The sequence below is a fragment of the Arvicanthis niloticus genome, chromosome 13 (assembly GCF_011762505.2).
Source record: "Arvicanthis niloticus isolate mArvNil1 chromosome 13, mArvNil1.pat.X, whole genome shotgun sequence".
In the NCBI taxonomy this organism is placed as follows: domain Eukaryota; kingdom Metazoa; phylum Chordata; class Mammalia; order Rodentia; family Muridae; genus Arvicanthis; species Arvicanthis niloticus.
In genome coordinates this window covers 51,691,630-51,965,158 of record NC_047670.1, presented here as the reverse complement: position 1 = coordinate 51,965,158, position 273,529 = coordinate 51,691,630, and the positions used below count along the sequence as shown (strand labels likewise).

Sequence of the window (273,529 nt, the reverse complement as noted above, 5' to 3'; positions counted from 1 at the left end):
GTCTTACTGTCCTGGAGCTTACTGTGTAGACCAGGCTAGCCTTGTGCTCACAGAGATCTGCCTGCCTCTGCATCCCAGGTGTCAGGATCAAAGGCATGTGCTTTCATAACTGGTGCATCCTAACGTATGGAAACTTGGAGCCAATGTGACTTCCGCTGACAAGGATTTCTTTGCTCATTTATTTGTGCTTCTTGTTTGACAGATTCTGAGACCGAGACTGAAAAGGAGCTATCCATTTTAAACCAGAAATGTTCCAGAGAAGTAAAAGCCCCAGAATTAATATCAGAAAAATTCCCAAGGGCTAATTCACAGGCATCTGAGTCCCAGGAAGCTTGTACCCATGAAAGTCAGGGAGACCGGAGCCATGGAAGCTCTGCTACTCAGGGTTTGAAGAGTGTTGCTAAAGAGGACTCCACAGTCTGTAGGGAGCACCTTCCAGAGAACACCCAGGCTTCTGCATTTGACAAACACTTGAATCCCAGCCAAAGTGTTGTTACAATTCAAAGAAATAAAACAGGACAGAGAATCTTTAAATGTGACATATGCAATAAAACGTTTAAATATAATTCAGACCTGAGTCGGCATCGCAGGAGTCACACTGGGGAAAAGCCTTACGAATGTGGTCCGTGTGGGCGGGCCTTTACTCACAGCTCAAATCTTATTCTTCACCAGCGAATTCACACTGGGAATAAACCATTTAAGTGTGATGAATGTGGGAAAACTTTTGGGCTCAATTCCTATCTCCGTCTGCATCAGAGAATTCACACTGGAGAAAAGCCGTTTGGGTGTAATGAGTGTGGGAAGGCCTTCAGTAGAAGTTCAAGTCTCATTCAGCACCGGATAATACACACAGGGGAGAAACCATACAAGTGTAATGAGTGTGGGAAAGCCTTCAGCCAGAGTCCCCAGTTAACTCAGCACCAGAGGATCCACACAGGGGAGAAGCCCCACGGATGCAGTTGGTGTGGAAAGGCTTTCAGTCGGAACGCAAGCCTTATTCAGCACCAGAGGATTCACACAGGCGAGAAGCCCCACAAATGCACTCAGTGTGGGAAAGCCTTCAGCCAGAGCTCCAGCCTTTTTCTTCACCACAGGGTTCACACTGGGGAGAAGCCCTATGTGTGTGGAGAATGTGGACGGGCCTTTGGCTTCAACTCTCATCTTACAGAGCACGTTAGGATTCACACTGGGGAGAAGCCCTATGTGTGCGGTGAGTGTGGCAAAGCCTTCAGCCGTAGTTCCACTCTGATGCAGCACCGCAGAGTGCACACTGGGGAGAAGCCCTATCAGTGCACGGAATGTGGGAAGGCCTTCATCCAGAGTTCCCAGCTCACCCTCCACCAGCGTGTTCACACTGGAGAGAAGCCTTACGAGTGTGGTCTCTGTGGGAAGGCCTTCAGCCGGAGATCAGCCCTCACTCAGCATCAGCGGACTCACATGGGCGAGAACCCACAGGAATTTGAGTGTGGCCCAGATTTTGTTTATGACTCCAGCCATCTGTCCGCTGGAGAGAGACATGGCAGGGCCTTCAGCCACAGTGCAAAACTTGTCCTGCAGTGGACGATACGAAGTGATGAGAAATCCCGGGGTTGTCATGAGTGTGGGAAAACTTACAGCACTTCCTCACAGTCCCTGGACTATCAGAAAATCCAGGCTGGGGAGAAACCCTATAAATGCCAGGAATGTGGTGGTAAAGCTGGTAGTGGGGTGTCACCCCTTACTCCACACCACGTGACTCGTGTTGGAGAGAAGCCACAATTGAAGGACGGATCTGAAAGATACTTAATTCAAATCAAAAAGATTTTCCAAGAAAGACATTTTTAATGTGACAAATGTAGAAAACAGTTTAGGAACTTTGCTTTATATTAGGTAGGATTGCATAATGAAAGTTAAACAGTTACTAACAGATTTGCTTGTTAGGAGGCTGGGGCTGTGTGGCCGATTGTGTCTGCCCACCTCACACCCTATGGCCAGGGTGCTGACCGACTCCTAACAGCAGGCCACCTCAGCATCAGGTCCAGTGTAGGGTTTTATCACAGGGTTGAGTTCCCACACTACAGAGCAGTTGATGGGAGGTTTCAAGATGACAACATATCTCATCATTGGCAACTGTAAGAGAGAAACCCAGAGAACTGGGGAATTTGGCTTGTTACGTCTGAGAATATTGATGTTAAGGACAGATATAGCCATGATTGGCAAGCATGTAGATGGTCTGGGGACTGAGGGGCACTGCCAGCGGCTGGTGGGACTAAATGTAGGTTCTCTAGATACAGAGGAGTTAGAACCTTTGGGGGACAGCCATTGTAAGGAAAGGGGTGCAAGCTGCAGAGACATCAGCACAAGCTGACAGCTGTGGTGACCAAAGCTTAGGCCAGCAGTGACAAGGACAGCTACAAAGAGGAAAACTCCCGCTAGAGATTGTCCTGGTGGCTGTAATTTAAAGATCTTTTGGTCCTCACTGAATTAGTCATGTGTGGTGAACAAATCTTGTAATTTCCGTTCTCTTCTGCCAACACAGCCTGACTGCTGCCAACTCCCAGGTATCCTCATCACCAGACCTTCCCTTTTAACAAAGTGCTGTCCTTGTTTTGTTTTGTAAACATTTTGCCAGGCACTTGAGTGACAGAGACAGGTGGATCTCTGTGAGTTTGAGGTCCCAGACCAACCAGGGCTACATAGACCCTATCTCAAAAAAAAAAAAAAAAAAAAAGGAAAAAGTTTCAAAAGTCATTTTAGATTTTACTTTTTGTTTTTACTATGACTCCTTTTTTTGTTTGTTTCTTACTGTTTTTTGGGTGTTTTTGTTTTTTTATTGTTTGGTTTTGATGGGGGGTTGGTTGTATTCCCTTTTTTCACTGTGTGCTGGGGTTATCCTGTGAAGTTGGGAGCCTCCGCTCTGAGAGCAAATGGATTCAGAATCTACCCTTTCCTCCCCTTTGGAAGTTGAGCAAGCTGTGGTTTTCTCCAACTCCATATAACATTTCTCAGTGAAGCATGGATGGATGGACACTAGTTGGCAGCAGAGTTGCCTGATTCCAGCCTGCATACCCACCATGCTGTACAGTGCCCAGAGTCAGTACAGACACTGGGAGGTTCTTGATGGTGTTATTTATATTGTACTTTTTTACTGCAAGATGTACAAATAAACCATCAATGTTGTATTTGCAGTGGCTAAGGAATTCTTACACCAAATTTCCTTTGACTTAATGAAGCCAATTAAAAAACTGTGAAAATCAATGTCAGTCTGCAGTGATGGTGTGATTTGGCATAGTGCCTGCCTAGAATGTACAAAACCTTGGTTTGATCTGGCACTATAAGAACTGGGCATCTTGATGCACACTTTTAATTTTTAGCACTCCAGAGATTGAGGCAGGAGGATAAGTTCAAGGCCATACTTACCTACATAGCAAATTCAAGACCAACCTAGGCTACATGAGACCCTACCTAAAGCAAAACAAAATCAATTATGTAGATAATTAATACTTGCAAGCAATACAAACTGAGGGGTTGCTAGTCATATTAAAGTTGAAAATAAACATGAGGGAATTAATCTTGGAAAATAAAGTTGTTTGTGTGGAAGTTACTGTTACATGCGGCTGAATGATGGGACAGCACTAGAAGCAGCCCCAACTGGTTCTTTCAGGCCCTAACCTTTGACCTTGAATGACCACATGCCCCTAGTATCTAACCTCATCTTATACAAATTACCTATTTTTGATGCTCACACCTCTTGACTGCCAAGGAAGCTAACAGTGGTGTTGATAACCTCATTCTGGTATTCCCCAGATGGGAGAAGATCAGCTGCATATTGCAGTAGCGAGACCATTCTCAAAACTGTTCAAGTAGCTAGCCAAACACATTAGAAGAGTTATGGGAGCCCATTAATATTGTTGCTTTCTCCAAGATGGGGGTCTTCCCATTCAAAGGCAAAATGTCTGTTGTCAGCTTAATTGTGCAAGATCAAAAGGCATTTTTTCAATCTGTGGCCCTGAACCACTGTTGGGGTCTTACTGAGGAGGGTGTATGGTTGGGGACCACAGGGTGTTTAACAATCTGTTTAATTGCTTTAAGATCTTGGACTAATTGATATGAACCATTTCTTGACTGGTAGAACTGGGGTATTGAAGGAGGACATACAGGGTTTAAGACGTCTTTTATGAGCTTAACCATAGGTCTAAACCCTAATCTTCCTTCTTTAAACACGTGTATAGGGTGTTTCAGCTCGATTTGGATGGGAGGACCCTCAAGTCACACCGATTTCTTTCTTGGGCCCAAACATTAGGTTTGATTTGTTTTTCAGGCCAGGGAATCATCAAATCAAGGGAGACCTTGACTTCATTCTGAAATATGTTAATTCTAGCTCCTAATTTGGATATCAACTCTCTCCCCAATAGGTTGATTTCTGCTTCTGGAACATAAATTGTGTTACTGTTTGCCTATCCTGAAAATTGATTGTAGTTTTTTCAGAAAGTAGAGGAGAGAATTCTCTCCTCACCTTGGTTACTACCAATTTTTCTGGGAAAAAGTTTATCCTTGGGAGATGTTTAAATAGGGAGGAATGGAATTCCCCTGATCAAAAAGAAATACAATTTTTTCCTCCATAGGAACTATCTTTAAAGTTTCTCATGAGGTATCAGTGAAAAGTAGATCCTTTGATTCCCTTCCCCAAATTGTCATTAAAATTTATGAGGATAATCACCCTTTCTCCATTCTGGGCATTCCTTCTCAAAGTGTCCCACCTTTCCACATTTGACAAGTTTGTTTTCTTCTGTCCTTATCATTTCTCCTTCATTCCTAGTCTGCCGTAAGCATCCCAAGGCCTCCGCTACCAGAAAGGCATAATGATGATGACATCTTTGGGACCCTAAGACTGTCCTGTTTCTGGGGCATTTGGTTTACGGAGGGAGAGCATGATCTTAGCTTTCTGTCTCTGCCTTTCCGCAGGCCTCCAAGCGTGTTCTTTCCAGGCCTCCACAAACAAGTCTTTAAGTTCTCTTCCCTTCCAACTTTCTATCTTTAGTAACTTTACATTTTAAATCGTCTGGCCAAATGTTGGTCATAAAATGTAACTTTGGCATCCCAAGACCAAAGGAATTCTCCAGTTTTAATCCAGAATATTTTCTCATTTAGTCCTTTAAAAATTCAGCTGGGAAGCTAGGCAGTGGTGGCACACGCCTTTAACCCCAGCACTCAGGAGGCAGAGGCAGGTGAATCTCTGTGAGTTTGAGGCCAGCCTGGTCTACAAAGCTAGTTTCAGGACAGCCAGGGCTACACAGAGAAACCTTGTCTTGAAAGAACAAATGAGAATTCAGCTGGAACTTCATCTCCCTTGTATAGCATTAAAGGCCTTAATATTCTGAGGTCAGGGAAATGATTTTCTTATTTCCCTAATAATAAGGACCCTCAGATTCCTCATATTTCCCCAGTGGTCGTTATTATTGCTACTATCCCATCGGGATCCCGACTAGGGCATTTAGCATTGACTACCAGGACTCTAGGTCCAGCTAGGTGTTCCCTCTCCCAGATGATGCTCAAAGTCATTCTTAGCTTCATCCATTCTTCCCCTAAGAAAACAAAACCCAGAATTGATAATAATTCTCCCCATGTATAAACCTAGAGGCCCAATAATTGATCCATTTGGTTTGATATTCCAAAGGGCTCACTTAGAAGAGGTTTAAGCTCTTTTAAGGCGTTTTTACTTGAAAACTATTAAGGAGAGCATTTATAAGTCCAATTTTACCATCGCCTAAGGGAACCTCTGTAAGTGGGTACATTGGATGGGAAGGGACCTTGTATAGTCAAGCTTTGAGGATATTGGAATATGAAACTTTCAATATTCTTTTTTACATTGTTCTAACTCCTGTCTTAAGGTGGGGTTACTTCGACTTCTGGGAGGGAGTTGGGAGAGGGGTAGCCAGCAATGGAAGATAAAGAGTGGGTAGAAGAATAGGTTTCCTATTTCTCCAGCGAACAGTATGTTCAGACTGCTAATAGAAATACCCCACTTCTGGTACCTACTTCTGTCTTGGTTGCTTTCAATTGCCATGATGAAGCACAATGACCAAGGCAGCTTTATAGAATAGAGCATTTAGTTGAGGACTTGCTTACAGTTTCAGAGGGTAGTCTAGGATTGTCATGGTGGGGAGCAGGTGGCAGACTGGTCTGGTGCTGGAGCAGTAACTGAGAGCTCACATCTAATGTGCAAGGGGGTCATTCTCATTCAAATCACTACAGGAGAAGCAGTTTGGCAAACAAAGGGTTTGTTCATCTTACAGTTCTAGGTTTGAGTCCATCACGGTGGGGAAGTCCTACCAACACAACAGGTGATTCGAGAGTTTGTTGAATTGACAAAATAGTGCTCTTACCTGCAGAACTATCTTTCTCTCATCTCAGAGCCAAAATTCTCTTAAGAGTTTTTCTCTTAACGACACAGGGTCTCATGTATCCCAGGCTGGTCTAGAATTTGCTATGTAGTCAAAGGTGACCTTGAACTTAAGGTGCTCTTGCCTCTAGTTCTGTAATGCTTGATTATAGGCACGCACCAAATCTGTTCCTTTGCTTGCTTCTAGTCACCCTTCAGCCAGAGAGTTTTGTCTTCTGCACATTTTTTTTTTCTCAAACACATGATGTAGAAAACATGTCTAGGCTTTATTTTGGGAAGGAAGAATGGCTAAAAGGAGGGAAGAAAGAAATGCAACGACACACAAGCATTTGTACACCCCTAAAATATGGTTTGGCATTGTGTTTCTGGGAGTCTTCTGTCCTGGAAATACACTGAGTAAATTAAAACCATCCCCAGCTTAAGCTCCTGGGGCAGGGTGGTGGGGCAGATCTCAGGGGAAGCGTTGATACAAAACACAGCTCTCGTCTCAAACGGAGCAACAAAGGTTATTTATTCTGAGTCAAATATGAGTGGCTATGGCCTGGGAACGTAGATTTAGGCTGTTCCAGTGTTAAAGTGACTACATAAGCTTTTATAATCACAGAACAAAAGAAAATCATAGACTCTGGCATTGCCTTAACACACTGCTGTGGACAGCAATCACGGGCAACAGCTAGCTAGTCAGGGAACTCTAAGCTGTAGTTCTCAGGTGATGCTGACATTCTTAGCTTTCCTATTGGGAGAAGCCAGGGGTCCCTTCAACTGATACATTCCACAGGTTTTACCTGTTAGTTAAAGGGATGTTAGATCACAAAGGTCGGCAATAAGTGGATATTAGGGAGACTCAAGATAGTGCCCCCCCCCGGGGGGGGGGAAATTTGGTTCTGGAGCTGTAACATTCTGACTCTATACAAGTGCAAGTGCCAGTTTCTAATCAGGCAGTCAGGCAGTCATCCTTGTTATGCCTTTAGCATAGGTGGAGCTTTTAAATATGTTTTATAAAGGAACTTCAGTTCATAGAAATATGAGGAATGGCTACACACACACACACACACACACACACACACACACGGGGGGGGGAGGGACTCTAGGGTCATTTTACAGCAGGCTTACCACCTATGCATGGGCAAGATGTGGCCAGGATGACGCCACAACTATAGTAGACCTCTGTGCAAAGCTGTAGAACCCCACTGTCACCGCTGTGTATGAGGCCTAGGGGAAAACATAACAAAAATCTCGACCCACTTGTAACCAGGGGCACTGGGCAGTGTCAGTGACTGCAGGAGATGGAGTTAAGAGACCAGGGGGACTGCAAGTGGAGAAAATGTCTTCAAACAAGAATGTGGAGAGAATAAAAGCATTTATGATAAGCAAGTGGTTCGTGGCTCTACAGAGGTAACCCAGCAGCAGAATCTGCACGCGCATGCGCCCTGAGCACTTGGCGGGTCTCACTAGATGCGTGCTAGGAGCTCTGGATTTCCAGTCTCAGTTCAGGTTAGTGCCTAGGGCTGTGGCAGGTAAAGGACAAAAGCAACCACCGCTGGCTTTTTCATGTCCTGTGTTGACATGAACTTTCATCTAGCTGTAAGTTTAATTTGCATTTCTCGCGGAAGGAACGAGTTCAACCAGTTTCGGCTGTTGGGAGCCACCTCTAGCCAGGAATGGTGATGCACACCTATAATCCCAGCACCTGGGAGGCGGAGACAAGAGGATCCTCTTCCACCACATGATTTTGCGATTGGTCTCCCACACCTGAAACCTTGCCTCAGCTCTGCCTATCTCTGCCCCTCTCCCAGAAGAACCACGTGTATTTACGAGCTCTTCTCACAGCTAACAGAATTGAAAGGTTTGACAGTACTATCTGCAAACATTTCCACCCACTTTCAACCTCAAAATTAACGCTGACTGGAGGTGGCAGGCCTGCTGCAGGTACTGCAAAGAAGTGAGCTTTTGCTTCCGGGAGCAGCCTGCTTTGCTTCCAACAGTTGAACCCGATCACCCACATTGCCTCCAAATAATTAATAGAATTGTCTTCTAAAACAGAGGTGAAGTCCTGTTAAGAAAGCACACATCAAGGGCAGTCAGTGCAAACTAGGGCAGCAGTAGCCTATATCTGTAACCACTTGGGAAGCAGAGGCAGGAGACTCTCCCCCATGAGTTTGAGGCCAGCTTGGTGTCCACAGTGAGTTACACTGGGTCCTGGGTGCAGGATCAGCTTCAATGGGCACGTCTAGCATCTGGAAGAAACAGATAGACATGCTCTAATGTTGTTGGGACTGTTTCAACTTAACAATAACCACTAACTATGTGCTTACCATAGAGAACAATTTTGTGGAATGAAAATTATTCCCAAGGGATGGAGGGATGTCTCAATGGTTAAGAGCATTGGTTTCTTCCAAAGGAAATACCCACATGGTAGTTTACAACCACTTGTAGCTTCAGTTCTGGGGGATCTGATGGCCTACTCTGGCCTGTGAGAACATCAGACACAAGTTGTACACAGACAAACATGCAGGAAAACACCCATATACATTAAAATAAACAGAGAGCAGAGAGAGAGAGAGAGAGAGAGCAGAGAGAGAGAGAGAGAGAGAGAGAGAGAGAGAGAGAGAGAGAGAGAGAGACTATACTCAGGTGGTAGTGGTACTCACCTTTTGGGAGGCAGAGGCAGGTAGATCTCTGAGTTCAAGGCCAGTCTGGCCTACTGAGTTCCTGGATAGCCAGGGCTACAAAGAGAAACCCTGTCTTGAAAAAACCAACCAACCAACCAACCAACCAAATAAATAAATAAATAAATAAGCCGGGCGGTGGAGGCTCACACCTTTAATCCCAGCACTTGGGAGGCAGAGGCAGGCGGATTTCTGAGTTCGAGGCCAGCCTGGTCTACAGAGTGAGTTCCAGGACAGCTAGGACTACACAGAGAAACCCTGTCTCAAAAAATAAATAAATAAATAAATAAATAAATAAATAAATAAATAAGAAATTATCCCTAAAGTTGATTTGAAAGAACAGACTTAAAGAATCACAGGTTGGTTGCTCTGTCTTACTCACTGTTCTATTGCTGTGAAGAGACACCATGACCAAGGCAACTCTTATAAAAGAAAGCATTTGACTGGGGGCTTGCTTACAGCCAGAGGGTTATTCTCTCATCTTCATGCATGGTGCTTGAACATGCTCCAGCCTGCTCCACAGGCCAAGAGGGAGAACTGGGGCTGGCACAGGCTTTTGGAACCTCAAATCCCACCCCCAATGACACACTTCCTCCAACAAGCCATACTTTCTTTTTGTTTGGTTGGGTTTTTTTGTTTTGTTTTTTTGTTTGTTTGTTTGTTTGTTTTGTTTTGTTTTGGGGGGGTTGTTTGTTTTGTTTTGGTTTTAGAGACAGGGTTTCTCTGTGTAGCCCTAGCTATCCTGGAACTCACTCTGTAGACCAGGCTGGCCTCGAACTCAGAAATCCGCCTGCCTCTGCCTCCTGAGCCATATTAAAGGCGTGCGCCACCACTGCCCGGCTGAGCCATACTTTCTAATCCTTCTCAAAAAGTCCCACTCCCTGATGATGAAAAATTCAAAAATATGAGCCCATGGAAACCATTCTTCTTTAAACCACAACATTTTCCAAGTACTCAACAGAAGTAAATGTAAATGTTCTTTGGAAGAAGTTGGCTTTAATCTTTTCTGACAGTAATGACAAGAACTCACTGATTAGGCTGTGTAATAGTTTCAGATAATGAAAAGATATGTGCATGTTTTATTCATAAAATGTATGATTAAACCAGTGGGCTGGGCCATAGTAATGAATATTACTGTCTTATTACAGTTGCTTTTCTTGATGCCGTGATCAAATATCTTATAAAGACCAAACTAAGAAAGAGTTTATTCTAGCTTACAATTTGATCATGGCAGAGACAGCATGTTGGTTCGAACAAGGTATAGGCTTGTCACATTGCATCTAGTCAAGAAGCGGGGGGGGGGGGGTGGGGGAGGGGGGAGGGAGAGAGAAAGGGAGGGAAGGAGAAAGAGGGAGATGGAGGGAGGAAGAGAGAGGGAAGAGAGGGAAAGGAAGGAAAGGAGGAAGGGAGAGGGAAAGAGAGGGAGGGAGAGGGAGGAAGAAAAATGCTGGAGCTCACCTTGCTGTTTTTCAACACAGAATTCCAGCTCATAAAATGATGCTACTCCCAGTTAACCAGTTAACCTAGTCTAGACAATCCCTCACAGGTACATGTAGGTTTATCAACTAGATGATTCTAGATTCTATGTAGTTGACAATATTATTACTATCTATGGTACCTTGAATGAGAATGGCCCCCACGGGCTCATGTATTTGAATGTTTTACCCTAGTTGGTGGAACTGTTTGGGAAGGATTGGGAGGTGTAGCCATATTGAAGAAGGTGTGTCATTGTGGGGTGGGCTTTGAGGTTTCAAAAGCCTAAGCCAGGCTCAGTCACTCCCTCTCTCATTCCAAGTTTCAGATAAGATGTGAGCTCTCAGCTAGTGCTTCTGCGCCATGCCTGCCTACCTGATGTTTTGTTCCGTGCCATGATGGCCATGGGCTCACCCTCTAAAACTGTAAACAAGCTCTCAAGTGAACTCTTTCTTTAATAAGTTGCCTTACTCATGGTGTCTCATCACAATAGAAAAGTAACCACAACACCATCACAACTCCAATCTTTGTTAACTTAAATGTCCAAACACATTACTATTAAGCCATAACTTTCCTTGTCCCAGGCTCATGACTGTCTCATCTTGCAAATGTAATTATTTCAACATCAAAAGTCCCCATGGGTTTTAGCAATTTCAACATTGGGAGCTGGAGAGATGTCTCAGCAGCTAAGTGGTGGTTGCTCTTCCAGAGGACTTGTGTTTGGCTTCTGGTACCTATGGTAGGGAGTTTATGTCACCTTAACTCCAGCTCCAGAGGATCTGATGCCCTCGTTCAGTCTCTGCAGGCACCTGAACATACCTGTACATACCCCAACACATACATACATACTTACATACATACATACATACACACATACACGCATACAAATAAAATAGATCTTTAAAAAACGAAGACACGCATTCCATTTTTTAAAAACCATTTTTTTTTTTTTTGAGATAGGATTTCTATGTGTAGTCCTGGCTGTCCTGGAACTCACTCTGTAGACCAGGCTGGCCTCAAACTCAGAAATCCACCTGCCTCTGCCTCCCAAGTGCTGGGATTAAAGGCGTGTGCCACCACTCCCCGGCCAAAAAAAAGAAAAAAAAATTAAAAGTCATCTGACATTCAAGACAATCTCTTAATTGTGAGTTCTTATAAAACCAGAAGCAAGTTATGCATTTCTAGAATGCAACGACAGAACAAACATTTCCATTTCAAAGTGGAAGAAGGGGGACATAGCAAGAAATGATGAAACCAAAACAAGACCAAAGCCCAACAGGGAAAATCCCAAATTCTGTAGTTCCATGTCTGGCCTCTGGAACTTCTGATGGGACCAAAGGGCTTGGATGGCCCCTCCCCTTCGCCGTCACCACCTGCAGCACTTACAGCCTCTCTCTTCAGCTGAGCCCACTTTATACCTCCATCTTATCTTTCCCTGGTGAACACCCAGGCTCTGGCATCTCCAGCATCTCTGGATCTCCACTGCAATTTAGGTTTCACCTTCACAGTGCTTCTCAGTGACCCCTCAGAGCTGCTCATGGGGACTTCAACTGTACCTCACATTGCCTGACCCCAGTGTCTCTCTGGAACTGCAAGTGAAAGGGATCTCAGGACCCCCAAGACCAAGTTCTCAGCACAAAGGAGATTTGTCTGCCCCAGAGAGACCCAGGGATTAAGAGACAAAGACAAGGGCTGGAGAGATGGCTCTGTGGTTAAGAGCATTGACTGATCTTCCAGAGGTCCTGAGTTCAATTCCCAGTAACCACATGGTGGCTCACAACTATTTGTAATGGGATCCAATGCCCTCTTCTGGTGTGTGTCTGAAGACAGCAAAATGTACTCACATACATAAAATAAATATATATATATATATATATATATATATATATATATATAGAGAGAGAGAGAGAGAGAGAGAGAGAGAAAGTCAGAAGATAGAAGCTGAAGGAGAAGGGAAATCCATGGAACAACCATGGTGGGGTGAGAGGTATTTGTCTTGGAGGCGGACAAAGGACTGCCACTGGAAGAGAGGAGAGAGGAGACAGACAACAACCCATAGGCAAATGAAGTTTATAAAGGTAAAGGAAGAAACCCTGTGTTAGAATGAAATGTATAATTTTAATTAGGTATATTAGTTAGGTGAGCCAAAGGGAGCTTTTGAATGCTGGACTTCAATAAACTTTGGTAGTCAGTCTCAGGAGGAGAAAGTGTCCAAATAAGGGAATAGATTTTGGTGGATAGCTTTAGGAATGTAATCTAACCGTTTTTATTTAGCAAGGCAGTGTAGGAAAAGGGTAGGCCTGCCAGGGCAATGTTTGTCATGCTAGTGTCCCTTCAGCAAGACCCCACGATCCCCCTTAATCTTGCATCATTTATGTCTTTAAAGCCAGTACCACCACATGGACAATGCTGCCAAGTTCTGCTGACAGCTCCGAATGGAGCCTGGCCTCTTGGACCCCAATAGTAGCAACCTCTGTGTATGACACTTTTTGAGCAGAGAACCCCTTTCAACAGGTGTATTATCACACGCTGACGCTTTGGTGGGTGGGATCTTACATTCAGGATGCTTTTCCTACCATCCCACTACAAAGCAGACTTCTCTCTTTAGCGGTTAGAACCCTCTCTTAAGCACAGACCTTGACCTTGACTCAAACTTCCCTGTCATACTATGTTTATTTTGTACCTTTATACTGAACATTTTGCTCCTTTTCAATGTAGACCTGGATAGATGCAGTAAATAGTAGCCCCATAAGACACTTTATACAATAAAAGTTTCTTTTTCTAGCAAAATCTAGTGGAGCCTGGTTAGTGATCCCGGGCAACTCTCTATCACTAGCGACAGCCCAGGTTACTCTCATCTTACATATGTGTCACCATGGAAATGCGTGTCCCCAGGTTGCTGCAACAGGGAATGGGTAAGGATGGCAGTGGACTTCCTTAAGGAAGCCTTGTGTGACACTGTTCCTAGGAGAAGTAAACAGACACCTACTCCCTCCAGACTGGGAGCCAGCAACAGACCAAAGTAAGGCTTCTGGTAAGTCCAGCTTGGTGAACGAATGAGCTTTATTAGGGTTACTTATAAGAATATGGGTGAGGAATTACTTATAGGAGCAGATGTGACGAAAACACAGAAGCATCACCGAAGTGCCACACCAGCATGAGTGACAGCTCACGAAAGCTGAAAACCTGGAGCACAGCACATAGCCTGCAGGAGACTGGACAGTGTCCTTTCCAGGTAATTCGGTAGGTTGGTCTGAGCCTCTGGCAGGCAGATCGGCTCATCTTTCCTTCTTCCAGGTGGCTCAGCTTGGTGGAGAGTCTTCTCAGTAGCGTGTCTCATCTGGTGTCTCTTAGTAATTCTTATAGTTTATATATGCATGGGGAAAGGAGAGCCAAGTGAATCTGGTCAGTTTCAGGAACTTCCTAAAGGCATTTTGAATTATCTACTTCCTGAGCTTAATGAGCTTCCCTGAAGGGTGGAGAATGGGTCTCCTCCTTTTGCAATAGTTTTCAACCTTCCTAATGCTGAGACACTTTGATATAATTCCTCATGTTGTAGTGACTGACCCCCAATCATAAAATTATTTTTGCTGCTACTTCATAACTGTAATTTTGCTACTATTATGAACTGTAACATAAATATCTGTGTGTTCTGATGCACTTATGTAACCAGTGACAGGGTCATTTAACAACTCCCACTGGGGTCATGACACACAGCTTGAGCACCTCTGCCTTAGAACCTCCTGATTTACCTCTCTGTAAACATGTTGTCTTAAAATGTCTAGCCAGAGTGGCACACGCCTTTAATCCCAGCACTCCAGAGGCAGAGGCAGGCAGATCTCTGAGTTCCAGGCCAGCTTGGTTTACAGAGTGAGTTCAGGGACAGCCAGGACTACACAGAGAGAACCTGTCTTGAAAACTGCCCCTCCCCAAAATATATATTCTTTGTTTCACCTTTCTTTTCATATCCTATGTCTTACTGAGCTTCCCTTCAAGATGGAAGGGTTTTTTTTTTTTTTTTAATTTTTTAAAAAAGATTTATTTATATATGTGAGTACATTGTCAATCTCTTTAGATACAGCAGAAGAAGGCATCGGACCCTATTACAGATGGTTGTGAGCCACCATGTGGCTGCTGAGAATTGAACTCAGGACCTCTGGAAGAGCAGTCAGTGCTCTTAACTTCAGAGCCATCACCCCAGGCCCAAGGTGGAGGGTTTTAATTTCAGAGCGAACTGCTATACAATAGGGGCGAACATTTCTCCTCACATATGTTTGGCCAGAAAGTCCTATCACCTCAGTCTAGGTTCAAGGCAAGCTAGAGAATTTTTTCCTGAGACAGGGTTTCTCTCTGTAGCTCTGATTGCCCTGGAACTAGATCTATAGATCAGGCTAGCCTCAAACTTAAAGATCCGTCATAGCCTGAGGGAATTTAAAGAAGAGCTGGGGAGGGCACAGTAGCAACCAACCTTTAATCTCATCTCTTCAGAGGCTGAGGCAGGTGGATCTCTGTGACTTCAATCAGGCTGCATAGTGAAACCCTATCTCAAAAAAAAAAAGAAAGAAAGAAAGAAAGAAAGAAAGAAAGAAAGAAAGAAAGAAAGAAAGGAAGGAAGGAAGAAAGAAAGAACACCAGGAGTCTCTATCACATCATTAATCTTAACATGCTGATTTTGCAAAAGGATAAATTGAGGCACAAACTGGTCAGATATTTTTCTCAAATCAACTACCCTGCTGATCTCCTGTCTGCTGCCCTTTGTGCCACGGAAGGAGCAGTGGCCAAGACAAACCCTCGTGAGTGGATGGAAATTAGAACGCTGTGTGGGGAACTCGAGAGCAAACCCTTTGAAAGAAATAATTTAGATGTCCTATTTTAGGGCTGAGCACTCATTTTCATTTTTTGAGACACTCTCATTATGTAGCCTTGGCTAGCCTGAAACCTGTTACATAGACCAGGCTGGCCTCCAACTCACAGAGACATGCCTATACCTGCCTCCTTAGTGCTAGGAATGTGCCACTATGCTTGGCTCAACAAGTATTTATGCTCAGCACTTTAGGCAGTTATGAATCTCTGTATTAACTATATTACCTATTGCACGAAGAAGCTTCTCCGGCCAAGGCAGATAATATCGCTAGTGTAAGGGTACACATGTAATTATTCAGAAGGCATTTTGGCTGCATATCTATTTAGTTTAATATCAGTAGTTGGGTCCTCCTCTAGAACCTGTGACCTCCACAGTCACAGGTTTCTATCAGGTTTATAGTGCTAGGTATGTGTTTCATTCCATAGAGTGACCTCAGATCCAATGAGAAACCAAATGGATCCTGGTAGTTCACCAGTAGGAATCTTGCTTGACAGAATGACCCTGCAGCACATAGGCGCAACAACAACTGGGTAGGACTGTGGGTAGCTCTTCTCCCCCAGCAGCTTGTTTAGCACCTTCTTACACCCTAGCTAATGTGGCCTATGTTTCTAGCTTAGCTCTGACTTGATTGACCTGCATGCTGCGTTTCAAGCGGGTGGTGTCGATCATCAACAACAGTGACTTACCATCCAGAGACCACGATCAATGGCAATAATCTCTATTTATTGTTTGGTAGCCCCTGCCCCCAACCCATTTCCCAGTTTCATTTCTGCTGCTGTGATAAAATACCCTGTCAAAGAAAGGCAACTTACAGGACAAATTGATTTGTTTTAGCTTAGAAAGGTTACAGTCCATCATTGCAGGGAAGTCAAGGCAGCAGGAACTCCACATCTACAGTCAAGGGCAGAGAGAAACAAATGCATACATGCTTTTAGTACTGAGCTCACCTTTTCTATTCTTATACACGCCCAGACCTAAGCCTAGGGAATGGTACCTCCCATGGTGGGCTAGGTCTTTATATATTAACTGATGTAATCAAGATATGCCCCATAGTTATACCCACTGGCCAATTTGATTTAGGCAGTTCCTCTCCAAAACTGTCTTCAGATGTGATTCTAGACTGGGTCAAGTTAACTATCAAAACTAACTGTCACAACTCCATCCCTTGCCATCTTGACACACAAGGATCACTTTGTTTGTTTGTTTGTTGTTTGTTTTGAGACAGGGTTTCTCTGTGTAGTCCTGGCTGTCCTGGAACTCACTCTGTAGACCAGACTGGCCTCAAACTCAGAAATCTGCCTGCCTCTGCCTCCCAAGTGCTGGAATTAAAGGAGTGCGCCACCACTGCCCGGCAAGAGCATCACTTTTAAACCACAACCTTCTAACCCTTGTCTCCAATATGTCTCATGTTTATCTCATGATGCAAAACATAGTCCAGCTTTAAATACCCTGTCTTTAAAAATTCCAATACTTTAAAAGTCCAGTCTCTTAGATGTGAGCTCCTGTAAAATAGAAACTAAGTATATACTTCCAACAGCACAGAATAAACATTCCATTTTCAAAATGGAAGAACAGGGAAATAACAAATGAACAACTACACTTAAGCCAAACCAAAGTCTAGCAGGCAAAATCCAAACCCTGCAAGTCTGGCATTGAGGGCTTCAAAGGGCTTGTGTAGCCCCAGCTCTGTCTAATTAGACCCCCAGAATACCCCTTGCCACCTTGACATAACATGGCTTCTCTTCTAGACCTAGGCCAGTCTCCTTTTAACATAACTGTGGTCATTTTGTAGTCAGTCTCCATTTTGCTCAAAAGGTGAAATTAATTTCAAGTCCTTAGACTCTGCTTCCCAGAGGTAATTATCCATAGCAGACACTGACAAATTCTCCTAACGGGTCACAGACTGTGATTGTATTCCTTATGCTCTATTATCTCACTGCTCTGAGACTGCCCTGCTCACCACCTGTCCCCCCCCCTTACCTCACTCAGGACCGATCAGCTTAAAGGTGAGCTGATAATACCTTTAGCCAATATGTTAGTATTGTACAAAATGTACAAAATGTAGTACTGCTTTCACCCTGGCCTTCTGAACTCCTGAACTTTGTTTTTTCCTATAAAAAGCCTGCCTAAGAGTAGATTGGTACCACAGTTAGGATCCTCAGTCCTTTTTTTGCGGTCCTGATTGATCAGTCTTGGTGTGTGCGTTCAATAAACTCTTCTTGCTTAACTGGGGTCAGTGTTCATATGGCTTGTGTGCTGATTGTTGAACCCCAACATGCTCTACGGCTGCTGCTGTCTTTGGTGGTCAACTTACACTCAGTCCTGGCGTCTCCGGTATTCTGGGGTTTTCACTGGAACTGAGGCTTCACCTTCACAGCTCCGTTTTGGAGGAACACCAATCCTACAGCACTGTTCCTGGCCTCATTTGCTCTCCAGGACCCCAGCAGTCTGGCCTGCTGGCCTTCCAAACCAGTACCATTTGGATGATGCTTATAGTAGGTGAGGGTTCTGCTGCCAGCTCAAGACATAGTCCAGCCCCCTTGGGCCACAGCTGTAGCAGCTTCTGTGGGCTGAACCTGAGGAAACTCTTTGTTTACTGTCCCAGGACGTTGAAAAAGGCTTCCCGGAGATGGCGGTGATCTCTTAATCCATTCCAATTACTTTCTCAGCACTGACCTAAATGCTCTCCTGTCTTGAAATTCCCTTTGCCCCAAAACCCAGTCAACCCAGTCCAACATGTGGAGTATGTTGGGGTCCAACAATCACTCAAATTCAGCTTCACTCAAATTCTTGGAACATATGCAAAATGAAGCCACATCATTGATCAAAGTACAATATGAATGGCCAGCCCCCCAGCCCAGTTCCAACAAAGTCCTTGTTCCCCTCTGGAATTCACTAGCCAGGACTCCATGGCCTGCATTTCTCTAAGCCTTATTGTCTTCCAAGCTTCCACAACAACGGGCCATTAAGCTCACCCATGGCATTCAATGCTTTCTCAGCTCAACCTTCCAAACTTTTTCACCTTCTAGTCATGATATAGTTCGAGTGGTCTAAGAATCACATAGGTTCACCATGGCAAGGGTGATGCTTGCTTTTTTGGTACCAAGGTCTATAGACGTTTAATTTCTAATTGACCTTCCCCTACAGCCTCATCTTATTTATTTTCAGTCAGGTGTGTGTGTGTGTGTGTGTGTGTGTGTGTGTGTGTGTGTACAAGAATGCAGATGCTCAAAAAGGCCAGAGGCACTGAATCACCTGGAACTTGATGGAGTTACAAGCAGTTGGTGAGCGACCTCATGTGGGTACTGGGAATTGAACTCAGGTCCTCTGGAAGAGCAGTGTAGATTTTCCAGCACTGATCCATCTCTCCAGTCCCTTAATGCTGTATTTAGGATCACAGTCAGGAAAGTGTGTAGGTTGGTGCTATGGCTTCTGGACCTATGGTGAGGTGGCAAGCATGCCATGGGTGGGAGCTGACAGAATAAAGCCACTCACCCCATGGCTGGGAAGCAAGAGGAAAAAAAGCAAACAGGTCTCACAACCCCCTTTCAAGGCTCCACCCTAGTAACATGAAGACCTCCCACTGGGTCCTAGCAGCGATGTCCTCAGTTTAGGGTCTCTGCCTTGCACAGCTGGTCTTTTGTTTATAATTCCTGTGTGATGTTTACTTTAGGTTACAGCATTTTGATTACCTGTAGCCTAATGAAGAGCAGGAGGATGCCTCCCAGTCTCTATACTACAGGTGGAACAGTGACAATCTACAGGTGGAACTGTAAGTCTTCTTACCATCTGAGAGGAGTTCACATATCCTGGGAGGATTTCTAGGCTCCTAGGATGAATGCATGTTCAACTCTATTCTCTACAGCCAACCTTTGTTTTAAGCCATCTGAATCCATTTCTATTTCCACTGAGTGATTGAGAATTTCTGGCTTGACACATCCCCACCATTAAATTATAAAATCCTCTTACTTTCTTCCCTCGAATTCATTCTTTTGTTTGTTTGTGTTTTGTTACTGTTTTCTTTTTTAAAACAGGTCTCTCTGTGTCACCTGGTGATCCTGAAGCTCACGATGAGAAGGTTGCTCACAGAGATCTGCCTGCCTCTGCCTCTTGAAGCTGAGGTGTGTGTGTGTGTGTGTGTGTGTGTGTACTCACACTCACGCATGATCACACAGATGTTAGTAAAAGCCCAATCCCCTCTAGCTGGCTGTAGGTGGTTATAGGCTGCCCCAGTGGGGTACTGGGGAGGGAATTCAAGTCTTCTGGAAGAGGAACAATTCCTCCTCACTGGTAAGCATCTCTGCAGCCTGCATGAAACAGGGGCTCACTATGAAGTGCTAACTGGCTTGGAACTCATTGTGTGAACCAAGCTGTCCTTGAACTCACAGAGATCCACACACCTCTGCCTCCTGAGTGACAAGACTATCCGAATGAGCCACTATATCCGGCCTTTAAAAGAAAAAAACTTTTTTTTTTTTTTTTTTTGGTCATACAAAACAGCAGGTTTCTTAAAGGCACTTTTGTACCTACTAGGTGTGGTTGACTGTCTCACCTCAGCCTCTCATCTCCCACATCTCCCAGCCCCCAACCCCACCGAAACTCTTCCACCCCCTAGTATCATATCACATGATTTATTACGGTTCCTCCTCCTCTCCTTGACAACGTCTTCGCTGTCTTGTGGGTCCTTTCCTAGGTTCCTGGCATCCATACTCGTTCACTCCTACATAGATGTGCTTATATAAAAATCAGAAGCGAAGAGCTGCATATGAGAGAACATTTGGTGTTTGCCTTTCTGAGTCTGGGTTACCTCATTTAATGTATTTTTGAGTTGTGGTGGTTTGAATAAAAATCCCCCCCCCCCCAGGCTCACGTATTTGAATGCTTAGCCACCAGGAGTGGCAATATTTGAAAGAATTGTAAGGATTAGAAAGTTAGAGGCGTGGCCTTGATGGAGGACTTGTGCCACTGGTGGACTTTGAGGTTTTAAAAGCACAATGCAGGCACAGTCTCTCCCTCTCTCCTCCCCCTCCCCCTCTCCTCCCTCTCTGTCTCCCTCTCTCTCTCTCCTTACAGAGGATGGAGCTCTCAGCTAATTCTTCAGCACCACACTTGTCTGCCAGCCACCATGCTCCCTGTCAGTTAAATGCTTCCCTTTATAAGAGTTGCTGTGGTCATAGCATCTCTCCACAGCAATAGAACGGTGACTGAGACACCAGTCCCAACCATTTTCTTGTAAATTTCATTTTTTTCCCTTATGGCTGAATAAATTCATTATGGCCGAATAATTCATTTTCAGTATCCATTCATCAGATAATGAACACTCTAGGCAGAATCCGCTTTCTTTCTGCTGTGTATAGAGCAGCGAGGGAAACAGATGAGCAGATAGCTTGACAGTAGGAGATGCAGCCCTGTGGGTGCATGCTGCAGTAAGAGATGCAGCCCTGCGGGTACATGCTGCAGTGGTCTATGTCTGTATCACATGATACCTCTATTTTTAGTGTTTTGAAAAACCTCTAGACTACACTCCCACCAACAATGAGTAAGTGTTTGTTTTCTCCACATACTCTCTAAGATTTATTAATTTTTTATATATATTTTTTAGCTGGGCATGGTAGCACACACCTTTAATCCCAGCACTTGGGAGGCAGAGACAGGCAGATCTCTGTGAGTTCCAGACCAGCCTGGTCTACAAAGTGATTTCCAGGACAGCCAGGGCTATTACACAGAGAGAACTCTCAAAAAACAAAAACAAGAAAAAAGATTTATTCATTTTTATCTGTGTGAGTATTCATGTGTGTGTGGATGCCACCTTGAGAGGCCAGAGGAGATTGTATTAAGTTCTCTTAACTATTTGAGCTGTTTCTCCAACCTATTTTTTCTTTTAAAAAATTGTGTGTGTGTGTATGTGTGTGTGTGTGTGTGTGTGTGTGTGTGTGTGTGTGTGTGTGTGGTGTTGGAGAGATGACCCAGTGGTTAAGAGTCATTTACTGCTCTTCTTGAGAACCATGGTTTGGTCCCCAGCATCCACATCGGGTAACTCACAACTGCCTACAGCACTATTTCTAGAGAATCCTGTGCCCTTTGGCCTCTTCACTTTCATACTTATGGTGCACAAATATGTACATATGCACACACATATATACATTGTGGTACTTTGAATAAGAATGACCCCCTAGGCTCACATGTTTGAATACTTGGTGGAACTGTTTGAGAGGAGTTAGGAGGTGTGGCCTTGCTGGAAGAGGTGCCAGGCTTTGAAAGTTCAAAAGACTCACAACATTTTCAGTATGTTCTCTGTCTCCTGCTGTGTATCAAGACATGAGCTCTCAGCCATTCCTGCTCCTATACCTTTGTTCCACTCTCATGGACTCTAATTCTTTGAAACCATATGCCAAATCGAACAAAACATCATTTTCTTTTATAAATTGCCTTGGTCATGATGCTTTGTCAGGATAGAAAAGTAACCAATACAGACATAAAATAATATATCATTCTTTTAAAAATGTTTTAACTTCTCTCTCTCTCTCTCTCTCTCTCTCTCTCTCTCTCTCTCTCTCTCTCTCTGTGTGTGTGTGTGTGTGTGTGTGTGTAACAACTTGTAGAGGTCAGTTATCTCTTTTTCATCATGTGACTAGTCAACAGGGATCACACTTGAGGTCCTGGAGGTTAGTGGCAAGCTCTTATATCCATCTTTCCAGCCTATTATTAGGTTTTTGTTTTTGTTTTTTTTTTTTTTAAGTCAGGCTCACACCTCTATCAGAACTGGAACTTACTATGTAGATCAGGCTGGCCTTAAACTCTCGGAGCATTTCCTGCACCTGCTTCCCAGGTGCTGGAATTAGAGTGTGTCACCATGCCCTCCAGTTTTTTCTTTTTCTCTTTCTCTTTCTTTTCCTTTTTTTTATTTTTTATTTATTTATTTTTTTTGTTTTGAGACAGGGTTCACTGTGTAGACCTGGATGCCCTGGAACTCACTCTGTTGATAAGTCTAATTTCAAACTCATAGAGCTCTGCCTGCCTCTGCCTCCCAAGTGCTGGGATTAAAGTGTATGCCAACACCACCCAGTTTGCTTTCTTGATGATAGCCATTTTGGCAGAGGTGAAATGGAATCTCAAATTTAACTTAGTTTTTTCCTATTACATTAATTTTATTTGAAATAAGGTAACTGTATAATCTTGGCTGGCTCAGCACTAAGTAAACCAGGCTGGCCTTGAATTCACAGAGATCTTGCCCCTGCCTCCCAAATGGAATATATAATATATATATATATATATATATATATATATATATATATATATATGAAACTGGAGATATATCTCCAGTTTCTATAATATCTTTTATTTCCTTTTAGATTTATTAATCTTGTTTTATGTGTTTTGTATGTATAGCATGTGCATACCTTGGTGTGCACAGAGGTCAGAAGTGGGTGTCAGAGCCCTTGGAACTGGAGCTACAGATGGTTGTGAGCCAATTTATGGGTGTTGGCAATGGAAGTCAGGTTCTCTGTAATAGCAGTAAGCACTCTTACCCACTGAGTTTTATCACTAGCTCTGATAGGCCTGGCCTGTTTTTAATTCATGATTTTATCCCTCCCCACCCATACCAGGGACTTTCTATGTAGCTCTGGCCAGTGGAACTCACCATGTAGACAAGGCTATCACTGGACTCATAGAGGTCTATCAGCTTGTGCCTCCTGAATGCTAGAATTACAGGGGTGTACTACCATATCCATCCCTCCTCTTTTTTACCTCTTGCCCCTTTCAATATACTTTGTTTTGAATATTTTGGGTTTATACTGACAGTTAATTATGATAATTGTACTGGCTGGTTTTGTGTGTCAACTTGACACAAGCTGGAGTTATCACAGGGAAAGGAGCCTCCCTTGAGGAAATGCCTCCATGAGATCTCTCTGTACAGCATTTTCTCAATTAGTGATCAAGTGGGGAGGACCATTGTGAGTGCTGCCATCCCTGGCTTGGTAGTCTTGGGTTCTATAGTAATGCAAGCTGAGCAAGGCAGGGGAAGCAAGCCAGTAAGTAACATCCCTCCATGGCCTCTGCATCAGCTCCTGCTTCCTGCCCTGTGTGAGTTCCAGTCCTGACTTCCTTTGGTGATGAACAGCAATGTGGAAATGTAAGCTGAATAAAACCTTTCATCCCCAACTTGCTTCTTGGCCATGGCATTTTGTGCAGGAATAGAAACCTTAAGATAATAATTAATTTAGTAATTATAATTTAACAAGAGGATGCTCTGTTTTTGATCCCATGTTCTAAATGCTTTATGTATTTGGACAAATGTCTCCTCAGTTTAGGGACATTCTCTGCTATGGTTTATTTGAAAATGTGTTCTACACCTTGGAATGGAGTTATTCACCTTCATTTTATACACAATTCTTAAATTTGGTCTGTTTATAGTGTCTGGGGTGTTGTGAAACTCCATCTCATAACTTCTTATTTCTGTGTCCTTGGTGGAACGTTCAAGTCTTCCTCCTTTAAGTGCAGATATTCCGGCTGCTCGTTGATTGCCGAGGGCCTCCACAGACGTTTTATTTGTATTGCATGTTTTGTTTCTAGTGTTTCAGCTTGTTTTCTCTTCACTATTTCTATTTCTTTAATTGAATTCCTCATTTATATCTTGTATCTACTTCCTTGTTTCATTTACCTGTTTGTGTTCTTTTGGGACTCTTTCAAGATTTCATTTTCATCTTTGATTTCTTTGAATAGACTTATAATTCCCATCCTTTTTGAGGGGGCTGGAGAACAAGGTCTCTCTACATAGCCCTGGCTGTCCTGGAATTCTCTACGTAGACCAGGCTAGAACTCCCATTCATACCTGGAGATGTGTCATTGGTTAAATTTCTTTATTTTGGTTTTGAAATAGCCATGGCTGGTCTGGAATTTGCTATATAGACCAGGTTGGCCTCAAATTCAGAGATCTATCTGTCTCTGCCTCCTGAGTGCTGAGAGTGAAGGCGTGCACCACCAGGCTTGGCTCACATTTATTATTTATCATAAGTCACCCTTATTCTTTCAGAACAATTGCTTGCATTGTTCAAGAGGTCAATAGTTAGGCTATTGTCATCTCCTGCAGAGATGAGGGAGTAGAGCCTCAGCTAGCATGCTAACCTCACTTGGCAGGCAGGACTGGAGTTTCATGTTCCTCACCATAGCAATGGGCAGTGACAAAGCCATGTGGGCCAAAGTCCTTACTTAGTGAGGACATAATGAGCTCTGTCTCCTAAAAAGAAAGTCAATTCAAATGAAAAAAAGAAAGAAAGAGAGAGAGAGAGAGAGAGAGAGAGAGAAAGGAAGAAAGAAAGAAAGAAAGAAAGAAAGAAAGAAAGAAAGAAAGAAAGAAAGAAAAGAGGAACTGAAATAACAATGTAGTAAAAGACTGTAGAAGAAATTCACAAAATAGGAAAGCTTAGAAGATACGGGAAGTCAACAGAGCTCACTATATCCCAGGCTGGCCTCCCTCTCGAGCCTCCCTGCTGGCTGGCTTTGTAGTGACAGAATGTGCTTTGCATGCTGCTTAGGAGGCTTATCACTGACCATCATGCTTGGTCATAGACAGGTGTGGCACCACTAACCTGCCAGACAAGAGTCATCTGTTGGCACAATAACAGCAAACTTTTATGGAAACAACCAACTACCTTCAGATGGATTTAAGGCCTGCTCCACATGTCTGATACTCTAAACCAAGACAAAGACTACAGTTTGGAGGGTGATAGGCCCTAGTGGGAATACAACAATTATTTTATGAAATGGATGTGTTATACTTGTCTCAATTGACTTTCTTTTTCAAAAGGGTCTCATGGAATTCAGATTGGCCTCAAACTTGCTATGTATCCAAGCCTGTTCTTGAACTCCTGATCTTCCTGCCTTTACCATCTATATTCTGAGGTTGTAGGTCTGGCTGACCCCACCTGGCTTTCAGACTGACTTCTAAACGTGTGTTTATGCTCATGGATTACTGCTGCTGCTAATATCCTCTGTGGAGGGAACTGGTGGCTACTGTAAAGACTCAACTAGTCAGGTGGTGGTGGCATATACCTTTAATGTCAGCCCTTGGGAGGCAAAGGCAGTCGGATCTCTGAGTTCTGAGGCCAGTCTTGTCTACAAGGAGGAGTTCCAGGATAGCCAGGGTTGTTACACAGAGGACTCTGTCTTGAAAAACAAATAGCAAAAAACAAACAAAAATGATGATAATAATAAAAAAAGACTTGTAACTGGTTGAGCTGCTGAGAACAAGACACTGGTGTGATACAATGACCCAGTGCTCAACCGTGTGTGCAAGAAGGCAACCAGAGCTCTGTCACCCCTTCCAAAGTCTCAGGGAATATTGGGAAGAGGATCCAGAAGGAATGTAAGAGACAGAAGAAGTAGTGGAGTATTGTGTACCTTGTTCCTCTCAACTGAAACACTAAAGGAAAGAGGGAGCCCATAGGCCCAGGAAGTTCATGAAGTTTACAAGTTTCAGGAAACTCCTAATGTTGCAAGGCTGACAAAGCCTTTCCACAGGTGGGAGGAGGGGACTGTCTTTGGTGCAGTGGCTTGGCAGGGCGCTGCAGTGACACACTTTTGTGCTTGGTTGGCCTGTTGTGCATTTGCTTCTGCAGGAAACCTCAGTAAATTCATTGCTTCACTAAGGCTGACCTGGGTGGAATCGTTTATCTGTTCTGGGTTCCCTGTCTGGAGAAGACACATTTGTTCTTGTCTCCCCAGGGAAGGTCATAGAACACATTCACTATTTCACTATTATACCAGCTTTATGCTGTTTTGAAGGAAAATATTTTACAGTCTAGGTCCTTTCTTCCTTTCTTTTCTTCTTTCTTTCCTTTTTTTTTTTTTTTTTTTTGTATATTAAGCTACAAATTCATCAGGAGTGGACTCCAGCAGTTCAGACGTGTTTCTGTCAGTTGCACAAAGTGTGCAGCTTTGAATAGAGTAAGCTGCACCCCAGCCAAACCTGTGTGCCTTTCTCTTCCTTTTTCTCTTGATTGTTTTTTTCCCCTCATTACAGGAAGGTTTTCAAGCTCTTAGAGTGTATAATATGTTTGATCTGGACACTAATTCTTTAGCAAGGCTCTCACTTGTTGACAAGGATGCCCACAGCACACTGGGTAACACGAGATACTTCCAGTCTTGCTGTGATGGATCTAATGGGTGTTTCTTTCTCAACAATGCTCACTCACTCCATTTCTACATCAGCCTTCTTGTAGATTCACACAGACGTGGCCAGAGAAGAACTCCATGTTTTCTAAACAGCCTGGAACACACACAGCAGGTGTTCCTCCTCTTTCCCTTTGAGTTTGTCATCTTGGTGTGTTGTGCCCAGGCCAGTGGCTTCCACACAGTCTGATACACTGCCTCGATGGCCTCAGCTTCAACCATCACGTGTGCGAAGCACAGGCCACTGGATCCAGACACCCACCAACCTGGAGGATGGCTCCCTCTCCTCCCCAAATTAAATATTAACTTTTCTTTTAGATTGTGCTATTTTTATTTTATGTGTATGGGTGTTTTACCCGCATGTATGCTTGGTCACCACATGTGGGCAGTGTCCATAGTGTCCGGAATAAGGCACTGGACCTCCAACCCCCACCCCGGCCACACACACAGAGAACTGGAGTGAACAAATGGCTGCACTACCAAAAGCAATTTACAGATTCAATCGAACACAAAGTTGGGCAGTGGTGGTGCATGCCTTTAGTCCCAGCACTCAAGAGTCAGAGGCAGGCAGATCTCTGTGAGTTTGAGACTAGCCTGGTCTACAGAGCAAGTTTGAGGAAAACCAGGACTACACAGAGAAACCTTGTCTCAACTAACAACAAAAACAACAATAAACAAAAACTTTCAACACAAAAATCCCAATGCAAAAATTCCAACACAATTCCTCAGAGAAACTGAAAAATTCAATTTCATATGAACACACACACACACACACAAACCAGGATAGCTAAAATAACTCTGAACAATAAAATACTACTAGATATATCCAACCCCAGATTTCAATGTATTACACAGCTATAGTAAAAAAAAAAAAAAAAAAAAAACCAAAAACCACAATTGTATTGGCACAAAACCAGACACATCGATCAGTGAAATCAAATTGAATGCTCAGACATAAATCTGCACAGCTATGGATACCTTTTTGACAAAGAATCTAAGAATACACACTGGAGAAGCTAGCATCTTCAATAAATAGTTCTGGTCAAATTCGATGTCTGCATGTGGAAAAATCCAAATATATTGCTCTAAACAGAACTTGTCTGCAAATGCATCAAAGACCTAAATATGAGACCAGGCTCTCTGAATTACACAGAACAGAAGGCAGGGAATAGGTTTGAACTCACTGGCATAGGAAAGGACTTTCTGAGTGGACATGGATGGCACAGGCACTAAGAGCAACAATTAATAAATGGGACCTCAGCTGGGCGGTGGTGTCGCACGCCTTTAATCCCAGCACTTGGAAGGCAGAGGCAGGCGGATTTCTGAGTTGGAGGGCAGCCTGGTCTACAGAGTGAGTTCCAGGATAGCCAGGACCCTGTCTCGGAAAAAAAAACCAAACAAACAAAAAAATGGGACCTCATGAAGCTAAGAGTCTTCTGTATGGCAATGGACGGCATCGTTTGAGCAAAAGCCTACAGATGAGGAAAAAACATTATACATTAAGCATCTGGTGGAGGTTAGTATCTAGTTTATATAAAGAACTCAAAAAAAACTGAACACCAAGAAAACAAATAACCCAGGTAAGAATGGGATACAGAATGAAGCAGAGAATTCTCAAAAGATGAAATACAAAATGTTCAATATCCCTAGGAAATAGAAATTAAAACTACTTAGAGATTTTATCTTAACCCAGTCAGAATGGCCAAGATCAATAAAGTGAATGACAGCACATCCTGGCCAGGATACTAGGAAAGGGGAAACACAAATTCATTGCTGGTGAGAATGCAAACTGATAACAATCACCATGGAAACCAGTGTGGAGGTTCCTCAAAAAGCTGAAAATTGACTTACTTCAAAATCCAGCTATATCATTCTTGGGCATACACCCAAAGTATGCTACCTCCTACTACTGAGATATCTGCTCACCCATGTTCATCGTATGAGGCTGGAAACAGCCTCACTGCCCATCAACTGGTGAACAGATGATGGAAATGTGGTACATTTACAAAATGGAATATTAGTCAGCCGTTAAGAAAAACATGAAATTTGCAGGTCAGTCATCCTGAGTGAGGTAACCCAGTCCAGAAGCCAAAAGTTATATGTTATCTCTTATATGTTAGAGTTTAGAGCTTTCAATGTTTCAATGTTCAATGTGTGTTTCAATTTGAATAGAGGCACATGTGTCTATTGAGGACTTGTGGTGGGAAACTAGTAGGATTAATGGGGAAGGAGCTGGGAGGGCGAGGTAAGAGAGAGAATATGGGGAGGGACTACTAACACTAAAGGCCTTTTCATAAAAACACTGAAACCTACTACTGTGGACGCTTCCTAAATATATGCATATATAAAGGAATTTAAATGGAATAAACATAATAGGGGGAGAGAATGCCCCAACTAGACATGTCACTGAGTAAAAACTCCAGTGCCAGGAACCGGTTACATCTTGAGTCGTTAGGCCAAAGGTCCCACAGACACTCAAGAGTCTCTCCACCTCCTACTAACTAGCATTCACTGTGCTGGAAGGTACTCTGCAGACTAGTGGAGGATAAAAGTAAGCCTTAGCATAACCCTGCTACAAATTCTGTAACCGGCAACTGTGACTTGACTGTGATGAATACTGGTTTAACAGTGATACAAATGTTACAAGAGTATCCTATGATGAATACTGGTTTAACAGTGATACAAATGTTATAAGAGTAACCCACCACTTTTTGGTTGGATTTAAGATCCACCCCATGAAACAGAACATTATTAAGTAGCCAAGAAGCTGAAACTAGATAGGTCACTGGCCGAGTGGAAAACTGATGTTGTTATTCTGCTAAAGCGACATAAAGAGCAACAGAATGACTCTAAATGGCATATTTCTATACAGTGCATCACTCAACCTTCATCGGAGTAGATAGTACATCTTTTTTACAGTAGATAGTAATTAACACAGAGACCCACAACTGAACAACAGGTAGAGCATAAAAGACTTTGGAGTACTTGGTCTTAAATGGAATGTCTTCATCACATTCCTACCTGCAGGGCTCAGGGGTCTATGAGGAAGAGGAGATGGTGGAAAGATTGTAAGAGCCAGAGATGACGGATGACTCCAAGGATACAGCATCTTCCAGACACATCCGGACTGATATCCATATGAGACTGTTACAGCATCCACAAGGTCTCCATAGGTTCAAATGAGACAAAAAACCCAGGACAGAAAAGGGGAAGTGGATGCAGTCTCACCCCTAACCAAGAAGACAATTGCATTTGATAACTGCTAGAAAAGGGGAAATCCACAGGAAATCCTGTCCCAAAAAAAAAAAAAAAACAAACAAAAAAACAAAAAAACAAAAAAAAAAACAAAAAAAAAAAACAAAAAAAAAAAAATGAAGAAAAGAAAAGGGGAAATCAGTTTTCTGCATTGAAGCGTCACTGGGTATATCAACAGCAGTCCAGGAGGGCAGGTCCCCTATCCAGGAGTAGTTAGGCAAAGCAGAAGGGACTCTATGGGTTTGTTTGTTTGTTTGTTTGTGGGTTTTTTTTTGTGGGTTTTTTTTTTTTTGTGTGTGTGGGGGAGTGGTGATGGTTCTTTCTTCCTTCCTTTCTTCCTTTCTTTCTTTCTTTCCTTCTTTCTTTTTAAGACAGGGTTTCTCTGTGTTTAGGCCTGGCTATACTAGAACTCGCTCTATAAACCAGGCTAGCCTCACAGAGATCTGCCTGCCTCTGCCTCCTGAGTGCTGGGATTAAAAACATGTGCCACCACGTCTGGCTTCTTTTTGTTATTTTTCATCCTATTGTTTGTTTTGATTTTCCTGTTTTTGGAGGGGTGGATTTGAGAGAAGTTGGGGGAGGGGAAAACATGATCAAAATATACTGTATAAAAAGTTTAAGTAAAAACAATCTATTAGAATTGATATCGTGAATTAATAGTTTTAGATTTGTTATTATTTTCTGTGCATGGGTGTTTTGCCTGCATGTATGTTTGTGTACCACATGTGTACAGTGCTCATAAGGGGAGGCTGAAGTTGACATTATGCCTCCTAGAACTGTAGTTATTATGGTTATGAGCTTCTAGGTAGATCCTGGCACCCAAACCCAGATTCTCTGCCATAGCAAGTGGTCCCACCGGATGACCTCACATCTCCACCCCATTCCCCCTTAGGATGCTCTTATTAAAAAATGTTTCTCTCCTGTTTATTATTCCTTTTTATGTATTTATACATTCTCAGGAGTTGGTTGGGGTTTATGTCAGATTTTGTTTCTGTGTGTTTGAGATGCCATCTTGTTATGTTATCACTTGGTCTTACAATGTATCCCAGACTAGCCTGGAATTTCTGATTCTTCCTTTCTCTGTCTCCTGAGTGCTGAGATTATAGGTACCACCACTGTGCCTTATATCAGCTATTCTGTATCAGTGATGAAAAGACTCATGAACACATAGATCTATAGTGTCTTCTAAGGAAACCCTCATCCAGGGTCTGAGTCCTTACTTACATTGTATTGGAGGAGAAGTGCAAGTGTGGTCATACAGTCCCTTTCCCACCAAAAGTCCTCTTACTAGAAGACACGTGGCATTTTCCTCAACAGTGTGATGTGATTCCTCTTGCTCTCAGCACAAACTGACATCTTGTGTCATATGCAGACAACAGACAGGGTCAGTTCTAGGGAGCCCTGGACATCTACAATCAGTACTTTTGTGTGGGTTTTCTTGTCACCATGACCAAGTATCTGACAAGAACCATCACTAGGGAGAGAGGACTTCTTCTGGCTCACAGTTTGAAAGTAGAGTAGGGAAGGCATGGTGGGGCTGAGGTGGCCTAGGGCTGTGGAAGGAATATAAGGCTGCTTGTTTACAATTTCTGTGAGTCAGGAAGCCCAGACAGGATATGCTGGAACTCATCTAGAATTCTTGTTTCTCTCTTTTCATTCAGTCAGGGATCTCAGCTCATGTCATGGTACCATCCATTTTCAGGCCCAGTTTTTCCTCCTTAATCTTCTTAGGAAACACCCTCACAGAAATGCCCAGAGGTATGCTGCACTAAAGTCATGGAGGGGGGCACATCTTCCTCCTCTTCTTCCTCTTCCTCCTCCCCTTCTTCCTCCTCCTCTTCCTCCTCCCCTTCTTCCTCCTCCTCCTCTTCTTTAAGCCAGGATCATGTTAGGCAGTCCTAGCTGGCCTAGAATATACTATGTAGATCAGGCTGACCTCATTAAGATCCACCTGCCTCTTCCTCCCAAGTGCTGGGATCAAAGGGAGGTGCTACCATGCTCAGAATTGGGACATTTCTTAATCCTCCCAATTTGATAATTTAAGCATCAGAACTCCTATCAACAAAGGCCATTCAACCGTAAGGTGTTGAATGCTCCCCAGAGGAAAGAAAAAGGTGATAATGGAAGAAGGCACCGTATTCAACAACTAACCTAAACATAGCTGTGTCGGTGCATAATTTCGAACAAGGAAAAGATGATATTGAGGTGCCAGGCATGTTTTTTCCAGGACACAATCACCAAAGAAATAAGAGGATGGTAGGATGCATAGGGTAGGAAGTAAAGGAGGTGTTTACAAAGAGTAATGTAAGAGAGGCTAGAGAGTACTTGGCCCTTAAAGACCACTGGTTATTCTTCCAGAGGACTGATGTTAGATTCCTGGCACATAGTGCCTCACAATCATCTAACTCCATTCCTTGGGGATCTGACACCCTTTTCTGACTTCCACAGGCACAAGGCACAAACAATAGTACACAAGTATTGCTGGCAAAAACACCCAGGCACAGAAAATACAGTAAGGAAAAAAAGAATATTAGAATGTATCTGAATGCTCTTGAATACTGTTCAATAAAAATGGACATATTAATAATGAAAGGGACAGAAATGAGTCCAGACTTCTAGTCGAACCTTCAAAATGAGCAGAATAGCTTGAAAACTTTCCACAGGGAAAGCGGGAGGCCAGAGATGGGTGTGGGCAGTCCTATGGTTTGGTAATAGGAGATTTTTGGTCGTCAATAGGAGGCCTAACTAAAGGGGTCTGAGAAATTATGAAATGGCTGCCATCTTTGAAAGTCTCCTGAAGAAAAACACAAGACTTCTTGGGAGTGAGTAGCATTCATTCTAGTTTGTGACCAAAGGCTCAGAAGGGAAGAGGCAGTGGGGGGTGGGGGGGACAGTAGGGGTAGGTATTGCTGGATCTGCAGTTAAGAGCACTTACTGCTCTTCCAGAGGACCTGGGTTCAGTTCCTAGCACCCACAGGGCAGCTGACAACTGTCTGCAATGCCAATCCCAGGGGATCTGATGCCCTCTTCTGGACTCCACAGGCACTGCATGAATGTGGTACATGGATATACACTCATTTAGGCAAACACGTGACATAAAAATAATGAACATCTAAAAAATATTGAAACAAACAAAAAACACTCAAAAGGAATCCAGTCAGCCATGTTGGTGATGTTTCTTCAGCAGCAAGGAGGAGATGGTCTTGCTTCATCCAAGTCAGCTTACTTCAGGTGAATGAACAAGAAAAAAATTCTTTTTCTTATGAAAGGTAATTAGCTCACCAAAGGCCAATCTTCTGTCTATCTCACACCCTCTAAAACTTTCATGTAAACAAATTCAAGGGCTGGAGAAATGGCTCAGTGGTTAAGAGCACCCTCTGTTCTTCCAGAGGTTTTGAGTTCAATTCCCAGCAACCACATGGTGGCTCACAACCATCTGTAATGGGATTTGATGCCCTCTTCTGGTGTGTCTGAAGACAGCTAAAGTGTACTCATATAAATAAAATAAGTAAATCTTAAAATAAAATAAAAAGAAATTCAAACCCTTTACTTTCCTCTACCTAGAAAAGCTTTTCCTTCCATAAAGCCCCCACCCTCCTCCAATTCCCAAACTTGATCTGCAGCAGCTGATACCTCACCCTCTCCCTTCATTCACTTTGTGCTAATTCTTTTAAAACTAGTCAGTCAGGAAAGCCTATGAGGTGACCCCAGGCAATAGGAAAAAAGACACAGTCACCACCTGCCTTAGGATAAAAACTAAGTGAGCTTCTGGCCCTAGTGTACTTGCAAGCCTGGTTAATTTATTTTTGCAAAGATAAATTGCCTTGCTTGGCGACTTTTGCTGTTGGTGTGTTTCTCTCTGCAGTATGTAGAATGTCTGTTTCCAGCCGCATTGCTGAGGGAGCTGAAGACAGAACAGGAGCCCTCTTCCATACATAAGTGCTTAGCATGGGATGACTCAGCAAGAAAGTACTAAGTGTGACCACAATGGAGATTCCCCAGGGCTTAGGTCTGCAGTACTGCAGGGTGTTGGACTGTCTGAACTCTCTTATACAGGGTCTGGACATAGATGGAATGCTGTTTGGTCCTGGAAGAGCTTTGGGCCGTTTTATTTGACTGCAAGTGGAATTTAAATACAACTCATAGAAATGAACACAGGAGCTGGAGATGACTCAGTGGGTCAGGGTGTTTGCCACTAGCTTGAAGGCCCAAGGTCCAACATCAGGACCCAAGGCAGAAGAGAAATGACTCCTTTAAGTTGTTTCCTGACATCTCTATGGAGGTCTTGACACACGCAGCCATATGTGCTCACAAACCAAGTAAGTAAAATATTCAAAAGGCTTATTTCTATCATTTAAAAAATTATGTGTGTCTGTATTCATGAATGCAGATGTATGGAGCATGTGGAGCTTGTGTTACAGGTGGTTTTGAGCCACCTGACATGGGTGCGGGGAATTGAACTCAAATCCTCTGGAAGAGCAGTATTTACTCTTAATTGCTAAGCCGTCTCTCTAGGCCTGGGTAATAAGTTTGCTGTTTTGTTTTTTGCTTTTTAAAGAAAAAGAACTTGTGCCTGGCAGTGGTGGCCCACACCTTTAATTCCAGTACTAGGTAAGTAGAGGCAGGTAGATAGCTGTGAGTTTGAGGCTAGCCTGGTCTACAGAGTGAGTTACAGGACAGCCAGGGCTACACAGAGAAACCCGTCTCAAAAAAAAAAACAAAACACGAACAAACAAACAACAACAAAAATCTGAATATAGCAAAGTCTGGGAGGGTGACAAACGCACTTGTAATCTGTTAAAGACAGATCTTAAGTTTGAGGCCAGCCTGGGTACGCATAGCAAGAGCTCATCAGGTACAAAAAAGCCCAAATGGCAGCTGAGGATGTAGGATGCAGCTAGGTTGGTAAAGGGCTTCCCTAGTATGGGTTCCACCTCCACAGGTGTGTAAACCAGATATGGTGGCGTATGCCTGTAATCCCGGCACAAGAGAGATGAAGACAGAAGGGTTAGAATTTCAAAGTCATCCTTGGCTACATAGGAAGTTGAAGGTCAGCATGGGCCGTATGATATTTTGTCTCAAATTTTTAAAAATTAATAAAAAATTTAAAAGGGCCGCGGCGATGATGGCTCAGTGGGTAGGGGTGCTCTCTGTACAAGCCTAATGGTGCAGGTTCCATCACTAGAACCCATGGTGGAAGAAGCTGTCCTCCGACTTCCACACGGACACCGTTGGCATGTGCGAGCAGCACATGCTTCATATACAATACACATTAAAAAAAAAAAGAGAGAGAGAGCACATTTAAGGCTGAGCCTGAGTTACCACGGGAATAGTTAAGGAAATAAAAGGAGGAAAATCATAAAGGGACGTTAGAAACATGGAGTACGCAGAATATTTTAGACAATGGCTACCTTTCCAGAATCAAGGAAGAGGTAAATGTCAAGCTCAGGAACCCCAGCAGGGTTAGAACTAATAAAGTCACGCCACACCCACATTAGGACACACCTGAGGTGACCCAGACTCAAAAAGTGGGCGGGTACAGGTGAGAGCGAAACGGCTGGCTAGTGCGGCTTCGGGGGCGGGGCCTCCAACAGAAGCATGGCTCACTTTGGGCTCCCGAGGGGCTGCGCGGTGGCGCAGGCGCATTGCATTCTCGCGGGCGGCGCCCCCTGGTGGCACCAGCATCCTCGCGGGGGCGGAGTCGGAGGCGGGGGGTTGCGCTTGGTGACGGGGGACGCGCGGCCGCAGCGCACTGGACTAGCGGCGGAGACCCAGGACGTGAAGCGCTGGCTGCGGCGGCAACGGCGGCCGGGAGCCGCCGGGAGCAGGGGCGCAGCGTGCGGTCGGTGATGAGGGGCAGTGGCGGCGCGCCGGGCGCAGGGCCGGCTGGTGAGAGCGCGGGAGGTGGGCGGCGCGGGCCGGGAAGATGGCGGAGAGGCCTCGCTGCGGCCCCACGGCCTGGCCCGGGCGGAGGCCCCCCAGCCCAGTCGTGCTAGGAATCGGAGCCCCGGGTGACCCGGTCGGGGAGGGTCTGCAGGAGGACGCCGCGGCCGAGGGCCAGGGGGTGTGAAGGCGGGTTTGCGTAAGAGAAGGGGCCCGAGGGTGGGTGTGAGGGTGCCATGGTCTGCACCATGCCGGCCTTTGGATGGGCGTGAGTGCGTGTGTGTCCCTGCCCAAGATAGTTGTGTGAGAGCCCTTTGCTTGAGGTGGTTGGGGTTGAAGTGGACCTGAAGGTGGCTGTGAGATGTGAGGGTGCCTGGCCTGCAGACAGGTGTGTGTGGTCAGCCCGAGGACAGGTGTGCGTGCGTCCAGGCCCAGAGCCGGTGTGCTTGTGCCCTTCCTGTGCACTAGGCTCCGTCCGTTTGGGGATGGTGAGAGATGGTACTTGCCGGGCGAGGATCTTGCGGGCCAGGCTTTGTCCGCGATGCCCGGGAGTCGGTGGGCGTCTCTGAGTCGGGTCGTGGCTTGCTTGCGCGTGGTGCGCCCTGGCTTCGCGGCAGGGCCTCTGCGGCAGGCTCGAGTGGTCCTCTACCCGGCCTTTCAGACTTGGAACTCCCTGGGCGCCTGCTGTTGGCAGGCGTGGGGTGGGTGGGGGATGCGAGCCGGCAGGCTGTGCATCCCGGCCAGTCTGTCTTTATTTTAAAACGTGCTGCCCGCTTCGGGCGCGGCAGCTGTGGGTGTGTTCCATGCTGCTGCTCACCGCAGCTGCTGTGGGCGCTACGCAACCTTCAGCCGCAAAAATGCGGCTGGACCCCCTCCCCCTTCAGTGTTGTTCGGGTTGACCAGGCCTCCAGTGACCTCTGCAGAAAAACGTACAGTTGCAAGGCTTCAGTTCCTCCCGTGGTGCAGACAATACGGACGTTTGTCTTTGGGAGCTAGGGAGGGCAATTGAGCATTGCGTCCTGGGCGCAGTCTGTAAACAGCAGGTGGTTTTGTCCCTGGCTTCCCTTTTTTACAACGAACGTGGGGGAAGGGAATTAGAAGAAGGAGAGGTGTGACTGGATAGTCCGGAAAGCCAGTCTTTAAGGGATTCTGAGTGCCTAGGAGAGAATGGAGAGGTGGCTCCTTCCAGCTCGTGGTCTAATCAGCTGCTGGAGCAAAGTGAAAATGAGTGCTGGTTCTGGAGCCAGACTGACCGCCCTTGAGTCATGACTCCTCCTTTACTGGCTTTGTAGTATTAGGTAAGGTCTCTTTGCCTTTGGTTTCTTGGCTGTAAAATGGGTACACTAATAGTATTGGTCTCAGAATGCTGTTGTGAGGACTCTGTGACTTAAGACTTGTAAAAATTTTCACATCTGGGAAGTTTGAGTGTCAGGAATTGTTCTTGTTACTAAGTTGCAGGCTGTCAGGGTTGGGTATGGGTTGGATTGTGTGCTACGAAGTGCTTAAGCTAAATGTGTGTGTTTAATTATTTTCATTTTGTGTATGTGCCAGCACCATCATGTAGAGGTCAGAGGATAAATTTTAGGAGTTCTCTCTCACCACTGAACATATGGATTGCAGGAATTGAACTCAAATCAAAGTGCCCTTACACACTAGCCATCTAGCTGGTTGGAAGCAAATCTTTCTAAAGAAAAAAGAACCAATTTTATACACTTAGATAAATCATTGCATAGAGTTGCTTTAAAAGTATTTTTGGTAAACAAGCATCTCATGAACCACACAGAATGCCACAGTACTCACCGGGAGAGATGAGATTGGTGGTGCCAGAAAAAAAGGGGGCATGCAGGCCCTGGGTGGTGAGAGTCAGGCCTGCAGTATTATACTTGGCGGTGTTACCTTTGAATCAAGAAAGGTAACATTATTAAAATAAACTTTGGCACTGAAGACCTAAGTAATAAAATGAGAGTTCGGTACTGCCTGCATGGTACCAGGCCTGGAAATTACTGGAAGAAATTAAGACAGGCTTAATTATTGGTAAATTACTGGAAGAAATTAAGACAGGCTTTAAAACAAAGTGAGGGAAATTGCTGTATTTTCCAAGGAGACAATTTATCTAGTAATTACTTTACCTTCTTTATCTCAGATTTACTCTGTGAAATGGTAAAATTTCATTTACATTCTGATAGAAAGGTTAAGTGAGGTGTTGAGACCTGTGACAGTGAAGGCGAGAATGTGTGTTTGTTTAGGATATGGTGTCCAGCACTTAGGAGAAGAAAGTAGGAGAGTTGAGGCCAAGCTGAGTTATATGAACCACTTGAGTTAAATGAGACCAGGTCTTTAAACAAAAGAAAAAAGTAGTCCTATTTCATTCTGGCCTCTGCCATATGTGTGTGGGGGGGGGTGGGGGGAGGTAGAGGAAGGAAGGGCCATGGATTAGTAATCACACACAGCAAAGACTCACAGGTCCATGCATGGTTTCACAGTCTGGCTATTGCAGCCTCTCCTGAGGTGTCTTGACTCCTTGGTGCTGTTGAGAAAGAAAAAAAAAAAATCCTTTGACCGTGTTCCTATGCTGAAATATCCAGTTTTACTAGCAAAACCCTTTTACTGGATCTTACAAACAGTCCTCACAGTAGGCCTTTTGTGTACCCCATAAGGATGCCACAAAATTTGTTCATTGAAGTAGACTAGATGTGCAGCCAGCCATGCACATGCAGAGACAGACTGTGTTGGTTACATGAGACCCATTTCCCATGTTACCTTTCTTACCTCCCCAGATAAAACCTTTCCCCTTAGCTACTGATCTCTGTGGTTCCTGTGTTTGGTCTCTTGTTGGTCCCTTAAGTTGTCCCCAACTTTATGTCCCAGGTCTTCCCTGTGCCCTGTGACAGAGTCTGACCTGGACTTTGTCCTAGGGCAACTGTTCTCATTCTGCTAGGAGATTCTCCTCACCTGGCTTGGAGCACTTCTACAGTGATCAGGACCTGAAACCCTCGAGCATGACATTTACTAGGTGTGTCTTCTTGAACTCAAGCAAGTTAGCTATGCCCACTATCCTGTCTATCTCTGGTGTTATAATAACATAAATGAACTTTAGTAGCATCTGTTGTGAGTTATGGTGATGTGTAATTCTCTCTGTGTTCACTGTCTCATGTAGAATGCATACTAATCTCCTTACAGTGTATACTGAGAAGAGCCAGGCATCATCTGTTTTGTTCCTCTTGGTTGGTGTGTGTGTGTGTGTGTGTGTGTGTGTGTTTGTGTATGTGTATCTGATATGTTTGTGTGTAAAGTCTCTCTGTGTGTTTGTTTGTATGGTACAGGTGTGTTTGTGTATATGTTTGTGTGGTATGCACGTATGGTGTGCATGTACTGTGTATGTGTGTATGTATATCTGTGTGTGTCTGTGTGGTGCTTGTTTTGTTTTTTGATTCGATGGTTCAGCTTTTTTTTTTTTTAACTTTGAAGTTTTCAGTGGCAAAATCATAATAATCAGCATTGGAAGTATTTTCAATATTCTATACAAGCACTCCTTAACCATTACTTATTCAGTACTTTTTAAATTGAATAGCCAATCTATGTGCAATTACTTGGATGTATGTGGATTTTACTGTCAAAAACATGGAGCTTGGAAAGGAGCGAGGCCAGGCTTGGGTTGAGGCTATATGCCTGTAATCTCAATACTTGGGGGAAGTTGGAGGCAGGAGTATCATAGGTTCAGGGTTACCCCAGTGTTGAATAGCACGTTGGAGGCCAGATTGGGTTATATGATACACCATGTCAAATAGAGAAAAGGAGTGAGAGAGGGCCGGAGAGATGGCTCAATCTTAAAGGCAGCTGCCACCAAACCTGTGACCTGAATTTATCCTGGGTCCTACCTGGTAGAAGGAGAAAAATGATTCTACAAAGTTGTCCTCTGACCTCTGTCCTTATGCCATACTATACATATCCCCATGTGGCCCCCTACATCCCCCCACTCTCACAAAGTAATAATAATAATCAATTAATAAATAAGTAAAATTTTAAGGGTGGTGAAATGGCTCAGGATGTCCCTGATGTCCCAAGTTCAATTCCCAGGACTCACATAGCGGAGGAGAGAACTGACTCCCAGAAGTCCTCTGCCTTCCACATGGGTGCCTTGGCATGCAATGTCCACACATGCATACAGAAAATAAATAAAATTGTCTGAGCAGTGGTGGTGCTACACGTCTTTAATCCCAGCATATGGAGGCAGAGGCAGGTGAATCTCTGTGAGTTCCAGGCCAGACAGGGATGCATAGTAAGACACCATTTTAAAGAAAACTGAAAAGGTGTGTGCCACCACCACCCGGTTCTGCACTGACATTTTTTGTTTAGATGTTGCTTTGTATGTTATATATGCATCTAGGTATTTGATCCATTTGAGTTATTTTTTTATTTGTGTGTTGAAAGGGAGGGTTGAAACAAGGTCTTGTCTAGCCAAGCTGGCCTCAGACTCCTATGTAGCTGAGGCCTACCTTGAACTACTGATCCTCCTACTTCTCTTGAGTGCCAGGGAGACATTCATGTACCACAATGACTGACAGAGTTCATTTTTTTTATAGATTGCAAGATCAGGGCCCAACTTTATTCTTTTGTGTGTGGCTATTCATCTTTTCCAGCTTCATTTGTTGAAAAAACTTCCCTTTTCCATTGATTTGTCTTGGCATCCTTGCCAAGAATCACCTGGCTGTAAATAGAGGTTTTATTTTTTCTGTCTGTTGTCCCTGTAATGTTCTGTCTGTCCCCATGCTTGTGCCATGCTTGACTCCTGTAGCATAGCAGAAGGCTTCCAAATCAGGAGGCCTGGTCTGTCACTTCTTCTTTTCCCAGTCTATTTTAGCAATTCTGAGGCTTAGAATTTCCATGGGACCCTCAGGGTCAGCCAGGCCATTTTTTTCAAATTACACAAGATTGACTTTGGCAGGAACTGTTGTTGTATATAATCTGGGGTGTTGATATTTTAATAGTGGATTGTCTCTCAGTCCATGAACAAAGGATCTCTTACCATCATTTAGGTCTCTGATTTATTTCAATAGTGTTTGACAGTTTCCATTGTACTATTTTTATATTGTGGTTAAATTTATTCTCAAATATTCCTTTTGATAGTATATGTTATTTTCCTAATTTTATTTTTAGGTTTTCCATTCCACTTGAGATCTTTAAAGTTTTTCTTTTTATGTGTGTTTGTATGTGTTCATGTATGTGTAAGTGCTTGTGTGTCTTGAGGCTGGAGGACAACTTCAAGTGTTAGTCCTCAGATGGCATCTACCTTTCTCTTTTCAATCTTTTTATTTTGTGGGTATAAGTGTTTTGCCTTCATGTGTTATGTGCATTGCTTGTGTGTCCGATGGAGTGTGAGTCCCCTGGAACAGGAGTTATGCATGGTTGTGAGCCACCATGTGGGTGCAGAGAATGGAACTACACTACACCAGGGTCCTCTGCAGGGCAACTGGTGCTGTGAACTGCTGAGCCAGCCCTCCAGCTTCCTCTGTTTGTTTTTTTTAACTCTCTTGACAAATTCCAGTTAGTTAGCTTGCTAGCAGTGAGTTTACAAGTGTGTGCCACCACACTTGTTTTTTTGTTTTTTTTTTTAACGTGGGTTCTGGAAACCAAACTCAGGGTTGCAAGGCAAACATTTTATCAATTGAACTATATCCCCAGTCTCCAGGCATTTCTTTTTAATACTTAGTGTTTGAGCAAATGTGCAAAAATTAAAAATATTAAAGGGAAGGTGAGCAAGGCAGTCAGCAGGTAAAGGCACTTGCTGCCATGTCTGAGGACCTGAGTTGATCCTTCCTATGGTGGAAGAGAACTGTCTCCAGCAAGTTTTACCCAGATCTTCACATGCACACAGAAGCTAAAAGTCTTTTCTCCTTATACTTTAGCTGTCTAGTTCCTCCCTTTCCACATGCTGTTCTGGACATACATTAGGTATTATATATTCTACTCTGCACAGGTTTTGTGGTTAGCACTCCTGACCTATGGCTGTAAAAGGTCGTGACAGACTTGGGTCCCACAGCTAATTAATTAGAACTTGTATTCAAGTTCCAAGTGTCATGAGGCCAGAGCTTCCCCTTTTCACCACACTCATCTTTGAGCCACTCATTCCCTCCCTGGCCCTGGGGTATGAATGCATAGCATGTGTCTAGAAAGCCTCCTGGGTGCTGAGATGTCTTGGTGAAGGGCTGACCACTCCCGCTCTCACTGCCTTCATCCTTGCATGAGTGAAACTGCCCGACGGGCAAATAGAGTGGAGGAGGTCTGGAGTGAGGTGTCCTCACTCACAGAGAACATGAATTGGAACAGGACTGGAGCTGAGGAGAGCAGAGCAGCTGGGGAAGAGGAGCTCTTCCTGAGAGTGAACACACTCTGCAAAGCCCACAGCTGCAGCTGTCCTCCGAGTGCAGAGAGCATGAAGGCAGCATGGAGTAGGGGCTCCACCAACGTGCTGATGGTGGAGTGTAGGGTTTTGAAATCCATAGATGATATTCTCGTGTGTGTGTGTGTGTGTGTGTGTGTCTGTCTGTCTGTCTGTCTGTCTGTCTGTCTGTAAGTCAGAGGTCAGTCTCATGTCATCCCTGAGGTGCCTGATCAGGTTAGGCTGGCCAGCCAATCCCAGAAATCTGCCTGTCTCTGCCTTCTCGGGGCTGGGATTGAATGCACAGGATACCACATCTTTTTTTTTTTTTTTTTTTTTTTTTTTTTAATTTCCCTTTTAAGAATGTTTTATTATGTGTATGAGTGTTTTTCCTGAGTGTATGACTGGGTACCACATGCAAGCCTGATGCCCGTGAAAGGCAGAAGAGGGTATTGGATCCTCTGAAACAAGTTACAAAAGGTCGTGAGCTGTGTGGGTGCTGGGACTCAACCCTGAGCTCTTTGGAAGAGCAGCCAGTGCTCTTAACAGCTGAGCCAGCTCATTTTTCAAATATGAGTTTTAAGGTTCAAATTCATATCTTCAGTTTTTGCATGACAGGTACTTTATCAGCTAAGTTATTTCCTGGAAAGTGTGAGGGAGGAAGGCACTGTGGAAGTAATGGAAAGGAAGGAGTAGTCCACCCTAGATAACAGGGTGGAAGGAATAATCTGGGGTTGGTAATAAGGAGGGCAGACTGACCCAGAGTGGCTATGCTCTGGTCTGTGAGGTAAGGTAAATAAGACGGGGAACTGCTGTTAGTTAGATCAGCGTCAGAGCTGTTGATCTGGAAGAGAAGAGTCAGAGACAGAAAGGAGAGGAACAAAGCATGTTTGTGAATGTGTTTTAGAGAAGTCAGGATAGAAGCTAGAGGTGGACAGTGAAGATATTTTTTTAGAATGCTTGTTGCAAAGGGGCAACAATTCCAAGAGGGAAAGAACGGGTACAGTAGAAGAGAGGATTGCTGAAGCTCACGTGGGAAGTGAGTGGGTGGCGACTGTGGGCGGCCGCTTAGCCTGTGAGAGCTCTTGATGAAGAGTAAGAAAAGTCAGAGAGGGTCTTCAGACAGAGAAAGAATGCCTTCTGATGCTGGCACATGCCTTAGACTCCAGTACGTGGAAGGCAGAAGCAGGCAGATCTCTTGAGTATGAGGTCAGCCTGGTTTACAGAGAAACCTTGTCTTTAAAATAAAGTATGAAAAGGGCTGGGAAAGACACTCAAGCAGCCCAGGCATGACTGATACTGGGGCTTGGAAGGGGCTGCAGACTGTTCAGTTCCTTTTCCTGTGGTTTTAATTGGAGAAACAGAAAGGGGAACTCTGGATGAGCCAAGGATGCTGTTTTGGCATGTAAGTATGCCAGGGATCCAAGGCACCACGAGGAAGAAGCCAAGAAGCTGAACACTGAGCTTTGTTTGTGTTGTCCAGGCTGGAGGGTCATATTTAGGAGGTGTTGGGATGAGTGGGGTTTTACTTACAGAGCTTTGGGGAGGTGAATGTGAGATGAGAGATAGAGCGTTTGACTGGCCATGGTAGTGCAAGACTGATGGTGGTGCTGGTAAGACCCCCCCCCTGCCACCCCCTCTCCCTGCCACCCCCCCTCCAGTACTGTAGTTTGGATAGTCCTCCCCCTCTGTCTCTCTCTGTCTCTGTCTCTCTCTCTACATTCTTTCACTCTGTAGCTCTGGCTGACCTAGAACTCACTATGTAGACTAACCTGGCCTCAAATTCACAGCTCCATCTGCCTTTACCTCCCATGATAACTGGAATTAAAGGCCTGTGCTTTCATGCTCAGCCCCGCAGTTGAGATCTTGAATGTTCTACAAGGGCTCTTGTGTAAAGGCTTGATCCTCAGAATGGCATTATTGGAAGGGAAGACCTTTAACATGTGAAAGCAAGTAAGTCCTTATGTCTTGAAGGGGACTGTGGGACTGTGACTCATCTAGTCCTTCTCTTTAGATCTCTGGCTTCTGGTAGGAGAGGTTTGCTCTCACACACATCCTACCATTGCCTCTGGCATCGCTGCTGGAGGCTCAAAGCAATAGTTCATTTTTCTAGAATCCTACACCATCCCCCACCACCCCCTGTGTGTGTAGCTCTGGTTGGCCTGGAACTTGCTACGGCTGGCCTCAAACTCACAGAGGTCTAGCCCTCTGCCTTCTGAGTGCTGCTGGGATTAAAGGCATGTACTACTATGCTAGGCTTCCTCTTGTTCTTTACATCTTTGTGTATTTGAGTTGGGCACATGCACCATAGCGTGCATGCTGAGGTCAAAAAACCTCTAGTATTCTTCCATGCTTTCCACCTTGTTTTTGAGACAGGGTCTTTTGTTTGCTGATGCACACACCAGGTTAACTGGCCCATTTGGTGTTGGAGAATCTCCTGTCTGCTTCCCATGTGAAATCTGGATCGCTGGGATTAAAGATGTATGCTACTGCATCCAGCTTTGTGTGGTTTCTGAGGATCTGGACTCAAGTTCTTGTGCCTGTGTGGCTAGCACTTTACCCACTGAATCATCTCCCCAATCCTTAATAACTCTCTGTTCCTGTAAGGTAACAATAATTGGGTAATTCATTATAGTGATGGAAAGCTAAAACTTATTCATGTTCTAAAGGTGATGCTGAGAGCCCCTGCAACTCCACGGGATGAGGTATGGTACACATGGTAGGTCATTGTCATTTCAGGGTCTCTCTGAAGAGTAGAGGATCCTGTTTGCAAGGTGCTACTGGCACCCATTTCATTGCAGATGAGTTGCAGGGTCTTGGGCAGTTGCCCTGAGTATAAACAGTGAAGGGTGTCAGTCTTTCTGTGTCTGGGCACAAAGGCAGATTGGTGGATATGGAACTTGAACTAAGAGCTGCATTTTCTTCTGGAGCTTTGTATAGATTTCCTTGTTTTAGAGAAGGAACTGTCATGGAAAGATTGCACTGTGGACTGTTCACATGTGTGGGTGTACATGTTCACACCCATTCATACCAAAGCATAATATGGTAGAAAGAAGGTTTAGAAGCGCAAGTGAGCCAGGCATGGTGGCATGCACCCTTATCCCAGCACTCAGGCAGAGACAAGCCGATCTCTGTGAGTTCAGGGCCAACCTGGTCTACACAGTGAGTTCTAGGTCAATGAGTGCTATATAGTGAGACCCTGCCTTTAAGTGGAGGGTGGGGGGTGAGAGAGAAAGAGAGAGAGAGAGAGAGAGAGAGAGAGAGAGAGAGAGAGAGAGAGAGAGAGAGAGAGAGAGAGAATATGAATCTCTCCCAAATAAGAAGCCTAAGTGTGGGACATTTGGGGATTGTCATTTTACTTTTTTATTTTTGAGACAAGGTCTTTCTATTATGTCACCTTGGTTGTCTTGGAACTCACTGTTAGACCAGGCTAGCCTAGAACTCACAGAGATCGGCTTGTCTCTGCCTCTGGAGTGCTGGGATTAAAGACATTCACACCGCAGTGCTCAGCAGGACATTCATATGTATATTTAAGGAATGCTACGGTTACATATGAAGGTCTGTACATAGACTTTTTTTCTGGTAAGGAAATACAAGACCACAGTGAATTTTTTTGTTGCTGTTGGAATCCTCATCCATGTTAGGACTCTGCTGCTTTGTTGGATGATTGGCTATTTCCATTTTCTCTTTCCTTCTGAGTAGATAAAGCTTAAGAGATGTATGAATTATTCAGAAGGATGTGGGCTGAGAAAGGGAAGGAATTGCTGCTTTGAGCGTTGGTAACAAAACTGAGGAAGTCCTGGGAGTGGTCTGTGGAAAGATGAACCAGGTAGCTGGGAAAGTGCCAGAGGAAGGTGAAGGGCAAATGCAGGTGCAGTGTCCTGCGCGTGTGCACACACTGCTAGTGTGCTTTTGTTCTTCCTCTGAGCTGTGGTAGATGGGAACAGGCGACCTGTACTCTGGCTTATCCCATAGCTTGGAGGCTGGAGGCCAGCCTTTGGCTCAGATGAAGGGACAGTTTGCTGACTTCTAGACTGTTGGGCGTGGATAGTGGGCCCTCCCAACCCAGTCATCACATGTGGAGTGTAGACAGACGGTTTTGTCGACTACTGATTCTCTCATCAGTCCTTGCTGATAGTTTAAATTATGTCATGCAACTCTCCTGCTTAAAATGCTTTAGTGAAATTTGTAATCGTGTTTTTAAAAAAGATTTATTTTTGTTATCTGTGTGGATATTTTGCTTGCATATATGTCTGTGTACCACATGTGTGCATTTCCCTTAAAGGTCGGAAGAGAACATCAGATCCCCTAGAACTAGAGTTACAGTTAGCTGTGAGCTGCCATGTGGGTTTTGGGAATCAAACCTGGGTCCTCTGGCAGAGTGGCTGGTGCTTTTAACTGCTGAGCCATCTTTCCAGCCCCCCAACTGTATAATCTTAACCTTCCTTCCAAGGCTTCTAAGCTCTACAGGAGCACTTGGGTACAGCCTTCCCCTATCCCCACCCCAGGTACTGGTGACTTCCCTCAGTCTCTGAAGGTCCCTTCAGAGTCAAGGTCTTAGCCTGGAGCTGAGGTTGGTCCTTTTCAACTCGGTGCAGATCTTTCCTGCTACGCTGCTCCAAAGGACATACTCCTTTTACAGAAGTTAGCAGAGTTTGTAATGATCTATTCACCCCTATCCACTCTCTCTTACTTAAAGGGCATGGGTCACACTGGTTTTATACACCACTCTCTGCTCAGAGCCTGGTATGAGCACAACAGATCTTTATTTAAAATGTATTTATTTCTGTTGTATGTGTGTGGGTGTTTTACTTGCACGTAGTCTTTTTTTTTCTAGATAAGAAATCTCCAATTAGTTTTATTTCTTTTTTGGGGAGGGAAGTGAGGAGAGAGCTGGGTATTGAACCTTGGGCATTGGGCCTTGGACATGTTAGACAAATGCTCTACTACTAAGCTACATATACAGTCATCTTTTATGGTTTTTTTTTTTTTTGTGGCTTTGTTATAAAGGTATGCTCTGTATGTAATACATGTAGATAGAAATAAATCTACATTTCATACAAGCTTAATCAAGTACACTTTATATAATATACAGCTATGAAGCAAATGAAGCAAAATATATAAGCAGCATGCTTAGGGCATGTTCAAAATACAATATTTTGTGAGCTATTGATATCATTGTAGCTAGTAAAGAAATGTGCCAAAACTCCCTTTGCCATTCCACTTAAACTGGTTCCCCATAATTTCAATAAACATCTCCTGTGACATTATGTTGTCATCAGCTTGTACGATCCCAAGTTCACTCAGTCTTTTCTTCATCCGGCCTTTTTGCATGGAAATAGCAAGTAGTTCACTTATAATTTCACAATTTCCCTTAGCTTGTTCATTAAAGTCAGCTGTGGCATAAGGCTCCATTTTGCCAGTCACACACTGAAGCATTTCTTCCAGACCTAATCCTTCAGTGACATCTGCCTCTTTATTTTTCTTAATCGTATTGTCATTGATTTCATCTTGGGCATTTTCCTGTAGATCACAGAAAATCGTAGGCTTCACCAAAACAACACCATAACCTTCATTATTATGTATGACATTATTTATCATAGATATTTTGGGAATATCATAATGTTCATCAAGGAAGTCCTTAATGAGGATTCCTTCTTTGCAGTGATGGATTTCATTGTCAGTCAGTGTACATTTACTTCCAGGATAAATTTCTATACCAGCACCCTTGGCACCATATACATCTGAGTTTTTCATGAAAAGTTCTGCTGATGTGCACACTGTGACTCCTGTAGTTTCACATTGCAGGACACAGTTTTCCAGTGTGGTCTTGTCATGGTGAATGATTAAGATTCCTTCTACAGAATCATGTTGAATAAATTTTATGCCTGAAAATTTAACATCCATACCCGTGTAATCCACAAAAGTATCTCCTTTGCCCCTCTCTTCTATGACAATATCATCTGGTAGACCATATCCTTCTAACTCAATAGAGTCAGCTATGGAGCAGGTACCATGAACTACATAATGGCCAGGACAAATAATGACAGTGTCACCATCATAGCAGGCAACAAAACAACAGATCACTATGGAACTGAATTTTCACAAAACCTGTCTCTGAATAGAGATCGAAGTAGATCTGTCTTCATGGTGGAGGAAACCACATGGATGACCTTCTGGCCATTTTGACGAGTACCCTTTGCTTGGATATTAGAGTTCTTCTGATAACCAAAAACATATCTCAACAAAGGGTTCTCAATGAGTTTTAGCTTTTGTTTCAACTGTTCAATTTCTGAATACAAATTTAACCCTTCCACCATGGAGATATTTTCCTGCTCAGAGTCAGAATTACAATTTGACAAACTGCTTCTCAGATTTAAAAATTTCCCGTAACTCTCTTCACATTGAGACAGCAGATTGTGGTAGTCAACAATAAGTCCTGAGGGAACTCGATCTTCAAGTAGATCATAATACAGTCTCAATCGAGGTTCGACACATCTGACAAAACAATCATACTCATCCTTCTCGTCTTCATCCCAGCTCCTCCAGATGTTTTTGTAGAAAAAATCTTCCTTCCAAGGTGCTGGTTCCTCCTCCGCCGCCAAGTCAGGTCTCCATGGAACCATAGCTTTAGGTTCCAGAACTACACCGGTCTGCAAATCATCAGCCATTTTAAGTTTACGCAGGCAGCTGTCCTTGCACGTAGTCTTATGCACCATGTGAATGCAGTGTCCCTGGAGGCCAACAGGGGCATTGGATCCTCTGGAGCTGGAGTTGAAGCCAGTTAGCCACCATGTGAATCCTGGAAACCAAACTCTGGTCCTCTACAAGAACAAGTGTTCTTAACCACTGAGCCATCTCTCTAGCCCCTAAAGAAATATTTTTTACATTTAAAATATTTTTAAAGTATTTTTTATGAATTAATGAATACATAAGTAAAAAAATACTGGGGAACTTGATGAGCCACTGAAAATTTAAGAGTTAGCACTAACTACTGCTCTATATAATCAAGAGCCTATAAATGATGGAAATAGTTCAAGGCCACTCTGGGTTCTATGAAACTGTGTTTCAGAAAAACAGAAAAGAGAGGGAGAGTGGAAGTGGAAAGAAGAGGAGAGGAGGAGGAGAGGAATAGCACAGCCGTGTCTGAGATTTATTTTTCAAGAATGTTCTAAGTGGGCACAGAATTATAGATGTTCTATTTGGCATTGGAAAGGCCAGTACATTACATTCACAGGGCAAAGTTTTCTCCCCTCACTTTTTAAAAATAATTTTTATTAATTATGTGTGTCTATGTCTGTCTGTGCACTTGAGTGCTGGTACCTATGAAGGCCAACAGAGGGCATTGGCTCTCCTAGGTTTGGAGTTCCAGTTAGTGTGAGCCACTGGACAGGAGTGCTGAGAATGGATCCCTGGTCCTCTGCAGGAGCACTGCATGCTCTCCAGCCCTGCCCCCTGCCCCCTGCCCCCATTGATAGCCAGTGTGATTGATAGCCAGGAACCCTGGTATTGTCTTCCTGCTTGGCGTTCACCAAGGGTCTTGTGTCTTTGGCCTTTGTCAGACTTGAAGAACTTTTACCTTTGCTTGCTTAACTACTATAATCCCCTATCCTCTGTTTAGGAGGGAAATTAATTCTAAGTTGCTTCTTGTGCCCCTAGGCTCTGACTATGGGTCTTCTTGATGTTTTCCTGTATATTTGTGCAGTTTCTTTTGCAGCCTGCATGCTTAGGGCTCTTCCTGAGCATTCTGGTTTCATCTAGTCGCTGACTCTGAGCTCAGCTTTGTTCCCTTAGGCCTGGAAGTCTGGAAGTGCCTCAGAATGCTGAGACATGGGGCTCTCTTTGTGGCTTTCCTGTGTTAGAGACCCTAGTCCTGGGCCTGTGAGACAGCTCAGCAGAAAAAGGTACTTTCCACCAAGCCTGATAACCCATATGGTGAAAAGAGAGGACTGATTTTTTTTTTTTAAGACTTATTTATTTTATATGTGAGTACACTGTACTCTCTTCAGTTACACCAGAAGAGGGCATCAGATCCCATTACAAATGGTTGTGAGCCTCCATGTGGTTGCTGGGAATTGAACTTAGGACCTCTGGAAGAGCAGTCAGTGCTCTTACCCACTGAGCCATCTCTCCAGCCCGAGAGGACTGATTCTTACAAGACTGTTTCTGTCCCCCTGACCCCACTATTAATTAAAAAGACCCCTAGCCCTGTATTCAGTGGACTCCTTGGAAGCCAAGTGCTACCATAGTCGTGACAAGCTTTGGCTTCCTACCAGCATGGGAATAGTTCTTAGATTTTTAGGTCAACTTCTGCACCAGAGAGGTTAGCTATAGATTCACCAAGAAGGAAGAAACCAGCTCTGATTTTCTGAGTCTCTGGTGGTAGGCATTTTGGTGGGTGGAGGTAGGAATGTGATTCAGAGCAGACTAAGTTTTAGTTATGGTGGGAGGAGTTAGGTTGGGTAGTGCCCTTGGAAGTGGCTCCTGCCTTTGATGCAGCAGCTCTTTCTGAGCAAATCAGTCAAGTGTCAGGCCCAGTGTGTACTTATTTTCTAACTGTCTGTAGGTTCTGTGAGTTCCCCTTAATGTGTGCGTGCTTTCTGGTTTTGTTGTTGCTGTTATACGTTTTATATAAAAGTTTTCTATATTTTGATTTGCATATTTGTTTATGAGTATTTTGCCTGCGTGTATGCATATGCACTGTATTCCTGGCTGGTGCTGTAGTGGTAGGAGAGGGTATTGCACACTCTAGAACTACTGTTACACACAGCTCTGAGCTGCTGTGTGTTCGCTTGCAACGGAACTGGGTTTTCTAGAAGAGCAGCAAGTATCCTCAATGCTGAGCTCTTTCTCCTGCTCTTGTTTTGTTTTTTTTTGAGACAGTCTTTGTAACCTAGGCCAACCTACAGCTTACTCTGTAGCCTAGGCTAGCCTTAAACTTTCATGGTCCTCTTGCCTCAGCCTGTTGAGTAGTGTGTTGCAGCTGTGTGCACTTCACATGGCTTTGTACTGCCTTCCGCTCTGGTCCCCACTTGTCTTTAAGTGGGGTTCATTTTAGCTATGCAAGAAAATCACTCGGGAAAACTAAAAACTTGACCACTCTGGGAGAAAGACACAGGAATTCAGCCTCACAGCTGTACTGACATAGATGTCATCCTCTTAGTGTCAGAGAGTAGATGTCATCCTCCTGTGTCCCTGCTGTGGGCAGCTGTCTCATGGTGGCCTCAGAGTGAGATGACAGTTTTAAAGCTGTACATGTGAAGAACTTAACTTTGTGTGCTTTGCTCTCACATGGCAGCTTTCCCTGGGCAAACTGTGGGTGCCCGTCCTGCTGTGGTCTGGGTCTCACCTCATCTGTTCTCTCCTGATCCCGCCCTCCCCTCTGACACGAGGCTCTTGGACCTTGTGCTGCTTTCTCCTCTCTGCTGGTTCCTCAAGGACATCCGTTTTCTTGGATTCTGTTTTATGCTTCCTAGGACTGCAGTCGCCTCCTGTTGGGATAAAGAAAGTTCTGGCTACATCACTGCTCCTTTTATCCCCTTCCCTAGGCAGCCCCTCACAGACCTGGAGAGCTCACGTGGTCTAGGAAGGTGACATTCTTGGTGAGTTCTCTAAGACCCTTATCTGCAGTGCTGCCCCAAAGCTGCCTTTCTTTTCCAATAGATCACCTAGCATCACAGAAACAGTGTCCAGGACAGAGAAAGCTTCATGCATAGGCTGGTGTGTTTAACTCTTTGCCAGATCCAAGCCACAAAACAGAGTGAAGTGACAAAGGCTGGCTTCTTCCTCCTTTTCTCCCTACTGAGGAACCTTGAGTAGCTAAAGGCCTGCTCTCTGGTCTGGGCAACTTCCTTGGTCTTTTAGCATGCAACCTGACCTTGGATTTCAGGGATTCCCCAAAGGGTGCTGTGATATTTTTCTTGTCTTCCTTCGTGTGTGTGTGTGTGTGTGTGTGTGTGTGTGTGTGTGTGTGTGTGTGTGTGAGTGATATGCTCACCTGTGTATGTGGAGGACAGAAATCTGTATTGGTGGTCTTTAGTCTTTCCACTTTTTTTTTTCTTTCAAATTTTCTTTTCTTTTTAAGATTTATCTATCTATCTATCTATCTATCTATTTATCTATTTATTTATTTATTTATTTATTTATTTATTTATTTAATGTATGTGAGTACACTGTCACTCTCTTCAGACACACCAGAAGAGGGCATCAGATTCCATTACAGATGGTTGTGAGCCACCATGTGGTTGCTGGGTATTGAACTCAGGACCTCTGGAAGAGCAGTCAGTGCTCTTAACCACTGAGCCACCTCTCCAGTCCTGTCTTTCCACTTTTTAAAAAAATGTTTTAAATTATTTATTTTATGAATGTGTGCGCACATGTTTGTATGTGTATATATGTGTGTACCATGGCCCCTGTGTGGAGGTTAGAATACAACTTGCAAGAGTTAGTGCTCTCCTTTTACCTTTCAGGTCCTTCCAGACTTGGTGGTAAGTACCTCTACCCACTAAGCTGTCTCACTGCAACACTCGCCTTCCCCCTGTTTACTTTTTCAGACAAGACTCAGTGAATCTGGAGCTTATTGTTTTGGCTAGACTGGCTGGCCAGCGAGCCCTCAGGATCTGCCTGTCTCCATCTACCTAGGGCTGAGGTTACAGGCATATGCCACTGCATCTGGCTTTTATATGGCTTCAGGGAACCCAAACTCAGGTCATCATGCTCTTTGTTTTGATAATTCTGTCCCTGAAGAGACATAAGCACTATTCACTCTTAACAAACAAAATACTATTCTACCAAAGTTCATCCTGGGGAACCATTGAATTTATTGAATTAATTTACTTAGGTTGAAGGCTTTACAGGTGTGAGAACAGCATGGTGGCTGCACTGGGAGGTCATTTGTTGCTTGGATGATGGCTCCCCCATACTTGTACAGATAGATGGTGCACCTCTTTTGGTTAACCTTCTCCCGCTGGTATACTTCAGCACTTCCTGAGACCTTGTAATTAGGACAGGAGTGCATACAAACTGCTGACAGTGGGGATGGACTCTCAGGTGGGGTCCATGGACCCTTATTACTGTTTTGAGGGAATGTTAACTAGCTCTTGCAAGTGTTAACTAGTACCTGACAAAGGTGGAAGGCTACATTCTACAACACTTGTGTTGCAGATGCTCAGCCCACTGAGCCATCTCCTATCCTCACCGCTCTCCTGGCTGCATCCTGGCTCCTTAGCTGTGCTGGCCTCTGTGGGCAGCTGTTTGGTGTAGTCTAAGGAGTTGGGATTCACTTAGAGTGAACAACTGGCCCAGGAACCTCCAGCCCTTCTTCTGAAAGCACATCTGGGTTTGGGAACAGTTTTATTTACAGACATGTTTCTTTCATGTCTGAGGTGCCAGTCTTAGAACTTTTCTATTGCTGTGATAAAACATCATAACCAAGGCAACTTATAAAGAAAGTGTTTAATTTGACACATGGTTTCAGAGGATTGAGAGTCCATAGGAGCAGAGTGAAGGAACAGCCGAGCACCCAAATCTCTCTTTCTAATTCTTCTCTCATGCATTAGAACATCCTAATCCTGATCCACACCCATGAAGTAGGGAGCGAGTACTAGGGATTTTAGGAGCCTTTTGAAAACCTCAAAGCCCGCCCCCCAGAAACACATCTCCTCCAACCAGGCCGTACCTCCTCATCTTTTCCAAACAAATCTACCAACTTGAGGCCAGACATTAAAATAGATGAGCCTAGTGCTGAGTAGTGGTGGTACACACTTTTAATCTCAGCGGCACTTCTGAGACAGAGGCAGGTCTCTGAGTTTGAGAGCAGCCTGTTCTACATAATGAGTTCCAGGACAGCCAGGATAGAGAGCCTGAAAGAGCAGTAAGTGTTCTCAACCACTGAGTTCTCCAGCCTTGTCTTTTCACTGTTTGTTTGTTTATTTGTTAACTTATTCTTTGAAACAGGGTTTCTCTGTGTAGACTTTGCTGTCCTAGAACTCACACTATAGACCTGGCTGGCCTCGAACTCACAGAGATCTGTCTTCCTCTGTCTCCCCAAGTGCTGAGATTAAAGGCTTGTGCTACTACCACTGGTATCTTTTTATTTTCTTAATGGTGCATTTTGAAGCATAAAATTTTAAATTTTGATTAATTTTACATTTTTTGGTCTTAATGTCTTGGGTGTTGCAACTTGAGAAAACTTGCTCCTTCCTAACATTGAGTGCTAGTTTCTGTACTCAGTTTAACAACTTAGTGGTCACTGGTGACTTTGAAAGAGCAGAGCACATGGTCCAGAACATGAAGGCTATAGCATCAACAGAAGAGGTAAATTTGGGGACCCTATGGTGGCCACAGGGTCATGTTGGCAGAGGACTGAGGGAACCATGTCTCTGTGTTCCTGCTTTTTAAATGGAGAAGTGTTTAAATAGGAATTGAGAAAGGACAAGGAATAATTGATAGCATGTACTTTCTGGGAAGGAGAAAGACATTTGCATAAGAGTTCTTCTTCTGGCCATTGTAAGAAGTTGCCACAGATTTAAACAGCACAGATTTGTCTCTTTTGTTCTGAAGACTGCTGTGGCTCTGTGTGTGTTTAGCTCCTGTGAGATTGGGTATGTAGCTGATTGTGTCCTGTGGCTCACAGCAGGACTAAGGAGGCCTGTGCCCAGCACTGCATTCCTGAGGGTTAGGTTGTGGGTCAGTGCCCTGAGTGGTGTGTGAATGAGCATAACCTAGGGCAGTCAGTGAGGACTCGCTACGATTTATGCACCAGCCTCCTTATCTTGGACATATATCTGGGCTTCTCAAATTTCTATAAAGCTAGTCCTTCTGTGGAGGTACTAGGTGGACACAGAGTAACATTTCTTGAGTATAACCTCACGTCTTCTCCTTGAGCTTTGCTTTCAAAGGTCAAGTCGAAGCTAGACCTCAAGAGATATGGGCACATGGTTGGCCAAAGGCCAAATGGCATAAAGCAGTGAGCCTGGGCTAGCATGGCACAGTGTACAATATAGACAGTGGTCATGGGGAGTGTGGTGAAGACAGAACAGAGGGTGACCATGGGGCTGGAGAGGAGCAGCTTGGGCAGCGTCTGAATGGTGTTTCCACAGATGCACAGGGACAACTGCTGTATAACTGGGTGTCCCCATGGGCCTCCTCAGTGAAGACTTAAGTATGTGTTTGGCCACAGGGCAAAGATCCAGATAGACATGCTTGCGGATATATATGTTCCTTGTACTTTTACTTAATCACATTTCAGTTTAGGATGAGTTTATAGGGATGTAAACTCATCATAGGTCAAGGAATAGCTCTTATCCTTAGTTTGATGGAAACAAGAACATAACATCTCAGGATGCTGAAGTTGATGATACTCTAAAGTGAAAAAAAAAAAAAAAATCTGACCCCAGTAGCATCCCAAGGATGTTCATCTCTCCCAGTGTGCACGGGAGGGAGTGGGGAGGATGCCGCTCCTTATGCAGTGCTGTTTCCTTCCCCAGTTCCCCAGGCCACATGGCAGTGGTCTTTGTTAAGTGTGCTCTGAGGATCCTAGCAGCCACAGATGGAATGACAGCTTGTTGGAGCTTGTCATTATTTAGCAAAATCTCTGCAACCAGGGAACCTAATGAGACATAGATTCTTTGGTCTGCATTTTGGCAGAAAAGATTTTTATATTTTCTGCATGGCACTTGAAATACATGCTGTAGAGGACAAATGTTAAGGTATTTCTTCTTTAATTTCAGTGATTCATTTTTGAAAAATCATTTATTATTTGTTCTTTTTTCTTTTGTTCTTCTGCCCATTGGTTCATCTCTTTCCTTCCTTCTATCCTCCCTTCTTCCTTTCTTCTTCCTTCCTTCTTCCTAAGATAGTCTTAATGTGGGGGCTGGAGAGATGGCTCAGTGGTTAAGAGCACTGACTGCTCTTCCAGAGGTCCTGAGTTCAATTCCCAGCAACCACATGGAGGCTCACAACCATTTGTAATGGGATCTGATGCCCTCTTCTGGTGTGTCTGAAGACAGTGACAGTATACCCACATGAAATAAATAAATCTTTAAAAACAAATAAATAAATTTTTAAAAAAAGAGATAGTCTCAATGTATCCCAGGTTAGCCTCAAATTTACTAACTTGAAAGGCTTTGTACCAACAGATTAAATGTCTGTTTATGATTGAGAAAGACTGTGAAGTAACTGGGCAAAAAAACTATCAAGAACACAGCAAAGACAGTTAATAAGATAGGTCACGACAGGTCGATTGAGGTGTGGAGGATTGAATGTCAGTCATTCACTCAAAAGGTAGAGGTAGATGCAGGAAAATTGAGTTTGAAACCAGTTTGGGCTGCCTAGCAAGACTCAATCCCAAAAGAGAATGAAACCCTTGACTTGACTCCTGGGAGAAGGAAATAAAACAGACATGGGAGAGCGAACTATTTTTGTTTTGTTTTGTTTTGTTTTGTTTTGTTTTGTTTGTTTGTTTTTCGAGACAGGGTTTCTCTGAGTAGCCCTGGCTGTCCTGGAACTCACTCTGTAGACCAAGCTAGCCTCAAACTCAGAAATCCGCCTGCCTCTGCCTCCCAAGTGCTGGGATAAAGGCGTGCGCCACCACTGCCTGGCAAGAGTGGACTATTTAAAGAGCTGTTAGCTGAAGACAGTTATGGAGCTGATAAAAGATCCATATTTATATCTGATGGGAATGAAGCTTATAGTTCCTTTATTTTTGGTGACACATATCAAGACCCTTTCGGATGCCTAGAACTGTGAATAGTGTCAACCCTGCATACAGTGGCTTTTCACATCCATCCATCCATACATAACATACGTCTAAAGCTTTCCCATCTTAACAGGCACATATAGCCATAATTTCTGCAGTTTGAGATGAACAGAAAAACTTTTGTCTTTACAATTTCACAAATAGAAGATTAATTTTTACTGTATAGTGTAACAATCTCAGCATTTAGCTTCCTGTTTTCTTGAGTTTTTATCTTTCCATTTAAAGGATGTGCTTTATAATTTTTCTTTGATATATCTAGTCTTCCTGTTTGTGCTTTGTGGCTTTTATAGGTTTTTTCTGCTGCACAGTGTCACAGAGCTGAAGGTACAGTCTGTGCGAGTGTGCTCATTAGCTGGTCTTTACGGTCTGCCCGAGTCACTATCGCTTTTGCTTACACTGAAGAATAAAGCTTATGGCCTCCAGAGACATGGTGGCCGCAGAAGCTAATAGCTGCCTTTAGAGCATCTGCAGGGGAATTAAGTTTTTCCTGCACACTGCAGGCATATATAGTCATTGCACCTATATGCTGTAAATTTTAATTATCCCCGGTTATCCAAGTAACGTACTACAAGCAGTTGAATTTGCCAGATATTGCCCAGCCCACATATCCTCTGAGAACCACATTCTCATTGGAACTTGCAACTCCTGCCTATTTTCATGCTCCCAGACAAGAAACACCATGGGTACACTTACTTATGTTTCCAGGTTGTGGTGGGGTAGTTAAGGGAACTCTAGAAATAGGTGTTACCAGTGCTGTCAAGAGCCGACCAAGCTAAGGTCAAGAAGGACTGTGTGGTCCAGTGGTGTCCACAGACACTGCAGTCTCTTGTTACTGCTGATAGTGCACGCTCACACTCATAGGATTCATTGAATTGTGCACTTAAAATGAATGGGTTTTAAATTATGCACACTATATGTCAGTAAAATCTTTTTAAAAACAAGCTTACCAAAATGTGGTTGGCTAGGAGGAATGTGAGGTGAAGGAGAGGCACCGTGTTACTCTCTTGAAGGGAAAAGGTAAAATCTAAAATTACCCACAGGCTTAGGCGCAAAGCATTAGCTTTCCTAAAGTGAATGCTGAAATACAATTAGTCAGAGACCATTGGAAGCTTAGCTCTTGTTCCTTGTACCCAGTATGGTCTCAAGCCCAGGTAAGGGTGGCAGGCCGTGCCTAAATTCTGTCAGCTAGGCCTTTTCCTCTTCAGTGGCGCCTCAGAGATCCAGCCAGCACCAGAACAACCAGAAGTCCTTAACTAGATCATGATGGCACCGTCTGTGTCCTTAGGTGGAAGGAAGAGGTCCTGTGTACTCAACCGCTGCCGTAGATTGCTCCCTCTTCACACCATCATTGGGTTTTAGGTTGCAGTGTGTGAATGTTGAGGGTATACTTCACAGCCATACTGCCTAGGGAGTGGAAAGCAACACTAAACAGCTCTGGGAACTAGAATCCTGAAAGATCTGAGAGAGCAAAGGTCACCAGCAGTACACTAGGAATTGAAGTGTCATGGTGTATGATTGAGTCTAGTCACTGGAGACTGGCTGCACCAGCCCGAGCGTCTCTTTCGCTAGATGCCTTCGTTCTTCTCTGCTGTGGTGCCATCTTGTAGTCCAGGACGGATAGGAGCTGCCTGAGGCCAGGAGTGACCCTGAGCTCTTGATCTTGCCTGTGCTTCTGGAGAGGAGGGAATGGTAGACCTGTGTGTCACTGCCCCTGTTTAGGAAGGACTAGGGAGTCAGATGCAGAGCTTTTGTCTGTGCTAAGCCAGCACTCTACCCGCTGAACCACAAGCTCCACTGTGGCCTTTGTGAGAGATTAGTCATTGGCCCAGTGTGGTTCTGTGTCCAGTTTATGGCCACATGCTGAGAGGAGACCACTCAAATGCAGAGAGAGGCATTGGAAAGGAAGGGGTCTCCTATGGAAGAAGGCAAGGCAGAGGAATGTATCAGAAGGGCTCCATGGGAGCATGAGCGCCTTCAGAGCTAGAGGCCATGTGTACATTGGGCTTGTGACATGGACCTTAGCCTTGAGAGCCTCAACTGCAAGAAAAGGAAATGATATTTGTGAAGCCCTTGCTGGGTTTTATGGAGTGAATCTGCAGTGTTCCCTGGAGGCTTATGTTAAAGGCTCTGGGGCACTTAGGAGAGGGGGTGCAGCTAATGGGTGAGGTCACTAAAAGGCCTTTAAAGATGGCTTTTGATTCTGGCCACAGTCTCTTCTTCCTGGTCAGCCATCATGGAAGGAAGCTCTGCCTGCCACATGCTCATCTGCCATGCCGTCCTCAACACCATAGACTGACACCAGGAGTCAAAGGAATCTTCCCTCTCATTTCCCTTAGAGATGAGAAAAGGAGTTAATACCTGCAATATCACATGGCGGTAGTAGATGTCTAATAAGTGAAGCATCTGGGGAAGACTGACTAGTCACATGCTCAGCTGAGATTAAGTGAAGGCAGATTCTGTGCCGCTTCTCCACTCCGTTCATGTTGGGATATGTCTTGGGTTTCTATTGATGTTTTAAAGCACCATGACCAAAAGCAACTCGGGGAGGAAAGGGTTTACATATTCCAAATCACAGTCCATTGAGGGAAGCCAAGGCAGCAACTCAAAGCAGGCAGGAACCTGGAGGCAGGAACTGATGCAGAGGCCTGGGAGGGGTGCTGCTTATTGGCTTGCTCTCATGACTTGCTTAGCCTGCTTTGTTATAGGAGCCAGGACTATCAACCCAGGAGTGGCCTTACCCGTGACCAACTGCGCCCTCCCATATCAATCACAAAAAAAAAAAAAAAAAAAAAAATTCCACAGGCTTGCCTACAGCTGGATCTTAGGAGGCATTTTCTCAATTGAGCTTCCTCTCTTAGATGACTCTAGCTTGTGTCAAGTCCACATAAAAATTAGACAAGACAGGATAGTTACTGATTTACTGTGGTCTTTTGTCCAGTCTCTACAGTGTATCATATAGTATACATTTCCTACAGGAAGTCCCATCCTGAAGGCTGGTGAACCTGAGTGATAGTCTGTTTGTCCAGCAAGAGGCGTAAGTAGTGGTTTAGCTTGTCATTGGGGTTCTGTGTAGCTGTAGGTTTGTTTAAAGGTAAATGGAGGGAGTAGTTGGGCATAGGGACTCATGCTTTTAATCCCAGTACTCGGGAGGCAGAAGCAGGAAGACCTCCTATGAGTTCACGGCCAGCCCGGTCTACATAGCAAGTTCCAAAATAGTCAGGACTATATATAGAAAGGCCCTGTCTCAGAAAGAAAAATATAAGAAAAAGACACACACACACACACATATGAAGGAAGTAGCTGTTTCCTGGTAACAAATCTGAGCTCCTCAGCACTGGCAGCAGAGAGACCAGGATCTGTGCTCACCTTGCGGTTGTCTCACCAGCTCTTAGATCCTCATACCTGTGGACCCTGTTCTTAGTGTCTCCCTGAGTTCTTAGGGACTCCCAGGCTGCTGTGTCTGCTTTATACTGCTGCTGCTTTTTGGGTACAGTACTTCTTTTTCATTTGGCTTGTTTCCCATGCTAGCAGATAACTGATTCAGACCCTGTCTTCTCAGTTTTCTGTCAGCTGCTTCTCTGTGAAGTTTTATTTGTAGTCTTCTTGGCCCAGTCATTCTTTTTGTCTTTGAATCAGGAGGGAGCCTGGTGGGGTGGCGTCAGTCTCCGACATTTGTTGGGAATGTGCTTTCCACCCTGGTATGTGTTCGGTTTCAGAAATGCTCCAGAGCTGCTGAAAGAAGCAGTGTCCAGCTTCCTAAGACATCGTTCTGTGCGCGCCTACCACATGGCTCTTGCTGAGCTGGGTCACAGCCTCCCACCATTGCACATGTAAGCTCATCTCTCTTTAGAAACCTGCCCCTTTACTTTCTGTTCCGTGAGACCGTGTGCTAATTCTGGAGTCTCCTATCTGTGTAAAGGAGGGATTCTGCCAGCCCTGATGAACCACTCAGCTGCTGTCTACTCATGGCTCTCCGAATTCCTTGTCCTTTTATGAAGTCACACATTTAACAAGGGGCATGTGTTCCAAAGATGTATGTCGTTAGGCTGTCTTGCCATGCAAACACCACAGAGTGAATTTATATGACAAGAGCTATTGCATCACCAAGGTCCTCCTTCTTGCTCGCCATACACACTTCACCATGTTGGGGTCTCCTCTGCTTTCTTTAATATGGTTAGTGCAGCGCAGGGTCAGCTGTAAGCCAGTGCCCTCAGAGGCCACACAGGTGGCCCCTCTCTCTTCCAGCTGGTTTCTTAGTCTTTGGTCCCTTGGGCTCTGAGCATTCATAGCTGCTCACAGGTTTCTGTCTGATAGCAGTACTTAACCATGCAGATATGCTGTTTAATCCAGTTATCTAATCTTAGTTAGCAGCTGGCCTTTAGTCTAAGAGTAAAGTGGGCTCCATAACCAGGGCTGACAGCTCTCCTGACCATTTCCCATGCCTTCTTGTTGGTTGTCAGGGTTACCTGCTATAGTTCAGCATCTGGCTTATCTGAAGATATCACACATTCACACACACACACACACACACACACACACAGAGTCAGATGAGTTTCCTGAAAGAATTTATTATTGGTTGTAAGGACGTGTGTATCTGTTTTCCAGATATTCGTTCTGTATCTTGTAGTGACTTCCTCAGAGGTGGTAGAAGGCAGCATGGCTTCCAGGGCGCCTGTTGTACAAAGAGGTATCTGTCGGTGCATAGCTGTGGGTTGTGTATCTCTGTCTTCTGTTTGCATCCTTGACTTCTTTTTCTTTCTTACATACTACAAGATAGACATGTCTTCTTCCTATTATTTTCTTGTGAGTAGATTATTTTCATGACAGCCTTTACCTCATACATTAGTTATAAGTGGGAATTGTCTTCAGTCAATGCTGAGATGATCATGCCAGGCTATCCCTAAACTTGAGCCCACCATGGTTCCAGCCTAGAGCTAGAGTTGTTTTATTCCTTATGAAAACTAGAAATGAGCTTTTAGTTTGTGGTCCGTCTTACTTGACTAGCACCTTCTCGAGCAGGGAACTGGCAAGGCTTGGAACTCTGGTTGATCGTGTGCCCAGAGGGGTCTTCCTTTCCCACTTCTGAGAAGCATCCTGGCCAATGGTACTCACTGAAACTGCTCGACACTGCTTGCCTCTGGTGCCTTGTCTAGGCTGACTTGTATGGGTTTTTCCTGTTCCTGACAATTTACACACTTTCATTAGGAGGGGGATGTTTTTCTGTGCAAGCGTTAAGAGCTAGTTAGGCATACTTCCAAGGCAGGATATGGCCCTTTCTGGCTGCTCTGGGCAAGGTAGAGTTGTGTATGGTCCTAGCAGAAGACAGGAGGATTGATAAGATGCTACACAAAGGAGGTAGCACCCAAGATCACTTTGGTGACAGCCAGGACAGCAGAGAGCAAGGATTGGCCAGTGGAGGCTATCGATGTGAGCAGCTCCTCCTTCAGCTGTTCTGCAAAGTGGGCCTTGAGTTTCCTTGCCTGCTCTTCCATGGGGGTGGCTCTTGGCACCAGCATTTCCAAGTGCTATTCATTTTCCCAGAGGGCAGAAAAGATCACGTTGACCACTTTGGCTCTTGCCTTCCTAGCCCACCCCAGGGTACAATGGCTACCTCAGTGAACATTGCCACAGGCTTCCTACTGCTCAGTACCATGGCTCCATTCCTGACCTTACTGTCACCATTGGATCCTGTGTCCCCTATGCAGATATGGAGAGGGTTTGAGAGGGTCTCTAAGGGTGGTACTAAATGTACCCTTAATTGACTCCTCCCTCAATGGCAGTCTTCTCTGTGCAGGAGCTAAGTGATGACATACTCACACAGGCACATGAGCCTGTACTCATGGGCAGCCCACCAGTTTTGGAGATAGTGAGGAAGAGCTGGTTATGTGAGGGTATTACTGGCACTAGGAACAGATTGCTGTTTCCGGGGCTCATTCTCCAAACAGACCCCATCAGGAGCCAGCACAGAGCGTCCTCTGTTCCAGAACTCCGTGTAGGAAGTTGGAATTGAGAACCTTCTCGCCCACTCATGACCGGAACTTTCCCACAGTGAGGGGTGGGAGGAGGAGCAGCCAGTACAGGGGTGGGGGTGGGGGCATTCAGAGGCCCTGATACTGTCATGTGAGTGGCATCTGGCCTACTCCCTAGGTATCTCAAGCCCTAGAATATGCTGTGGCCAAGCCCGCCCTTCACTTGGGAAGTGGACACGCTGGATTTGGATGAGATCTTCCTAAAACAGGCCCTGGCTCTGTGTACTTTGTGTCCCTTGTCTGCCACCTGTCCTGACAGGCCATTAACCATGGTTGCTCTCTGCTCGTCCATAAGATGGAGACTGAAAGAGCCTGCCTCCAGCTGTGCCCTCAGTAGTGAAAAGTATGATGAATGCCCAGGAAAAGGCGGCCACTATCAGGTGATGCAACAATTCATACCATTGCCTCTGCTGTTTACCAGACATTTGTAAAAAAGACTGACAGAGCAGGCATGGTGGTGCACACCTATAATCCTAGCACTGGAGAGGCTGAGGCTGAAGAATCAGGAGTTCAAGCCAGCCTCCAGTATATAGTGAGTTTGAGGCCAGCCTAGACTACATGAGACATTGTCCAAAGGAAGAAAGAAAAAAGGTAGTAGCAGTTTGAAAGCAGAAAGGTATAAGACAAAGCCATTTCCTTTTTTGGCAGTTCTTACATATTCTGTAGGCCTTAAATATCAAGTGCAAAACATGTAGGCACAGGAGCATAGGGACACAGAATATACCAGGATGTCCCAGACACAGCAGCATCCATCTCTGGAAGCCTTTGAGTAAGGGCCTACCTCTTCCAACAGGAAACAACATGCTGGGCTTTCTGTCCACTGCCCACTATAACCTGTGTGGGTCATTCTGAGACCAGAATCTCCTGCTATCTCCTCAGCATAATCCTGCCTGGCAAGGTCCATCCTCTGATGGAGAAGGGAATTGGCAGTAGTTGGTCCTTCAACTGCGTCAACAGTAGAAAATGGACATTTTTCAGGTTCATTAAGTAGTCAAGCCCTGGCATCGCTGGAACATGTCTCCTTGTACTGCACCTATGAGTATTTTGATGGGGACACATCAGAACAGTTGGGTACTCCTGGCAGAATGGCAGTACTTTTTCTTCCCTCACAGCAGTTGTGAAAAGAGCAAAGGCAATGTCAGTGGCCTGAGGCAGATGCTTGGATACTACAACTCCACACGGAGAAGAACCCAGGGAAAAGGAGCCATGGATGAGCCCAGAACACCACAGCCAGGCAAAGGAAGTGAGGTAGTCCCAAGAAAACAAATGAGAATGGGATGCACATGGATCCACTGGACCACTAATACAAATGAAGACACACCACTGTGTTGGAAATCGCACTTACAAATCGGCACAGACGGCATGAGCAGAGTGTAAACTACACAGAAAAGAGCAGTCAATCCTGCGGGCCAGCCTGTGTGAGAGAAAAGTCCGCATCAGAAAAGCAAAGGTGCACAGCAGCTTACAGAAGAAGAGTTCACCTGTTCCTATCTTATTCGTTGTTATTACATGTGTGTGTGTCCTGCTCTTGTCTGACTTTCAGTTGTTCTGTGTGAATGTGGGTACGCATGTGCCACCATACACATGTGAAAGTCAGGGGTCCATTTTGGGAGTATGCTCTCTCTCAACCATGACAGTTCAAGAGCATGAACTCTGAACTCAAGTTAGTGTGTCAAGTGTAGCAGCAGGTACCTTTACCCACTGAGCTATCTCACTGGGTCTTGTTTTTGGTTTTGGAAGCCAGATCTTGCCAGCTATCCCAGCTGATCTGGAATTAAAGACCTTCCTGCCTTCGCCCTGCATACTGGCCTTGTTGGTACCCACCAGCATGCTTGCATACTGGCCTTGTTGGTACCCACCAGCATGCTCTGCATACTGGCTTTGTTGGTACCCACCAGCATGCTTGGCTCTTTTCTGCTTCTTGGAGTTTGAAGATAATTTTTTTCCATCTCTGTTGGGGCTAAATGGAGTCTCTGGCAAAGACCCAATCAGAAGTGCAGTGAGGGTTAAGCTCCTATCCTCATGGTCCTCACTGTCTTCAGGGCAACAGTGCCCGTTCGAGTATCTGGCCAGTGAGTACTACAGTCAGAAATCCATATGCATGGCAACAAAGTGGCTGCGGCCACCCTTCATTGCTTGGGTGTGGTGTGGGTTCCTCTTTTTTCCTCAGAAAAGCTTTAAGAGCTGATTCTAGAATACAGGAGGATGTGGCAGGGAGAAGAGAAGAGGTCCTGAAGCTACTTAGGGTAATTTATACCTGTAGTCCCAGCATAGAAGACTGGGGCAGGAGGATTCTTGTAAGATCAAGGTCAGCCTGGGCTGGATAATGAGTTCTTGCTAGCCTGGTTTGTAGAGTAAGACCCTTACTCAACAAACAGAAGCATATACAACAGTAAGAAGAGAGCCAGTCATAGAGAACTACCACAGAAAACTTTGAGAGCACGATTGCTGGTTACCGCACTGCTCTGTGCTCCAGTGGGTTGCAGGCATAGGGCTCGGATAATGAGGCATTGTGTGCCCAGCACACAGTTGTGCTTTCAGAATGTGAACTGTGAACTAGTTCTTTGTGTGGGACTTGGAAAGCTCCTTACAGATGGCCTTGGGAGTGGACCTCAGGCCTTCTGGACATGCTGGCTAACCAAAGACATATTCATTCTGATTCTTCCTTGAAACTCTGAAATGAACAAAAATAATGAAAGACCAAGAACAAGATCTTTTCTACAAAGAATCTGAGAGAAGCCATAGACCAGAGAGGATGTCAGCCAGATGGGAGAGAGGAGCTGTGGGCAGTTTAGTCTTGAAAAGCCAGGCTCTTGTAGAGCAAGAGTGACTTTTAGAGATGCTGTTTGTGAGAGAGCATTTGCTTAGAGGAATGGGGTCTCTGGTTCATTGGATTGCTGTTAAAGATACACTGGGGTGTCTGCGAAGGAAGTGGGACTGGGTTGCCCCAGCCTCAGTTTTCTGTAATATCCAGACTCTCACAGGGTGAGATGGGAAGGAGAGAGGAAATGCTGCTGTGCACAGCTGACATCTGTGTTCTGAGCACTGTTGCTGTCCTCCCTCCCTCGCCAGGTAGACCAAAAGACAGTCACTAGCAGACACACTGGGCGTACACTCCCAGCAGATGACTGGCTCACCTAGGAGGAAGCTTTCTGTGGCCCATCTCCTTGCCTTAGTTGCTCAGAAATCTGGAGGCTGAGCTGGAGAGATAGCTCAGTGATTCAGGGTGTTGTTCTTCTAGAGGACCCAGGTTAGATTCACAACTGTCCCAGGGGGCTCAGCATCCTCTCCTGGCCTCCAAGGGCATGAGGCATGTATACATCTGGAGCACAGACATGCTTGTAGGGCAAGGACCCATACACATCAGTAAGAGAAAGAAGCAGCCACTCTGGAGGCTTTCTTACCTGAGTACCCGGTTGTCATTGAGATGTTGCTGTTTAGAGACTCAAACTGCCAGTGACCCATAGCAGGACCCAAACTGTGACAAAACAGAGCCTTGAGACAAGTCTAGGCTAGGAGAGAAGCTGTACTCACTGCTGGCCTGAGCTAGGTCTCTATCATGAATGATGCCAGAACCTCACTTCTAGATGAAGCCTGTAAGAAGGTTTGGTACAAAATGGTTCTGGAACAGCAATCCAGTTTGTGGCTGCCTCAGTCGGTCTTGTTCCTTCCTTGTTTAAGAGGCCCCATAGAAGTTAGGGTATACCCCAACAGTGGTAGTGTATTCAGCATATACAAAATTCTGGGTTCCATCTCCAGGACTGCAGATAATAGTGATAAATACAAGAAGTAACTCAGAGCCAAAGGGATACTCATGTAAACACTAAGGGACGGAGAAGGATAAAGGACATGGCTAAAGAGAGACTTAGAGTTAGTACAAAAGGAATTTTACATGGAACTGTCTATGTTCACAAAAAATTTACAAAATTCAAATATATAACAAAAACATGCTTAAACAATGTCAGTAGACAAGTGAGCTGGCCGAGCCGAGGACACTAGATAGTAACTGTATAGGAGGAGATGCCCTCCATTCAGTAGACAAGTGAGCTTGCTGAGCCGAGGACACTAGATAGTAACTGTACAGGAGGGGATGCCCTCCATTCAGTAGCAGCAAGAAATAAGACAAGTATCAGTCTCCTGGAGAGCAAACAACTGGGAAAGCATGCTGTATAAGAAAAGTAGAGAGTTTGGGAAGAGCTGGGCAGAAGGGCTCAGCTGTTTGATAGCCATTGGTTCCTGTCCAGATGTGGAAAAGAACTGATCTCCACCAACGTAAGGGGAATGAAAGCACGAGCTAGCTGATGGAAGACGCCCTATTGCTGCTCTGCTGCTGTGAAGACACCATGACTAAGGCAGCTTATAAAAAGAAGCACTTAATTTGGGGGTTTGCTTACAGTTTCAGGGGGTTAGTTAACCATGACAGAAGGCAGAGAGGCATGCCACCAGGGCAGTAGCCGGGAGCTTTACATCCTTATCCAAGGGCATCAGCTGAGAGAACCCTTAAAGCCCACCCCAGTGACACACCTCCTTCAACAGGTCTTATCTTTCTCAGTTTATCTGCTGGGCACTAAGCATATAATATATGAGCCTGTGAAGGCCATTCTCACAGACCACGCAGAAGGTGAGTTAGTTTGTTGAGAAGAGCAGGACCGAGGCTAGGTGTGGCAGACTCCTCTGAATGTGTGTGAGCCCTATGTAGTGACTCCCAGACTTGTCAGAGCTACACAGTAAAACCCTGCCTTAAGAAAGATTGATTCTGCATGTTTTTTCCATAGATGAAAATTTTAAGTAGATCTCGTTGACAGGATCCACAGTTTTGAAGAGCAGATAGAAAAGTGTCACCTACATTTGCATAGGACCCAGTTGCTGTGTACAGGATTGTAAAGCATCTGGATGTAACAACCAGATGGGCACAGTATCAGTGTGGAAAACCTCACTGAAGGCCTCAGTGCCTGAAGACAGTGAGCCCCGAATTCCTCTTTTACTTATTTGCCTACATTAATTTATTTGTGAGTGTGAAAGTCAGAGATGAACTTGGGCACAGTGCTGCACATCTTTAGTCCCAGCACTTGCAGGGCAGAGGCAGGCAGATCTAGTGAGTTCCAGGACAGCCAGGACTACTGAGAGAGACCCTGTCTCAAAAAACAAACAAACAATTTAAAAAGAAAGAGTCAGAGATAACTGTGGGGGTGTGTTCTCTCCCTTTACCCCGTGGGTCCCTGGCATTGAACTGAACTCCTCAGGCTTGGAGACAAGCACTCTTCTTGTACCCACTGAGCTCTCTTACACACAGCCCCAGACACTGAATCCCGAGACTGAGAAACTAAAGGCTTTGGTTACAGAAGAGGCTATGATATGAAATTAATAAATTGGCATTTGAAAGGAATGGAAATATAAGTTCTCTACCATCAGTTCTCAAAGACAGGCATTTGTAGATAAATATCTGAAGTGAATAAATGAAGAGAAGTGAAAAGGCGAAGCTTTAATCACTTTGATTAAATTTGAGAAAAAAACAACTTAGTGTGATCTTACTAACTATAATTCTGAACTTGCCTGTTTGCAGTTAGATAAGAAATAGCAGTCATGGTTATAACTATGGTTGAGTGTGAGCCCTGGACCTCAATGATAATGAATTTTCCGTGGGAATGTAGGTCACCTGCTATGTGTGCACACTGGGACTGAACAGTCAGGTACAGCAGTGACAGGTGGGGAGGAGTGTCTTATAGTTAGCATGAGAAACACAGGGACAGCAAAGGGAGGACACTATTGATCCATGTGGCAGCTGATTTGAGTTAGAAAAGGGATCTGCCTTCCAAATGCTGGGATAAAAGCTATGACCCACAACCACTGAGCTGTTTTTATCTTTTTAAAGATTCATTTTAGTGGATGTATGTGTCTGTGTTCACAGAGTTCAAAACAGGGTGTTGGATCCCCTGGAGCTGAAGTTATAGGCAGTTATGAGTTGTCCAACATAGGCGTTGGGAGCCGATTTCAGGTCCTCTAGAGATGCAACAACTATTCTAAACCACTGAGGAGTCTATTCAGCTCCAAATGGTTTACCTTACAAAATTTAGCAGTGAAGCACTAAATTTTGCAGTTGGGCCAGAGGAAGTGGTAATTGTAATTCCGGGGTCTGACAACCCTCCAGGAGCAAACAGGAGCTCCGCCAGTGCCATGAGCCTGTAGAGCTGCTGTATTCTGCTTTTTTTTTTTTTTTGCTATGCTATGCTAAATGATTAACTTCATTTTATTTTAGTTTTTTCAAGACAATTTCTCTGTATAGCTTTGACTGTCTTGGAACTAGCTCTGTGGACCAAGCTGGCCACCAACTTACAGAGATTCTCCTGCCTCTGCCTCATTAGTGCTGTGATCAAAGCCATGTGCTACCCGCTGCTATGATGATTAATCTTGAATGTCAATTTGATGGGATATAGAGTCACCATGGAAACAAATCTCAAGTGTGTCTAAGAGAGGTTGTCTAGACAAGGTTAATTGAATTGGAAAGGCCTCTAAGTACCATTCAGTAGAATGGGCACAGAATCGAATACAGAGGAGTAAAGAGAGCGAGCTGAGCCCAGCTCTCACTTCTCTCTTTCTCCTCCCTGGATCCAGTGTGAGCAGCCGTCTCTGCACCCTCCCCTTCCCTGCCATGACAGGCTGCTCCGGGAGCTAAACTGTGGGCAAAGTCAGCCACTCCTTCCTTAAGCTGCTCTGTCAGACATGTTGTCACAGCACATAGATGGATCACTAATGCTGAGGCCATGACTTTGCCTCAGGGACTGGAGGAGACCGCTGCACCACAGTGTGCACACCTTCTGTGCTGCCAGGCGAGTGAGAAGGCCTAGGAGTGACAGACCAGATGACACGTCTACAGTGCCAGCTGTTTTTAAAAATGTATATGACTGTTTTGCCTGCATGTATGTCTGTGTGCTATCCTGGTGCCTGTGGAAGTTACAAGAGAATGTCGGATGAAAGAGAGTGTACCCTGAAACTGAAGTACAGGTCATTGTGAGCTGCCATGTGGATGCTGAAAATTGGATTCACAACTTCTGGAAAAGCATAGAATGCGTTAACCACTGAGCCATCTCTCCAGCTCCTGGAGTACCAATCTTTATTTTAAAGCTATTTTGTGATGAGAGGAGCCAGCAGTCCTAGCAGAAAGGACTGAAATGACTAGGACACGAAATGTGTAAGGTGAGCCGGGAGCATCTCACAGAAGCATAGTCAGGACAAGCCAAAAGCAGACCTCACAGTGACAGCACATCTAAAGGAACTCAGGAACCCACTGAAGAATTCCCAATAGGTTGGAGAGATGGCTCAGCATCTAAGAGCCCTGGCTGCTTTTCAAGAGGACTCAGGTTCAATTCCTAGCACCCTCATTGTGACTAATAATTTGTAACTTCAGTTCCAGAGGATCTGACACCCTCTTTGTTCTCTGTGGCCACTGCACACATGTGTTGTACATACATGTTTGGAAGCAAAACATTAACACATAAAATAATAAGAAAAATTAAAAAGCATTCCTAGTAACCAAAGCTGAAGTAACTTGTGCAAAACCAGCCACACAGGATTGCAGTCTGAAGCATAAATATCTGTAACTGCAAACTTATGTAAATGAATGACTCAGTAAGTAAGCAAAGGAGAGAATAAGTAAATATCCTCCACAAAGAAACTATGTAAGGAGATGGGTAGGTTTATCTTGACCTGGGTATACCAAACAGTGTAGTTTGTGTACCGGAACAGGAAAATATAACCTATACCATGGCATCTTAGTTAGGGTTACTGTTGCTGTGATGAAACACCATCACCAAGAGCAACTTGAGGAAATAGTTTATTTGGCTTATACTTGTACATCATCGTCATCATTGAAAGCAGTGAGGACAGAAACTCAAACAGGGCAGGAACCTGGAGGCCGGAGCAGATACAGAGGCCATGGAGAAGCAGCATGTACTGGCTTGCTCCCCATGGCTTGCTCAGCCTGTCTTCTTAGAAACCAGGCCCACCAGCCCAGAGACGCCAGCACCTGTAATGTGCTATGCCCTCCCCAGTAAATTACTGATTTAGAAAATTCCCTACAGGCTTACATAGGCATTTTATCAGTTGAGGCTCCCACATTTCAGATAAATAACTCTAGTAGTAAAGTTGACATAAAAGTAGCTAAGCATACTAAAATGAAAAATCAAAAGGTCGTAAAACCAACAAATGTTAGCCTTTTGCTTGTTTTAGAATTAGTCTCTTTGTTTGTTTGTTTCTCTGTGTAGCCCTGGCTTTCCTGGAACTCACTCTGTAGACCAGGCTGGCCTCAAACTCAGAACCACTTGCCTCTGTCTCCCGAGTGCTGGGACTACAGACATGCACCATCACTGCCCTGCAACAAATGTCAGTCTTAACAGACAAGGAAAAGTTGTTGTAACTGTGCCATTAGTTCAGAAAGGTTCAGAAAGCTGGGTGACAAGAGTTTGGGCATTCCGTGTATGGATTGGACATGTGCTTTAAAGTCAAGATTAGCCAGAGGCAAGGCAGTTAGCACTGTGAGCAGACAGTTCCATACTCCTGAGCTCCAAAGACTCCATAAATGTATTTAATGGTCAGTAAGAGCCAAAGTAAGAATGTCCAATTTCGACAGTAAATGGATGGATGAACAGAGACCAAGTTCGTGTCAGCAGCCTCGCCAGCTTCACCTAGCTTGGTAAAACTCTCACCCAAACATATATTCTGTTCTGGTACTTGTGAGAAATACTAGTCTTGCAAACATGAATATTCAGTGAATATTTACCAAAATAAGGCTTTTCTATGCTGTCAAATATCTTTTTTATGGGAGGGCCATGTGGGTTGAGACAATATCTCTCTGTAGCCTTAACTGTCCTGGAACTGTCTGTATAGACCAGGCTTGCCTTGAGCTCTGCCTGCCTCTGCCTCCCAAATTCTGAGACTAGAGGTGTGCACCACCACTCCCTGCCTGGACTGTCAAACATCTTTACAAGATTGAATATTCAAGATTGAATACAGTCATTTCTCTAACAAAAGTAAGAATAAATCAGAAACCAATAAACATACCCAGAGGGTCTGAGTGTGGTTGCATACGCCTACAATCCTAGCCATGGGAAGGCTGTGGCCAGAAGAATGCATGTCTAGCCTGGGCTATCTAGTGAGACTTTGTCTCAACAAACAAAGCAAATTCTGGAAAACTGTCAGTTATTAGATAACATACTTCTATATAATTTGTGAATCAAAGAGAAGTTCAAGATAAATCAGTAAGCATTTTTCAGACTTTATTTTACGTATATAGGTGTTTGTCTATATAATGTCTGTACACCATGTGTGTGCCCAATACCTAGATGGGCCAAAAAAGTATGCTGGATCTTCTGGAACTGATTTACTGTCTGTTGTGAGCTGCCATGTGGGTTCTGAGAACTGAACCCAGGTTGCCTAGAAAAGCAGTTTACTCTCAGATTGGATTTTTATTCTAAGATTTTTATCTGTCTGCCTGCCTGCCTGCCTGCCTGCCTGCCTGCCTGCCTGCCTGCCTGCCTGCCTGCCTGCCTGCCTGCCTGCCTGCCTGCCTGCCTACCTACCTACCTACCTTACTTTCAAGGCAGGTTTTTTGTTTGTTTGCTTGCTTGCTTGCTTGTTTTGTTTTTTGTTTGTTTGTTTGTTTGTTTGTTTTTAGCATAGCCCTGACTGTCCTAGAACTCACTCTGTAGACCATGCTGGCCTTGCATTCAGAGATCCACCTGTTGCTGCCTCCTGAGTGCTGGGACTTAAGGTGTGCACCATCATTGCCCAGCTCTTAAGACTTATTTTGATTTTATGTGTATGTTTTTACCTGCACTATATCTGCATTACCTGAATAGGTCAGAAGAGGGCATCAGAGTCCCTCAGAACTCTAGTTAATAATTGTTAGCTTCCATGTAGATGCTGCAACTTGAACCCAGGTCCTTTGTAAAAGTAGTGCTTTTAACCACTGACCCATCTCTCTGGTGCCTGGATTTGTTTTGTTTTGTTTTGTTTTGTTTTGTTTTAAGGCACAAATCATTAAACTCTATTTCCATATTAATAAAAGGGGCTGGAGAGATGGCTCCACTGTTAAGAGCACTGGCTGCTCTTGTAGAGGGCCATCTTGGGTTCAGCTCTTAGCACCCACATGCTGGCTCACAACCAACTGTAACTCTAGTTTCAGGGGATCCTAGTGCCAGTACCACCTTCTGTTATACAACAAAGCCTTAAGATCTAAAAACGTATTTACTTAAGAAATTACAAGAATAACAACACCCAAAGGTGGTGACCATGCCTTTAATCTGGGCACTTGAGAAGCAGAGGCAGAGGGATCTCTGAGTTTGAGGACAGCCTGGGATACATAGACAGACCCTGACTCAAACAAAACAAAACACACTAAAAACATTAAAAGAAAGGAAATAAAGTTATATTAAACCAAGAAAAATGTTTTAAAACTGCCTTATTACCAGTAAAAGTGATCCATTTCTAGCTAGATAAATGAGAGAAAACCAGAAAAACTGGAATTTTCAATATCAGTGCTGAGCAGTGGGTCACTACAGAATGTGAATCATCGGATAAGAAGCCATGCATGCCACACACACACATCTGTAACCCCAACTCAGAAGTGGATAGAGACAAGAGAATAGCAGGGGCTTGCTGGCTTCCAGTCTAGCAGAGGAAATGTGAGCTCCGTGGTAAGAAGCAGAGTCTGCTTCAAAGGAGCAAGTGGAGAAGGATGGAGAACACCAAGTGGTTTTTCCTGACCTCTACACTCACACACTGCATGTCCAAACACATGTGTACACACATGCATATAAAATAATCTTTTTAAAAAATTGCTGGAGCCAGAAGCATGGTGATGCATGCCTTTAATCCCAAGTTTATAGGTATGTAACACCTGCACAATGGACACTGACTTTGTTTTTTGTATGTGCGTGTGCATGTGGAAGTCAAAGGACACTTGACGTGTTAGTGCTTGCCTTCCCTCTTGCTTGAAACAGCCTCTTGTCATTTACTGCCTGTGCCAGGCCAAGTGACCCTTGGGCTTATAAGGATTGTCCTATCTCTGTCCCTCTTCTCCCTGTAGGAGTACTGGAATTTTCAATTAATAACCTGTGGTTTCTGGAAACAGTATAATTCATGAAGCGCACCTTCATTCAGACTCACTCTTTTTTTTTTACGTATGTATTTTAAATTAGATTACAAAGGAGTAGATTACTGTAAGGCCTTTTCATCCTTAGTTTCAGCTCACCCTCCTCCACAACCCTCTCCTGTTCCTCTTCCCTGGCCAGCATTCATGCTTAGACCTTCCTATCCCCAATATTTCTGTGATCTACTCTAATGTCATGTGCTCTGCCTCACCCCCAGTGTGAGATGCTTTCTGTCTCATGGGGCCTTTCTGGTTTCTTGACCCTTGCAGACACTCTAAATTAAACATCCAAAAAGTCACAGCGAGGATTTGTATATGAGAGTGTGTGGTGTGTGTCTTCTGAGCCTGGGCTGCCTTACTCAGTATATTTTCAGTTCTAGCCATTCTTCTACAAAGTCATATTTCTTTATTCCACAGTGTACCCACCACATTTTCATGATCTGTTCATTGGTTACTGGGTGTCCTTGATTGTGACTAGAGCAGCAGTGAACATGCGCTTGCCAGTGTCTCTGTAGTAGGAGTTAGAGTCCTTTGGGTCTATGCCCGGGTATGACGTAACCGGGTCACATGGTAGCTCTATTTTTAGATTTTTTGAGAAGCTGCCACAGTGATTTTCAAAGTAGCTGCGCCACTTTAGGTTCCCACCAACAGTGGCCACATCTTTTCTCCCACATTCTTACCAGCATTTCTTGCCACTTGTTCTCTCCATGACAGTCTTTCTGACTGAGGTCAGGAAAAAAAATCAAAATGTTACTAATTTGAATTTCCCTGATGGGTAAGAATGTTGAACACTTGTAAAAACAAACAAACAAACAAACAAACAAAACTATTTACTAACAATTTGTATTTCTGGAGCTACAAAGATGGCTTAGAGTGTTTGCTCATTGTTCAGAAAACCTGTTTGGTTCCCAGCACCCATGTCAGGAGACTCACAACCTTCTGTAACTCCATCTTCAGGAAATACAAGGCCTCTGTCTTCCACAGACACCTGCACTCACATGCACATATTCACGTGAGCGTTCTCGCTCTCTGTCTCTGTCTCTGTCTCTGTCTCTGTCTCTCTCTCTCTCTTTCTCTCACACACACACACACACACACACACACACACACACGCACACTCATTCATTCATCCACACCACATACAATTTAAATTAATAAAATAAAACTGTAAAAGCACTTTGTCTTCCTTCGGTTGTGCCAGGTCTTGTCTGTGCATATATCCTGGGATGCTTTTCCTACTTTTTCTCTAGCAGTTTCAGAATCTCAGGTCTGATGTTGACATCATTAATCCATTTAGAGCTGATTACTGTTCAGGGGGAAAGAAAGATCTAGTTTCATTTTTCTACATGCATCTATCCACTTTTCCTAGCACTGTTTGTTGAAGATACTTTTTTCTCCTATGTGTACTTTGATATCCTCACCAAAAATTGATGCCTATAGATACCTGGCCTTCGATCTGGGTCCCTGACTCTATTCCATTGATCTGTGTGTGCATCTGTTTTTTGTGTTAGCACCATGCTATTTTTAATATTATATTTCTTTAGTACAGCTTGAAATCAGGTATGGGCATCCTCCAGCATATCGTTTTGTGTAGGATCTCTGGCTCTCTCATTCTTTTGTGCTTCCATATGGATTGTTCTCTGTTGTGCTGAGATAAGAGGGTGTTGGTATTAATGTGGATTGCAGAGTGTGTCAGTTGCTTTGGTAGGATGGTTGGTTTCAGGATGTTCCTGCCCATGAGCATGGGATTGCTTTTCTTGTCCTTTCCCTTCTTCTTCAGTGTACTAAACTTCATGTTGACATCTTTCTCTCCCTTGATTAGGTTTATTTCAGGGCTGTTGTGAATGAAATTGTTCCTCTTATTTCTCTATCAGTGTATTTGGCGTTGGTTAGGAAGGCTGTTGGCTCTTTCACTAGCATTGTGCCCTGATACTTGGCTGAAAGTGTTTGTGGATTCTCAGGGTCATCTACATAAAGACTCAGATCATCTGCAATTAAGCAGACTTCGACATCTTTCTTTCCTATTTATGTTCTTTTTAATTGCTTTTCTTGTCTTATACTTTAACTACTATTTTCTGTACAATATTGAATATGTGTGAAGAAAATGTATACCCTTTTCTTCTTGATTTAATGGAAAACTTGAAGTTTTCACTATTTAATAGTGTGTTAGCTATAGAGAGCCTATATTATGTTGAAAAGTCCTTCTCTTTAGAATTTCTTAAGAATTTTTTTCAAGAATAGATGTTGGAATTTTTGTCAACAGCCTTTTCTTCCTCTACCAAGATGATCATATGGAGTTAGCTCAGTGGTAAAATGCTTGCTAGACCCTGCATTCAGTCCTCAGCTCAAAGGGGAAGAGAGAGAGAGAGAGAGAGAGAGAGAGAGAGAGAGAGAGAGAGAGAGAGAGAGAGAATATGAATGAATATGATTTATATCCTCTATGTAATTTATAGCATTTATTGATTTACATCTATTGAATTATCCCAGCCTCTCTGGAATAAAGCAACTTTATATAAAGAATGATCTTTTTGATGTGTCTCGGAAACTGACAGGGACTGAGAGAGAATGAGGAAAGGGTAGACATGTATAGGAAAGCTGAGGCCAGGCAAGCCACAGCCCAGCACCTCAGCCTGGTTGTTATGTGCAACACAGTGGAGGAGTTAGCTGGTCTCCATAGGCCGCCTCTGTAGGGCACTGAAGGCTCCTGGAGGATGAACCTGGAATGCTGGACTTGCTAGTCTTTGCACCACTGGTCAGTTGTTCATAAAAACTCATACTTGGACCAGAGGAAGCTTTGCCAATCCAAGATTGACCCAAGGAAGGCACTGGTCCTTGACACAATTGTGCCATGTCAGCAATACATATTCACTTAGGATTTTACCCATTCCTTACATACCCAATCAGGGTTTTCTCAGCTCCCCAGAGTTCTTAAATTCAGTTTGCAAGTAATTTTGTTGAGACTGTTTGCATCTCTGCTCATCAGGAAATTGATCTGTAATTTTCCTTTATTGATGGTATTGCTAATATCTTTACCAGCTTTATAGAAAGAGCTTGGTTATATCCTAACCTTTCCTTTTCTCATTTTATAACCAGTGTGGTATTGATGGTGTGGTGGTGAGTGTAGCTGCCTCCTAGCTTATGAACTAATTTAAAAAGCATAGGCATTAGTTTTTCTTTAAAGACCTGCTAAAATTGCCCAATGAATCTTTCTGGGCCTGATTTTTTTAAGTTAGGAGATTTTAAATTTTTTATTAATTTTTATTTATTTTGTGTATAGGGGTTTTGCCTACATGTGTGTATACCATATGTAGTACCCATTGAGGCCAGAGAAGGGCAATGAACGCCTTGCAGCTGGAGTTGCAGATGTTCACCAGCTGCCATGTGGGTGCTGGGAATCAAACTGAGGTCCTCTAAAGCAGCAGCCAGTGCTCTGCCCACTGAACCATCTCTCCAGCCTTTTTATAGATTTGCTTAAATATTTCATCTTAGTTTAAATTTGTTAGGTGATATAACTAGAAATTCATCCTTTTTAAAAAAAATATATTTCCAGTTTAGTAGAATATATGTTTTAAAGGAATGACCTAATGACTTTCTAAATTTCATTGTTCTTTGTCATAATGGCTTTTTCTTTTTTTCCTTTTTCTTTTGGTCTCCCAAATACTTGGATAGTGTGTGTGCCACCTTTTCTGGTTTACCTGGTAATTTGAACGTTTTTTAATTTGTCCTTAAATTAGCAGTTCGTATCCATGGAATATCCCTGGTTTGAGGGAAGGCGTAAGTCTGATGCCATCTGGGAGTTGATCAAGAGCAAGACATAACCCCAGTGATACTCTGTTCCTCATGGCTGTGTGTGTGTGGTGGGGTAGGGGCTTGTACACAGAGCCTGCAGCCTGCGAGGTCGGGGGATCAGCACTCTGTAAGCAGGGGCACTTTGCTGAAGACAGCATGTGGCCCCTGATCCCCTCCTGGCACTGTTGGGTCCTGAGCCTGTTGGATCTGATTCTAATAGCGACAACTGCTTCTCAGCTCTTTAAAGGAAACCCTAGTGTGTGCACGGGTTCACTCACTGCTATGGAATTGGTGTGCACTTGGTGTCCCTCCTGTGTCTGTTGAGACAGCACTGCTGGCATTACCACAGTGGCCTCTGTGAAGTTGCCGCCTCCATTCTGACAATGCTTGGGTCAGATAGATGCATGTGTTCTACTTTGGGGAACACTGTCGAGCTGCCACCTGGAGTGGGAACCCCTTCAGACCTAGTGCTAGGATATAAGTGCTCTTCTCCTTGTCCTTACCAGCACTAAGTAGTTCGTGTCTTTCCTGTTTGCTGGGTGCTTTGTCATAGGCCTTAAAAAGCACTTCCCTGAAGAGTGAAATGGAGCCATTTCCATAAACACTGTCTGCACTGTCTACTTACTACTTCTTCATCACTTTCTCTGTGACATTTGTTATATGTTTAGTGTGCCTGTTTTCAGATCACACATGCCATAACTGGTCATTCTACATGGCAAATGCCTCCCATTTGGGATTCACATTTTTCCTCTTCCTCCTCCTCTTCTTCCTCCTCCTTCTATTCCTCTTCTTCTTCCTCCTCCTTCTACTCCTCCTCTTCTTCCTCCTTCTTCTCCTCCTCTTCTTCCTCTTCTTCCTCCTCCTCTTTCTCTTCCTTCTCTTCCTCCTTTTCCTCCTCCTTCTCCTCTTCTTCCTTCTTTTCCTCCTCCTCTTCCTTCTACTGTTCCTCCTTCTCTTTCTCCTCCTCCTCTTCCTCCCCCTTCTCCTCCTCCTCCTCTTCTTCTTCTTCCTCCTCCTCTTTCTCTTCCTCCTTCTCCTCCTCCTCTTCTTCCTCCTTTTCCTCCTCCTCTTCCTTCTACTGTTCCTCCTTCTCTTTCTCTTCCTCCTCCTCTTCTTCCTCCTTCTCCTCCTCCTCCTCTTCTCCCTTCTCCTCCTCATCCTCCTTTTCCTCCTCCTTCTCCTCTCTCTTCCTTCTAGGATCTCACTTTGTAGCCTTGGCTGGCATGGAACTCACTCTGGAGACCATGATGCCCCCTAACCCACAGAGATTTCTGTATCTCCACCTCCTGAGTTTTGAGATTAAAAGCATAGGCCACCACACCTAGCCTACTCTTAGTTTCTTGATAAGTAGATATCCTCAATCTTAACTTTATTACAGTCTATTCATTATTTTTTTTCTTTGGGTGCTAGTTTTGTGACTGTCTCAGAGATCTGTCCCCACTGTAAAACCAAGCATTCTTTGGTTTTTCCTAAAAGTTTGTTTTGTTTTTTCAGCCTTCACATTTATAACATGGATGGCTTTATATCTTGGATGAGCATAGGCTCAGGGGTCCCTTCCCATGTGTATTCTAACCAGCACAATCTGTGAGAGAGCCTGTTCACTGTCACAGGAAATCTGTGTGTTTCTTGCATGCCAGAGTCCCACTGTGCATGAGGCCGTACCCTGTGTACGTTGTGCCCAACTTCATCTCCACAGTAACCTCCCCATATATGGCATCCTGTGCTGGGGTCCAGACGTTATACACAAGTGAGGCCTGGATGCTCAGTGCATCCTCTAGCTTTGTAGTTCTTGAAGCTCTTGTGCACCTACCCTGGCCCAAGTGAAATCCCAGCAGCAGGCAGTTAGCCAGCTGGCTGTCTCTCTATACAAGAGAAGCTGGCTGGCCACTAAGACCACCTTGCTGGGAGTGGCTTCCCTGAGGAGTCTTGAGGCATGGGGATTGCTTTCCATTTGAGCCAGCTATCTGGCAGAAGAGCAAGATGGACTGTTATTCCATGTTTGTGGTGTGAGCCATCACTTGACACCTCAATTTTCCAGCAGTGCTTAGCCACTTTTTTTCTCCCTAGTGTGGCCTCTTTCTGTCTGATGCTGGAGGAGGCAACCTGATGGTCCTCTGACAACTGTCCACCTCAGCACTAAGGAAGCAGATGGCAATGTCACAGACACAGGATTATGAATGCAGAAGCCACCATGTGGATGAGCAGGAGCCCAGGATTCCGGGGTCAAGTACCAGGTAAGGAGGCAGCATCCACTCCCAATGAGTTATCCAGGCTCTGGGGAAGTGGGGAGAACGACAGTTCAGAGAGAAGGTAGTGTGGCTCTAGGGCTGCTGGCTCCCCCGTGATAGTTCTCCAACCATGTTCATGTGGCTGCCCACGGGCACTGCTTCTCTCTCCGTCCTCCCCAGTGGCTGTCCTGCTCCTGTCACTGTAGTCCAGCATTCTCAGCACAGCCGCTCGCTGCAGTGATACCTGCACACTTGACAGAGGCCAGCCAGTTCATCCCCCTCAGAATTGATGATGTTTGGGCTGCACATATGAACTGTGCCCCATTTCTCAGGCACTCTGGGCATCCGTCCATACAGATACCAGTAGTCATGCCTCTTCATTTCTATTTTTCTGATGTGCAGTTTTTTATTTGGAAATAATTCCACACTAACAGGGGGAAAAAGAAAAAAAAAAGAACGGTCCCAGAAATGTCTGTGTGTTCTTGCTCCAAGTCATCAGTGTTGGTTACCCATCCTTGAGTTATCACCATCAGTCACCCATTCTTTCTGAGTCACTTTAGAAAGTCACAAGTGTTCTGCCTTAGGCCTTTAATGCTTGAGTGTGTGTCTGTCAGGTGACTCACATACCAAGACACAGTCACTGATCAGATCTGATGTTGACACAGGCTTTGATCTCCTGCCACCCTGAACCACAGAGACCACATATTCCCTGTTGTATTTATACTACTTTCTGTCCCTGTGTAGTATAGAATCCCTCAGCCAGTTCTGCCTGCCTCTGCCTTCTCACCCTCCTTAGCCTTGTCCAATCTAAGTGGTTTCCACAGCCTTTGCATGACTTTTGTACCCTTAACCAATATAAAAGTAATCTTTGTACTCAACTGGTTAGAATCCTTACCTAACACACACAAAACCCCACACTCTACAGTACTACATAAAATGGGCCTAGTGGTACAGGGAGATAATTCCAGTACTTGGGAAGTAGAGGATTCAAGGATCAGAAGTTTAAGGCTGTCTTCAGCTGCATGAAACATTTGGAACCAGTCTGGGATACATGAGACTCTGCCTCAAAAAAACAAAAAAACAAAACAAACAAAACAGTAGCTGGGAAATGACCCAGCAGTTAAGAACACTGGCTGCTCTCGCAGAGGACCAGAGTCTACTCCCAGCACCCTCATGGCAACTCACAACCATCTGCAACTCCAGTTCCAAGGAGTGCAGAACTGTCTTCTGCGCTCTGCAGGCACTGCACACACAGGGTGCACAGCTGTATTTAAACAAAATATTCATACACATAAAAAAACAGAATCAATAAACAACAACAGGGCTTATGTGTAGACCTACTGTAGTGTGCCAGCCCTTACAGGATTGAGTCAAGCGCTTACTGAGAGGGCTGGGTCCCTGTGCAGCTTAGATTTCAGGTCTTTGATAGCAGAGCAAGATAACCCCCTGTACATGTCACAGTTCATTTTCAGACTTTTTTTTCCCTCCTTCCCTGTTTCCTCTCCCTCTGTCCCCGCTCACTCCAGCCTAAAGGTTCATTTATTTATTATATGTAAGTACAGATACACCAAAAGAGAGCATCAGATCCCATTACAGATGGTTGTGAGCCACCATGTGGTTGCTGAGAATTGAACTCAGGACCTTTGGAAGAGCAGTCAGTGCTCTTAACTACTGAACCATCTCTCCAGCCCCAGACTCTTTTTTTTTTTTTTTTTTTTAAATCTTTCACTCAGTTTTCCAATACCAGGTTGTGTTGTTTGTTTTGTGCTCTGAGTCAAATGCAGGGCCTTGTGGTAAAGCAAGTGCTTTACCAGTGAGTTACAGCCCCAATCCCATAGCCTGCTGATCAATATAGAGTCTATACTTGGGTGTGGTGTGCAGTGTTGACTTTCGACTCAAAAATGATCCAATTTCTTCTTTCCATTTCCTTTGTTTGTGTTTTTGTTTTGTTTGAGACAGGTTTTCTCTGTGTAGCCCTGGCTATCTTACAATTCACTCTGTAGACCAGGCTGGCCTTGAACTTAAGAGATCTGCTTCTCTCTGCCCTCCAGTGCTGGGATTAAAGCACCCACATGGCTGCTCACAACCATCACCACAACCCTGAACCACTATGGCTGGCTGTGACCCAATTTCTTGGTACCTTATTTATGATTGTGTTTCCCTCTTCTGAGACGTCATACCCTCTGTACATGTCCTGAAAGTTCTGAGGCACTGGGATACGTTAGCTAACCCATGTGTTTCATTCATTTCTTTGGTTGGTTTTTGAAATAGACTCTCTCTGTAGCCCTTCCTGGCCTTGAACACAGAGACAGTCACCTGCCTGTAGCTCCTGAGACCTAGGTGTGTGTCACAATCAGTCTTAAACATTATCACCAAATAATCCTTGCCCACGATATCTCCAGTTGAGTCGGTAGGATGCTGCTAACATTGGTACCACGCCTGTTGTTTATGGGGTTGAGTCCTAGCTGGCTGTGAAGCACTGTGAGCAGCTCTCCGACAGCTAACACACTTTTCTTACCTACCTAACTCACTGAGCATGACTGTTACACACTGACTCCAACTCTGTGTGCAAGTTGTGCTTTCCTTAATTCAAGGTGCCCACCCCAACTTGCTCATAAGGCCTACACATATATGTGGCCACTTGCTGTGTCTCTCCCTTTCTTCAGGGTCCACATAATTCATGGGGCTTCCCAGACTGGGCTCCCCATTTTTCTGAAGCGACTCACTGTGGACATCTTTAGATCACACCCACGCCTGGCTTTGGATGTCAGGTCCTGGGCTCCCCACCCTCCTGTGTCTTTTATTATTCTCTGAGTATTGTGATTGAATGTTACCCCCCAGGAGATGCCAAGAATGTTCCTAAAGGGCTGGGTTTCTGCCCACATGCATAGGAGTGCACTGCAAAGGGAATAAAACCCCATTCTTTCTGGAAAGAGGATCATTGAATTGCATTGATTTAAAAGGACTTTTTAAACAAAACTAAGACTTACATTTTTTTAAGGGATTAAAAGATTGTTCTGTGCTTAATAGCTTTCTTTTGTCACTCAGAAAAATTCTTTGGAGAGTACCTTTATTTGAGAGTAGCTTTGTTTTGGTAAAATCTAATATAGGTTAAGGAGAAGGTGAAGAACGGTTGCAGAGGAATGAGGTACCAGAAGCCTCTCACAGCCTGTAGGCAACTACCTTCCTTCAGTGTCATCACCCAGGACCACACTGGGGCAACTTGCACCAGGCAGGAACTGAAAAGAGCTAGTCATATTGCATTCACAGTCCAGGCAGAAAGAAATGGTTGAGTGTGTGCTCACTTGGCTTTGTGTGTGCTTAGCTAGATACCTCTGCTCTGCCTAGGAGATGGTGCTTTCACCCACAGTGAGCTAGGTTTTCCTCTATCAGTTAACTTAATTAATATAATCTCCCACCCCAAACATGCCCACAGGCCAATCCAGGGAAGACTCTTGATTCAAAGCCCAGCCCCAACTCCCCCCCAAAGAACAACAAGAAACCCTCAAACCTAAATCCATGTAGCATATTCATCCCAGTGGTTGATTGATTGATCATGGCATCATATTGCTCCAACTGCCTTGAACTCTGGACTAAGCACTCCTAGTCACAGCCTCCACAGCTAAGTTTTGGATGTTTCAGCAGTGTTTAAAGCTCAGTTGTTCCAGCTAACCATCTACGTCTCCTGTAGACATCTACATCTTAACCATGCTTCTCACAGTCAGCATGTGCTGGCTGTGCTGCAGGTGTCTGCAGTGAGGCCTATGCTGTGATCCCTTTCCTTCTCACCTGGTTTTGTCAGCTCTTAGCATCCAAATGCTTATTTATGGTTTTATTGGATACCCATCCTTTTGGGGATGAGTAGAAGCGCTGGCTGCAGCTGTGTTCATGGTAACCCTATTAGGGAGAATGTCCTGTCCTTGGAGTGAACTGCTTATCTTGTTCCTGCCTCAGTAGTCACTGTGTGAGCCATGGTGGGTTCGGCATTGTGCTGCTCCAGCCTGGGCATCAGGAATTGCCAGGCGTCTGAAACAAACTCAGTGTAAGACTTAAACGTCCAGATGGGCAGTGGTGGTGTACACCTTTAATCCCAGTACTCTGGAGGCAGACTCAGGCAGATCTTTGAGTTCAAGTCTAGCCTGGTCTACAGAGCAAATTCCAGGAAACCTTATCTCAAAAAACCAAAACAAAACAAACAAAAAAAAAAAAAATGAGAGAGGGAGAGAGAGACAGACAGACAGATAGACAGACAGAAACAGAGAGACTGAGACAGACAGAGAGACAGAGAGAGGAGAGAGTTTAATATTCATATTAGCTATGTTTTATAGCCATGCACAGTGTTGAAGGAGCTATGCTTCCTGGCCTGAAAACTCCCCGTCCTACTTCCCCATCATGAGATGGCTCCAGTTCAGTCACCAAACAATGGGACTGGAACTAAAGCATGAGCCCTGAACCTCTGGCACTAGTGTCATCCCCACACTGATAGAAGAAGGGCAAGCTAAACAGACCAGAAGACATATTTAGAAGGTCCTAGAAGCACCCTTGAGGTAGAAAAGGTACTCTTGCTTACATGGGGTATGGTTCTGAGCAGAGGGTAGGACCAGTGTGAACTTTTAAGTGGCACAGGAAGCATTTTGCAGAAGGTTGGGATGAAGGCCCATATTACCACTGGGGCCTCACAGAGTAAATATGCCCTAGGGTCTAATGTTAGGTACAACAATCCAGCTGGTCTGTGCTGGTGCAGGGACACTCAGCAGAGTCCTTGAAGCCTTCAGCCCCTCTGCAATGTTGAGCTGGAGAGAGAAGAAGATGGTCACAAAGTCTTACATCAAAATCTTAAACTTCAATTACAGCACGCACACGCACACTTTGAGTCGATAACTAGGAGAAAGGTCTACATGAAGTGTTGAAATGTTGCCTGAAACAGATGTAGACGAGTTACTTGTCTGTTGCTATGATTAAATACCATGACCAAGTCAAGAAGAAGGGATTTATTGGGGTTTATAGAACATGGCAGCTGGAGCTGAAACACAAGGCTCACGTCTTCAAATTATAAGCATGAAGCAAAGAGATGTGAGAGGGTGAACTCAGGGCATGGCCCAAGTCTTTAAGCTCCAAGCCTGCCTGCAGTAATAAACTTCCTCTAGTGAGCCAGACCTCCTAAGCCTCCCCAGCCAGTGCCCCTAACTGGGGACCAAGTGTTCAAATGCCAGAGATGATGTTGTGGATATAGCATTCAACCCCCAACAAGGGAGGTGTAAACCCCAACTGAGAGCAGCACATGTACACAGTGTCTCTGGGTTCCTTCCAGTTTGTTATGTGGTACCAGGTACTTAAGCACAATCCTGAAGCCTATTGCAGAACACAGAAATGTAACCAAATGTGCAGGTACATTGAGAGTCCTAATCAGGTAGCATGTGTTTAGCTTTAAATGAGTAGTGTCGTGGGAATCCCTGGCTGACACCCTCAGTGTTCTCTATGGCATAGGTCATTAGGATATTCACAGAGGGAAATTAAGACCCCATTGCTGTGACAAACTATCATGATCAATGTTGTGGTTATAAGAAGATAAAGAGAGAAGTGATATGTTTTGGTGGAGGTGTATTCAGGTATGGGGAAGGGGGTGCCTCCCCAGGTCCATGCTGAGGCATCCCTTTCCCCTGAGGGACCAGCCACACGATGGTATAGCATAGAATAGAGTTTATTCAGGGCATAGGGAGGGGAGTTAAGAGGGTAGTAGAGGCAGAAAGGCAGAGAGAGAGAGAGAGAGAGAGAAAGTAATAGAGGAGTAGAGGCTGGCCATGAGCACATGGAGAGGGGAGGGAGGGAGGAGAATGGGGAGAAAGGGGGAAAGGGTCCAGAAGACAGAACAGGAGCAAGAAGGCAAGAGCAAAAGAGAGAGGAGGGGGCAAGCAACCCTTTTTATAGTGAGTCAGGCACACCTGGTTGTTGCCAGGTAACTGTGGGGCGGGGCTTAGACAAAATGCTAACAATCAAGGCAGCTATAGAAGAAGGGTTTATTGGGGACTTTACCATACAGAGGGTAAGTTCATGAGAATCTAGGAGAGGAATATGGCAGCAGGCAGGCATGGCTGGAGCAATAACTGTAAGCTTACATCTTGATCTACAAGCAGGAGACAGACAGTATGAGGGGATGACTGGGATGGCCTGGGCTTTTGAAATCTTGAAGTTCATCCTCAGTGACACTGCTCCTCCTCCTCCAAGGTCACACCTCCTAATTCTTCTTAATAGTTCCATCAGTTGGGACCAAGCAATCAGAGACATGAGCATGTGGGGCCATTCTCATTCTGTAGAGACTTTTACTGCAAACTGTATTTAGTTCAATTTTAGAAGTCCCTAGTCCGGGGCTGGAGAGATGGCTCAGCGGTTAAGAGCATTGACTGCTCTCCCAAAGGTCCTGAGTTCAATTCCCAGCAACCACATGGTGGCTCACAACCATCTGTAATGGAGATCTAATGCCCTCTTCTGGTGTGTCTGAAGACAACAACAGTGTACGCACATGAAATAAATAAATAAATCTTAAAAAAAAAAAAAAGAAGTCCCTAGTCCTTCAGTCTCAACACTGTAAAAGTAATTTTTATTCACCAGATATAATTGTCATCTCCAAGGTTGTTAACCTAGGCCTAGTCCTAGAAGCTTCTAGCCTTTGTACAATTTTATCTAGGCCTAGAATGTTTTCAGCATCTGAGACTTACTGCTGAATTGGCTCACCTTTTCTAGCTCTTTCTGAACTCTGACTGGCTAGTTCAAAATCCTCTCCATGCTGACTGATTCAATCTGACTTCTCTCTTAGCCTCTGACTGGATTGCTCTGCTTGGCCTCATACTTATTTTGGCAATCTATTCTAATCTTCTGGCTCATCCTCATTCTTTGGCTTTTTCCATCTTCACCTGTGTCTAGCTTGTTCTCTCCCTCAGCACTGCTCTCTTTTAAGCAGCCCCTCTTCTCTGTTTTCCTGAGAGCAGGGCATGTCCTAGTCTGACAATTCTTTCTCTGATTCATCACTTTGTCTGCCACTCAATTAGACATCACTTTCAAACATAGGCACTTCCTTCTACAAACTAACTTTACCTTCATTATTTGGGATTAAGGTTTGTACTAAGGGTGTGTTTGTATTCCAGCCAGAGGGATTAAGGTGTGAGACACACCACAACTAGAAACAGATTTTTCCAGCAAATAACACAATAATGGGGTTCACAGTTTGATCAAATATCCTGCAACAAGAGTCCAAAGTCTCTTCTGAGGACCAAGGCAAACTCCTAACTGTAGCCCTATGTAAAAATCAAAAACAAAAAGCAGATCATGCACTTCTAGCATACAATGGAGGGAGGAAATTACCATCGCCATGCCAACAGGGAGGGAAGGGGCCAAAGAGAGGAAGTACTGACCAAAGCAAGGCTGAAACCCAGCAGGGTAAACTCCAATTCCTGTCCTTCTGTGTGTGATGTTGAAGGGTTGATGGCTCCGCCCTCCAGCTTTGTTGACTGCAGCTCACTCCTCTCTCTGTGCTGGTTACACACTGTCCTTACATCTTGAAGTCTCCAGCTTCATCCTGCCTTCACCTTCACAGCTTCCTACAGTGGCCTCTCAGGGCCTCCATGCAGGACTCTTTACTACACATCTGGCCTCAGTGGCTTTCCTTAACCTTGGAGAAAGATTCTACAACTACTTTGTTCATGACTCTTAAAAAGAAGCACTGCCCAAGTTCTGCGGATCTCCGAGGAGAGCCTGCACCACTCTTTGAATTATATCTCCATAAGCTTTGATTTGTTGTTGCTTCTTAGAAGCAGAAAATTCTGCAGCCCTTTCCTGCATGTTGCCGGGGTGTGAAGGTATCACCCCCTTACTCCATTTCACATCCTGCCTCTCCTCTTTCAGCACAGGCCTTGGCTCCAACTTTACACTTCCTGGTGCTGATTTTCTCCTTCAACTGCACACTTTGTTTTGTTTTTGTCTGTTTGTTGTCCTGGTTGCTCATTTTCACTGTAGACCTGCATAAGAGTGGTCATAATAACCATGTGATAGAGTTGAGGTTAAGCTATCTTGAACTCTCCTCAGTCAAGGGAATTGGTGCATTACTTTTTTTTTTTCCTTTTTTTTTTTTTTTTACTATCAAATCATAATTTTTAATTTTTAATACAGGGGTTATAAACACGAAAATGCAGGATGTGGGGAAGGGGATGACACAGGAGGCGTAGGTGTTCGGGGGAGTACAGATATCTTTCAGAACAGGGTATCAGCTGGGTGAAGGTTCAGGGGTCAGGTCACTATGACTCTGCCTATGATTCACTTGTCCTTATCTAATTTGGTACTATCTGCCAAGGCTGACTATTTACAAGGTCTATGACTACTCAGGCTGGTAGATTTCCACAAAAGCTGCCTGTTTACAATAGTTTATAGACATCTGTTTCAGTGTTTTTCCATAGAGACCCAAGACTTTGTGTTAGCAGGCATGTATGTCAGGCCTATTGCTGATTTTAGGCTGATTTTAGGTCAGGCCTCTATCCCCGCCTTGGCAAGATTAGAATTGCCACAGCCCTTCTATACTTAGAGAAGGGAGGAGATGTCAGGGGCAGCCCTGCTTATACACTGAAGGTGCATTACTTTTCAATTTAAGTTAAGGCAATTTTTTAGAACAAGTACAGAAGGCAGCCACATATCACAAGAATAATCTCTCCCCAGTTGCTGATATTTTTCCCCTCTGAAATTCTTGAGCTGGGTTTCAGGAGTCCACAGTGCTTTCAGCTCTACTCTCTCCAAGCTCCTACTAGATGGCCTTAAACCCCACATAGAGCATCCAATCAGTTTCTTAGTCCAAAGGCTTCCACAGTCCCCCAAACAACAGCATGATCAGGCCTGTCACAACAAAGCCCACTGCTATCTCAGTTACTCTTTAATTGCTGTGAAGAAAGATCACAGCCAAGGCAATCATAGAAGAAAGGGTTTGTTGGAAGTTTGCAGTTACAGAGGGTTAGTTCATGACCACCATGGGGAAGAATATGGTGGCAGACGGGCAGGTATGGTGCTGGAACAGTAGCTGAGAGCTTATAGCCTTATCCACAAGCACGAAGTGGGGGGAGAAGAGGAGGAAAGAACACTAACTGGGAATTTTGTGGTCTTTTGAAATCTCCAAGTCCACCCACAACACAAAGTCCACACTCTGAATCTTTCCCAAATTGACCCACTAACCTAGGACCAATTATTCAAACATGAGCCTATGAGTACCATTCTCATTCAAACCATCACAGTGTATGGCTCTTGGCTATGATCACGAGAGTTCTGCATTATATCTGAAGTGTAGAGCCTTCAGTGGGAAAAGACAGGGAGGCAGAGCAGTGTGGTGACCCAGTACACAAAGGAAGAGGCTTCACAAGTGAACTGCAGAACAGATCCCCTGATCCCCATAAGGGCCTCAGAGAGTACTGGCAGAGAGCTGGACAGGCATCAGCAGTAGGACATAGCCAAAGAAGAGTGTGCTGAGAGCCTGCAGCACACAGGCCTTAGACCTGGATTGATTCTGCTTGGATAGATGTCAGTGCCACAGAGATGTTTTTGTTCTTCACGCATCAATCCGTAGAATTAATCAGATTTTGCAAAGATAGGAACAGAGTTTGTATGGAAGTTGGCAGGCCATGAATTCTAAAATTCATGAGGAAGTAAAAATAGGTTAAGAATAGCCAAGAGCTAGGGTTGGCAGGTAGAGGTGCCTACTGCCAAGCCTGGCGACCTAAGTTTGATCCCAGCGACCCACATAGTGGAAGGATGGAACCAACATCTACGAGTTGTCCTCTCATTTCTAAACATACACGCAAACAAACAAACGTCCATATACACATGCAAACAAACATCCATACACACATGCAAACAAACATCCATACACACATGCAAATAAACATCCATACGCACACACAAACAAACGTCCATACACACAGACACTAAATAAATGGAAATGCAGTTTTAAAAGTTTTTAAAAGAATGGCTAAGAGCCAGGTGCAGTGGCATGCAGACGTAATACCAGGTGTTTAGGAGGTTGAAGCAACAGGATTATGAATTTAAGGCTAGCTCAGACTGCATAGTAAATCTCTGTTTGAGAGGGAATGGTAAAAGGTGAGAGATAGCTCACTCAGGGCAGAACAAACACATGCTTACTACATGCAAAGCCGGGGGTTCTTCTCTCATGCTGCATGCTGAAAAAAGTTTTGTTTCTTTTTTTGTTTGTTTCTTTTTGTTGTTATTGTTGTTTGCATTTGTTTAAAAAAAAAAAAAAAAAAAAAAGGACAGGAAGAATAGTAACCCAAGCGGACTGAAGGAAAACAGGTTTTTTACAAGATTGTTCATTTTCCTAAGCTCCCTGGCAAAGGCATATGCTGAGGCAGAGGTGAGATCAGAAGGGTCTCACACAGAAATGCTCACTTGTAAAGCTGCTCTTGTCGGTCATGGAAACAATGATACTGTTTAGCAAGATGAAATGTCACAGGCAAACAAAATCAGTACAGGCAGATCCGAGACATCAGCTTAAATGGCAACATTATAAAACTTTGGGAAATCAATTCATGAGAGACTATGCTTGACCTACAAGTAGAACAGAAACCAGAAAGAAATAGAAAAAGCCACGAGGGAAGGATTTATAAATTCAACTCACTAAGATTAAAACTTGTTTTCTTTAAAAAACAAAAGAGAATAAACAGACATATCACAAAGTCAATCCTGGTCATCGCTGATAGGCCTCTATGAGAGCAAGTGTCTGAAATAGCTCATGTGGGTCAGTAAGAGAAAACAACACTGCATCTTGTGGTTTTCTCAGGAATTTGAGAAAAGTGTTTGACAGTAGTAATCACAAAAAAATTAAAACTACAGATGTGGAAATAATTGTTCTAATATAGTATATTTTCACATTTGAATTTTTTCATTATAAAGTCTGAAAAAAAAAGATAAAATCATTTTAAAAGTAAAAGGGAGACAGAAGGAAAGGGCTGGGTCTAGCTCTGATGGGAAGTGAGGGCCTGAGTTCCTATCCTCTCCACCCATGGAAAAGCTGCACTCAGGAGCATATGCTTAGAACCCAGCACTGTATACAGGGAAACACTGGACAATCTAGCCCAAACTGTTCCAGGTTCAGTGAGATGCCCTGTCTCAGATAAGCTGGAGATGTGACTGAGGACAGCCTCCCAGTGTGAACATGTGTCTTCACATGTGTGCACAAACATGCACAGAGATAGCTGGAATGGCTGAGGGAAAGCCACACCCATCCCACTGCTCCTACATAACCTGTTTCTTTTCTTTTGTCCCCCTTCCCTTCTCCTTCCTGCTCCAGCCCCACTAGATCTGCCCCACCTCCGCTCCCTCCAGCTCCCCGCTGGCTCCAGGTCCAAAGTACACTGTAGCTGTCTTCAGACACCCATATGAGGGCATCAGATCTCATTATGGCTGATTGTGAGCCACCATGTGGTTGCTGGGATTTGAACTAATGACCTCCTGAAAAGCAGTCAGTGCTCTTAACCTCTGAGCCGTCTCACCAGCCCCTCTTTTTTTTTTTTTTAATTTTATTTTTATATGTTTTGCCTGCATTTGTGTATGAATACCACAGCAGTCAGAAGAGCGTGCCAGATCCCCTGGAACTGGAGTTACAGACAGTTGTGAACTGTCATGTGGGTGCTGGGGACCAAAGATGAGTCCTCTGCAAGAGCAACAAGTGCTCTAACTCCTGAGCCATCACTCCACCCAGCTATTTCTCTTTTGCTTTCCTGTCTGATGATTTCTTACAGAACTGTATAATACAAACAGGTATGTGTCATTTCAAACAAGGCTGTGCAGTTTCTTTATTATGGACTGTGGTAGGCCTTCCCTGGCATTCACCTTGTATTTACATTAAACATTTACAGAGCCAGGTGCCATGGTTCAGGCCTGTAATCTTACCACTTAAGAAGCTTAGGCAGGAGGATCACTACAAGTGTTTAAGCCATCCTGGGCTATAGAATCAGACCTATATTAAAGAAGGTAGGGGCCTTGCCCAGAACACTACCACACCCTAATTTTGGGGGCAGAAGAGATGGCTCAGTGGTTCAGAATGAGTGAGACTCATCTAGAATTTGGTCCCCAGCACTTATGGTACTGGCTTAACCAACATACTGTGATTGCAGCTCTAGAAGAGACTTCTGCCCTCTTCCGGCCTGTCAGAGCATTGTACACATACACATGCATAAAACTAAACCATAAATTATCAAAAACTTGAAAGCAATCTTTAAACATTTGCATCCTGACATCAAACATACTTGTATTAAAGAACATGACCTTGTGTAGAGTGACTTACCACTTTATACATAAAAAGGATTACAGGGCTGCAGGCTGAGGACCAGGCAGGGACAGTAGTCTGTAGCCCTGCTGCCCTGAGGTTTCCCAGGAAACAACATCAGATGCAAGAGCACTCAGCAGCTGGTGGAAGCCCTTGCACAGTTAGTTGAGAGCCAAGGTCTTAGTTGATACTTTTGTCCTCTACAGGTTGGAGTGGGTGGAGATCATTGAACCACGAACTCGAGAACGTATGTATGCCAACCTGGTCACCGGGGAGTGCGTGTGGGACCCACCAGCCGGCGTGCGCATCAAGCGCACCAGCGAGGACCAGTGGTGGGAGCTCTTTGACCCCAATACATCACGCTTCTACTACTACAGTGCTGCTTCACAGCGTACTGTGTGGCACCGCCCACAGAACTGCGACATCATCCCTCTGGCTAAACTGCAGACGCTGAAACAGAACACTGAATCTCCACGTGCCTCTGCGGACAGCAGCCCAGGAAGGGGCAGCCGTGATGGTAGCACCGGCTCCTCACTGGAGCCAGAGCCCGAAGAAAAGGCACAGGAGCTGCCAGTTCGCAGTGGGAGGGCGACAACCTTGGTCACTTCGAAGGAGGAGACTAGCAGGTGAGGAGCCGGGTGGGTGGGTGAGTGGGTGGGGTACTTACATAGAAGAGTGTGAGGCTGAGGTGACAGAGAACTGTGTGCAGCTTTCAAGACTGTTAGTTGTATGGTAATAAGGTTTTTAAGTCCTTGCTGGGCCAGAGTTATCAAGCAGGCCAGCCACCTCCTCTTTATTGATAATGTCATTAGTCGCTTGGAGGAAGGGAAAGCGAAGTAAGGCCAGGTGTGATGTGGGACACCTGTTATCTCAACACTTGGGAGGTAAAGGCAGAGGAAGATCAGGAGTTTGAGGCCAGCCTATGTTTAAGTGAGACCCTGACTCAAAATACAGGAGAGAGGGAGAGGAGGGAGAGGTACTAAGGAGAAAAGCTAGACGTCTGGAGCCTCTGCTGTCCTTTTCCAGAGGGCTGCCGGTGTACCTTCAGTGGGGTGTATCTGCTCAGAGTTGTGTCTTTGGATAACCTGTAGAGAATGAGGGGGTGAATGGCCTCTGATTCTTGCAGCATGAGGAATAGAGAGATTGTTCTCCGGGGCTGGACTCAGTTAAATTTAAGAAGAGGCACTGAGCCAGGCAGTGGTGGCACACGCCTTTAATCCCAGCACTTGGGAGGCAGAGACAGGTGGATTTCTGAGTTCAAGGCCAGCCTGGTCCACAGAGTAAGTCTCAGGACAGCCAGGGCTACACAGAGAAACCCTGTCTTGGGGGGAAAAAAAAGAAGAGGCATTGAGAACAGGCAGTGCTGCTTTAGACCAGCCATGCCCCTTGAGGCCCAGAGCCTCAGCCCGACAGAGCAGACACTGTGACAGTGGTGTTGTCGGGGGGCATAGCATGGCCTGGCAGGCAGTGGGGAAGGTAGAGACCAATTGGAGCAGACCTTCTTCCAGCAAGTATTTCTCTGCTGAATATATAGCTGGGGTTTTCATAAGGATCATTGTGTCAGGGACTTTCCTCTCATTCCTGTCCTGATTTCCGGGATCCTATCAGGAGATCGTGTCAGACCTTGGTAGCCGACCTCTGAGATGATGGTTTCTTCCTTCAGTCTATTAATGTGTTGTATTTCACTGACTTCATCTTCTTACAGTGACACGTCCTAGAGTTTGTGTTGTAATCATCCAGTGATATCCATGTGTGTCTGACACATAAGAAAGTTTCATGTGGGCTAGGCAAATAGGTTTGTGAAAAACTCCCAACCAAACCAACAGTCCTTGTCTCCAGCAGAAATTTCCAGAAGAGATGATACAAAGAGACCCAGAATTCAGATTGCCTAGAAGTTAGGAACCAGAGGTATCTATGCCATAAGAAGTGGAGGCTTGCCTGTGACGGCGCAAGACTAGCCCCGGCACTAGACTAGCCCCGGCACTAGACTAGCCCCAGCACTTGGGAATCGGAAACAAGAAGATCCCTTCCAGTTTAGGAGTTCAAGATCAGCCTACTAAGATCCTCTCCTCTAACAAACAAAACCACACTCACAAACAGGACCCAACTAGTAAAATTCGAGTATAAAGAAATGAAATCTCAGGGCTGAAAAGAGGTTAAGAGTACTTCTTGTTCTTGCAGAGGACCCAGGTTCAATTCCCACTACCAGTGTAGTGGCTAGCAACCCTCAGTGAGTCTAGTTCTCAGGGATCAAACTTCCTCTTCTGACCCCCTGAGTATGACATACATGTGCTGCTCAAATACCCACAGGCAAAACACTCATGCACATACAATATTTTTAATTTTTTTTTTAATATTTTGGTTTTTTGAGACAGGGTTTGCCTGTGTAGCCCTGGCTGTCCTGGAACTCACTCTGTAGACCAGGCTGGGCTCAAACTCAGAGATCTGACTGCCTCTACCTTCCAAGTGCTGGGATTAAAGTTGTGTGCAAACACCACCTGGCCACCTACATGGTCTTAAATACCCAAAGATTAAAATTATTGGTACAATACAAAAATAGACTTTCAAGAGGACAAACAAAATTCAGCCCTAAATATGCCTTCCCATTAAACCCTGTGTATGTGCCTGGATTAGAAGTATGTTCCCAAATGCCCGGCCAGCAAGTGCACCCATCTGCCGAGCTGAGTGTTCAGCACTTCTGCTATGTGTGCTTCTTGTTTGTTTTGTTTTGAGGCAGGGTCTCAATAACCCAGACTAGCCTTGAACTTGTATACTTGACAATGGCCTTGACTTTCTGATCCTTCTACCTCCACCTCTGAGATACTGGGATCATAGATATGGTCAACACATCCAGTGTTTGTGGTGCTAGGAATTGAAATGAACTCAGGGCCTCCCTTGCACATGCTAGGCAATCGATCTGCCAACTGAGTTACACCCCAGACCTTTATGTCTTATGTTTTTACTGTGGTTAACTTTTTTCTATTGCGGATTTCAAATGGCTGACCTAAGGTTTTCTGTTGTACCATTTCCTTTGTTCCTTGGGATTTGTGGAGGTTTTGGGGATTGCAGCTGTAAAGCTTTCATCAAATCTGGAAAAATTTTAGGCAGTTCTTTGAAGCTTTTATTTATTCTCTCTCCCAGGACTCCAGCGGCAGGTATACTACACCGCCATTGTTGATCCTCAGCTCCCTGACCCTCAAAAACAACAAGTGCTTAGCCCCTGGGCCCTCTCTCCAGCTCTGGTTCTTACTAGTTTTAATTAGTGTCTGTGTTTGGGTGTGCATGCGAGTGCAAGCGTTCCTGAGAGCGTGAAGTGTAGGATGCCCTTGGAAGCAAGAGTTATATGTGGTAGTGAGCCGTCCATGTGGGTGCTGAGAACTGAACTTGAGTCCTCTGTCAATGCAGTACACACTTCCTTTTAAAGCAGGTCTAGCTATGTAGGCCAGGCTAGTCTCAAACAAATAGGGTGCTGGGGTTAAAGGTTTGTTCCTCCTCTTCCTCCAACTGCAGTACACTGTTTCCCACTGAGCCATCTCGTCAGCCCCTCAGTCCTTGTTGTTTTCTTCTAGTACGTCTGTACTATAACTTTTTTAAAAAATACTTTTGCTGGGCAGTGGTGGCGCACGCCTTTAATCCCAGCACCTGGGAGGCAGAGGCAGGTGGATTTCTGATTTCAGGTCCAGCCTGGTCTACAGAGTGAGTTCCAGGACAGCCAGGGCTATACAGAGAAACTCTGTCTCGAAAAACAAAACAAAACAAACAAACAAACAAAAACTTTTAAAAAGAGATTTGTTATATGTGTGAATGTTTTGCCCGCATGTTTGTGTACCATATCTGTGTCTAGTATTCTCAGAGACCAGAAGAAGGTATCAGACTCCCTAAAACTGGAGCTACAGCCCATTGGCACTGCTCAGAGGAAGCTGGTAACGTATCCCAGGTCCTCCATGCTAGCAGTAAGCACCTGAACTGACCCCAACTTTTTCATTTTAACTTTTTGGGGATAGGATCTCATGTAATCCTGGCTGGCCTGAATTTACTGTATAGCCAAAAGATGATCTTGGCCTTGTGGGCTTCCTGTGTCTGCTTCCTAAGTAAAAGTCTGGACGTGTGCATCACATGTGGTTTTACACAGTGCTGGAGCTTTATACAAACTAGGCAAACACTCCACCACACAGCTAGCTCAGAGGCCTAGCTCCGTGTCTCTACAGATTTAGCTTGGGTCATTTTATGTTTTTGTATATTTTATGCCTCTGTTTACCTTGCTTAGCCTCTTTTTCTTTTTTAAACTTTATTATTATTGGTGGTGGTGGTTTAAGTGTATGTGTGTATGGGAGTAGTGTACGTCTGCTACAATATGCATGTGCATGTCAGAAGGCCACTGTGTAGAGTTGATTCTCTCCTAGCTTTCCTTGAGTTCTAGGAATTGAACTCTGGTCATGAGGTGAGTGTCTGCCTGCTGAGTCATCTCCGTTAGTCTATTCAGCTTTCCTTTTTGTTTTTCTTCCCCTTCTAACTTTGAGCATTTACTTTGAGTTACTCTCGTGCCCTCCTCTGCTAATTTCACCATTGGTGTTCACTCTGGGCCAGGTCCAGCTGACTGGCTGTCCTCTGTGCAAGGTGCTTCATAAGCCAGAGCACTACCCTGGTAAGGACAGTCACACTACACATGATGGAGGGAGGGCACCTGCTCAACAGAGAGAGCACTGAGGGCCATGTTTGGAGAGGGAGCCAAAGGCACCTTGTGAACAGCAGGTTGCCAGTGTGGCTGCTCCAAGGAGCAGGAGCAGTGATAGTCCCTGACATCAAAACCAATGGTAGGGTTAGATCGATGGCTTAGGTGGGAAACTGCCTGCAGTGGAAATATAAGACTTGCATTTGGATACCAACACTTTTTTTTTTTAAGCCAGCCTTAGGACTAGGCTTGGTGGGACACACTTTTAATCCCAGCACACAGGAGGCAGAAACAGGCAGAGTTCTATGAGTTCAAAGCCAGCCTGGTTTATGTAGTGGGTTCCAGGCCAGCTGAGCCTACATAGAGACACCTTGTCTCAAAAAAACAAAAGCTGGGCATGGTTGTATACATCTTTAATCCCAGCACTCTGGAGTCAGAGTCAAGAGGATCTATGAGTTTGAGGCCAGCCTGGTCTACAGAGTGAGTTCTGGGACAGCCAGGGCTACATAGATAAACCCTGACTCGAGAACAGCAACAACAAGCATCAGATGACAGCCCTGGTCTCCACATATATGCATACACACACATGCACACAGAGACCATATATAGTGGCAAAAGAAAACCAATGCCAAACGTCCATATGTTGTGAACTGTGACAGTCCTTTGCCTCTTCACACAGATGGCTGTTGCCAAGTGTAGTTTGAGCTGCGCAGTCATCACTTAGCAATGTCACCCTCTTAGATCTTCTCTTGACATTAATTTTTAGTTTGTTTTTGTTTATTTGAGCCTGGGTCTCATACTATATCACTCAGACTAACATGGATCTCGTTATGTCTACCAAGATGGCCTCAAACTAATGGCAATCTTTCTGCCTCGTCTTCCCTAATGATACAGTTATAAGCATTAGCTACCATGCCCAGCTGATGCCCGTCTGTATCATGCCTTGCAGGCTAATGGCACCTGATGGTTCTGTAGGATCTTTTTAGTCACATAGTTAGATAGATTTTAAAACGAATTTCTTTTGCATTTTGTCTGAAAATGTTGCCGTTATATCTCTACAGACATGTTGGAATGACATTGGGCCTCCTCTTTAATTTTGATAGCTTGGGAGATAGAGCAGCTGGATAAACATTAGCCATACGGGGTGTGGTGGGACACCTCTGACAGCAGTGTTTCAAAGTCTGAGGAAGACAATCCACAAGCTTGACGCTAGCCTTAGGCTATATAACTGAAACTTTTAAACAGAAAAATTCAGAAAATTTCAAGTGTTTTCTCTTAGTTTAAGAAAAAAAGTCATAGTTTTTAGCTTATAGCATGCTTGTATGATGGGGCAAATCAAGAATATTTAGCTCTTATTTGTCTCTCTCTCTCTTAGTAGAATCACTTAAAGCTAGGTCTGGGAGCATGGTTCATGTGAAGTTTGTCGTGTTGATACTGGCATTTCCATAGTTCATGGTACTTTCTGTGGAACCCTTCTACTAAAAAGTATAACCATTGGCTTATAGTTTCTCATAAGTTTACATTTCCCCAAAGATTTCTTTCTAGTATACTTGATATTTTCCTAAGCCTTTAATACATACACATTCTTAGCATGGCTGGTTGCAACACATTTTGGCAATTTTTACTTCAGGTAAAAATTTCAGGTAAATTTTTGCTTCATCCGTGATTCATCACTGTTACTTTTCTCCTAAGAGACTCATGTGTTGAAGGCTTTGTCTCCACCTAGTGGTGGTGTTGACAGGTAATCAACCCATTCATGAAATCACAAGTTAACTAGCTAGTGGAGGATTCTGTGAAGCAGCTAGATCCCAGGTGTTTCCCTGAAGCGAGAGTCTTGTCCTAGTCCTTGCACATGTACCTTCTCTGTCCCTCCGTGTTCCTCTCCTGCCATAAGTGGAACAACTGTGTCTACTTCCTCCTTTCAGGCAACGCTGTGTCTCACCGTAGATGGGGCCATAGGTTACTACAGTTGTGTTTACATATGTCATGTATTATTTTCTAGCTGTTGCTCTATGTCATAACTCTATATTTGAAGATATATAAACAAGTAGTTTCTGTTAATATTTGCCACTCGTTCACTCAGTCCTTTGAAAAACCGTACAGTAGCAAAAATAAAATTGTCTCTATAGTGTCGTCTACTATGAGTTTTTAGGCATATATTCTTGCAGTTTTCAAATATTGTCTAACATTCTGACAGCTGTGATGGCACACAGCAGTGAGATGCTGAAGAGGAGGGTCATGTCCACAACGTAGGAACAGGGTGCTCACTTGACTTTACATGTGGTTTCTTTTTAGTATACGTAACGTTGGCCTAATTTTCTGTTGGCTGTGTACTAAGTTCTTGCATATTGTCTCAGATCATTCCTGCTCTCCATAGTTAATATTTTTAGCTGGGTGATTCATAGAGGATACTGGATTATTTTGGCTTATTATAAACTATAGGCAGTCAAGCAGGGAAGAGACAGGAGCGACCTACCTTGCCATGCCTTGCTCTCAGCAGCTAACTCGTCTCTTAAGAGCTCTCTCCTCCCACAGAATTCATCGTTCCCTCAGAGGGAAGCTTCTTCAAGATCTGACCACCTTTCCACATCATTAGTGAGAAGCAAATTTCCATGTGAGTTGATATAAGTAAACCATGGCATTGTATTTAGGCTGGTAATCAGACTTTCTGGTGAGTTTCAGAACCTGTGCTTCTCCCGTGCTACAGTGTTTTGAACAGGAAGCAGGCAGTTCACACAGTGGTGCCATTGAGTTCTGCTTATGTTCTTTTAGCATCTTCCTGTAGCTGTCTTTACATTTTTTTTTCTTCAGTATTTTTATTTTGTGTGTGAGTCTAGGCAGATGTGCTTGCCTATCTGTGTGTGCTTGTGGAGGTCAGAGGTCAGCTTCAGAGGTCTTTGTCTACCACTTTCCAGCATATTTTTTTTAAGATTTATTTATTTTATGTATATGAGTATATTGTCTTCAGACACACCAGAAGAGGGCATCAGATCCCATTACAGATGGTTGTGAGCCACCATGTGGTTGCTGGGACTTGAACTCAGGGCCTCTGGAAAAGCAGCCAGTGCTCTTAACCGCTGAGCCATCTCTCCAGCCCTCCAGCATATTTTTTGAAGCAACGTCTCCTACTGTGTTGAAGTTTGCCATTTTGGCTAGATTTGCAGGCCCATCAGCTCCTAGGATCCCCCTGTCTCCATCTCCCAGCCTAGTGTATGACATCACACTGGCTTTTTACACGGGTGTCAGCGTCTGAGTTCAGATCCTCATGCTTGTGTGGTCAGTTCTTCACCCACTAAGCTGCCCCCTGGCTGCCTCTTTATGCATCTCAACCAACCTTCAGTTCTGATCCAGCACGGTCCTTATATTTATTTGTAAAGAGGGTCTTAATGCTTTTCCCAGGCTGGCCTTGAACCTCAGCCTCCCAGTTGTTGAAGTTACAAGCATAAATCACTAAGCCCAGCTAAATGTGAGGCTTTCATGTGAACAATGCTTGAGATTGAACCTGGGGCCTTGTGTTTGGGAGGTAAGTTTCCAGTGCTAAGCTGCACTGTTAATTTATGCCCTGGACGTCTGCCTCATTTCTGTTGCTGTTGTTGCCATCATGCAGACACACCTCGTTTCTAAATAGTCAGTTAAAAAGCAGAAGAGTCACAGGTAGTTATGTGCTTTAAAAAGTAAAGCATGGCTATAAACCTGCTCCGTGAAATATGTTTGTTAGCCCAGGCAGAGAGGTCTGGTTTCCTCGTCTTCAATACTTGAACCAGGAAAACTTTGTGAAGGATAAAATGGTGGTGGGCCTTCGTGGATGCCGAGAACCTTTTCCATGGATCTGTACTGAGCTCCATGAGGAGAGTTTAAGGCTCATGTTTGAATATAAAACAGTGGAAGGGAAGGGTATTCTTTTGGAAGATAGTTAATTTTAAAGGACTTTACAGTTTGGAGAGAGAGCAGGCCCATCATACAACTCGAACACTACCGGATGGTCTAGGTCTAGCATCTTATAGCCCATCCTAAAGAAGTCATACTACCTACTATCCAGGAGGGATGCAAGTTATCCAGATAATGATTTATCTCTGTCGTCAGTTGCTCACATACAGATCTTAGGGTCAAAACTAGGAAAGTTAAAAGTGGAGGAGTTTGCTCCATTTTGCAGGAACACTATATACTGTGAAAATTCTCTAGCATTCTGAGGCTCTTTCAACAACAGTACCACATTTGCTGGTTCAGAAATCTGCTGTCTTGCCTTGAGCCAAGGAATCAGACAAAGAAATTTAAGCTCTGCCTTATTCACATCCAGGCTAGAGTGTAATCTAAGGAATGAATGAGGTATGCGCAATGGAATGCAGGTCTTAAAAGACATGAGGATATTTTTGATATAATTTAATTCAAGAATATATATATATAATATTAATTTTCCTAATAATGCTGTTCTTTCTTTCTTTCTTTCTTTCTTTCTTTCTTTCTTTCTTTCCTTGGATGGGGTTTCTCTGTGTGGTTCTGACTGTTCTGGAACTCACTTTGAAGACCAGAGTGGCCTCAAACTCAGACCTGCTTGTCTCTGCCTCCCAAGTACTGGGATTAAAGGCGAGCACCACCATTTCCTGGCTTGTTCTCTAACTTTTAAGTGAAGGCTAGGCTACCAATCTCCATTAATACTGCCAGTAACTTTTTGTTTTAGATTTTCAGGACTGACATCTAGACTGGGTATAGTGGTACACACCTTGAATCCAACACTTGGGAGGCAGAGGCAAAAGGAGCTCAGGAAGTTTGAGGTCAGCTGGTCCACATGGTGAGGACCTGTCTCAAAACCAATAAAGACAGACACTTCATGATGACAGACACTTCATGATGACACTTAAATCAGCCAGTGCCCCTCTACCTGTATGTACATCAGCAGCTGTTCTGAAATTGTGTTAGACTCTGGCAGCCAGAGTATACATTAGCATCTTGGCTCTTCACCTTTCGTTACTGAATGTTGGTTGTAAAAGCCCAGGGTTCCATAGAGATAATCTTGATCAGATTAAATAAATCTTTTCTTCTAGACTACTGAAGCTTCTTCTCAGTCACAAATAGGTGTTAGTTTGATCACCTGCCTTTTGGATACCTGACAAGGATAATCATTTATTTAGACATCCACTTCTGATCTCTCTCAGCTGTCTTTGTCTGCCATCAGGACATTACATCCCCGGAAGACTCTTTCTAGCATGTTTTCTCCTCTGGTTTTCTGCCATTTCTGGTTAAAGCTCTCAGTAGCCCCATCTCTGGACCCTTAGAACAATGGCTACCATTCTAGGACAGGGCTGGTGTCCTGGCCTGCTCCATGGCCTCTAGGCCACTTTGGCTGTTCTTACAGTAGAAAATAGAAAAGACAGAAGAATTCTTGCTTACACTATAAAAAGGAACACGGAGGCATGGTGGTACATACTTGTTATCCCAGCACTCAGAAGGCAGAGGCAGATGGATCTCTGTGAGTCCAGGGCCAGCCAGAGCTGCATAGTGAGATCCTATCTGTAAACTAAGGAAGGAAAAGAAGAAACAAAGGAACATAAGAAGCACAACCCAGGTCACCCTAGGGGAGTGAGGGGCAGTCCTGTGTACTGCGCTCCTGTGTGCTGCCGTGCTGCACCTAGACTCACGTCTTTTTCACTCTGCTATGTTTCAGTTGTTCACCACCAGGTGTGCTCCTGGAGAAGGACTATGAGGTTTACCGGGATTACAGTGCTGACGGCCAGCTCCTTCACTACAGGTAGAACTGCCTGATATTAGACACACCTGTCTACTGATCTGAGTGTTCCTGGGTGGGCTGGAGCAGAGTTTGGTTGAGCAAGAACCAACAGGAGCACCAGGAGAAGTTGTAAAGATCACCAGCATCTTCGGTGTGAGCACAGAACACTCAGCATTGTCTTAGCTTCACTAGGAATTCCATTTTGGAAGGATCGTGTGGTTCCTCTCAGCTTCTGGAGGAAGGATGAGGTCTCAGGGATCCTTAATGTGTATTCTACCCTGGGTGATACTGACCCTGTACTTTAGAGCACTTACTAGGCCCTAGTCAGGAGATCCAGGTAGGCATAGGGAAGGAAGCAGGTTCCCTAACAAAATGGTAGCAGTCACTTCTAATCTTTCTTGGTGACTGGTTTGCTGTGGCAAAATGTAGGGCATAAGGTAGAGTATTCTGCCTGAGGATGGCCAGGGGTCCTGAACACAGGACACACCACCCAGAAACAGCATTGGTATTGGGGAAGAAATTAAAAGACATGAGAGGCCTTGAGAGTTTGCTCAACCAATTGGATTTATTTCCTAAATGGAGACAGGTAGGGAAGGAAATCAGATTCTGCCCTAGTCCTATGTAACTATGTAACTACAGGTGTATTCCAGGCCTCCCTGGGATTCATTTTCTCATCAGTACTATGGGTCTGGTTGAGACTTATCTGCATGGTGACAAATCAGACCTCCGCTCTCAGGCTTGAGATTTTCCATGACCCTTAAAACACTGTCGTAGGCTGAGGAGGTGCACTCTGTATGGCACATGTCCCCATCACTGTCGTAGGCTGAGGAGGTGCACTCTGTATGGCACATGTCCCCATCACTGTCGTAGGCTGAGGACGTGCACTCCGTATGGCACATGTCCCCATCACTGTCGTAGGCTGAGGACGTGCACTCTGGCACATGTCCCCATCTAGCCTTCAGCTGGCAAGCACTGTTGCAACCCTGCCAGCCCTGGGGGGCACCTTGGGGGGTACCTGGGGGGCAATTACCCCTTAAAATCAGGGACTGAAGGGAGCAGAGGGAAACTTCTGTTGTACCTGGACCCTGAGGTGCTCCTATGGTGCTTGGCTCCTCAGCCATTGACCGTGAGCTCCAGCAGCAGCTCTCTGGTTCTGAGTGAGAAACTGATTAGAGACGAAGGAGCTCCAGGAAGAGCACAAGGTCATTCAGAAAGGACCTAATCATGCAGAAGATGCTGGATGGTGGGGCTGGGCTTAACTCTGCCAATAACTGGGTGTCCACTCTTCACACAGGACCTCCTCACTGCGATGGAACTCTGGTAACAAGGAACGCATGCTCATCAAGGTTGCTGACCGTGAACCCAGCTTCCTCACTCCCCAGGGCAATGGCTATCCCGCTGACAACCAACCAGGGGGGCATCACCGCAGACCATCTGGCAGCCAGCACTCACCTAACCTGCAGACCTTTGTCCCTGACACTGATGGCACTGTCTTCTTTCCAGAGAGGCGGCCCTCACCCTTCCTAAGGAGGGCTGAGCTCTCTGGAAACTGTTCACCACTGCTGATACAGCCCCGAAAGCCCTCCAGTGACTCACAGCCCTCCTCCCCACGCTATGGTTATGAACCCCCACTCTACGAAGAGCCTCCTGTGGAATACCAGGCCCCCATTTATGATGAGCCCCCCATGGATGTACAGTTTGAGGCCAACAGCCCCTACCAGACAGGCTCACCACAGAGGTCACCAGGCCGAAAGCCCCATCCATTCCTGCAAACTACCAAACAGACCCCAACATCACCCTGCCAGCAGCTGATGCGCACCAAGCAGAAGTGCCCTGAGCGTTTTCTGAGCCTGGAATACAGTCCTGTGGGCAAGGAGTACGTGCGGCAGCTGGTGTATGTGGAACAAGCAGGTTCCAGCCCCAAGCTTAGAGCTGGGCCCAGACACAAGTATGCACCCAACCCAGGTGGGGGCACCTACTCCCTGCAGCCCAGCCCCTGCCTGCTGAGAGACCAGCGCCTGGGGGTCAGGTCAGGAGACTACAGTACCATGGAAGGGCCTGAGTCACGCCCAAGCCAACCACCCACACCACTGCCCCAAGCCCAGGAGGATGCCATGTCCTGGTCCAGTCAACAGGACACTATGTCTTCCACAGGTTATTCCCCAGGCACTCGTAAGAGAAAGAACAGAAAACCCTCTCTGTGCCAAGTCCCTAGCACCTCATCCACTGATGGTGCTGGGGACCTGCTAGGAGAACAGCCTCTGACTGAAGAGCGTTCTCCATGCAGATCCAGCCTTACCCCAGTAAAGGCTGAGGCTGACCTAGCACGAGGCACACCAGAGCCCTTCCTGGCACAGGCCCGACTGGCCTGGGAGGCACAGCAAGCCCACTTCCACATGAAGCAGAGGGGCAGCTGGGACTCCCAGCAAGATGGTTCAGGGTATGAGAGTGATGGTGCTGTCCCACTGCCCATGCCTGGGCCTGTGGTACGAGCGTTCAGTGAGGATGAGGCGCTGGCACAGCAGGACAGTAAGCACTGGAAGCGGAGCACCTTTGAAAAGCTTGGCTTCCCTCAGATCCTGCTGGAGAAAAGCATCTCTGTGCAGACCAACCTGGCCTCACCGGAGCCTTATCTCCATCCCTCACAGGTGAGGGCACAGGGCAGGGTGGATGGGGTCTCTGGGCCCAGCAGGCCAAGTCTGAGGGCAGCACAGAGCAGAATGGGGCTTTGTTATATTGGGCATCCATGGCATGAGTGTGATACTTGGAGTTTTTAGGACCTGAGTCTCAGACCCCATATAGTTATCAGCAAGGGTTCAACTGTAGGATGCCATACCAAGGCCTAAGTACATTTCCATGAGTCTGCCCTCCTAAGGACCTGAAGGTCTCAAAATCCTGGGTCTTGTCATCCATGCTGGTTTACTGCACCTGCCCAGCAGCATCAGAGTTAGGTCTCCTGGAGGTGGTGCAGCAGTCTGTCTCTACCCCGCTGGTAGAGGCTTCTGTGAACTCTGGGGCAGCAGCTGTCTTGGGTCTCCATGTGGCTTCAGAGACCCATAGGCTGTAGGAAACAATACTCAGGGACAAAGCTACCCTTCAGGAAAGGGGGAGCTCTTGTTATAAAGGCAGAGGGAAGAGCCTGCAGGCTCAAGCCCCAGAAAGGTGATAAAAACCAGGTCCTCCTTCCCTGAGCAGCACAAAGGTCACAGGGTCATGCAGAGGTGGGAATGGGCTTGGTAGCTAGGCCTCTGGGAGGTGGGATGCTAGCCTTCCTTAATGGTGGCAAGGTGAGTTGGAATCCCCATGTAAGATGTCCTGTGAGATCTCCTCACCTAGTCAGGTTTCCTGAGAGCAAAAGCAAAACAAAGACTGTCACTCTGTCCTTAGCTTCTTGGTCATATCTGCTGGGCAAGCTGAGTCTCACTTGCTGGCTCACTACTCTTAGGGCTATAGTCCAGCTGGGCCTTTTTGCCTGCTCAGCCCATCCTCTGATGGCCCAGTCCCATTTGTCCTTCCCAGTCTGAGGACCTTGGTGCCTGCGCCCAGTTTGAGAGCAGCCGGCAGAACCGCAGTGCAGTGCCCAGCTCCAGCTGTGTCTTCCCCACGTTCACGCTGCGTAAGCCCTCCTCAGAGACGGACATCGAAAACTGGGCCTCCAAGCACTTCAACAAGCACACCCAGGGTCTCTTCCGGCGAAAGGTGTCCATAGCCAACATGTTGGCCTGGAGCAGTGAGTCTATCAAGAAGCCCATGATTGTGACTAGTGACCGGCATGTGAAGAAGGAAGCCTGTGAGATCTTCAAGCTAATCCAAATGTACATGGGTGACAGGCGGGCCAAGGCAGACCCACTGCATGTGGCCCTGGAGATAGCCACCAAGGGCTGGAGTGCACAGGGCCTACGGGATGAGCTGTACATCCAGCTATGCCGGCAAACCACAGAGAACTTTCGCCTAGAGAGCCTGGCCCGCGGCTGGGAGCTCATGGCCATCTGCCTGGCTTTCTTCCCACCAACCCCCAAGTTCCACTCCTACCTAGAGGGCTATATCTACCGGCATATGGACCCCGTTAACGACACCAAAGGTAAGGCCCAGCATGTGGGGCCCTCAGCACCCCAACTTTGCTGCTGCTGAGGTAAGGGCTATGGATAGGGCTCCTAGCCGTGCTGGGTAACACTGGCCAGCTCCAAGGAATTATACAGTCCCTTGGAAAATCCCAAACCCTCGTTCCCTCTAGCTTGTAGGCCTCAGAGAACCCTTCTTGAACTCTGAGAAGCACCCAAGCAGGCTTGGCAGAAATAAGATGTATTACCTGGTGTATCCACTCCACTCCAAACCTACCATGGGGCAGGCATTATCAAGCTCCTGTACCCTTGCTACACTCCATTTTGTTATCCTGCGGTAAGCGAAGATGGCCAAAGAGGCTTGGGATGTCTTACGTGTAGGGTCTGGGCCAGTGACCTAAGCAAGGAAAAACATGGTGACCTGCTGTGTCACCAAGCTCCAATCTATAGGCCCATCACATATATGAAAGTCTTAGAAGTTCAGCCAGCTAGTGGGCATTTTAAGCTGAGCTGCCCTGTGAGGTTAGAAGGTAGGACTGTCATAGATAACCCACTTGCCTATAGCTGCCTAGGACCAAGAACAAGACCCCCAGAGATAAGTCATAATTCTCCTAGAATTATGCTGCTGGGCTGAGCCCAGGGCTAGCTAGAGTGGGGTCAGGCAGGGCATGGGTAGCTGTGTACCAGCTTCCACATCAGCAGTTCTCAGTACCTGTGGAATACAGACACAGAGCTTATGTTTGGATGTGTACACACATGCTTGCAAACTAGATCACACAACACTGTGCACTGTTCCTTGAAAGGACAAGAGTCTCTCTTGGGCTGTTTCTCTAGAAACTGATCAGGCCCACTAGGCCTTGTCCTCAACAGGTATGGGGAAAGCGGTTTTCATAATGCTGGGTCATTGTGCACACATGAGGATGGCAGAAGCTGCATGGCTTGAACAGGCTCCTAGAGAAGGTGTGCCAAGCACAGGAAATATGTAATATCTCAGCCACATGTGAGTGAAGTCTCAGTTCGTGTGGTTTCCATCCCAGGCGTGTGCTTTCAGCATGGGGATTGGTAAATGCGAGCCAGCACATGTCTGTTCTCACACCTGCACTGAGAACCACAGTTGGATTCCCAGAGCTCAAGGGGAGAAGTCAAGAACTCTAGTCATTGGTCCTCTTAGGCCTTTCCCCGAGTAGGGGGTCCTGGAAGCTGTGCTTTGTTGACCTCATAGACCATTTCTTTGCCCTCTTCTAAAGAGCCTCAGGTGTACTTGAGCTATAGGGCATGAAGATGGGTCTCTGCCCAGCACAGCAGGAGGCCCATGGAACATCTCAGAAGTGTCCTTGAGTGAGTTAGTAAGCAAATGAAGATGTGGGAGGTGATTAGAGGCCTAAGGGTCATCTAGCCAGGAAGGCTGTAACAGGGCTGTTTCTGTAGGACCTCCTGTGAAGCTGCCCTTCTCATAGTGTCTGTGTGGGTTTTTTTTCCCAGTGTATTATACCCATAGTGTTCTGGCTTACACAAAAGAAGGAAATGAATTTAGCTTCAGGTCTGCAGCCTGACAGCACCCCAAAAGTCTTACCTCTGTATTCTGAATGGTGAGCAACCAACTGGTGACAACACACAGGCTGTAGGGCCTGGGCTGCTCTTACTGTCAAAACCATCTCCATCATTGGGTTGCCTCAAGTTTGCCTGTGTGCAGCTTTGCTTGGCCTTGAGCCCCAAAAAGACCTCTACACACAAGCTTCTTCAACAGGCATAAACAGCATTGTTTAGGAACACGGGTCCCAGTACAGCATGGCAGCACTCCTCCATAATGCAGCACACGGAGGCAGACAGAGGGCCGCAGCAGTTTTGTTTGTTGGTTGGTTTATTGTTTTTTTGAGATAGGATTTCACTGTGTAGCCCTTGCTGTCCTGAAACTTATCATGTACACCAGACTGACCTCAAACTCAGAGATCCACTTGCCTCTGCCTCCTGAGTGCTGGGATTAAAGGCATGCACCACCACCACCCAGTTCAGCATTTTTTAAAAATGGCTCATCATAATTTTTTATGTTAAAATGTACAGGATTGGCCAGGCAGTGGTGGCTCACACCTTTAATCCCAGCACTTGGGAGGTAGAGGCAGGTGGATTTCTGAGTTGGAGGACAGCCAGGGCTACACAGAGAAACCCTGTCTCAAAAAACAAAACAAGCAAAAAAAAAAAAAAAAAAGTACAGGGTTTTTTGTTTGTTTGTTTTTAAGTAACTGTTTCGCCCTTATTGTCACCCTGTATGGCACAAAAGCTACAACAAAGAAGGGATATAAAAAAACTGCAGAAATTTTGAGGCTACCTGGTCTATATAGAGTTTCAGCCAGCCAGGGCTACATGTAACATCTTGTCCCAAAAACTCAGATTGTAGTTCAGGAAAGGTAGAATATGGCATGAATCCTGCCTTACCAGCTTAAGAATATGCAGCTTTAGAAGCCCAGCTGGCCTGAAGCACAGCACTTAGAAAAACAGATACTGCAGCTGAGAGTAGGGGCTGTCTAGAGGATGCAAGGGGCAGTGTGGAACGTGGCTAATGAACAAGAACAACATGTTGGAGGACCTCCCACCACTGGCTGTTGTAGATCTGGTGAAATCAAAGTCTGGTTTGTGTGAGGTAGATCTGTGATCACAGAGGTCCCAGAAACAGACCACTTGGAGCAGGTCCCTTTTCCTCAGTGGTGGAGGGTCTTTCAAACACAAAAGAGATTAACTCCAACCTCCACTTTGCACTGTATGAAAAGTTAAGTCAAAATGGGTTATAAACCAGCCAGGTATGGTGGCGGTGGCATACTCCTTTGTCACGACACTTGGGAGGCAGGGGAAGATGCATTTCTAGGGCAGCCTAGTCTACAGAGGGAATTCTAAGGTAGCCAAGACTACATACACAGATACTATTTCAATAATTTTTTTAATCATAAATCAAAACATAAAACCCCAAACTATAAAGGTTAATAGGAGAAAATCTTTGTCTTCTTGGGTTAGACAGTAACTTTTATATAATACCAAAACCACTATCTGTTGGAAAGTTGAACTATCAAAATTGAATATCCAACAAAGCATTGGAAAGAGGATGCAGAGCCTAAGTGTGACTCGGTGTGTAAGTCCCTGGGCTTGGTCCACAGCACCTTCCCCTAAAAGAGAAATGGAAAGCCAGGTGTTCAAGTCGCAGACAAAGTCCAAAGGCGTGTGGACTGGTATGTGTGGTGATGGGTTGATATGCAGTCATTGGTGTGGACTGATGTGTGGTGATGGGTTGATGTGCGGTCATTGGTGTGGACTGGTATGTGTGGTGATGGGCTGATGTGCGTCATTGGTATGGACTCGTGTTACTTTTTTCTCTGAGACAGGGTTTCTCTGTGTAGCTATGGCTGACCTGGAACTCACTCTATAGACCAGGCTGGCCTTGAATTCATAAAGATCCACTTGCCTCTGCTTCTGCTGGGATTAAAGGTGTGCACCACCACTGCCTATTGAACTTGTATGTACTTTAATAGAGACACAAATCCATACCTACAGACGTATTTATAGATATGCATGTATATACATGGATTAATGGACATATATTTGCTTGTTCTGTCTGCTAAGAGGCCCTCAGAAACAATGATGCTTAAATAAGGAAATGCACACCTGACACCCATTTTTTTTTTTTTTTTTTTTTTTTTGTTTTTAACTAGAATTTTCTGTTATAAGAACCCATAATCCTTTTGAGAAATAGTGGATTTCATCCTAGTGTGGGGAATATATTGACAAGATGTGTCAACAGTGGTTAGGTTGCTGACACATGTCCTCAGCACAGAGAAGGAAGGCCTGAGGCTGGAGGATCTTGAGTTTGAGGTCAGCCTGAACTGTACAGCAAGGGCTTAAAATTTCAAGACCTCAAAAATGTAAGGGCTACAATTAGAGCTCATTGCAGAACCCTTGCCCGGAGTTCCCAAGGCTGTGAGCTCAGTCCTCAGCACCCAAGGTAAGTACAGGCAGTGTAGCCATGCCTGGTGCTGGACCATTAGATCACTACCCAGGGTACTAAGGCAAGAGGGAAAGAGGCAAGGCCGGCCGTGCTCCTTAAAAAGAGGGCTGTAACTGTCACTCCCTGTTAGACTACCTGCCTAGCATGCACCGAAGCTCTGTGTTCAGTCACAAATCTTGACATAGAGGCACGGGGAAGGAGAGGTAATGGGAGCTGTTAGGAATGTTAGCCAACTGAAAGTGTCCTAGTGGTAAGGCTTAAACCAAAGTATAGAATAAATACACTTAACACATTTCTTCCTTGTGACTGACTTCCAAAGAGTGCATTGATGAGAAATTGGGGAGAAGATACTTATAGTGCAGAAATCTGACAGGCATGACCTCAGTCAGGTGACAAGTCACCAGCAGCACTAAGTTACTTTGTCACAGGTGGCAGTCCACGCCAGACTGGAGCCTCCAGTCACTGTCATTCACCTGTTTCTGTTGGCTTTGTAGCAGGTGGGTCTGTGGACCAAACACCAGCTCAGGAGCCCAGACCCAAACTTCCTCTTGGCCAGAGATGTGTGAACCAGCTGCACTGTGTCTCCTTCTGACCAGTACAATCCCTCTGTCTTCCCACCCACTTCAGGCCCCCTGGTCATACAACACCAGCATCTCACACTGACCTAATGTGCACACATAGGTGCCTGTCTCCAGAGACACATGGTCATCGGCTTGATGGGGACAGACCCCCAGCAGACCCAGGGGCCTCCTTGCCACCAAGTGCACGAGCCACATGGGCAGTGGTTTCTGGCTTATGTCCTGTGGTCCTCACAGTTCTGTTTGCTCCCCAGTGACACAGCACATAAAAGAGCTTCTGGAAAGAAACAGTAAGAAGAAGTCCAAACTGAGAAAGAAACCCAAGCCTTATGTTGAAGAGCCAGATGGTAGGGCCTCTGCAGCCTGGGCGCTGCCTCTGCACCGCTCTGCTCTTCAGCCATGGCCGCCTGGCCTTCTCTAACCGCTTCTGGGCTGGGGGAGGGACACTAACCTCAGGCTTGGGGCCTCCCAAGCAATCAAAAACTGGAGGTCTGGGGTACCAAAGTGACCTAGAGGAACGGTGCATGCTGTGCACCTCTTTTGGCGGTACCCACAGCTTGCTTCTTGGTGGACAGGGGGAACAAGGACTAACCTGTGAAGGCCTGGAGTCACCCCCAGGTGAGTGAATGGGCCTGACCATGGGGTGAGGCTCACAGGTGGAGGAGCTGGTTGTCCTGTGGCAAGTGCTTCCCTAGTCCTATCCTCTAGCCTAGTACCTCTGGGGGCAGGGGAGCCCACCCTATTATCAACAGGGAATCTTCCCTTTCCCATGGTGGCCCCAGCAAAGCCTTCTGAAGCCCGAAGTTTCTCTGCCTTCTTCCACTAGCATCCTTCTTGCTCTTCCCCCGAGCCCTATCAGGACCACTCTGCTCAGTTGAACACCAGGGAAGGCTGTGACCTCCCCATCTAAAGCTCCCAGTGACAGCTCAGTGCTGCCACCTCCTCAAAAGGCCTCAAGGCAGTGCTGACCTGCCTGCACCAACTTAGTACAGAGCTGCTTCCACCAGGCCATGTTAGTATTGGAACCCTTGCCTCCTGCTCCTTGTATGACAATTCATAAAGCTCTTACCACTGTGTGCTTCCCACGGGGACCAGGGACAAGGCCAGAAAGCTTTCTGTAGATGAGATGTGTGTAGAGCGGACACACTGGACCAGCAGGAAGCTGCGGAACATGGAGAGCCTTACAAGAAGGCCAGGATGACTTCTGAAGGGCTTGAAACTTGCCCTTGCTTGGGGCTTCCCAGCTACCCTAGCAAGCCTATGTGAGATTGCCCAACCACCAGGGCATGGGAACTGGATAGATCCAGCTACCTGGGAGGTTAGGTAAGCAAGGCAGGAAACAGGCTTCTGTGAAACCTGGAGCCCAGACTATGTCATCAGATAGGACACTGAGGACCATGTCTTCCCTGGGCCATGCAGGGTGAGCACCAGCAGACAGAGTAAGCCTTGGTGCACCTGCTGCAATAGTAAAAACCGGTGACACTGCCCCCTAGTCTAGTAGTGTAAGCCACTCCTCACTGTAAAACTGGTTCTGGCCAAGGTTCAACAAGGCTAGACTGGGGACCCAGAGCAGACCTCATACAAGTAAAAGTCTCTATGGGATGTCAGTGCCCACTCTCTGGTCCACTTTGGACACTTAGCACAGAGCAGAAATCACTGCAGCTCCTAGACTCTGGATTGCATGTAGCCCCTACCTCCATTCTGGCCTACCTGCTACCACCACAGTACCAGAGGCCGTCTGCCTAACACTTAACTGGCTCCCAGACAACTATTCTCATCTATAAGATGGGGGTTATTTTAGTCCCTATCCTACTGAAAAACTGAAGTCCAGAGAGGTTTTTCTCATACACACCCCAGCTGAGATCTGGTAGACATGGGAGATGCTGTGGTCCTGAGCAGCCCTCAGATGAGGCAACCCTGAGTGCAGAACAGGAGGCAGCAGGCCCCAGTCCCTTCCGTTGTTCTCAGATGACATCTGCTGAGCAGGTCCAGGGCAGGGGAAGAACTGAAGCGCTATCCATTCTTAAACAAGGGAGCCTTACAGCTTTCCTGAAGGGTAGGGTGCCTGAAGTAGAACACTGAGTACTGTCTCCAGCTGGCTGAGAACAAAAACCTGGATCTTCTGTCAGGGTCTGTGGACCACTTGGGACTTGGGGCAGATTGTCCAAGACTTAAAATATTGAGAAATCTATAATTATTTTGGTTAGAAAGGAACCTCTTTTACAGATGTGAATAAACTATTTTATGGTAAAGTATTCTAATGAGGCAAAATAAACTTATGAGATATGGGCACACACATACGTGTCTAAGGACCTTCCCAAGTCCTCAGATGTCCACAAGAAAATTAGAGGCCTCATTGACCCCAGTGGATAGCAAGCTAGGAATCACCAAAGAAGGAACTTCCAGAGGAAAGGTGTCTGTTTTCCAGAAGCACACAGCTGGTGTCGATCTGTCCATGACATTTCTTGGCATGTTCTATCATCTGCCCTCCCCTGTTTGTCAGGACCAAGTGGGTGACACTTGACATCATCTTCCATTCATACCAAGCCTAAGTCTGTCTGTCACTGGAGTGTGCCAACACTCCAATCCACCAGCTCTGTTGCAGGAGCGGAGTCCCAGAAAGCTCCCTCCCTTGAGAGGAAGGCAGGCCTTCAGCCCTGCCATTCTCTTAGCCTCTGCTTAGAGTGGTGGCACAAAACACTGGCATCTAGATGCTGTCTTCCACTGAGAGCCAAGCCTTGCTCACCTTCCTGACACTCTTGCCTCCAACTTTACCCCTCCCTACGGAAGCCAGGGCTGCTGGAGATACTTCATCCGGAAGCCTCTTCCCCTAGGACCAGGGAAGACCAAAGGTCTTGCTAGGGTCACCTAAGGTGAAAGGAAGTAGAATTGAAGGCCTGGGTGTGTCCTTTCTTGCCTATGACTCCTTACCGGGAAGTGCTTTGTTTCCAGCCGCTCTCCTTGGTGGCTGTAGGAAGGCTGGAAGAGGAATTTCTCCCACCCTAGCTCCTAGAGGTGTGAGAGGTTCCCCTTGCCTCTCCTCTTGGGTCTTTGCACTATAGGGCTGTGCCTGGGAGAAAGTGCGGGCTACTGTCTAGCTCAGGGGTGGGTGAAACCCTGCAGTCACTGTTCTTAGCCCCAGTATCCACATGTCCACACCAGGCTGACTGCCACCCTTTCTCTTCTAGGGGTGGCGATAAGCACCTATGCGAAGTACTGTTACCACAAACTGCAGAAGGCGGCCCTGACTGGGGCCAAGAAGGTACAAATGCTTCCTTCTGGGAGAAGCAGAGTAGAGCAAATGGCTCTCCTCTGGCCCATACAGAAGCCTGATAGTGTCTTAACTAGGAGACCCTGTGCTTCTCTACAGTCTAAGGGCCTGTGGCCATGCCTGAGCCTCCAGTTGAGGTGCAACGCAAATGGGTACTAGACAGGACATCAGATAGCCTACCCAAGTAAGGTAGTCCATCCACCTGGCTATACCTTGCCTCCCAGAGCCTAGGAATATAGCACCCTGGCTGCAGTGGCCCCTAAGAACTCCATCCGGCATGGTGAGGTACAGCAGGCTCTGCCATATGCAGTCCTGTGGCGGAAACCCTCACCTCTCCACCATTATGTATATCCATGCCTGAGGGTGCTGCAGATGGCCTTAAGGGAAACCCCCTTAGTGACTTGGGTCAGGGTCTGGATTGTCCCTGGTTCTGACTGGGCCAAGAACCAGAATTAGGGAAAAGAGATGAAAGAAGGAGGCTGGTCTACAACAGGACCTGAATGCTGGGCTGTTTTTACAGGGCCTGAAGAAGCCTAATGTGGAGGAGATACGACATGCCAAGAACGCAGTGTTCAGCCCATCCATGTTTGGCAGTGCACTGCAGGAGGTGATGAGCATGCAGAAAGAGCGCTATCCTGACAGGCAGCTGCCCTGGGTACAGACACGGCTCTCTGAGGAGGTCCTGGCACTCAACGGTGACCAGACAGAGGGTATCTTCAGGTGCCTTGCCAACCCCAGATTGTGGGTGGGGAAAGGGGCACAGTTTTGTGTTTATTATCTCTAATATCAGGGACATTAAGCCTAGGGGCCATGCAGCTAAAAGAGACAAGGCAATACTCCGTCTATAGGAGGCAAATTGGTTGTGCCACCACTCTACCCCACCCCTCAAATAACTCATGGCCAATAAAGACAGCCAACAACAGGTCCAGAATGTACCTGGATACCAACAAGGACGTCATCTCTGACAAGAGCTTCAGAGATGGCATGCAGCAGCCAGTTCATCATCCTATGTGAACAGTGATGTGACATACCCAGCCCTTGGGATGGCACTTGCCTATGCAGTGTCAACCATTGTAGAGACTTGCCTGTCAGGACCAGGGAGGTCCGAGCCCCCAAGACAGGAAGGGAAGAAAGTTTGGTCTTTAGTGGCCTGCAGAGGGAAACAGCTACAGAGAAGCCAAGAGAGTCCCTCACCACTGACCCAAGTGCATGGGCAGGACACCCCAAAAAGTGCAACAAAGCTTTGAGTCACCCCACCCTGCCTGACACTGTTGGGTTGTCAGGTCCTTGGGGCTTTCTGCTACTCTTAGCTCTAGCACTAGGACAAGGTAAGCTCCTCCAGTCTAAGATGTGCCCTGTGTTCCCTAGGGTCCCTGGTGACATTGATGAAGTGAATGCCCTGAAGCTGCAGGTGGACCAGTGGAAGGTGCCTACAGGCCTGGAGGACCCCCATGTCCCTGGTGAGCCCCACACACACTCAGTAGTTTCGAGGAGTTGGCTTGCATGCATATCCCAGAAAGCAGATAACCTTGCAAGCCCAGGCTCCTGTTCAGAATCACCCTGTGGCCTTGTCCCTCTGTCCTGCGGCTACATCTCACCATCCTTCATCCCTGGTACCTACCTCCAGAAGAATTGTAGACATCCTCCTACACTGGACATGTCAGTGTTCTTGGCATACCTGGGGTTCTGCCCCTCCAGAGCAGCCTGGCCCACAGCTCTTGGGGCATTCTCAGCCACCTCCTTCAGCAGCTGCACAACCCTTGTGAGAAATTTCCAAGAATGATCCCAGGTCCTCCAGCCGGTGTCTCTGGGATCTGGGCTCAGTCTGTACAGCTTTAGCCAGAGGGACCCTTTCCAGCCTGTTCCGTATCCTCCCATACACCCTATTTCTCTGGATGTGGCCTCTGGTGGATGCTTGGCTTAGGGTCCCCAAGCCAAGACCATCTAAGTCACTCCCACCCTCAGCATCGCTGCTGAAGCTGTGGTATCGGGAGCTGGAAGAGCCCTTGATTCCTCATGAATTCTACGAACAATGCATTGCACACTACGAGAGCCCGGAGGCTGCTGTGGCCGTGGTGCACGCGCTGCCGCGCATCAACCGAATGGTGCTGTGCTACCTCATTCGCTTCCTCCAGGTATGCATGCTCTGCACCCAATGCCACCCCACGCCCACCTTCCATCCTTCCCAACCAACCTGTAACAGCTACGCCAACCCTCCACTCTGCTCTCCTCCTCTCCCTTCACCCGGACCCCCTCACACAGGTGTTCGTGCAGCCAGCCAATGTAGCCATCACCAAAATGGACGTCAGCAACCTGGCTATGGTGATGGCACCCAACTGTCTGCGCTGCCAGTCGGATGATCCTCGCGTCATCTTTGAGAATACACGAAAGGAGATGTCCTTCCTTCGAGTGCTCATTCAGCACTTAGATACCAGCTTCATGGAGGGCGTGCTATAGCCCGCGGGCTATGGACTCCTGCTAGGGTGACACCCAAGGAGGTGGGAGGGAAGGCCCCAGCGAGGCAGCATGCCAGGCCCCGCCAGACGCCCGCCCCGCCCCAGGCCCTCCCGGGCAAAGCAATTCCTGCGTGTACCAGCTCGCCCTGCCGGTCGCAAGCCAGCCCCGAGAAGTGCCTTCTGTTTCCCGGAGCCGAGCGACACTGCCCTCCTGGTCGGCTGAAGCACATGCCATGTTGCTCAGGGCAACAGACCTTGTCCCCTGTTCAGGGCAATCCTCCACCAAGGCACTCTCGCCCTGATCCCTCTCACCCTAGTCTAGTGTCCTCTGGCTGGGGCCTGAAGGAGTTGGAAGCGCCCTGGAGAGCTGTGCTGGCCACCACTAGGACACGGCTCCATCCATCGGCCCAATGCCTAATAGGTCTTTGTACAAGGGGAGGCCCCAAACCAAAGCCCTCTAGAGTAGGGCCAGGGCTAGGCAGGCTTTCTTGGGGATGGGTGGGGGAGGGCGAGACTTTTTTGGTTTTCTGGGATTTTTTTTTTTTTTTTTTTGAGTACGGAATCTATCCCATACCCAGCCTACTTATGTATAAAGATATAAATAGAATGACAGATGTCAGAACTAAGTTTGCTAAGGACATAGTTTTAACCAGATGCTATTTATCTCTTGAACTGCCATTGCGGTCCTCATGCTGAGCAAGTTAGCACCACCCTCCTTTGACCTCGCCTCGCGGCCTCTGACCAAACTCCACACACAGGCGGCGCGTGGATGAGACCTGCCTGGACTCGTCTGCGTTTTCCATTCTGGAATCTGAGTTCCAACAGTTGTCAAACTTCATTTCTCCTGTTTATATATATATATATTTTTAGAGTTTTTATTTATTAAAAACAAAAGTCCCGCCATGCGGAGGCCCGCAACTCTCTGGGGCAGATCCTGGACCTCTCCAAGACCTATCGGCCGCAGGCGCTTCCTCGGACGTGTGGATCGAGGGGACAGTACTCCGTGTGAATAAAGTTCAAGTGCACACATGCTGCCTGTGCTTCAGGTTACTTCTGACATGAGTGGGGGGGAGAGGGGGAAATCCACATCGCATAACTACTTCCGGGGGCGGGACAGATAGCTCCGCCCCCACAGAGCGGAACCCAAAGCCCCAGGCACAGCACTGTCTGTGATCGGTTTCCGGTGTGGAAGGATGTGGCCGCCTTGCGGGGCAGTGCGTAACTTGGCTCTAGTCTTGGCGAGGTCGCAGAGAGCTCGGACCTGCAGTGGGGACGAACGTGTCTCCTACACACAGGGTCAAAGCCCGGAGCCCAGAACCCGCGAGTATTTCTACTATGTGGATCACCAAGGCCAGGTGTGCCTGGCGTGTGACAGAGGGAGGAGTTCTGAGGGAACTGCGGAATCGGCACCGGGTGGGGAGTAGTTCTAGGGTTGATACCTGGGGATAGGTGCTACCCATGGCTTTGAACCTTCAAAGACCTGGCTGGCAGCCGGAAATTCCGGGGCCTGCTACTTACACCGCATCATAGTCCCGCCCACACTAGCCTGTTCTAGCACCAATCCCAGAGCCGAGTGCTCACGACTGCTAGTGACAAGCTGTCAAGCCTGCTTTAGAGAAAGGATTGGGGGCTGCAGCACTGGAAACATGTCTGTAGATGTGGGGAAAGTCCACAGAGCCATTTCACATGCCCCCCCCCCGAACCCAGTATATAGAAAAGAAGGACAGCGAGCACCACCGGCTTTCTTGCCAGGACTTACTGTCCACTGTGTCACTTCTGTCTCCAGCTTTTCCTAGATGACTCCAAAATGAAGAACTTTATCACCTGCTTTAAAGGTATTGCTTATTGCACTGCTCCCTCATGTCTCTCTCTACCCTTCAAGGCCTTGGCTCCCCGACTCTGAGGGAACCCCCCATCCACAAGGGGGGGGGGGTCCGCTGTCTCATGCCAGTACTGGTATGCCCAGGAAAAGGAGCGTGTCTGGGAAGCTTGGTCACCGAGCAGGAACAGTCGTCGTGCCTTTTGTTCCCACAGACCTGCAGTTCCTGGTCACTTTCTTCTCTCGTCTGAGACCCAACCACAGCGGGCGCTACGAGGCTTCCTTCCCCTTCCTCTCGCTTTGCGGCAGAGAACGTAACTTCCTGCGCTGTGAAGACCGGCCAGTGGTTTTCACGCACATCCTGGCTTCTGACAGCGAGTCACCTCGTCTCTCTTACTGCGGAGGCGGCGAGGCGCTGACCGTACCCTTCGAGCCGGCTCGCTTGCTACCCCTGGCGGCCAATGGGCGCCTGTACCACCCGGCACCGGAGCGCGCAGGCGGCGTGGGTCTAGTGCGCTCGGCCCTGGCCTTCGAGCTCAGTGCTTGCTTCGAGTATGGGCCTAGCTCAGCCACGGTCCCCTCTCACGTACACTGGCAAGGTCGCCGCATCGCCCTAACTATGGATCTGGCCCCACTGCTGCTCGCTGCCCCGCCGCCCTGAGACTCCGGCTGGGGCTGTGTGGGGAGGGTTAGGGCAAACACAGGGTTTTGTAGTACTCGCAGGTTACCCCTCGGCTCAAGCACTCCAGGTTAACCTAGATGTCCGCTGTCACTTGCACGCTGGTGACTGAGAGCCTGTGCGCGCTGAGGTGAACCAAGGCGAGAGTAGGTTGGCGCTGTCCAAGGTTCTGGTACGGCCTTGCTATCCTCTGTCCCTACAGAGGTCCTCTCTCGGCCACCTCTAACCCTTACACCGGCTTTGCATCCCACGGATTGGCCTGCGCTGGTCACGTCAGGCAGAGCGGCAGGCGCAAAGCGCGTGCGCGCCCACCCCAATCAGCCCCCCCCCTCCAGCTTCTCCAGTCTTGCAGCCGCAAGCACCGCGGGGAGTCGCTCGACACTGGAGCAGGTGAGGGGGGGGGGTGAATCCTGGCCCAAGGTCATCGGGCTTGGGGGCGGGATCGGGACCCTCTAGATTCTGACTGCCGCACCAAGAAAAGGTCATAGGATCTGGCAGTGGGAAGGGGATGGAAACCACACCCTCATTGAGCAGGCTCGGACCCACTGAACCGGGAGGGGGCGGCTAGGGGAGGTAGTGCTGGTTAAAAGCGCTGGATCGCAAGGGCTGACAGAGACCTCAGCTGGGCCCGACAGAGAACACAGGGCTCCTCTCCACCCTCTTCCCGCCTAGATAGGCACCTAGGAGACTGACACCCGACTCCTGCCCAGGATTAGAGGTTCATGTCCTGATAAAAGGATTTCTGGGCTCATCTAGTCAGGTACCCTTATTCCTGCCATGGCTGTCTTGCACTGATGCACATCTGGGCTTCTGCATAAGCAGCAGCTCTGATCCCTAACGCACAGATCAAGGCTTTGCTACTGAAGGCTGAACAGATGCGCAAGGCCTGGAGCCAGGGACCAACCAGTCATTCGTGCGCCAGGAAATAAAACCCAGAAACCTAGCAAACGTCCCCGCTTCTTGGGGCTCCACATGTCCTGAGATATCTAGGAACTGCCTTTGCCTGTGCCAAAGCTATTCCATTAAAACTTTACTGCTGTGCTGCCTCATCTCTATTGACTTTAAATGATCATGTGACTTACAATTGGTGCAAAATTGAGACAAACACCAAGGCCACTTAGTACAGTTCAACTTGATTCAGAGCAAAGAAGACCTGGTGAATAAGTTGGTATTAAAACACTAGACCATGCCAAATGACGATAGAGACTAGAGAACAGTGCATCCTTGGTCCTACCTTCCTTAAATTCAGAAAAAGCAGGCTTCTCAGCTTCAGGTTACCGCTGTTAACACAGCTCATTGTGGCTAGAACTTGACCCTAGTTCTCCTGTCCCTGGGTTCCCAGGCACACGTGATAACCTATTGTAGAATGCGTTTCTTTGCGGCTTCAGTGGTCACTGCTCCCATATTCTACTTAGAAACCCAGATGCCCAGTTGTGGTGATAGGAACTCCGTGGTAAATTGTGTGCTTAGTGTGTGGGAGAAACTGAGGTCAATCCCCAAAGGGGAGGAAAGAAGAAAATTAAAAACCAGTTGATGTAAGGTTTCCTCCCACATCTCAGCCAGGACATACACCTTCATCTAAAACTCCAAAGACACAGACCCATTTGGAACCAGCTTTAGGGCCAGGACATGGGCTCTGAACTGATTTTCCTACTGTTTGTCTTATCCCTCCATTCTCTAAAAATTGCCCGAGAAAGCTAGATGTGATGGTGCACCCCTGTAATCTTGCCACTTGGAGCGTGATTACAAGTACAGCAAGACCCTGACTCAAAGAATTAGAAGTAACAGTCAGGTGTGGAGGCTCAGGCCTTTAATCCCAGTAGTAGAGAGGCAGAGATAGGTGGATCTCTATGAGTTCAAGGCCAGCCTGCCTTACATAGAGTTTCAAAACAGTCATGGACACATAGAAAGAGACCCTGTCTTGGTGGAGCTGGGGGAGAATTCCCAGCACACACATGGTGGCTCACAACCATCCTAACTTCAGTTCTAGGGGATCTGACGCTCTCTTCTCATGTTTGAGGATCCCAGGTATGCATGAGATGCATGCACATACATGCACAGCAAAATACTCATACACATAAAACATTAAAAAAAAAAGAAGAAAGAAAGAAAGAAAGGAAGGAAGGAAGGAAATGTTAGGAGTATGCTAGACATAGTGCCATAGTTCCAGGTTGGTCAAGGCTGCATACATAGTGAGATCCTGTCTTTAAAAAAGAAAGAAAAGAAGAAAGACAGAAGAGTGTCTCAGCACTTGCAGACAGACATCTCTGGGTTTGAGGCCATCCACATAACGGTTTCCAGGCCAACCAGAGAAACACAGTAGACCTTGTCTAAAAGGAAATAAAATGTATGAGTTACCCCCAAGGAAAAGCCTAACTCTTGTGAGCTTTCTACCCACTTCTGTCCCTACAACAGGAGGATCATGGATCTCATCAAGCTACACTGCGACCACCATTTCTCCCCACATACCCCTCAGATCATGACAAATGAACTGTAAGGTGCGATCATATGGGCCAAGGTCACGTGGGGTCCCTTGCTCTTGTGTTGAGGCACAAAGAAGTTCTTAGTGCTGAACTTCATGCCAATACCAGGACCCACAGGGTGACACCAAGGGGCCTGGAGCCCTCTCTTTTGGCTCATACCTGGGTAATTGCCCTGGACTTTACTACCCAGGCAGTTCCCAAGTTACATCCTGTTGCTTCTGGGAACCAAGGAGAGCCCAGTGAAGGCTGCTGTGCCAGTGATGGGGCTGTCATGCCAGTGAAGGGCAGGAGGCTCTCAGTATAGGCACAGGAAGAGGCCTAGGGCAAGGTAAGGACCATCAAGGGAAGATTGCTTTGGTTTTGTTTGAGGGTGGGGGGTTGTTTGTTTCCTTTTTTAAAAACTTGTCTGTGTGTGTGTGTGTGTGCATGCACATGTGTGTTGGTTGGTAGTGAGGAATACTACAAGTCAGAGGCTGCCTTGTCAAGGTGTTTCTCTTCTTCCACCTTTATGTGGGTTGGGTAGATGCAGCTCAGGTCACCAGGCCTGCCAGACTAGTGTCTTTACTTATGTAGCTATTTTAGCACCTTCGTACAGGTTTTACCAAGAGTAAAAGGGGGATGGGGGACTTTTATTTTCTTTCTTTCTTTCTGTCTGTCTGTCTTTCCTTCTAAGACAGGATCTCACTATATATGCAGCCTTGGCCAACCTGGAACTCACTATATGGACCAGTTTGGCCTCAACTCAGAGATCCGCCTTCCTCTGTAGCCTGAATGCTGGTTTGTTTTTGTTTTCATTTTTTGTTTTTGTTTGGTTTTTCAAGTCAGAGTTTCTCTGTGTGGCCTTGACTGCTCTTGAGTCTCTGTAGAAGGCAAACTCATAGAGGTCTGTCTCCCAAGTAAATTCTGGGATTAAAGGCTGTGCCACCACTGCCTGGCCCCTGAGTACTAAGTCTCACTGTGGTCCAGCCAACCTGGCCTGGAACATATAACCTAGACCTGGCCTTGAACTTACAACAATTCGGCTGCCTCGGCTTCCTCAGTGTTTAGGTTAAGCGCATAACCCATCATGCCTGGCATTACATTCCTGCTCAAGCGCTGGCTGGATAATGTTAGCACTGGCCTGCTAACCTGTTTCAGGAGGTGCATCCCATCCGGGTCCATTCCCTGGGGAAGCCACAGCTTCCTGGTGGGGCTCTTCGGAAATGGCCCCAGGGACCCCTGCGCTGCTGCTGCTACTGCTGGGGTTATTGCTGCTGCCGCTGCTACCTGGACTCCCACCCCGCGCCACTGCCTGTCCCGCCGCCTGCCGCTGCTACAGCGCCACAGTGGAGTGTGGCGCCCTACGATTGCGCGTGGTCCCACCGGGAATCCCTCCGGGGACGCAGGTGGGCACTATGTGGGACTGGAGGGCCTTGGAGTAGTAAGCTACAGTGCCCACCAGAATCGAGTGTGTGAACGTAAGAGGTGTAGCAGAAGGTCACTAGGACATGCCCCACAGTGAAGTAATCTTTTCGTCCCCACAACCTTCAGACGCTGTTCCTGCAAGACAACAGCATCGCGCACCTGGAGCAAGGCGCCCTGGCTCCTCTCGCTGCCCTGCGCCACCTCTACCTGCACAACAATACCCTACGTGCGCTGGAGTCCGGCGCCTTCCGTGCACAGCCCCGCCTGCTTGAACTGGCGCTCACCGGCAACCGGCTTCGGGGATTGCGTGGTGGTGCATTTGTGGGCTTGGTCCAGCTTCGTGTGCTTTATCTGGCTGGAAACCAGCTGGCGAAGCTGCTGGATTTCACCTTCTTACATCTGCCGGTAAGCAACAAACGCCAAAAGCCTGTATCTTGCTGTGATATCCGTAACTGCCCTACTGGTGGGAGAGGTTAGGGGGAAAAGAAGTCAACCATGTCTAGCTACCCATGGCCCTTTTCCCTGATGATTTCGTGTCCCTACTTCAGCGACTACAGGAACTTCATCTTCAAGAAAACAGCATTGAATTACTGGAGGACCAGGCCCTGGCTGGGCTTTCCTCCCTGGCACTACTAGACCTCAGCAGGAACCAACTGGGCACCATCAGCAAAGAGGCCCTGCAGCCTCTGAGCAGCCTACAAGTGCTACGCCTCACAGGTACCTCTTCTTGGGTATGGGTCTCTTAGTCCGCAGCTGTGCCAGCAGGGAGAAGCAGGCTTAGGTACACAGTGGGTTCCTATCGTCAGTGGTGGTAGGAACAGAGGCAGAGCCACACTGTGGCTACACCAACCCGGGAAGCGCCCTTAATTCTTTACAGTCCCTGACTCAGGTTGAGCCAGGTTGTACTTCAGAAAATGATTTCAGAATAACTAAGCTGTAACAGAGTTTGGATTTATTAAAAGAGACTTTAACATAGCTTTGAAACATGAGGGTTAAGACAAGTGCTATGGAAGGAAAACACACCCAAGAGCCTTGGTGTGGGTTTTACAAAACAAGTGCCTTTAGGATAGCCATATGTACTGAGCTTGATAGCTTCAGAAATTACACTTCAAAGGGCTATTAAAGAACCTACATAAACAAGCCTTTAGTTTTATTAAAAACAAAACCAAACAAACACTTAAGTGAAATCATAGGGTGGTGCCTATGCATTGGATAGGGATACAGAGGTTAGTGCAAATGCCCAAGGGTTGCCAGGAAAGATGCCCTTACTACAAACAAAGGTTTAGTCCTATGATTCCCCCAGAAATTACCTACAAAAAGAGCAAGCTCTTTTTTTGTTGTTGTTTTTTTTCAAGACAGGGTTTCTTTGTGTAGCCCTGGCTGTCCTGGAACTCACTCTGTAGACCAGGCTGGCCTCGAACTCAGAAATCCGCCTGCCTCTGCCTCCCAAGTGCTGGGATTAAAGGCGTGTGCCACCACGGCCTGTCGAGCAGGCTCATTCTTGAGGATCACAGATATATGCTTAGGCCTTGCCTATGGTTCGCTACTATTCTAGTATTTTTCTAAAGGGAGTATTGTTATGTTGGCAAGCTTCAAAGTAAATGTTGATGTCACTTGGTGAGAAGCTTCAGCCAGATTCTACGGGAATTGCCTCCCTTCCTGTGCCCCTATAATTTCCCCTTTTCTGTCTTGCTTCACTATGACTGCCAGTGGGCATTACTTTGCAGGGCCACACCAGAACCCTCAGCCTTGGTAAGGGACTACCAGGGAGTGGTGTTAAGAGTTACAGTTTATGCATCTATTTAAGGAAGCAAAGTACAAGTTATGCAGAATAACTTAACAGAATTGAAGCTCTTTGTTTGTTTGTTTGTTTTGGTTTTTAAGACAGGGTTTTTCTGTGTGGCACTGGCTGTCCTAGAACTCTCCCTGTGTAGAAATTTGAGGCTCTTATAACTTGTCATCAGGAGGAGCCAGGCAAAACTGGAAAGCTCATTTGACAACAGGGCTGCTGGAATATGTGGAGATGTGCAGGCTTGTAAAGCCGGGACTGCAGAGAAGCTGATGCTTTTTCGGGAACTGTAATCACAAACAATCCTAGGAACTTGGAGTGAGGGAAGTGGTGACAAGGGTTCTGGAACTCTATAGGCATCTGTAAGAAGTAGATAAGGGCTTCTGCTTGGATTAGCAGGACCCATCTATCTAGGCTCTATTCTGCCCTACACAGAGAACCCATGGCGTTGTGATTGTGCCCTTCACTGGCTGGGCTCTTGGATCAAAGAGGGGGGCCGACGGCTTCTGAGCTCCAGAGACAAGAAGATCACATGTGCAGAGCCCCCACGCCTGGCGCTACAAAGTCTGCTAGAAGTATCTGGTGGGAGTCTCATCTGCATTCCCCCCTCTGTGACCGTGGAGCCCCCGGAGCTCACAGCTAATCTGGGGGAGGACCTGCAGGTAGCCTGTCAGGCATCAGGCTACCCACAGCCCCTGGTGGTCTGGAGAAAGGTGCCCCAGCCTCGAGATGGTAAGCCTCAAGCTCAGGCCCAGCTGGAAGGTGGAGCATCAGGCCTGGGCGGGCATGCCACCCGTGACACTGGCAGCGGCATGCTCTTCCTCACCAACATCACACTGGCTCACGCAGGCAAGTACGAATGCGAGGCCGCCAATGCAGGTGGCAAAGTGCGTGTGCCCTTTCATCTACTGGTCAACGCATCCCGGCAGCAGTCACAGCAGCTACCCGCCCCGCAAGCCCCTGCTACACGCCCTGTGGGACATGAGCCCCAGCATGAGGCAGGCAGCATGGCCTTCCGAGCCCTGGGCCTAGCAACGCAGACAGCGATCACAGCAGCCATAGCGCTGCTGGCGCTCACCGCGCTGTTGTTGGCAGCTATGATCTGTCGACGCCGACGCCGGCGGAAAAAGGTGCCTGCAGCGTCAGGGGAAGGCACCCTATTTGTCAATGACTATTCGGATGGACCTTGCACCTTCGCACAGCTTGAGGAGCTCCGTGATGACCATGGACACGAGATGTTCGTTATTGACCGGTCCAAGCCCCTGTTCCCAGAGGTACCACCTGAGGAGTCCCCTGAACACAATCCTCCCGAGGGGCTCAGGTCTGGGCTACGCCTCCCTACACGTGTGGCCTATGAGATCCATTGCTGAGCTTGCGCAGATTAATGACGTAGGCACCGGGGATTGGCCGGTGCAGCTCCGCGCATGCTCAAAGTAAAGTTGAAGCCAGGCTTCTCCGCTGAGTGTGTTGGGGCGGCCTGGTGGGGAGTTGTGGGTTGGGCCATGGATAAGCTGTTTTCCTCCAGCTGCCAGCTCTGGCTATCCACCCTGGCTCTGAACAGTAATGGGATAACCTACTTATAAACTAGAGGGGTGGGCAGTAGATTGGGTGACAGACAACTGGTCACGATAAAGGAACACTAGAAATGCAGGTAAGTCTTTCCCATCCAATTAGGACACACACATCAAAGAGCCCAAAAATTCACATTCTAGAAACTGCACGTTTGTACCTTACTCACCCTCCAGAGCCAGGTAGTAGGGTGCCAGGCAGGGAACACAGTATAAGACCCCAAGGTGCCCTGAAGCAGATCATCCTAACGTCTACCTCAACGCACTGCACTCCTGCTAAGGGGATGGGATATGTTCAGGAACCGTTTTCTACAGAGAGATTGCAACCCAACAGAACCAACAAGTACATCATACAGAACAGGGGAGCACAGGCCTGAGATACCAACAGGCAGCCAGATACTGGGAGCAGGTGAAGGATACTGCAGAAAGCAGAGGTAACTCTAGGTATACCCAGGAGAAAGGCAAACTGCAGAAAATCTAAGACAGGAGCCTTTGTGTCAGGCTTCATCAAGACCCTGGAGATCAGAGGGTAAAATAGTCTGCAGCCAGCCGGCCGTAGATGTCTGTGGTCCAGAGTACATGGGCACGGCCAGAAGCTAACAGCAGCTGGTGCAACTCAGCTTCCACACGGGCAAACTTCTCCTCGTTGATGGAGGCTTCCAGAAGGACGGAGGCAGGTGGTGGCCAAGGAAGACCCTCATAGCAATCCACAGGAAAAGGATGCACCACAGTACGTAGCTCAGCCTGGACCACGGAGTCCCGAAGCAGCTCTTTAAGTCCTGCCATAGACAAAGGGTTGCCATAGAGACCAAGGTACCGGAGATTGGCACAGCGAGTCAGGGTGGGTAGTGTGGCCAACAGCTGAGCATCAGCAAGCTGGCACTCAGTCAGCTCAAGATGCAGCAATGTGGCTGCCACTGCCTGCAGCAGACCCTGGAAAGGTGTCAACTGGTTGCCTGACAGGTCGTTGCCACTCAAATCCAGCTTTTTGAGGTGGGTAGCATGGGAGCTCTGAGCCAGGAAGCGTAGGTCCTCAGGCAACAGTGCACAGAAGGCCAGCTCTAGGCTTTCCAGTGGCTTTTGCAGGGTGCTGCAGGGACAAAGGGGTTACAGAAGGGTCATGGGCAGGTAGGCTAAGGAGAATGTCCTCACATAAAAAAGGGAGAGCAATGGGAGAGCCCACTCACCTGAGCAGTTGATCCAGCCTGCCTGAAAGGAGTGAAGAGCCTATGCTGAGCTCCCGGAGACAGGTAAACCGGCCCATCTGGGCTAGGAAGTAGCGAAAGTTGTCCTCACCATCCACGGAAGGCTGCCTCGAGTCTCCATGCACATAATGCAGCCTCAGGCTAGCTAGGTGCTGAAAGCGGGCCACATGTGGGATGATGACAGACAGCCCACGCAAGCCCAGGTTATTGAAGCGCAGGTCTATCCGGCGCAGACAGCCTGCATCTAAAAGCTGTAGTAAGGCCACAGTGTTGCGCATGGGTAGGTCCTCGGCCCGGAGGTCCCGGCAGCACAGCCGAAGTGGGCTGTCCACACTACTTTGGAGTGCCTCACGAAGGAATGTATAGGAGGCCCGGTTTACCCGGAGGTCTACACGGATCTCCACAGGGAGGGGTGACAGCCCTGGCTCAGCAGTCCCACCCTGCTGCTGGGCAATACACGTCCTGGCTACAGCGGCTGTACAGTCCCACATGCTCATGGTTTCAGGATCCTGCTCCACACCATCATCCAGGAGACCAGTCATGTCCAGTACCCGCAATGCATGCTTCCTGGGAGCAGAGATGGGCAGAGGCAAGGAATGAGGGAGAAAGGCCTATATCCCTCCCAGCTACTTCGTACAGAAGCAACAGATACGGCTATTTCCATGCTGAGCTCTTTCTGACCTCAGAACCAACTCAGGGAATCTTCGTTGTACCCCCTAGTCTATAGGCCCCTTAGATAAATGCATACCTGCAAAAGGGTTGCGTGCCAGCCTCTGTTTCTCGAGTGTGAATCCGGGCGGTCAGCCCCAGGATCACAGCCTGCATGCTTTCTGTGCTGAGCCGCTCCTGCAGCAGGGCTCGACTGCAGTGGGCACACTCCTGCAGCAACTGCTGGAAACTGAGCAGGGGAAAGGGCCACGTGTGCACCAGCTCACGCAGCACAACCGTCTTCTTGTCCATGAAGGCCACCTTGAACAGCAGAGGGAAGAGTTCTCGGGGCAGCAGGGGCAGGGCCTGGCATGCAGCTGGCTGGCACTGAAGGACCTGACGAGTACTGAGGAACACAAGCGTGTGCATGGTACTGGACTGGGCAGACAGCCACCTGCAGGAGGGGGATCTTAATTAGGGAAGACAAACCATAGGCCAGTATCAGGCCACACCCTCCCCAAGTTATCAGTGGTACAAAGCCCACCGAGGTATCTGACATGGAGTTGGCAGTTAATAGAGGACAGTTGCACAAAAGGAAAGTTTCTATGGCTTGAGACAAGATCCCACTGTATAGCCCAGGCTTGTCTTGAATTTGTAGCAATCCTGCCTTTTCTGGGATTGCATCATGTGCCATCACATTTGGCACTGTGCAGCGTGGACAGGAGACATGGGGTAAACAAAGTGTCAAGCAGAACACACATTGTGTAGTACTGTCACTAACGTGTGTTTACGTGTGACCTTCTCATAAAGAGCTGTTGCTCTGCAGGGCCCGACGCCGAGACCTTAGGCCTCCCAAATCATAAATATGACTCAGAAATCACTCCTCAGAAGTAAAGTAAGGGCTAGGCACCAAGTTGTACACCTTCAATTACAGGAGAAGGCAAGAGGCAGGTTGATCTATGAGTCTGAGGCCCACCTAGTGTATTTATAGTCAATTTATCCTTATGTAGTAACATCCTAGCTTAAAAAAAAAAGTAAAGAAAAAAAAAAGAAGAAAACAAGGGGTTGGGAGATGCTTCTTTGTATAGTCCTTGCCCAATGTTGAGGACCTGATTTCAGGCTCCCAGAACCTATGTAAAAGCAGGATACAGGTGACACAACTCTATAAACTCAGCACTGGAGTCAGCAGAAGACCCTGAAGCTTACTGGCTGACTAGTATTGAGTTCCAGCAGATGTGGGTATTTGTTTGTAAAATGAGGGGATGCAGAGATGATCCAGCAGTTAAGAGCATTTACCAGTCTTGCAAAAGTTTGGTTTCCAGAACCAACATGGTGTGTCACAGCCATTTGTAACTGATGCAGATGCCGACTTTTGACCTGAGGGCTTTTGCATGCACATAGTGAACACACACACAACTAAGGGAAAGTAAATATTTTCTAAAGTGAAATAAATCTGAGACTTTTCTTCCCACCAGAGGGACAACAGTTAAAGAGAATTCCCCCATAGTCACTAGCCACATCCTAACCCTCCACAGAGATGTGCCCTCGGATTTAAGGAAGTCTAACACAGCTTAGTAAGTGCCCAGTTCTGTTTTCTTAAAAAGGATCCTGAGTATAGATGATGTGCAGCCTCTGAGACCAAGGCCCTAAGTTCAAACTCCAGAGATAACAAGGTATAAGTAGGCACAGAAATCACTGAGGAAAAGCAACTCTCACCCTCTGTGGTCCTTGCCTCCTATTCGGGTACCACCTCTTCACTGAGAAACCACTGTACTGAGAAACCAGGTCTTAAATTCACGGGATTCACAAAGATCCAAGCCAAAACTGCCAAAGCGTTCCAGCTTTCTCGAAGCCCCATACAAAAGACCCCGGGGCTGAATGATTCCTGCAACACAGGGTCAGCAGACTTCCTGTGAGCAAAACACCTTACCCCCAGAACTACGCTACAATCTTCACCCTCTAACAGATTGGAAAACCAAGGCCTAGGCCTTACGAAAAGCCGCAGCACGGGACAAGGGTGGGGACCAAAAAGACTGCAGAAACCCGGGGTTGGCTTACTTCTAACACCTCGTACAAGTCCTTAGGGCACGGGTCCCTGGGAAACCCCGGGCGACTACCCTTGAACTGGCTCTACCTTAAGATAATCTCGTGGGGACTGCCTGACAGGACAAGCCAATCAAGCACCTGTCATAAGAGGAAACGAAAGCAGCCGGCCTGGCCTCCAAGTAAGGATTGCTTCTTGGTGATGCTACCGCACACAGGACAGACACAGCGGTCTCTACAGTGATGCATACAGACGCCCACGCTCGGATCCTTCGAGAAAAAAAATCCGGAAATTCAACTAACTGGGGCCAGCCTGTTTCTACAGGCCGAGAACGTCCTCACCCGCCCCTAGGTCGCCCTGCGCTTGCGGCCCATCCCCGCGCGCGCAGCGGCACCTCCCGAGAATCCGCCTCAGCCGTGGCCCTCAAGCGCCAGTCCCCGTCGACCCTGCCGTCCGAGTACCCTAACCACTAACGGCTGCTGACTCTTAGCCCGGCTCGAATCCCAGGCCCGCGGCCTCGGCTCATCGGCCCCCACCAAGGACTCCAACCCCTCCTCGCCCAGCTAGCCACGCCCAGCGCCGCGCAGCGCTATGGCGCGCTGTGATGACGCAACACATCATACGGCCCGCCCCTCCAGGGCTCCGAGAATCCGCCGCACCGCCCGGCGCCGCCTGTCGTCAGCTCCCATTGGCTAAGGACAGGACTTTACAGTGGCGGCGGGAGATTTCCTAAACTTCGGATCAGGCTGCCATGGAGCGTCTTGCGACCGTTCGCGCGCGACTGCAAGAGTGGGAACGCACTTTTGTACGATTGCACGGGCGACGGCCAGCGAAGGTGAGGTGGGAGTTAGGGTCCGGACAAGGACAGCTAGTGGAGACCCAGGCGAAGCCTGTGGCTGACAAGCTTCTCTCCTAGGAGGATGTGGAGGCGGCACCCGAGGATACCCGGGGTGAGCACTGGGCTGGTGGACCAGGGTCAGGGCGAATGTTAGTGGTTGAGCCCCTGACCACCGACTTCTGCCTTCCCAGCGCTCTACCGTGAGTACCGTAACCTAAAGCAGGCAGTGCGTCAGGCTGACGACAGACACCGCGTCCTAGAGCAATCACTTGCCAAGGCAGCTGAGGAGGTATCACTTAATCCCACTCTCGCGGTCAGCGTTCTGTGGTCAAATGGCAGGAACCAAGAGTATTTGCAGCCATGCCTCCATGGAGCACAGAAGTTGGGTGGCCAGGCCCTCCCACGGGGCTTAGGGGAAGCTTTAGAGGCACTTCTGTGGCCATACTATCTTTTAAACTGGCCTAGGTCGCTACTGTCTACTGCAGGCACAAGAGCCAAGCTGCTGGGGTCCCCACCTGAATCGAGCTGCAACGCAGAATACACAGCCTGTGCCAAAGCAGAGCCCACTGAGTTCTGTACAAGACTATGGGAAGAGGCTCAAAGCCAATCTGAAAAACACATTACAGGTAAGATGTGGAGGTGAACCCAGACTGCCTTTAGCCCTTGGTTGGTTTGCCCGGTTCCTTCTATATCCATCCTTCCTTATAGCATACACACACACACACACACTCTCCCCCCCACCCCCAACAGTGCTCAGGCATCTATCTCCACTCTCAGCTTATTGTCTGTCCCAAACTTCTGCAGTAACCCAGGTCCTGAGTTCCGACTTGCTGTTCTGTCTTCCTAGGCTAGACCAACCCTGAGCCGAAAACTCCAGCCTCAGAAAAGATCCTTGTCCACAGTTCCCACCCCAAGCCCACCAGGCTCAAGGACTGAATCCCCCTGTCCAGATGAAGTTAATGATGCACTTCCTGGGGTTCCTGAGCCCCAGCCAAGGCTAGGCCAACTCCAGCAGCTCCGCTCATCCCTCAGCCTGAGGTTGAGTTCCCTAGATCCTGATTGGTTAGAGAGGTGTCAAAACAGAGCTTTAGATCTTCTAGAGGTTCCAGGTGCTTGTGGGCTTGACCTGAGTACAAAGGAGTCACAGTCTCAAATGTCAGGCAAGGTGAATGTTGTTGATCTTGGCATCCATTCAGAAGTATCTTCACAGAACCCACAGGCCCTAACCCAACAGCCAGCCCAAGTTTTGTCATGGAGCCCCAAATCCAGCAACAGTAAAGACAGGAAGCGGAAATGGAATGAGAAGGGGGAGGACTTTGCACAAGCCCCGCACAGCAGCCAAGCAGGACCCCTGTCTGAGGGAGCTGGGGCTACTGCACATGGGCAAGACCCTCCAGGAGAACCCACACGAGTGAATGAACCTCAGCCCCGAAAGTCCTCACATGAGGCCAGGACAGAGAAGGCCAAGGGCACAACCCACCTCCATATCTCTCCTCGACCAGCTTCCCTGGATAGGGGGAACTATATTCGACTCAACATGAAAAGCAGATGCTTTGTACGAGTTGGGGCCAATCGCGGCAGGTTTCTCCGTAAGCAGGTGAGATGTACTGATTGGAACAGACCAGCTTTTCCTCTCCTCCCATCCACTCCTAAATGGTTCTTCCATTTGTGACCCTGCCCCAGGTATGGAAGCAAAAGTGGAAGAAGAAACAAGTGCAGATCGGGGAAAGTGGACCCAGGGCCACAGTCAAGGACACTTGTTTCCGGTGTGGGCAGTTTGGTCACTGGGCATCTCAGTGTTCCCAACCAGGTAAGCCTCTGCCTTAAGTATTGGATCATTTAACCATCGTGGGTGCTAGGGTACCACTTACACAAATGGAAGGCTCCAGCAGCTCTTAATCCCCAACCAGGTTCTACCGTTACCATCCAAGAGGAAGATGACAGGGACGACAAACCATCCATCTCCACCTTGAAGGAAGTAGCACAGAGGACAGGCACTACTTCCTGTCACCACTCTGGTGAGTGAGGGGGAATGGGTGATGTGACCTGTGGCCATTATGCCAGGATGGTCTGTGTCTGTTCTGGTGCTTCCACACCGCCCTCTCTTGCCTATCTAAGCAGGTGAGGAAACAGAACCTGCTGGGCCAGAGCTACAGATGCCTCATTGCCCCACCCCAGTGTCACCCCTCTATCCACCAGGGCCCTCGGGACAGATAGCAGGTGAGTGAAACTCAATGGTCCAGATTCTTTATCAACACATCGTAGTTACTGTTCTGTTGCTGTGAAGAGACACCATGACCAAGGCAACTCTTTTTGATTGTTGGGTTTTTGAGACAGTATTTCTCTGTGTAGCCCTGACTACCTGGAATTTACTTTGTAGACCAGGCTGGCTTCAAACTCATAGAGATCTGCCTGTCTCTGCCTCCCAATTGCAGGGTTTAAAGGTGTTAGCCACCACTCCCCTGGCAACCACAGCAACTCTTACAAAGGAAAGCATTTAATTAGGCTTGCTTACCATTTCAATAGCCGTTATCATCCCTGTGGAAGCAGAAAGGCAGGCATGGTGCTGGAGAAGTAGCTGAGACCTTTTCATCCTGATCTACATGCAGCAGGCACACACTGGACCTGGCCTGGGCTTTTGAAACCTCAAAGCCCATTCACAGAAACTTCATCTAACAAAGACACACCTCCTAATCCTTCCTAAAGAGCTCACCAAGTGGGGACTCCAAACATCTGAGCCTGTGGGGGTCCATTCTCTCTATAACTTGTGTCCACAGAAACCCCTGCTGAAGTATTTCAGGCCCTAGAGCAGCTAGGGCACCGAGCCTTCCGCCCTGGGCAAGAGCATGCAGTCATGAGGATTCTCTCTGGTAGGTGTGTCTGCCTAGGAACTGCATGCGCCAGGCTGTGTCTAACCAATTGATAACTAATCATAGCTGCCTCTTGTCCTGTCCAGGCATCTCCACTCTGTTAGTGTTGCCCACGGGTGCTGGAAAGTCTCTGTGCTACCAGCTTCCTGCACTGCTCTATGCCCAGCGAAGCCCCTGCCTCACACTGGTGGTCTCTCCTCTCCTGTCACTCATGGATGACCAGGTATATGGACAGGTTCTCAGTACCTGGAAAGTCTGAAAACTGATAGCTCTGATACCCTTAGGTGCTTCTTGTGCTTCTTAAACACACCAGCTGACCTCTTTCTAAGGGTGACACAGCCTAATGCCAAGTGTGCTCCATCCAGTTCCCTTCCCTCTGCTTTTCCTCCCAGGACCCAGTGTCAGATGCATGTGTTTCAAGAGTGCTAAGTATCTGAGTGAATTTAGGGGGAAGACATTAGGTTGTACTGGGCTGTGACTGCATTGTATCTACAGGTGTCCGATCTGCCTTTATGTCTGAAGGCAGCCTGCCTCCACTCAGGTATGACCAAGAAACAACGAGAATCTGTCTTGAAGAAGGTCAGGAGGGCCCCATGGATGGTGGGTAGTGGGCATCTTATCTACACAAGTGTCTGTAACCCTCTTTCTTCCCTGCAGGTACAGGCAGCCCGGGTGCATGTGCTGATTGTGTCCCCAGAGGCCTTGGTGGGGTGCGGGGCTAGGGGTCCTGCCAGCCTTCCCGAGGCCTCTCAGCTGCCTCCAATTGCCTTTGCCTGCATTGATGAGGCCCACTGCCTCTCTCAGTGGTCACATAACTTCCGGCCCTGCTATCTACGTGTTTGCAAAGTGAGCTTTTGTCTGGGTCCGGGTGGAGGGGGACTGGGACCCAGGTGAGCTAAGTGACTGAACGCTGTCCTTGGTTCAGGTACTCCGGGAGCATATGGGTGTACGCTGCTTCCTGGGTCTCACGGCCACAGCCACACGAAGCACTGCTCGTGATGTGGCCCAGCACCTCGGCATAGCTGAAGAGGTTGAGCTCAGTGGGTCAGCCAACATCCCTGCCAATCTGCACCTCTCGGTGTCCATGGATAGAGACTCAGACCAGGTATGTATGTACATACCAGGGACTCTGCCAGAAACCCACAAGCTGCCATGTTAATCATTCCTTATTGCCAGGCTCTGGTGACATTGCTGCAAGGTGACCGTTTTCGTACTCTGGATTCAGTTATTATTTACTGCACTCGACGAAAGGATACAGAGCGGGTTGCTGCACTCCTCCGCACCTGCCTGTCCATGGTGAGCGATTCAAGGCCAAGAGGTAGGCACATGCAGGGTTGGCACCCAGGGACCCTTTCCTCTGCGTGCCTGCTATGGTCTCGTGAGTCATTCCTACACTTTCTCTACAGGTCGTGGCCCCGAGGCTATAGCTGAAGCATACCATGCAGGCATGTGCAGCCAGGAACGGAGACGAGTACAACAGGCCTTCATGCGGGGCCACCTGCGGATGGTAGTGGCCACAGTGGCATTTGGGATGGGACTGGACCGTCCAGATGTTCGGGCTGTGCTACACCTGGGACTGCCTCCAAGCTTCGAGAGCTATGTACAAGCTATCGGCCGTGCAGGACGGGATGGGAAGCCTGCCCATTGCCACCTGTTCATGCACCCCCAGGTTGGCAACCCCATCTCCCCAGACCAGGGTAGACCCAAGGGTTACATTATTCCTGTGCCACTTCAGCCCCAGCTACTACCTTGTTTTCCTGTCAGCTGCCACTCAGGGCCCAAGTGCGATAGCTGTGTGCATGACTGTCCCAATGCAGGGTGAAGACCTCTGGGAACTACGCAGACACGCCCATGCTGACAGCACTGACTTCCTGGCCGTGAAGAAGCTGGTGCAGTGTGTGTTCCCACCCTGCACCTGCAGCCAGAGGCCTGTGTCCCAGTCCCCACTTGAGGAAGTCAGAGAGCACAGTGGCCAACAAACACACCCTGTACTGGGGCAGGCCTGCCTGGGCCATAAGCGGGCACTCCCAGTGCAGTCTACAGTACAGGCTCTGGACATGACAGAGGAGGGTGAGGAGCTGGGCAGGATATGGGTTACAGGGAGAGGCCTTTGCCACATGTCCTGAGTCTTTGTCTTCCTCTAGCCATTGAGACTCTGCTGTGCTATTTGGAACTACACCCTCGGCACTGGTTGGAGCTGCTACCGTGTACCTATGCCCATTGCCATCTGCATTGCCCTGGGGGCAGTGCCCAGCTGCAAGGTCTGGCCCACAGGTAAGCATATTACACCCCAGGGGGAGAATAAAGTTAAAGAATCAGGGCTTTGGCCACATACTCCTTTGTTCCTTGGGCACAGGTGTCCCCCTTTGGCTGCATGCTGGGCCAAGTGGCCACCTAAAGACACAAGTCAGGGCAGGAGCTCCTTAGAGTTTGATGTGGTGGAGCTGGCAGACTCGATGGGCTGGGAGTTGGCCTCTGTACGGCAGGCTCTCCACCAGCTGAAGTGGGACCCAGAGCCAAAGAAAGGTATGCCTACCACTACCCTGGCCTGGGTTGTGTTAGCCAGCTGTTCGCCTCCGACTGACACACTTGCTGACAGGTGCACCACGGAGCACAGGAGTGCTTGTGGAGTTCAGCGAGTTGGCCTTTCACCTGCATAGTCGTGGGGACCTGACAGATGAGGAGAAGGACCAGATCTGTGACTTTCTGTATAGCCGTGTGCAGGCTCGTGAATACAAGGCCTTGGCCCACCTCCACCAAATGTCCAAGGCCTTTCAAAGGTGGGAAGGAGGTAGGCAGGGCCTAGGCCACCCACTCTGCCCCCATGGGCAACTCTTGACAGGTTTGTCTCGTCCCCAGTGTGGCCTTTCCCAGTTGTGGACCCTGTTTAGAACAGTCTGATGAGGAGCACAGCAATCAGGTGAAGACCCTGGTCAGCTACTACTTTGAAGAGGAGGAGGAGGAGGAAACTGTGAAGGATACTCAGGGTCCAAAATCTCAGCAGACCCAAGTAAGTGCCACACCTCTGAGGACAGTTCCTAAAGCCTGGGACAGTGACATGCTCACATACAACCTGACCCCACAGTCCAACCCCTGCTTGGACTCAAAGTTTCCTCGGCTGCTCGGGGTGTGATTTTATGGGACAGATGCTGTGGAGACTCAGGTGAGGTCACATGCTATCCTCCCACAGCTTCAGGATTGGAAGGACCAAATTCGCCGTGATATCCGCCAGCTCCTGTCCCTGAGGCCAGAAGAAAGGTTTTCAGGAAGGGCTGTGGCCCGCATCTTCCATGGCATTGGTGAGGGCTATGGGGTTGCCTGATGTCAGCAGGGGATGGGCATTAGAGCCAGCTGAGTCCTCAGGCCTGGGTTTCTGCTCCACCCTAGCAAGCCCATGCTACCCAGCCCAGGTGTATGGGCTGGACCGGCGCTTCTGGAGAAAGTATCTCCACCTGGACTTCCATGCCCTGATGCACCTAGCTACAGACGAGCTCCTCCTGAGAGGCCGATGACCACCTTCCGTAGGCGGGTGCTACATGATTGAGGCATGAGGCAAGCCAGACTGTGGCCACTACCCAGAGCGTGTCAGGCTCACCAAGGCAATGATGCAGCCATCACTGACTGTCAGGCAAAACCTTCTGGCTGCAGAAAGGGGATAAGAAGATCCAAAATGCAGAATAAAAAGCATTCAGTCATTTTATGTGCTTTCTGGTAACACAGCCCTCAGTTTGAGGATAGCTGCATTCCCTGTGTCCTAGACATCCAGGCCATCCATAGCTTTACTGGCTTTATAGACAGCACTATCATCCAGCTCAGGTCAGGTTACTACTGGGCGCCAGGCGGAGATCCAGAACAGGCAGGGCTGAGAGTACAAGAAAGGCAGCGAAGCAGAGATGTGGGCCCAGACCATCAGCCAACACTCCAGCCAGGGTGCCTGGGAGCAGCTTGCCCAGCAGCTCCAGAGTGGCCAGGAAGCTGTAATGTGTGGCCTGGGAATAGTGATGCAGATCAGGACCTAGTGACGCCCTACCCTGCACTCCTGGGAATCCCCACCCTGCCCTCTTACCTGCAGGGCTCTGGGTGCCAACTGGCTACAGTGCATCATGACAGTGAATGTGACAGTGGTGACCATACCCCCCAGAAACTGTTGTAGACACAGGCTCAGCAAAGCTGCCCCTGGAAAAATAAAGGTCAGTGGGACCCCAGGTTCCTGCCCCTCCCAATGTCATCAAGACTAACCTCTCACCTCTCATGACTGTGCCAGTGTCCAGACTGGCCCCTGGGCTGTTGAGGTGGAAGAGCAGAGCAGTCTGGCAGGCCAAACCCCCAAGGCGAAGCTGCAGCACTGATCTCAACAGCTTCAGTGGCTGCCTGGGGTGGGAAGTGAGAGACGCTATGGTAAGACTGCCTGGGACACGGTGAGATGAGGGTCAGTTAGGGGTGGGATGTGCTTACCAGTGCCTGGCTAGTAGAGCCCCACCCAAGGAGGAGCCAGCAATGGAGCAGGTCACAGCACCCAAGCCACTCCATAGCCCCAAGTCTGAGGCAGAAGCACCATGGTCCAGCAGGAGAAGTGGAAACAGGCTGCCAGCACCCTGCTCACCTACAGGAGACAGTAAGCAAGGATGGCCCCATTCTTTCTTCTGGGAGCCGCAGTACTCCAACCAGTCAGGCCCCTGGTCCCCTTCATTTTCATGGGCCCCAGATGTTAGAAGAGAAAGGGCTGGGCATTGGCTGGAGCTGAGGGAAGTTAAGAGGTGAGACAGTACTGAGCTGCCGCGCTCTGGGCTGATACTCCAGAGAGGGGCAGTCCCCTAAGTAGGTTTCAGGGCCCTAGGGACTGACTTTGGAGTTAGGGCTGGCTAACAACAGGCCTCACTCACCCAGCTTGTAGGTGAGCACAAAGCCTGCTGTCCACAGGGTCCCAGGCACAGCCAGCAAATCTTGGAGAAGATAGGAAGTGTGGGGTGTATGCTCTGAGGCCTGAGGCCATGGCAACCGTCCCAAGGCTGGTGCAGCCCAGGCTAAGGCAGCAGCCAACCAGTAGGTGGCGGCTAGAAGCAAAAAGAGCAGTGGCCAAGAGAGGGTGGGGAAGAGGACCAACAGTCCACCCCCAGCCAGGGCAGACCCCAGCTTGTAAGCAACCACCTGTACAGTGTTCCCAGGTCCCAACTCCTTTGGCTCTAGGAGTTGCACAGCGAGTGTGTCCAGAGCCACATCCTGCACCGCTGCACCGAGGTTCAGCAGCAGTAGCAGCCCCATCGCGGTGGTAGGTAGCCCTGTCTGGCCAGCTTGCGGAGGAGGCAACACAGCCAGCAGTCCACACACCAGGCCAAGGGACACTGTGCTGAGTGTTAACCAGACCCGCGGGGTGCCCCGCCTGTCCACCAGCGGTGCCCATACCAGCTTTAACAGCCAAGGAGCATACAATCCCTTCGTCAGACCCACGCGCGTTAAGGAGAGCCCACGGGCCCGCAGTAAAATGGGAAGCAAACTGGACTGCAGTCCATAGGGCAGACCCTGCACAAGATAGAGGCCGGCCAGCGGCAGCAACTTCCCATGCATGGTCAGCTCGTGGTGGGATCGGATGGCTCAGGATGGTCCTCCTACATAGGACCGAGGACAGTCAGGCTGGACTCTCGACACGCACACTGGGGCCCAGATAACCCGAAAGTACCAAAGCTGGGAGAAAAATGCGGAGCGATAGACCGGTCCTATCGCATGGTGGGCCTGCCGGCTTGCGCAGCCAATAACTACCAGCATGCTTTGCGCAGGAGTCTGGCCGAGGGAGGGGCGGGGCAACCTGGACTGGGGGTGGAGCCAACTCCCTATTAATCCTCAATTGGCCTAAAACCCGAGCGCCAAATGTCAAGCAGGTTACAGAAACCTACACAGACCCAGAACTTCTGCTCTGGTGCCCCTAGTGCGAACCTGGACACCACAGCCTGCTGCTCATATTCCCAGCAAGCAGGTGTGAGTGGCTGGGAAGGAAGCTGAGGTAACATGCTGGTCTCAAAGGTATCTTCCTGTCTGCTCAATGGTTACCAGATTCGTTTCAGAAGCATTTCTTTCTTTTTAAGGGTTTTTTTGGTTGGTTGGTTGGGTTTTTTGAGACAGGGTTTCTCTGTGTAGCCCTGGCTGTCCTGGAACTCACTCTGTAGACCAGGCTGGCCTCGAACTCAGAAATCCACATGCCTCTGCCTCCCAAGTGCTGGGATTAAAGGCGTGCGCCACCACTGCCTGGCTCTTTTTAAGTTTTTTTTTTTTTTTTTTTTTTTTTTTTTTTTTTTTTTTTGGTGGGGGGTGTGGAGTTGGACAGGGTCTCTTTGAAGCTCTGGCTGTCCTGGAACTTTGTAGGATCAGGCTGACCTCAAACTCAGTATCTTCCTGCCTCTGCTTCCCAAGTGCTGGGATTAAAGGCGTGTGCCACCATGCCCAGCTACCGATGCACTTCTAGTACTCAGCTCACGGAGGAGTCAGTATGTGTCACAATGCACCTAGCACTGCTCCCCATACCTGGCTGAGACTGTGGCTTCAGAGCCGCCCCAGGTCAGTGACCACCGAGCGAGAGTTTTGTGGGAAAGGGCAGGACCCAGTCAGCTATTGCCCATGATACCCACTTCCTTTGCAGTATTCAGTGAGGGTAGTTAGTCCAGACGTGATTCTGGCTCTACAGGGAAGGCTCATGCCCAGTCTTTCCCCCTTCTCAAGAGTTGTGCCCTCTCAAGTCCACAATAAGACTGTTAAATGAGCCGGGCAGTGGTGGAGCATGCCTTTAATCCCAGCACTTGGGAGGCAGAGGCAGGCAGATTTCTGAGTTCGAGGCCAGCCTGGTCTACAGAGTGAGTTCCAGGACAGCCAGGACTACACAGAGAAACCCTGTCTCGAAAAACAAACAAACAAGCAAAAAAAGACTGTTAAATGAGACCTTGGGCTAAGAAATGACTCCATAGTAGACAACTGGGTGGTGCTTCTTTGGTTTGGACACAGTGTCCATGTCCTAAGCACCCTGGCACTGCCTTGCTTCCACTGAGGGGCTATCCTGTCACTTCCAGATAGTCTCAGGATCCAAGTGTTCATATCTATAAAATGGGTTCTACTGTGGGGCACAGCTGTAAGCTGCTATGATTTCAGCTATTCAGGCTGAGGCACAAGAAGGAGTTTGGGTTGACCTGGATACCTCAGCAAGACCATGTCTTAAAATTGAAAAGGGTGGCAGGCAGGATATAGTTCAGTGGTCCTAAATTCAATCCCTAGTACCACAAAACTTAGGGGAGGGAGGACTGCTTTGCCTACCTCAGAGGAACACTGCAAACAAGTGAATCGCAGCAGTGTCTACTGTGCCTCCCACTCCAGGATGTGTCCTTTGGTCAGCACACATCTACCCCAAGGCTTCCTTAAACTTGCTTTGCAAAAGCACCTCCCTCCCCTGCTCAGCTATGCCCAAGGTGGGCACCATCCAAGCCCTTGCTGTCTGTTCTAACTCGGTTGTAAGAACTTAATAACCCCATTCTGTGGTTGGCACAAGAAGTGCCAGAACGCTGGGCAGTGGTGGCACACGCAATTGGGAGGCAGAGGCAGGCAGATTTCTGAGTTCGAGGCCAGCCTGGTCTACAGAGTGAGTTCCAGGACAGCCAGGACTACACAGACAAACCCTGTCTCGAAAAAACAAAAACAAAAACAAAAACAAAAAAAGTGCCAGAACTCGGGACACACTGCTGTGTTTTAGAGAAAGGTCACTGTTTCTGATGCAGCCTCTAAGATCTCTTTCCCCAGAAACTCCCTGAAACCTCATCCCTCCCAAGTAGTTCTGGGGTGGCCCTGAAAGGCAGGTGTACCCATGTCTGCCTCCACATTCTTTACTAGTGTGTTAGCTGGTTTTATTTAACGGATCATCACATGCCCCACACCTAAGACCGTAATGAAGACCTAGCACACAGATGCGCCTGTCTGATAAATGGATGCATGACAGTCTGGAGGCCTTCCCTGGGGACCGTCCTGAAGAACTCCTCTAGATGCAGTTCCCAGTGTCCCTCACATGGAGTCTGTGTGTCTACACAGAGGCAATCAGATAAGTCAAAAGCTGGGGTCACCCAGGCAGCCACTTCAAATAAGGCTGACACCCAGCTTTATTAGGGACCTGCAGAGACAGGTACCCAGACCCTAGGTGAAATGAGAAATACTGAGGGCTCCCGAGAACCCCGAGTTTGCTGAGTCCGAGGCCGTCCGTGCAGCCCTAGCAGCGGCTTCAGGAGTACTCTTGAGTGAATTTAGCATGGAAGTGCCTCAGCTTTTCCAGTAGCAGCCGCAGTTTCTCCATGGGAGGCAGAATGGTCATCCTGAAAAGGACAAATGGTCAGTGTGGGGCACAGGCCTGTTTGTGGCAGGGTCAACATATACCAGGTCTCACCGGAAGTGATAGGTGCCCTCCTGCTGCCCAAAGCCACTCCCAGGCACAACGCAGATGCCAGTCTCTTCCAGGAGGCACAGGCAGAAGAACATGTCAGGGGCCAGGCCCAGCTCCTGGGGGTCAAGAGGTCGGTCAGGTCACAGCCTGGCACCCAGGCCCACACCCTGCTCAGCGCCCACATGGCCTTGCATTCCCCACCTGAGCACGCTGCACTGCTTTCAAGGGCAGCTGCACTCGAGGGAAAGAGTACATGGCGCCCTGCACTGGGTTGCAGCGGATCCCGGGAGCCTCGTTGAAGACCTGCTCGGTGAGTTTAGCCTTGGCTGCCAGTTCAGCCAGCACCTCCTGCCTCTCCTGCAGTCACAGGAGGGAATTATGGAAGAAGGTTTCAATGTGTCCCTCTATAGTCCCACCCAAAGCTGGATCACCAGGTATCTTTGGCCTGGCCTGGTCTGCTCACTGCTTGAAACTGCTTGAAGGACGGCTCGGAGGGTGTTGGTGGACTGACCACCATGTCCATCAAGGCCTGGCCCGGCACTGGTGGACACAGCCGCACGCTCATCAGTTTCCCCATCTGTTTCTGCACCTCAGCATCCATGTTTACCACCTCCACATAGCCACCACGAAACCCGCACCTGCCCAGGAGAGCATGAGTTGAGGCAGGTCTGGTCTGGGAAGAGGGTGTTGCTCCGTGGCAGTGTCTGAAGAGTCCTCTACCCTTCACCAACACCACCTGTGCCTGTACTCACTCGCCCATATAGCCTTTTGAGACTGAGTGGAAAGAAGCAAGCTCCTGCTGCGTGGCATACGGCGGCCCCATCTCCATGAGCACCTTCTTGAATGAATGAAACTGAGAGCCCTCGGCATAGACGTTGTCCTGGTATACCTGTAGGGGCGGCAGTGTCATTTAGGCCGGGGGCTGAGCTGCTGCTCACCTCTATGTGTGCCCCTGTGCGTACCTCATCAGCCATCAGGAAGAGTCCCTCTTCGAAAGCAAAGCGGATTACGGCCTCGATGCACTCACGAGTCTGCACCTGCCCTGGGGTGTGGAGATACAACACTGACTGGAAGGTCAGCCATGGGCAACAGAGAACCAAGCTCAATAGTGCTCAGCCCAGGCGCACTAGGAGTAGGAGAGCAAAGGCAGGTTCTGGAGGAAGAGGCGGGGCTGACAGGAGGAGCATTGTGAGGCGGAGCTAGTGGGGAAGAGTGAAACTGCAGGGGGCGGAGCTGATGACAGGTTTACCGGTGGGGTTGCCCGGGTTGATGACGCACAGTACGCGAGGGCAGCAACGATCACGTGCCTGGCACAGAGCGCGCCGCAGCTCTGCGATGTCCAGAGCCCAGGCGCGCTCTTCGTCCAGGTAGTAGTCCACTTGCACGGCGTCCAGCTCAGCCAGCGCAGCCGAGTACAGTGGGTACTGAGGAATGGGAATGAGTACACCCGTTCGTGCACGGCCCTCGCCAGCTACCAGCAGCTTGAGCATTGTCTGTGGGCGGGATAGGGAGCACAGCGTTAGTGCAAGCAGGGTTGCACACCCCACCGCCCCCACCGCTGCACCAGACTCAGCCCCATCTAGCCTCACACATAGGGCTACTCTGGCCTGCCCTTGCCTGGCTTGGTCTACCCTACCACGATGGCATCGCTGGCCCCTGTGGACAGAAATATATTGTTCGGGTCTGCAGGGATGCCTCCGTCTCTCCTCTCAATGTATTGCGCCACATCCTCCCGGATAGGCTGGATTCCAGAGCTAATGCTATAGGCACCTGAAAGGAGACAAGCTAGTGAGGTGTGGCAAGTTCTGTAACCTTCCCAAGGGACTCATCCCCTCTCTGCCCCTACTTAAGGCTTGGACTCCACCTAGAGCTGGCACTCACCCAGGCTGTGGCCACCGCATGCCTGCAAGATGCGTTCTGCCCTTCTCTTGGCATCCTCTGGGAAGTCAGGACTGCTCAGAAGATTGGGGTAGACACAGAGGGCCAGGACCTAGAAGAACCAAGTACTGAGTCCAGAGCAGTTGCGGAGGGAGAGTAGCCACTGGCAGTACAGCAGCCTAACCTGGCGGAAGAAGGTGATGGGTCTCTGCCCCATGGCTTGTGCATCCCCAATATTGGCACGGATGACCTCAGTAAAAGGCTTCTTCACACCCTGGGAAAGAAAGGAAGCAGGCAGTGAGATTGAACACAACCACCCTACTGCCCTTGTCTCACATCCCACTAGGCTGGGGAGTAACTTAGCAGCCCAAGTTTAGTAGAAGGGCCGTAAGTGACCCAAAGCAGTACCTGGCGCAGCTCCTGCTCCAGCTCCAAGGCACGCTGCACTATGGGTCCTCGGACTGCATACTCCACCCTCCGCACACATGGGTTCATAGTATCCACAGTTAGCACCTTCCCCTTCTGCCCATTCCTTGAAGCCTGTCTTCGATCATTCACTCCTGAGGCCATGACTGCTCAAACCAGGCAGAATGCTGGCTCAGGAAGAAGGGTCCAGTGGGGGATCGGGGCTGGGAATGGGGAAGTCTGCGTGAGGTAAGACACCCTCTCCACTGCAGCCTTCTGGCCCTACTGAAAGGGGCAGAAAAGGCTGAAGGAACTGGAGCGCCCTGGGCCCCGCCCCACCAGTCTGGGCACAGATCTGCCCCAGGGAGCCAGAGGGAGTTGGTAAGGCAGCAGGCGGGGCTTGGGGCGAGGCCCAGTGCCGCCTAGTGTCCCCATGAGGGAGCAGGAGACCCACTTGGGGAGTAAAGACAGACGGATGGTTCAACATTTGACACACTGGAAACTGGGAGAAGAGAGCACTCAGCATCTGGGCCAATTAAGAACAGAACCAGGGACTACTGGAGATATAGCCTAGCAAGGCCCAGCTGAAGCCTAGTTCTCCCAGACCTGATACACACCCCCATCTTTACTTAAGCAAGTGGACTTGTCTCCTAGGTAACTAAGCCAGGCCTTAGGAATCGGGAGAACAGGGGGAAGGGAGGAAGATGTTCAGTCTCTGGGTTCCATGGGGACTGCCAGAGTGCTATGGTTGGACCTTGGTCCCTGATGAGCCACTGCAAGGGTTTAGGGGGAGGGGAAGAGACTGGAGACAGGACAGCTAGTTCTGGACACACCTCACCCTGGACTGCCCTCATGCCCTTTCAATACACATCAGCCTGAGGGTGCCCTTAGGTCCACAACCCAGGCCAAGGGTAACTAAGTCCTTTTCCCTGCTGCTCCTGATTGGTAGAGAGAGCAGGAAGTGAGCTCTGATAGGCCCATAGTACCCAACTCCCACTGGCCTTGCAGGAAGCTTATAGACATGCTCAGCCCCGGTCATCTAAGCCCACCCCATCTATGGCTCAGGCTGAGGGCTGGGGAGACTGACTTCTAAGCTGGGCAGCAGGTAGCTAGGAAGGCATGAGGTGAGCCTTGATCCCTCTGTCCCTGGAGGCCAGAAAAAATACAAGAGGCCCTGGAGTGGGGACACACTCACCTCTGATCTCTTGGCTCTGATGCCACAGTAGCCCCCCAGCTCAGTGGCCTTTCTCTGGCCCTCAGGACACAGGACAGATTAATATAGGCTTGGCCCTGGCAGAACCTGCCACTGCCTGCCTCTTACCAGCAGAGACCAAATAGCAGTGGTAGCAGGTGAACTTCAGGCAGCGGCACAGCCTTACTCTAAATTTAACCAGCAGTCACCACCAACCCTCCCCCCAGCCCTTCCAAGGACACTAACCCTCCAAACACAGGTGCTAGAGGAAGGACAGGCCCTGGGGATGGATACCAGGTCAGTGCCCATGTGATCTGGTAGAGATAGCCATGCAAAGATAAACCCAATGGCCATGATCTAGAATTGCCTTCTTCCCTCTAGCTTGAGGCCCCTAAAGGGCCCCTCTCACGCCAATACATTGTGCCTAGCCAGCACAGCCTGAGTGGCCAACTGCTTGTCACCTATACCAGCACAGGCGGAAGCTGGCAGACATGCCCCAGGATCAGGGCTTCATGCCAGAAACTGAGACCATGACCCTGGCAAGTACCTAACTAATGACAGCCTTTGCCTGTTTCACCCTGCTGGCTCTGGCCCAATCCTGTGGAAAACACTGTATCCCTTCCAGGCAGGGTCCCTGTCCCTCTCCATGGTCACCCACTCCGTCACCCACAAAGAGTTTTTTCCAAAGTGTCCTACTGCTTTCGGGAAAGCAAAGGGTTACAGAGAAGCCTCCAAGAAGCTGAACCAGCTAGGAGGGGTGGAGGTTAAGGCTGGGCTTCTTGCCTGTGGCCTTAAGCTTTCCTCCCACAAAGGCTGGGGCTGCTACCTTCAAGCCCCAGCATGCACCTGTCTACAGGCTTGGGTGCTCCTGGGCATGGGTGGCTCCTAACCAGTGAGACACATGGGAAGGCTCAGTGGCAAACAGCCTTTATCAAGAGTCACAAAATAAGCAGTCTGTGGCCTGAGGCCCATAGGTAGAGCTCTGCATAGTCCATCCCTGAGCAAGGTGGCCAGTGTCCTGGGCTGGGAGGGGGATGGGGTTCTGTGCCAGCTCCCCTACAGCACTGGGGTATGTGCTGAAGTGGGTCACCAGGCCAGAGGTCATGAGGAAGCCTCTGGCTGGGAACCGGGTTGAACCCTGCCATACTGAGGAATCACATTTCACATGAGCAAACAGCATGGCCTCTTCTCCACAGATGCCTCCTCTGAGGGAGCAGTAAGCTTGAGCAGGGGTGGGTCCCCACTTGTGCTGAAGCCACAGTCAGGCTGGGAGGTTTCAGTGACAACAGACAGGCCAGGCTCAGAGGTCTCAGGCCCTTCAGGGGCAGGTCGCTGAAGCTTTGCAGCTGCTCGCTGGCGTTTAAGTTCTGCCAGTGTGTGGTGGGCCTTGTCCCGGACGAGGGCATCAGGGGCACCGCTCTCCTCAGGACCCAGATGATAGGAGACACTCCGATCTAGACGCTTGGAGTACAGGTGTCTCCCTGGGGGGGCCCCTACTTGGCCATTGTGCGGTCTGGCCACCTCAGGGCTGTCGTCCTGTGGGCAGAGCCAGGACCCCAGAGGCCATCAGGTGGTGCTTGTTCTCACCTACCCCAGCCTTGTTCTCACCTACCCCAGCCTTGTTCTCACCTACCCCAGCCTTGCTCTCACCTACCCCAGCCTTGCTCTCACCTACCCCAGCCTTGCTCTCACCTACCCCAGCCTTGCTCTCACCTACCCCAGCCTTGTTCTCACCTACCCCAGCCTTGCTCTCACCTACCCCAGCCTTGCTCTCACCTACCCCAGCCTTGCTCTCACCTACCCCAGCCTTGCTCTCACCTACCCCAGCCTTGCTCTCACCTACCCCAGCCTTGCTCTCACCTACCCCAGCCTTGCTCTCACCTACCCCAGCCTTGCTCTCACCTACCCCAGCCTTGCTCTCACCTACCCCAGCCTTGCTCTCACCTACCCCAGCCTTGCTCTCACCTACCCCCGCCTTGCTCTCACCTACCCCTGCCTTGCTCTCACCTACCCCAGCCTTGTTCTCACCTACCCCAGCCTTGTTCTCACCTACCCCAGCCTTGCTCTCACCTACCCCAGCCTTGGACTTCAAGTTGTGTGAAGTGGTGGCAGACAGACAGACATGAGGGGGAGGGACAGCAGCATATACCTGAGTGGCACTAGCCCATCTAGAAGCACGGGACCACTGGGCCTCCCACCTCCATAGGGGGCTAGTGAGGATAGAGGACTAGGCACTAAATAATCAGCTCATACACCAAGACTGCTCCGAACGTGGGGCAGTGCAGAGGCTGCATGCTCACCTCTGGGGGCTGGAGCCAGAGCTCGGCGTCTGTCTGCCTGTCTTCATCCTCTACAGGTTCTTGACTGGTGAGAGCTGGCTGTTGCCACACAATGGCCTCCTGGGCATGCTCCTTTCGATACAGGTTGGTGCGATGTGTCAGGCTCACTCTTCTCACTACCTTCCTAGGGGAGAGGAAGTTGACACATCATCATCCATCTCACAACCAATGCCCACAAATCCTACTGGGGCTCCACTGCCACTGACATCCATGGGGGCAAAGCCTAGGTCTCAGCAAGTGGATAGTGACCACAGCAGGAGGCTTACCCACGGCTGCCTGCACTAGAGGTACGGCGGCGCAGAAGGGAGCGCTGGCGGCCCTGGGCCCGCAGGAGTGCATCTTGCTTGTGCTTGAGCTCCAGCAGTTTGGCTCTTACCTCTTCATCACCACATACATCTGAGGAGAGATGGACAAAGGTGTCATGGGCATGTTCATGGCCAATCCCTTCCGCCAGATGTAGGCAACCCCACACTCACCGAGGGGTGTCTCGTCCACCAGAGATTTTCCATTCAGATCAGCCCCATGTGCCACAAGCAATTCTACCAGGTGCACCTGCAGGCAGCCAGCAGTAGCTGCTTGGCTGAGGGCTCTAGCTAGAGCCAGGAACCTACCCTCTCCCTGCTCCTGTGCACACTCACCTGACCCCAGTAAGCTGCAGCATGCAGAGGCTCCCAGCCGTCATGATCCTTAGCGCTCAGGCTGGCTCCTTGCTCCAGTAGCAGGGTAGCCACCTCACTGAACCCATTAGCAGCGGCGATGTGCAGCTGCAGGCAGACCACTCAGCCCTGAATCCCTGAACCCCTTCCAAGTACCTGCCCCAGGACAAACACCCCCAAGTGGCTGAGTTCTCACCAGAGTAGCCCCATGATCCAAAGGGTCATTGAGGTTGGCCCCAGCATGCAGGAGGTTCTGGAGGTCATTCAACATGCACAGCTCTGGCACTGCCCGGGCCTCCTCAATGCTGTCCTGGGTGATACCTGAGAGGCAAGATGGCTCAGAGAAGGCATGACCTAGGGCACCACTAGGGCACCACCCCTTGCAGGCAGGCACAGCACTCACCACGATTGGCCATGGCAGTCTCAAGGCAATCCAGTGTCTGCTCATCCTCACACAGGTCATAGGGCATATTCCCATCTGTATTTACTGCAAGGAGATCTGCACCACTACGAGGAAAACAAACAAGCCACCAGCCTCAGTGCCTTCATACTACAGCTCCTCAATCCCCTTGCAGCAAGTTTCCCCTCAATGGCAGCGGCAGCTTCCTTCGGCCTAGCACTGTCCTTGAGAAGAGAAGGCAGGAAGGAGGAACACAAAGCCCTAGCTTCCGGGAGAAAAGCCGGCCTCAGGCCTGATTAGCAGTCATCCCCTACTAGACCCTGATCAAGCTAGACTTACCAGTCTCTAGCCAACCTGCAGTCTGTACCCATCCAGGCTTCAGGTTTCTGACACCCATCTACCCCCATAAATACAGCAGAGGCACTTGCAGACATGCAAGGCCTCTGGAGCACCCAGAACATACAAGGGGTGCCTGTGTATGGTAGAAGAGCAGATCCAGGATGCCTGCAGCTCAACACCAGCTTCAAAAGGAGCCCCGAGGACCTGCTAGCTATGCACCCTTAATCCATTACCAAGAAAGTTGTGTGTGACAGCCATCTGTTCACACAAGGATGACCAAGCTTTTATACCTCACCTAATGGAGAAGCCCCTGAATCTAGTGAAGCCACTAGCTTCCTCTGCTCTACCTAAGGGTAGAGGAATCCAGGCAATTCCTCCTAGACAGCTGGTCACCCCATTCCCCTTCGCTCCTTACCAAGTCCATCCTCAACACTGACCAAACGGCATCTGACTGTGAAGAAGCCCTTGGTCCAGAGTTGGAAGTCTAGCCTGCCAGGCAGGCCAAAGAACACAGTGAACATACTCTTCCCTCTGAGATCCCAGGTAGGATTGACAGAAGAGGTAAGGACAGAGGAAGCATCCCAGACAGGTCACTTGAGCCACTATGTGGACACCCAGCAGGTCCTACCGTGAAATAAGGAGTTCCACCAGATGCAGATGGCCACAGGTAGCCGCAGCATGAAGCGGTGTCCAGCACTCACTGTCTCGAGCATTGACATCAGCCCCAGCTTCCAGGAGCTGCTGTGCCATCTCTTGGAAGTCATCAATGCAGCACTGCAAACAAGCAACCTAAGCCCCTGACCCCAGAGAGGCCAGGCAGCCCCACCTAAGCCCCATGCCCTGACCCCCAGCAAGGCCAGGCAGCCCCACCCACTCCTGCAGGCGCTTACCTGGTGCAGTGCAGTCAAGCCATCCTCATTGGCCAGGTTGGGGCTAACCCCACTGGTAAGGAACTGGCGGACTGTAAGAAGAGAAAAGCAGGAAGGGTCCTCAAGAGATACCAGGTGCCTCTTCCTTCAGGCCCCAGAAGTTACAAGCATGGGGCACAGGGAAGGAAAGAGCCCACTAAGGTTAAACTTGTCTTTGTACTAGGAAGACTCCAGTCAGAGAAGTCAAAGGCAGGGCCTGGGGAAGTGTGTAGTGGTGTCAGGCCATGTGTGTTCTAGGACCCACTCCATCTCTAACCAGAAATGAACGACGCTGTCCAACTCTCCAGAGATGGGGCTTGGAAGGATACATAAAGGGAAAGGATTCATGGGACACACTGTTAAGAGGCAGTGATGGCCACCTTCTAAAATATTAGACTTCTCTGCAACCCTCAATGTGTTTACCTATGGTCCAGCCCTCATAACCTGACTTTCCTCACAGAAAGTCCCCTTGTATCCACCTCCTATTAAGGACAGTTCATTATCAGTATCAGAGCTGTGGCTGGAGCCCAGGAGCTGGAGACAGACAGTTCTAGGCCTAATTCTGAGCCAACAAAAGCAGGGCCACACCCAGACAGATGGGAGTGCCTGCTTTGCTCTGCCCTAGGACTCAAGCACACTCACCTTCCTCCAAGTCGTTTCGAGCAGCAGCCTCCAGAAGGGCAATGCTGGGAGGGAAGAGGACATGCTTCCGAGGCCTGAGGCCAGCCGCCTCCTTCCTTGGTTGCTCCCCATGGCCCTTCTTGCCATGGGCCTCCTTCTCAGCCTGGGCCCACATCTTTACCTGTTGGGCACGTCGCTTCTGGGCATGCTTCAGCCGCTCCTGGGTACTCATCCTGCCCACCATGGGCATCTCTGCCAGCAGCTCCAAGTGCTCGGCCATGGTGGTGGATGTCTGCCCACAGGGCGTTTTGGGGCACCACAATTTGGGTTTGGGGGGCCAGGACAAGCCTGAAGGGTGGGGCAGCTGGCTGCACTGGCACCCTTGGGGGCATCCCCTTTGTAAGACTTGGTGCCCTCTATCCCTAGCAAGGCTGAGAAGGGAGGCCCCACACTGTAACCAGGCCCAGCTGCCCTAAGGGGCAGAGCCCAGTCAGGGAGGGCAGTGTGGCATGGGGTGGGCTAGAAGGTGTGTAAGTGGGGAAGGCCGCAGTTGTTCCCCAGGCAGGACTGACACCTCAAGTGTTCAGCTGGCAGGGCCTCTGTACACACGGCCTCGCCTCCCTCTTGGGGTCAGGGTGCACAGCCTGTGGGAAGTAGCCCTAAGACCTGGCCGGCCTCAGTCCAGGGTCTGAAGCTAATTGCCCAGATAACAAAGTTCTAGCTTCTTGGCACCCTGCCTAGGACAATGGAGGGCAGGGCCAGTCAGCAGCAAGCCCCTGGTAGCTCCTGGGAACCCCTGCTCTTCTTCCATGCTGGCTGCTCTCAGTCCTATGGCTGGCTTTTCAGTCAGCACAACCAGGTCTAAGAAGCCATGGCAGCAAAGGCCAGGGAGTACGGGCAGTCCTGGGATTCCAGCGTACAGCGTCCAAGGGTGACAATCTCTAGGCAGCTAGGAGACATGAGTTCTGTCAATATTTTCTCAGGGGAACCTCCCCTTCTGGCCGTCACACACACCTGAGAAGTAAATACGAATAAGGAAACACATCAAGGTCAGCCATGGGACGAGGCTCCAGGGGAGCCCTGTGTGGAACCCACCAGCTTCCCCCAGCACAGTGAAAGTCAACAACACATGGAGGAGGGGGTGCTCTGGCTTACTCTTCCCCACATAATTAGGAAAGAGTAGGGCATGGGCTAGCTCAGGCCCTACCCATCCTTTTCAGAAAAGGCTGTGCAGGCTAACAGTAGAACAGAGCTGGCTGGGCTGGGCAACATTTCTTCCCTGGGCTCCCAAGGCATAGCATTGGCATACTCTGCCTACGGAGTTTCTTGTAGTCTACCATCTGCCTTGCTCCCATCAGAAAGCCAGCTCAGTCCACCCACTGTATCTGCTATACCGAGTGACACTCAGCTGAAGTCACAGGGACCCTAGTATCCTCAGGAAGAGGAATTAAGAGCTGTCTCCCCTGCCGCCATTAGACAAAAGGAAAGATACCCTGATGTCCTTGTCCTATAAAAGAGAAATCAACCCAAGGATAGCAACCACTTCTCAAGCAGAAAACATGCTGGCTTTTGTTTTGTTTCAGACAGCTCTCTGGCTGCTGAAAGAAGATAAGCAAGGCTTCTAGCCACTCCAGACTACCCAGGAGGCCCTGTCTTCCCCAATACAGTGTTTAGCCCTGGTGGCCCATCTTCATAATGACCTGTTTGGAATGTGCCTGAGAACAAACTCTTGTGTGATCTGAGATAGGACCACAAGAGACCCCAGTAAGCCCAGGCCTACCCTGCAAATGCAGCCTACTGAAATGATTCTTATTCTAAGGGTGTTGCAGCCCAGCTCCTAGCAGGCTGAGTTCTAAGCTTTCAGTTCTGCTTCCAGGAGCTGTCTACCTGGCTTTCCCCCAGAAGGCAGCCTTAAGGGAATAGGCCAGCTAAAAGTCAGTGGACTCTTCTGAAGTTCTAGAAAGACCAGCTCTTGCCTATCTGAATCTTGGCTGACCCAGCTGGACCCGACTAAGGTGTGGTTCCTCTCCTAGCCTGGCAGAGTCACGAAGACAGCTAATCTACCAAGGCCTGATGACCAGTACAGCAGTCCTACCACATGGCCACATCACCACCAAAACCAAAACTGGGCTGAGGAGGGAGGGCAACTCCTGCTCTACTCTGCAAAGCCTTCCCAGAGTCTCTCTGGAATGTAAAATAGAGACAATTTGGTTGATTTACCCCAGAACTGGGCTTCAGACTTAGCTGAGCTGAACCAGGAATGTGGCACCAAGCAAGGACTTTGACCTCTGTCCCCATCCTTCAGCCTGAGCACCACTGGACTGACCCAGCCTACAGCCACCCAACACGGCGGCTGATCTTCACCCCACAAGACCAGCACCCTAACCATTCTCTACAGCTCCAAGGAGAATGCAGCCAACTACTTGGGGCGCTCAGCTTCCCTACTCTTCCCCACTATCTAACCCTCTATTAGCAAGCACTTCCCATCATCCCCAATTTATGCTCAGGGAAACCAAGCTAGGATAGTCATTGCTACAGACAAAATCTATTTTTCTGGCTGAGAAAGCTACAGAAACTGACTCCAGCAGGTCTAAGTACTCCAGACCCAAATGAAGGGCATGCTGGGACAGCCCTGACCACCAAGAACATCTTTATCAGATAGATGCCCAAATGTTCTCCACTATCCTGCAGTGATAGCTTCCGATTCCATGTGTAGCTAGCACTGCCCTGTTAATCACTACCTGGTACCTTTTAACCTATCACATGGTATCTGTAGTGAGCCCAGAGCCTGACAGCTGTTAAGGGTCCTAAACACATGGGAACAAGGAAGGATAAAGATGGAGGCAGATGACCCAGAAATGGGGACAAAGGACAGATGTCCAGAGAAAGGACAGAGAGAGAGAGCAAAGGGAGGAAAGGTTCAGAGAAGAGCTACAGAGTGGGGAAACCAAAACCCAAACCAGTGCAGCTGCTACAGGCGCGGGTGTGCACAGAGTGCACAGCGCACCTCTCTGGAGGTGCATCACCAGACCGTGAATGGTTCTTCTCTCTGATATCCTCTACTGGAATATCCTCCCATACTAAGGCCCATTCAGCAAGCCAAGGAGGCAGACAGGAGAAAGCCCTTCTGCCTCTGGCTGCACATACAAGGGAGGCTGGCAAGACGGTGGGTAGCAGCAGGCCAGCTGATGAAAGAGTCCCTGGCTGTGACAAGATGACATCAACCCAGAGTTTTATTTGGTCTGTGGCAAGAAGGTACCTCCCTAGAGATCTACAGTTATGAAGCAAGCACATAAGACCCTGCCAGTCTGCAGAATGACGTCTATGCCTTCATTTCTGCCACAAGTCAAAGCAGAGGAGGGGCTGAAAACAGGGGCTTCAACATACTGACATGGATGCAGAAGCTCACAGGATTCTGGGTAAATGAGCTCCTCTTCTTGTTCACACCCAGGAAGGCTGTCTAAGAGTAGAAATGGCACAAGGGAATCTCGGTGGGCTGATGGCTATCCAGAGAACACAGCTGGGGACCAGCACAGCCCTTCTAAGCCACTGGGTGAAGTATGGAAGGAAGCAAGCTTTAGCCCCATGGTTTATATGCTGGGTCCACAGAATGTGCCTGACCTCATAGTAGAAAAATGGGTTGAAAATTTTGGTCACAACGACTGTGGCTCACAGTTCAGGGCATCTGCCATGTTCTGTCAAGCCCAGCTCTAAGAAGCTCACTCTTACTTTGTACTGACAGACACAAAGTACCTGGCATGCATCTAGCCACTCACTGCAAGCAACACTGTAAAATAAAACAATGGTTAAAAACAAAACAAAACAAACAAACAAACAAACAAACCTGGCCACTGACCAAAGAAACATAACTAAATAAGCCCTACAAGGTTTTATGGAGAAGGTTCTTAATTCACTGTGCTGGTTAGTTTCTATCAAGTTGACACAAACTAGAGTCACCTGGGAAGAGGGAACCTCAATCAAGAAAACACCGCCTCACTCCGGCCTGGGGACAGGCTCTTGACTGCTGCTGTGGGCAGTGGCACCCCCGAGTGTGGTCCTGGGTTATAGAAGCAAGCAAGCTAAGGAAGACATCGAGAACAAGCCAATAGCAGTGTTCCTCTGTGGCTTCCCTAGATGATGGTCTGTAGGCTCTCTCAAATTATTTCAGTCTTTATTTTATCACAGCAACAGAAACCCTACAAGGTCCGAAGTCAGATGACCAAGCTGGGCATGGTGGTGCACGCCTTTAATCCCAGCACTTGGGAGGCAGAGGCAGGTTGGATCTCTGTGAGTTCGAGGCCAACCTGTCTACATTCTGAGGCTCACTGAACCTTAGACACAGCCTCCCAGCTCTCCACATCCCTGCAACTCAGCAGCAGCCTTCCAGAGGGAGTAGTACTTTGTAAGGGAACCCCTCACCAGAGCATTGGCTTAAATGGGAAGGGAACTTTTGACCTACACCCCACACGTCTTCAAGGCCTGAAACCCAACAACAGCTTGAATGGTGGCCAGTAAGCCCATCTCCTCTCTTGAGAGACTGTAGTTTCTGAATGCTGCTCCCACCCCGCTGGCGTTCCCCTAAGAGCTCTTTGTCCCTTGCTATCCTTGCAAAGCACTGTCTCCTCTCCATAGAGTCTTAGCCTCCCCTCCTCCCCCACAACCTCCTTCTATAGCTGAATTCCTGATGGTCTGAGTATTCTGCTGGGTAATCTTGCATGTCTATGCACCTCACAGCCTTGGCCTCTTCTTCCTCTGTCCCAACTGTACCCTCCAGCTAGTCTTCCCCAGCCCAAGAGTCCAGCATTCACATCTCCACAGTGCTGTTCTCACCCCCAACCAGCCTCAGCTCTGAGCTCTCTGGTTAGAGCTCTAACATCACTGGGGAAGCCAACAGAGCTAAGAACATAGCCACACAGAGCTGCCTGCTCCTGAGTGCTACTGCCGGTCGGCCACCTGATGGACAGGAATCTCACTGTTCCCTTTGCTTTACTTCTCCTAGGCTGAAACAAAGACAAAACCAACACAGAGCCCTCTGTCTCTATCATGAGATTATCTCAAAACACAAATACTTACTAAAAAACTTAGCAAAACGCACACACAGAGAACCATAAAACAATATTGAAAGATAAGAGACAAGACCTAAGTAAATAAAGGGAGCCGCCCTGACTGTGGTCAAAAGCCTCAGGAGTGAAAAGTTAGTGCCCCCGCCCCAAGCTCATCTGCGGCTATGCAGTTCCCAGCAGTGCACGTGCAGCTCATAATGCAACTGTGCATTAACAGGCAAAACAATCATGAAAAGGAAATTCTGGTTTACCTTGGTAATTACACATTACAGTTTATTATGAAACTGCAGTAACTGAGCCCCAGAGGTGTTTGCTTAAGGATAAAGAAACGAGCCATGGAGCTGGGGAAAAGGTTCAGTGAAGTGCTTCTTGTGCAAGCTGAAGGACCTGAGCTTGGATCCACATCTATACAAAAGCCAGAGGAGATAGAATGTGTCTGTAGACCCAGTCCTGGGAGTAGAGTGGGCGTGGCAAGTAGCAGATCTTGTAGCTCACTGGCCAGTTAGTTTAGCCAATCACTGAGCTCCAGGTTTAGTGAATGACTCTATCTGAAACAATAAGGTAGAGTAGTACAGGATGGTGAACATCTTTAATCCCAGTACACAGGAGGCAGAGGCAAACAATCCTAAGGCTAGTCTGGTCTACATAGTGAGTTCCAGGACAGCCAGGGCTACACAGTGAGACCCTGTGTCAATAAATAAATAAATAAATAAATAAGTGAGAGCAACCAAGGCTAATGCCAACCTCTGGCTTCTACATGTACATGCACACATGTGCACACATACACTTTTGCACACATAGGCGCACACAAAGAAGTAAACCACCACAAGGAATGCAGCACCTCGTTCAGTCCCCATCACGTCATCAAACCAAGTTATGCCTATAATCTCAGTACTTGACAGATAGAGAAAGGAGGGTCAAAAGTTAAGTCATCCTGGGCTACACAGTGAGTCTGAGGCTATCATACACAGGACACATGAAACCCGTTTCAGAAAACAATAAACAAACCAGTAAGAACAAAGCATGGTAACTCATGTCCATAATCCTAGCATCCTAAAGCCAGGTATAGTGGTACATGCCTTTAATCCTAGCATTCAGGAGACAGAGGTAAATTTGAGGGCAGTCTGGTCTACCAGTCCGTTCCAAGACAGCTAGGGATATGTAGAGAGACTCTGTCTCAAAAGAAAGGAAGAGAAGAGAAGAGGAAAGGAAAAAGAAAAGAGAAAAGAAATAAACTGATAAACAGCAGGCAGGAAAAGAAGCCCTTAGATTTATAATGCTGCAAAACTGTAGAAAAGGTTGTTTCTGTACAGGAAGCTGAGGACAGAACTTAGTGATGTAATGCTTACCCAGCATGAACTCAACACACACTCAACCCCCAGCAGTATAGAAAACAGCATCAGCTCAACTGGATTTCTGTCTTAACCAGGCTCAGTGAGGCACACAGATAATCCCAGCACTTGGGAGGCTAACTCAGTAGAACCACAAGTCTAAGGCCTGCCTAAGCTGTTATACAGTGAGACGCTATCTAAAATACTGTACAGTAATTTTAAATTATTTTTATTTTGTGTGTGTGTGTGTGTGTGTGTGTGTGTGTGTGTGTATGCACATAAGTACAGGTACCTGTGGGGCTGGAAGAGGACATCAGATCCCTGGAAACTGGAGTTCTAAGCAATTGCACTAGGAACCAAACTTAAGTCCTCTCCAAGCAAAGTACAATACTACTCTTGGTCTCTCCGAACCATCTCTAAAGTCAATAATAACCTTGATCCTTTACCTAAGTGAGCTCTACATCTACACGTAAAGCTACAAGTGGTCCATGAAAAGGAAGTTAATATCACTAACCACAAGGGCAAGCAAAGTAAGTGTGAGATACAGGAACAGCCAAGACATAAAGAAAACGGAGTCCCACGCTCTACTGTAAATACCACTACTCTTCAGAAAACACATCAGTGGGGTCTTAAAATGGGGGGGGGGGTGCCCAGGGCATGAGTTTAGCATGCAGAGATGCCCTGGGCTCTCCCCTCAGTACCAAAGACAAAAGAAGTAGCAAAGCAGAGCATAGTAGCACACCATAATCCCAACATGGGATAAGACTCCAAATTCCAGGACAGCTCAGTTTCAGTAAGAACCTGTCTTAAAAGGAGGACAGGCAGTAGTGGTGCACACCTTTAGCCTTTAATCCCAGCGCTTGGGAGGCAGAGTCAGGCAGATCTCTGAGTTCAAGGCCAGTCTGGTCTAGAGTGATTTCTAGAACAGCTAGGACTACATACAAAAACCCTGTCTCAAAAAGAACAACAACAAAAACAAAACAAAACCAAGGAAAATACCTAAACATGTGGCTACCACAGGACCTGAATCTTTAGTTGATAATCATCTCAAAGAAATACAGTCTGAATGGAGGGGAGATGACTCAGTGGTTAAGAGCATAAACTTTTCATTGATTCCCAACACCTGCGTTAGGCAGCTAACTTGAGTTCCAGTGAATCTGACCCCATTTGATTTCACTGGATACATATGTGTGCACATACACATCATATGTTTAAAGGAGTAATAATAATAATTTAAAAACTCTAACCTGGCTGGGCAGTGGTGGCACACGTCTTAATCCCAGCACTCAAGAGACAGAGGCAGGTGGATCTCTGAGTGTAAGACCAGCTTGGTCTACACAGCGAGTTCCAGGACAGCCAAGACTATACAGAGAAACCCTGTCTCAGAAAAGAAAATTAGAGAAGAGAAACGAAAAGAAACAAACAACTCTCTAATCTTTATGTGACGTTCATAAAACTTTCATAGAAGTTATAATGGCTAAGACCTGGAAACAGCCTGTCTGGATGAGATGGACAGCTACAGAACAGTGGTCTGTTCCAGCTGCTGGGTATGGCTTGGATGGATGCTGGTTGCAAAAGCGTGGCATACTATAAGACTATAGGTAGACTATTCCTAACATGGTACATACACACATACACTGTGATACACAAGTCCCCAGAGGCGCTCAGAGTGGGGGTGGGGGCTGGGTGTAGGAGGACTAGACTGCACAGGGCTAACAAGCACACAGACGTGTGAAGCAGTGAAGCCTACATGAGTCATGTTCCCCCCTTTGAGATCTGTGTGTTGTAGTGAGGTACAACTTTACTTAAGGGGACCTAGAGAAGGAAGTTCTTCTTAGTTACTGTATGTGATCCAACCTACTTCAAAAAAGAATGAGTAAGAACTGGCTGGAGGGGTGGCCCAGTGTTTAAGAGAACTTGCTGCTCTCCCACAAGACCTGGGTTCAATTCCCAGCACCCACACAGCAACATGACAGCTCACACAGCAACATGACAGCTCACACCTATTTTAACTCCAGTTCCAGGTGATCCAATACCCTCTTTGGGCCTTTGCAGGTACCAGGCACATACACTGCATGCAGGCAGTCAGAACACTCATATACAGAAAACAAAAAATTTTAAAGACACATGTAATGCCAACAGCTTGAGAGGCTTAGGCAAAAGATCAGGATTCAAGCTCAGCCTCAGGTAAAGTTCTAGACTCTCTCACCCTCTCACCCTCTCACCCTCTCACCCTCTCACCCTCTCACCCTGGGCCATAGTGATTCCCTGTCTCAAAAAGGGAACTGAAAGAGAAAGAGAAAGAGAAAGAGAAAGAGAAAGAGAAAGAGAAAGAGAAAGAGGAAAGGGAAGGGGGAGGGGAAGGGGAAAAGGGGGAAAAGGGGAAGGGGAAAAGGGAAAGGGGAAGGGGAAGGGGAAGGGGAAGGAAAAAAAAAAAAAGGAAAGGAAAAACCCAGGCAGTGGTCATGCACGCCTTTAATCCTTGGGAGGCAGAAGCAGGCAGGTTTCTGAGTTCAAGGACAGCCTGGTCTACAGAGTGAGTTCCAGGCCTGACCTGGTGTACAGCTTTGATCCCAGCACTCTGGAAGCAGGTGGATCTCTGAGTTTCAGGCCAGTATGGTGTACAAAGCAAGCTTCAGGCCAGCCAAGGCTATATAGTAAGACTTTGTCTCAGAACAACTAAACAATAGGAGGTACCAGTAACTGTGGCCTTCTCATGCCACCACAGGTGTCTATGGGACAGAAACATGGCCTAGCTATCTACCCCAGGTGCTATTCTATGGAGTCACAGGTCCAGGCTTACCACATAGCTTGCTGAAGCTCAACAGGGCTTTGTCACAGAGGACTGGAAAGCTCTTAGCATATAGCAAGGACATAAACAGCCTACGGAGTGTGCTTAGGTCTCACTAGCAACAAGAACCAACAGGATGGCCTGGGCAAAACTGGGGAAAAGAATTAGTTGTCATATAACCCAAGGAGACAGAACTCCCATTAGTAGGCACCTGAAGACAGCCCCAGGAGGCCAGAAGAATAAGTATCCCAGTTTCAAGCCAGAGAAAGCTGAGAATCCACAAGAGAGAGGCTTAGGTTTCTGGGCTCATCTTGTAGAGTCAAGGCAACTTCACAACCACTGCTGCAGGCCAACAAGTTTCTCAAGCCAGCCAAGGAGGGTGTTACCAGCCCCTGTCAGGCCCTTCCTCCATACCCTAAGACACTTGGTGTCTAAAATCCCTGTCCTTCCCCAGCTTTCTACTGCAGCAGGGCTCCACTCCTACCTGCCTGCCTGTCTCTAGACTCCTGCAGAAGTTGTAATGTGTAACTCATGAGCTCAAATGTTCAGCCTCAAGCACTCACCAGGCAAGGGACAGAACCCTTAGGAACTGAGCTCATAGCTAGAAGAGTGCTTGCCATACTATACGTCTGTCCTCTGTGTCTCTGCATCCATCACATTGACCATCACCCAGGAGGTCCCGGGCTCTAGAAAGTCCCCTGCCCTTCCTGTTTCATTCACTCAGTCACTTATTCAATCCATAAGTGCTGTCTGAATGTAATCTTCTCCTAAGGCAAGCCTCTTCCTCCGAGGCCCAGCACCATTCTTAAATGATCTGTCCAAGGTCAAGTCAGCAAAGGCACTATGGCCTCTTCTCCATGCTCCCTGCAGACTGTACAAGGGGTCAACTGACCTACAGACACCCCTAGTCCTAGGGGAGCATGAGTGGAGGCACAAAGCGTCCATCCCACAGCCATAGAGCAAACCCTTTGGGAAGCTAGTCTTTAAACCCAATTGAGCCTCCAGATGGCACAGTCCAGGCTGGCAGTGTGACCATGATCCTGGAATGGAGCCAGAACCAGCCAACTAGCGTTTCTCACATCCCCAACCACAAAGGCCTCAGAATAATCAGGTGTTTGTTTATTTGTTGTGGTTTGAAACAAGGTCTCAGTTTGTAGCCCAGACTGGCCTCAAACTCACAGAGGTCTGTCTGCCTCTGCCTCCAGAGTCCTGGAATTAAAGGGATGTACCCCTAGCCCAGCTTCCAACCCACCCCAATATTTTGAGACAGGGTCTCTACACTAAGGCCCAGGCCTCTAGCTATGAAACCCAGGCTGACCTTAAATTTACAGGAATCTTCCTGTCTGACCCTGCTAAAGTGATGGAACTACAGTTTTGAATTACCACCTAGCTCAATGTTGATTTTTTTTTTTTTTTAAGATTTATTTATTTTATGTGAGTACACTGTAGCTGTCTTCAGACACACCAGAAGAGGGCATCAGATCCCATTACAGATGCTTGTGAGCCACCATGTGGTTGCTGGGAATTGAACTCAGGACCTCTAGAAGAGCAGTCAGTGCTCTTAACTGCTAAGCCATCTCTCCAACCCCCTCAATGTTGATTTAAAAGTACAGTAGACTTCAAAGCACTCTGTCCATCCCTGCAACCCAATCTTGGCCACTCAGGTTGCTGTGATGCTCCCACACCCATGGTGAGTCTGCCCCCGGCTCCACTGTCTCCCAGTGGCCAACAGTCAATCACTAGTGTGAACTGCATCCTACTTGCATGCTGTGCATCACTCAGAGTCCCCTCTCGGGCAGGTGGAGCTCTGTGAGCTCAAGGCAAGGCTGGTCTACACAGCCATAGTGAGGTCCAGGCCAGCCAGTGCTATGTAATGAGCACACATGGACTTTGTAAAAGGGCAGCTTCCATAGGTCCCAGAGATCCAGCTCAGGTCTGGGCAGCACCTTCGTCTTCTAGACCATCGCGCCTGTGTGCAGTAAAGCAGCTAAGAGAGCCAAATGAAGAGTAAAAGCAGAAAATGATTTATTCAGTATGGCTACATCGGGAGGAAGAAGACAGAGATTTAAGATGACCAGCTCTTCCTGAAGTCTCCTTCCCAATATGGCCACACTGCGTCTTACTATACTTGTCTTCTGTTATTGGGACTCTCAGGAACTAAGCTCTAAGACTCAGTATCTTCAGTAACAATCCTAGCACTCTGGATCTGAAGTAGGAGGGTAAGTAGTTCAAGGTCATCACTGAATTGCACACCCAATTGGAAGCCAGTCTGAATTTCAGGTGACTCTGTCTTAAAAAAAAAAAAAAAAAATCTCTTCTCTGATCCTGCTCATGCTCTGGTCTCAGCTACAGTTCTGGTCCTCAACTGAGGCTCTATGTTCATTTTCAGTGTTCTGACTCCCTTGTCATAAACAGGAGAACCATATAAATTCAATTTCCCCCTATTTTTGAGGTACAAAAATGAAAGCTGTTTGGCTCAATACCAACAGGGCTAATTGTCCCACAGGAAGGACCCAAATATTTGTACATGTAACACTTCCAGCCAGCTCAGTACACATGGCTACTGCCATGTGTAGAGAATGTGGGAGAATGTGGAGAAAATGTAGAGAATGTGGGAGGACCCTTCCCCAGACATCAAGGGAGACTCTCAATCTTCCTCTTAAACTTCCTTTCCTGTTGCCATCTAGCTCCAAAATAGGTCTAACTCAAAGCACCAGGTCGAAGGCTAAAGTATCAGTGGACATTTGAAAAGATACACAGTGAGAGCTGAAGACAAACACTCAGTGAGGGTGAGGAGAGGACAAAGGATGGCAGACAAAAAACCTAGCAGCCACTTCCCAGGAAACGTGTCTGCAGGTACTACTTCCCATCACTGCCCCATACACATCTCTAATGGGCTGCCACTCCCTTGTAAACTGGAAACTAAGGTCTGTCAGACACAAACTCCACAAAAGATAAAAAAAAAAAAAAAAAAAAAAAAAAAAAGAAAGAAAAAAGAAAAGAAAAAGGTGAGCTTCGAAGAATAAAGAAAAGCTTGTTCTGACTCAAACTCTGGTTCCAGAGAGACCTGATTCAAATCCACATTAGCAGGTCAGAGACCCTAGGGGCCACACTGCTGGCTGTGACATAGGTTTGGATCTATAGACAGAAAAGGCACAGATATAAGAGTTCCAGACTTAGAACAAGAGAGTGTAGGGTCCTACATTGAACAATGGTTATGCTGTCTGAGACTCCCCTTACACACAAGGACAAGATCAACGGAGATATTCCCACCACCACCACCAACAACAAATTATACTTAGCAAATTCCTGGAAACTAGATGGTAGAAAGAAGGGGGTGGGAGCTGGCAGAACACTGTGAAGCCCCTGATGTCACCAGGAAAAAGAAGAAAGAAAACAGCATGGTCCATAGCATGAAGGAGGCCAAATATCTCAAGGAAGTCGGCCATGATGCCACACATGGCTACTTCAAGGACTGAAGCCAGCTTCTGCTACTTAGCAAGTCTGAAGCCAGCCTAGGCTATACAGACCCTGTCACAAAACAAAACATACAGACAAAATCCCCCAAGAATGCCAAATGTGGTGCAATTCCAGCACTCAAGAGGATCATCACAAGTTCTCAGACAGCCTGTCCTGCATACTGAATTCCAGACCGGCCTGACTACAGAAGGAGAGCCTCTAAAACAAGCTAACACTAGGGAGCTGATGACTGTACACACACACACACACACACACACACACACATATATGTATATATACATATATATACATATATACATTCACCAGAGAGAGAGGGAGAGCAGCTACCCTTCGAAGATGGTTATTATTCACAGGGTACAGGAGGTAAGAAAAGAAATCCACAGACAAAACAATCTAATCTGCACACCTCACTCTGAAGAGAGTGAAGAGACATTCATATTATTTCTATTTTTGTATTACAGGACTGTAAACCGCAGTTAAAGGATGAGATGTAGCTCTGTCAACCCAGCAGTAGAAAAGGAAAGAACCACATTGCTTTGTGGACACAGTCCCAGAAGACAAGCTGGGAGTCAGTTACCCACACGGCTATACTCATAGCAGCAGCATCCACAACAGAAGAGAACAGGAAACCATCCAAGTACCATCAACACAGAAGCAAACAAGACTGGGCACATCCACACAGTGGAATATTACCCAGCTATAAAAAGGAGTGGAATGCACATACATGCTACAAAAGTGTGAGACATAAAAGGGCAGGTTTTGTCTGACTCCACCTATGTGAGGTTCCTGACTCCTAGAAGCAGAGTACAGCACAGCCTTCTGGCATCTAGAGGAGGAGGAACAGGGGTTCTTGTTTCATAGGTGCAAACCTTCTATCTTGAAAATTTTTGAAACAGAAGCCAGCCATGGTGGTCTACTCCCTGTAACCACAGGATTTCGGAAGCTCAGTTCCAGGTCACCCTGACTGTACACAGCAAGACACCATCTCATGAAATAAAAGCCGGAGTGTTGGGGCAGGAAGTGATGGCATATATCTGAAATCCCAACAAGAAGGCAGAGGTAGAAGGATGACAAGTTTAAGACCACCCTGAGTTAAATAGTAAGACCCTTCATCAAAGGAAAGGGGGGAAAACCTGAAGTAGTAGGTAACAGAGTGCTTGCCTAGCATGTGAGATGCCCTGGGTTGTTACCCTGGGTTCAATACACAGCAACACCAAAACCAAGCCAGACACAATGTGTGTGCAGAAACACACACACAGACACACACACACACACAGACACACACACACACACACCACACGCACACACACACAAGGGAACATCCTACAGCTTCTATAAACCATCAAAAGGATAAAACAGGACTACTTCCATTTTTTTTTTTTTTTCCTGGTTCTTCAAGACAGGGTTTCTTAGTATAGTCCTGCCTGTTCTGGAACTGGCACTGAGGACCAGGCTGACCAGAGACCTGTCTGCTTTTGCCTCCTGAGTGCTAGGATTAAAGCTGTGAGCCACCATAGCCTTGCAGGTTTTTTATATGAACTCAGTTTAGGTCAGGAGATAAAAGATGACAGACTAGCCAGGTGTGGTTGCACACACCTTTAATTGCAACGTTAGGGATGCATCGGCAGACATCTCTGTGAGTTTAAGCCTGGTCTACATAGCAAGATCCAAGCTAACTAGGACTATGCTGTAAGACTGTCTCAGAACAAAAGGGAGAGGGGCTGGGGGAAGTGTGGGGGACTCAACAGATACTCAGCGGCTGAAGGCCCTTGCTGTTTTTCCAGAAGACCGTAAATTCCCAGCATCACACTGAGCAGATTACAATCACCTGTAATTCCAGGTCTAGGAGGATTCAGCACCTCTGACCTCCGTGGGCACCTATACTCAACGTCTGCAGACATACACATACTCATAGTTTAAAATAATAAAAATAAAATTGGTCAAAGTGATTAAGAGCACTAGCTTCTCACTGGGGATTGGTGGCCCATGCCTTTAATTCCAGCACATGGAAGCCAGAGGCAAATACACCTCTGAGTTTGAGATCAATCTGGTCTACAGAGTGAGTTCCAGGATAGCTAGGGCCACACAGAGAAACCCTCACACCCACCCACAAAGAAAAAAAGCACAGGTTTCTTTCTAGAGGACCCAGGTTCAGTCCTCAGCACTGACACAGTCGCTCACAACTGTTAATTCCAGTCACAGGGTATTCAACACTCTCTTCTGGCTTCCAAGGGCACTGCACACACATAGTAAGTATGTAGACATACATACAAACAAAATACCCAAACACCAAATATAATTTTAAAAAATTCTAACAGACTAGAGAAAAAGCGCAGAGGTTTATGAGCGCGGGCTACGGCTCCAGTGGACCTCTAGGTTTGACTCCCAGCACCCACACAGCAGCTCCTAACTATCTGTGACGTGACTCAGTCTCAAGAGACCAAGCACTCACCGGAGACAATCCAGTGAACAGTATTCCTTCATGGTCTCTCCTTCAGTCCTTGGATCCAGGTTCCTCCTTTGAGTTCCTGCCCTGACTTTGTCTCATGATGGACTATAAGCTGTAAGTTGAAATAAACCTTTAAAAATGTTTTTAATATCCCTGTCTCGAAAAACCAAAACAAAAATGTTTTTAATAAGAACAAATCTTTTTAAAAATAAGGTTTCTTTCTTTTTAAAAAGGTCTTCTCTATATATATAGCAATTTTGATTTCTAACCCAGGATTCAGGAAACCATGGGTCAGTCTGTTGTTATATAGCCCATAAGCAAAAAAATGACTTGAAATGACTGGAATTTGGATGACTTGTCCACACCTGAGAGGCAGAGACAGGAGAACCACTGCAAATTTGAGGCTGGCCTGAGCTACACTGTAAGTTTAAGGCCAGCTTAGGCTATGTAGTGAGACCCAATCTCAAAAACAAATAGTAAAGGGACTGATGAGATGGCTCAGAGGTTGAGAGCACTGGTTGCTGCTCTTCCAGGGGACCAGGGTTTAGTTCCCAGTAACAACTTGGTAGCTCACAACTATAAAATGACAGTTCCAGGAGATCTACAAAGTTATCCTCTGACCACCTACACGTGCACCATGACATATACCCACCCCAAACAATAAATAAATAATACTTAAAAGAATTATTCCTTTAAAAAACGAGGCAGGGAACAGGAAGGCCTGATCCAACAAGGAAGAAAGTCAACCCAGGCATCAGGAGAGGCAAACCCTCCTCTTCCTTCTCCCCCCCCCCCAAAAAAAAGCCCTCCTTGGGCAAAAACTAGCAGCAGAGGCAGACTAGCAGCCCTTCAGAAAGCCTGAAAGTCCCGTCACCATGACAACATGAAGCTAGCAGTGAGGGCAGGTCTCACTAGGCCAACAGTCCCTCAATCAAATCTGCTCCCATGCTGGGCTAGTGGCAACTCTGGTTTCCATGAAGTGAATCGGGCGGTCTTCTAAAGAGCCAGGCTGCTTAAAGCAAGACAAAGTCTCCAAAGAAAACCCCAATCCTATAAGGGAATATCTAGGGAGCAAAGACACCCAGGAGGGTTCATTGAGGTCTGTCTTCTCGCTGCTACTTGCACCCCCAAGTAAGGACATGGAAGAAAGAAAGGTGGAGCAATGAGAGGTCAGCTAACTTTGCTTTATCTCCCAGGTCTGAAGCAAGCCAACACACACTGCTCTTCTGCAGCCATAATAATTAATCCTCCTTGTGTCTAGCCTCTAGCACTGGTTCAATAAGGAACCCAAAGGAGCCCAAACACTTTTCACAGGCCGATCTACATTCCTCTCCTAACCACAATCCATGCGGCACAGCCTCCAGGAAAGGGGCACTTGAAACCTTAAGAGGCTCTAGAGGGTGCTTTTACTGAACTCCAAAGCCCACATGAAGCATAGGAAAGTCCCTTCGCTGTCCTAATGTCAGAATGAAGACTGTCGGTGGATTTACGCGACCAACAGGTTGCAAGAACTACCTTCACTGATAGGTTTCACAAAACAAAACAAAACAACAACAACAACAAAAAAAAAAAAACACCATCCGCTGGCCACCGCGCTGGCACCCCTTCTGCAGGCCCCTCACGACCCGCTCCACTGCCCGGCCAGCACCGGGCCGCAGAAGAACCGGCGCTGGCTCACCAGCTATGCCCCGCCCAGCCGTGCCGGGCCTCCCCTACGTTCCCATATAGGTCCGACCCTCACTCACAATCGCCCGCCCTCTCACCTGGAACCTCACTGGCCGCTCCCTGAACCCGGCCCGGCGGACCCTGGAGCCCGGCGCTGCTCCAGGCGCCACGGGGGCGGGCCCCGCGCCCATCCTCGCCATGGCAACGCGACACTTCCGGCCCAAGGTGTCCGGAGCGGAAGCCGCGGTGCTAGGTGGGAGTGCTGGGCAGAGCCACTCTGCAAGGGCGGGACCTAAGGAGCGCCTTCCAGGGATCCGGTCATCCCTGGTAGATTGACAGGGGCGGGGTCAGCTCCGGTAGATGATTGGTTGATGCTTTGGTGGATTTTTTTTTTTTTTCTTGCTTTATTCAGTGGCACGAACACCCTGACGTCCCGGGTGGGGCAGGAAGGGCAAGTGTTCAGGTGTACCCGGAAGGGTGATCTTTATCCTATTCTTTGATAAAAAGGTAGGAGTCCATTCTTCAAAGCAGAAGCATCAGTGGTCGAAAGAGGGAGCAGCGAATACCAGGGGATGGGTGATGGTTGGACCCTGGGACACTGTAGTCAGGGAGAAGCAGCCGAGATGAGGAGCCCTGAAGGTCAGACCAAGGAGCCAAGCTTTACTTGGAAGCAAGGAAGGACCTGTGGAAAGGGAGACCTCAGACTTGCCGGAGAGAATGATTTCTTTAGTGAATAGGCCAGGGATATTTGCCAGGTGATACAGCAGCTCTCAGCTAGAGCCCTGAGAACAGAAAGCAGAGGAGCAGGAGGTGATAGGATTCTGGGGGAAGTCAGACAAGAGCTAAAAGAAGAATCTGAGATGAGATCACAACCCAATCAGGGGTATGACTGTCAGGAAGTGAAGTCCCACTGTGTTCATCCTCCATGTGTGTCCACACTGCCTCCTACACTCATGACTGTATCTTCCTTGGCACAGCGAGTGTCTCAGTCCTTTGATGGTATAATGGGGAGGGGCTTCACAGAAAAAGGTGAATTCTCAAAAAGCCTTTAGAGCTGATGAAGGTCTTGGATTGTCGGCTCTGACACCAAACTGTGCTGTCGGTGCCCTGATCAGACCCTCAATGCAAACCTGCCCCTTGTAGTAGCCAGGAGAACTTGGGTAAAGTTTTAGAACATAGATGAGGACTGAGCCCAAGGATAGAGCCACCAATTAGATGATCATGCTTGCATGGGCGCCACCTGTAGCATACTCCTGGAAAGATCACTTAGGTCTCTGTATCTCCTCTTGTTTCTGGGAACAGATTCTACCTATTCCTTTTAGGTCCAGAAGGTCAATCAGTCTGCATCACCCACCCCACCCCACCCCCCACCAAGTCCTGAACAGACTCCCCACCTAACTGTTTTGTCTTGAACTCCTGAGAATTCCCGTCCCTCTCGGGGTAGTTTGGCTGGAGAAGTCACTTCCTGTCTGTTAAATGGGAGCTAGGGACCGGACCCAGGCAGATAAGGTATCCTAAAGTAGATCTCTTTCAAGGGCTTTTCCCTCCAGGTTATGGGGATGCCCAGGCACCCAAAGGCAACCTGGGAGTGGAGACTGATTTTGAAGGCCACCAAAAGTTCCCTACTAAAGTCTTTTCTGCTCTTCCCTTCAAGATTAACTGAAACCTGCTAATTGTGGCTGCCCACATATCTTCCCCTCCCCCACAGCCTCTTTCTCTCACCCCTCCCCCTTTCATCAGAATGATAAAGGGCCTGGCCTGCCTGCCCCAGCATGGCCTAGGGCTGGGACCCAGCCTCAATTTACAGTCTGACTATCCTGAACCCCCAGTTAGTCCAGGCGCCAGCCCTGGGCTACCGCCCTTGTATGGGGCCTCGAGACAACTCTCAGCTGAGGCCCCCAGAGGCAGAATCTCTTTCGAAGACCCCCAAGAGGAGGAAGAAGACATACCTACGGCATGACAAGCCCCCCTACACCTACTTGGCCATGATCGCCTTGGTAATTCAGGCCGCACCCTTCCGCAGGCTGAAACTGGCTCAGGTGAGAGAGTCCCTCGTGCTTTGGGGCACAACTAACCCAGGTCTGATCCCCACTTACTGTAGGCTCACACTTGGCCTCTCCCTAGCCCACTCACCCTTGCCTGTGAGACCAGTCCTAAGACCCTTCTCCCACAACCCCTACCCACTCTGCCTTCAGGCAAAGAGAGGAGATGCCCCGGGGTGGGCTGTAGGAGACGGAGAGGGTACTACTCCAATCCCCACCTCACCGTGCCAAATACTGCCTGGTTTCAGATTATCCGTCAGGTCCAGGCAGTGTTCCCCTTCTTCAGGGACGACTATGAGGGCTGGAAGGACTCCATCCGCCACAACCTTTCCTCTAACCGGTGCTTCCGTAAGGTGGGGTGGTCGAAGATCGGATCCCCGGGGGCGGCATGGGCTCGGAAACCCTGAATCTCTGGGTAGAACAGTCATACCCAAGCCAACCACTCTCTAGGTGCCCAAGGACCCTGCAAAGCCCCAGGCCAAGGGCAACTTCTGGACGGTGGACGTGAGCCTGATTCCTGCAGAGGCACTGCGCCTTCAGAACACTGCCTTGTGCCGTCGATGGCAGAACCAGGGCACAAACAGAGCTTTCGCCAAGGACCTGAGCCCCTACGTGCTCCACGGCCAGCCTTATCAGCCACCCAGCCACCCACCACCATCTAGGGAGGATTTCAGCATCAAGTCCCTTCTAGGGAACCCTGGGAAAGAATCCACATGGCCCCAGAATCCTGGGCTAGCTGGACAGAGTACCCCAGCTCAGGCAGGCACCTTGTCAAAGGGGGAAGAAGGGGTGGGCACTGGACCCTCTAGCTCCTCTGATAAGCCTCCATGGCCCCTCTGTTCCCTTCCTGGGCCCACAAGAATAGAGGGGGAGAGTTCCCAAGGGGAAGTCATGAGGCCTTCTCCTGTTTCCCCAGATCAAGGCTCCTGGCCCCTTCACTTACTTCAGGATTCCGCAGATTCCATAGGAATGTCCAGGAAGGGGAGCAGAGCTTCATTATGGGGACAGCTACCCACTTCTTATTTGCCCATCTACACGCCCAATGTAGTAATGCCTTTGGCCACACTCCCTCCTACCTCTTGTCCCCGGTGCCCATCTTCAGCCAGTCCAGCCTACTGGAGCGTGAGTACTGAATCCCAAGGATCCCAGGACCTACTCTGTGATCTAGACTCCCTCTTTCAGGGGGTACCACCCAACAAGAGCATCTATGATGTGTGGGTCAGCCACCCTAGGGACTTGGCAGCTCCTGCCCCAGGCTGGCTCCTCTCCTGGTACAGCTTGTAATATTTTAGGGCAGAAAGGACTGCTTCTCTCTTTCACCCATGGATATCATTTTGATGAACCAGAGCCAGAAGCTTTAAAACACCAGGCACAGGCTCGCTGAAAACCCACAGCTTTAATTAGGTTACTCTAGAAAGGGTTTTGTCTCTGGCAGATAGGAAGGTCTGGCCCATCAATGCCTTTGTCACTCTCACACGCAGGGACCAGATCTGGATCTGGAGAGCTAGACTCTGCCTGGATAGTGCCTCCTCTTGATCCCACCTTCTCAGGCCCTCAAGCCATCCATCTATCCATCTCTCTGTCACCATGCCGTCCTGGCTCCAGGCTGGGGGAGGGAGAGCCAAAAATGGGTCCAGTCTGAAGTCTTGCCCTCTCTCAACTGCCTGGGTAGAAGGTAGCACCTTTCAGGGAAAGGGTTAAGGAATGAAAGACTGGACCATACATGATTTCGGTGTAATGGAAGTAGGGGAGCGATTAACAGTAAAGGAATTTACAACATTTTAATTCCAAGTCTGATATTGGGGGCAGGGTGGCGACTTGGGAAACCACTTGGTCTGGGGTCTGGTTCCTGCAGCTCTGGCTCCCCTGCTGTGTGTCGATAAGGGCAAATGGCGATAAGGAGAGAACTGAGGGCCTGTGGCTCAGCTGGGGGTGGAAGGGTGGAGACAATCCTTTCTCAAAGCATTCTGTGGCCAGATCAAGAAAAGGAAGGGGGAGACTGTAGACCTCTGTTGGGGGCAGCTAGGGCCCAGAGTTTTTGTTTTTAAAGGTTTCCCTGGGAAATGGGGTATAGGATTCACTGCTACCTCTGCCGGCAGAGGTATGCTCTCAAGCCCAGTTCCAGGGGCTTTGACCCAGATCTAGGGAGGCAGGTCCCCTGGAGTTTGAAGAGTCAAGCCAGAGCAGCTGTTGAGGCTGGGACTGGGAGGGCTGCCAGGAGATGGTGTAGGGGTGCAGGAAGTTCCAGTGAGTGGGGTGTCAGTACTGAGAGAAGAGGGAGTTCCAGAGCGTGGGGCTCTTCGGCGCCGGGCAGGCCCCAGTTCCACTTGACCCACTCGCTCCGCAAACTTGAGCGAGCAGATGGTCTCCCCGAGATCTTCTGCCCTTGTGGAGATCTACAAGAGAGTGGAACTCATACACAGCCCTGGTGGCAGCACCCACCCAGGCTTGCACTACCCCAGGGACCCACCTGCAGCAGTAGAACTGCAGTGGTGCCCGCCCCGAGCGCCGGCTGTAACAGGCGCGTAAGCTGTGAGTCACGGAAGGGCACATGAGGCCTCCGAGCTCGCAGCGCGGCCATCACTCCTCCTAGTGCCAGCAAGGAGCGGTTGATTGCCTGGGCTTCACGAAGACGCCTGGCGCCATTCGGGTCTCTCTGTACCGGGCTGGCCACCCCTGCTTTCCACACTCGTTCAGATCCTGCCAGATCCACCAGGTGCAGTGTGCCTGCAAGGCAAATGAACCAGGTGTGGAAGGAAGCCTTTTGTGAGCTGGGAACTCAGCAGGACTTAAGCACAACCAGTGGTACCTGTGATACCCTGGGCCCGAGGAGGAGATGCTGCCTGTAAAGTCAGCGTAACTAGGGCATGGGAACGTGAGCTGTGCTGGTTCATAACAGTGGCTGCTGTAGCTCGGTTGCTTCTCCCCAGACTCAGCATCTGGAGAGCAGAGCATCAAGGCTAGCCTGATATATATATAGATAGTCCCTGCCCCTAGGTGGAAGAAGACAGGGGCCCTGGAGGGCAGCTTTACCTGGTGCAGGGTTTCCAGGTTAGGTACATCCCAGTGTGTGAGGCCAGCCACTTGAATTCCCCCCTGCCCTGCAGGTCCCTGCCTCACTACCAGGCGTTCTGGAGGCCCTGTAGCTAGGAGGTCCCTGGTGAGAGAGGGTGGGTTTAGTTCTATGGGTTTTAAAGGTGGCTGCAGAACCCTGGGCCAGGAGCAAGGAGAAAGCCACCCACGCATCCCTGACCTGACCGTCTCGTTGTAGATCTCCACCATGCTGAGGGTCACGTGGTGGTGCCCTCCAGTCCCCATCTCTCGGAACAGCAACTGCAGTGCCCTAGGAGCTATGCCAGGGTCCTCAGGTGGGCCCTGAGGACAGTGTGCAGTGCCACATTGGACTCATACAAAGCCCTGAGTCTCTCCCCACCCCCAAGTGCAAGCTCCAACCTACCTCCATGCTATAGGTTTTCCCTGTCCCAGTCTGACCGTAAGTGAAGATGCAGACACTGTACCCCTGGAGGCAGGACAACACAGCTGGCTCCAGCTGCCTGAAGACCTAGGGACAAAAAACAGGTGAGAGAAGTGTTCTCAGTCCTTCCCTATCTCCCCATTCAAGACCTGGAAGGGTAGTAAGTGCAGTTGACAAAATGTGAGCAAAGTGTAACTCCCCTGGGAAGTAGCTACCTTTCTTTGTATAGCGGCTGCCTTAAGAAGGGACGGAAGCTTTTAAAACAAAAACAAACAAACAACAACAACAACAAAAAACCAACCAGCCTGGCGGGCAATGTAGAGTCCTAGAGACCAGTGGGGTAGGGGAGAGTAGTGGTCAAGAGCTTATTAGATGCCAGGGCTAGACTTCCAGGTTAAAACCTGAGGTGACTAAAAAACAAGTACTGATCATCCTTTCTGTGCTTTTCTGGGTCATTCCTCTCTATGGCAACAATTGGAAATGTGTGTTAGGAAACCTGAATAGTACTTGATGAGAAAATAATAAACCTAAGTAGGTAGGAGTGGTGCACGCCTTTAATTCCAATCCTCGAGAAGCAGGGGCAGGCACAGCTGAGCTTGAGGCCAGGCTGTCTACATAGCTAGTTCCAGGCCAGCCAGAATCACACAGTAAGACCCTATCTTAAAACCAGACAAATAAACAAGAAGGACCTCTGTGGGTATAGGAGGAGATAATGACCAGGAAGAACTATAGAAACCAGGCTCAGAGAAGCAGCTGAGGAAGATGTGGGACTGAAAGGTTCAACCTGTTGAACAGAACTATGGTGGGGACATTAAGAGCCTTCTGAGTAACTACACGGCCAGCTTTCATATGAGAAGGTCTTTAGGGATTGACTGGCTATCACTTCTAATTGGTGATCATATAAACAGTGTCTAAAATTAGAAGAGCGAGGATAAAAAGTTCAGGGCTAGGTAAAAAAAAAAAAAAAAAAGGAAATACAGGTGAGAGAAACTTCATGAAAGAGAGATACATCTGATCCAGTTTGTTAGATGGATCGCCCAGTGCAGAAAAGTCTAGGGAGTTGTACATGGCTGCAGTTTGGGGTGGGAAATGATGCTGGGGTGAGTGTAAGACAGACAGAGGAGGTAGGAAGTCAGTCAGCAGTGAGTCTGTCCCTGCTAGACACTACAATATACGTCTCTGTGAGAGCAGCAGGTAGCATGAGTCTTCACTGCCAGCTGTCTCTTACCTAATCCCTATCAGCTCTGAGCCCTCATCTCAGTCACAGAAGCTCCAGCAACACACTTTGTGTGCGAATAGAGCCCACGTGTGAAACAAGTTGGGGTAGACTGCTTTTCCACGGGGGTCTGGGAAGAGTAGGATCAGAGCAGGGTAGTGAGGGAGCACTGGGGCTCCCACATAGCCTGTCTTGGGGTCACAAAGCAAATAGAAGCTCTGCCTTCACAGATGGGTAGAAGCCTGCACAGAGGAGGCTCTAAGCTATCACCCACAGGCTCACAGCCCTGTCTCCACCACTGGGGAACCATCAGGGCTCTGCAGCCAGTTCCACACGAACAGTAACTCACCTTGGACCCGCATTTTCCTTATCACTCAGCTGGGCAGCCAAGGACTTTCAGTGGCTCCTTTCCCTGATGGAGCCCAGCCTCCCCACCATCTAGGTATTCAGATGGGCATGGAAGAGGGAATGGACCTCTTCTGGACGCAAGGGACTTGGAGGAAGGGTCAGGACAGATGCAAAGGTAGCTGTCACCTCCTCCTGGCTGGCATCTTGAGGAAAGACCCAGTCTAGGCGAAAGCGATGCCGGCGCCCTCGGTAGCATGTGGTGATGGTTCCCCCTTGACCAGGCTCCACGCTCAGCAGGCTGGAAGGTCTTCCTTCAGCTGGTCTCAGCCGACACAGAACACGAATATTCCCTGCATTAAGGATCACGTCAACACACTGCCCCCGTAGCCCTGAAACAGAGAGCTCTTCTAGTCTGTAGTCACTGGAGCTCCACTCCCAAAGCCAATCTCACCCTTGAGTTCCAAAAGCCGCCCTGAGCATCCAGTTGGGGGTGCTTGGTGCCCTTCTGGGAGCTGAGTTCTAGCCTTTCCGGCTGACAGAGCCCCAAGGGCCCAGGAAACCTGTGAGAAAAACAAAGAAAGGTGTGTTGGGGTATCCTATTGAAGCGGGGTGCTGAGAGCAAAACAATCATTTGCAGTGGCATACAACTGTCAGTAGGTATGGACCTGAGGCCAGCATTTGGTGGATCTGAAACAGAATCTAAGAATCATAGGCAAGAATATTCATGCTATCATCTGTCCTTCTGGGCTTCCCAGCAATTGTCAATTTTCATAGTACAGAAATGAGGACACAGCCAGGTGGTGGCGGCGCGTACTTTAATCTCAGCATTTGGGAGGCAGAGGCAAGTGGATCTCTGAGTTTGAGACCAGCTTGGACTGCAGGGTGAGTTCCAGGACAGCTAGAGATATACAGAGAAAACCTGTCTTAATTCCCCTACCACAAAAAAGAAAGAAAGAAAAAGAATGAAAGATAGCCGGGCGGTGGTGGCGCATGCCTTTAATCCCAGCACTTGGGAGGCAGAGGCAGGCGGATTTCTGAGTTCGAGGCCAGCCTGGTCTACAGAGTGAGTTCCAGGACAGCCAGGGCTACACAGAGAAACCCTGTCTCGGGGAAAAAAAAAAAAAAAAAAAAAAAAAAAAAATAATGAAAGATAAAAGAAATTAGAACACTTTGGGTTACTTAGAAATTATTCTGATCCAAGTGTCAACAACTGGCCCAGTGGTACAGGCAGCTCCTGGAGAATGGGAAGGGGAAACAGTAACAGGCTCCCCTGGGATAGACAGTGAACACACTGCTTATAGAAAAGGTACTAGGAGGGCAAGGATCCTGACCTGGCCCTGAGCCTCACTCAGAGAGCCCTGACAACTCTGGGTAAAGGTGCTGACCAGTCCTCGGAGGTCCCCACAGCCTTGACGAAGGCTGGCCATTCGTGCCCGAAGTCCTAGAGGAGGAAGACCATTGAGAGGGAAAAGAAGACTGCAGAGCAGAGCTTTCCCAGAAACCACCTTCTCATCCCTTACCTGCCAGCTGTCCATGAACTTGCTGCAGCTCCTGTCTGCAGTTCTGTTCTGTCTCCTGCTGGAGCTGCTGGAGGGCCCCTCGAAGGCCCTGCAGCTGCAGCTCCTGTACCCCCAGCTGTCCCTCCCAACCCCACTTCTGTCACTGAGGAAACAGGCACCAGGCCCTGCCCCAGACTTCACCTCCCAGCTCCCATCCCTCTTTATCCATAGGTCCCCTAGCCCACCTGGACTCGGAGAGCTTCTGTGGTGTCTTGGGCTTCTTGAAGCTGGCCCTGCAGCTCCAACAGTGCCCCTGCCTCCTCCTATAGAGAGCAGGAACCAGATGGGCCATAGAGCCAAATGCAAACTCAGGAAAGGTATCCTGTAGTTCTATTTCACAGACTCAGGCCAAAACAAGAATGGCTAAATCCACAGTACCCAACTCTATGCAAGGCTCCCTGACCCAGGCTCTTTGCTCTTTGATTTCCTGAGGTTACTCAGAGAGACCAGGAATGGTGTGGGGGGATGATTTCTACAACAGTCAACCTCATCATTGACTTTGTTCATAGTTGGAGATGGCCCCCACTAAAGCAAACATAAAAGTCCTGAAGAGGTTGAGGTACTGTTGCTGGATATCAGGTGTACAGGAACCTAAACTGCAGACAACATAGCAGCCGAATGGCAGAGTACCTGGGGAGGTCTGGGGAGTGGGCCAGGCCCCCAGTGCAGAAGGAGTTCCCGTGTAAGGTTCAAGCTCTGTTTCAAGGCTTCATTCTCCAATGTGAGGTGCTGGACTCTTTTCTCTGAATCTGTCACCCCCTGACAGAGAGGGATATCATCAGCACCCACCTGAAATTCCCCTGACTTTTCAGCCTGTTCCCTATGCCCACCCCAAAAGCCTCACCACTCCCAGGCGAAGTCTACTCAGCTCTTCTTCCTGCTGCTCCAGCTGCTGTCTCAGCTCTTCCAGCTGTGGAAGAGTCAAGGTCAGGACAGAATCCATTTTTCGATCTCACACCCACCCAGTCCCTGACATTCCTTACCTGCCCAAGAATGAGCTGCTCCAACCTCTGCCAAACTCTCTGTTCCTCCTCCAACTGGGGAGGCTGATGTTCTTGGGTTTCATCCTTTGGTACCTCATCCAGGATGGGAGTGGGCTGAGAGGAGCTTTCTTCTTGTGACAGAGACCCTGGAGAGGGATGGGCCCAGTTATTAGTAAGGAAATATCTGTATAGAGAGTAGAGCCAGTTTTGATAGACCCTGCTCCTTCCACTAATGGTGATACTCTTTACAGACCATCTAGAGTGGAGGGCTGCACTGGGCAGGTTGGTTGAGTCCCCTGGAGCAGGGCCTGCCTCCCCCGGGGACTCCGTGTCCATGCCAGAAGGGCCAAGAGCTGACTTGTTACTGTCAACAGTGGGGGGACTTCACCAGGCTGTGAAGGAAGTAAGAACCAAAGCAAAAGAGTTGGAGATGTGAAGACCACAGAGGCTAGGGAAAGGAATAACTGGAGATGGTACTGCTCACCTTGCCCAGGTCAGGAGTCGTCCCACAGCTCTCTTCTGCCCCCAACTGGAGGGAGAGGAACTCAGCAAGACGCATGAGTGCCTCTTCCAGAGACACCTCAGCTGCTCCACCCTCCGCTCCTTTCTGGCCATCCTCAGATTCTGAGCAGCCTTCGAAGCCAAGTGAGGAAGGAAAAGGCATTCTGCATCACTAGAATGGAGGGGAGGCCTTTCTCCCTTCAGGTGAGGTTACAGTACTCCAACTGCAAGGATTGCCCCGACCCTTCTTTCCCCAGCAGCTCCTGTCATGCACCTACCGGCCAGGCTGTTCAGCTCAGTCAACAGTTCTGATGTGAATTGATCCGGACGGCGACGACCCCTAGGTTGGCCGCCGCTTTTCTGGGAAGAGAGCATGGGGCACAAGTGAGGGGGCTGGCAGCATGTGCGACTCTTTCGCTTCTGAAATGGGCCAAGAGGTTGGGGCTGAGATCTTTGACCCCACAAACTATACACAGAGACAATACTGGTCAATGAACAGCTCTATTTCCCAGAGCAGGTGCCTAAGGACTTAAGCTGCACAGGTCAGCCACGACCAGATCTCCGAATGACGGTGGTAACCAACCGTGATGTAGGCCTACTCCGCTCACCTGGGTGGGGTCTCCGGGGTCCGAGACCGCCGCAGCCCCGCCATCCCTGCGGAAAAGACTGTAGAAGATGTAGATGAGCAGAGAGTAAAAGGCGTACATGGGGGCGCGGGGCGGCAGAGAGCACCGCTTCGCGCCGCCCCGCGTCCCCGCACCAGGTCTCTGCACCCGCCCGCCGCAGTGCCCATGCGCATGCTCGCGGCGATCGCCCCCACGGACGATCTTCCACGGGCGGAGGGCCCACACTGAGGAGCGACTGCGAGGAGCTGCAAAACCTGTACTTAAGGCCCTATCAAACGTTTTTTAGCCCCTCTTTCGCAAAGAACTCCAGCCGCTGTCTAGCCTCTTTTGGGAACCGCGCGGAGACCCCCACCGTTGTGCGCGCAGGGGAACAGAGCCTTCAGAGCACAGGTGTACAACCTCTCCTCCCCGGGTAGCCCAGCCCAGACTCCACCCCTCCCCGGAGCCGGACCCAGCCCCGCCCAGACCTCCCCTTCGGTCATACCCTCGCCCCTCCCACAGCAAGCAGTTCTCCTTCGAAGCCCCACCCATCCCGACTCACAGCTCCGCCTAGACCCCTCGAAGCGCCACCTCTTTTCTCTCAGTCCTAGCCTACTGCCCCGAAGCTCCGCCTACATCCCCAGGCTCAGACCCTGGACCCTTCAAAATCCCAGAGCTCCAGCAAACCTATACTGAAGCCCATGGGTTGTGACTCATGCCTTTAATCCCAGCGCTCAGGAGGCAGAGGCAGGCAAATCTCAGTGAGTTTGAGGCCATCCTGGTCTATACAGGAAGTTCCAGGACAGCTAGGGTTATGTAAAGAGACCCTATCTAAACCACAAACTAGCACTGAACAACTGGTCGCGACCTCCTCGCTTCCAGCCCCACCCCTCTAGAGCCTCCCAAGGCCCTCCACAGGCCCCGCCCCGCCACTCTAGCCCGAGCACCTCTCGTTGGTGGATGTAAGCCGGCTGCTCCAGTCCGTGTCTCGGGAGGGCGGGCTAGGAGGCGAGGCCGACTGTTGTGGGCGGGCTCAGGCCTCCCGCTCCCGGTCTCCAGGTACTGCGCGCTGCTGCCTGTCGCAGGCAGGCCTTCGCTGCTGCTTCTTCCCGTCTCCTGCGTGGAAGACCGTATCTAGGACGGTGCCCAGGCCACAGCAAGAAACAGCTCCTCTTGCCGTTCCGAGTCCCTGGCCTGACACCCGGCTTGGGCGCCAAGATTCCAATCCTATTCCCCTTTCCCAGTAAATGAGTCCTTCTTCCTTGCAGGTGAGTCCAGTGACCTCAGGACTCCAAAAAGTTTGGAACTGAATCTCTTCTAATGTCTACTCAAAGGTCTCTGGAACTTGAGATTCCTGAAGAGCTGCCCTGAAGACTCCAGATCGCCAGCCTCTGTGCGTACTTATCTCCAAATTTGAAGATTCCTTTCCTATCTCCTCAAACTATTCAACGTGTCATGGTTTCCAAACCCAGGAATGAATGGAGCACTGTCCTGTCCCACCTGGTGTTGGCAGGGGTGTCCCTGCATGCAGCGGTGAGCTCTGTACAGGTGAATATTCTTACTTTCACAAACTATGTAGATCCCTGGACTAGAAAGAGGGTGATGGGAGGCATGGGCGGCAGGGATTCCTGGACCGTCCCAAACTCTTTCCTATTTAAAAGTGGCTGTTTTTAAATGGCTTCTTTTCCCTTTATATGTCTACCTTTCCCGGTGTCAATAGTCCAGTCGAGGAGCAGCTGCTGGCTTCCTGCTCCAGACCTTTGCTGCCATCATTATGTTGGCCCCAGGGCTTAACACTCATGAAGACTGCCTCTCTGGAGCTTGGGTTGCCACAGTCATCGGTCTACCTCTTCTGGCCTTCGATTTTCACTGGGTGAATGGGGACCGCTCTTCTGCCAACCTGCTTCTGGGAGGAGGCATGGTGCTGGCAGTGGCTGGTGACCACCTTGGCCCTGAAGGGTGCTCTGTAGCTGGGCAGGCAGTACTGCTGGTGGTTGCAGTAACCATCCTTATTGTGGCCGTTTTCACAGCCAACACTTATGGGATGTGGGGGGGCGCCATGCTGGGTGTGGCAGGCCTCTTGAGCCGGCTGGAAGAGGACAGGCTGCTACTGCTACCAAAGGAGGATGTCTGTCGTTGGGCCCTGGCTGCGGGTAGTTGGGCCTATTGCCGGGCCCTGCACACACAGCGCCTGCAGTGGGAGTGACTGTGACACTGACAGCAACTCAGGGCTTCTGTGCCAGGTACGCCTCCTACTGGCCCACATGTAGAGCCTCTCTTCGGGATAAACTGTCCTTCCTCTTAAAGTGAGCCTGCTATAGTTTCATTAACGGGGCAGAGCTTGGGTGCTATCCCTTCTCTGTTCATGCATGTGTGGAAGCTTACCTAAAACCAGAATGCAAAGAACAGGTCTTTAGGACACTTGGGGCCTGATTCTGGGAGGAACATGGTTGTGAGTCAGAGGCCTGATTTCCAATAAATGTTAGGAATATACAGGAGTATGGAATCTGCTTATTCTTGAGCTAGCTTCCTAAGGCCTCCAGGGTATCAGCCGATTTCCCTAAGTAAAGGAAAGGGGTGGTGTGCTGTAACTGGCATAAGGCATTGCTTACTTTAGCACCCTGGCAGACTTGCCAAGAGAATCCCAGAGTGCTGGCCATGGTGGTACAGGGCTTTAATCCCAGTTGGGAGGCAGAGACAAGTGGATTTCTGTGAGTTGTGGGTGGCCAGGTTGGCCTACATAGTGAGTTCCAGAATGGCCAATGCGACATATAGTGAGACCCTGTATTTAAAAAAAGAAAAAAGAAAGAAAAACATTTTTAAAAAAGAAAAGAGAGAAAAAAATAAAAACTTCTCTGCTGAGAAGAGTCTGGGGGCCTTGGTTTCCTGGGACATAGTAAATTTGCATATATCCTTGTTGGACCTGTCAGGTAGCCCTCTGGGGCAATGACCTTCACAAACTCATGGCCGAATTCATAAAGGGTAGAAGAGGGCTATACCTCAGCAATTCCCAGAAACTGCACATCCCTCTGGACTGACTTGATTACTACCTGTTTGACACCCTCTTGTCGGTGCAAGACATATCTTATAACTTAAGACCCCCCCCCCCTTCTACTCCAACTCTTTCTGCAACTCTGAGGCTGGGACGAAGAAGAGGTGGGTTAGGGAGTGTATACCCAACCCTTCCCTGTTCCTGTACTTGCATCTTGTTGACCTTTATCTGTCGCGCAAGCGTGCTGGTAGGTGGGTTTTTAAAGATCGTGCTCTATCACTCTGGTCAGCTAGGCCAGAGCCTTGCACACACAAGCCCGAATTTCTGTACATATTGGCACAGGCACCCCTCGAACATGGGAGTCTAGGGGCGCTTTGCACTCTCGAGGAGCCTGAAGTCTGGGTATACCTCTTCATACCACGGAGCTGATTGTACCTCTCCAAGGGCGGACTCCCCCCCAACTCCCCCCAGCCCCTCTCCTGGTCGCCTCCTGGACCCCACCTCCTTCTGTTCACCTTCTAGGGTGGGTGGGCTCTCCGGCGTTCTCGCTCCTCCATTGGAGGTGGCCGCCGCGTCGTCTTGGCCCTCGCGGCGCTTCCATTGGCTTGTGCGGAGCCCACGTGACCAGGAGGACGAGGGGGCGGTGGCGTGGGGGGGTCCGCAGCGAAAACAAAGATGGCGGCCGCGCCGGGGTTGGTACCCGGGGCGGCTGCGGGCCGACGCGCGGGCCAGGCCCACTGAGGCAGCTGCACGGTGGGCAGGCTGCGGGGTCGCCGCAGTAGTGAGAAGCCGGCAGGGGCGCGCGGCGACCCTAACTTCCAGCCGGCGAGCGCGCCGGCACCCGCCCGCCGGGCCGGCCGGCCGCGATGTCCGGCGCTGAGGAGGCCGGCGGGGGTGGCCCGGCTGCAGGGCCCGCGGGTGCCGTGCCGGCCGGGGCCGGGGTCGGGGTAGGGGCAGGGCCTGGGGCTGTCGCGGGGCCGGCTGCGGCGGCTCTGGGCGAGGCGGCGGGGCCCGGGATCCCAGACGAGGCGGGCCTGGCCGGCGCTCGGCAGCTGCAAGAGGCGGCCGGCGACCCCGACGCGCCGCCCAAGAAGCGGCTGCGGGCGGCCGAGGCAGCCGAGGCGGCGGCGGCGGCGGTGGCAGCGGGCAGCGGAAAGCTGGAGGAGCGTCTCTACTCGGTGCTGTGCTGCACCGTGTGCCTGGACCTGCCCAAGGCTTCCGTGTACCAGGTAGGGCCGCCGGCCGGGCCCGGCGCTGCGTTGCCTGGAGGCCTGGGGCCGGTGGCCGGGAACCCTTCCTATCCAAACATCCAACCTTCCAGGCCTACGAAACCTTGCTCCTGTCTCGAGGCTCCTTATCTTTTCTTGCTCTGAATCTCATTTTCTGTGTTCGATGGTACCCTTTGCTCTCCAGTCTGAATTTCCAGTCTCCTCCTTAGATTTCTTGTCTTCACCCTCTGGTTCCTCCAGGGTGTCCCCCTTGATATAGTCCAGATCCTTTTCAGTTGACCATGTAGAGATCTGTGAACAGGGACCTGCCCTTTTCTACTGCTCATCGACACTGTCCCTCACTTCTAGACCCTTGGGTGAAGAAACTTCTTTACCGGACATAGGGCTCCAGTTCTGGCAGCCACACCCCCAAAAGTGTCCATGGAAGGACCATGTCTGAACAACTAAATATGTCTTCATTTGTGCCCTGTGGAGTCCTGTTTCCTTCTGAAGAACTGGAAGGAAGGAGGGCCTCTCATCCCCTCCCTGTCCTGATCTGGAGGAAGCAACCTGTAACAAACTTTACTGTTTGGGTACTTTTCTCCTGCCCCAGCCTGGTCAGTTTTTCTACTCAGGCCCACCTCACCCATGCCAAGCTGGCTTCCAAGGTTGCCAACACATAGGAACTTTTGTCCTACCTTCCCATCTGAAGACCCAGTGTACCAATAGGATTCCCGAGTCCTGGTCTATGTGGGTTTAGCATGCCCTCTTCCAAGTAAAAGAGAGTAGACTTCTGGTTCAGTGTAGGTCCACCTTCCCCTGGTCTTTCTGCCTCATTTCCCAGCCACTTTGAAAAGCAAAGCAGTCTCTGTCAGCTTTCTTTGTACTTACAGGAGCGAAAAGTGGCTGGTGGGGCCTGTTTCCCTGCTTTTCTTTAAACAGAGGACCTGGCTGAGGGCCAGTAGAGGTCTAGTCTGTATAGCCATTTCCCTATCCTTTGGATCTCCATGTTCTTCTGCCTTGGCTTGAGGTTTTGGGGAGGTGTGGGGTGATCCCAGTGACCTGCATGGGACACCCACCCTCCTAGGCTGGGCCAACTGGAGGTGCATTTCTCACAGCTGCTGAATCTAGAAACAGTATTTACCTGTCATTTTAGGGAACATCAGAACCTGCTCACAACTAACCTTTTTCTTGTCTTGGCTCCTTGGCCCTTCTTAGTGGGAGAGCTCTTGCTTTCCTAGGATTTAGTGAGAATCCAGCAAGACAGGCCAATGGAAGGGGGTCCTGAAGAATTCAGGGGTTTCCTAGTTGGTCCTGGCATGATGGTAGGCCACATGACATTAGCTCCTGGTCTACACAGAGAGTCACAGTTCTGCTTCTAACCAGAGTGGCTAATGAGACTAGCTGGTTCAAACCAGTCTACACACTGAGTTAGTTGTTGCTCTGGCTTGGGTGGCTGAAGTCAGGCAGCTGAGATACTAAAATGAAGTGAGTGGAGGGACTGCCTTCCCAGGTACTGTTCCAGGGGGAAGGTAGCCAGGTTCCCCTAGAGCACACTTGGTGATCCAGATGAGCTATGGGCATTGACATTGATCTCCAAGCTCTGCCACCAGCCTCCTTCCCAGCTCCCTTCTGCCCGGGTAGATAGCTGGAGTAAAGCGTTTTCCCTGTTGTAAAGACTGGGAGACTCCTAGAATATGTCATTTTGGAAGAGTCTTGGGCAAATGCAAGAACCTTGACTACCCACAGATAGCATGTAAAATGGGAGTGCAGAAAGAGAGTAAGGAAGGGAATGTCCTAGTGTTTAGGAAAGCTGCCAGAAACGCTTCGTGGCAGCCTCCTAGCACGTGTGGTGCGGCCCAGGAGGGGCCTGTTGCTGTCTTACCAAGGTACCGGGCAGGCCTCCCCAGGCTTCTTTCCTAGTCTTCTCAGGATCTGAGCACAGACAGCATGGGAATATCCCTGGTCAGGATCTACTGTGGGTCACCACCTCTGCCTGAGCTCAGCTCTTCTGTCTTGTGCTAGCCTTTCTGTCTTGTGCTAGCTCTTCTGTCTTGTGCTAGCCTTTCTGTCTAACCCATGTTGCTGGGCGGTCTCTTTAGTTTCCACCTTCAGCTGTTGCTGGCAACATTTGTCTGACCTCAGCAGAACACTTAGCTCCAGGTGGCACCAGCCATGCTCTGCATTCTGGGGGCTGACTCTTGGCTCTGGTAGGGTGAAAAGAAGTGGGTAACCATGCTATGTCTGGCACTGGACTTAGGGGGGAAACTACAGGCTGCTGAAGTTGGCTGAGTGCGTGGTAACTTGAGAGTGTTATCCATATGCCACCTGTGCTGTCAGGGAAGCTCATAGAAGCAGACAAGAACAGATTCAGCCTTTATATGTGGGCTCATCCACCTGGGCCTGAGACAGCCTTTGGACCTGCAGGGCTATACTCATACACTGACATATCACAGACTAGGAAATTTATTCAGGTTACCTGACCAAGGCTGTCAACCAAGTAGTTCTTATCCCTAGGGCCTGTGTCAACTGCTACAACAGGTGTATGCTTTGATGTTCTCTGTGTGGGTGTTAGGTATATCCTGGGCAACTGGCCCAGCAAGGTATGTAGCCACCTTCCTGAGTCTAGGGAGGACCCTTCCAAAGTTAGGCAGCCACTGTGGCAGGTGTCTGGTAGGTGGCATGAAGGCCAGAGGCAAACTGACACAAGAACTTCTAGCTAGTCCAGACTGGGCAGATGGACAGGCAGTTTGTGCTGGCTCCCTGTGCTGGATGTATTCATGAGGCCAGAGACGATGTAACCAGTCAGTAATTGCACATGAAAGTGCCTTCTCTGGGGGAGTCCCAGCCTGAGATGTTGTAGTCTGAGCCCTGACCTACTTCCCGTAGCTTTTCTGCTACAATCCTTCACATACCGCCCAGTATGGACCTTCGTAAGATAGACTCAGCCTTGACCCTTTCCTTGGGTGTCAACCAGGCTCAGCCCCTCAGCATCTGGCAAAGATACTGCTCTTTTCTTCCAACCTTCACAAGCCTTTGAGGTCAGGGATCAGTTAAGTGGGCCTCTGTCACAGAATATGGTGATCCAGCTATATAGCTAGTGTGGGCTCATGATTTCTGTGACCAGGGCCCTGTGTCACTGTTCCACTGTTGCTTCTCCTTGTTTCCCTTTTGAGCTGCCCTCTCCACATGTCTACCTGCCTCTGTGCTCCCTATTGGGCCTGACTGTAACAAACCCCCATCTTGGAGCCTTCTATTCTCCCTTTCACAAGGATTCCTATCCTTTCCCAAGGAGCCAGTTCTGCTTAGGGTCCATGCTTAACTATGGAGGTTCAAGAAGTTGGGTTAACTCTCAAGGTGCCACTAGGCCTGTTGGAGCCTTAACTGCATCCAAGACACCTGGATGGAAACTAGAGAAAAACAGCCTGCCCCAGAGGATGGTTGGTATGTTCTGCTTTTTGTCTTTGCCTCTGAATGTCAGAGACTGGGTATCTGGCTGACAGAAACCCCAGAAAACACTTGTTCCATCTCTCCAGGACCCCTTCTGAGCTATTTGTTGTCCAGGGCCTGGGATCCCTGGCTCTGCTGCTGCTTTCCTCTTCCTCTCCTCCTTCTCTCCCTCTTCCTCCTTCCTCTGCTTCCTCCTCATTTGTTTTTATGTATGTGAGTGTTTTGACCACTTGTTTCTATGTCCACCGTGTATGTCCTGGCACCTTCAGACATCAGAACAAGGCTTCAAGTCCCCCGAAGCAGGAGTTATGGATGTCTGTGAGCCACAGCAGGTGTTATTAACTGCTGAGCCAACTCTCCAGCCCCTCATTTCCTTGAGGCAGGACTGCTTAGGTGTCCAGAGAACTGTTGGCTTCCCAGAGTCTAGGGTTTTGTTTTGTTTTTTTGCTGTGCGTGCCCATGCATGTTGGTAGTTTGTCATCTTGAGTTACTTTTTAACTCTAAGCAATGTTCATTTCTGAGTAAAAGCCACATTCTAGGGGATAGCTGGGCCCCATCTAAATCCTGGATATGGCCAACCTAGAACTTCAGATCCAGCCTGAGTGGGAAGGTTCTTGTCCTTGCTTCCCCCATATTGGTTGGGTACCCATGGACAAGGAGCCAGTTCTGCTTAGGGTCCATGCTTAACTATGGAGGTTCAAGAAGTTGGGTTAACTCTCAAGGTGCCATTAGGCCTGTCAGAGCCTTAACTGCATCCAAGACACCTGGATGGACACTAGAGAAAAACAGCCTCCAGGTAGCTGAGCAGCACCTTGGTATTAATGCATTTGAGTGCCAGTGGCCTCTGTCAAGAGTCTGTGAGTCTGTGATGTCCTGAGCAGGAGGGTAGGCTGTTCATATGGGTCTGGGTACCATCCATACTCTATTTTGGGCTCCCAGTGTTTGCAAGGACCATATGTTCAGGCTTGAAAGATTCTGACCACAGGAAACTTGCAATCAACTATTAAGTTGAGGAGGACCCATTTCTAAGACCTGTTTGTGGCTCAGGGGCAGGGCTTTGTCTTACCCATAGCTATTCCATCTAGCTCCTTTCACCCAAATGAGAATCCCATTCAAATAGAACACTCCTGCCCTGGGCATGCATAGGCTAAGTATATGAGCTGTCTGCAGGTTGGAAGATGGAAGGGCTAGATACTAGCCTGTGGGGTACAAGAGCAATGACTATTTCTGGACCATTAGAGGAGCCTGGGCTCAGCCCCTGGGAATGGAGTCCTAGAAGCTTTGACATGGGAAACTGCAGGGGTGGCATTTGTACTGAGGCTGCTGCAATCTGAGTGTCAAGCTTTGCTACAGCACATTGCCTCTCCTGTGGTATCCTGTGCCCGGGAAGAAACTGAGACCTGCAGGGAGAAGATGAGAAGTCCCAGATCTATGGCTGAGGAATGATCTCAACCCTGTGAGCTCCAAGTCAGTATCTGTGATAAGAGGGCCTAGAAAGACCTACAGTGTCATCTTGGATAGAAGTCTAGAATTTACCTGATTGATGGTGGGATGGTACCTTGCCTGGCCATTGCAGGAGCAGTTTCTGGAGGTGCCTAGGCATTGTAGTAGGCACTGTGGAACCATCTGTGGCCAAGCTTCGGAATAGACAGTGGGCTATATAAGTCAGGGGATAGGCACAGTCTGTCCAGCTAAGGCTAACTGTGGTTGTCCTGGACTTATATTTGAAGTTAGGTCTTTGCTCAGGAAGTTGTGAGAGGGTTTTGGGTTAAGTGCACCGTTGACATAGAGCTTACCTAAAGACAATATCATGAATGGCTGCTAAGTGGCTCCAAGTGGGTGTGTCTTGGTCCTTAGATAGGCCAGTACACTACAGAACATCTTGGTTCTGCCAAGGGAGAACTGCCACTCAGAGCTGAACTGTCAGGGCTTCAACATCCCATTTTTCCAGACCTTGCACACTCCCACAGAGGCCCACAGGGACCTAGAAGAAAGCAGGATTAGCACCATTTCCATGTGGTGTGAAATTGATTTGAGTCTGCAATTCCCATGAGAATGGGCTCCATGGCCAGACCCAGCACAGGCTTAGGTGGCTTTCCGGGTGGGGAGTAGGAGTGGTACTGAGAATTAGTAATAGGATTGGCCCCCTCAGCTCCCATTAGGAGGGCCCAGGACTCCTTTCCAGGTTTGCCTGGCTGAGGTTAGGAGCAGGTATCCTCAGCCTAACTTACACCTTGAGAGGATCAGGCTACAGAAGAGAAAAATACTGTCACCTCTACTCAGGCTGGTAAATTCTGAAAGTGACTACAGACCTGAGCCCTGAGCCTCAGGTATCTTGTTACCAGAAAGGGACTAAAGCCCTTGCGAGTAGTAGGGCTACAGGGTCCTGGGAATCTTAGTGCTGATACCTTGCTGAGTGAACTTCTTTTATTTTTCCTTAAGACGGGTCCCACCATGTAGCCTAGGCTGGCCCAGAAATCACTTCGTATTCCAAACTGGCCTCAAACAGTCCCTCTGCCTCTGCCTCTGCCTCTGCCTCTGCCTCTGCCTCTGCCTCTGCCTCTGCCTCTGCCTCTGCCTCTGCCTCTGCCTCTGCCTCTGCCTCTGCCTCTGCCTCTGCCTCTGCCTCTGCCTCTGCCTCTGCCTCTGCCTCTGCCTCTGCCTCTGCCTCTGCCTCTGCCTCTGCCTCTGCCGCCTCTGCCGCCTCTGCCGCCTCTGCCGCCTCTGCCTCCTCTGCCTCCTCTGCCTCTGCCTCCTCTGCCTCTGCCTCCTCTGCCTCCTCTGCCTCTGCCTCCTCTGCCTCCTCTGCCTCCGCCTCCTCTGCCTCCGCCTCCTCTGCCTCCGCCTCCGCCTCTGCGCCTCTCTGCCTCTGCGCCTCTCTGCCTCTGCGCCTCTCTGCCTCTCTGCCTCTCTGCCTCCTGCGTTCTGAGATTATATTACTCCCAGTTCTGGATCGAGTTCTTGAAGAATGCTGTGTCATACTTCTATGGGGGCATCCTGAGAGTGTATCTCTGAAACATATGAACGTTAATTTTGTGTTGTACTCCCTCCTGCCTTCCAGAGAATAATAGTCACTGTCCTGGGAAGTCCTCAGGCAAATGGGGGATAAAAAGATTTGATCAGCACCTGCCACATCTACACCCAGCTCCAACCCTGCCCATTGACTTCTAGGGATGGACTCAGTAGATTGGTTTTTAATTCTTCAAGCAAACACAGGTTTGGTTGTAGATAATCATGTGATGTCTCCATGGGCATGGCTTCCTCATCAGGCTTCTGTCACTGTCAGCCTTCAGCATGTAGATCCCATCATGCACTGAGGACTCAGAGAACCTGCTGAAGCAATAAGATGGTAGCTGAGGGTTATTAAGCAAGGCAGTGATGCAGATGTAGCCTCCTGGCATGGCCAGGCAGTGGCTGCATATGACTCTTTCCCTAATGTACACTGTACAGATTACCCTCAATATGGTAGGCCTGATATATTGGTCTCTCCTTTAACAGAGTCCTTCACAGTGTGGGAGCCCACTCTCCCACTCTGGTATAGCATTCTCAGCCCATCCTGTATCTGTGACACCAAATGGTACTCAGTGTATATTGGGTCAGTAAGAGATCCGGGATAAGACTAATTCTAAGTCTGTGTATGTGAGCAAGGATCAGGCTAGCAGACCTGCTCCTGGTGATCCCATTTGTATCAGCCCAGTTCAGTACGAAGTCTTACCTGAGCCAGCGGGGCCTCCTGCCTGCCACAGGCTCTGTAGCATTGGTGCTGGAGCAACCCCAGTAGGTAGTTGCCTTCTCTGATTGCAGCTGCTGGTTCTTACCTGTTTATTGGCAAGGGCTAGATGGAGGGACCAGGGCTGATCTCAGCTGGAGCCACTTCTAGTACCCACATGAATAGCCTTTTGAAAGCCAAGGGCAAAAAAATGCCTACTTCAGCAGTAACCATGACCCCATAAACAGCTGCTGGCTGGATGCCCCTATCATGTCAAGCCAAAAGCTAGTCTTCTCTGATAGGTTAAGTGGAAAAGCCAGGTTCCAAGCGCAGATGTAGTCAGGTTAATTACCAGCCAGGTCTGCTTTAGATGTACCCAGGACCCCTATGACCTGATAAGACACTGCTCTTCACAAAACCAGAGCTAGTGTGACATCCTAAGCAACTCTCTGTATGCTGGATACCAGCAAGGCTTGGGAACCAGCAGGTACTCCTCACCTAGCTAGCATCCCTCCGGACAACTGGTCTGGCTGGAGCCATCAAGTGTGGGAGGGCACATGTATGTGCAAGCATCCCACAGGTCTGTGAACTTCACCTCCCTTTCCTTCTTCGCAGTGTACTAACGGTCACTTGATGTGCGCTGGCTGTTTTATCCACCTACTAGCAGATGCCCGGCTGAAGGAGGAGCAGGCCACATGTCCCAACTGTCGTTGTGAGATCAGTAAGAGCCTCTGCTGCCGGAACCTGGCTGTGGAGAAAGCTGTGAGCGAGCTCCCTTCAGAGTGTGGCTTCTGTCTGCGTCAGTTCCCTCGCTCCCTCCTAGAGAGGCACCAGAAAGAGGAATGCCAGGACAGGTAACCATGGTGAAGGTGTGGCCTTGGGATATGGTCAGCCCTCATTGACTGGGCCCTGGAGACCACATATGCATCCAGTTATGCAGTGATAACCGTATAGGCCCCAGGTGGTAAGAGCATACCTTTCTACAGAAGACAGTTAAGGTCTACACTAGTTGCTTTCTGGATATGATGCTAGCTAGCCCTGTAGGATTCTCTGTGGCTATTGGGTAGGTCCTTGAAAGGTCCACTACACCAGGATCAGTTCAAAAGCTCTAGAAAGCTTGAGTGAGACTGTCAACCTAGTCCCAACATATAGAAACAACCACTTGCCTGGCAAGGTCCTGCCACCAAGAGCTTTCCTAGAATGAGGCTGTGTGAAGTCCAGTACTATGGTCAGCAACCAACTAACCCTCAGGCAGAGTGCCATGAGTACTAGGCCCAGGAGGCATGTAGACTAACAGCTGTAGTGCTTCTGTCTCCTCAGTCTCATGTGCATGCCTGCATGTGCTCTAGGTGACTGGCCTCACAAGTCAGTGTATCCTACAGGGAAAGGCTTGTAATTGGGCAGAAGGAGTCTGAAAAGACTACTGGGCATGACCATTTGTTCCAGCCAGAGTTGACCACTATTCTTACCTCCTACCAGGGTGACACAGTGCAAGTACAAGCGTATTGGCTGCCCGTGGCATGGCCCTTTCCATGAGCTGACAGTGCACGAAGCTGCCTGTGCTCACCCGACCAAGACAGGCAATGAGCTGATGGAGATCCTCGGGGAGATGGACCAGAGCCACCGCAAGGAGATGCAGCTCTACAACAGCATCTTTAGCCTGCTCAGCTTTGAGAAGATTGGCTACACAGGTGAGGCACCCCACAGTTCTCTGCATGCCACACAGATGCTGTTTGGGATTAAAGGGCTGGCAGCCAAGAGCAGGGAGGCAGTAAGCTCTGGGCAGTAGGCACAGGCTGCGCCGATGGACAGGAAGATACCTTGGGGAAGAAGATAGGTTGGAGATTTTGCAGAAGGAGGGATGTACCTGCATGGCTCCTACAGAGGTCCTTCCCACCTATCCTATTCCCCCCACCCTTCTGCCCACCACCCTAGAAGATGATCCCCCCTTGCTGTATGGGGCTCCACATATTTGGGATGGTTGGGTCTAATTAGAAAATTGGGTATGTTTTGGGCAGTCTGGGTGTTTGGGATCTTACCTTTGGAGCACGGAGCAAGAAGAGCATTCCATCAAGTCAGGTCCTGTCTACAGATGTTCACTGAAGGCCACAGAGCCTCCCGAGGCTGGCAAGAAGCTGTTTGGAGACAGGGTTCCAGAACAAGCTGAGGGTCTGAGCTCAAACTGTAGAACTGGGAGTGGATGCCCACAAATGAGTAAGCTGGACCGGGCCTATGCTCACTGGATCTCATGGCTCCCGGGCATCTGTCACCAGCTTTGAACATGTCGGGGAGCAAGAGCCAGGCCACAACTTGGGCCGGAGAACAAGAAGCACCTGCTGACACTGGGGCCACTCAGGGAACTCCATTCCCTCTGCTGCTCAGCCTGCCGCAGGTGGCCAGCTCAGAGCACCCAGGGCAGTCTTGGACAGCCAGTCGTGCCATGCTGCCTAGACTAGCCCAAACAGGCCTGAGATGCAAAGGGCCCAGGGGCCTGCATCAGCAGAAAACTATGGCTCTTGGTTAAGAGTAGCCTTGGCTGAGATCTCATGGCCTGTGGGGTCTGGGTAGGCCAGGCCATGTGGCTACAGCAGAGGCTGGGTGGGAAGCCCTGTCCATGAAGGAAGGACTGGCAGCCTAAGAGCCCACACATCCACAGCAGGACGTGCCAGCCACAGGACTGCAAAGGCAGGACTGCCTGCTAAGCGACAGCCCCACAAGCAGCCGGGCAGAATCCACATCACAGTGTGCAACATTGAGGACTTGGCACTCCCCTTGGGCAGGACCAGATACCATATGCCCACCTGCTGGCTTTTCTGGCAGCTTTGTATCAGAACCAATAAAGTGCACTTGTTCTCAGAACTGTATCCTGTCTGTGTGTCTGCTTACCCACCCCTCCGGGGACACGGGGCTGAGGGTAAGGAGGGTGGCTCTGTGGGTTGGCCACACCTGGGCCACATGGCCTAATGTCCCACAGCTTCAGAACTTTGCAGCTAATTGGTGTTAATCCTGTTTGTAGTTGTCCCCCAAAGCTTGTGCACTTCCATTTGCCATAATTGTGTTTGGCTTACCTTGTGGCAAGTAGAGCACGCTGTCTGGGTAAGTTGCCTTCCTCCCTGGCTGAGCCTGTCCTTGGCCTGTTGGGGAAGGCGCCACCCAATGGCCTTCCCCAACACTAACAGTTGGCTGTCTGGCCCTGTCTGTCTCCACAGAGGTTCAGTTCCGGCCTTATCGCACTGACGACTTCATCACACGCCTGTACTATGAAACACCACGGTTCACAGTGCTGAACCAGACATGGGTCCTGAAGGCTCGTGTGAATGACTCGGAGCGCAACCCCAACCTGTCGTGCAAGCGCACACTTTCCTTCCAGCTACTCCTCAAGAGCAAGGTCACAGCACCCCTGGAGTGCTCTTTTCTTCTGCTCAAGGGCCCATACGATGATGTGAGGATCAGTCCTGTTATCTACCACTTTGTCTTCACCAATGAGAGCAATGAGACAGACTATGTGCCGCTGCCCATCATCGACTCTGTGGAGTGCAACAAGCTGCTGGCCGCCAAGAACATTAATCTGCGGCTCTTCCTGTTCCAAATACAGAAGTAGGATGGACCCAGGCACCTGAGGAGCAGAGGGCTGCAGTCCAGTAGTGCTGTCCCACCCATCCCTGGCTTGGCAGCAGCTTCACACAACTATATGATCATTTTAGCAAAGGAGGAGAACAAACAAAATCAAACACTGAGAAAGTCTGCATGCGTGTGCAACGGGGTCCCTGCCTCTGGCTCACCTTCCTCCCCTCTGCCTCCCACCTCCTGCAGGCAGCCAGAGGCTGAGCTGACCACAGTGGAAACAGCACTCTGGGCTCCTCAGGTACAGGTGGTGAGGAGGGCAAGAAGCCACCTTTATCCCAGCTCCCATCCTCACACCGAGGTGGCACGGTGGTCCCCTGGCCGGGCTCAGGGGCCCTGGCTGACTTCAGACAGCATATTTGATTGCAATTAAAAAGGCAGCCTTGTTTCCTACTTTCTGTTTTGTTGGAGGGGAAGGCGTGGCCGTGAATGGACTTCATGGGAGATTTGGTTTGACCTGGTGGTCAGAACCTGCCCTGTCTGATACTGCACCTATGTGTGCATCCCAGAAGAGACTTAAGAGACACTGCCCCCCACAGTCTTATCAGAGGGATTGGGACTAAGGCCTGGACAGTGAGCCAGAAAGGGTTGGGCTTCCCCAGCCACTGACCACTCAAAGGAAGCAGAACTTGGCTAGTAAGGCTCAACAAATGTTTTCGGAATGCAGGGTGAAATTCTGTCTCTTCCAGGAAAAAAAAAAAAACAAAAACAAAACCTCTACAGGCTCTTTAAGTGATACGATTTTAGAGAGAAAGAATCCATTTGCTTTATTTAGTGTAGAGGGCCAGGTGTCCTCAGGGTGCCAAGGAGGCAGCCACTCTCTAAGAGACCTGCATTTATTGGTGGCGGGGGCACCACAGGACCAAGGCAGAGCAGAATGGTTTATTGTGTAGGCAATGTAGGCCTTCCCCTTGCTAGCCCATTCACAGATGCTCTGAGTGGTGGTTATAAGTAGGACAAGTATTAGGGCCTCAGAATATGACGCAGCCATGCTTGATAGGCTAGGCCCTTGTCCTTTTTTCCTTGGATTCCTCAGAAATACTGAGAAGGGTAGGACTTGCCTTCTTCAATCTTTGCTTAGGAGATGAGGCTCTAATGTCATAGCTTTTTGTTGCTTTAATACCAAAGAACCAGTTTCCTCTGCCCTAACCAGACCTTCACATGCCTCAAAGTAGTCCCTACAAACCCATGCAAACTGGTTGGGCCTGGGCCTGAACTGCCCTGTGCCTTCCAAGCCAAGGGACAGGGTAGCCCTGGACATGTGGGTACAAGTACTGATGTTCCACCTTGACCTTCAAGAGGGCAAAGGGCTGACAAATGTGGAGAGGACTTGGGGTACAGGCCTTGTCTGTTTTCCTGAGCACAGCCAGGAATAGGCCACTGGGGCCCTCCTGCCTTCTCACAGGCTGAAAAGTTTTCAGCACCTTGTTTAGCTTCCTGCATGGGGCTTGTGGGAATTCTCTTCTGCAAATATGGCCTGGCCAGGAGGGTTGGGAAGGCCCATATTTGGCTTCTGCCTACTACAAAGGACCCCATGACAGATTACGGCACATCCATGAAAGCACTGGCCTTTGATTCCTATCCGGCTCCTTGATGTCCTCTGCCCTCGGGCAGCTCCTCAAGCACGCTTATCTTTGGAAAACAGTGGGCCCCTCTGAGAGTCCCTCTGGATTCCAAGGTGATGGTGTGAAAAAGGGCAGGGCTAGCTTGCCCTAATAACCCATGTCTGGATGTGTGAGTGACTGACTCACAGAAAGCAACCTGAAGGTCTCTCAGGAAGAGACAGGATAGGAGGGTTATTCCCCTTGGCAAAGCCAACCGGGACACAGTGGGCTTGGGGGGAAAAGCTGGGCTGCCAGAGGCTCAGAGGCAACAGAGCTTTGAGTATTTGTATGTGGAGCTGAGGCATACCCCAAGGTGTACATAGGATTAGGGACTCTGCCTGGGAGAGACCCGCCTAGGGCACCCAGGGGGACTGATAAGCCTTCCCAGCAACATACTCAGTGTGGTCCCTACACTATGACTGTCACGTGCAGCAGTTGAGCCTTCCAGCCTAGAAGAGCCACACATGGAGAAGACTAGTATGTCTCTTGGCTATACTAGGGACTGGCATACAAACCTTTCAACACTGTCACTGTGGGCCCTTTATTTAGGGGCCGGGGGGCACCATATTTACTGGCTTATGTCCAGAATCTTGTTATCTTTCTGTCCTAACCTGGTTCTTTGTCTGTTGTCTCTGAGGATGGGAGAGGGGTTCAGCCTCAGTAGGCGTTGGGGAAGCTGCCAGAGGAGGTTGCACAGGCTAAGCCAGGCTTCCCCTCCTTCCACCCGTCCCTACTTCCTGTGAGCACCACATCCCTCAGTCTGCCCAAAGTGAGACATTTACAAAACAATAAAAATAATTTTCTAAAGAGCAGAGCAAGAAGTGTTTTTATGGTTGTTGGAAATGACTTATATGTCAGTTTTTGTGGTTGCATTTTTCTTTGACTATTTTCTGTATGCACATGTAGTTAAAAAAATATTCCAAACCATGTTTTGTCTGTGTTTCCTTACCAGAAGACAGCCTCATAGTGGAGCTTCCTGTGCTCTGTTAGCCTCCCTTCCTGATCAGCCTGTGCCTCACCCCCAGGCCTACAGCCCTAGAGCAGCTGGATTGACTCTAAAGGGAAACTGATTCTACAGAGTTGTCTCTGACGCACACACAAACCATGGGCTGTACACACACACAGCAGCTAATAATAATAATAATAAAGTTTTAAACCTTTCTGCTTGTAAACTACAGTCTTTCAGGACTAGGAACAATGTAAGAGAACACTGTTAACACAATAGAATACATTAGAACAGCTCTGTCTCAACAGACTCCTATTATATGAACACTAGGACTAGAGGGAAAGAAAGCAAGTCATGGTTTTCGCAACAGGTCTGAGGGACTTCCCCATGCCTTGCTCCCATCCCACCCTTCATCTCTCACTGTGCCCCTCACACACTTCACCGACCTGCCTTCTAGGTAGTGGACCTGACTTCAGAGGCACACTTCAGATGGGGAAAGGGCTGGCAGTGTGGGCCTGCATAGCTGTTCTGACATCCTGGGACCCATCAAGGCCTAGCCTCAAATCTGCCCTTCATAGGAGGTTTACCTGCATCTGATTCTCCTTTTCACCCTGCACAACTTTGCAAGAATGATCTTGTGACATCTTTGCAAGCTTTAGGTAATAGTATCCAAAACCTGCCCAGCCCTAGCCTATAGCAGGAGGAGGCTTATAGAGTCAGCTGGATCAGGAGGCCCTTCTTAGGCCTGTCTGCCTTCCACATCACTCTCTTCCCAACAAGTGTTACTATCTGTCCTCTACCTGGGTGTTTTACTCCACTGTTTTGGGGATTTGGTTGGTTGGTTTGGTTTGGTTTGAGACAGGGTCTCTTTACATAGTCTAGGCTGTCTTGGAACTCACTGTGTAGATTAGGGGGCTTGCCTTGAACTCACAGAGATCCACCTGTTCCTGACTGCTAAATGCAGGGGTTAAAGGTGTGCTCCCATTGCTTTGATCAGAATAGAAAATAAACTTATCAGCTTATAAATGTGGCGGGCACGTGCCTGTAATCCCAGCACTTGGGAAGTGGAGTCAGGAATACGAGGAACTCAGGGTCATCCTCAGCTACCTGTTGAGTCTGAGGCTGGCCTGGACTCCATAAGACCCTGACTCAAAAGAAAAAGGCAAACTGACTCGTCTTATATCTCACGCCCATGGCTTTGTGGGATCCTGCACTAGGTTTCCAGTGGGGCCTTCAGTGCACATCCTGGTAGGTGGTGACTGTTCAGTTTGCCACATAGTCAGGGGAGAGACCTCCAAGTCACGGCACGTGTTTGGTCTTCAAGGTAATGGAGAATAGAGCACCTCAAATCACAGTTTCAAATACAGTTCCAGGTACTCTGCAGGTAAAGAATCTGGATTGCTTTCAGCTCTCCAGCCTACTCTGTCATTGCCTTTCATCAAGCTAGGTAGTTTTTAAATGGCTTTACTGCATCTTCTGGGAACACAGATACCACATAGGAGAAACTGTTCTGTTTAGTTCCAAAAGTTCACTCCTCCCCTCCTATCTAGCGCCCTTCCATGTCCTTTGCATGTGGGCTGTTGCCCAGGGCATCAAACAGTTTCATTAAGTCCTCATGCCCAATGGTAAAAATCATATATATATATATGATTTATATTATATTGCTTTTTTAAAAGTTACAAGAGTAGGGGAGTAGAGGCTGTAGAGCTGGCTCAGTGGTTAAGAGCACTGACTGTTCTTCCAGATGTCCTGAGTTCAATTCTCCAGCAACCATGGTCGCTCACAAGCATCTGTAACAGGATCTGATGCCCTCTTCTGGTGTGTCTGAAGACAGCTGCAGTGTACTCATATAAGTAAAAACAAATCTTTAAAAAAGGGTGCTGGCTGAAGTTGTCTTGGGGAAAACTCAGATTTGATTTTTAGTACCCACATAGTGGTTCATAACTGTATGTACCACCAGTTTTATTTTATTCATCTATTTATTTATTTTAAAAACTTGTTCACTAAGTTTTTTTCACAAATGTAAATAGGTGGTATATGCTTTAATTTCTATAGAAAATAGGGGTAGCATTACAGGACACCTGTAATTAAAAGGCAGGTTGGGAGCTGGAAAGTTGGCTCGGTAGTTAAGAGCATACACTACTCTTGCAGAGGACCCAAGTTCGGTTCCCAGCATCCACACGATGGATGACTCACAACAGGTTCCCAGCATCCACACGATGGATGACTCACAACAAGCTGTAACTTCTGTTCCAAGGGATAAGTTGCCCTCTTCAAGCTTCTTCAAGCCTCTTTAGCCACTAGGCACACGGGAAGTGCACATATAGGTAAACACATACATGAAATTAAAATATATATTTTTTCTCTCTCTCTCTGTGTAGCATTGGCTTTAAGGGAATTCGCTTTGGAGACCAAATTTAGAGATCTGCCTCCTGAGTGCTGTGCTGGGATTAGAGGCTTTTGCCACCAAACCCACCTAATCCAAAAAAAAAAAAAAAAAAAGGCAGGTAGATTTCAGGTTAGCAGGGTCAGTGATGCCCACACGTTGTCTGTACTCCAGGTAACTCACCCGAAGGGGTCTGTAAATGAGGATACTGCCTGCCTGGGTGCCCGCACTGTCAGCCAGCAGCCTTGAAGGCCCAGATCTCACTCAACAGACCCTCTACTCCCTGATCGCGCCATAGTTGAGCTCGTCGGACTACAAATCCCAGGAGGCCTGGTGTCTACAGCGCTTGGGCCACCGAAGGGGCGGGGTTAAGCATGCGCTCAGAAGACTGGGTTGGGCCCTGTATGTTAGGGGTGGAGCGAGATAATGGGCGTGGGCTCAGGGAAGCGCGGGAAGTCCAGATTTTCGCGGCGGTGGTGGCTGTGTGACTATGACCCTGGAACAGGAGCTTCGCCGTGAGTATTTTGGGGCGTGCATGTCGGGACGCAGGACATGAATCGGGTCCTGGGTTAGACCTGATTCTCTTTTCCGGTAGAGCTGAGCAAGGCCAAGGCCAGGGCCCAAAGGAATGGACAACTGCGCGAGGAGGCAGACTACTGCCACCAGTTGGGGGAGCTGCTGGCTAGCCACGGTGAGCCGGAGTCACCGTGAGAGGGCGGGCTGGCGGCAGGTGACTGGTTGGGTGGTGGATCACCTTGAGCACCCCACGCCCCTCTTCCGGCAGGCCGCTTCAGGGAAGCTTTGGAGGAGCACCAGCAGGAGCTACATCTGCTAGAGAGTGTCCAGGACACCCTAGGCTGTGCTGTGGCCCACCGCAAGATCGGAGAGCGGCTGGCTGAAATGGAGAATTACTCTGCTGCTCTGAAGGTACAGGGCTTTTACTTCTCGTTGAGGAGAGAAGGCTAGTATGCACATGAGTATTCCTCGACATCTGACCTGGCAGTTAGTCACACCCTTATGTCTACTGGGGGCGCTGCTTGGCCCTTGGTGGGGGGTTGGGGGGAAGGATGGATGAGTTGTGACAACTGAAAGAGGAAGACTCAGGACCCACTGCTATTGCGAGCAACACTCCAGGCAGCCCTTAGTGTTCTTGAATGACAGCACTGCTACAGGGCAGAACAGCCATTACCATATGCAGTCCTTTGCTCAGAAAAGATAGGACATGGGTATAGCCAACTCTGTCAAAATTTGGGAACAGAAGGTTCTCTTTTATAAGAGTAGCTTCCTCTAGTATGAGACTGCTGGGGTTGCTTGGAGTCGGATCACATCAAATGCTTTTTATTTTTATTTTTTTCCTACACTAGCACCAGCATCTCTACTTGGATTTGGCTGGCTCCCTGTCAAACCACACTGAACTGCAGAGAGCCTGGGCCACCATTGGCCGCACTCATCTGGATGTGTATGACCACTGCCAATCAAGAGATTCCTTGCTGCAGGCACAGGCTGCCTTTGAGAAGAGCTTGGCTATTGTGGATGAGAAACTAGAGGGTAGGTGCCCTTTCCCTGGATTCTCCCCATATCCTGCATTCTAGGCCCTCCCTTTCCAAGGCCTGTGTTGCTCTTCAGCTTGAGCCTGTCTGTCAAGCATCTGCTCCTTCTCTGTATACTCTATCTGCAGCAGACTCTTGGCTCAGTCAATAAGAGATGGGATCATCTGAAAACCCCCATATCCAGAGGAGGCGACTGAGTTCCTAGTGCTGTTATTTTTCCAGGGATGCTGACCCAGCGGGAACTGAGTGAGATGAGGACCCGTCTCTACCTGAATCTGGGCCTTACCTGTGAGAGTCTTCAGCAGACAGCCCTGTGCAACAACTACTTCAAAAAGAGCATCTTTCTCGCTGAGTGAGGAGGCGCCATCCCTGTTCCCAAAAGGGAGTAGGTGGTCCCCTGGGATCCTTCCAAGAGGGCAGTTTGCCTAAGTTGTTCATGTGCCATGTACATTTATGCTGCAGGCTGAGGAGAAGCAGATTTAGGCCCAAAACCGTAGCATGGTAGAGCTGGGGTCAATGTGGTGTTAATAGCCATAACTGGTTGAACACCAGTAGTATCATAGGTATTTCGGTGTCTGCTGTTCCAAGGCTGGTGGACACTGAGCTCCTGTTACCTCATTCTCTGCAGGCAGAACCGTCTCTATGAAGATCTGTTCCGGGCCCAATACAACCTGGGTGCCATCCACTGGCGCGGAGGGCAGCATTCTCAGGCCATGCGCTGCTTGGAAGGGGCCCGGGAATGCGCACGTGCCATGAAGAGGAAATTCATGGAAAGTGAATGTTGCATGCTTCTCTCTCAGGTACCTCTCCTTTTATCCTCAGCTTGGGCTTGGGCCTTAGTGAGTCTACAGGCCTTAGGTTTTTTTTTTTCCCCCTCTTTCTAGGTGCTTCAAGATCTGGGGGACTTCCTGGCTGCCAAACGAGCCCTGAAGAAGGCCTATAGGTTGGGCTCCCAGAAGCCGAACCAGAGAGCAGCTGTCTGTCAGAGTCTCAAGTATGGTGAGGCTGCTTGGGGGCCTGGAACTGAGCCCCAGAGGTCGGAGCTGCTCTCCCAGCAGGAAAGACCCAGCTTATGTTCTTGGGGAAGTGGCACTATGGACATGAGCGTCTGACAGCCAGCAAGGATCACTTTCTGTCCGTCGAAGACCCTTACTTTTGTCTAAGCCTGCTGCACGCACAGGGTGTCTGGGACACTAGAGGCTGTGTGGGAAACCGACTGGACCTTTGACACAAAGCAACATTAGCAAATGATGGCACAGAGGGCACACTGTGCCCCACAGACAGTGGTGGTCGTTAGTGTTCAGAACTTCAGACCAAGCACTGTTCTAGGCTGTTAAGCATACTGACTCTTTTAACCTTCAAAAGTTCCAAGTGGTCAATTTCCCCACTACCCACTTTTATCAGTAGTCACACTGAGACACTTCCCCTGGTTCCCAAGCTGAGGGGATATGGCTGGTGGGTGGTAGGCTGTGGTTGGGGCCCATACTGTGTGACTGCCCCTCACTAGAGAGTCTCTTCAACAGTATTGACAGTGATCCAGCTGCAACAGCAGCTGGAAGAGGCTGAGGGCAATGATCTTCAAGGTGCCATGGCCATCTGTGAGCAGTTGGGGGACCTTTTCTCCAAAGAGGGTGACTTTCCCAAGGCGTCTGAGGCTTACCAGAAGCAGGTGAGTTCTCCCCCCCCCCCCCCCGCCCCCCCCCCCCCCCCCACACACATAGGGCGAGAGGAGAGCGACAGCAACACACAATGAGGGTCTGAGACTTACCTTGCTGCCTTCCTAGCTGCGCTTTGCTGAGCTGCTGAACAGACCAGATCTCGAGCTGGCTGTCATCCATGAATCCCTGGCCACCACGCTGGGAGACATGAAGGATCACCACAAGGCAGTACACCACTATGAGGAAGAGCTGAGACTACGCAAGGGCAATGCCCTGGAGGTGACATGCCCTCGCCCCCTATTCTCCAGTAGTGAGTGCAAGTCACTTCCCCGAGAAAGGCCCCTCCTTCCAAGGACTGTTGGAGATAGGACAGAGAGAAAGGGAAGCACTATAACGGCTGTGGGCAGCTGGGTGTGGCAGGCAGCCACCGACTTTGTGTTTTTCTCTCTCTGTTTCAGGAAGCTAAGACTTGGTTCAACATTGCACTGTCACGTGAGGAAGCTGGTGATGCATATGAGGTGCTAGCTCCATGCTTCCAAAAGGCTTTTTGCTGTGCCCAACAGGCCCAGCGGTTCCAGCTGCAGGTATGACAGCCCATCCCACCAGCATTGGATCCCCAAATCTAGCTTTCTTTTTTCTTGGCTTTTGACCTTAAGGTCTTACTCATGACCTGGCCTATTTTTTGTATTTTTATTTTGAGACAGAGTCTCACTAAGTTGCCCAAACTGCTCTTGAAGTTAGAATTCTTCTGCCTCAACCTATCTTTCCTTGCTATAACTGCTCTTAGTGGTCCTTCTTGTTGAACTGGACATCTCTGCTCCCCAGAGGCAGATCTTACAGCACCTTTATACTGTGCAACTAAAGTTGCAGCCCCAAGAAGCCTGTGACACTGAAATTAGACTGCAGGAACTGAGTAAGGCAAAAGACACAGAGGAAGAGGAGGAGGAAGAAGAGGAAGAGGAGGAAGCCAGTGAGACCCTGGAGACCAGTGAACTGGAGCTCTCAGAGAGCGGTGAGAGCCAAATGCTGCCTTGTGTGCTGGGGTTGGCTGCACTTGCCCTTTCTGCCTACTTCTGCTCTGGCATGATGGCTGGGATAGACTGGTGTGTGCTGGAGATATGTATTTATGGAGCCTGCAGACCCAAGGGGGTGACAACGCTGTAGTTAGGTGGGGATGACCTATGCTTCTGTGGAAGTGCATGGAAGAGGCGGGGCATGTATATGGAGCATGGGACATGGTGATCAGGAGTTCTGTGTGGAAAGAACTGGTCGGGGCCAGAGTGGGTGTCAGACACAAGGGTTCTGTCTGACCACCACCCAGCTGAGAGTCAGTAGTTTGGGGTCAAAGCCTAAGGAAATGGTCCTATTGGTAGTTTCAGTGTAATGGAAGAGAAGAGAGAACCAGGTACTTCAACTTTAGGGAGTGTCCTTCAGCTGGTGGCCACATCCATAAGAGAGAGCAGAGAAGAAAACAGAGAAAGGGCCTGTTGAAGTCAGGAGGGGGCGTCAGGCCTATAAAAGAGCCTGTGAGAAGAATCATTAGTAATGGGAGAAGTCCAGAGGCCAGTAAGACACAAGGTTACAGGCTAAGCAGGTGACTTACCCTCATAAGGTTTTTTTCTCAGAGGGGAAGTCTGTAATAAAGACTGGTCTGCAGGGCAGGCTCTGGGGTATAGGCCAACACATGATGAACAGGAATTGAGTGGGCAATTCCTCCAAAGATGGGGCAGAAAGGCAGCTAGCTGCCTATCTTTATTTAGCCCCTGTGTGTAGTGCAGTCGTGAGATAGAAGTGGGTTAGCTGGGAGGTGGTGGTGCACGCCATTAATCCCACCACCGGGAGGCAGAAGCAAGCAGATCTGTGAGTTCGAGGCCAGCATGGTACACAGAGCAAGGTCCAAGACAGCCAGAGAAAGCTTGTCTTGAAAAACCATAAACAAACAAGTAGAAGCGGGCTCCTGGTGCAGTTGGGTTGGGCTAGAAGTCAGGTTTGCTTCTGGCTACACAGCTCACAGACCCCAGAGTCTTCCTTCCTGCTTGTGGCTGCTCTGCTCTAGAGATCAGGGGAGCTAGAATACCATAGGCTCAGGGTCAGCGGACTTCACTCTTCTAGAGGATGATGCTGATGGCCTGTCTCAGCAGCTGGAGGAGGAGGAGGAGGAGCTTCAGGGCTGCCTGGGCCGCCGGAAGATAAACAAGGTGAGGACGACATACCTTCCCCCTTCCTGTTGCCCAGCAGCTCTGTACCCAGCAATACTTCCGCCCCTCACACTTCTGCCCCATGTTGGGGCAACTACACTTACAGTGGAACCGGCGCAACGACATGGGAGAGACCCTGCTGCACCGAGCTTGCATTGAAGGCCAACTGCGCCGTGTCCAGGACCTTGTGAAACAGGTGGGCAAAATCCCAAGAGAGATCACTGAACCCTTACTTCCTCAGGGAGGTACGGACCCAGACAGTGTCTCCTTTATAGCATAGAAGAGATGCCAAGTACCTGTCTAGCATTCGTGCTGTGGGTGAATGGGCTGGCCTAGCCAGGATGAGAGTGGCCAACAGACTAAGAACCCTGGCATCTTCCCTCTTGTTCTAAGTAAGCCCTGTAGTCAGGCACTGTTTGTATCAAGGTGTAGGATGGCACATGTACTAGGAGCGTACCATGATAGTGCAGCCAGCCAGACACCAGAAGGGGCAGGGCATATCCTCATTTTCTTTGGTAACACCTAAAGGGAGAGAAGGCTATATCAAGGAGTAAATCTTTGAGGCCTGCTCTGGGCTCTAGTCACAAATCTGTGCTAAGACCAGGGCCAGGACCCATTTCTCTTTCCTTGGTCCTAGGGGCATCCCCTGAATCCCCGAGACTACTGTGGTTGGACACCTCTCCATGAAGCATGCAACTATGGGCATCTTGGTAAGTCAGGTCAGGCCAAGCCCATGGCAGACATGTGGGTCAGGAGGTAAGTGTGAGTGTTTCTGGGAGCTGAGTTCATGTGCTCCCCCCACCCCCAGAGATTGTGCGCTTCCTTCTGGACCATGGAGCAGCAGTGGATGACCCAGGTGGCCAGGGGTGTGATGGCATCACGCCCCTGCATGATGCCCTCAACTGTGGCCACTTTGAGGTAGCTGAACTACTCATTGAGCGAGGGGCATCCGTAACTCTCCGTACCAAGAAGGTGAGTCAGGGCATGGGCAGGGAGGGCAGGGGCCGGATAGAGTCTGTCGTTCCCCTGCTCAACTGCGTGCCACTCAGGGCCTCAGCCCACTGGAGACACTGCAGCAATGGGTGAAGCTGTACCTCAGGGACCTTAACCTTGAGACAAGACAGAAGGCAGCATCCATGGAGAGGAGACTCCAGATGGCCTCCGCAGGCCAAGGTAAACAGGGCCTCCTCCTCTATCTCGCCTTGCTTCTAGCCCTAAAAGTGAGTTTCTGTCTCATGATTTATTCTCTTCCTCAGCTTCCCACAGCTCCCCTGCCCTCCAGACCATTCCAAGTAACCATCTATTTGACCCTGAGACCTCTCCTCCTTCAAGCCCCTGTCCAGAACCCTCCTCATATACTCCTAGACCTCCAGAGGCCTCTCCAGCCCCTGCTAAGGTCTTTCTGGAGGAAACTGTGTCTGCAGTGTCCAGACCTCGAAAGAACAGGCACAGGCCAACCAGCAGCAGTAGCAGCTCGGAGGATGAGGACGATATAAGTCCCTGCAGGCCATCTCAGAAAAGACCGAGACATACCACACAGCAGGGTGAAGCCAAGACGTCTGACCCATCCAAAAGTAGAGAGACAGCCACATCAAGTGCTTGCCGGGCTGCTTACCAAGCAGCCATCCGAGGTGTGGGCAGTGCCCAGAGCCGTCGCTTGGTGCCTAGCCTGCCTCGGGGCTCAGAGGAAATCCCTGCCCCCAAGACAGCACTCATTCCTGAGGAGGAATACCTGACTGGGGAATGGCTGGAAGTAGATACACCTCTGACCCGCAGCAGCAGGCCCAGTACCTCAGTGTCAGACTATGACCGATGCCCTGCAAGGCCCCGGACTCGTGCCAGGCAGAGTCGCCCAACAAGTCTTGATGGTTGGTGTGCACGGACTAAAGCAGGAGATGGCCGCTTGACTGCAGAATCTACAGAGAACCCCAGCGTGCCTAGGACCTCAGGACCCAACAAGGAAAATTGTGCAGCAGGCCAGCCTTCGGTGGGTGCACAAGCAGTGTTTAGCATGGGACAGGGACAGGTAGAAACTTCTGTCTTCTGACTGTCCCCTCTGTTCTTACCTGCTAGCTTCTGGTCCAGCCCCCTCCCATCCGGGTTCGAGTTCAAATTCAGGATAACCTTTTCCTCATCCCTGTCCCACACAGGTAAGGCACGTGCTCTCCCCATCCCCAGTCCCTTCCGGCTGTCATGCAGCTCTGCCCGGGGTAACAGCAGTTCGGTACACAGCATCCTTATGTGCATATCAAGAGGCGATGTGGGCTCCCTTGGACTTGGCATTCTACTCCCTAGAGCCCCAGGGAGCCTTGGACAGGCTCAAGCAGCCTAGGAAGCAGCCACAGCACAGCCTAGGAAGCTTCTAGGGCCTTAGAAATGGCCAGAAATCCCAGTACTCAGGAGGCAAAAGCAGGCAGATGTCTTTGAGTTCGAAGTTAGCCTGCTCTACAGAGCAAGTTCGAAGACAGCCAGGGCTATACACAAACCCTGTCTTGAGGGGCTTGGGGGGAGGGCTATTTATCCAGAGGAGCGGTGCAGAGGTGAGGGGCACGAGGTGAATGAGCTGGAGCTCCCAGATCACTAGAGCAGGACCCCAGTGCATCTGAGCTCAGCTTGCCATTCTCTTTAGCAGTGATGTCCGTTGTGTGGCTTGGCTAGCAGAGCAAGCCGCCCAGCGCTACTTCCAAACTTGTGGGCTACTCCCAAGGCTCACCCTACGGAAGGATGGAGCACTACTGGCCCCACAGGACCCCATCCCTGATGTGTTGCAAAGTAACGATGAGGTGAGCAGCAGGGTGGGGGGGTCTTGGGCATAGGCTACCTCTGTTTGCTAGGCATTGCAGGGCTGCTAACCACATGTATACTCTAGGTGTTGGCTGAAGTGACTTCATGGGACCTTCCTCCACTGAAGGACCGCTACCGCAGAGCCTGCCAGAGCCTGGGACAAGGTGAGCTAGTCCTGCCTTAGGATGGAGGCCTGTGCAAGAGGAGCTGGGCCTGTATTCCCCATCTACCCTGCAGATATGTATGTCTGAGGAAACACTGGTCTCCTCCAAACTTCATACCTGTTATCCTCGTATGGGTGACAGGTAGGAGCAGACAGTTCTAAGATCATGGGCCCTTGGAATGAGAGTTCCTGAAGCAACCTAAGCCACAGGTAAAGCCCAGGGAGGATTCTGAGAGGGGCTGGAAGTCACCTGGAGCTGGTGACTGGAAGATGTAAGTGTGGCTGAAGGAGATCAGAGCCCCTGCCCCCCAGATTTATATGCAAGCTCCTTGGTTTTGTTTGTTTGTTTGTTTTTAAAATATTTATTTATATGAGTACACTGTAGCTGTCTTCAAACATACCAGAAGAGGACATTGGATCCCATTACAGATGGTTGTGAGCCACCATGTGGTTGCTGGGAATTAAACTCAGGACCTCTGGAAGAACAGTCAGTGCTCTTAACCTCTGAGCCATCTCTCCAGCTCCCGCAAGCTCCTTGTATGATACTAAATCCAAGGTTTTTAGGAATGGGCTCAGTATTTCCGCCTGGACCATTTTACTTGGCCTGCAGGATTCGGAGGGCAGGTTTAAGCTCTGGCCCTGGTGACCTGACCCTGTATCTCTCTCCTTAGGCGAGCACCAGCAAGTGCTCCAGGCCATGGAGCACCAGAGTTCAAGCCCTTCGTTTAGTGCCTGTTCCCTGGCCTTGTGCCAAGCCCAACTCACACCCCTGCTGAGGGCCCTCAAGTTACACACAGCGCTCCGGGAGCTGCGCCTTGCTGGGAACCGACTAGGGGATGCGTGTGCTACTGAGCTGCTGGCCACCCTGGGCACCATGCCGAACCTGGTCCTCCTCGATCTCTCTTCCAATCACTTGGGCCAGGAAGGTCTGCGTCAGTTTGTCGAAGGCTCCTCAGGCCAGGCTGCTTTGCAGGTAATGACCCAGCGTACAGTAGGCCGTCAGCTGCACGGTATCTCTATTCCCACTCAGCCATTCCTTGGTGGTATGGTGCATCTGGGGGAGCTAGGCAGTGTGTGTCCCTGGAATGGGACCCCTGTGGAGACCAGACTCTATGGGGAGTCTGAGCTCAGTGCCCATCCCATGTCTTCCATAGAACTTGGAGGAACTGGACTTGAGTATGAATCCACTCGGAGATGGTTGTGGCCAGGCCCTGGCCTCCCTTCTGCGGGCCTGCCCCACGCTCAGCACCCTGCGCCTACAGGCCTGTGGCTTCAGCCCCAGCTTCTTCCTGAGCCACCAGGCTGCTCTGGGTAGTGCCTTCCAAGGTAAGATGATCAGTTAAGTGTATTCCCTGAGTCCAGTGTTGAGAAAATTCAAGACCTTGAGCAGACGGGTCCCAGGATATCAGGATCTGGCTTCTGAGGGGAGGGCCAGTTCCTATTAGGACCCAAGTACAGCTGGGATTCCAGCAGAAATTGGTACTTGACCAGCTTTGGCTGTTCTCAGAAGTCATTATAGCCTCTCCCCCCCGACCCCCCATCACAAGTGGGGTTTCAGAGAGGCCATGTCTACCCTCAGAGTCCGTCTCTATCTGTGGCTTAAGCTTGCCACTTTCCTTGCCAATGTCATCATGAGCCCACATGATTCAGTGACATGGCCCCAGTACAGAGGGCTGAGAACTGGGGCTACCCGGTGGAGCCCAGCAGAGGGAGGGGCCTGGGATTGGGTGGGAATGGTCAGAGCAGTGTCCTGACTTTCACTCACAGTTGTCCTGGCCCAGAGCTTCATGCCCACCAGCCAGGAATATGGAATGGTAAAAACTGGGCTCAGAGACTGGACAAAAGCCATTGCTCCGCAATTTCCCCACAAAAAAAATTCAGGGGTAGCAGTTTCTCTAAAGGATTCATGAGGCTTCTGGGGTCAGGACTCAAGGGTGGGGAATGGGCAGGGGGTACTGAACGGGTTAACAGAAAGTTCTTCTGCTGTACAGATGCCGAGCACCTGAAGACCTTGTCCTTATCCTACAATACGCTTGGTGCTCCTGCCCTGGCGAGGGTGCTCCAGAGCTTACCGGCCTGTACCCTCCTGCATTTGGAGCTTAGCTCTGTGGCAGCCAGCAAGAGCAACTCGAGTCTCATGGAGCCTGTTATCAAATACTTGACCAAGGTATGAAGTATGGAGTACACTGACAAACCAGAACAGAAGGATCCAAAGACTAAAAACCCAAAGTCCTACAGCTGAAACCCTGCCATGTTGTGCAGAGTCTGATGAAAGGGCTAGGGGTTGGGAAGAACACCCGTGGACTCCTGGGAGCCAGGTGGTGTTACTTCAGGCAAGTTCCAAGGCACATGCCAGGCCTTGGTCTTTACAAGGCATCTATAACCTATAGCCTGGAAGACAGGCGTTTCCTTTCCCTCTCCAAACAGCTTGGTGGTGGGTCTTTGCTGGGAGGATGGTGGGCGGGTGCCCACTAGGCATGGTCTTTCGCCCTGTTCTTATGTTCAGGAAGGCTGTGCTCTGGCCCACCTAACCCTGTCTGCAAACTGCCTGAGTGACAAGGCTGTGAGAGACCTGAGCAGGTAACTGACTCCTGTGAGGGAGCCTAACATGAAGATGGGTCAGGCGGTGTCACCGCTTTTTGATGTCCACGGACTCCAGGGATGCCTCTGGCAGGCATACTTACCCTCCTTAAGTTTCTTGCCATGTCCCTGTGGTTTGAGAACTCCCCATTCTGGTCTATCCTTTATTTTCCCTGATAAAGCATCCTCTCCCTACCCTTGATCCTGCCCCTACAGCAGGAGCTGTCTAAGCTGGCCATTGCAGTCTTGCCTCTGCCTGGTGCTGTAGAGGTCCTGCTTGGTCCTTGGCTCCGAGTCAAGGGGCAGCCTTTCCTAGCACTAAAGCGAGGGCTTTCCCTGCAGGCTCATCCCTTCACTTCCCATGTCATTGTAGATGTCTCCCTTGCTGCCCCTCACTCACCTCTCTGGACCTGTCTGCCAACCCTGAGGTCAGCTGTGCCAGCCTGGAGGAGCTCTTGTCTGCCCTACAAGAGCGGTCCCAAGGCCTCAGCTTCCTAGGCTTGTCAGGTAAGAGATAGGAACGACAATGGCTCCTGCTCGTTGTGCCTCGACTAACACAGGCTTACTCTCCAGGGACCTGCCAGCGGAAGAGGCAGTCACTGCCATTAGCCAGACTCCACGAGGCTGTCATGGTGAAGGGCAGTTTGTGGCGAAACCAGGGCAAGGAGTGAGACTGACTGACTGGTGACTGAGAGTATGGGCAGAAAGGGACCAACAAGTATGGCTCATACTGTATAACCCAGCACTGAAGCTTAGACAGACTACCTCAAACATGGTCTGAGCTACATAGCAGCTATAAATAAATAAATAAATAAATAAATAAACCAACCAACCAACCAACCAACCAACCAAAGGAGGGTGGGAACAATGGTCAATACTTAGGGGTGCTCTTCCAGAGACCCCATTTCAAATCTCAGCATCCACATGGCAGCTCACAACCTTTGTAACTCCAGTTCCAAAGGATCTGGAGCTGCCTTCTGGCCTCTGCAGACGGCCTGGTTTCACACGGTATGCAGATATACATGGAAATGAAATTAAAACATAAAAGCAATTTAAAAAAAAAAAATTATGTTTATTTATTTTGGGTTTTTGAGACAGGGTCTCTCTATGTAGTCCTAGCTGGAACCAGGCTGGCCTTGAACTCAAAGAGACTCACCTGCCTCTGCCTCTGCCTCTGCCTCTGCTTCAGTCCTGGGATTAAAGGTGTGCGCCACCAATGCCATGTATGTGAGTACACTGCAGCTGTCTTCAGACACAGCAGAAGAGGGCATCTGATCCCATTACAGATGTTTGTGAGCCACCATGTGGTTGCTGAGAACTGAACTCAGGACCTCTGGAAGAGCAGTCAGTGCTCTTAACCGCTGAGCCATCTCTTCCCCAAAATAAAAATTTTAATGAAAATAAATAGGATTAAGGGCCTTTCCCACAGGTATATTTCTTTGGTTTTTCGAGACAGGGTTTCTCTGTGTAGCTCTGGCTTCCTGGAACTCCCTCTGTAGACCAGGCTGGCCTCGAACTCAGAAATCTGCCTGCCTCTGCCTCCCAAGTGCTGGTGTTAAAGGTGTTCACCACCACTGCCCCAGCTCCCACAGGTATATTTCTTCATTCCTTTTAAAAATTTTATTTGCATTTATTTTTAAAAACTATTCTAAAGATTTACTTACTTTGTGCCAGATGAGGTGGTGTGTGCCATTAAGCCCAGGACTCAGAGGCAAAGGCAACAGGATCTCTTGTGCGTTTGAGGCCAGCCTGGTCTACCAACAGATAGGGATACAATCTAGAGAGACCCTGTCTCAAAACAAATCAACAACAAAAAGATTTGCCTATTTTTATCTGTATGAATGGTTTCCTTGTATGTGTGTACACGATGTGTGTGTCTCATACCCCTACAACTGGAGTTACTAGGGGTTGTGAGCTACCATGCTGAGTCTGGGAACCCAACCTAGGTCCTTTGCAAGAGCAGAAAGTACTCTTTTTAACTATTGAGGTGGCTCCAGCCCCACTTTGCTTTTTGTTTTTTTTTTTTTTGTTTTTTTTTTGTTGTTGTTGTTTTGTTTTTGTTTTTGTTTTTTATAAAAGAAGTACACTGTAGCTGTCTTCAGACACACCAGAAGAGGGCATCTGATCCCATTACAGATGTTTGTGAGCCACCGTGTGGTTGCTGGGAATTGAACTCAGGACCTCTGGAAGAGCTGACCTCTCCAGCCCCTTATTTTACTCTTGTGTCATAAATTTTTTTTTCTTTAGGTTTTTGTTGTTTTGTTTTCAAACAGGGTTTCTCTGTGTATGCCTGGTTGTCCTGGAACTCACTGTGTAGAGCAGAATGGCCTTGAACTCAAAGAGCTCCGCCTGCCTCTGCCTCCTGAGTGCTAGGCCTAAGGGTGTGCACCACCACTGTCCAGCTGTTTCTTCGGTTTTTGTTTTTTGGGATATTTTTTCTGTGCAGCCTTTTTTAGCTAAGAACAGTTTATTCCTTTTCAATGAGAATCATCTTATTGGGGCAGGGGTTGGGGGGTGGGGAACTCATGGGTTAGTCCTCCATGGACTCTGCAACTTCAACAGTGCTTCTTTGCTTCGTGAGTAAAGACTCTATATCCAAACCCCGCAAGTTCATCAAAGCCAGCACTCTGGGGGCCACTGACTGACTGGCATCTTTCAACTCCACCTTTATAGACCTTTGGAACAGCGCACACTGCTTCTTTAAAGTGGCATTTTCCAGATACACATACATCCCCCTCACAGCCTAGGCAGCTCCACGGGTATTAAAATAAACATGAAGATCTGAATGCCCTTTTGGAGTCAGGGGTTTGATGTTTTTTGAGACAGAGTTTCTCTGTGCAGTCCTGGCTGTTCTGGAACTCTGTAAGGGTTCCTCTCTGCCTGGAGAGTACTGAGACTAAAGGCGGGAACCACCAGGGCAGGCATGATTTGGACCTCTTGATTTACATGACTGTGGGGTTTTCTGGGTCAAGAGAGTAGCAGATCATCACCACAGGAAGCCTTACTTTCTCATTCTTGTCAGCTGGAAGGTGGAAGCCAGTCAAAACTGCAAGCTCCACTGAACAGGTGCTGGCTCTCAATCTGTCCCTGTCCTCTCCTTCCTGGCAGGAGGGATTACTTGCACACTCATACAGTGCCCACTAATAAGGTAGTTTGTTCTGTTACCCCAAAGCATTCTCCACCTTAGAGATGTACCTGATGGCCTGGCATTGCCTTGCTGAGATTTGAGGATGGCAGGCTGTGCCCTTGGAGGATAAAAGCTGAGCACAGGGGAGCCCCTGGGTTTATCCTATACCTCATCCCCTCCTTCCTACACACTGTTATTTCTGGCATCTGTGCCCTTTCATCCAGTTTCCTGATATCCTTGAGCCTACTGGGATCTCTGTCTTGGTGATCAAGTCCTGGCATTCAGTAGCCTCCAGAGATCCTTGGGCCCACAATATACAGATATACTGAGTCCTCTTTATAATGGGACAAGCCAAAATGTAGGCTCTGAGGTACAACTTGAGCACTATGCCTCCTTTGGGTGTGTAAGTTAAACCTACCTCCTCCTCACCCCCACAGGCTGCTCTATTCAAGGCCCGCTGAACTCTGACCTCTGGGACAAGATCTTCGTGCAGTTGCAGGAGCTGCAGTTGTGCAGCAAAGACCTGAGCACAAAAGACCGAGACACCCTGTGTCAGAGACTGCCGGAGGGTGCCTGCACACTGGACCAAGGTTCCAAGCTCTTCTTTAAATGCCTCTGATCCTGGCCCTGTCGTTCCCACAAAAAGAAAAAAAAGGGGGGGGAAGCCTTTAAAAAAATAGCCTTAATAAATTATGCTGCTATCTTCTTCGTGTGGCTGTCTGTCTGTGAAAAGGGTGGGCGAGGTGAGGCTTAAAGCCTTGACAGGCGGAGCCACTCCAAAGCGCAAGCTCAGGCAAAGAGCACGAGCGCCGACCTACGGATTGGGCTTACTATGTGCGTAAACTCAAGGTTGGAGGATGAGCGCCGAGCTGCCGATCGGGTTTCCCGGCAGGCGCAGGCGGAAAAAGCGAGCACCGAGCTTCTGTCGCCATCTCCGGGACTCCAAACGCCCCAGGTACACAGCGGCGGTGGCTGGGTCCCCTCCTCATAGGACTCCTTTGGGCTAAGTGTCCCGGTCCCGTCTCCTTTTTGGGCTCAGCGGCCCTTGCCGCGTGGCCAGTATCTCAGTAGGCGATGGGCGCTGTCAGATGGCATTGCTGGTTCACAGTTCAGGTTCCCCTGGCTGTGAGGGTACCAATCTTTCCTCTGCGACTCCGCCAGCTGTTCCTAGCTCCTGCGACCTCAGTAGCTCTGGCTCCTCATCAGACCACTCCATCTCAGTTTGCCTATCTTCCTTGGACATTTGTTTTCACCCCGTTTCAAATCCTAAGGCGTGTCTGAGCTGCCTAAGCCACTGACACCAAGTCCTTATTAGACAAGACCTATCCTGGGCCTTGCCTCCACCACTTATACACCACATCAACCAATAAGCTTGCCTTTATTCATTTCTCCAGTGTCTCCCACAAAGTTAGAGTAAAACCCACCTCCACACTTCCCCTCCCACAGAGAAAGCCCTGGACACCTAGTTCTCAGTTCATTTCCATAGAAAGGTAGAGTGTACCTGTCCCCTGCGACCAAGATGCTGCCCCAGTTCTAACAGCTGTTCTTCCCTACCCTAACCAAGCTAACAGGCAGGACTCCCATGGCACTCAGTGTTTGTCCTTAAAGCCTGACTTCCCCAAGACAGTCCTTTAGCATTGTGTCATTCCTGTAGAGAGCAGGAAAGCTGTTCACAATGCCCTGATCCCCACAGCCCAGTTCTTGAGGTGTAAGGGGACCCTTGAGTTAGTGCTGGCTCTGCTTCCCAGGTCTCTTGTGCTGTAGCTGCTGTGGCCTGCAAGATGTTTCACGGGATCCCAGCTACTCCTGGTGTTGGAGGTGAGTGTAGCCTAAACTGGGAAGTGGAGGAGCCCAGGCTTTCCCTTCTGCAGGAGCTATTGGGAAAGGACCACACTGCTACCTCCATCCCATATCCATAAGTCCTGGGGAGTGCCTAGGGCCAGAGCTATGGTGGGACTCTGAGGGCCCAGCAATACCCTGCTGGGGAGAGATAATTAGCTCCAGTGTAGCCAGAACCTCTGGCATCCTGAGCAACTCTGGGTCTCCAGTGGTAGTTTGTGAAGCATGTGACAGACTTTTATTTGTACCAAACCTTGTAAACAAACTACGGTCATCTTGGTGGGTGTAGAGAGCTAAAACTAGCAATCTGTAGCCTCTTAGAGGCCATACTGGTAGGTGAGGCTAGAGCCCCTATTCTGTAGCTTCCTTTAAGCTCCATGGGACATGGCATGGGAGACACCTTGGGACATAACTGAAATGGGTCTGTCCTGGGGTCACCTTGTAACCCCTTGTTTGCTCCTCCTTGCTCTGTTGCAGCCCCTGGGAACAAGCCGGAGCTGTACGAGGTAAGTAGTAGATACTTTTTTTTTTTTTTTTTTTTTTTTTTTGCTTTTTGAGACAGGGTTTCTCTGTGTAGCCCTGACTGTCCTGGAACTCACTCTGTAGACCAGGCTGGCCTCAAACTCAGAAATCCGCCTGCCTCTGCCTCCCAAGTGCTGGGATTAAAGGTGTGCGCCACCACTGCCCAGCCTAGTAGTAGATACTTATCTGGCCATGCCACTGTAAACACCATATGGCTGATCACTGGTTCTGTAACCACCCAGTGATGCTGACTGACTTACTTTTCCAACAGGAAGTAAAGCTGTACAAGAATGCTCGGGAGCGAGAGAAGTAAGTCAAGTGTCTAAGCTGCCACTAGCACACACAGTCACACACACACACGCACATGCACACACCCATCCAGCCTCCATGGCAGGCCCAGCAGTCTCCCAAATCCACCCCCACACTAATGGTTGTGGGGGACATGGGGTCGGGCTAGGGAGATAGCCCCTGAGGAATACCTACCAGAGATGGAGTGAGAGGTGGGCTGAACTCTGCCATACATGCAGGGCAGCAGATGGCCGCCAAGCCTTGGCACTGTGACCTGATGGATGGCTTGGTCTTAGGTATGACAACATGGCAGAGCTCTTCGCAGTGGTGAAGACAATGCAGGCGCTGGAGAAGGCATACATCAAGGACTGTGTCACCCCCAATGAGTGAGCAAGCCTGTGGCTTCAGACGTTGGTGGCCACCAGTCCTCAGAAGCGTGTTTCTCCCTTCCACGAAGTTTGTGGGTTCAGTAGGCAGCATAAATGGAGACCAAGCTATGGCAGTGTTCCTTGTTACCAGTTTCAGGGCGGGATCATCCAGGGACCTTTTGTAAGGGTGGGTATGGTTCTGACTTCAGAAGGCAACTAGAGCCCTGGGCAGCCTTGTCTAAGGTATCAGTGTCAAGTCTAGATGCCCAGTGTGGGTGGTGATGCTTTGCCCACAGATGACAAGCCAGTTTGACTAGACCAGGAGATGGCAGGTCTGACACCTGCTCTAGAGCAAATGGAATAGACATCCACTCTTGTGCTGAGTTCCAGACTGGCCCACACAGATCTCCTGTTGTCATTGTTTCTGTCCTACCTCCCTGCTCTCTTCATACACACACCCAACAGGAAACCCTTGGCCCTCCTAGCCTACCATGAAAGCTGCTGCATCTACAATTGTTGAGGGAAAACATGATGAGAAAATCTAGACTGCTGTCAGCCTCCAGAAGCAACCGGTCCCCTCTCTAGGTACACTGCAGCCTGCTCCAGGCTCCTGGTCCAGTACAAAGCTGCCTTCCGACAAGTCCAGGGCTCAGAGATCAGCTCCATTGATGAATTCTGCCGAAAGTTCAGAGTGAGTTAGCAAGTCCTCCCTTCCATTGTGCAGGAAAGGGTGTGGTGGGATGTGGTATGGGACCCTGGCCCTCTGCAGGCCCTGTGATGCCCAGTACCCATATCTGTTCTACTCAGTTGGACTGCCCACTTGCTATGGAGAGGATCAAAGAGGACCGACCCATCACTATCAAAGACGACAAGGGCAATCTGAACCGCTGCATTGCAGACGTCGTTTCGGTGTGTCCTACAGCTCCTGGGAGGGTCCTGTGGGGATTAGAGGGAAAGGACTACTGGCCTGGGTCAGTCATAGATGGGTATTCCTGGACCTAAGCAGTACCCTGGGAGGGATCATCTCGGCTGTGAGGAGGATGAGAAGCAGCCATAGAGCCTAAGTCCCACTTGACTGAGTTCCTTCCTATGAAGGGGACCACGATCTACTCTGACAGGACCCTGGGCTTGAAGGGGTCGTATAGTAGAGCTTTGCATATTCCCAGATTACTCTCACAGTTGTGATCCCAAATGTCCATAGGCCCAGAAGGTCAACAGACAGGTCTTCAGTATGGCCCCCAAGCAGGAAGAAACCTCAGTGTGGAAAGGAAGATGGGTGGGGAACTGGCCCTTGTAATTGTAAATAAGCTATAAAAGGTCTCTAAACCCCACTGAGTAAGAGATGCCTAATATACATGCTCCCTCACTCCCACCCCAGCTCTTCATTACAGTCATGGACAAGCTGCGTCTGGAGATCCGAGCCATGGATGAGGTGCAAAAGCTGGGCAGGGAGCCCAGGCCTGGATGGAGGGGAACAGAGCAAGGTACGTAGGGTCTCACGAGGGTAGCACTTGTATCTGTAGATTCAGCCAGACCTACGGGAGTTGATGGAGACCATGCACAGAATGAGCCACCTACCTCCAGACTTTGAGGGCCGCCAGACAGTCAGCCAATGGTGAGTGGCTTTCCTGAACAGGTGGAGCCTCGCAGTGACGTCATAGCCCTGCTGCTCATACACAGTTGTGCCTGTGCCCCTAGGCTGCAGACCCTGAGTGGTATGTCGGCCTCTGATGAACTGGATGACTCCCAAGTTCGCCAGATGCTCTTTGATCTGGAGTCAGCTTACAACGCCTTTAACCGCTTCCTACACGCCTGAGCCTCACCGAGGCAGGAATGAGACTGATGGAGATGTGATGCCTCAGCCCCCCAGTGTCTACACCAGTCCTAGATGTCTATATTGTCAGGATATCACCCACAATAAAGATCTGTCTAACCTTCCTCTGTGGGCAGCTATGCTGAGCCTGCCCTGTGTGATCTATATATACACATCCTTCTGATCTTGCGGCAGTGCCCTGTCTCCTGAGGGGCACAGAGCCCCTGAAGCCATTGCCCTAAACCAGCAAGGGGCCCTACCCCTGTTTCTTATCCCACACATAGAGCAGCCTGTGTGAGAGATGATAGCTGGGCAATTATACACCAAAGACCAGCTTCAACACCAGAGTAAACTGAAGCACAGCATAGAGTCAGTGGGGGCCGGTGCTGATGACACCTGGCAGAGACTGCTACTGATGGTAGCCAGCAAGTAGACAAAAGGAAAGAAGAAAAAGAAAAATACATACATACACATTTGGTGGATGAAGCAAGACAAGCTCCAACAAGCAAGCTCTAACAACTTCACACACAGACAGAGAGACATACATATACATATTTACACATTGGTTGGATGGAGCAGAGCTTCAACCACTTTGTGTGTGTGTGTGTATACATAGACATGCATGCACATATACACACATCTGGTAGATGGAGCAGACTCCAACAAGCACCAATGGATTCTACATATATATACGCATATACACATATTTGGTGGATAGAAAGAAGCTCCAACATTTTCTCCCACAGCTTATATAGCCCAGCAAAACCTTTCAAGCAGTACAGAAATCACAATACAGTTACATTCTATTTTCCTCTAAGTAAATGATTACATTAAGTATGCATAAGAAAAAAAATGTTTCCTAATATCCTCACATGAGTTTAAGTGTTATGGGTGAAAAACAAATGTGAAAAACAAATTATTCCAAAGAACTCACATACATTGGTAACTAAACAATTCGTTATAGATTAACAAAATGTAAGCAAGCAAGGTAATTTTTTTTTTTTTAGCCAGTTTCTCTTGACTGGCAAGCAGCAATTTGTGGCTACAAGGGAAAAAAAATCAGTTATCTTATTATTTATCTTTTAAAAAAATAAAAATCTTAAAAGAATCACAAATCTAAACTTTTGCATGAAAAAACCAAGCAGCTGTTTCTACTTTAAATCCTCAAGTTACACATCTACACATTAACAAACTTTATTAAATCATATCAGGAAGTTGAGGGCAAAAATGGGTACAAGAAATTAATCACACCCTGACCAGCAGCCCAGCGTCAGCAAGGAAGTCACATTAGCCAGTATCAGTCAGGTTAGCATTGTTCTTGTTTCCTGACCATAAAAAAACCTCTAGCTCAATTATTAAGAGTGTGCATTTATGAAAGTCAGCCTGTTCCCCAAGATTTTCTAGATCAGAGCCACTAACAAAAACATCTTAATCTATTCTCCAAATTCTTTCTAAGGGTGGTACTTGTTGCCAACCATCTACATCTCTTAAGTTCTTTCTCTTTCTCAGGGTGGTAGATGAATCTACCTGAAAAAAACCAAGCACTAATATTCTAAGTGCTAGTGACGCAGCCCAGAGAGGGGCTAGAAGCCCCTCTAGAGTTTTCACACAAGATTGTAAGGGATGTGGTGACTGTGAAGACAAGTTGAACACATCTCTACAACATCAAGGGTGGGCCGGATTCCAAGAGTTCTAAAGCCTTTCATGGTTTCTCCTAACAACCCTCAACAACTATAGGGACCAGGTGTGACTCCTCACAACTCCCAGAATGGCTGGAATCTGGCAACTTATGTGGCTGCCTCCTTGCTGGCCAGGAAGACCTTCCTAGCAGCACTAAAATCGTGTGCTACCACTGCCCGGCTTGGTTCTTGTGTGTGTGTGTGTGTGTGTGTGTGTGTGTGTGTGTGTGTGTGTGTGTGATTTTCAGTCATGCATATGAGCCAGGCAGTAGTGGCACATACCTTTAATCCCAGCACTTGGGAGGCAGAGGCAGGTGGATTTCTGAGTTTGAGGCCAGCCTGGTCTACAGACTGAGTTCACCAGGGCTACACAGGGCTACACAGGCCTCCATGTATATCTGTATATCAGGTGCATGACTGGTGCCGTAGAGGCCAGAGAAGGCATTGGATCCCCTGAAACTAGAGTTACAGGTAGTTTTGAGCTACTATGTGGATGCCTAGAACCCAAGACCTTTAGAAGAGGAGTCAGTCTTTTCGACTGCTGAGTTATCTCTTTAGCCCCACTTTGGGGTTTGGTTTTGTTTGAGATGGTCTCACTATGTAACCCACACTGGCCTCAAACACAATCTTGAGTCTGCCTTCCCAGTGATGGAGTTAGCATGTGTTTGCCACCAGGCACAGATCAGGCCTGCTCCAGTCTATCTCCCTTTTGTTGTTTTCTGAAACAGGATCTGCCTAGCCCCAAACTTGCTTATGTGGACCAGGCTGGCCTCTAACTCAAAGAGATATGCCTGCCTCTGCCTCCTGAGTGCTAGGATTAGGGGTGTTCATCATGACACCTGGTTTATACTTTATTTTATACTTGTGAGTACACTGTAGCTATCTTCAGACACACCAGAAGAGGGCATCAGATCCCATTACAGATGGCTGTGAGCCACCATGTTGGTTGCATGTTGGTTGCTGGGAATTGAACTCAGGACCTCTGGAAGAGCAGTCAGTGCTCTTAGCCACTGAGCCATCTCTCCAGCCCCGGTTTTTACTTTTCGTATTATCTGTAGCCACTGAATGAAGTCTTGCAGGAGTCCCTAGGGAGCTGCTAACCAGGTACCACTGTTTTTGCTCTATTTTAATTTTGTACTGTGATTAACCACAGAAGTTGCCACTGTAATCGCTTGGATCACAGTTCAGCGGCATTAAGTTTATCCACTGTCTGGTCATCTCCACACCTTCATCTTCCCACGCTGAAACTTCCACATGTAAGTGACACCAGCTCCCAGGTGCTGAAGTTCACCATTTGCCTTTTTTTTTTTTTTTTTGGCCCGAGGGAACAATCGAGATAGCATACAATAGAAGTGGGAGAACAGCTTTCAGGAGTTAGATTTTTTCCTTCTGCCCCGTGAGTCCTTGGCAAGCTTCTTTACCTGCTGAGCCATCTCACCTACTCCAGCCCTGGATTTAGATACCTTTTCCATGACAGCAAAGGCAGTCAACTAGCTGGGAATGAGCCGGAGAGGTAATGATAGCTGCACAAGAGCTGGCTATTCTGGCCTTCCAGGGCTCAGGTAGGTTTCCCCTTTGAGGAAGAAATCTAGAGAAGCCAGAACAGCCAAGCCTACACTAAGACTTCTCCTTAGGGGATACAGGGAAAGAAAACCAACCTAGTCTTAGCCCCCAGCAGCCCAGCAATGAGAAGAAACAGGAAGGCAGTTTGGATATATGTTGTCTTCAGAACTACATGTGGGGAATGCTCTCACGTTGGTGTTCCCAGTTCCCAGCCATAGCTCCTCCATGGGACCAGCAGGGATGCTGCATTGCAGGGATCCTAGCCGTAAGAAACATTGACACATGTATGTTTGGAACAGGTCTGAAACAGTTGACCCCTGAGCTCAAGGATACTCATCTAGTTTCTTTCCCCACCCTGCCCTACCCTCCAGAATACTAGGGGACAGAGTCCTCGAGGTTATTAGGTTCATACCCAACCACACCCCCAAGAGGGTTAGGATCAGGACAGGTATGAACCCACGTGGAAGTGGACCACAGTACCTCTGGGGCTACCAGAAGCCCTTTTCCAGAAGGCCAAAATGCCTTGTGACCAGGGGATTGTCAGCGCCTAGAGATTCCAACCCCTCCTTCAGCCTGCCACCTGGATAGAGATAAGGCTCAGGGGTCAAAGGCTGGAAAGATCAATGGGGGAGGGGCACAGCTGGGAACCCCAGCCCTACCTCAGTCTTCTTGTGCCCAGGCACAGAGCTCACCACAGGGCCTCAAACGCCTACTGCTCAACTCAAACTCCTCAAAGCCCCAAAAGTTGGCTAGGACCAAGGTCACATCTTTGCTTCCTGTTTGTCTAGGTCGGGGCTTTAGCCATTTCCTGGGGATTTTCCCCCTGAGAGCTGGGGGGTGGGGAACATGACTCAGCAAGTACCTTTCAGAACTCTCCCATTGTAGCCCACGTTGGACCCAGAGGCCTTAGCTCAGGAGCCAAGAACAGCACCCCCACCCTCAGGCTACAAGATTTGGAATTTGTCTAAGCTGCTTGACCTGAGAGGCAGCTGGTGAAGGGTGGAGGTAAGCCTAAGGGCTCTCCTGAAAATGTCAAATAGAACACCCATGTTTGACTTGGTAACATCTATGCTCTCAAACCCCTAATCCCCTAGCTTGTGCTCCAGAGGTAAGATAACAGGAGAGGATGATCTAGGATCTTCAGGGAACAGAGAAAGCCCTGACGGGCAGTTCAGGGTATGACAGGCTAAAGCCGCCCACCTACGGAAAGGGACCCACCTTTAGCTCCAGCCCCAGGAGGCAGCAGCTCCTTGCCCCTAGGCTTTCAGGGAGGATCTGCCACTGGAATGGCTAACCCAGCAGCCAATCACAGAGCCCTGCAGGAAATATCTGGGAGAGGTCTTGGAACTAGGGCCAAGCAAGTTGAACCCAGCCCTCGTCTGGCCCCAGGCAGTCCCAGCAGTCTCCAGCTAGCCCAGAGGCCAGCACCACTGCAAGGAACGCTTTGGGGGCCCGAGGCATGATGCTCCCAAAGTCGGTCACACAGGGGCTCTGGTTGACTCTGCTCGTGGGCACAGCAGCAGTAGTCCAGCCCAATAGCCTGCTCAGCCTGCTCACCTCGGGCCAGGGTGCTCTGGATCGCCCGGCACTGGACGGCCTATTAAATACGCTGGTGGCCCGTGTGCACTGCACCGTCGGGCCGTGTGAAAAGGTAACACCCCCACCCGATGGGTCCCCCAGCCCCGGCCCCTTCCTGCCCGCTCCACCCTGTGGCAGGCACTAAAGAAATCTGGGCAAACTCCAGGAGGCGGGTCTGGAGGCTGGTGTCTGAACCTGCTGGCAGGCTGGAGCCTCCCTTCCGTTTCTGGGGGGCTTATACAGGCCTGGCCTCCCTCCTGGGACACAGAGGTCCATTCCCCCAAGCTATCAAATTTGTGGTGACTCTTGGTGACCACTCTCACTTCATGATGGGGGAGTAACTGCCGGGGACCCCTTTGTGTAGGTTCCTAGTCAAGCTAACTGTACAAGGGGCAGAACATGACATAGGATAGCCGATAGAATCCATTCCCTGCCTATGCCTGGTGGGCCCAATCTAGCCCAGCCCCTGTCTACCTGTTTGCCCACAGTGTCTGTCTGTGGAGAATGTCTTGGCTCTAGGCAAACCTGACAAGCCACAGCTTGCCCCAGAATCAGTCCTGGAGTCCAGATACATTACTTACCTTAGTGCCGCCGCTGCCCTCTACCTTAACGACCCAGAGAAAACATGCAAGGACATCCAAGCTGGCCTCTTGGCCTCCCATGTGGACGATTACCTGGCCACACTGGAAAGTCCAGAGGCCATGACCCCGGGTCTGAGCCAGCTACTGCAGAAGATTGAGGCCTATCCCGCCAGCCAACCCAGCGGGGAGAAGGTGAGGTCCCAGAGGGCTTTTGCAGGTAGTGACAAGGACTGTAGTGCTATGGAAGGGAGGTTGCCCCAGCAAGGGAAATGTCCCACATGCGGCCTCATTGGCATCTGTGGAGATTCTTAGGTGGTTAAAAGTGTATTGGGTATCAGAATTGGGAACACTGTTGGGTAGGACGGGGTCTGTGGGAACCCTTTGGGGAAATGGCGGTCAGGAAAGCTCTGGGGCCGAGGGAGGTCATAGGCCACAGTGAAGGGTGTGACTGCCTGGGGCAGCCTAGGTTTATGGTATAGGTAGCTGGTATAGGGACAGAGGCTGATGTCTTTGGTGAAATCTGGGAAGTGATTTGAGGAGGCTGGGAGTTGATGGGAGACCCATCCAGTGGGTGGACTCCAGAAGCTGATACCGAGGGTAGAGCTGAGGCCAGTCTCTTTTACAGACCTGTGTAGATGTACCCCAACTGCTGGAGGAGGCTGAAGAAGCCGGGGTTTCCAGAAGCCCCGGCCTGGTCTTGACTGCCTTGCTGGATCATGTCATTAATGAGTCCTGCTTCCAAGGCCTGCCTAGGCCTCAGTACTTTGTGGACTTTGTGTTCAGGCACCACAGTGGTGACTCTCCCAATATCACACTGCATGGTGAGGCAGAGTCTAAGATCCTCAGCCGCTACTCCTGGGAGAGGGGACAAGGCTGGAACCGAGAACACTGACTGCACTGTTTTTCTTGCCAGAACTGGAAATTTTGATGCATCACCTTGGGGTGGGTGGAGAGGACCACAGTGACCATGATGACCATGGTGACCATGGTGATGAGCACAGTCATCTGGACAGGGAAGTCAGCCACCAAGACTCTGGGCTCCATGCTACCCACAACAGTAGCTCTAGTGTATGGGACGTGGTAAGCCACTCATGCCATTCTGGAGAAAGATGGGCTTCCATGGGTCTGCTCAGACACCTGACTCCTGGCCTGCTCTCTTCGCCTCCAGCTGTGCCTGAGTGCCAAAGATGTGATGGCTGTGTATGGGCTATCTGAAGAGACTGGGGTGAGCCCTCAGGCCTGGGCCCAACTGACCCCTGCCTTGGTCCAGCAGCAGCTAAGTGGAGCCTGTAGCCCCCACCCCAGTGTCCACATTCAGGACCAGCTCAGTCAAACAGAGAGTGAGTCCCTACCCCGGAGTGCTAGCCTCATGTTGTTAGGCTCTATAAGGGAGCGGGGAGTTGGCACTGAGAATGAGGAACCAGTAAAGGAGGGGAGGGTAGTGGATTTCAAGGCTCGAGGGCCAGTGTAAATAGATACTTGGCACCTGCTGACAGTCCACAGATCTGTTAAGATCCCGCTCATTCCCCCAATAGACTTGGGGGTTGCCTCTCTAGGAAACAGGGAATCTCAGCGTAGTTTCACCCCACAGGGTATCTGTATGGCTCTCTGGCTACCCTGCTCATCTGCCTCTGCGCTGTGTTCGGTCTTCTGCTGCTGACCTGTGCCAGATGCAGCACAGCTACCCACTACATCATGCAGACCTTCCTAAGCTTGGCTGTGGGTGCACTCACGGGTGATGCTCTTCTGCACCTGATACCCAAGGTCAGCCCTTACTCAACAGGGTCCTCCCTCCCCCACTGCCCTTTTCCAGCCCCAGCCTCAAGTCCCTTGCAGCCCTGAAGTCCCTAGTTAGTACCTGCTCCCTTCTCAGGTGCTGGGACTGCACACACATGATGGAGAGGGTCACACCCATGAGGAGGTGGGCATTGGTGGACAGACCACCTGGCGCTTGCTGGCCGTACTTGGAGGCTTCTACATCTTCTTCCTGTTTGAGAGCTTCTTCAACCTGTTATTGCCCAGGGACAAGGTCAGGCTCTGGGGAACCACTAGGCGGGATGGGTAAGGGCTTGATAGGCTCTGACCAGTTTTTCCACAGGATCCTGAGAAAGATGGGCCTTGTAGCCACGGTGGGCACAGCCATGGGATATCTCTGCAGCTGGCACCCAGCAATCTCCGGCAGTCCAAACAGACCCATGAGAGCTCTCGCTCAGACTTGGTAAGTGGCAAGTCCTACCCCACATGGAGCCCTTTAGTTATGTATTTGCCTGGGTTCATTCTCAATCCCCCCAGGTGACAGAGGAGATCCCCGAACTACTGAACCCAGAGACCCGGCGACTGAGAGCAGGTGAGCCCTGAGGGAGTTCTTGGAGGGCTGCTGATCTGGGGTTTGCCCTTAGGCATGTGCAGAACCTGGCTTGCTATGCCCACAGAGCTGAGACTGTTGCCCTATCTGATCACACTGGGCGACGCGGTGCACAACTTCGCTGACGGTCTCGCTGTGGGCGCAGCCTTCTCATCCTCATGGAAGACTGGGTTAGCCACCTCATTGGCGGTGTTCTGCCATGAGCTGCCCCACGAACTCGGTGAGCTCTGGAGTGTGGCTTGAAAGGGTGTAGCTTAGTGGGAGTGATCTATTCTGGAGGTGACCAAGGCCAGAGGAGAAGGAACAAGGCCTATCTTTGAGAGCAGCCTGTCATGGGGGGCGTGGCTAAAGGTAGGAAGGCCCGATTTGCCTTTGGGTATGTCTGGAATATGGGTATGACTGGTGTGGTGGGCTGTACCTGACTTGTGAGCAGAGCTCTCACTGACTTGTTCTGTTCTAGGGGACTTTGCTGCCCTGCTGCATGCAGGGCTGACCGTGAAGCGTGCGCTTTTGCTGAATCTGGCCTCAGCACTCACAGCGTTTGCTGGCCTCTATGTAGCTCTAGCAGTCGGAGTAGGCGAAGAGGGCGAGGCTTGGATTCTGGCGGTAGCCACGGGCCTCTTCCTTTATGTGGCACTTTGTGACATGGTTAGAAAGGCAGAGAGCCTATGTAGGGGTGGGGAGCTTACCAGGGACTCTACCCAACTGGCTACTGAACTGGTGCCCACCTTTTCCTCAGCTCCCAGCCATGATGAATGTGCGGGACCAGCGGCCCTGGCTTCTTTTCCTGCTCCACAACGTGGGTCTGCTGGGAGGCTGGACCATCCTGCTGCTGCTGTCATTGTATGAAGACAACATCACCTTCTGACGGCCCTATCCCATCCCAGCCCTTGTCCCTGTCTGTTGACTCTGCTTTACCTTCTTAAGCTAGCTAATTGTTGGACCCACTACAGGTAGCCAGAGGGTTCCAGCCTCATTTCCCTGCTCTGACTTCAATAAAGACTTGTCCATCAAACCCAGCTGTACTCTTTTCTTGTAGAGTTTCCTCGTGAAAGCTCTGGGGCAGGCCACTGCCTCCTTCCTCAGTGTTTGCTATGAACAGCTACACTGGGGGTCATGTGGAGAGCCGGCTTGTCTTTTCGATAATTAAACCTGGGGAATGGTCAGAGTTCTCTAGGATCTGATGGGGTCCTTGTCTCCAGTCAAAACATTACCAATATTGCTTACAAATATGAGGGCTCATTTCTGCCATGAACAGAAGCCTAGAGATGGTCAAACCAAGGGTCAACCCGTGGATACTGAGCTCTTGGCAGAATTGGCTATCCCAAATCTCCTTGCATTAGCCTTTGGAGGTGACGTAATTGTCTACCCTAGACTAGGTGCCTAAAGAGCAGAAATTTATTCTCTCATTTCTGGAGGCTAAAAGATCAAAGGCAAGTTTTCAATCAGGCATAAGAAATGGATCTGGGGGGCTGGAGAGATGGCTCAGTAGTTAAAAGCACTGAGTGCTCTTTCGGAGGTCTTGAGTTCAATTCCCAGCAACTATATGGTGGCTCACAACCATCTGTAATGGGTTCTGATGCTCTCTTCTGGTGTGTGTGATACAGTGTACTCGCATATATAAAATAAATCTTTGAAAGGAAAAAAAAATGGATCTATGTTCTTAAGAAAGATACCACATAATCCAAAAAATTTCAGCAAGACCAAAAATTTTACTTTTGCAAGAAGGGCTTGTAGCTGTGCTACATTAAGCAAGCAAGCATGTGCAGTGAAGTTACTGATAGTTTTTTATAAAAATTCAAAAGGATCCAGTGTCTCAATGCATGAGATTAGAGCTTAGCCTCATATTCCTGCGTGACTGATTGACAAATGCAGACCAGTGCAGGTGCTAGAGAGAAATAAATTTGAACAGTATAGTGTTAACTGTTAGGCCAGGCATGGAGGTGCATGCCTTTAATACCAGCACTTGGGAGAAGAGGAGGCTGGTGAATTTCTGTGAGTTCAGGCCTGCATGTTTTATAACATGAGTTCCAAGCCAGTTGAAGCTAAATAGCATGAACCTGCGCCAAAATAAATAAAAAATAAAATTCAGGATACTTGGAGCAATGTAGAGAGACCCTGTCTGAAAATAAAAGTAAAAAGCAAACCTAGGAGGACGTTGAATTACCAAGTGGTTGCTTTATCTGCAATGTTTGCTGTTGCTGTTTACATTGTCAGACTATGTCTTACATTGTCTTACTATGTTTTGCTTGTTTGTTTGGCTTCTCTAGACAGGGTTTCTCTGTGTAGCTCTGGCTGTTCTGGAACTATATAGACCAAGCTTGAACTCACAAGATGCACCTGCCTCTGCTTCCCCAGTGCTGGGTTAAAGGAATGCACCACCACCAACCAGAGCTGCTGGTAACAGGAAAGGGGAGGGCTTGTAGTCCTCACCTTGCACCTTGTTTACCTTCCACCAGCCCAGGCAGCCCTGAAGCTCCTCCTCCTCCAGCTGCTGAGACAGGCCATCAGCATCATCCTCTAGAAGAGTGAAGTCCACTGACCCTGAGCCTATGGTATTCTAGCTCCCCTGATCTCTAGAGCAGAGCAGCCACAAGCAAGAAGGAAGACTCTGGGATCTGTGAGCTGTGTAGCCAGGAGAAGCAAACCTGACTTCTAGCCCAACCCAACTCCACCAGCAGCTGGTTTCAGTTAGTTTGATTAGTTTTGGGGGATTTGTTTGTTTGTTTGTTAGGTTTTGGATAGGCGTTCTCTGTGTAGCCCTGATTGTCCTGGAGCAGGAAGCCTTGAACTCAAGCTATCAGCCTGCCTCTGCCTTCCAGTGCTGGGATTAAAGGCATGTGCCACCACCACCCAGCTATCATTATATATTTTTGATTGGCTTGGAACTTAATCAGACCAACTAGAGCTTTGTACTCCCAGAGATCTGCTTGCCTCTGCATTCTGCATGCTAGGAGAAGGCATGGCTCTTTACCCTAGAGAGATCACAAAGGAAAGAAATGACTTCACAAAAGTCCAACTTGGCAAACTACTATGTAATTTAATGAGGTTATTATTAATAAATTATTATTATTAATGAGTTTAATGGGTATACTTACAGCAGTAGAGGTAAAGAGTGATATTTACAGGAGTGAGGATGACTCAAAAGCAGCTGCATTATCAAAAAGCTTACCCAGGCTCAGATCACAGACTGTTCTTCCAGAGGTCCTGAGTTCAATTTCCTGCAACCACATGGTGGCTCACAACCATCTGCAATGGGATCTGATGCCCTCTTCTGTTGTGTCGGAAGCCAGTGACAGTGTACTCACATACATAAAATAAATAAATAATTCTAAAACAAAATGAAACAAAAAGTCAGGCCTGGTGGTGCATGTCTTTAAAAAGAGGGTTAGGGAGTCAGGCAGATAGATCTCTGAGTTCCAGGCTAGCCCGTGTAGCCAGCAAGCCAGAGCTAACTGAGATATGTCTGGAAAAAACAACCAACCGACTGGAAACCAAACAAAAACCAAACAAAGCTCTCATCTCTGCTGGCATGACCACTCTCACCCTGGAGCTCTAGGTGTTGATGAACTCCCTCTGGGAGTTTCGGGAACCCTTGAACCTTATACTGTTTACCTCTGGAGTCTTAAGAACCTGTCTCCAGAAAGAATGTTTAAATTTGGAGGGATGTTTCAATTGCTTCATAACTCAGGGTGTCACTGGGTAACCAGACTGGCCTCAAACGTGTCTAGTTCTCGAGGGTTCTGGGAGTGCACGAGTGAGGTACAATGTCACAGGTCTTCAGAGTTTTGTTTTTGTTTATTTTTAAAATTATGTATATATTTGCCAGTATGGCACTGCAGCTTTAATCCCAGCGCATGAGAGTCAGAAGCAGGCAAATCTCTGTGAATTCAAGGTCAGCTGGATCTACACAGAGTTTCAGGACAGCCAGGGCTATAAAGTGAGACTTTGACTCAAAAATCAAGAAAACAAAATAATGACAAAATACTTTTTTTTTTTTTTTTTTGGTTGTTCGAGACAGGGCTTCTCTGTGTAGCCCTGGCTGTCCTGGAACTCACTCTGTAGGCCAGGCTGGCCTCGAACTCAGAAATCTGCCTGCCTCTGCCTCCCAAGTGCTGGGATTAAGGGCGACAAAATACTTTTTAAAAGAGATCTTTAGTGTGATACAGGGGTGATCTATCACATCATTTCATCTACTGGGTCCCCGGTGAGAGAGCTTTGTGTGTTGATATATGTTTCTGTATCCTTTTCCGAGTCTATATGCCCTTGTTTTATTTTCTGGGATTTAGCTAATGAGGCAAACCTTGGTGGGAGCAGAGCTGAAGGATGGGGACCTCCAGCACCCTTCAGCTCTTCAATTCTTACTAAGCTAGGCCACTAGGGGCCGCTGTTCGCTAGCAGCCACGGCGCGCAGGCGCAGATGCGAAGCGGCCCGGAACCCTGCTTCTCAACTACCTAATCCTCCTAGAAGGCGGATCCGGGCGCGTAGCGCAGGCGCAGAAACTCGGAACCCAGTGGCTGGGTTTGCGCGCGCGGCCGGACCGAGTCCGCTGCCGTCCCTGTCCCCTGAGTCGGTGGCTCCGGCGTGACAGTGGCAGCGACATGTACGCCGTGTACAAGCAGGCGCACCCGCCCACCGGGCTCGAGTTTGCCATGTACTGCAACTTCTTCAACAACAGTGAGCGAAACCTTGTGGTGGCCGGCACCTCGCAGCTCTATGTGTACCGCCTGAACCGCGACGCTGAGGTAGGCCGTGTCTCTTGAGCGGAGATGCCCAGGCGGTACCGCAGTCACCTAGGCAGGTTCCCCAGTGCAGGAGCCTAGATTTGCCAAGGGTGTCTGGTCCCCAGAGCCGGTTCATCACTACCACATTGTTTGGCCCCATCCTACCCTGCCCGGACACCCCTGCCTACGGTCTACTCCATGTTCTTTGGTATTTTCAGGAGATTGTTGCAGACCTTCTTGGTGCTTAGCAGCAAGGACAAGACACTGAACCAAGACCCTTGAGGGAGATGACCCTTCAGTAAATCAGTACTACCATACACAGACTGCCGTAGTGTCTCTAGGAGTAAGACCCAGTGAAGGAGGCTGGGTGTTTCTAGACAAAACAACCAGAGTTTTTTCTGAGACCGAGCAAGTTTGTTGGTGGAAGAACATTTCTTCACAAAGGAGCAAGGCTCGATGTTGCTTGGGGACAGATGTAGTAGTGTGGAATGAATTCATCACTACATGTATAAGGGAGTATTTTGGTTGCTAGAGCGACAGCAAGTGGTTCAGGAAGCCTTTTTGCAAAAGGCAAGTTCCTTGGCTCCTGGTAGTGCGCTCTTTTAATCCTAGGCAGTAGCAGACAGATTTCAGGGTGTTCCGGTTTAAACTATTTCCAAGCCATCTGGGGCTACATAGTGAAACTCTTGTCTCTAAAAACAAACAAAACCAAAAAGCCAAGAAAGCAGCTTCTTTTTTTTTTTTTCTCCAACAATTTTAAAATTAGACGTATTTATTTGTGTTTGCCTGTATATATGTATGTACATCACATGCATTCTTGGTGTCCATGGAGGTCAGCGTTATGGATGGTTGTGCCACCAAGTGGGTCCTCTGTAAGAGCTACCTGCAAGAGCTTTTAATGGCTGAGCATCACTCCTGAGATGCAGTTTCACTGGGGCATTAGTACTGGACAGGGAAATCTGACCTTCATAGAAGATGTGATTTAAATAGACAGGGAAGCATGGAAAAGTATGTGGGAGTTAGGCAAAGTGGTTTCAAGTAAAGCTAAGTTTTTGTGATAGAGGCTAAGGGAAGGAGGAAGGGAGGGAAAGAACAGGTAAGTAACAGGGTGGGGGCTCCATGATACACTCTCTAAGCAGGGAGTTTTGGCAACAAAATAATCTTACCCAACTTATTTGAGAGTGGGCCAAGTAGACTGGTCAGGAAGTGGCTGTAGCTATTAGGCAAGGTGGTGGCCTGGACCAGTGTATCTATGACAGTTGAGGTTCAGGATGGATAGAGGTGGAGTTTGAAAGGAACTCAAGGTAATGCCAAGAATCTGTCACTATTGTGGGCAAAGGTCTGGAGTTGGTCTTAGCAGTTACAGAGATGCTGTTGCTATTCCCCGAGGTAGAGATGGCTTTGGAAGTGGGCCCCATTCCTTAAATGACTGTGACAAAGTGGTTTAGGGGCAGGGGCAGTGAGAATGGAGAATTGGTAGCAGAGAATCAGATAGTTGTTTGGAAGAAGGCCTGTCCACAGAGCAGCAAAGAAATGGAGCAGTGATTGGTCTGGGGCAGGGTTTTAAAGCTTTGTTTTCGTTTTTACTTGTTAAATCATTATTGTTGTGTCTGTACCTGAGGCACTAGTGGTCATGTTTACAGATGGTTGTAAGCTGCCACGTGGGTGCTGGGAACCGAATCTCCATCCCCTACGTGAGTGTTCTTTATTTAACTTCTGAATCATCATTTCAGTCTCTTGTTCTTTGTTTTGTTTTGTTTTGTTTTTTTGGTTTTTTGAGAAAAGGGTTTCTCTGTATAGCCCTGGCTGTCCTGGAACTCACTCTGTAGACCAGGCTAGCCTCAAACTCAGAAATCCGCCTGCCTCTGCCTCCCAAGTGCTAGGATTAAAGGCGTGTGCCCCCACCGCCCGGCTCTTTGTCTTTCTTTTTAAGTGACTATTTTTATTTCATGTGCATTTGGTGTTTTGCCTGCATGTGTGTCTGTGTGAGGGTATTGGATCCCCTGGAACTGCAGTTACAGACTGTTTTTAAGCAGCATGTAGGTGCTAAGAATTGAACCTGGTTCCTCTGGAAGAGCAGCCAGTGGTCTTAACTTCTGAGCCATCTCTCCAGCCCCCTCCAATCCCTTGTTTTTATTTTTAATTATCCTTGTGTGTGTTTGTGGGTATGTGCACACAGGTGCAAGTGCCCACGGAGGCCAGCGATGTTCCTTCTCCCTGGAGCTGGAGTTATAGGTGGTTGTCAGCTGCCAGATGTGAGTGCTAGGAATGGAACTAAGGTAGAGAGCAAGGTTTGAGGGTTTGTTATTTTTGTTTGGTTTGTCAAGACAGGCTTTCTCTGTATAGACTGGCTGTTCAGGAACTCACCCTGTAGACCAGGCTGGACTCAAATTCACAGAGATTTTCCTGTCTTTACCTCCTGAGTGCTGGGTTTAGCAATAGCAAGGATTTTAAAGGTGAGGGAGAAAGCAGCATACTGTGCACTGGGAAGTAATGGGAGTGATTGCATTTTTTGATGTTTGCGGAATATTCTAAAGACAGATCCTTGAAACAAAGGATGCAGTTTCTGCTTTCTGATCCTAGCAGAACAGTATGGCTGCCCCTTTCCCACAGACTGAAGTGTAAGGTGACAGCAAATGTAAGTGAAAGAGGTCTCCGTCCAGTCACAGATTCATGATAGTCTCCCCGGGATAGATAGACATGGTCCACTAAGACACACAGTTTTGGAGAATACAGAAGGAGCAGGCTGGTCTGTTGTCTGTGCATTCTTCTGTTGTGCTCTCTGTAACTATCCTGACAGCTCAATGGCTTAAGATTAGTCAGGTATCTTTCTAGAACTTAGGTTTCTAGGAGACCAAGGCTGAAGCTGCCAGGCATCATAAGAGGGAGGCCAGGAGGACATGGTCCCCATCCTTACTCCCCATCCTTCAGAGCAACCCCAGTACATCTTAAAGGGAAATGAGTCCTTTTCTGTGGCTTGTGTCTTTTCCTGTGAATCTAGTAGAAAATGCAGCCATGTGTTGTGGGGATACAGTCTGGTACCTGGAGTTGGCAGCTGTCTTACTGTTGTTACTGGTTTTTTGGGGGTCGTCTTGCCATGTAACTCAGACTGGACAGGAACTTAGAGTCTTCCTGTCTTGACCTCCTGAGTAGTTGGGACCATAGGTATGTGGTACCATAGGTATGTGGTACCGTGCCTGTTACCACTTGGCTCTTGTATGTCGTGTATTATATATGATGGACCTCGAGCCACGTGGTCTCAGGTAGAAGCCAATGGGTGCACAGCTAAGCAAGTGTGAGAGAGTAGAGACTGACTGTGTATAGTATAGGGTAGGGCTTCTGGAAAAGCGGTGGCTTCCCAGTGATGAGAGCCCTGGGGATAGGATATGTGAATGTGAGTTTGCCCAGGATCACTGGTGACAGTGGCCAGCCCTGGGTGGACTTTCTACCCTTCAGATGTCTGTGTCCATGATAGAGACAAGGAGGGCTACCTGGTGCGTGGCTTCTTACTGCTTTCTTTTCCATTCCAGGCTCTGACCAAGAATGATGGGAGTGTGGGTAAGTATTCACATGATGGGGTGGGTATGGGTGGCCTGGGGACAGAACCCAGCCCTGACTTGCTGATCTATACTCTAGAGGGGAAGGCCCATCGAGAGAAACTAGAGCTGGTAGCCTCCTTCTCTTTTTTTGGCAATGTCATGTCCATGGCCAGTGTGCAGCTTGCAGGTGCCAAACGTGATGCCTTGCTTCTCAGTTTCAAAGATGCTAAGGTAAGCAGTGTGAGTCTGGCAGGAGGTTCTGGACACAGTGGTGTTACAGGGAGCAGTATTGGACTGGGATCTGTCAGTGTGATCAAGGTTGGTATTAAACGGGCCATGCTTCTGACCTCCTACCTCCAGTTGTCTGTGGTGGAGTATGACCCAGGCACTCATGACCTGAAGACCCTGTCTCTACACTACTTTGAGGAGCCTGAACTTCGGGTAAGCCAAGCCAAGCAGTGCCCCAGGCTAAGCCTAGCAAGTCCCTCTTCCATTTTCCTTCTAGTGCCCCAGTGCTTCCCTCTGATCCTCTGTAGCCCAACTGATATCCCGTCTGCCACCAGGATGGATTTGTGCAAAATGTGCATACGCCTCGTGTGCGGGTGGACCCTGATGGGCGCTGTGCTGCAATGCTCATCTATGGCACAAGGCTGGTAGTTCTGCCTTTCCGCAGAGAGAGTCTGGCTGAGGAACATGAAGGGCTCATGGGGGAAGGGTGAGTACTAGGCTGGGCTGGCTGTGGTTTTGAGGACCCAAGAGCCCTGAGTTTTTGCCCTATCACCTCCTCCTGCCGACACCTTTGGTCTGTAGGCAGCGGTCCAGCTTCCTGCCCAGCTACATCATCGACGTGCGGGCTCTGGATGAGAAGCTGCTCAACATCATCGACCTGCAGTTCCTGCATGGCTACTACGAGCCCACCCTGCTTATCCTGTTTGAGCCCAACCAGACCTGGCCAGGGTGAGGCTGTGGGGCCCTCTGCTATGGACCCCCAGGTGTCTTGCCTAAGCGGGTATTTGGGGGGGGGGCTAGGGATGACTGGGTCACTTGCCTTGGGAGCAATGTGTCTGCCTCTGGGTGACCTACCTGCTGCTCTAGGAGGGTGGCTGTGAGGCAGGACACGTGCTCCATTGTGGCTATCTCGCTGAACATCACACAGAAAGTCCATCCAGTCATCTGGTCCCTTACCAGCTTGCCTTTTGACTGTACCCAAGCCCTGGCTGTGCCCAAGCCCATAGGTGAGGGTATGGCTGTATTGAATGGCAGTGGGGGTGGGGGGCAGCAATGAGCTGCTTACAGTGGTGTCTACTTCCAGGTGGGGTAGTGATCTTCGCTGTCAACTCACTGTTGTACCTGAACCAGAGTGTTCCCCCATATGGTGTGGCGCTCAATAGTCTCACCACGGGCACCACTGCTTTCCCACTGCGTAAGTGGGGTGCACTTTGGTCAAAGTGGGGTGTGCCTGGTGCAGGGCAGGCTATGGTGAGGGCCAGGCATTCAGTTTGCATGATGACGTTCCCCACAGGTACCCAAGAGGGTGTACGAATCACCCTAGACTGCGCACAGGCGGCTTTCATCTCTTATGATAAGATGGTCATCTCCCTCAAGGGTGGTGAGATGTGAGTCCACAGCCCAGGAGCCCTGACCTCTGGGATACGCACATTCTTTACCTTCTCTGTGCCTCTGTGGGTGCTGTGGGTACCTTACCCACTCAGTGCCCTTACCCTGCCCACAGTTATGTGCTGACTCTCATCACTGATGGCATGCGAAGTGTCCGAGCATTTCACTTTGACAAGGCGGCTGCTAGTGTCCTTACCACCAGTGTGAGTAGGGATAGGGTTGGAAGTGCCCTGGGTCCAGGTCTGGTTGTACCCTTATTCACATCTCTCCCTCAGATGGTCACAATGGAGCCTGGATACCTGTTCCTAGGCTCTCGCCTGGGCAATTCCCTCCTCCTCAAGTACACGGAGAAGCTACAGGAACCCCCAGCCAGCTCTCTCCGTGAGGCTGCTGACAAGGTAAGTACAAACAATGTTGGGGCCCTGAGCCTGGCCTGCCATGACCCCTGTGTGAGACAGCCTCAGGGCTGACTGCTTACTCATTTCTCCTGCCTCATAGGAAGAGCCTCCCTCAAAGAAGAAGCGAGTGGACCCTACAGTGGGCTGGACAGGTAAGAGGCTCGACTAGGATGAGCAGGGGAGGGCCAGAGTCCATAGTTGGACTCAGTTGGACTCTGTCTGCTACAGGAGGCAAGACAGTGCCACAGGATGAGGTGGATGAAATCGAAGTTTATGGCAGTGAGGCCCAGTCAGGCACACAGCTGGCTACTTACTCCTTTGAGGTGAGTCTGGGAAAGGCAGTGGGTATCCACCGCCTTCACTCTACCTGACCATTGCTGTGCCCACAGGTCTGTGACAGCATGCTCAACATTGGACCCTGTGCCAACGCTGCTGTGGGCGAGCCTGCCTTTCTCTCTGAAGAGGTACCCAAGGGGCTGGGTCGATAGGTGTGGAGGCTAGAGGGTGGCTGGGAAGCCGTTTCCTCATCCCATTCTGTAGTTTCAGAACAGCCCTGAGCCAGACCTGGAGATCGTGGTTTGTTCCGGCTATGGGAAGAATGGGGCCCTGTCCGTGTTGCAGGTATGCGTGGGCAGGAGTGGCAGGTTCCTGGTAGGACTGACTGGGCTAAGCCTCACTCCCACCCCGTCTCCTTTCCAGAAGAGTATCCGGCCCCAGGTGGTGACAACCTTTGAACTTCCCGGCTGCTATGATATGTGGACAGTCATCGCTCCTGTGCGGAAAGAGGAGGTAGATGAGGCTGGGCTGAGGAGGAAACCCAGAAGGGCAGAGAATTATACATATAGCACCTAGGGACACTGGGGACAGGTGGTCACAGTCACACACTGCTCTGATCCTCCTTCACCCTATCAGGAAGAAACGCCCAAAGCAGAGAGCACAGAGCAGGAACCTAGTGCCCCTAAAGCTGAGGAAGATGGGCGAAGACACGGCTTCCTTATTCTTAGCCGGGAAGACTCAACCATGGTAAAAAAGGAGAATCTGGGATTGGGAATAGGGTCCCACGGGAAAGGACACCACTCACCTCTGTCACCATAGATCCTACAGACCGGCCAGGAGATCATGGAGCTGGACACCAGTGGCTTTGCCACACAGGGTCCTACTGTCTTTGCTGGAAACATTGGGGACAATCGTTACATTGTCCAAGTCTCGCCGCTGGGCATTCGCCTGTTGGAAGGCGGTAGGTAGGCAGGTGTGTGTGAGTGGGTCTTCAGGCAGGCAGTATGTGCCTGCACCTGACCTCCATCTTGTCCACAGTGAATCAGCTGCACTTCATCCCTGTGGATCTGGGCGCCCCCATCGTGCAGTGTGCTGTGGCTGATCCCTACGTGGTCATCATGAGTGCTGAGGGACACGTTACTATGTTCCTACTCAAGAGCGACTCCTATGGCGGCCGCCACCACCGGCTGGCACTACACAAGCCTCCACTGCATCATGTAGGCCCCTACCCTTGATACCCCTGCCTTCCCACTGCCTGCCCCTGCCCTCGTCTGAACCCTATCCCTCTTCCTGCAGCAGTCTAAGGTGATTGCTCTCTGCCTGTACCGAGATGTCAGTGGCATGTTCACCACTGAGAGCCGCCTGGGTGGGGCCCGTGATGAACTGGGTGGCCGAAGTTGCTCAGAGGCTGAAGGCCTGGGCTCAGAAACGAGGTGGGTAGGGACTGGTGTGTGAGGGGCCAGGGTCCCTATGGCAGGCTATGATGTAGCTCATCTGTTGGGTCTCAGCCCCACAGTGGATGATGAGGAAGAGATGCTATATGGGGACTCCAGTTCCCTCTTCAGTCCCAGCAAAGAGGAGGCCCGTAGGAGCAACCAGCCACCAGCTGATCGTGACCCTGCACCCTTCAGGGCGGACCCCACTCATTGGTGCCTGCTGGTACGGGAGAATGGCACCATGGAGGTAGGTGCATCACACACTTCCATCAGTACTACCGCACAGAAGCCTTGGCTCCTGCCCGTAATCATTGCCTCTCTGCAGATCTACCAGCTCCCAGACTGGCGGCTGGTATTCCTAGTTAAGAACTTCCCTGTGGGACAGCGGGTTCTGGTGGACAGTTCATTTGGACAGCCCACTACACAAGGTGAAGTCCGAAAGGAGGAGGCCACACGCCAGGGGGAGCTGCCTTTGGTCAAAGAGGTGTTGTTGGTTGCTCTGGGAAGCCGGCAAAGCAGGCCCTACCTGCTGGTAAGTATCTTCCTGCTTGCTGCCTCCCGGGGCCTTGCCTCGCCCCTCCCACCCCCCCACATACATCCACCTTAACCATTCTTGCTTGGATCCCCCAGGTACATGTGGACCAGGAGTTGCTTATCTATGAAGCCTTTCCCCATGACTCTCAGCTTGGCCAGGGAAATCTTAAAGTCCGTTTCAAGAAGGTGCCAGTGGCTAGACCCTACTTAGGCATGGGGTAGAAAGCTAGGCCTTCAGCATATTGGAAAACCTAGCACTCACTGTCACCTCCAACAGGTCCCCCACAATATCAACTTCCGTGAAAAGAAGCCAAAACCATCCAAGAAGAAGGCTGAAGGTTGCAGCACTGAGGAGGGATCTGGAGTCCGGGGCCGTGTGGCACGCTTCCGCTACTTTGAGGATATTTATGGCTATTCAGGGGTATGTAGGTGGCTTGGTCAGGACCTGGATTTGAGGATGGAGCTTCATTCAGAGTGCACTCAAAAGTGCCTTTCTCCAGGTTTTCATCTGTGGACCCTCACCTCACTGGCTCCTGGTGACTGGCCGTGGAGCTCTGCGTCTGCACCCCATGGGCATTGACGGCCCCATTGACTCCTTTGCTCCATTCCACAATGTGAACTGCCCCCGTGGTTTCTTGTACTTCAACAGACAGGTAGGGAGGCTTAATCCAGTTCCCTCCAGTGCCACTGATCTTGCCCCAGGCCAGAGCAGCTGTGGAGGCAGGGGCCAAGGGCTTCAACTCCAGGCTTCTCCAGAGAAGACTGAGAATGGGACAGATGGAGTGTGGAGGGCTGACTGATGGGGCCACTGTTACTTAGGGTACACCCTGAATTCATTGCTCTGTTGTAGCCTCAGACCTTGTTCCAGACTTTGTCGGGCTGAGCTGGCTTTGCCTTTGTTCTGCCTCTAAGCTTCTGTATGGTTTGTGGCAGGCACATGCCTCTGAGTCTAACCACCTGTGCCATGCAGATGGCAGCAGTGATTAAGGGGCTAATGACACAGAACTGTTGGTAAAGGGTGGCCTGGTCACTGATGTTGGCTCTTTGCCTGTTTATCGTTGTTGGATTTATGAGCTCAGTTTCGTGGGTCCTCCTTGCTGGCTGCCTCCAAGTGTCCTCTTGGCCCTGGGCAGTCAGGCTACCAAAGCTTTACCCTCTCCAGGCAACTGTCCAACATGGCAGACCTGATGTCCCATTGCCACAGAGCTAGAGAACATTTTAGGAGGCTTAGGTTCATTGGCCCTGCCCTTGTCAACCCAAGGCTAAACTGACTGCTGCCTACTGCACTGCTAGGGGGAGCTAAGGATCAGTGTCCTGCCTGCCTACCTGTCCTATGACGCCCCGTGGCCTGTCAGGAAAATTCCACTCCGATGCACAGCCCACTATGTGGCCTACCACGTGGAATCCAAGGTCTGTCTGTCTACCCCCACCCCCACCCCCCAGGCACCTTGTGAGCCTGGCATCTAGAATGTGACACCCTCTAACACCACAGGTGTATGCTGTGGCCACCAGTACCAACACACCTTGCACTAGAATTCCACGCATGACTGGTGAGGAAAAAGAATTCGAGGCCATCGAGAGAGGTGTGTGACACTTGAGGGTGGAGCTAGGCAGAGCTTGGCTGTACACTTTGTCTACAAGGTGACTCACTGTCCTTGTCCCTACAGACGACAGATATATCCACCCCCAGCAAGAAGCCTTCTCTATCCAGCTCATCTCCCCAGTCAGCTGGGAGGCCATTCCCAATGCCAGGTAAGGATGGATCTAGCAGGGGCTGCTCTTGGCTTGGAGGTGGGAAGTGCTGACCCAGCCTGGCTTCATGCAGGATCGAGCTAGAGGAATGGGAGCATGTCACGTGCATGAAGACAGTGTCACTGCGCAGTGAGGAGACCGTGTCAGGCCTAAAGGGCTATGTGGCTGCTGGGACCTGCCTCATGCAGGGGGAGGAGGTCACGTGCCGTGGGCGGGTAAGGGCCTTTGGGTGGGGGGTAGGTAGCCCCGAGTAGACCATCTGCCATCTCCATACGTTCCCTTGCCCTTCCAGATCCTGATCATGGATGTGATTGAAGTGGTGCCTGAGCCTGGGCAGCCCCTGACCAAGAACAAGTTCAAGGTCCTCTATGAGAAGGAACAGAAAGGGCCTGTGACTGCGCTGTGCCACTGCAATGGCCACCTGGTGTCAGCCATTGGCCAAAAAGTGTGTTATTTCCCCCTCCCCTTCCCTTCCCTCCCCTCCCCTCCTGTAGCAGCTGCTCTGCTCACCATCTCCTGCCCTTCAGATCTTCCTGTGGAGCCTGCGGGCTAGTGAGTTGACCGGCATGGCCTTCATTGACACCCAGCTGTACATCCACCAGATGATCAGTGTCAAGAATTTCATCCTGGCAGCAGACGTCATGAAGAGCATCTCGCTGTTGCGTTACCAGGAGGAGAGCAAGACGCTAAGCCTCGTGTCCCGGGTACGCTCAGGGCCAGGCGTGCTGGTGGGTGCCAGTCCCAGGCCTGCCCTGACACTGTCCTTTCCCTTTCCCAGGATGCCAAGCCTTTGGAGGTGTACAGCGTGGACTTCATGGTGGACAACGCCCAACTGGGCTTCTTGGGTGAGTATGTGGGTTCTCAGGAGGTTACACTAGTGGGGTGTCACTAGTGGGTGTAGGTAGCTGAGGCTAACTCTAGGTCTCTGTTCATCAGTGTCTGACCGAGACCGCAATCTTATGGTGTATATGTATCTGCCAGAAGGTGAGTGGCTCCTCTCTGACCTCTTCCTGGGCTGGGTACCAAGCAGTGGGTCGGTTGGTCATGACCTGAGTTCCTGTGTCCAGCCAAAGAGAGTTTTGGGGGCATGCGCCTGCTGCGCCGAGCAGACTTCCACGTGGGTGCCCATGTGAATACGTTCTGGAGGACCCCATGCCGAGGTGCTGCTGAGGGGCCCAGCAAGAAGTCAGTCGTGTGGGAAAACAAGCATATCACATGGTTTGGTGAGTGCTGGGGCAGGGGTGTCTAGGGATTGGAGGGGAGGGGCAGCTTGGCTCACACAGCATCTCCTCAGCAACCCTTGATGGTGGCATTGGGCTCCTGCTGCCCATGCAAGAGAAGACATACCGACGACTGCTGATGCTGCAGAATGCACTGACAACCATGCTACCCCACCACGCTGGCCTCAACCCCCGAGCCTTCCGGTGAGTGTGCCCCTTCCCTGGTCTTTCCCTGTACTCCAGATGTGCTCTGACATGTTGTCTACCGCCTCAGAATGCTGCATGTAGACCGGCGCATCCTACAGAATGCTGTGCGCAACGTCCTTGATGGCGAGCTGCTAAACCGCTACCTATACCTCAGCACCATGGAGCGCACTGAGCTGGCCAAGAAGATAGGTACCACGCCTGACATTGTGAGTGATACCCCTTGCCCTAGCCCATCTGCCTCACCTGCCCTTCCCGTCCACACCTTTACCTCTCCATCATCCACAGATCCTGGATGACTTGCTGGAGACAGACCGAGTCACGGCTCACTTCTAACCCTAGGATGCTGCCCTGCTGTTGTACACTTCCCTCTACCCGTTTTGTATAAAACACAAAGAAAACGATTTCTTTCAGACAAGTGTGTAGTCATTGTGTTTAAGAGCCCCATTGTGTCCCCAGTCCAGGCCCCAGGTTGTAGACATCTACACTGGGGCCTGTGCAGTGTGCCCGTGCTGGATGGAAACTCTGTTCGCCCCGGCAGCCTTGCAGTCATTCTGGCTCGGGGAACTACATCTCCAGGTACTGATAGACCTCCTCAGCCTCAGCCTTGGGGGTAAAGCCCAGGCGGACCAGAACACGCAGCATGAGGGCGGTGAGCCGCATGGCTAGGATCTCCAGCCTGGAGAGCAGGAGGAAGGGTCATCAGTTGATGGGGAGCAGACCCGGGCCAGCCACCCATCCAGCCCCCATGTCCACTCACCTCAGAGCCACCTCAAACTTCAGTGCCTCCCAGATGACCTTGATGTGGCGCAGGAGGCTGCTGCTATAAATGCCTTGGTACGCTGCACCCACCAGGCGGCTCCAACCCCAGACAGCACTGCATCAGATACACACATCAGCCTGCTAACCTGCTGAAGCACCTCCTGGCTTCCCCTTGGGTCACCAACCTCTTGGCCATGAGGAAGTAGCGGTCAACGGGGGTCCCCAGGGTTGAGTTGATGGCGCGCACTGTGTTGATGTTTCGCAACACTAGCAGCATGGGCCGCGGCAAAGCCTTGAGCACCTCCATTATGCCATCAAAGTGTTCACGGGCCATGTCCTGCATGTAGGCTGCCTCCTCCCGGCTGATCAGGTGGGAACCCCACAGTTGGCCCAGGCGCACAGGTCGCTGCATGAGCACCTCAGAGAAGAGCATGTAGTCTGTGGAAAAGGCAGGGTTCCTGGGTTGCTGCTCAGTGGCAGGCTTCTGCCTGTTCCACCCTGGCAAACAACTACCTTGGACCCCAAGTGCAGCTGCATGTGTCTTCATTGCAGCATCGTCCCTCAGGATGATGGCCCGCCACAGCTGGCACAGGGAGGATCGGTCCCTGCAGGAAGGCCTTGCTGTGAGCTCCAAGCTCTAAGCTGCAGGAAGAGGGGCCCAAATGAGGCCCGCTCCCCTCATGCCTGGCCCCAGCTTACTTCTCATCCAGGAACTGGTAGAGCCCATGGTCCAGGAGCACCAGCTCTGCTTTTCCATCTGGACCTTTCCGCACCAGAACTAGGAATACAGCATGTCAGCTCAAGCCACCCCTCTGGGATCCCACCCTGGGGACTTTCCTACCATTGCCAGGGTGGGGGTCAGAGTGAATGAAGCCGGTGTGGAATATCTGTTCAGCAAAAGTCTGGATCAGCTTCTTGGCTACCTAGGGAGAACATGGGGAATGTATGTCAGTAACCATTGCCCAGCAGTCCCTGTCCTGCCCCAGCACATGGTACTCACATCCTGCACTGCCAGCCCCCGACTCTTGATGCCCTCCATGTCATTCACCTTACAGCCATCACAGAAGTCGGCTGTCAGCACCCTCTGGGAGAGAGGAAGAGGCTGAGTGAGCTCGGCAGGGTGTGTGCTGCCCTACCCTCAGGGAAAGCTCTACCCAGCCCACCTTGCTGGACCTGTCCCAGTACACCCGAGGGATAACAACATAGTGGAAGTGCTTTAGCTCCTGAGCGCAGCGCTCTGCATTTCGGCCCTCATTCTCGAAGTCCAGCTCCTGGGCCAGGGTCCCCTTCAGGTCCTAGAGGATATGGATGGAGATATGTGTGTGTGTGTGTATATGTATGTATATATGTATATACGTGTGTATATATATACGTGTATGTGTGTGTGTGTGTGTGTGTATATATATATGGATGGATGGATGGATAGATAGATAGATAGATAGATAGATAGATAGATAAGAGATAGATCAGTCAGGTCCAGGTGTAGCATTTACCACTAGATGCCACTCCCCTGCCTGATATGGGTGGCACTGACCTGTAGGACCCAGCTGAAGCCGAAGCTGGGGTGCATGAGCTCCACGAGCCGCAGCAGGAGTTCCAGCGTGTGTACATCCCCATCAAAGCGGTCTCGTAGGTCAATGTACTGTACCTGCAGTGGACCAGGGTTCACTGAAACCCAGGATCACTACTGACCCAGGATCCATCTAAGGTGCAGCAGCATAGATACCTTTACAGCTACAGCAGTGCCATCATGGAGCTTGGCACGGTGCACCTGAGCCAGGCTTGCAGCTGCCATTGGCTCATAGTCAAACTCCTGGAAGAGTTCATTAGGGAGTGCCTGGAAGTCTTCAAGGAACAACTCGTCCACCTGGCAAGAATGTGTACTAGGGGGTCACTGCGGGACTGGTGAGGTAGCCCCCGCTTCCCCATTTCCTCCTTCCCATGAGCTGGGCTCACCTCCCGGAAACCCCGAGTAAGGGCCTTGTCCTCCAGCACACGCAGCGTCTGGATGTACTCGGTTGGCAGCAGGTGGTTGAAGGAGCACAACCCTTGGCCCAGTTTCACATAGAGGCCCCCGTTGCGGATGGCTCCAGCCACCAGGGCGTCAGCCGCACGCTGGTGACACGCAGACATGATCTCCACATACTTCGGGCTGTTCTGACCACAGGCATAGAAGAGAGGCTGGGGACAGATGGCTGGCCACCTCTTGGTCCTCCCAGAACCCACCACCTCCAGTGTTCCCCTCACCCCACTATGTGCTCAGGATATGAGGACAAACCTCTTCCACTCCTCGAAGGACAACATTTGTGTACCACCAGTAGTCCAGGGAGATGAAGAAACCAATCTTCACAGACCTGCAGGTAGAAGCAGCTTAAGTCTCAAGCAGGTTGAAAAGTGGGTTGGTCCTTGTGGGACCCTCTGTTCTAAGCCCAAAATCTGGCCTCTCCTATCATCACCTATATGCAAAGTGAGACTGGGCTGAGGTTCAGTCTCTAGGAACTTGGGTCCTTGTGAGCTCACAGGATACTACCCTACTATTCATGACACTATCCTGAAGGTGCCCAGACAGATGGCTAAGTGCCAGTGGGAAGAAGGATGAGGGCTGTGAGAGGAAGGGGCAGTGACGGGCGTGGCGGCAGCATAATCCCAGGAAGATCACCTGGCAAAATGGAGAAAGAGAAACATCCTCTAGGAATCATGGAAGGGCTGGTGAGATGGCTCAACTAGCCAAGGCATTTGCCACCAAGCCTGCTGACCAGAATTTAATCTCCAGAACCCATGTGGTGAATCAACTCCCCAAATTTGTCCTCAGACCTCCACATGTATTCCATGCTGCATTTTCGCACATATACAATCATTCAATCAATCAATAAATGTGAAAAAATAAAAAAGCCACAGAAGCTGGATCACCCACTACTGTGAGGACCAGGAGTATCCCACTGACATCCTATACTGTAGGCTACAATGGAGGGGGACTCAGGACTCCAGCTGAAGGGGTCGTACAAGGTAGGAGGACGCAAGGTCAAGCCCCTCTGGATAACCTCAGTAGGGTCCCACTTCAGGCTGTTCCACCACAGGAAAGCCCATAACCAAAAAGGTGGCAGGTCGCTGACCTGACATAAAAGGGCTCCTTCTCTTTCTGGAATTTCTCTTCCTTCCCTAGCTATGGAAGCAAGAAAGAAGTCAACCCATACCCAGAAACTGTGAAACGCCACAAACCAGATCTTTCCACTCAGCCCAGCAGTACACAGAAGGCAAGGAGGAACCTGTACTGACTTCCACTCAGAATGTCCTTCTCTAGGCAGTATAGACTTAAAGCTTTAGTACTTTGAGGTAAGGACAGTGGTGAAACCCACAGCAACTGAAGCTGGGCATGTCAGAAACACAAAGGGAACAAACAAGATGGTGACTGGGAAAGAGAGTACCTACTTGAACCTGCCTCTGCTCTCCAGGGCTGGACTTCAAGTGTGAGATGTGTGCACTTACAACACAGCCCCAGCTCTCGACTCCATTGCACCCGCTCCTAAGAGAAAGGCTGACTCCAAGGCTGGGCAGAGAAAGACCAGGACGGGCCTGGAGTATAATATCCTACACTACTAATGCCAGGAAGGGTGAAGAATGCCCTCAAAAGGAGTAGAGCTAAAGGTCATGGGAAGGCTAATGGTGAAATCTGGGTGTAAACATAGGTAGTAAAGCAGAAATGGAAAAGCTTGGAATGGATGACAAAAAAAAAAAAAAAAAAAAAAAAAAAACCAGAACAGTCTTTGCAACAGAACACAGGTGACAGAGTAAATAAAACGGGTGTCTGAGCCCAGACTGGTGTGAATAAACTAATGAATCTGAAAATGGTAGAAAAGAAACTTTACAGGAAGATGCCAAATAGTTAATGTTGAAAAGAGTGACTGAAGTGGAAAAGCACCATCAATAATTCACCCAGAATGTATCAGTGAGAGACATCACAAAGCACAGGTAAATACTGAGGTGACAGAAAAGAAAGCCTGGATTTGGCCAAGTGTGGTGGCGCACACCCTGAGGGGTCTACAGAGGGAGTTCCAGGATAGCCAGGCTATTATACAGAGAAACCCTGTCTGGGGAAAACAAAACAACAACAAAAATTATTGATTTAAGTAACAAACTGAGGTCACGTGTCACTAGGCTGGACCTGGAAGAATCTAAAATATATTACTTCTATGTTCTTTCAGCCAGAAGAGCAGGAAGTACATTAGCCAACTTGACTGGAGGACATACTGGGCAAATCCATCCCAAAGAAAGCCAGACAGTAACTATCCCAACCTCTGGCCCAACAACCCCAGTGGTCCCTCTGCAGTGAACATGGTCCAGGAACAGTATCCTCTGACAAACCTTTATTTGCTCAGCAGACAGCTGCTTAAGGGGCCCTACCTTTGACCCAGGGACCACAAGGAAGGGAGAGGCAAGCAGATCTCTGCGAGTTCAAGACCAGCCAGAAAAAAAAAGGGGTGGGGGCGGGATGTGGATTCATAATCTCTCTGCCTCCTGAATGCTAGAATATACCCCCATTCCTGGTAACATATCCGCATTTACTGTAGCTGTGTAAAAGGATATCCTTGTTTACATAGAGTATGTCCTAAGGCATACGGGTGGAATAACGGAGCACTGGTAACTTATCCTGACACTTCATTTGTTTGCTTTGAGACAGAATTTTACTATACAACGCTGGTTGGTCTGAAGCTCACTGTGTAGCCCAGGCTGGCGTCAACCTCAAAAGATCCAACTGCTCTGCTGGGATTAAAGTGCTGGGATTAAAGGTGTGTACCTCCACACTCAGCCATTTCCAGATATCTGAAATAACTTCAAACAGAGAAGGAAGTAGGGCCAGCTGGCGGCACACCTCAGATCCCCAGGACTCAGGAAACTGAAGTAGGAGGACCCCAAGGTCTGTAAACAACAATGCCTCTCAAAGGTTTAAAAAGAAACTGGGTGGAGTGGGGTGCAGGTGGGAGACCAGAGGCAGAAGAATCTGTAAATTTGAGGCCAGCCTAATGTACTTAAGTTCTAGGCCTGCCAGGGCTACGTAGTAAAACCTTGTCTCCAAACCAAAAAGGGAAAGAGTCAGTATACTTCCAGCCTTTGTTCATGGTGAGCTGCCCTGAGTTATTCCCCAGCTCAGCCCTCCCTTAGGCTCCTCTCAATGGCTGTTCTGTGTTTTGTGGGGCCCTGTATTCAGCCCTGTACCCAGGCCTTCCAGGCCTGGTCCCTAGCAAGGCTTCCAGATAACAAAGAGAACCTGGAGATCCAGGAAACCAATAGTTGAATGTACCCTCAGAGCCTGGCCAAGGCCCAGTTTGGCCCCTAGCAGTGTACCGTGAAGCCCATTTCCCACTAGTCAGAGTGGGCTGCACACGGCAGCTGCCAGGGATCTGCAAGGTCCCTACACAGTGCAGCGACTGCAGCAGAGTTAGAGTAAGATTAGGTTCTGTTCTCAGCAGTGCCAGGGCTGTGAGAGCTCAGGGCCTGCAGAACACAGGAGACAGTGTTTAGCCTGTCAATGGGGATGCCTCAGGGCTCCAGGCAAAACCAATCAGAAGGACAGGTGTGGAGGGCCTCAAGGTTGGAAAGAGGTATCCAACCACAGCCATCTCAGTGATGTTTCTTATGATATGCCTAAGGACCCAGGGATCTAAACCTTTCCTGAGGTGGATCTGGCTCAGAGAGGCAGTAGTGCTTAGAGCTACATGGAGCAAAACGACAGCCTGCACCTCTGCCAGGTCAAAGACATTAAGGTCAAGGCTTCTCTCCTTAACCAAAGGAGAGAATATTAATGTGAATGAGGCTTTTCTCATTAACAAAACAATGAGGCTGGGCTATCAGCTATAGGAATTCCTGCCCTGGAGAGGAAGGAACTTTGCAGAAACCCTTCTGCACTGTGCTAGGAGTGAGGTGGCGGTTCCTAAGCTCTGTGACCGGAGCACCAGGTCTCCCTGGATGGTAGGGTGAGGGCAGCTCCTCTATGTCCGGGGCTGGAGCCCTTACCTTTAAGGCCATGGCTGATCTGGTACAGTCTGTTGAAGTTTTAGTTAGTACAGGTTTTGGGGAACTCTTACAGTTGCACCCCTCCTCCCCCGTGCCCAGTCTATATGCATCCCTTGGAGGACGGGGATATGGAGAAGGCTATTCCATACAAACTCTACCAGGACAGGCATAGCCTGCCTACCTGCCAAAGCGCCAGATACCATCCACTGCAAGCCGCAGCTTCCTCCTCTCCGATGGCTCTGCCAGGAAATAGTGAGCTCCAAGGAGGAAAGGTGTCCCTACCACAGTGGCTGAGAGTATCCTCCCCCACAGCAGCCTGGTTCTTGAGCTCCTGTGGAGACATGTGCAGAGGCTGGAAGTGCTGCTCCCCCACAAGGAAGCTGGGGCCTCAGTTTCCCTCTTTTCTGCCTTTGCAGAACCAATGCTAAGTCCTGTCTATGGGACGCCCACTGCATTCAAGGCCCTTTCACTGGACCCCACAACACACAGATGCTGGAGGAGCACATCTCCTTCGGCTGTCTTGAACCCTGGCCCTGGCCACCAATGTGAAGGGCTCATCAGATCAGTGGAGGTCTGCAGTCTACGAACTGGACCACCATCTCTATCCCCATTATGATGTTGCAAGAGATCCTGAGTGACAGAAAGTGAAAACTGGTAGTCAGCACAACCAAACCAAGCAGGCATGCAGAACAAGGAACAGAACATGGTTCCATATTGCCCACGACAGCCAAGATCCACATATGCTGAACACAGTATCAGCAGGAGCATCGGCCATGTCCACAGCCTCCTGTCTACGTCATGGAACATGAAAAGAAAGGGCCTTCCACTGTGCAGTGGTGCATGCCTTTAATCCCACCACTCTGGAAGCAGAGGCAGGTAGATCTCTGTGAGTTCGAGACCAGCCTGGTATACCGAGTGAGTTCCAGGACAGCCAGGTACACAGAGAAACTCTAAGGAAAAAAAAAAAAAGAAAGAAAGAAAAAAAGGAAGGGAGGGAGGGAAGGGAAGGAAAGGAAGAAAAGCAGAAAGCCTCCCCCACCCCCCAACCCCCGCTCACAGAGCCATGTAGCTCCACTACCCCGTGACACTTCTGCTCTCAATCTCTAAATGAGCCCTGTCTCTTTGATGGAGTGAGCACCTCCATTTCTGGTCCTCCCAACCTGTCTGCTCATCATGAACTTCTTATTAGAAGCCCCTGTCTCTACAGTGTGGTCTCAGGTTCAAGACACCACAGGAAGATACAAACCCAGCAGGAGAAAAGGTCCGGTGTGGGCCTCCCCATCTTTGTGATCCCATGGTCATCTCCCTGCCTGGGAAGGGTGCCTGCCTCTGGCTGGGGGGGGGGGGGGGGGGGGGAGGAGGGGGAATGTCTCGTTACCTTGCCAGCAAGCTCTTGAAGTTTCTCCTGAAGAATATGGCAGGGCATGGCCAGGGCTTCTGCCTGCTCTGCAGCAGGGTGGAGTGGAAGTAGCACAGTCGCATCTGTGAAGAAGGAAGACAGCGAGGGTTAGCAGAGACAGGGACACAGCCCATGCTCTGGCACTGCCTGGCACCTACACAGGTCTGGAGCAAACTCTCCCTCAATGAGGGCTATCCATGCTTCCAGGGTTCCAGGCAGGAAGCTGGCTAGATACCAGCCTCAGCAATGAAGATGCAGGCTGCCTACTGGATGAGAAAGCTGAAGGCAGGAGAGGGCAGACATTCTGGAAAATTCCTCCTCTCTGAGGGAAGAAAGTGTATCCTGACCGGGCTTGTCTGTGGGAAGGCCCAGCATCACATATGTGGTGGCACCTTTAACCTGGCATTTACTATTGCATTTACTATTTCTTGGTGCTGATACCACTAACCAGTGACCACAGGAAGTAGGCCACAGCATGGGAGAAGTTTCAGCAAATGCCCACTCACCAATTCTAAGAGGGTAGTCTTACAGAAGTGGCTTTTGTGTTGGACCCTGTTCTAAAAGCAAAAGGTTCATGGACAGCTGACACTGGACATCTGGGCCAAAGCCACAGCTGGGGAACCATGGGTCCAACGAGACAGTGTCAGCGGCCGTTTAGCTAAGTGAACATGATTTGCCCATCAAGTTAACTGTCTGCTAAATTATGATGCTTATATCCATAGATTAGTGCTACTATCACCACTGATCAGAGAAGCTTCTTGTGGCAGTGGGCACAATAACTGCAGAGTCATAACCGGTCACAGAGCCAAAAATACGTAAGTGAGTGTCTTGGCTTTAAGCGGGACAGCTATAATCAGTCCTACCCATCCAAAGCGCAGAAACGCTACTGGAGAGGAGTGAGAACCCGAGGATGGGGTAGAGCTCTGTGGAATGCTCTTCTTTGGGCCTGACATGGCTACGGTACTCCTGAAAGCATGGCAGCTGTGACTGCCTGCGTAAGACTTGTGTAAGACTGAACCTATCAAAATAGCCTGTTACAAAGAAAGTGACTTAGCAGTGAACCAGTGGTAAGGGCCCGTGCTTCAGTGACCCATGGTGGTGACTGTAATGAAATTCACTGGTCACACACCACACACACATGCATGCATGCACACACACATGCACACATGCACACACACATGTACACATATGCACACGCATGTATGCACACATGCATACACACATGCACGCACACGCATACACATGCATGCACACACACGTGCACACATGCACGCAAGCATGCAGAGGCACACACACACATGCATGGACACACACATGCATACATATGTACACATGCACACACATGTATGCACACATGCATACATGCACATACACACGCACGCACACACACATGCATATATACATATGTGCATGCACACATGCACACATACACACACAGAAGCACACACATGCATACATACACACATACACACACACATAGGCGGACACACACACACACACACACACACACACACACACACGAGACCTGAGAATAGAAAGTGCACTAGTTGCAAAGAGAATCACTAGTGTAGGAAGAGGGTAATGGAGAACAAAGGAAGTGAACACAGTTAAATGCATTAGACTCATGTCTCAAAATGTCAGAGTGGAATTCATTATTATGGGCTGGCCATGGTGTCCCACGCCTTCAATCCTAACAACAGAGGAGAAAAGGCAGGTAGATCTCTGACTTAGAAGCCAGTCTGGTCTACAGAGCAAGTTCAAGGCCCAGGGCTATACAATGAGACTCTGCTTCAAAACAAAACAAAACAAAACAAAACACAATGGGGTGGGACAGATGGTTTAGTGGTGAAGAACACTGTTCATCCAGGTTTGAGTCCCAACACCCACAACTATCTAAAACTGGAATCTGTTGTCCTCTTCTGGCCTCCACAGGAACCAGGCACACATGGGGTACACAGCCATGCAAACAAAACACCCGTATACATAAAATTAATTTTTTTAAACTTTTTTTTTTTTTTCAAGACAGAGGTTTCTCTGTGTGGCCCTGGCTGTCCTGGAACTCACTTGGTAGACCAGGTTGGACTTGAACTCACAGAGATCTGCCTGCCTCCGCCTCCCGAGGGCTGGTTTAAAGGATTAAAGGTGTGCGCCACTACTGCCAGGCAAATTTTTTAAACTTTAACTGCCTCTGCTTTGATTAAAGGGGTGCGTGAAGCTAGAGAGATGGCCCAGTAGTTTAGAGTACCTCCTGCTCTTCCAGAGGACCACAGTTCAGTTCCCAGCACCCACTGGGCTGCTTACAACTGCTATACCTCCAGCTCCAGGGGATCCAAGCCTCTAGTGTCCAAGGACTAGAAACATGTATACACACCCACATGCAAACTTATAAACACCCTCACATGTAAATAGTAATAATAAATCTTTTTAAAAATGTATGTATTAGCACATCTGGCAATAAAATATTAAAATAGATAAATACATGAATGAATAAATAAAAACAAAGATAAGCAGGCATGGTTGTGCATACTTTAATCCCAGCACTTGAGAGGCAGAGGCAGGTAGATCTTGAGTTTGAAGCCATCCTGATCTACAGAGTGAGTTCCAGGACAGCCAGGGCAACAGAATGAGACTCTGTTTCAAAAGAAAAAAGATACAAGGAGCTTAAAAAAACCTACTGAGAACCCAGAGGCAGAACACTGGGGACCTGCACTGGAGAACTGTGGAAGTGGACCTGAGAGACACTCACAGACACCCTGGGACAAGACTACTTAGAAAAGCACTATTGCTCTTGGGCACATGTTGATAATCTCAGTTTCCCAGTCTTCTCTTAAGATGGGGTCTCACTGTGTTGCTGTGGCTAGCTTCACACTGCAGAGCTCATGAAGTCCTCCTGGCTTGGCTTCTAAGTAACAAGGACCACAGGCCATTGCATCATGTTCCTGACCTTTAACAGTGACACTCTCTAGATATTCAGGGTTTAATGTTCAGAGTACAATGTGTCATTACCCACAAGGCAGACATGAACATTTTCTCCAACACTGAACCAAATCCACAGGTTCTAGGTGTTTTCTGGCCGAGGCACACTGGCTTGCTAATAATGAAAATAACACAGAAGTTATTTTCTGGGAGGATCTGTCTCCCAGAAAATCCCACTGACTGAACTCTCAGCTCTGCAAGACCAGATGCAGCAGGCCTTGGTCTTCAAGGAGAGGCTCAAAGAGTAACCCAGGAAGACGGGTGACCTTTAGGTACCATCAACCGGGCAGTTCCTGGCAGGAGGTGGCTTTAGCTGCCTCCCGTACCAATGGCAGTATAGGAGAGGAGACCTGAAGAATGGGGACTGTATAGTGTTAAGAGCAGGAACTGGGGCGTAATTACAGTCCAGTCATGACTCAGCTGGGGCCTAGGGCCCAGATCCTCCCATTGTCACACTAAACTGGCGTTAGCAGTTGTTTCTAAAGAGTAAGAGGTAGACCCCATAAAACTGGAAAATGGAATTTTGACTCAGAGTGGGGGTATCTGCAATTAGGCAGGATCTAAGGGGTCCCACAGTTATCTGCAATGAGGAAGTTAAGGGGAGTGGGCCAAGAACCCCAATAGAATACAAGACCACTCCCTGCCAACTGGAGGTACAGTGATTCTATCTCATGATTGATGCCTGCTTCTCCAGCTCTCTTTTCCTTCTAGTCTCTCTCTCCCTCTCCCCCACCCTCACTTTTTGAGACAGGGTTTCTCTGTCTAGCCTTGCCTCTCTTAAAGCAAACTTGTTCTATAAACCAGACTGGCCTCGAACTCAAGAGATCTGCCTGCTTCTGCCTCCCAAGTGCTGTGACTAAAGGCGTGCACCATGAGTGCCTGGCTCCTTCCAGGGTTTTTGTTTGTTTGTTTTTTGGTTTTGTTTGTTTGTTTGTTTTGTTTTTCAAGACAGGGTTTCTTTGTGTAGTCCTGGCTGTCCTGGAACTCACTCTGTAGACCAGGCTGGCCTCAAACTCAGAAATCTGCCTGCCTCTGCCTCCCAAGTGCTGGGATTAAAGGCATGCACCACCACTGTCCGGCTCCTTCCAGTTTTTTAAAATTTTTATTTACTTATCTTATGCGTGTGAGTGTTTTGTCTGAAATATATGTCTGGCACCACATAAATGCCTGGTACCATGAAGGACAGAAGAGGGCATCAGATCCCCTAGGCCTGGAGTTACACAGAATTAGGAGCTACTATGGGGGTGCTAGGAATTAAACTTGAGTTCTTTTGAATAGCAGCCAGTGTTCTTAACCACTGAGCCATCTCTCTAGCCCTTCCTCCAGGGATCTGAGAGACAGAGTATATGCCATGAGTGTATCTGACGGCGCTCACAAGAGGCTGGAGCATTAGATCCCTGAGAGCCAGACTTATAGGTGGTTGTAAACAGGAAATTCTCTCTCTCTCTTTTTTTTTTTTTTTTTGGTTTTTGCTTTTGTTTTTTTTTGAGACAGGGTTTCTCTGTGTAGTCCTGGCTGTCCTGGAACTCACTGTGTAGACCAGGCTGGCCTTGAACTCAGAGATCCACCTGCCTCTACCTCCCAAGTGCTGGGATTAAAGGCATGCGCCACCACCGCCTGGCTCAAAAAGATATTTTTAAAAAATTAAGTATTAAAACATCTAGGCCAACCACAACAAAACCTCAATTTCAAGTAGGAAATCCACTTATTAATAATGGGTATATTCAGGGACTGGAGAGATGGCTCAGATGTTAAAGGCTAGGCTCATAACCAAAACTAACAGGTAGATTCAGGTAGTGGGTACCAACAGTTAAGCACATATACCAATCGATTAGGTTAATAGCACTGTTGTTGCTGCTCAATGATGCAGGAATGAGATGGTAGACACTAACAGGCAGGCAGGTGCTAACTACTCTGACTCCATACACACGAGGAAACAGTCCCTACTCAGTGAATATATATATACTCCTATACTGAAGAAAAACAACAGTCACCTGTAATTCCAGCACGCAGTGGGCCAGGCAAAGAGAACCATTGAAAGTTCAAGGGCCAGTCAGGGCTACACAGTGTTTGAGGCCAGCCTGGTATACAAAGGTACACCCCTGTCTCAGAGTGAAAGTAAAAAGGGCCAAGTGTACACGAGACCTGCACAATCTCCAGTGGCACAAGGGGAGAACAAGTTACAGATTTTCTCTAATATCAAAACCCCTGGTCTGAGAGAGCACTCTGCGAATAAAGCAGCTGTTTTATGGCAGAGGCACTAATCTGAGGTGATGCTGTGCCTAGCCTATCTGCCATCGGTCACAGACTCTACTATGACCTGACATGGGGAAATCGTGCGTTTCCAGTTTTTTGTCTTTTGAGATGGGGGGGTCTCACTGTAGCCCAGGCTGTTACAGAAGAAGGGGCTTTGGAGGCTAGGGATGCTACTCACGTGTGCAGGGCAAGTGCAGCTCCTGGCTTGTTGCGGAGCCCTGGGTAACTCTGGAGAGGCTCTCGGCTGTGGCACTTAGCTATTGACTGGAGCTCATCTTCCTTAATAAACCTCAGACTCTTGCTTTGAAAAGTATGGCTTCCGGCACAACTACAGAGTGAATTCAGCTCCCAAAACTATTTGCAAGCCCTTGGAACAGTGCCAACACATACCAAACAGTATGAATGTGTGTCCAGCAGGCCAGCACCAAGGCCACAGTGGGATCAAGGATTCCCCACACAGCACTCCAAGGCCCTGTTCCTGTGCCAGTTCCCTGTTGGGCCCAATGCCTGCTGCTCTCTCCAGCTACCCAGATGACAATGCTCATTCTTGCTTTCCAGACTGAACTGTTTATTGAGGGTCAGCTTCCCACTGCTTTGCTCTTTCCTTTTCTTTCTTTCTCTCCCCACGCCCAACCCCCAGAAAGGGTTTCTTTATGTAACCTTGGCTGCCCTGGAACTCCCTCTGTGGACCAGGCTGACTCAAACTCAAGGAGATCTGCCTGCCTCTGCCTCCCACAAGGTGTGCACTTCCACCGCCCAGCTCTCACTTCTTTCCCAATAGGGGTTAAAAAGGTTTACTTCTCTGAAAAATGAGACCATTTACAACACATGCAGACAGGTCACACAATGAGAATGCAGAGAGACTTTCACTAACTGGGGCAAAGGGTGGGAGAGGACTGGCTGGGAACTTCAAAGGGGCCACTGAATCAGGCGTGTCACCGCTGAGAACACAGAAGTATGGAATGACAGACAGACAGACATGATCCACAAACTGTTAGGAACAGACCGGAAGCTGAGAGAGTAAGACAGAAACATCTGAAACATCTACCCAAGACAACAGAAGCCCAGAAACCTCCCACATTGCAGCTCTTCTCTACTCACAAAAACCTGCCCAGGTTCATAGGCTGAATGGAGCACAAAGCCCAACCTTATGCCAGGGCTGAGTGGGAAGGGCCTGCAGATGGGGCCCTATGCTGACCTAAAAGAGGTAGCCCAGAGCTTCAAGCTGAGAAAGCTCACTCAAAATCGCCCACCCAGAAAGGTAAAAAGTTCTTCAGAAAGACTCAGAACAGTACCAGGAGGCTTGTCTGCAAAAAAGCCTGTGTTACCTCAGCCAAGCCATTAGTTAGGTATCAGTGGCCCCTTGGGTTTTCTGGTGACGTAAAAATCTAGATGGCACCTCACACTGAAGGCATATTGCAGAGGGGACAAAGTCAGGCCAGCTAGTCCCCTGGAAGGGGACCTCTGTCACACCCCTCTTGTAGATGTGCACACTCAGAACTTGAATGCCAGAATGGTCCATGTTGGTGTTTATTATACAAGAGACTCTGACTTTCAGTGACTGGCTACCACTGTCAGGGCTCTGGTGAGGAAACAGAGGCTGAAGCACACTGCCTTCTCCCCCACTGCCGGCATGGTGCAAATGGCTCTTGCAAGCCAGTCCCTCCCCCTGTCAGGCTGCCTCTTATCCTTCCCCACAAACAAAGATTCTTTTAGAAGGCACCGGTTAGTGCCCTCTGCCCTACCAGGATTCATCCACAGTAAAGAGTCACAGCCAGGTAAGAGATGCCAGTCTGCCTTTGGGCATGACGTCAAGTAGATAAAGCCTTGTGTTGAAAACTCCAGAGCTACCACCCTGGGTTATTGCCAAGGTTACTCAAATGCCTGGTCCTTCTGAGATAGGATACCCTGAACCCTTTAAGCTATCTTCTGAAATATCCATCAATTGAGAAAGAATCTGAGTCCCCAAAAAGGCAGAGGAGGCCAAGCCTACAGTCAGACTTGCCAAAAACGCAAACAAATTCCAAACAAGAGCAGGTCTGGGGTTTCTGGTTCCTGACTCTGTTCCATGACTGTGAAGAAAAATGAAGGCAGGAGATAAGGTCAAGGAGGAGTGTCCTCTGGGGCAGAACAAGGCCACAGGGGCAGGGAAGTGCAAAAGACTCAGATAAGAGGCTTAAAGATACAGTTTGCTCAAGCGCTGCCTGCAGTGCTATTGAGTTGAAGTTAAACATTATATTATATAAACAGCAATGGGGGGGGGGGGATATGGGAGAGGGAATACAAACTTTACCTTGAGGTGAACCCAGAGTCTTATGTCTCTGTCTACCATTACCCTTCTCTCCAGGTCCCTGCGATGTCCACAGCTTTGCTGGCTACAGGAGCCCAGAACGAAGCCCCCACACTGCTGGCAAACAGACAAAGATAGTGTCCTATCCGTACATTTCTCTCACCAGGAGAATACTGCCCTGGTATACTAGAGCAGGTCCATACTCACCAGCCTGTGGTGATGCTGACCTGCAACTGTCACACAGCCCCTTCACATCTGTCTTTCAGTGTAAACAGAGTGACATACAGAGGTTCTCTGCACCTAGTTCTTGTGGGTTTGTTTTGGATTTTTTTCCTTGGGTTTTTTTTTTTTTTTTTTTTTTTTTTTTTTTTCCCACTATGTGGCTTGGAACTCCCTATGTAGATCAGACTGACCTTGGACTCACAGAAATCCTCCTGCCTCTGCCTTCTAAATGCCACTTGCCACCATGCCTGGTAGTTTTCAGCCTTTTGACAGAGAAGGAATGTGTACACAGTCTGTCTGCAGAAAGAAACATTCTACCAGAGTTCCCTCCTGTGACTGCATGAAGCACCAAAATCATGCTCTACGGAGAAGCCTCCAGCTAGACACAGAGAGCTAGAGGATGTCCATATAAGCCAGCGGCAGCATGCACCATGAAAACACTGTCAAGACTCAGGATAGGGCCCTAAAAAAATGTAACTAGACTATGACCTTTAATAGGATAGCCCAAGGCACCTCAACAGGAAATTGAGACACAGAACATTTCCCAAAGTTAGTAGGTGACAGACTAGGGATTTGAGCTAGAGGGAGTGGACTTGTCACCAGGAACCTGGAAGGACTCCACTGTACTGTGAAGCAACTCCTAGTCAGAGGTTAAAACTCACCTTTCCAGTAAGGTGGTGGGGTACACAAATGTACAGCTTTACTCCCAGCACTCGGGTGGCCGAGGCAGACAGGATTTCTGTGAATTTGTGGTCAGTATAGCCAGGCAGTGGTATCGTATGGCTTTGATCCCAGCAGAGGACTTCTGATTTGGAAGCCAGCCTGGTCTACTAGAGCTAGTTCCAGGACAGCCAGGGTTGTTACAAAGAGAAACCCTGTCTCAAAAAGACAAAACAGAACAAACTCCCCAGGGCCGTCTGGAGGTTTAAGTGACAAGTGATACAGATATGTGTAAAAGTTTGCAGCTGTAAAGGGCTGTGTTAAAGGCCAGCACGTGTCTCCGACCGACAGGACTCCATCAGAAAGCACACGCCCGGCAGGGCTGCACATTGCAAGCCAAAAGTTAACCCAACTCCTTGTCTATCGTTATCTAAACGTACAAGGCCAGATATACTAGAAAAACAACTTCGGAGAAGTTTAAAAACAACACAACTGAAGAAGGTCCATATTCCAAGGGCAGGGAATAGACAAGGCCACTTCCAGGGCCAGAACTAGGAGCTAAGGAAGCGAGGGCATGCTAACCCAGCGGGCATCATGGGGTTGTCTCCCTCCTAGAAGTAGAGTACAGAGCAGCTTCCCGTGGAAGACTTGAGGGATGCGTTGAGGAAAGAGGCAGGAAGAGAGGACCCTGGAGTAAGGTTAAATGATGCTGAGACTTCCCAAAGGCTCTGAGGTAAAAAGGGAAACCGGGGATCTGAGAGTTCTCTAAAGCTTTGAGGTCGATGGGCAGGGCCCGGGCCTGGGTTGGGTCCAGAACCTCCGGGTACAGAGATAGACCTCAACGCAGGGATGCGGAGAGCAGAGTCAGAGCCCAGGTCCAGGGCGTGCGGGGACAGGGTCCTCACCGGCCGCCACATGTCCCCGGCAGTGCTCTCTTCCCGGTTTCTCCGCAGACGTCCCGGGTGCCCAGCCGAGCCCGCGAAAGAGTGGACAACGCGCTTGCGCACCGGCCCACACTCTCCGCACAGACCTGGGTAGAGTGGAATGGCCACGCCCCCAAGACGTGACGTGACCGTCTGGGCTACGCCGCAGCGGCCCCTTGAGGTCGCCCAGCGCATAGCCTCATGGAAGAATTATGTTTCATGTTCATTGGAGATATGACGCCTTTTCTGGTTTGGTTTTGTTCTCTGTGTGTGCGTGTGCGCGTGCGCGTGTGTATTTGTTTTAATTGATACAGAGTTTTGCTCAGGCACTTTCTGGTTTTGTTCTTAGTAGGGGTGTGTGTGGGTGTGTGTGTCTGTGTGAGTGTGTGTGTCTGTGTGTGTGTCTGTGTGTATTTGTTTTAATTGATAGAGTTTTGCTCCTTGTCCCAGGCTGGCCTCGAACTCTTGGTGGTCTTTCTGCTTCAGCTTCTGAAGTGTTGGTATTACAGATATGAGCTACCATAACCGTTTGACAAGCTAGCACTTTGAATTTTCCTGACCAGTTAGTTCACTCAGAATCTCCTGAGGTTTCATAAATGGTAGGTTAGACTCTATCACTAAGCTATGTCCCCAGCCAGAGGTGACGTTTTGTTTGTCTTAAGATTTATTTATTTTTATGGTTGTGGATTTAGCTCAGTGATAAAGTGATTGCCTAGCATCACAAGGCTATGGGTCCTTAGCTCTGAGGGAAAAAAAAGGGGTTGGTTGGTTGGTTGGTTGGTTGGTTGCTTTGAGACAGGGTTTCTCTATGTAGCCCTGGCTGTCCTGGAAATCACTCTATAGACCAGGCTGACCTTGAACTCAGAGATCTACCTGCCCCTGCTCCCCAAGTGTGATTTATTTTTATGTTATATGTATGAATGCTTTTGCCTGCATGTATGTGCTCTCTTACAGTACCTGTAAGAGGCCAGAGGACAGTAGATCTCCTGAAGCTGAAGTTACAGGTGGCTATGAGCTACCCCATAGGTGCTGAGAAGCAAATCCCCCGCCTTCAGCAAATGCAGCAAGAGGGTTAAGCACTGAACCACCTCTGCAGCCCCAAGTGGCGAGTCTTTACCAAGCTTTTTCCTTTGCTTATTGTACGTGGATTTTAGGGAGCAATTTTCAACAGTCAGTTTTTTTTTTTTTTTTTTTTGCTTTCCACCTTCTGGGGCATTGCTTTATTTCTGTTGTTCTGTGCACGACAAGCTAAGTTTGTGGACAATTTTCCTCTCCCCACTCCTATCTCACTGTAGAGTGATTTTTACACTGTTCCTGGGACTTGGCTTCCTAAGGTAGCCCTTTTTCACTCAGCCATATTCCCAGACCCTTGAGTTGGCTCTTTCATTTTGTCAGGCTCTCTTTTCTCCCTGAAAAGTGATGATGGGGTAACTCAAAGCTGACACTTGGTTATTTTCACAACTCTTTGGTATTCACTTGCACAGGCTGCAATGACAGTTTGATGGCACCTGTTGAGCCAGCCACGTAGAGAGCCAGAGACACCCTAGCTTTCTTGCCAACTATGCCTGTTAGAGTCCGGGTTCTGTGTTCCCCTGTTTCTCACTCTCTGTGATACCCATTCCTTCTGCAAATACTCTTCTGGAGGGACCCTTACCACCTGGTTCCTCAGAACCCCCCTGCAGTTCCCGCTCTCCTAGCCACAGTGCCCTTCTCAGCAGCTGTCCCTAATGGTCAAGAGACCATTGTATGTTGACCATTGTGTTCTTTGAGGCCACCCTGAGCCTCCTCCTTCCCCCCACCCCCCAACACCCGCTGGAGCTGGGAAGCTGCCTTCTGGTTGAACAGGGCTCTAAGATGGTGTTATGCCTTCCGTCTCAAATTGGCTTTGGAGTGCCTGGCAGGAGGTATGAGGGAGTTACGAAAGTCTGTGAGCAGGAGAGTCTAGGGCAATGGCACCCTTTCAGTTCATTTATCCAGGGTCCTGCTCATTGCCAGGTCTAGGAAGTACTTGTAGCTGAGATGTCTGGGAGTCACTGGAATGCAATGTGTCAGGGACAAAAAAGGATCAGGGTGCACAAAGCTCAGGAAGAAAAGGCTAAAATGGGTGTTCCGAGACCAGGCTACTCATAAAGCCCATGGGAGAGGTAGGTGGCAATTGGGTTCCGATATACAGTAGGGAACAAACAGATCAAAGTCCTCAGTCCTGAGAGGTCACACCTGAACCCAGGAGACCTAGCTGGGAGCTACTAGGAACCTGTTGGAAAGTCTTGGGACCCCAAGTAGTCCTGGCAACTCCAGGCTACGTATTTAACCCAAACCTTTCCAAACATTATAGCGTGCAGTCTCAGCCAGCAGCAATTCCTTGAGCATCTGCAGCAGCTGGAAATATATATATATATATATATATATATATATATATATATATATATATATATTTGGTTTTTTTGAGACAGGGAGGGTTTCTCTGTGTAGCCCTGGCTGTCCTGGAACTCACTCTGTAGACCAGGCTGGCCTCGAACTCAGAAATCCACCTGCCTCTGCCTCCCAAGTGCTGGGATTAAAGGCATGCGCCACCACCACCTGGCACCCTGTGTATTTTTAATGACATATGTCAGGATATATACATAAACTCACTCAGATAAACAGGGACCCAGAGACCAGTAGGTCTCAGACCTCACAGTGCACATGATGGGGGTAACCATGAAACTAAAAGCCAAGCTTGGAGCTCGGGTATTGGAGAAATAGAGAATGACCCCAAGGTAGAGACATCCAGAGCAGGCAGAGGATGTTCACAGATAAAACTTGTACTGTGGAGAGAAACAAGTAGGAGGCCAGGATTTCTTAAGCTTCAGCTGGCACAGCAGGTAGAAAGGGATGACACTAACTGGGGAAGAGGTGCAACCTGTTTGGAGACACCTGTGTGGGCATGCCCAGCAGCCCCCTCAGGAACACCAACTACAGTTAGACAGGCTTAGCCCTGTGTTTGCCTAGGAGCTACTAAGACACAGGACGGCAGGAGCCAGCAAATACAGAGATCTCCAATAGCAGAAACTCCTTGTGCTCCAGTACTTGGTCCTGCTCTGACTACAGCTGCAGAGCCTACCATTTCTTAAGCTTTCATCCCTGGGAGCGCCGTGTCCCACATATGAAGGCTGTGAACACTCTCTCACAGTATATCACCTTCCCTCCCACATCTGCTTGGTAAACACCCAGTGTTTTGTCCTCCAGACTTTGATGGGTGGATCAGAGGCTGAGGCTCAGTGCCCAACTCTCAGGTGCTTAGGCTTTGAAAGCTACCAGTACCAGGACTTTGTTGTATTCACCTGCCATGTGCACCTACTGTGTGCATCTGCTGTAAAGGACTCTCTGAGACAACCAGCACTGTCTTCAGGAGTTTTGCTGGGCCTGCTCAGGAAAGAGCTGCTTTTTGTGACAGCAGGTAGATCAGATCCAAGAGCATGGCAGTGGGATTTTCTGACTGGGCGGGGCATTGCAGAAAGCAAGATATACTCGAGTATACATACAGACTCTGCAAGGCAGGCTACAGAGAGTCGTGCAGACAAGAATGTGGGTGTGAGCTCTGATTAATCATTAAAGGTTATTTTGATTTGCTCACGGTAAGAATTATAAGCAATGTCTTTAAACTGTTATGTTTAATAAAGATCACTGAGTACTTGAGAAAACTGACACCTTGACATTTATTTAAAACCATTTCGGGTTTGTATGAGCTATATCTGAATGTCAAACAAAAGCTATTGATTTTATAAATGATGATCTGTTCTTCATAAAAGGTCTTTCTCTTTTTTTTTTTGTTTTGTTTTGTTTTTTTTTGTTTTGTTTTGTTTTGTTTTTTCGGGACAGGGTTTCTCTGTGTAGCCCTGGCTATCCTGGAACTCACTCTGTAGACCAGGCTGGCCTCGAACTCAGAATGAGTTCACCTCGAACTCAGATGAGTACACTGTCGCTGTCTTCAGACACACCAGAAGAGGGCATTGGATCTCATTACAGATGGTTGTAAGCCACCTTGTGGTTGCTGGGAATTGAACTCAGGACTTCTGGAAGGGCAGTCAATGAGTGCTCTTAACCTCTGAGCCATCTGTCCAGACTAGAGGGCAAGGAGTTGTAAGGGGGTGTTAATATTTGTGCTTTTTTTTTTTTCCTACTGAGAAGTTTAATAGACAGATATAGCATTTATTTGTTATTCTGTTTCCTCTGGGAGTGAAGTGAGATCTAAAACTGTCCCTTAAGGCTGCAAGAGTCTTTTTGCTGGTTTACTAACAAAAGTCAGAAGCTACCAATTTCAACAGGCCTGTGATGATGATGATATTTATTTATTTATTTATTTATTTAATGTATGAGTGTTGAGGTGCATGCACATCTTTCTACCAAAAGAGGGCGCCAGATACCCTTTTAGATGGTCCTGAGCCACCATATGTGTTAGTTGTCAATGTACCAGTGTTAGATGTCCACATTAGATGTCCGACCGCAGCTCAGAACAGACCACTCTCCAGACCACACAGTTCCGTGGGGTGGGGGGGGGAGGTTTATTCAGGAGATAGGGCAAAGGTGGGGGGAAGAAGATGGAAGAAGACAAGAGAAGAGGAGGAAGAAAAGAAGTAGAGGCCGGCCATGACCACGTGGAAAGAGAGGAAGAGAAGTAGGAGGGGGAAGGGGACAGAGAAGCTAGAGGCAAGAGATTAAGAGAGTAAGAAATTAAGAGAGAGAGGAGGGGGCAAGCAACCCCTTTTATAGTAGATCAGGCCTACCTGGCTGTTGCCAGGTAATTGTGGGGAGGAACATACCTGGCTGTTGCCAGGTAACTGTGGAGGTAGAATTTAGACAGAATACTAACAATATGGGTCCTGGGAGTTGAACTCAGGACCTCTGGAAGAGCAGCCTCTTAACTGCTGAGCCATCTTACTAGCCCCGCCTTTTGTGTCCCCCCACCCCCCGACCCCCGCACCTCCCATAACTTCTTTTGGGCACTGTTCCTTTTCAAGATTCCTATCATGGAAAACAGAATTTCCTATGCTTTTGGTAGTCATCAATGGCTGTCCTGTGATGCCGCAGATGCTATACTATTAAAACAAGGAGCTGGGGAGAAGCCGTTGCTGATGTCAGTCAGGCTGTCTCAAGTCTCAGGTTATGACTCTGCAGAATGAAGCTGCAGGGCTGAGTCCAGAAGCAAAAGGGCAGGACCAGGGCAGATGGACAGTTAGACAGATAGATGGATGGCAGATCCAACAAGGTGAACAGGAGGGTAGGCAGACAGCAGTTCCAATGGCCACCGCCAACTGCAGGCACTGGGACAAGCTGAAGGCCCTGTGCACTCTGTGTATTGGCCCTTTATTGCACACAACAGGTGGTCAGATGCCAGGTCAGTGGAGGCCATAACCATAGTGTATAAAATGAGGGCATTTCTGCTCCAAGGTATGGATGAGGAGAAGGTTTTATTGTCAATATGAGAGACAGTATAGCCAGAGGAAGGGTCCAGGAGAGAAAGTATTACACTAAATACGACAAGCAGACTGACCCAGACCATGGAGTCAGGGAAGGAGACAGGAAGATAAGAGAAAGAAAAGAAGATGGAGCCAAGGGCTCACAGAGCCCAAATGACAGGATTATCCAGGAATGAGAAAATAGGGGAAGGGGAGCCCCAGGGCGGAAGAAATTTAGGGTAAGAGTGGGGTGAGAAGAGCTGAGAGGAGCACAGGTACTGAGTGAGCCTGGAAGCCAGCATGCACTTTGGTTTGCTAATAGGCACACAGATGGCCATTTGTCCTGAGTTTATTTTGGACCTGACATATGACAGTGCTAGCTAGGTGGCCACCTCTACTGTGCCTAAGTGAAAGAATTGTACCCCTCTGTGTGACATTAAGCTCTTGGGCCTGGCTCCCCTGATATGATTTTTTTTAAAGCATAGAATAGAGTTTATTCAGGGCATGGAGGGGAGCGAGAGAGAGAGAGAGAGAGAGAGAGAGAGAGAGAGAGAGAGAGAGAGAGAGAATTAGAGGTTGGCGATGACCACGTGGAGAGAGGGGGAAGGGAAGGGGAGGAGCAAGAAGACAGAGAGAAGCTAGAGGCAAGACAGCAAGAGATCAAGAGCCCTGATATGATTTTGTTACAACCACAAATCCCTACAATTTCAGTTCAGGCTCAATAAACTTGCAGAATGGTACTGTACTCTTTCCTCTCCTGGTGTAAGTTATCATCAGTCTGTGATACATGGGTGGTACTGGACAGACAGTGCCATTCCCATGTCCACCAAAATGTAGTCATCCTCCACCATCAAAATGGAGTCAAATGCTGCTTATAAGATGGAATCTTCCAGGACAAGGCACAATCGGGGAAAAAAAAAATCACTGTTTTTGCAAAATATGGAGTAACTCAGGGCAAGGCACAGCCTGATTTCAATGATGACTACATACATATACCAGAGGATGATCACCTCAGGGGACCTTAAATAAAATGGGTGCTTTAAAAACACATTTGAAGCCGGGCAGTGGTGGCACAGGCCTTTAATCCCAGCACTTGGGAGGCAGAGGCAGGTGGATTTCTGAGTTCGAGGCCAGCCTGGTCTACAGAGTGAGTTCCAGGACAGCCAGGACTACACAGAGAAACCCTGTCTCAAAAAACCAAACCAAACAAACAAAAAAACACATTTGGATGCAGTTGTCGTCTGGGTTCACCTCCTTAAAGCTAATGTAAGGAATATATGACTTTATCCCATGGCCAGTAGGGACACTTGGAAAACATTATGTGAGACCAGCAAGATAGCACAGTGTGTAAAAGCCTGACAACCTGAGGTCAGTCCTTGAATCTTGTGGAAGAAGGAGAGAACTGATGCCACAGTTGTCCTCTAACAGCTTCATAAAAGCTGTGGTGTGCACATGGGTGCACACACACACACACACACACACGCACGCACACAAACTAGGGCATGCAAAAAGATAGTTTTAATTTAGTTTATTTAAATTTAAAAAGTTGTGTGTGTATATGCTGTGTATGTCTGTGTGAATGTGTATCCTGTGTGAGCAGGTGCCTGCAGAGGCCAGAAAGGGATGTTAGAGCCCCTGGAGATGGAGTTAGAAGTAGTTGTAAGCCACCAAACATAGGTACTGGTAACCAAACCTGGGTCCTCTTGAAAAGTACTAGGAAATGCACTTAATGCTGAAGCATATCTCAGGCCCCCACAAATATTTTTGTTTTAAGATTTATTTATTTTATGTATGTCAGTATACTGTCACTGTCTTCAGACACACCCAAAGAGGGCATCAGATCCAGTTACAGATAGAGCCACCATGTGGTTGTTGGGAATTGAACTCAGAGCTTCTGGAAGAGCAGTCAGTGCTCTTAACCGCTGAGCCATCTCTCCAGCCCCACAAATAATTTTTTTATTTTTATTTATTTATTTATTTATTTATTTATTTATTTATTTATTTATTGGTTTTGGTTTTTTGGTTTTTCGAGACAGGGTTTCTCTGTGTAGCCCTGGCTGTCATGGAACTCACTCTGTAGACCAGGCTGGTCTGGAACTCAGAAACCCACCTGCCTCTGCCTCCCAAGTGCTGGGATTAAAGGCATAAGCCACCACTGCCCGGCAATAATTTTTTTAAAGATATAAAATATTATCTGGGTATAGGGGTGCACACCTTTAATCCCCGAACTCATGAGGCAAAAGCAGGCAGATCTCTGAGTCTGAGGCCAGCCTGGTATACAGAGCAAGTTTCAGGACAGCCAGGACTACACAGGGAAACCATGTCTTGAAAAAAAAACAAAAATAAATAACAATAAATAAAATTAAAAGATTACATAAGCATATCTGCCACCCTGTTGAAAAAAACCACACCTTAGCTTGGTTAGTGTGTATTTAACCGGAGACAGATACTAGTGAAGCAAACACTCTGAAGCATATCGTCCCCCAAATAAGAAAATAAGACATATTCTGTAGCTAAGTGCAAACGTGCAGTCACTAAGAGAAGATGAAGCAGGTGAAGCAGGAAATTTCATAGCCTCATCCCAAGAGAGGAGAGTCCACACCTTATTGTTAGGTCTCAGATCTGGGACCAAGGGTTGTACGGAAACCAAATGGTAGCCAGGCAGAAACATCCGAAGGCGAAGGCATTACTGCAGTCTTTCTCTGGTCTCCATTGGCTCCATACTCCTTGTGATCAAGGTTTATGACAGAGTAAAATGGGGCATGTTCAAGGGGTAAGAGTGAACGATGGCCAAGGTGCCTCTGTGGGGGAAGACACTCCCACAGGGTGAAACTGGACCATGCTCAAAGGCATTGTGAAAACACTACCCTCTCAGGGTGAGAAAGGACAACAGCCAGAAAGACCATTCAGATCTAGTTAGGTAGGTTTTATACCAAAGCCTGCCGGACTTTCCTATGGAGTGTCTTCTATCCAGCTGATTGACCTGATTGACAGGCCCCTTTGGATTAACTGTTAAGGGAAGAGACAAAGGTGTGCATTGTTTTTTATCAGAAAGCCTCAGGCCAGGCAGTAATCTTATCTTTCAGGAAGTTCAGAGTGTCACTTCTCCTCTTAGGTCCTGCAGTCTCAATTCCTGGCTTTATCAGCAGTTAATTATGAGGGGGAGTGGATCTTCCTCAATGACTTTTAGCCTGCAAGTACCCAAATGCCCACCTAAGGCTAGACTGGGTTCTAGCCCAACAGCCCATGCTCTGGACTGACTGTGGGGAACCCAGTGATGTTGTAGTGTCCCTTTCACGACCAGCGGTTAGGGTATTTTTTTCTAGTTGAACATAAAACCAAAAAGTCTTCCCCAGGAAACTGGCAAGATAGCTCAATGGGTAGACTTGCCACCAAGCCTGATGACCTGAGTTCAATTTCTGGGACCTACATGGTAGAAGGAGAGAATTAGACTCCTGTGAGTTGTTCTACATGTACACCATGGCATGTGCATACACATGCACACCCTCCCTCACACAAAATAAATAAGGCAATATAATAAAAATATTTCCATCAAAAAAATCAGCTCCCCACCCATCTCTGTTCCCACCCCAGGAGAACCACAACACTGCTCTCACTTGAGCAAGAGGGGAAAAAAACTTCCTCTGCCTCCCCAGGACAGCTTCCTCCCTAAATCTACATGATGGCTTAGTGAGGCAAAGCATAAATACACATAAATAAAAATACGTCCTTTTTAAAAATCAAATCAAAACTGGATGGTGGTGGTGTTGACTGTGGCATGGACACACACCTTTAACTCCAGGAAGCAGAGGCAGGGGGATCTTTGTGAGTTAGAGGCCAGCCTAGTCTACAGAGCAAGTTCCAGGACAGCCTGGATCACACATTACACTGAGAAACCTTGTCTCAAAAAACCAACCAACCAAACAAACAAACAAACAAACAAAACATATCAAAGCAGCACAATAAACAAAAAGATAGACTGGGCCAGGTGTAGTGTAGTGAGCTTCAATCCAAGCATTCAATCCAAGCATTCAAGAGACAGAGGCAGGAGGATCTCTGTGAGTTTCCAGCCAGCTAGAGCTACATAGTGAGTTCCTGTCTCAGACAAACAGCTAGATCAAGAACGCTAGAATCTCTTCCATACCTTATTAAGACAGTTTTAGAGATGTTTTGTTTTGTTGAAACAGGGTTTCTCTGTACAGCCCTGGCTGTCCTGGAAACTAACAGAGATCCAACTGCCTCTGCCTTCTGAGTGACGGGATTAAAGGTGTGGGCCGCCAACACCCCGTGCTTTCAAGGTTTTTAATAACTAAGCAGAGACCCTGAAAGACAGAAAGAGATAAACAACGGATTCAGTTTATGGCTGCACCAATTGTCTCTTCTGTCCCAGGAAATTCTAGAGCGCCATCTAGTGGCCACTCAGTTCAGTCTGCAGGCACCAACTCAGCCTCGGGTCAAAGGATTCTTTCCTGTTATTGATCAGCTGATATGCCTGCTGGGAGAGTTCAAAGCAACTGAGCCTCTTCTGGAGTCAAGCCCAATCACCAAAGTGGGAAACCTCTTGTGAGGGAAGGCCAGCTCATACCTGACGACCTCACACAGGTTGAATCTAAAAAGGGACAAATTCCTGGACCACAAGGGGCTCAGCAAAGGAGGTCCATCTCCCTCTGTGTACTGATGAGGCCCTGGGGTTGTGTGAACTCTTCTATTTTCCCCCTAGATATTGCAAGAATCAAAGTTACATTCTTTTCTTTAAAATTTATTTTTAATTGTGTGTGTGTGTGTGTGTGCGCGCGCGCGTGTCGACCTGTAGGTATCTGACCAGGGCAAATACCACAGAAGCCAGAGGTTTGAAGCTGAAGTTACAAGTGATTGTAGGTTTCCCAGTGAGGGTGAGAATCATTCTTTGGTTCTCTGCATTGAACAGTAAGCATTCTTTTTTTTTTTTTTCTTTTTCTTTTTTTTTTTTTTTAAATATGAGTACACTGCAGCTGTCTTCAGACACACCAGAAGAGGGCATCGGATCCTATTACAGATGGTTGTGAGCCACCATGTGGTTGCTAGGAATTGAATTGAACTCAGGACTTCTGGAAGAGCAGTCAGTGCTCTTAACCACTGAGCCATCTTTCTAGCCCCAGCAGTAAGCATTCTTTTTTTTTTTTTTTTTTTTTTTTTTAATGGGACAACATTTGGGCATGTCTCAGCCCATGCTTTCTGTACCCATGCAGCCACCTGAAGTGAGAGGGGTTTCCTCACTGCCCATAATACCCTCTTAAATATGCCCCTGAGATTCAGACCTAACTAGATACCATCTGGCTTCCAACCCAGGGAGCTCTTACACATTGCAAAGCCAATTCTATAGAATTCTATAGAATTCTATAGTCACCAAGACTATTCTGACACTTCTCAGTAGAACAACTGATTTCAGCAGCGGAGCAGACAGTTTGACTCCCACTCCCGGCTGCCTTAATTCCCAACTCCCACTCCCGGCTGCCTTAATTCCCAAGCCCTCCTCTACAATACGCCCCTCCCCCAACAGGAAACTTACTGGCTTTAGATCAGGGCTTCAAAGCCACCCCAGAGGGATGGATACACAAAGCCCAGCAAACCGCTGCTCCCTGCATCTTCCCAATGGGAAAGCCTTAATAGTTTTCATCAGGTCATGAATTTGGGACCAGGGCCCTCCAACTTTCAGTTGAGTTCCTCTTTACAGGCATAACAATTCCCCAGACCTGTGGTCTCTTTCTTTTTGTTGTTTTGTTTTGTTTTTGAGGCAAGGTTTCTCTGTGTAGACCAGACTGGCCTCAAACTTAGTGATCTGCCTGCCTCTGCCTCCTGAGTGCTAAGATGAAAGGTGTGGCCACCACTGCCAGGCTAGTTCTTTTTTTTCTACTCTTTCTTTTTTTCTTTTCTTTCTTTCTTTTTTTTTTTTTTTTTTTTTTAATTCTGTGTGCCTGTGACACACAAGTCATGAGATGTGGTTCTCTCCTGAACCATGTAGAACCTGGTGACCAAACTCAGGTCATCAGGCTTGGTGACAAAGTACCTTTACCTACTGAACCACCTTCCAGCTGTTTTATCTCCCTTCATACGTATTCATTTTTTGTGTATTTTTTGCCTGCATGTAAGTATGTGCATTGTATGCATGTATGGTGCCTGAGGAAGTCAGAAGTGGGGGGATAGAAATCCCCCTGGAACAGGACTAACTGAGGGTTGTAAGCCACCATGTGGATACTAGAAACCAAAGCTGGATCCTATGCCAGAGCAGCAAATGCTCTTAACCGCCGAGCCAGTTCTCTAGCCCCACCTTGTGGTCTGATTCTAAAATTTGTCCTTAGTGTTGTCAACCTGAGGAACCCAAAGACCCTCAAGCCTTTTGTGGCCTATTCAACATAAGGAACTATGCTGGAGGAAGGCTGGTGAATAAATTTAACACATGACATGTGCAAGGGACTCAAATATCTACTAGTTCAGGAAAATACCTGCATCAGACAGATAGAAGCATCAGTAACACATAGTGGGTCTGAGATACAACCACTTTCCTCAAAGAAGACATGATTTCTTGTTTTGAGCTCCCTCAGTCCCAACTGTGAGATAAATGGCCTGTCTGTTTTACTTTATCTCTCTTCTCTCCCTCCATCCCTCCCTCCCCCACCTCTATTTTACTTCCTTCTTCCTTTCTTCCTCTCCCCAGTCCCCTCTTTGAATTGTTTGAGGCAGGGTGGCCTCAGATTTGTAGTGATCCTCCTGCCTCTGCCTCCTAAGTGCTAGGATTACAGGCATTCCTCACTCACAGTGTCCAGTTTGGCTTTAACTTCCAGTGACATTGAAAGAATGCAAAGCACTTTAAATTAAATATCATCTCCATGGCTGCCTAGTGCCTTCTATCTCCTGGAAAGATGGAGAAGGTTAATCTAATCCTTGAGAGATTTCTCATTTGACTCAAGACTTGGCCCACACTTCTTCCCATTGCACTTTTATACTCCCCCATCACACCCAGTTCCTTCAAAGCCCTTTATAGTAGGTCCTTCCTCCAGGCAGACCTCTTGCCAGATTCAACATGTCACTAAGACAGAAGAGCAAGACAATCACTGACTAGTGGGACAAGCAGAACTCCACAGGGCTGACATCTTCTTGGGATTGCCCCTTATATCATCTTTGGTGGCTGCATCTAAAGAGAAAAGGCCACTTGGAGCTGCTTAGGCCAGACCTGATCTAATCCTCCTCATGTCTCCATTGCAGTCAGCTACTATGGGCCTGCCACTACCGGTTCACCTGTCCATCAGTAAGGTGACCATACACCTGTCACTCTGAGATATGTCTGTTTTCTATTCCAGTGAGACCCAGGTAAAACCACCACCAGACCTTAATGGGTAGCCAAGATTGTTTCTCCCACCTTCGAAGTTCTAGGATATAATTTTACAAGGTTTCTCTTATTCCAGGGACAATTCTATAAGACCCAATCCAGTTTAGGATGTTTACCTCAGACCTACACCTTCAGGGAGACTTAGAATACTCATGGACGGACACCTTAAATCACAACATTGTCTCTTTTTTTGTTTGTTTTGGTTTTTTTGTTTTGTTTTGTTTTGTATATGGCCCTGGCTGTCTTGGAACTCACTCTGTAGACCAGGCTGGCCTCGAACTCAGAAATTCCCTGCTTCTGCCTCCCGAGTGCTGGGATTAAAGGTGTGTGCCACCACTGCCTGGCCACAACATTGTCTTTAACAACTCACTCCAACATGGCTCCTCTCCTGGCTTAGTTTCCCCCTCATCTTTACAATCATTCTCCTCAGAGTTATCTGTCCTTCTGAAGTCACACTGTGATTTCATTTTTAACCAGCCATGGTGGCATACAACTGTAATTCTAGCACTTGAGAAGCTAAGGCCCAGGGATTCTGCGTGATGTCATAATATTGCTGTTCATCTCTTATCATAACCACTCCCTCCCTTCCTCAGGATGCTGCTCAAGCATTTTCCACCTTACAGAACCATGACCTATGATTAACTGCTAAGCCTTCTCCCCAGCTCTCCATAAAAAGGATTTACTGTAGACAAGCATTATCTCTATCTCCCACGTGTTGGAATTAAGGGTGTGTACCACTATATCCAGCTTTAAATTTCTTTAAAATTACATTTTATCTTGTATGGGGGGAGTGTGTGTCATGGGGAGCGAAGTTTGGGTCAATTCATGAGTCCCAGGGATTTAACTCAAGCCCCTAGGCTTGGTGGGGAGTTTATCCACTGAGCCATCTCTCTAGTGTGTGTGCACTTATATGTCTATTAGGTTTCGGCTGCTGTGATAGAACACAATGACCAAGAGAAACTTGGGGAGGAAAGGGTTTATTTCATCTTCCAAGCTTATAGTCCATCAGCCAGAGAAGTCAGGGCAGGAACCTGGAGGCAGGCACTGAAGCAGAGGTGTGGAGGGCTGCCACTCATTGGCTTGCTCAACCTGCTTTCTTTCCAGCATTCAGAACCACCTGCTCAGGCTCAACAGCACCAAAGTGAACTGGTTCCTCCCACATCAATCATCAATGAAGGAAGTGCCCCTCGGGCTAGCCTGGTTGGGCATTTCCTGAACATTTCCCTCGGGCTAGCCTGGTCGGGCACTTCCTGAACTGACGTCCTTTCTTCTCAAATGACTCCGACTTGTGTCAAGTTGACAAAACTTGTGCCAGCACATATGGCGAGAGCTTTACCTAATAGGCCTTCTCCCCAGCCTGCGCTCTGCATCAGCACACCTCGTCCTATGGTACTTATTTCTAAAAGCCCTATATATCTCTCCTGTCTCTGTGTGTGTTGTACGTGGGTGTGCACCTGAGGCTAGAGTAGTATACCGCCACAGGACTCCATCACTCTCGTTTCCATTGCTACTGGTAAGAATGTCCTGTCACACTGCCAAGGAGGCCAAGTGTGGTGCCACACACATTTTTAATCCCAGCACTCAGGAGCTAGAGGCCTAAAGATTATAAGTTCAAGGCCAGCCTGGGCTACACAGTAAGACCTTTTTTTTTTTTTTTTTTTTTTTTTTTTAAGATTTATTTTATGGTGCTCAAGAGATGGCTCAGAGGTTAAGAGCAGTGGCTGCTCTTCCAGAGGTCCTGAGTTCAATAGCAACCACGTGGTGGCTCACAACGGTCTATAAATGTGATCTGATACCCTGTTCTGGTAGAGCACTCATATACATTAAATAAATAAATCTTTTTTTTTTTTTTTTC

The 273,529-nt window shown here is 48.7% G+C and overlaps 18 protein-coding genes, 3 long non-coding RNA genes and 1 pseudogene across 58 annotated transcripts in view; 12 read left to right on the top strand and 10 right to left on the bottom strand.

The window, feature by feature from the left end:
• Positions 1-3,237, top strand: part of Znf251 (zinc finger protein 251) — a 23,522-nt gene extending 20,285 nt beyond the window's left edge. For all 5 annotated transcript variants that reach the window (XM_034516061.2, XM_034516062.2, XM_076912256.1 and 2 more), the window contains exon 5: positions 203-3,237. In XM_034516061.2, coding sequence (XP_034371952.1) covers positions 203-1,824 — 1,622 coding nt within the window. In that variant the 3' untranslated portion in view covers positions 1,825-3,237. The remainder of the gene's footprint in view (positions 1-202) is intronic.
• A 32,227-nt stretch (positions 3,238-35,464) lies between these two features.
• On the top strand, positions 35,465-118,121 carry Arhgap39 (Rho GTPase activating protein 39). 6 transcript variants are annotated; one of them, XM_034516680.2, is made up of 12 exons: positions 35,474-35,704; positions 79,867-80,033; positions 92,547-92,966; positions 102,675-102,758; positions 104,032-105,385; positions 106,257-106,818; positions 111,622-111,714; positions 114,556-114,629; positions 115,159-115,358; positions 116,007-116,098; positions 116,604-116,773; positions 116,901-118,121. In XM_034516680.2, exons 2-12 carry the CDS (start codon positions 79,948-79,950, stop codon positions 117,093-117,095), a joined length of 3,330 nt encoding a protein of 1,109 aa, XP_034372571.1. In that variant the 5' UTR covers positions 35,474-35,704; positions 79,867-79,947; the 3' UTR covers positions 117,096-118,121. The 6 variants fall into 6 exon arrangements, with proteins under 6 accessions (XP_076768358.1, XP_034372571.1, XP_034372572.1 ...); XM_076912241.1 differs by lacking the exon at positions 35,474-35,704 and adding an exon at positions 35,753-35,897; XM_076912242.1 differs by lacking the exon at positions 35,474-35,704 and adding an exon at positions 36,977-36,996.
• LOC117719269 (SHC SH2 domain-binding protein 1 pseudogene) lies at positions 47,077-48,748 on the bottom strand (annotated as a pseudogene).
• On the bottom strand, positions 117,954-118,990 carry LOC143434194 (uncharacterized). Its single transcript, XR_013103534.1, has 2 exons — positions 118,854-118,990; positions 117,954-118,355 (listed from the first exon to the last, which is right to left on the bottom strand). It is a non-coding gene; the product is annotated as an uncharacterized LOC143434194 (long non-coding RNA).
• On the top strand, positions 118,288-120,641 carry C13H8orf82 (chromosome 13 C8orf82 homolog). Its single transcript, XM_034516689.2, has 3 exons — positions 118,288-118,449; positions 118,881-118,929; positions 119,129-120,641. Exons 1-3 carry the CDS (start codon positions 118,288-118,290, stop codon positions 119,572-119,574), a joined length of 657 nt encoding a protein of 218 aa, XP_034372580.1. The 3' UTR covers positions 119,575-120,641.
• Positions 119,854-126,718, top strand: Lrrc24 (leucine rich repeat containing 24). 3 transcript variants are annotated; one of them, XM_076912265.1, is made up of 6 exons: positions 119,854-119,982; positions 122,008-122,403; positions 123,213-123,460; positions 123,606-123,884; positions 124,028-124,196; positions 125,704-126,718. In XM_076912265.1, the coding sequence occupies exons 3-6, from the start codon at positions 123,278-123,280 to the stop codon at positions 126,636-126,638; spliced, it is 1,566 nt and encodes a 521-aa protein (XP_076768380.1). In that variant the 5' UTR covers positions 119,854-119,982; positions 122,008-122,403; positions 123,213-123,277; the 3' UTR covers positions 126,639-126,718. The 3 variants fall into 3 exon arrangements, with proteins under 3 accessions (XP_076768380.1, XP_034372576.1, XP_076768381.1); XM_076912266.1 differs by having other exon boundaries at positions 119,907-119,982; positions 122,266-122,403; XM_034516685.2 differs by lacking the exon at positions 122,008-122,403 and having other exon boundaries at positions 119,872-119,982.
• Positions 124,410-131,311, bottom strand: Lrrc14 (leucine rich repeat containing 14). 8 transcript variants are annotated; one of them, XM_076912269.1, is made up of 7 exons: positions 131,128-131,290; positions 130,874-131,002; positions 130,406-130,574; positions 129,986-130,073; positions 128,790-129,143; positions 128,024-128,608; positions 124,410-127,926 (listed from the first exon to the last, which is right to left on the bottom strand). In XM_076912269.1, the coding sequence occupies exons 4-7, from the start codon at positions 130,018-130,020 to the stop codon at positions 127,359-127,361; spliced, it is 1,542 nt and encodes a 513-aa protein (XP_076768384.1). In that variant the 5' UTR covers positions 130,021-130,073; positions 130,406-130,574; positions 130,874-131,002; positions 131,128-131,290; the 3' UTR covers positions 124,410-127,358. The 8 variants fall into 8 exon arrangements, with proteins under 8 accessions (XP_076768384.1, XP_076768382.1, XP_076768386.1 ...); XM_076912267.1 differs by having other exon boundaries at positions 130,874-131,293; XM_076912271.1 differs by lacking the exons at positions 129,986-130,073; positions 130,406-130,574 and having other exon boundaries at positions 131,128-131,311.
• A 47-nt stretch (positions 131,312-131,358) lies between these two features.
• Recql4 (RecQ like helicase 4) lies at positions 131,359-138,111 on the top strand. Of its 2 annotated transcripts, XM_034515924.2 has the most exons (22): positions 131,359-131,568; positions 131,650-131,683; positions 131,763-131,860; positions 132,057-132,197; positions 132,419-133,168; positions 133,255-133,381; positions 133,482-133,589; positions 133,693-133,791; positions 134,349-134,441; positions 134,528-134,664; positions 134,937-135,020; positions 135,099-135,287; positions 135,367-135,546; positions 135,618-135,759; positions 135,848-136,110; positions 136,259-136,511; positions 136,586-136,715; positions 136,798-136,967; positions 137,041-137,221; positions 137,301-137,451; positions 137,632-137,740; positions 137,829-138,111. In XM_034515924.2, exons 1-22 carry the CDS (start codon positions 131,485-131,487, stop codon positions 137,951-137,953), a joined length of 3,648 nt encoding a protein of 1,215 aa, XP_034371815.1. In that variant the 5' UTR covers positions 131,359-131,484; the 3' UTR covers positions 137,954-138,111. The 2 variants fall into 2 exon arrangements, with proteins under 2 accessions (XP_034371815.1, XP_076768353.1); XM_076912238.1 differs by having other exon boundaries at positions 134,937-135,287.
• Positions 138,112-138,119: 8 nt separating this feature from the next.
• Slc33a2 (solute carrier family 33 member 2) lies at positions 138,120-142,358 on the bottom strand. Of its 2 annotated transcripts, none has more exons than XM_034515926.2 (5): positions 139,325-142,358; positions 138,897-139,044; positions 138,688-138,812; positions 138,508-138,617; positions 138,120-138,416 (listed from the first exon to the last, which is right to left on the bottom strand). In XM_034515926.2, exons 1-5 carry the CDS (start codon positions 140,004-140,006, stop codon positions 138,351-138,353), a joined length of 1,131 nt encoding a protein of 376 aa, XP_034371817.1. In that variant the 5' UTR covers positions 140,007-142,358; the 3' UTR covers positions 138,120-138,350. The 2 variants fall into 2 exon arrangements, with proteins under 2 accessions (XP_034371817.1, XP_034371816.1); XM_034515925.2 differs by having other exon boundaries at positions 138,120-138,430; positions 139,325-140,636.
• Positions 142,359-142,513: 155 nt separating this feature from the next.
• Positions 142,514-145,490, bottom strand: Gpt (glutamic--pyruvic transaminase). Its single transcript, XM_034515999.2, has 11 exons — positions 145,135-145,490; positions 144,911-145,000; positions 144,730-144,838; positions 144,485-144,618; positions 144,098-144,341; positions 143,811-143,890; positions 143,601-143,737; positions 143,312-143,486; positions 143,050-143,205; positions 142,852-142,964; positions 142,514-142,780 (listed from the first exon to the last, which is right to left on the bottom strand). Exons 1-11 carry the CDS (start codon positions 145,294-145,296, stop codon positions 142,690-142,692), a joined length of 1,491 nt encoding a protein of 496 aa, XP_034371890.1. The 5' UTR covers positions 145,297-145,490; the 3' UTR covers positions 142,514-142,689.
• A 1,744-nt stretch (positions 145,491-147,234) lies between these two features.
• On the bottom strand, positions 147,235-168,599 carry Ppp1r16a (protein phosphatase 1 regulatory subunit 16A). Of its 2 annotated transcripts, XM_034515996.2 has the most exons (12): positions 168,464-168,599; positions 166,704-166,812; positions 151,608-152,600; positions 150,948-151,018; positions 150,686-150,831; positions 149,722-149,825; positions 149,515-149,639; positions 149,301-149,426; positions 149,139-149,214; positions 148,929-149,058; positions 148,624-148,786; positions 147,235-147,859 (listed from the first exon to the last, which is right to left on the bottom strand). In XM_034515996.2, the coding sequence occupies exons 3-12, from the start codon at positions 151,864-151,866 to the stop codon at positions 147,485-147,487; spliced, it is 1,575 nt and encodes a 524-aa protein (XP_034371887.1). In that variant the 5' UTR covers positions 151,867-152,600; positions 166,704-166,812; positions 168,464-168,599; the 3' UTR covers positions 147,235-147,484. The 2 variants fall into 2 exon arrangements, with proteins under 2 accessions (XP_034371887.1, XP_034371886.1); XM_034515995.3 differs by lacking the exon at positions 166,704-166,812 and having other exon boundaries at positions 168,464-168,598.
• Positions 168,600-168,631: 32 nt separating this feature from the next.
• Positions 168,632-172,192, top strand: Foxh1 (forkhead box H1). 2 transcript variants are annotated; one of them, XM_076912281.1, is made up of 4 exons: positions 168,632-168,872; positions 170,195-170,404; positions 170,656-170,760; positions 170,858-172,192. In XM_076912281.1, the coding sequence occupies exons 2-4, from the start codon at positions 170,231-170,233 to the stop codon at positions 171,689-171,691; spliced, it is 1,113 nt and encodes a 370-aa protein (XP_076768396.1). In that variant the 5' UTR covers positions 168,632-168,872; positions 170,195-170,230; the 3' UTR covers positions 171,692-172,192. The 2 variants fall into 2 exon arrangements, with proteins under 2 accessions (XP_076768396.1, XP_034371883.1); XM_034515992.3 differs by having other exon boundaries at positions 168,745-170,404.
• Positions 171,785-180,181, bottom strand: Kifc2 (kinesin family member C2). 5 transcript variants are annotated; one of them, XM_034515987.2, is made up of 19 exons: positions 180,042-180,181; positions 179,098-179,155; positions 178,768-178,849; positions 178,473-178,621; positions 178,242-178,380; positions 177,989-178,134; positions 177,850-177,915; positions 177,636-177,764; positions 177,191-177,268; positions 176,967-177,081; positions 176,778-176,887; positions 175,898-176,006; positions 175,633-175,796; positions 173,865-173,969; positions 173,661-173,782; positions 173,441-173,564; positions 173,217-173,346; positions 172,878-173,134; positions 171,785-172,803 (listed from the first exon to the last, which is right to left on the bottom strand). In XM_034515987.2, exons 4-19 carry the CDS (start codon positions 178,545-178,547, stop codon positions 172,549-172,551), a joined length of 2,124 nt encoding a protein of 707 aa, XP_034371878.1. In that variant the 5' UTR covers positions 178,548-178,621; positions 178,768-178,849; positions 179,098-179,155; positions 180,042-180,181; the 3' UTR covers positions 171,785-172,548. The 5 variants fall into 5 exon arrangements, with proteins under 5 accessions (XP_034371878.1, XP_076768360.1, XP_034371877.1 ...); XM_076912245.1 differs by lacking the exon at positions 180,042-180,181 and adding an exon at positions 179,814-179,958; XM_034515986.2 differs by lacking the exon at positions 180,042-180,181 and adding an exon at positions 179,468-179,535.
• A 319-nt stretch (positions 180,182-180,500) lies between these two features.
• On the top strand, positions 180,501-181,587 carry Tmem276 (transmembrane protein 276). Its single transcript, XM_034515994.2, has 2 exons — positions 180,501-180,642; positions 180,815-181,587. Exons 1-2 carry the CDS (start codon positions 180,550-180,552, stop codon positions 181,298-181,300), a joined length of 579 nt encoding a protein of 192 aa, XP_034371885.1. The 5' UTR covers positions 180,501-180,549; the 3' UTR covers positions 181,301-181,587.
• A 1,140-nt stretch (positions 181,588-182,727) lies between these two features.
• Zftraf1 (zinc finger TRAF-type containing 1) lies at positions 182,728-194,470 on the top strand. Of its 2 annotated transcripts, none has more exons than XM_034515990.2 (4): positions 182,728-183,315; positions 191,069-191,307; positions 191,933-192,144; positions 193,663-194,470. In XM_034515990.2, the coding sequence occupies exons 1-4, from the start codon at positions 182,953-182,955 to the stop codon at positions 194,052-194,054; spliced, it is 1,206 nt and encodes a 401-aa protein (XP_034371881.1). In that variant the 5' UTR covers positions 182,728-182,952; the 3' UTR covers positions 194,055-194,470. The 2 variants fall into 2 exon arrangements, with proteins under 2 accessions (XP_034371881.1, XP_076768393.1); XM_076912278.1 differs by lacking the exon at positions 193,663-194,470 and adding an exon at positions 192,546-193,317.
• Positions 189,932-192,579, bottom strand: LOC143434190 (uncharacterized). 2 transcript variants are annotated; one of them, XR_013103530.1, is made up of 3 exons: positions 192,493-192,579; positions 190,460-192,273; positions 189,932-190,077 (listed from the first exon to the last, which is right to left on the bottom strand). It is a non-coding gene; the product is annotated as an uncharacterized LOC143434190 (long non-coding RNA). The 2 variants fall into 2 exon arrangements; XR_013103529.1 differs by having other exon boundaries at positions 189,932-190,074.
• A 4,961-nt stretch (positions 194,471-199,431) lies between the features above and the next one.
• On the top strand, positions 199,432-213,781 carry Tonsl (tonsoku like, DNA repair protein). 4 transcript variants are annotated; one of them, XM_034516838.2, is made up of 26 exons: positions 199,432-199,528; positions 199,609-199,704; positions 199,798-199,940; positions 200,378-200,561; positions 200,786-200,915; positions 201,192-201,363; positions 201,448-201,562; positions 202,087-202,232; positions 202,348-202,500; positions 202,680-202,805; positions 203,047-203,233; positions 204,334-204,419; positions 204,526-204,615; positions 205,057-205,129; positions 205,228-205,391; positions 205,469-205,592; positions 205,676-206,406; positions 206,493-206,569; positions 207,052-207,202; positions 207,289-207,367; positions 208,038-208,339; positions 208,521-208,692; positions 209,358-209,533; positions 209,873-209,946; positions 210,320-210,453; positions 213,511-213,781. In XM_034516838.2, exons 1-26 carry the CDS (start codon positions 199,504-199,506, stop codon positions 213,690-213,692), a joined length of 4,092 nt encoding a protein of 1,363 aa, XP_034372729.1. In that variant the 5' UTR covers positions 199,432-199,503; the 3' UTR covers positions 213,693-213,781. The 4 variants fall into 4 exon arrangements, with proteins under 4 accessions (XP_034372729.1, XP_076768350.1, XP_076768351.1 ...); XM_076912235.1 differs by having other exon boundaries at positions 207,049-207,202; XM_076912236.1 differs by lacking the exon at positions 213,511-213,781 and adding an exon at positions 210,520-212,363 and having other exon boundaries at positions 207,049-207,202.
• A 96-nt stretch (positions 213,782-213,877) lies between these two features.
• On the top strand, positions 213,878-218,028 carry Vps28 (VPS28 subunit of ESCRT-I). 2 transcript variants are annotated; one of them, XM_034517586.2, is made up of 10 exons: positions 213,879-214,028; positions 214,822-214,891; positions 215,390-215,418; positions 215,706-215,743; positions 216,019-216,108; positions 216,676-216,781; positions 216,898-216,999; positions 217,469-217,522; positions 217,614-217,705; positions 217,789-218,028. In XM_034517586.2, exons 1-10 carry the CDS (start codon positions 213,906-213,908, stop codon positions 217,904-217,906), a joined length of 822 nt encoding a protein of 273 aa, XP_034373477.2. In that variant the 5' UTR covers positions 213,879-213,905; the 3' UTR covers positions 217,907-218,028. The 2 variants fall into 2 exon arrangements, with proteins under 2 accessions (XP_076768397.1, XP_034373477.2); XM_076912282.1 differs by lacking the exon at positions 217,614-217,705 and having other exon boundaries at positions 213,878-214,028; positions 217,469-217,574; positions 217,727-217,867.
• Positions 218,029-220,868: 2,840 nt separating this feature from the next.
• Positions 220,869-222,497, bottom strand: LOC143434195 (uncharacterized). The gene is made up of 3 exons (XR_013103535.1): positions 222,364-222,497; positions 221,626-221,725; positions 220,869-221,404 (listed from the first exon to the last, which is right to left on the bottom strand). It is a non-coding gene; the product is annotated as an uncharacterized LOC143434195 (long non-coding RNA).
• On the top strand, positions 222,497-226,684 carry Slc39a4 (solute carrier family 39 member 4). Of its 2 annotated transcripts, XM_034515944.2 has the most exons (12): positions 222,500-222,796; positions 223,212-223,496; positions 223,930-224,125; positions 224,218-224,384; positions 224,473-224,644; positions 224,896-225,068; positions 225,178-225,333; positions 225,403-225,522; positions 225,597-225,651; positions 225,737-225,889; positions 226,130-226,317; positions 226,409-226,684. In XM_034515944.2, the coding sequence occupies exons 1-12, from the start codon at positions 222,605-222,607 to the stop codon at positions 226,535-226,537; spliced, it is 1,986 nt and encodes a 661-aa protein (XP_034371835.1). In that variant the 5' UTR covers positions 222,500-222,604; the 3' UTR covers positions 226,538-226,684. The 2 variants fall into 2 exon arrangements, with proteins under 2 accessions (XP_076768363.1, XP_034371835.1); XM_076912248.1 differs by lacking the exon at positions 226,130-226,317 and having other exon boundaries at positions 222,497-222,796.
• Positions 226,685-230,180: 3,496 nt separating this feature from the next.
• On the top strand, positions 230,181-241,788 carry Cpsf1 (cleavage and polyadenylation specific factor 1). 2 transcript variants are annotated; one of them, XM_034516133.2, is made up of 37 exons: positions 230,181-230,415; positions 233,925-233,952; positions 234,031-234,164; positions 234,294-234,374; positions 234,497-234,648; positions 234,744-234,890; positions 235,029-235,168; positions 235,246-235,356; positions 235,456-235,549; positions 235,666-235,753; positions 235,826-235,948; positions 236,049-236,100; positions 236,177-236,271; positions 236,338-236,412; positions 236,489-236,569; positions 236,648-236,737; positions 236,861-236,971; positions 237,044-237,185; positions 237,263-237,441; positions 237,521-237,657; positions 237,733-237,907; positions 237,986-238,192; positions 238,291-238,380; positions 238,472-238,615; positions 238,695-238,847; positions 239,488-239,604; positions 239,687-239,777; positions 239,862-239,946; positions 240,020-240,161; positions 240,239-240,391; positions 240,474-240,650; positions 240,725-240,791; positions 240,883-240,930; positions 241,014-241,169; positions 241,241-241,370; positions 241,441-241,579; positions 241,684-241,788. In XM_034516133.2, the coding sequence occupies exons 1-37, from the start codon at positions 230,272-230,274 to the stop codon at positions 241,756-241,758; spliced, it is 4,353 nt and encodes a 1,450-aa protein (XP_034372024.1). In that variant the 5' UTR covers positions 230,181-230,271; the 3' UTR covers positions 241,759-241,788. The 2 variants fall into 2 exon arrangements, with proteins under 2 accessions (XP_034372024.1, XP_034372023.1); XM_034516132.2 differs by having other exon boundaries at positions 230,182-230,415; positions 241,659-241,788.
• On the bottom strand, positions 241,775-259,010 carry Adck5 (aarF domain containing kinase 5). Of its 4 annotated transcripts, none has more exons than XM_034516134.2 (15): positions 258,853-259,010; positions 249,523-249,626; positions 248,326-248,475; positions 244,411-244,486; positions 244,089-244,289; positions 243,859-243,999; positions 243,667-243,780; positions 243,296-243,427; positions 243,133-243,216; positions 242,974-243,055; positions 242,832-242,910; positions 242,646-242,737; positions 242,318-242,570; positions 242,131-242,247; positions 241,775-242,049 (listed from the first exon to the last, which is right to left on the bottom strand). In XM_034516134.2, the coding sequence occupies exons 1-15, from the start codon at positions 258,862-258,864 to the stop codon at positions 241,938-241,940; spliced, it is 1,749 nt and encodes a 582-aa protein (XP_034372025.1). In that variant the 5' UTR covers positions 258,865-259,010; the 3' UTR covers positions 241,775-241,937. The 4 variants fall into 4 exon arrangements, with proteins under 4 accessions (XP_034372025.1, XP_034372026.1, XP_076768368.1 ...); XM_034516135.2 differs by lacking the exon at positions 258,853-259,010 and adding an exon at positions 257,950-258,832; XM_076912253.1 differs by lacking the exon at positions 258,853-259,010 and adding an exon at positions 254,954-254,976.
• Positions 259,011-273,529: the final 14,519 nt, after the last annotated feature.

Bases quoted from the DNA above. Each gene is read 5' to 3' on its own strand.
- Arhgap39 (XM_034516680.2), top strand. From the start codon at position 79,948: ATGGCAATGTCACAGACACAGGATTATGAATGCAGAAGCCACCATGTG. The intron at 105,386-106,256 runs GTGAGGGCACAG...TGTCCTTCCCAG, and splicing joins CTTATCTCCATCCCTCACAG to TCTGAGGACCTTGGTGCCTG. The intron at 111,715-114,555 runs GTAGGGCCTCTG...TTTCTCTTCTAG, and splicing joins TTATGTTGAAGAGCCAGATG to GGGTGGCGATAAGCACCTAT.
- C13H8orf82 (XM_034516689.2), top strand. From the start codon at position 118,288: ATGTGGCCGCCTTGCGGGGCAGTGCGTAACTTGGCTCTAGTCTTGGCG. The intron at 118,450-118,880 runs GTGTGCCTGGCG...TTCTGTCTCCAG, and splicing joins ATGTGGATCACCAAGGCCAG to CTTTTCCTAGATGACTCCAA. The intron at 118,930-119,128 runs GTATTGCTTATT...TTGTTCCCACAG, and splicing joins CTTTATCACCTGCTTTAAAG to ACCTGCAGTTCCTGGTCACT.
- Lrrc24 (XM_076912265.1), top strand. From the start codon at position 123,278: ATGGCCCCAGGGACCCCTGCGCTGCTGCTGCTACTGCTGGGGTTATTG. The intron at 123,885-124,027 runs GTAAGCAACAAA...TCCCTACTTCAG, and splicing joins TCACCTTCTTACATCTGCCG to CGACTACAGGAACTTCATCT. The intron at 124,197-125,703 runs GTACCTCTTCTT...TGCCCTACACAG, and splicing joins ACAAGTGCTACGCCTCACAG to AGAACCCATGGCGTTGTGAT.
- Lrrc14 (XM_076912267.1), bottom strand. From the start codon at position 130,020: ATGTTGGTTCTGGAAACCAAACTTTTGCAAGACTG. The intron at 129,144-129,985 runs GTAAATGCTCTT...CCCCTCCTGCAG, and splicing joins ACCAAACTTTTGCAAGACTG to GTGGCTGTCTGCCCAGTCCA. The intron at 128,609-128,789 runs GTATGCATTTAT...CTCTGCTCCCAG, and splicing joins GGCACGCAACCCTTTTGCAG to GAAGCATGCATTGCGGGTAC.
- Recql4 (XM_076912238.1), top strand. From the start codon at position 131,485: ATGGAGCGTCTTGCGACCGTTCGCGCGCGACTGCAAGAGTGGGAACGC. The intron at 133,169-133,254 runs GTGAGATGTACT...ACCCTGCCCCAG, and splicing joins GCAGGTTTCTCCGTAAGCAG to GTATGGAAGCAAAAGTGGAA. The intron at 133,792-134,348 runs GTGAGTGAAACT...TTGTGTCCACAG, and splicing joins GCCCTCGGGACAGATAGCAG to AAACCCCTGCTGAAGTATTT.
- Slc33a2 (XM_034515925.2), bottom strand. From the start codon at position 140,006: ATGCATGGGAAGTTGCTGCCGCTGGCCGGCCTCTATCTTGTGCAGGGT. The intron at 138,618-138,687 runs GTGAGAGGTTAG...TTATTTTTCCAG, and splicing joins CACTGGCACAGTCATGAGAG to GGGCAGCTTTGCTGAGCCTG. The intron at 138,431-138,507 runs GTAAGAGGGCAG...CACTATTCCCAG, and splicing joins TGGCACCCAGAGCCCTGCAG to GCCACACATTACAGCTTCCT.
- Gpt (XM_034515999.2), bottom strand. From the start codon at position 145,296: ATGGCCTCAGGAGTGAATGATCGAAGACAGGCTTCAAGGAATGGGCAG. The intron at 145,001-145,134 runs GTACTGCTTTGG...TTTCTTTCCCAG, and splicing joins TGGAGCAGGAGCTGCGCCAG to GGTGTGAAGAAGCCTTTTAC. The intron at 144,619-144,729 runs GTGAGTGCCAGC...GTCTCCTTTCAG, and splicing joins ATGCGGTGGCCACAGCCTGG to GTGCCTATAGCATTAGCTCT.
- Ppp1r16a (XM_034515996.2), bottom strand. From the start codon at position 151,866: ATGGCCGAGCACTTGGAGCTGCTGGCAGAGATGCCCATGGTGGGCAGG. The intron at 150,832-150,947 runs GTAAGCGCCTGC...GCTTGTTTGCAG, and splicing joins GCTTGACTGCACTGCACCAG to TGCTGCATTGATGACTTCCA. The intron at 149,215-149,300 runs GTGAGTGTGCAC...GGCTGCCTGCAG, and splicing joins CTGCAGCTTACTGGGGTCAG to GTGCACCTGGTAGAATTGCT.
- Foxh1 (XM_076912281.1), top strand. From the start codon at position 170,231: ATGGGGCCTCGAGACAACTCTCAGCTGAGGCCCCCAGAGGCAGAATCT. The intron at 170,405-170,655 runs GTGAGAGAGTCC...GCCTGGTTTCAG, and splicing joins GCAGGCTGAAACTGGCTCAG to ATTATCCGTCAGGTCCAGGC. The intron at 170,761-170,857 runs GTGGGGTGGTCG...ACCACTCTCTAG, and splicing joins CTAACCGGTGCTTCCGTAAG to GTGCCCAAGGACCCTGCAAA.
- Kifc2 (XM_034515984.1), bottom strand. From the start codon at position 179,196: ATGTACGCCTTTTACTCTCTGCTCATCTACATCTTCTACAGTCTTTTC. The intron at 176,888-176,966 runs GTAAGGGATGAG...TTCCTCCTCTAG, and splicing joins AGTTCATGGACAGCTGGCAG to GACTTCGGGCACGAATGGCC. The intron at 173,347-173,440 runs GTAAAGCTGCCC...TCTGCTCTCCAG, and splicing joins ACCTGGAAACCCTGCACCAG to ATGCTGAGTCTGGGGAGAAG.
- Tmem276 (XM_034515994.2), top strand. From the start codon at position 180,550: ATGGTTTCCAAACCCAGGAATGAATGGAGCACTGTCCTGTCCCACCTG. The intron at 180,643-180,814 runs GTGAATATTCTT...CGGTGTCAATAG, and splicing joins CAGCGGTGAGCTCTGTACAG to TCCAGTCGAGGAGCAGCTGC.
- Zftraf1 (XM_034515990.2), top strand. From the start codon at position 182,953: ATGTCCGGCGCTGAGGAGGCCGGCGGGGGTGGCCCGGCTGCAGGGCCC. The intron at 191,308-191,932 runs GTAACCATGGTG...ACCTCCTACCAG, and splicing joins AAAGAGGAATGCCAGGACAG to GGTGACACAGTGCAAGTACA. The intron at 192,145-193,662 runs GTGAGGCACCCC...CTGTCTCCACAG, and splicing joins TGAGAAGATTGGCTACACAG to AGGTTCAGTTCCGGCCTTAT.
- Tonsl (XM_076912235.1), top strand. From the start codon at position 199,504: ATGACCCTGGAACAGGAGCTTCGCC. The intron at 207,203-207,288 runs GTGAGCAGCAGG...TGTATACTCTAG, and splicing joins TGTTGCAAAGTAACGATGAG to GTGTTGGCTGAAGTGACTTC. The intron at 209,534-209,872 runs GTATGAAGTATG...TCTTATGTTCAG, and splicing joins TTATCAAATACTTGACCAAG to GAAGGCTGTGCTCTGGCCCA.
- Vps28 (XM_034517586.2), top strand. From the start codon at position 213,906: ATGTGCGTAAACTCAAGGTTGGAGGATGAGCGCCGAGCTGCCGATCGG. The intron at 214,892-215,389 runs GTGAGTGTAGCC...GCTCTGTTGCAG, and splicing joins AGCTACTCCTGGTGTTGGAG to CCCCTGGGAACAAGCCGGAG. The intron at 216,782-216,897 runs GTGAGTTAGCAA...TGTTCTACTCAG, and splicing joins AATTCTGCCGAAAGTTCAGA to TTGGACTGCCCACTTGCTAT.
- Slc39a4 (XM_034515944.2), top strand. From the start codon at position 222,605: ATGATGCTCCCAAAGTCGGTCACACAGGGGCTCTGGTTGACTCTGCTC. The intron at 225,069-225,177 runs GTCAGCCCTTAC...CTCCCTTCTCAG, and splicing joins TTCTGCACCTGATACCCAAG to GTGCTGGGACTGCACACACA. The intron at 225,890-226,129 runs GTGAGCTCTGGA...GTTCTGTTCTAG, and splicing joins TGAGCTGCCCCACGAACTCG to GGGACTTTGCTGCCCTGCTG.
- Cpsf1 (XM_034516133.2), top strand. From the start codon at position 230,272: ATGTACGCCGTGTACAAGCAGGCGCACCCGCCCACCGGGCTCGAGTTT. The intron at 238,381-238,471 runs GTGCCAGTGGCT...CACCTCCAACAG, and splicing joins TTAAAGTCCGTTTCAAGAAG to GTCCCCCACAATATCAACTT. The intron at 240,392-240,473 runs GTGTGTTATTTC...CCTGCCCTTCAG, and splicing joins TGTCAGCCATTGGCCAAAAA to ATCTTCCTGTGGAGCCTGCG.
- Adck5 (XM_034516134.2), bottom strand. The intron at 243,217-243,295 runs GTGGGCTGGGTA...CCTCTCTCCCAG, and splicing joins ACTGGGACAGGTCCAGCAAG to AGGGTGCTGACAGCCGACTT. The intron at 242,738-242,831 runs GTAAGCTGGGGC...GCCTTCCTGCAG, and splicing joins TACCAGTTCCTGGATGAGAA to GGACCGATCCTCCCTGTGCC.